The sequence below is a fragment of the Pogona vitticeps genome, chromosome 3, assembly GCF_051106095.1.
Source record: "Pogona vitticeps strain Pit_001003342236 chromosome 3, PviZW2.1, whole genome shotgun sequence".
Taxonomy (NCBI): domain Eukaryota; kingdom Metazoa; phylum Chordata; class Lepidosauria; order Squamata; family Agamidae; genus Pogona; species Pogona vitticeps.
In genome coordinates, this window is record NC_135785.1 from 201,286,084 (window position 1) to 201,522,189 (window position 236,106).

A 236,106-nucleotide genomic window follows, 5' to 3' on the forward strand; every position below is an offset into this window, starting at 1 on the left:
ATTGCTCAGGACTACGAATTGCATGTTTTGGAAGGGATGAGGGTGTGTAACTCTGGTACTAAATAGATCACAAAATGGCCTTGTGTAGCTTGCCTTTTCTGATGCTGAGTTCTGAACCTTTGGTTATTTTTTGGTTGATTCTGGCAGAAGTACAAGGATTTACAGAGCAGGATGCTTCCACAGAGTAGCCCATCTCTTTTTCTTATCAACTGGCACTTACTGTCTCAATAACTCACTTTGTGAAATTAGTAATAGAAAGAATAAAACTTCTTTCTTTACTTAACATTGAACAGGTCAAATAGCAAACTGACAAAGATGACTGCTTTGAGCAATAGGCCTCAACACACTCACTGATTGCTTCCAACAGACTACTGACTAAACAACAACATATTGATTTACTTTTTCCTTCTTCTTGGAAGGCAGTTTCTGCTGTTTTCCTTTATATGCGGTAGATAGTCAGATATAGGCTCCCCTCCTTAATGACTATCAGTTTATTCCTATGACTAAAAGCCAATTCTAGGGGGTTTTGTAACCAACTTTAAGAGGCTTTTTTTTAAAAAAAAAATATTTGAATGGATTTGTATTAATTATTAAACAGATTTTCAATTTTTACTTAAATACAAGTTCCCAGAGTAGTTACTCCTATTTAAAAGCTATATGTTCAGTGCCAGCATTGTAACACACAAATATTTATTTACAGTATTAAAATATTTTTACCCCGCCTTTCTTCTTCAAAAACAACTGAAGTTGGTTTACATCTGTAGACAACAATATTTAAAAACTAAAAACAGTAAGTATACAAATATTTTGAAACAAAAATCAAACAAATATGAGACTAAAAATGGTAAACAAAACGGACACGACACTCAGCCTGCTTGAAGGGAAAGTTCTTTGTCTGCTCGTGGAAGGGCAGCAAAGAGGAGTCCAGCCTGACCTCAGATGGGAGGGCTGTAGAGTTTTGGACCCACTGAAGTTTCAGAACACTTTTCAGAGTCAGCCCCGCATTGAAATACCAAATGTTCTCTCCAAAAATAAACCACCCCCCTGTACAGCGGGGAGACTGAGGATTGTTCCTTCCTGATAGATAAAGCTGTGCTTCTGTAGAATATTAATATTTTCCTGAGCATGAGAGCTGCTGTGTTTTACAAACTCACAAAAGCAGTATCACTTCATCTTTTTCCATAGTTACTACATGTGTAGAATTATAATGCAAAGCAGTCTCTCTCTTTTTCTCCCAAAAACTTATTCTAGCATATCAACGTCTTGCTTTCTAAAATCACAAACTCAAGATATTATTAAAAATATGTAAATAATGTTACAATTTCCTCTCAGCTACTGACTGCCTCCTGCTCAATATGTTTTGAGCTGCCAGTTTTTCTCTGGAGTATGGATGAGTTGAGTTTTCTAATTTGATTTTATGAAGGAAATGAAGTCTTCTCTTTCCTTATAGGCAAACGCCGTTTTAAGGCACTCAGGAGATATTCCAGTATTTGTGTAGGTGTTTTTAATATGTTATTTCCCTTAATTGTATTTCCTGTTCACAAAATTAGAAAAGCCCTGATTTAGAGGAATTCATCTTTTGGGTCTTTTCACCTTGTGTTTTAATTGTGCTAATCTTCACAGAAATATCATTTAATTATGCATTAGCAGTCTTGCTATAATGGGGGACTGCACACATTAGGGATGAATACAAATGCAGCAACCAGATAAGCATCTCAAATGCTTATATTCAGATTCTTTTTTTTCTGTATCAAGAATAATGTCCCTATTAGGGGGATCTCAGAATCGTCACACCTGTAATGTAGGTTGGTGAATCATTTTTGTTCATTATGTTTTGCCAAATATAATTCATGTAACTGAGATCTGTTGTTATGTGCCATCAAGTTACCTCTGACTTATGGTGATTCTATGAATGAGAGAGCTCAAAAATGTCCTGCCGTCAGCAGCTCTGCTCAGGTCTTGCCAGCTCAAGCCTGTGTCTTCCTTTAGAAAGTCAATCCGTCTCTATTTGGTCTTCCTGTTTTCCTGCTGCTCTGAACCCTTCTCAGCATTATCCTCTTTTCAAGATGTGTCCAAAGTACAACAGCCTCAGTTTCCTCATTTTTGCCTCCAGAGAAAATTCAGGCTTAATTTGATCCACTAATTACATCAGCATTTCCTCTTATCCCCTCACCCTGTGACAAGTACCAAGATTATGGAAATTCTGTGGTTCTTTGCCTACATTTGCACTTTACTCAGTGTAAGACTGGCTCATGTTGATATACCCTGTTTTAGGCAGAATGTTTGTTCTCAAACAAAAAGGCTACACTCCCCATCTTAGGTCCTCTATTTTGACAAAGACAGTCCCTCCATCTATTGTTGTGTCTCTCTATCAATGTCTTCCTTCCCCAACTTGGTGCCCTCCAAACATTTTGGATTGCAGTTCCTATTATCACTGCTCTCTGAGGCTTATTGAAATAATAATTTCAAACATCTGGAAGGCTGGGGAAGACATCTCTCTTAATCAACTATTGCCCAGTCTTCAGTGGAAGCTCTAGGAATGGATTACAATGATAACAAAATGCAGTGTATATTGAACAACCAGGCCTGACACCCTCCTGGGGGTGCTTCCACTCACCACCTATCTCATAATGCTGAAGGAGGAGTTTGGTACACAGTTATTCACATCCCAATGCAGGAAGAGACAACCATTCTGTTCTGTCCTTTCCTCTAACATTGCAGCCTTTATAATAGATGGTGGTAAGAAAGAAGGGAACATTTTGGCTTGTATTACTGTAGCTCTCCTCAACATCACAACATATGTAGACTTCCCAAGCTTCCTTGCAGCTTTGCAGCTCAGCAATAACTCTTCAAGATATTAAAATACTACACACTTGTTTCCTGCCACTCCTATAATTTCACTCAGGGTAAAATGGGACCAGATGTTAATTGTGTCTTTGCATTTAAACATGCAGAATATTAAATATATCTCTGCATATAAACATTCCAAGTTGTTTAAAGTGTGAATAGTATCATAATTACTGGAATCACAGGTATCAAAAAGGAATTTTTCCCTTTCTTCTACTGTAGTAGTGATGAAAAGAAAGGTACTCTACAATCCCTCCTACTAATGACATGGAACACCAGCATGATCTCTAATGCCTGAGCCTCTCTTTCTGCATTTCACTATCTATAAGTAGTAGGCTACCTACCTCTGAATGGGAAAACCTAGAAGAGAACAACCCCTGCACTGTGAGACTACTGTGTCATGTTCTGGAAGAATCTATTTACCATTCATGCCCCCTCCCTCACAGGTGACAAATCCATGTGAGAGGATGACCTGGCAATTCTGGAGCTCAAAAGCACGAGATACCAACTTATGCCATGGGAACCTGAAACTGATACAGGCAGTTCTGTCAGCCCACCATAGGCGGAGGTTAGAATACTGATGGCACCAAACTCCAAAACTCTGGACAGCTTCTCCCAGTGGAGAGGTTACACTTCTACCCCCCCCCCTTTTCCACTACCAGGTAGTGCTCAAGGTAACTTATAACTGTTATAACATGCAACAAAAACAACAGATAAAAACAACCGTAAGACTAGAAAAATAGAACCAGATAATCCATTAAGGATTGGACCTCAACAGATGGGAAATCTTCACGTCTGACCATTCAGCCTGGAGGCAGCCAGTGCATCATGGCCTCTCCCAATTTGAAGAGACACTTGTCCAGCAGGCCGAGGCAAAAGGGAGCCCCGAAACAAGCAAAACCAGGGAGCTGGGCACGGGACAGATTGTATTTGTCTTCAATGTGGAAGGAATTGTCACTCTCGAATTGGTCTTCTCAGCCACACTAGACACTGTTGCAAGTCCTCCATACAGAGCACATTACCATAGTCTCTCGAGACTGAAGGTTGCCTTGAATCCATTAACAACATTTAGAGTTTTTAAAAATCAGAAAAAGACTAAACAATATCATTAGTTAATTGAAAAGTATCTTCACACTGTTCCTAAAGACAATGAGAGTGACCGCAACTCTGAGTGGAGCACCCAGTCTGGGAGCCAGGCAGGGGAAAGCCCTCTCCTTTGCTCCTTGTTTCTGCTCTGTATCACTGGCTGGCAATTTATGCGTAAATGTCAGCAAGTCTTTTCTAATACAGAGGTATGATTCATTCTTAAAGCTATCTTTGTGCAGCAACAAAATTCTCAGATCTCTTGCTGCCCCCATATTTGTGCTGCAGAAATTGATATCACTCAAATCATGGTGTTCACCTTCTGTGTGTTCTGTGCTGTCAAGTAGGAATTGACTGATAGCAACTCTAATAGGGTTTTCAAGGTACATGAGATATTTAAGATGTACATGAGATATTGTACCAGTTCCACTCCTCCCAGTGAGTTTCTATGGCTGTTTGGAGATTCAAACCTGTTCTCCAAAGTCCTAGTCCATCACTGTATCCACTACACCACACTGGGAATCCTTATTCAGCTTCTCTCTCTCTCTTATAATATACATACACTACACAATCCAAAAGGGACGTGGTGGCGCTGCGGATTAAACTGCCTTTGTGTGCTGCAAGGTCAGAAGACCTGCGGTCGTAAGATCGAATCCACATGACGGAGTGAGCTCCCGTCGCTTTGTCCCAGCTCCTGCCAACCTAGCAGTTTGAAAGCATGTAAATGCGAGTAGATAAATAGGTACCACCATGGTGGGAAGGTAACGGCGTTCCATGTCAAGTCACACTGGCCACGTGACTACAGAAACTGTCTACAGACAAATGCTGGCTCTATGGCTTGGAAACGGGGATGAGCACCGTGCCCTAGAGTCGGACATGACTGGACTAAATGCACACTTTGCTTGCTTTTTGCTTTGCTTTCTTTACATTTCTGATGGGTCTTGCACACTTCACTTACTTTTCTCCCCCTCCCTTCAGCCGGAAGGGATTAATCGCCTTTCTGATGGGCCTTTCAGTAATTTTTTTGTGATTTTCCCCCCCTTTGGCTTGAATGGATTAATTGCATTTCAATGCATTCCTATGGGAAATGGTGCTTCGACTTATGACCATTTCGAGTTATGACCGGAGTGCTAGAACCAATTAAGTTCGTAAGTCGAGGCACCACTGTAGATGTGAATCAGTCAGATGTAAATTAAAATGGTATGATAAAAGAGACAGAATATTTCATTTCTATAAAAATTGAAATTATGTCCTGGAATCCATTCCTTTGGAGGAGGAGGAGGAGGAGGAAGAAGAAGAAGAAATATGAAATACATGGATGACCTAAAACCATATGCTAAAAGTTTCACAGAGATAGAATCACTGCTAAACACAGTGCAAATATTTATTGAATATATTCAAATGACATTAGGTAAAGGTGACATTTAGTCCAGTTGTGTCTGACTCTAGGGTGTGGTGCTCATCCCTGTTTCCAAGCCATAGAGCCAGCATTTGTCCGAAGACAGTTTCTGTGGTCACGTGGCCAGTGCAACTAGATGCGGAACGCCGTTAGCTTCCCACCAAGGTGGTACCTATTTATCTACTCACATTTTTACATGCTTTCGAACTGCTAGGTTGGCAGGAGCTGGGACAAGCAACAGGAGCTCACTCCGTCTCGTGGATGCGATCTTACGACTGCTGGTCTTCTGACCTTGCAGCACAGAAGCTTCTGCATTTTAACCTGCAGCACCACCACATTCCTCAAATGACATTAGGAATTGACAAATGTGAAGCTCTGTCTATACACTGTGGCAAGATTCAAAAACTAGGTGGAATAGAGTTAAAATGGCAATATAAAATTACTATCAAGTGATGAAAAATACCTTGGAATATTAGAAGCAATAGCATCCTGCACACAAAAGATCTCACAGAAAGGGAATACATTAAAAGACTGCGGAAAATCATAAAATAAAAACTGAATGGTGGAAATACAATCAAAGCCATAAATAATGGACATTCCAGTAAGTAGATACCCAGCTGAAATAATAGATTGGACCAAAAATGAATTAGAAGAATTTGACTCAAAAACACAGAAACTATTGAACATGCATCATGCACTACATCCAAAAAGTGACGTGAACAGATTTACCGTGAAAAACTGGAGACTATGGATTACTGCAAATATAGAAGGAGGAAAAAAGAAGCTTAAATGATTATAATGATTACAAGTAGAGAAAAATTACTGAAGGCGATGAAAATGGAGAATATTTTGAAAACAGAAACAAAGACTCAAAGAATTCGAAAAATTAACAAAATATAGAGATCTGGCAAGTGAAACATTTCAATTGTGGATGAAGCATACCTCTGTGGTTTGGGGTTAAAACTTGTATCTATCATGTAATACTAGTTAATGTTTTAATAAAAACAAAATTCTAGCTCATGTCCTCTGAAGATGCCGGCCACAGAGACTGGCGAAGCATTAGGAAGAAAAACCTCAATAACATGGCCAAACAGCCCAACCCCCCCCCCCAAAAAGCCCAATGTTTTTATAATTTTGATTGACTGTGTGTGGTATAATAATAATAATAATAATAATAATAATAATAATAATAATAATAATAATAATAATAATAATAAATAATAAATAATAAATAATAATAATAATAATAATAATAATAATAATACCAGCCGTTTCTGGTTTGATTGTATTGCAGATTTCCAGTGAATGAAATATTACTCAAGATGCCCAGTTTAGATAACATTTATTACCCTTTGCTGATGTTAAAAATTAACATAGTAGTGGTTTTGGACACATGGTGAACCATTTCCACCCACATGGATAAATACCAGTTCTTCTGATTGAAAGAAGAAAGAACAAACACTGGTGGTATAGGGTGAAATAAAAGGATCTTGATACTGTGTGTTTGTTTTTTATAGTGCTGTAAAACCCATTATAGTATTCCATCTAAGGACAGGGTAGGGCAAAGGAAATCTTAACAGAACACATTTTACAGGGCAATAAATACACTGACGTCTAACTTAATATCCGCCTTTTGGCTATTCTGAAAAACAAATAGATTTCTTCAGCTCTCTGGGTAATTCTCATCTCTTGCACAGATCCAGTTCCAGGAACATATTTTATTATTTATGTATCACTTGTGATTAACTGGCAGCTTGTCTCTTTGAAGAATTCATGCTTTTACAATATTGTTCTGCTCTTGTGATTTAAACAGCTAAACCATCTACTGTACCTAACCTCTCACTAGAGCTGAAAGGATGTTAATGTCGGTGAGACATGATTCAGGGAGATCTTTGTGTTTGAGTCAAATGAATCATGTGATCAGGACCTAAAGGCTGATCACAAAAGAGAACAGGATGATTATTAAATTATATGAAATGAGAAAAGCTGTGATGCTCAGATCAGATGTTTTCAGCAGTTAAGGAAATTCCTGTTCTAACGATGGATTATCTGCAATGTCCGTTAACGTCCTTACTAAATACACTACTGGACTTTGCTTCTCAGGTATTGATTGTGGGCACTTTGACACAAAGCGCTTTTATTGTGAAATCACCATAGAGTGTGCTGCATATATACTGCCCCCACTTAAAGCACTCTCCAGACGTTTTGCAATTTAATTATGCAGGGTCCACATTGTCTTAGAATTTTGCAGAAACCATTGTCTTCAGTATGTAGCCCTCCAATATTTTCTCACTGTTTCCCCTTTTACTTTTATTTTTACAAAATAAAATCAATAACTGAGAGAAAATTTAAGTGTCTTTGTCAGGATAGTGTGGCCCGTAAAGGAGAATGTAATCTTTGCACATGAAACAGAGTGCATAACAGAGTGTTCTATTAGGCATTTATTTTATAACAGGTGTGCAGCCAGAAAGTCAGCACATGTGGCTGACGCAATCCTTGAAATGTGTATTGGGCATGATGTAATGTCTAGGAGAAGACATCAGGTGATCTGCCAGTGATTGGTTGTTCACACTACATAAGTGCTGCACACTATAGTGGAATTAGGAGCTTTGTATGGAGAGTTGCTGCACAAAGTGCTATCCATTTATTTTACTGATACGTGTAGTGTTTACTCTGCTGACTAATGTACATAGTTCTGCTGTACATATAAATACAGCGCTGGTCAAGGAAACTACCATCTCTGTGAGTCTCTTTGCTCTTGATGTGGAATTTTCAAATTTTATTTGTTCCATTTTTACCCCACCTATCTAGATTCAGGAATCTCCTCCGGGCGGCTTACAAAATATAAAGATAAAAACAGCATTAAAATAACTTTAATGATAAGAGCAGAAAAATCAGTGAAGAAAACAGGATCCAAGATGGGATAAAGAAGCTATGTAATGGGAGGGGGGGGGATGGCCTGCTATTCTGAACACAGCATGTGGTTTAGTTATTTGTTCTCCCTGAAGTTTTCTCCTCTGCTTTTGATCCTTCTTTCCCATTTCTATCACAGTAATGCTTGTGTTTAGCATTAATTTTGAAGTAAAGTTCATACTTAAACCCAAAATGAACTCAGTATGAAATTCTAATTTACTTTTGGTGTTTACTAAGACATTGGCCACTCTTTTGGATTCTATTTTACTGTCCACTTCTCTGTTTGAATATGACTAGAGACGGGCATATTTGTATACGAATACGAATACCCCCCCACACAGCTGGATGTAATAATAAGGGTCCAGTCCCCTGGGGCCAGACTGTCCATTCACGTGTCTGCCACCGCTGCTGGCTCTGCTCCCCTTTCCAATCGCTCCAGAGCTCCCAGTTGGCTATCCATTCATCAGCCTGGCAAGGAGACCCATCTTCCCTCCTTCTGCCAGGAGTGGATAATAGGGAGCTACAGGGTGATTTGAAGGAAGAGCAGAGCTGCCGGCAGAGACAAACACATGAGCGGATGGTCCAACCCCAGAGGGCCGTACCCTCATTACATCCAGCTGTGCGGGGTATTCATATACAAATACCCCCATTTCTAAATCTGACTGTGAAGTGGTGCTTTCATATCTATGAGTGGTATTTTGTAGTGATCCTTTCCATCAGCATTCTTCATTAACATTTCTCCTTTACAGTGGTGCCCTGCATTACGACAACCCCGCATGATGACAAAATCGCTTGATGACAACTTTTTTGCGATCACTATAGTGATTGCAAATGATGGTTCCTATGGTTTTTTCGCTTTACGTCGATTAGATCCCTGCTTCGCGAACCGTTTGTTCGCAAAATGAGTATTTCTTCCAGCGCCACAAAATGGCTTCCCTTCGCAAAATGGCTTTCCTCCCTTCGCAAATTGGCTGTTTTCCAGACAGAAGCTTCACAAAACAGCGATTTTAAACAGCTGATTGGCGGTTCTCTATGGGTGATCTTCGCTGGATGATGAGGTATTTCCCCATTGGAATGCATTAACCGGTTTTCAATGCATTCCAATGGGTTTTTTTTCCCCACATGATGACAATTTCGCTTTACAGCGATTTTGACAATGGATTATCGTCGTCATGTGGGGCACCACTGTATTTGTTTTCTCTATTGCATCACCATCAATTACAGGTTTATTACTGATTTCTTTACATTCTAATTTCCTTGATTTGCAACCTTTACTGCTCTGTTCATGCATGTAGGCAACTGTTTTCCTTTGTAACACTCCTTGCTCTTTATCACATTTTTTCCCTTTTCTGTGCATTAGATTCACCACTACTAGCTACTGTATTGATTTGGTTCTCTCTCATTTGGTTGTCTCTCAGATCTATTATTCACCACTTCCACAGACTTCTTAAATATCTCAGAAGCATAGCTTTTTTCTTTTAATTTATTAATATTTTTGTTAATATCTAACCTTCCCCTTGTTTGTCCAGATTTAAAACATTTATTTTTTTATCTAATACTTATGAACACAGCAGGTTTTCAACATATAAGTCCTTTTACTAAAGCACAAACTCTCTTTTAACTTATTTTGGGTTATGCTATTTTTCTAGCTGTCTTTTATGAAGTAATTAGCTTTAATTTCCTCTGACTTCTCAGTTGGGACTACTATCTGTTGATGTTTTCCTCCCAGTCCATTATGAGGTTGCTTAAGAGCAAAATATATCTTATTTTGTACTAAGACAAACCTTTCTGGGTTTTCTGATGTCAGTTCTACAGTTGGGGACTTCACTAGATCAAATAAAGGCTGTAAACTATCATCAGTCTGCTGCTCTTTTCCCTGTACTGTAGCATTTTGTTGTTTAAAAACATATAGATTATGTTTTATGAACTTTTCAGGGATTATATGTAGATCTGGAAGAGAATCAGTTTCCTCCAGTTGTTTTCTCTCCCCTTACCCCTCATCTATTGTCACAAGTTTAACTCACAACTCCTGAATGTGAGTTACAGCACACAGATTTTTTATACATTCAGTTAGATCATTCTGAATAAGACATGATGATGGAATATCATCTGTAGCTGCAACTGTCCAAAGGACCTGGCCAATTCTTATAGTGAATCTTCACTCGGGCAAGGGGCACACTAAATGGTGGATATCCTAATCTATCAGTAAAATTGTTTCATTAGATAACATGTTTTCTTTTGAAAGCCCAGGGTGACACACACAAATTTATGAGCATGTATCTCTTAATTCACACACCACTTTACCTTGAATATGAATTCTTTTTCCATATTCTTCCAATAAATCAGAATTTATAGAAATAAAAAAAGTTTCAATTCTGAACGAAGGGACAAACATAAAAGGGTTATATTCATTGTTTCATATTTGTTGGAGTCTCTGGACTCCAAGACTATGAAGCAATAAATATCTGATGAATCAAGGATAGTCGTTGAATATCCTGATTCGTTTTGATATTCATCCCCATGTCTATTCCTGAACCCTCAATCCAATTATTCAGCAAATAGTCTAACCTACTATGCAATTGTGTGCAATTTTGTTTCATCATGCTTTCCCCCCCAAATTTCTCAACTCCCTTCTATGGTGTTCTGTGGTCAAACCAAATCTTTGTTTTACTCTGTGTTTAAACAATTCATAATATTGGGCTTCCACTCTCATTTCTCCATAAATCTCAGCTAAGACACCATATATCTGACACCTCAAAAAACCCATTTTATCTTCATTTTGAATTCTCATCTCTGCATAAATTCTTTCAAAGTTTATGAGGAAAGAGTCAACATTATCCCTTCATAATATCTGGGAAATCTTTTCATATCTATCTGAAGAGAATTATTGGTCCTATTGCTATTATTTGAGTAATTGCTACCAATTCTAATTCCCTCATTCTTAACTGAAATTCTATTTCTTTCTCCCTTTATCTCATCTCCTTTTCCTTTTCTGCTTCTCTTAATCTCAGTTCCTTTAATCTCATTTCCTTTTCCTTTTCTATTTCCAATTCCTTTAATTTCATTTCCTTTTCCTTTTCTATTTCCAATTCCTTTAATTTCATTTCTTTTTCTAATTCTAACTCCCTTAATTTCATTTGTTGCTCCTTATCCCCCCCCCCGCTCCAGTTTTCCATACTTCCAAATTTTGTGAACTCTCAACAAGAATAGAGCTTGTGAGAGTAACTTCCACAAAACTTTCAATAGTCTGGTATTTTTCACTAATCTGGGTTTCCATTTCTGACTTTTTAATCTTTTTGGGAGGCATGTACAATATATCACAGAAGTGAGTACACTCCCTCACATTTCATAAATATTTTAGTACAGTATATCTTTTCATGTGACAACACTGAAGAAATGACACTTGGCTACAATGTAAAGCATTGAGAATACAACTTGTATAACAGTATAAATGTACTGTCCCCTCAAAATAACCCAATACACAGCCATTAATGTCAAAATCGCTGGCAACAAAAGGGAGTACACCCCTAAGTGTAGATTATATGTATTGTCTTATAATAACCTTGAAACATTTACCTCAAAAAATACTTTACAACTGTTCCTGTCCCTTCTTTCAGTAATCAGGCTGTGTTTCCTCAGTGCCTTCTTACATTACCCAAAAACTTTTACCTCAGAAGAACACCACACTATCCATCCATCCGTCCATCCATCTATTTTATTTAGCTTTCCTAGCAATTCTCCTACTAATTTATCTCTGACTTTACCTCAGAAAATGCTTTGCTGAATTTAATTCTTCCAGCGTCTCCCTACATTACCGCGAACATTTTACCTCAGGAGACTACTGTAAAATTACCTTGGTCTTTCCCCAGCTTTCCACCAATTCTACCATTTACATTAAACAATTACTTCAGAGAACATGTTAACTGACAGGGCAACTGCCCTTTTCAAATATTTCTTAACTCTCTCTGAGTTAGAATTTCTAGCCACCAGGTCTATAAATCCACCTAGGATTTGCCTGAGACCACTGCAGGAACTGCAAAATCTTTCCCAGAACTTGGATTCTGCTCCTCTACCCAGTCTTCAAATTCTCTCCTTTGGATTTTCCTCAGACCTCTCCTGGCTTTTCTTTAAAAAAAAAAAACCCAAAACACTCTCTGCTGGATTCTTCAAGCAGTTTTAGAGTGCAACATAAAATAAAATTCTTTATTTAGTAAGCATAACGATTACAAAGAACTCTCATAAGCTTGAAGTTTCAGTTGTTAAAAGAATCTGCTTTCCATGCAAAGGAGCTATAATAAATAGCTCCGTGGAAACCCACACTCCCATCTTGAGATACACTCTAACTCAGTGGTCCTCAACATTTTCTGAACTGTGGACTGGTTTGGGGTGGTGGTGGGTGTCCATGCATGGGTGGGCGGGACACATGTGCATGCATGCATGGGTTGGCAGGGGGCACATGTGTGTGCATGGGTGGGTGGGCAGGGGGGCATACATGCATGCATGTGGGGGGCATGTGGAGGGGCAGGAGATCTGTCTCCACGGCCTGGTCCTGCCAAGGCCATGGCCTGTTGGTTGGAGACCCCAGCTCTAACTGCTTCTCCTTAACTCTTTGTTAACTGTTGACTAACATTACCTTTCTTCTCTTGTTTTAAATATCTCTTGTTGTCTTCTCTGGATTGGTTCTCGTTTTGGCCAATGTTCTTCTTGATGTTTCTAGGTAGAATATGTGAGGGTTCTGTCACAGGAATGCCATCACAAAGTATCAAAAAGATAGACTCCTTGTGCTGGTGGATCCCTAGTAACAGAGAACATATGTTATATGTTCATTTGCTATACTCCTATATTCTGAACCTAGGGAAAAATTCAAATTAATCATGGGACAGATTTGATATTTGATTATCAGTCTAGAATTATTTATTTGTAGTCTGCTCTTGACAAATTTGTGAGATTTCCACTATCTGTTCAAAACCTGAGAAGAATTTTTCTGAGGCTCGTTTGGCAAGTAGTAATGCTCTAATTTAATAAATAAATTTGCCATATTTTTAAACAAAGATATATGTGGTGCCTTTGTATTTCTGTTTTCCACCATCTGACCTATTTTACTCCAGCCCTTTGTACTCTGTAATGATTTATTTTAAAATACCGTATTTGCCGGCGCACAAGGTGACCGGCCGTATAAGACGACCCCCCCAACAGGATGAGGAAGGGGGAAACGGGCGGGGCAGGTGAGCACGTGCGTGTGCGTGGCATGGCAGCAAGAGGGCGAGGAAGAGTGGAAGAGGGTGAGCGGGCGGCAGCAGGAGGAGGAGGAGGAGGAAGAGGAAAAGGGAAATGGGTGGGTGGCAGGGGAGCGAGCCCAAGCCGGACCACCTTTTTGCAGAGGCCTCTCTTTTATTCGCCCCCCCCCAGTGCACACACGCTCCTCTGGCAGGTGAGCCCCGGGAATCTCAGCTGGCCCCCCCTACCCCCCCCGAGGAAGCCTCTCCCGGGGGGGATCGGGCGGGCGTGCAGCTGCTTCATCACCTCCACCAGCATCTGGTTGCAGAGGGCGGAGTAAGGGTTCATCCGGACCAGCTGCTGGCAGGCAAAGGGGCTGCCGAGGCGGGCCACTTGTTCAAAGTCCCTCCCGGCCTCCTCCTCCCAACCTCTCAGCTGCTGGATCAGGCCGCGCTGCACGAACCCTTGGCGGGCCACCGGGCCGCTCTCCTGGCAGTCACTCTCCTGGGAGATGGGGGGGTTCGGAGGAAGCTGGGAGGTCCAGCACTACTGTGGGGGTATAGCTCCGAGACCTGGGTGGAGCTGTCTCAGTGGCGGCTGGCTCAGTGGCGCGGGGCGGTGGGCAGCTCAGGCATGGCAGGCTGTGCTTCCCTCCCTCCAGACCAACTGCCTGCCTGCCCGCCTGCCTTCCTTCCCGGCCAGCGTGGCCCCGCATCATTCAGTGCACCCAGTGTACTCCCACTTGGAGGCATGTTTTTGGGCCCAAAAAGTCATCTTGTACGCCGGCAAATACGGTAAAGATGTATTTTTGTGGACCTATTAGCAAAAACATGAGCATTTTTATGGAGAACATGTGTGTGTGTGTGTGTGTGTGTGTGTGTGTGTGTGTGTGTGTGTGTGTGTGTGTGTGTGTGTAGAGTTTATATGCATGCTTATATTTGTAGCTCATGCAACCAAGATGGTTGAAACAACAATTATGGCTTTCATTTTAATTCAGGGCAAAACCAGAGCTTCTTCGGCAGGCTGGGAATGGGTAAGTCTTATGGGTCTTAATATATCAATAAAAGTAGTCACAGTCTTCATTTTGCAGAAGTTGGTGCAGAAGCAATTTATTGTAGGAGTGGATCTTGCCCTCAGCATTAAAAAAATACAATTTATCTTCTCCAAGTGCCTAATGCCTTTTAGAATTGCAGAACTCAATAACTGTGCTGGGTGGATTTTGCATTGCAGTTATTCTTGTGAGCAGGCATCATATCATTTTCCTGTTGAGGTTTTATTATCTCTGAGCTAGGATTCTTTGGAGGACCACAATAATGTCATATTCTTATTATGCCTCCCCTCCCCTTTCCTGAGGGTAAGTTATCACATTCATTGAATAAACCACTGGCCACAGTTTTATGTAGACAGGATCCAAACATTGGATATAGTGCTACAAGAGAAATCCCAGGAGGACATAAGGCTGTGGCAAGACAGTCATCTATACTGAAGGCATCCTCTGTTTGCCCAGCCCATGTTTAGTGGGAAGAGGGAAGAAAAACTGTGAAGAAGGGACAGTAGAGGCTCTGAAACTGCCTGCTAAAAGGTAGCATCTGAAGAGCAGACTCAGCAGGCATACAGGTCACTCAATCACACTTCTTCCCACTATTGATTGATTGATTGATTGATTGATTGATTGATTGATTGATTGATTGATTGATTGATTGATTGATACTCCGCCCCCCTAGACAGCGTCTACTGATGAAACTTAGTAGTAGTAATTTGCAACTAGAGCAGGCTCATTGCATCAGGAGGGACTTAGTGAGTCAACTAAGTGAGTCAACTAATCTGTAAGTTCTGTTGGTTCAATGGGCCTATTTTAGTTGCAAATTGCTACTGGATTTCATCCAGTTACTTGTATCTCTATTTAAATCACAGTCTTTTCCAGAAATAAGAATTGTTATGGTTTTGTGTGATAGTTCCCAAAGACTTCCCAGCCAGCATGAGCATTGGCCATGCTACTGGGCGCATGGCCAGTAGCAATGAGTTCAAAACAGTGACTCTTCCATCACTGTAAATTTCTCAATGTGCATCTGTAGATACAAACTAGTATATACGAATGTCAATTTTTTCTTCCTTTTGTCCTTTTTTGTACTGCCTTCATAGTCATCATACTAGTGACCTTGGCCATGATGGCTGGGCTGTTCTCCAAGTTGTTGCCCAATAAAGTAACAGTTTTCATTTTTGGTTTAAGTACCCCCCCCCCCCGTACCTTGCTAATGTCCCTCTTACTTCTGGAAAGCAACATACATTGGGGAGCCCTGTGTTTGCCCTGCAATGTGAAATTGTACTATAAGGCCTCCGCGAGTAATACAAACATATAGCATTACAAGTATTTATATGGTGTAGTGAAGCACACAATGGTGTAATAGAACTAGGGCTATTTTAACTTTCAAAGCCCAACATGGCTTGGGACCTGGCTATCTAAAGCAATAGTCCGCAACCTTTTTGACACCAGGGACCGGTTTAGTTGAAGACCATTCTCCAAAGGGCCGGGGGAGGGGCAAGGTACTTGTTATGCAGTAAGTTGTTGAAGTATAGCTATGAATTGAGAACATAAAGGAAATGGCAAGCAGGAGCAGGAGGTGAGCTGCAGTTGAAGCTCCGTCTCCTGTTAGATCAGCAGTGGCTTAGAACCTAATAGGAGCACAGGCTTCTATGAGATTCTAACACCATGAGCACAGCTGATCTAGCAGCAGCAGGAGGAGAGCGGGGAACGAAGCTCCACCTCCTGTCAGGTCAGCAGCAGCATTAGAACCTAACATGAGCATGCTGACAGGAGGTGGAGCTTTGCTCGCCACTCACCTCCTGCTCGCCGCTCATCTGTCCTAGAGGCCTGGTCCCTCCAAGGCCATGGACTGGTACTAGTCCACAGACCAGGGTTTGGGGACCCCTGATCTAAGGGACTACCTGTATCCTTATGAACCTCTTGGATGTTAGTATTCCCAGGAGACATTCTCCTGAGAATACCAACAGCTGTAGAAGTATGTTTCACAAGCATGCAGGAGAGGGCTTTATCCTGCATGGCTTCCAGGCTGAGAAATATACTTCCCCCAGAGCGGTAATACTTTTCACTACTGTGGGGAAGGATGTGAAGAAACACATCTTAAAATGAGCTTATGATATAGCATGTGAGATTGCTTAGTGCTTTAGGTGTCTGGCTGTGGAGCCACTATGCCACCTGGGAGTTAATCCAGCCTATGTGGTCCTGTGCAAGCTTTATTGTCTCAGAAGAAGGGCATGATTTAACCACTTCTGAGTATTCTCTACCTGGAAAACTCTGAAAAGGGTTATTGTAAGTCATAGTTTACCTGACAGGAAATTGTTCTTGTTCTTGTTGTATGATATGGTTTAATGTATTTTATCTGCTTTACCTGTTTGTAGACTTCGATTATGTCATCACTTTTATTTTAGAAATATGGCTATTTTTGGTTTTATTTGATCTTACTGGTCCTATGGTTGAATTTGTTTTTACGGACAGAGACCTCTGGGTAGAGTGGGCGACATATACATTCAATCAATCAATCAATCAATCAATCAATCAATCAATCAATCAATCAATCAATCAATCAATCAATCAATCAATCAATCAATCAATCAATCAATCAATCAATCAATCAATCAATCAATCAATCAATCCTTGTTTTTATTGCTTTACGATGATTGTAAGCTCTTTCAAACATGAATGGTATAATAATAGGTCACAAATATGTTAAACAATAGTAAGTATTCCTCAAGCTTCCCTGTCAGGTCTTTATTAAGTTCCCATCTCATAATATCTGTATTTCCCACAAAAGAATGTATTGTTACAAGCTATCCATAATTCAAAGTACCTATGGGTAATTCATTCTAGAAGGGGCAATTAGGACACATTAACTTTACAAGAGACTTACTCCTGGTGGGGCTGAAAACTTTTAGAAGTGGTTTATTGATATGAATCAACAAAACTGCCTCCTTTTTTATTGCCTCAAGGCAAATGGCGATGGGGCTGGTTATAATGAAAGCCACATTTTAAAAATTATTACTACAGTATAGCATTAAAAAAAACCCGAGATACATGTCTTGCTTGCTAAATCATATATCTAATTTCTTAATTTTTTACCAGTTATTTTACATTTGAGTAACAGATATGAGGAATTCTTTCTTTCTTTCTTTCTTTCTTTCTTTCTTTCTTTCTTTCTTTCTTTCTTTCTTTCTTTCTTTCTTTCTTTCTTTCTTTCTTTCACTCAATTCTGTCAAATTACCAACAGTTCCATATTGGCTTAAGACATAAACAATGGCAAATTCCCCTGAATTTTTACCAAATTAATCTGGTGAGTAATATCCTTTTATACAATATTTGTTGTTAGACTTTATAATTCCCAGTGATATTACTCAGTTGTGCCCATTAAGTATTCTAGAAAACACTCCTATTTATAAGGACAAGATGGGTGATTGTGAAAGGATATTTGCAGAGAACACAACTGGCTTTTTGTAAAGAAGTATTTGCTTTTAGTGCCACCCCCTGGCTGAAACAAGAATTAGTCACTTGCAATTGGCTCTGTATAAAGGGAATAATTAATAGCACAATTTATTTGAGACTAGTAGCCAGTAGTTCAATGATTGGTACAGAACAGATTCACCCATTCAGTCTCAGGGAGAGATGGTCATCTGGAGTGCAAAGAGTTGAAGGAAGTGATTCTCATTCTGTTCAATGCTCAACAGTGTTTGATATGATAACACAGACTATATTAATCCCAACACATCCTGTTAATGAGATGGATAGAAGGGTCAGCTGTCCTGTGTAGGCAGGACAGCCTAGGCAACACACAGATGGAGGGGGGCACCTAAACATTAGCACACCTGTATTGTAGTAAACACTTTCCTTTCCAAATTGCACTGAAGTCCATAAATTCAATGTGGGGTGAGGGGGGGCAGAATAACAATACAAACTCTGTGGGTGGTGTAGGTCTCCCTTGCTCAGTTTGTCCTGAGCAGTGTGGTAGCCACAGGCAGTCCAAATAGTAGCCAAGTAGTCTCTGCACAAACATAGCCAGATGATGGTGGTGGTGGTGGTGGTGGTGATTCCTTACCTTTTTACCTCAAAGGTAAAAATTATAAGTGGTACTCACAAGACGATTACCCCACAAAATGTTTTTTTCGCTAGATCTTGACTTTTTGTGATCGCTATTGCGATTCACAAAACGATTTTTCCTATGGGGGATTTTGCTGGTCGATGATTTCGTGGGCCGTTTTTTCGCAAGACGATTTTTACAGCTGATTGACGGCTTCGCAAAATGGCTTCCCTATGGGCGATCTTCGCAAAATGGGTGTTTTTTGTTTAAATCGCAAGACAGCGATTTAAACAGCTGATCGGCACTTCGCAAAATGGCTTCCCTATGGGCGATTTTTGCTGGACAATGACTATTTCCCACTATTGGAACGCATTAAATGGGTTTCAGTGCATTCCAATAGGGAACTGCATTTCGCTAGACTATGTTTTTACAGGACAGTGATTTCATCTAGCGAGGCACCACTGTAGTACTTTAGAAAGGGATGCAGAAGCTCCACTGAGAGCTTAATTGTATTATCTGCAAATGATTCACATATCAGTAGTATCTCACACATTTGCCTATACTTGTCCTTCTCAGAAGTAAGTTCCACAGAATTAAGTCAAACTCACTCCTAGGATCTTGTCTAGAATCCACACTAAACTGGGATTAAGAAAGAGCCCAATGGAATGGCCATGGACAAGAGAAAGCAAATGATGTGCTCTTGAAATTAGCTGTTAGTTTTATACAGTACGCATACAAACTCTGCTTGGCTGTTTTACGAAATCCATTCTAACAAGATGGTTATGGTAAACGTAAATGTCTTCTCTGTCAGGCAGAGTTCATTCACCTGAATTGGTACAGAGGGGAAAAGGACCTTATGCGGCTGCTTTCGTATTCTGCATTATTGTGAATTCTGCCAGTGTGGCAGTGGAGGCAGGACACAGGTGAGCACAGCTTTGGATTCATGGGGTCAGAGGCCTGGAGAAAGCTCCATTGTTTGGCAAGTAAGCAAGGTGATAAAGAGGCTTTCCACTCCCAGTCTTTTAGTTACAGAATATCAGAGAATGAATGAGGAAAGTAAAAAGGCAGGTGCTAGGTACTTCTTTTTTTATATATATAGGGTTCCTACTTCACACTATTTAAATAGTGATACTTCTTTACAAAACTACTCGCATTTCAAATTGCATTTCAGCTAGATGGAGATCTTTTAGGGAAAACTGTTTTACAAGTAGAGTCTGTGCAATCAGAAGTGAACATTAGAGGTGGGCACAAACCAAATCATGAACCAGAAAAACTGACTAATCGGGTTGGTTCATGGTTCAGTTCATTTATTTAATTAATTTATTTATTTATTTGATTTATACCCCGCCCATCTGGTCTATACAACCACTCTAGGTGGCTTACAACATAACATAAGCATTAAAACCAAGAATACTACATAAAAACGTCCAATAGGAAATTACAATACAAAATGAAGAGCAAATAAATAGAGTGAGAAAATAAAATCAAGTGCTGACAGGAGGGAAGGCTTGAATGTACAACCATGTTTTAAATTGGCTTTTAAAAGTACCCAGCATAGGGGCTGCGCGGATCTCCAGAGTGAGGATGTTTCAGAGGCGAGGAGCCACCGCCGAGAAGGCCCGATTTCGTGTCTTTTCCTTCCGTGCCTCTCTCGGCGTCAGGCTCCTCAGCCTCACCTCCTGACTCGTGCGGGCGATCCGGGTAGAACGTGGTGGGTAGAACAGTTTGGAAAATGATGCACCAAACCTCCCCCCCTTGGTGCTTCATTTCACTTCAGCAAAATGGATGCCCTCCCACTCTTTCCCTTCCCACTACCCCCTTGCTCCCCTACCTGGTCCTGCTATTGCCATCTCTTCCTCCTTCATCACCATTCTCAGAGACAGTGGGCCCAGCTTCCCTTCCAGGAGCTGAGCCTGATGCCTCTGCACACGTGTCCATCACAGATGATAGGTGGGCCCATGTGCAGAGGCAGCAGGCCCAGCTCCTGGAAGGGAAGCCAGCACGCTGTTTCTGAGGATGGCAAGAGCAGCTGTAAGACCATGTCAGGAGGTGATGGGGCAGTGGGAAGGGGGTGGGCAGGCAGATGGTTGGGCAGGTGGTCCCTCCGGCATGAACCTGGAAAATGAACCAAGAACTGGTTCATCATGAACACTGGGTTTCTGGTTCGTTCCCATTTCTAGTGAACACCATTGAATTCACTCAACTAACATTAGCATGTAGGATGTTTTGCTGCACACTGCTAGTCTTTGTAGAATGGGATATGGGATCCAAGTAGACATTAAAGATGGGCACAAAGCACTTCTTGCCCCTTCATCCTAAGTCATCTGTGTGGCAATACAGCTGCTGTGCGTCCCCTTCTCCCCTTCCCCTCACCAGCACCTTCACTCACCAGCTAGCATGTGTTGCTCCTTCTCTCCCCATCACATGATCTTCCAGTCTAGGCAGAAGCCCAGACTTCCTTTCTCTGCCTCCTCTAGCAGCTGGCTGCTCAGACGATGGATTCCTGCAGTGCTGCCTATGATGGAAAAGGAAGGAGCAGTGTGTGCTGGCAGGTCAATGGGTGAGCCAGTGGGGGGAAGGGGAAAGTGCAGACAACTTAGGATGAAGGCATATTATGCATCCTATTGATGACCTCCTTCACCTTTGCACACAGGACCATTGCTCCATTTTGGGAAAAGGGAATAATGAGCCATGGAGACGTAAAATGCATGTATATAATGAAGGACCCATTGTTAAGACTGTAGCTGAGGAGCAGCTGTTTAACCATATGCCTAGGTCAAAAGTGGGAGGAAGCACTGGCTTTTGGGATGACAATACCCATAATTCCCCTACTTACTTGGTTGGGCCTGTTGGGAGTTGCAGGCTAAAACATTTGGAGGGGCAAATGCCTCTGGCCTAGGTAAATTTTTGTGAAACTCATTTGTTTACCTTATCTTCAATCACGCTATATATAAAACAAGTTGAACGTATCGGCTTTCATTTTTCTTGCTGAGCTGAGGAACGCTTCATCTCATGATATCCTGCTACTATCCGGGCCCTTCTAAAACTGCATGTGTTTCACGTCAAGACTCCTTTGCATGTATGCTGCTGGGTTGGATGGATTGACTATATTACTACATGGCTTTTCTCCGCAAACTTTTTTTTCCTGATTTGGTGGCTTGCAGTCATTTTTAGAAACAACATGAAAAAGGTTGGGTGAGTGGAAGGTTGTCTGAGTGGGAAAAAAAATTGCACATTTCATGTGGAGGGTACTTAGAGGCCTCTGACAAATGATATGTGGATGCCAGATCAGAACATTTTGATTTGGGGGAACTCTTGCCTGTTCCCATTTCAACTGTGCATTGCAGGGGCCTGTTGAGCTCACTGTTATATGAGGTTTTATGGAAACAGAAAAGCACACTGGTATCATTGTATTCTCCCATTCAAAGCTGAATTACCTCATGACAGAATATTTAACTCGGCTGGACTCCCTTTGTACTCATATTTCAACACAGCACATGAAAGAAATGAAGAATAGTTTTAAACTCCCCTTCAACTGTTTGAGAGTTATGGGCCATTTTGCCTTTCATTCAGGCAGTTATTCCAGCAACAACCCTCTGCTTCTGGGAAACCAATATAGGCTGAGAGGAGAAATAGTTTAAGGGGAGGTATTTCCCTTGCGAGGTCAGATGGTTGACATATTTGCTTCACATAAAAGACAATGTTTTGCTTTGGCTTGCTGCAAACAAAGTGGAAATTTCTTCTGCACTGTCCCACTTGTCTGTGCAAACATTAATTTGTATAAATATAGTCTATGCCATTTTCTTTGAGAAGAAAATATGCAGTGACCTTCTGTGAGTTTTACAAAAATCTTCACATTGTTAAATGTCAGTCAGGTAGGGATGTGTGTATGTGAGTGTGTGTGTTTGTTTTAACTGAATTAATATTTTTCCAAGACTAGAAGAATGCCCTCTGATGCCTGAGCAGGAGAAATACTTCCTGTTTTTAGCAATATGGTTTGGATTATTCTGTAACTGTGTCCAGGAAAGAAGAACCAGCTGGGAGCTGACAGTTTAGTGGTGGGACAAGGTGGGAGCAGCAGATGAGGATCACAGGTAATATTCAAGCAAGAGCACACCAACAAAATTATGTTTGAATGAATGCTTTCTAAAATGGCAGTAGCCCAAGAGTAAACTCCTCAGGATTTTTCAGACTTCTAGATGAACATCTAGAATATGTGTCTAGATGAATGCTACAAAGAAGGGCAAGGATAGAATCTATGTTATTTTATGCAGGTTTTTTGATTGGAGATATCTAAAAGAAATACAAAACTAAAATATGGATATAGTAAGAGAGGGAAAGTCGACAATTCATTATTAATCCTTTCTAGTAAGACTGGACACAGTTCTTCCAGTGATGATCTGTATGCAGCCAAAACGGCACAATCAAAACACAAGCGGGAGGTTATTAGCCCACTTCAGGGTGCTGGAAAGTTTATAGAGGTACGGAAATAATTTTTAGAAGGAACAACTTTCGAGGGCTCTCTGTCTAGCTGTGCTGCTTCAAATAATTTATTGTGGAGGCCCCAGAGACTGAACTCTTATGTACTCACAGTATGCAAACCCTAGCCATTAGGGTAGCCACATATCTTACCTTAAAGAGAACAGTTTTCTGTGTAAGGATGATAAAAAAAGCATAATAAGGAAAAGCAAGATCTTTGAAGTTGCCCATCCATATGTAGCATGTGGACAGCACATGAAACAACCACACAGGTCACTTGGTCATCATGTTCCTTGTTGTGGTGAATTTCTATTTAAGTTATGCAAATGATGCAAATTGTTTCCAATTATGTGAGTGCTGATATCATTTAGAACTCTGGTTCTTAACCTTGGGTTACTCAGGAGTTTTGGACTGCAACTCCCAGAAGCCTTCACCACCAACTGTGCTGGCTGGGGTTTCTGGGAGTTGCAGTTCAAAAACATCCGAGTAACAAAAGTTAAGAACCACTGATTTAGAATATACAATTTCCCTGCAAATCTGCATCCTCTCTTTTGTTGATGCCTTTCCTCTTCTTTTGTGTGCTGTGTGAGTGGGCACCCTATTTACAACTGAGCTCTGACTATAGTAGTATTAGAGTTAAGGGCTGTGTTTTATATATAACACATAATACTTGTTGGAAACAAACTTTCCTGAGATTTAGCAGTGCATGTTTTTTTTTTCTTTTGGCTTGCATCTTTGGACTTTACTTTCTTTTGGAACATCAAGCAATAAATCTTTTTCAGGGAGCAGGATTTCATTCTTACGTCCGTGTTCTTTGCATTTGGGTTAAGGTGGAAGAGTCAGCTAACAAAACATGGATGCCCTTTGAGGTTTGGCTTTGCAACTCATTAGTCTTTGAGCTGAAGGAACATTGTTCGGATTTTCCCTGCATATTCATTTTCATCACTAAATAGATTCATTTTGGCTACACTTGTATCCCTTTTCATGTTCCCTTTCTTTGAACATTTTGTGTTATTGAGTTTCACTGGCACCAATTCATGGAAAGTGAATTTCAAAGCTGAATACACGAGCATGATTATTATTGTTTCCACTAGCTCCCACATGGCCTCAGCTTCTCACAAACATGAAGGATTTTATTGTGTCTACCAGAAGACACAATTCACAGAAGCTTTATTAATTCATTTGTTTATCAATTAAGGGTAGATTCACCCAGTTCTGTGTTTCACCTCATCATGGAGAAGGGGAACATGATTAGTTACCATTACTTGGCTCATTGCTTCAAGCATAAGTACACACCACTGGCAGGTATTAGTCATCGTAGAAATAAATTGCATCCAATAATCAGCTTTGCTCTCTTTACAGCTGAGATGGATGGTGCAGTAACATTTGCAGTGTTATGCAGATGTCAGTCTTGCTGGGTTCAGTGGGAACTCTAGGATATAAGATTGTAGACAAAGAGTGCAGTTCTAACTAGCTGAGAGCCAACTGAGCCGACAGTAGGCCAGCTAAAGCTAGGATGAATACAAACTCTCCCCAGCCTAGACAAAATGGGACTGCCTTCACCCTCGCCTAAATTTGTGCCAGTATTGTCAACAGGCAGCGGTTTGGATTTGGAATAATATTGTTTCTCCTTCACTCTGTCCCTTCACCACCTCTTTTTAGGCTGTTCTGCCAACATAGGTTAGTGAGCAATAAAGTTCTGCTGACAGATCCATTTGTTGGCAGATCTCATACTAGCTGGCAAAACGGGGATCTGTGGGCACAAGGAAATCTTGGCCAGCATAAGGCAATTCCTGCTGGCAGAAGAGACTTTTCTCTATTCCAAATCCTGTATGGCTGGTGCAACTTTGAGTTAAGCTTCTCTCTCTCTCCCTCCCTCCCTCCCTGCCTGCCTGTCCCCCACCTTTCTCTTTAAAAGGATCCAAGGCAGCTTACATAATTAAAATGTGATTAATTAATTAAACCTCTTCACATTGCCTGATAAGGATTTCATTGAAATCTTAAAGTTTGTACATTCCTTTTGCATAGATGCTGGTCCAAGAAATGAGATGACCTCTTTCTACTGGACCAGTATCTCTTCCACTGCTGTTCACTGCTGTTCCCTGTTGGATTTTAAACTTTTGGGATATATGCTCCAGTATGGCAAAAGAGGCTCGTGGGCAACACTGTACCACTGGTCAGTGTACAAAGTGTTTTCTAATTGGTTGTCGTGGGTTTTTCGGGTTCAATTTTCTAATTGTTATTTCAATGAATGCATTTACTGTAATTCAGAGCTGTAATTAATGATGGCTTCCAGGCTTTGGAACCCCCTTCTAAAAGACATCATCTCCACCCCCAGATATCCTTCCACCCAGCAGCTAAACACCTTCTCTTCAGGCGAGCATTTAGCAACTAACTGGTTATTGAGGAAGGGGTTTAATGAGAAAAGATTTTACCTTTTTATTTTTACTGATATGCTTTTAATTCAGTTGTGTTCTAATATAATTTGTTTCATTGTGTTTTCATAACATTTTGCTTTTTCAATGTATTCTCAGAGGCTTTCACAGCTGGGATCTGATGGTTGTTGTAGGTTTTTCGGGCTATTTGGCTGTGTTCTGAAGGTTTTTCTTCCTGTCCTCTGAAGATGCTCTGTGGCCAGCATCTTCAGAGGACAGGAGTCAGAACTCTGTCTGTGCTCTGGTACAGTTTGTGGGATAGTTGAGTATTTATAGCTGTGGGATCAGCTTTTTGTCCTTTTCAGGAGATTGGGTGATTCTGGCGATCAGTGTGCTTTTTGTTGTGTGTATATTTTTGTGATAAGGGGGAGAGATGATCTGTCACTGTGATTGATGGGTGTTGTTAGCTGGTCTTTTGTGTGCAGTGATCACCAGTCCTTGTGGCTGGGTAGAGTTTGTTGACCTTTTGCAAGCTGGTGTTTTTCAGTACTGGGAACCAGGCTTTGTTGAAACTTGAGTTGGCCAATACCAACTGTGGGGGAAAGAAGCAAGTGGGTTGATGTTTTAATCCAGGAGTTGTATTTATTTGTCTTATTAGTTACATTAACATTCTATTCTTCTTCCAGTAAGCCCAGAGCACCAAGCATTGCTCTCATCCACCCTTAATTTATTCTTACATAACCCAGTGAGGTAGGTTAAGTTGACTGGACCAATATCAATGGGTGAATTTCACGGCTGACTGAGGAGTAGAACGTGGACCTCTCTCCTGCAGGTGGTTATAAAGAGGAATTGTTGCCCATTAGTTGCACATATAGCTGGCTGGATAGCTTAGTGGTTTAGGTATCTGCCTGAAGAGCCAGAGGTTGGGAGCTAGATTCCCATCTGTGAATAAAACCAGCCTGCATGGCCTTGGGCAAGCTGTTCAGTCCCAGGATGCCCCTAGAGGAGGCAAACTACTTTTGAGTACTCTACCTGGAAAATCCTGAAAGGATCTCCATAAAGTCAGAATTGACTTGACAGCACAAGATTAGAATTAGACATGCACATATATATTCATCTGAATTCTGCTTTTGTTGTTGTTATTATTATTATTATTATTATTATTATTATTATTATTATTATTATTATTATTATTATTATTATTATTATTATTATTATTATTATTATTATTATTATTATTATTATTATTATTTCAAACTCTGTAAGAACTATTGGGATAAAATAATTGTGTGTACATTATAACAAGTGATGCATTTTCCAGACTACTATCAACTGCCTTAGAAAACTTATCATCCGCCATCTGCCAAACATGTGGTGATTAATTTTTTATAACTGATCACACCTAGACCACCGGCGGATGATGGTGCTTGTAGTCCAACATATCCCAGAGAGCACCAGGTTGGGTAAAAGGCCTGAGTCCCACCCTTGTCTAAAATAAAATGTGGCCCTTGATACAGAAAAATGTTCTCTTGTGTTCCTGCTTCCCTCCAGTTTTGCCTCTTCCCCAGCACTTCCACGAAAAAAGAAGGAACATTGAAATGAGAGCGCTCCAGAGGAATTATTTACTTGCAAAAATTACATCAGTGTAACCTCTGTGGTACGCTCCTTATGTTGTTTTTATTCTTAAAATCAATAAACACTTTAGGGAAAAGACGATGAAGAAAGAAACCATACAGTAGTACACACAGTGTGTGGTGCTGGCACTTTAAGCAAAGAGCAAGGGAACCTGCAAAAAGCCCCATGAAACAAGTGAGTTATTTGTGTGGCCATGTGATCCAAAATGGAAGACATGTGTCACACTACAGATCTGTGTGACTTGGCAGCCATGCACTAGACAGGAGCTGTGGGGCCTCCTGGGTTTTCCACCACCACCCTTCATATTCTTGGCTGTCATCCTAATCCTCTTTAAAATCCACCCTTTCCAGTGATTTGATTCTCACATCTTTTCTTCTTTCCATTTTTTCCATCTTTCAGAACAGCCAGAAAGAGCTGCATCTTGTGCAGCTGAAAGCCATCCAGAACTGCAGCAAGAAAGATGCTTAAGAGGGAGAAGGATTGGACGTTGTTCACCCACACCAGTGGCCAGGAATGTTTCCCATGAGGGTCGTCTTTTCTAGCCCACACAGCAAGCCTCCATGATGGATCTCAGCTTGAAATAGGATGTTGACATCTTCCTCTCTGCTGGTATGCAATTACAATGAAAAAGTGCAATACACTTTCTGTACATTGGCCTGAAGCTGTATCCTATAGTAAGCATTTCTATAGATGATTAACTGTGCAAACATGAGTGCATGCACTGTGGCTTTCTTTTCAAAACACATCTTGACAAAGTCTCGTTTTATTCCTTTGGCAGCCCTTCCTATTCTAACTGGCCGCCTCTGCTGTTTGTCATATTTACTATCACCAGGGACTCAGCTGGTTCCCTCTTTCATGAAGTGAGAAGCCCTCACTAACCTGATTGTCTTCAGATTGTGTTCTGGAGAATATTATAGGTTCTTGAAGTGAATGAGAAATTCACAGTGATGGCAGGCAACAGCCTGTGAAGGATAGCCTGGCCACAATTATCAGTTTTCCACTAGAATGTACAACCACGAAGAAGTGTGGAGCACACTTTTGGCTGCGTGCTTCATGAATGTGGGATGACAGTGAAGTCCAACAGGCCTGGAAAAGCTCGTTGCATGATTAACTGAGAGAGTATACTAAAGCCACAGCTTCAAATCTGATGGTTTCCCTGGACATCCACACTGCCATCCACAGTTCCTCAGCATCACTTTAGCACTCCCACCAATAGATTTGTGGTGGCAATGGACAGCACCTGGGATATATTCAGCCTGGTTGACGAGAGGAGCACTTGGTGTAGAATTTGCAATGACTACCATCTTTATTTCTGAAGAATGCCTCTAGGCCAGTGCTTCCCAGATTTGTAGGGCATCATGCTCCTTTTTGGCTTACAAAACCAACACTCCTCCTGACCTCTTCTTTACTATCATCCACCTCTTGTTAAAAACACATTAGTAACTTGTAATTTAACATTAATAAATAAAACACAAAGCATTAATTAGAAGTCATTTTAAGTTAAAAATAAGCACAAATGGTTGATTTAAAATGCTAATAAAATACAATTGATCTGAAGAAACAATAAAGTGAATATAATATGAAGGTTTAACTTCTTTGTGTCCCCCTAGAGACCCCCCCCCCACTGCAATCTGGGGACCAGTGTTCTTGGTCTTATGATTCAAAACTGATTAATGTAAATGCGCAAGGAAGGCAAGAAAGATCATGAGATCCCGCCCCCTTTGGTTCTGCTCTCTCTTTCATCAGTTGAGTCAGTTTCATCAGTTGAGGATCCCTCCAAACTGGGAGAATGGGCAGCGAAATGGCAAATGAATTTCAATATAAGAAAATGCCAAATTAGTGCAAAAAATCAAAACTTTTTCAGCTGATGGGTTCTGAGCTATCTGTTATGGATCAGGAACAAGATCTTGGTGTGTTGGTGGACAGCTCGATGAAAATTTCAACCCAGTGTCCAGCGGCAGTGAAGAAGGCCAATTCCATGCTAGGTATCATTAAGAAGGAGATTGAAAATAAAGCAGCCAACATTATAATGCCATTGTACAAAACACTGGTAAGGCCGCACCTGGAGTATTATGTACAGTTCTGGTCGCCACACGTCAAAAAAGACATTGTGGAACTGGAAAAGGTGCAGAAGACAGCGACTAAAATGATTCCAGGACTGGGGCACCTCCCTTATGAGGAAAGGCTACAATGTTTGGGGCTCTTTAGTCTTGAAAAAAGGTGCCTGAGTGGGAACATGATTGAGATGTATAAAATTATGCAGGGGGTGGATAAAGTGGATAGAGGGAAGCTCTTTTCCCTCTCACACAATATCAGAACCAGGGGATACCCACTCAAATTGAGTGTTGAGAGAGTGAGTTCTTTACCTAGCATGCTGTTAGTCTGTGGAACTCCTTGTCACAGGATGTGGTGATGGCATCGGGCCTAGATGCCTTTAAAACGGGATTGGATGGATTTCTGGAGGAAAATCCCATCGCAGGTTACAAGCCATGATTGGGATGTATACTCTCCAGGCCTAAAAGGAAGGTACTTCAAAATGTCAGATGCAGGGGAGGGGTATCAGAAGACAGGTACATATCTAGTTGTCTCGTGTGCTACCAGAGGCATCTGGTGGGTCCACTGTGAGATACAGGAAGCTGGACTAGATGTGCCCTTGGCCTGATCCAGCAGGGCCCTTCTTATGTTCTTACATTTTTATGTTTTTAATTGTTGTAAAATGCCTTGGTTCTTTTTAAGGAGAAATATTTTAAATAATAAAGAAATAAATCACTGGCCAGAACACAGACATTATTTCAAACAAAACATCAAGGTCTGAGAGTGAAACTCTCTGAATGTTCACAACATTTTATATCCAAGCTGGTAATACCTTCTCAGATGATCAGCCCCACCACCTAATATGGCATAAGATTATCACTACAGTTAACACCATGCCTCAGTTCTGTATGGTGCAAGGTACCCATCCACACAAGCTAAACAAAGGGCAATTTTGGATCATGCTGAATTGTGCCAAAAAGAATGCATGCCCTAGCCCTATGTCAGAAGGGTATGGGACAACTCTTAAAGGGGAAGGATGAATTGTTCTGAGTAGAAACACAAGTGGACGAAGACTCCCCCCCCCCAAGCCAAACAATGTCATCAATGATCCATATATCATAATTATATGCCAGTGTGGACATGGTCATATATTAATCTAGTTATGGAGCCTTTTTTGTGTCTTAACAGTAGAACTCACTGCCTCTTTTCTAATTTCTGGTTATAATTTCTAGTTAGGACTCATGTCACCATGCTTCTGAAGTTAAATCTAACTCCTGGTGACATGTGTCTTAACACAGCTAATGTGTCAGGTACAGAGACAGGGATTATAACACAGTATTCTAGAATGAGTTTGAAAAACAGAATAAAGACCTAGCCAAAATAAAAGAATTATGTATTCCTCTTTTGTAGCTGAGAAACACTGACACTCAGAAACAGTTAATTTGTACAACGCTGGCCTTCCCCCATCTCCTTGAAAGCTGATGTGCTTTTCTTAAAGTAATAGGAGGCACAAACACTTGGAGATCTATTGCATGTCATCCTGAGTCCTACCAGTGGTTCCAGATCTATCTTTTGCCTGCACCAGCTTTACTTAACCCAAACATCTTAGCATTTTAAAAGTTTAAGATCAGCACTTTGAATTTTGCCTGGAAACATGTTATGGCCAACACTGGTGTCAAAAGAGTAATGATTTCTCTGCGTCTCATTCCTGTAATTATGCCTGTGGACATAAACCTTAGTAATTTAAGCTTCTTTTCCAGGCAGCCCTCAGGAGGAAGCCCTATGTAAGATAAGTTACTGTAATCTAGTCTGTGGCTAACTGCCTACTATTAGCTGGTACAGAAAACCATTAAGAAACACATAAAATATTCCATATGGCTAATGGCCAGTTTGGTGAGCCAGCCAAGTGTATGGAGGTTGGCTACAAGTACACTTCTAGACTTTGTGGCTAAATAGATTGTGCTTTGCAGTCTCCTGGCTGTAATTCACCAGGTGAAGCTGTAGGTGGCGAACTGACTTAAGATGATAACAAAACAAATCAGAACAGAAAAGATCTGAGCACTGTTTGTCCTGGAAAATAGCCTTTGACACTTGTGTTCACAGGGATTCATCCACTGTCCCTGCTGTTTCATTATTCAAAACTTTCTGGGATACAAAAAAATATGCATAAATTGTAGCACATAAAGGAGTTGCACTGGACACAGAAGATGGAAAAGTTACCTTTTGGGGGGGACCAGTAGACCCCAAAGTCCTGAGCCAGCATAGCCGGTAAGACACAGGGATCCTGGGAGCTAAATTCCACACATTTGACATTTCCAAGCTCTGACTGGATTATTATGTCAGCTCCTCAAATCAGCTGCTCCTCAAATTGAGTAGGTTTTTTTTTCCTAGTGAAGCTTTGGAAACAAACACAGTTGAGTCATTATGGAAATCTATTGGATCCATCACCTTTGGAGACAGATGAGCTGAGCTGAGCCACCATCCAGAAGGAATCAATTATTACAATAACTCCAAAATCTGTGTTTGGATCATGCCTTTATGAGACTAACAAAAAGTGCGCAAGCATGTCTGTAAGCTAAAAGTGTTTGTTGTTTAAATGCCTTCTAGGGACTATTGAGACAGAATGACACCATGTTGTGTAGGAAGTGTAATAATTTTGGACAGAAGTGTAATAATTTTGTGTTGGAACGATCTGGAGCCTTCTTATTCCATTTTTGGTGCAGAGAAAAGTATGGAGCAAGCTGCCTGTTCTCACCTCATCTTTTGGAAAAGGAAAAATGATCAGTCTGGATTTTACTTTTCATTTAAAGAAAATGAAAAATGTTTCTTACAGTTGTGAGCTTGTTTTTTTTCCCTTTTATATAATGTGGACTTACAGTTCCACGTGTCTATCTACAGAGAGCTGAAAGTGAAGGAGAAAAAAAGATGGCTAACAAAAGCAACAACAGGAAGGAAGGTGCTGGTCTCAAAGACTCAGATGTGGGTGAAAAAAATGTCATACTTTAATTAGTACCAAATATACAACACGCTCACCACTGATGCCCAGAGTTAAATGAGAAGCATGAAAAACTGTATTTTTTCATCAGTTTCTTCTGGAAAAAATGGTCATGAAACATCTGAGAAATTCCATGAACACTTTTCACAGAGAAATCTTACTATTTCTTGCTGAGAGCAATATGCCATGAGATTCACATCACTAAACAAAAAAGATCCTCCTAAAACCAGGTATACTGCATTATAATTCCTACCATCCCCTTCCAGCAGGAATGGTTCTGGGGATTATGGGAATCACAGTCCTATACATCTGGAACAAGAAATCTTGCTGGTTGAAAATATCACAACACATGATCCTTAGGAAGGACATTGCATAGTCTTGCGGCTCTTGTACGGCTGTATCAGCTGTGGTACCAATGGGGCAGGGCTTTTCAACTACTGAGGGAGATTAGGAAAACTAATAGCTGGAGGATAATGTTTGAACCTCCCCTACCAATATAGATCAGGATTCTGCCTACGTACATCCACATTAAGAAAAAGGAAAGAGAGGGACCAGGTACTAAAGTACTACACAGTGTAACTTTTTTTATTTTTAAATTTAAATTTACCTTTTTAAAAATTGCAGCTCCCAGAATCCACCAGCCAAAAAACAGCCAGTATTGTACTTTCCCAAACTCTGAGTTAGCTCTTAGTGAACACCATATGCAAGACCAAAGCAGAAATGCACATATTGCTAAAGATGCTTCTAAAGCTTTTATTGCATGCAGCAGAAGGGGCAGGTTGTATTTCCATTCAAAGCCCACTTGACTCTTCAGCCAGGTGATCCACTGCAGTAAAAACTTTAAAGTCATATCCAGATATATGCCTGGATTCCTTTTGCCCACACACATGGCTGGCCTTGGATTGCTGCTCCTGGACTGCAGATTTAGTGTCTGGTATTATTCTGATTTTCTGTTTCATACCTAAAACTGATCCTAAGTATGTTGACTTCAAATGATTGATAAATAGCCAAACTGAGTACAGGATTTCAATCTCAAGCAGAAGTCTCTTTTCAGTTTTTATACATGACATTTAAATTCTTGAGTTTAGAAATGCTTAAATGCACATGTGCTTCAAGCATACCTGTTATTAAAAACTGATTTTGAAAGACTCTGAATATTTATTGGATTCTTTTCTCTCTCTCTCTCTTGTGAGTCAGTTTTAATGGCAGCAAAGGAAGCTGTTCCAGTGTATAAGTCCATAATGCTTTTTTCTTTCTTTCTTTCTTTCTTTCTTTCTTTCTTTCTTTCTTTCTTTCTTTCTTTCTTTCTTTCTTTCTTTCTTTCTTTCTTTCTTTCTTTCTCGCTAAAGGCTGAGCAGGGAAATCCCCATCACAGTTCTGCCCTCTGAGACAAATTAATCCAAACTCAACTCTGCAAGATTTGTAACACTATGATCTGCCAGATTTGTAGTGTAGTTTAGAAGCACATTTTATAAAAGTGTGAACTGGTGTTTCATGAAGCCCTTGGGATATTTCATTTTTATATATGCCTTGTTTGGAGTAATGCTGGACTAGCCTTTTGAGTTGGCAGTCTGCTGTTGAAAGGCTTTTTCTAACCCTCATAATAGTGTCTTTATGTGGGTCTATTGGCAAAATATATTTGAAAGCCACACTGTGCTAAAAAATTTGAAATCCAGAGAAGTATAGCTAGAATATTGGAAGGTTGAATAATGTAGTTTAGAAACTATTTCTGATGTGATTTCTAAAGAGGAGAGAAAGGAACACAAAAACATACAATGGGGTAGATTTTCAAGATCTTGCTTTTGGCTGAAGTCTCACCTTGCACCATATATGACAGGAAAGCTGAGAGATAGGAAGAAAACATATGTATCCCCCCCCCCCAAGTTATAGACACCTAGCTGGCATGGCCACTAGCCTTGTTGGCTGGTATGTTCAGAGTTGTCCCAAAAAATAACATTTCAGTCTCTGGAAAAGCTTGTATTACTAGTTGCAAATGCCAAATAATCAGGTGAATTGCTCTGAAAAATATTTGGTGTGTTTTAAAAAGGGCTAACATCCTGTTGCCTAGTTGCACTAGAGAAGGCCCATTGAATCAGCAAAATTTGGTAACTCATCTTTTCCAAGAATTCAATTGATTCAAATAGACCTACTCTATTTGTGACTTACTTTAACATAGTGAGTTCCAAATAGAGTGGGCCCATTTAAGTTAATAAGACCTGTGGAGAAGGACATGTGACTAACCAAACATGTGAAACACCAAATCTCCACTGATTTAATAAGCCTACTCTAATGCAACCTACTATGCTAAACAACAGAATTTCAGCCAGTGAGAGGCAGAAAGATTGAGTTTCATCTGTTGCAACACCAAAGAGACTTTTTGTGTATGTGTCCCATTCCAATTTTTGAAAATTCGTTCAGATTTTACTTTCTTGCCAAGTTGGGGCTCTCAAATCTTGAATGCTATGGAATAGATCTTCTGAGAAGCTAAAATGGGAAAACATACTTTTGGGGGCCCGCAGCTTCTAAAATGTGTCAGTCACCATGACTAATTTTTCCCCAATGTCAGTTTAGAAATTGTATTAGAGACATGGTTTGTTTGTTTGTTTGTTTGTTTGTTTATTTGTTTCAGATAGTTCTACCCCACCTTTTTCCTTAAAAAAGATCCAAGGCAGCTTACATAGTTTTAAAGATGATATTTAAAGATAGAATAAGAGAAAGGTATTTGCCTGCTTGTGGAAGAACAACAAAGATGGGGGCAGCCTGGCCTCCTGTGGGAGGGAAGGTCAGCAACCCCCTCCTGTGTCCTCACAAACACACCTGGGAAGGCTGTGGAACTGAGAGGAAGGCCTCTCCTAATGATCTTAACACCCAGCCAGGCTCATACAGGGAGACAGGGTCCTTGAGATAGCCTGGGCCCAAGCCATGTAGGGCTTTACAGGTTAAAACCAGCCCTTTGAATTGTGCCTGGAAACGGATCAGCAGCCAGTGGAGCTGCTGTAACAGGAGGTTATGAGATCCTTGTGACCAGCCCTAGTTAGCAATCTGGCTATTGCATTTTGGACCTGCTGAAGTATCTGAAAACCTCAGGTGAAAATGTGAGTCAGGAAGGGATTTCAGCACTACACTGAAAGCATATTGCATGAAGCCGCCTAGAGTGGTCGAAATGACTAGATAGGCGGGGTATAAATAAATAAATAAATAAATAAATAAATAAATAAATAAATAAATAAATAAATAAATAAATAAATAAAGATCTTACCCAACAAAGATCAGATAACATGGCATACATTTTTATGCCTTTTCAGGTTTAAAGAAGATAGTGCCACAAAACAGGTTTGGAAAACAATGCATCAATGAACTCTCACTCCAGATTCCTGGACAAGTTTTCCTGGGGATTCATTATAGATGCCACACAACATGGGAAAGTAAGAGCTCCACAGAAACCCAGTGCACAAGGAATGTGACACAGAATACCAGTCAGGAAGCACCATTTTCTGGAATCTACTTGCTATCACACATCCCAGACTGGGAAGCTTTTGTGCCTCTCCCTTGATGCCAAATTGGCAAATGGAAATACATACAGTAAATGTTCTGCACATAGTATCTTAACTTTGACTCTCCTGATATCTCGCCCAATCAAGGGCAAAAGAAGTACCTCTATGGAACCATATCCTAGATCAAATACTGTCAACTCCACAACTTCCGCCTATGCATATACTACATTTGTTCATTTTATGTAAACTGTTCTGTACTGTCAGATCACATAATCAGGATTACTGGTTGTAAAAAAAAAAAGCAAATAAAATTAGCAAGGTATTTTGCACGATTGAGATGTTTAGAATTTTTTTTCCTGTCTTGAAGCAATGGGCTTCAAGTGTCCATTTGTTTTTCTGCCAAAGATAAAATGGCCATAAGAAGAGGTCCAGAAGGCAATTTCTATTGCATTATATTTGTTTTTTTTCTCCCCCACTTTTTTTTCTGTAGGAGAATATTGGTGCTTTGGATAGTGGTTTTATTTTTGTTTTGCCTTATTTATTTCTAGTTCTGGGATACATATGCCCAGAAGACAAGATAGTGAAATTAATAAGATTTGTTAAAAATAACTTAGCCATGGGCAAAGATATTATTACAGGAAGTGGTATATTTCCTGTGGTGGCTCCATCGTCTATGCTACTGGCTTTAGAGAAAATCAGCTGAAGAGGAAATGACTGAAAATGATTTAAAGTAAATCATAAGGAACTCATTAATAGAATCATCTGCATCACTGTGATAATATTCCCTTCGTCATATGGCTCACATGCACAGTATCCCAACACCCCTCCCCACTTTTACTTATAAGGTATGCAAATATTAAGCTCACATATGTATTGACTTTATTTTAGAAAGCAAACCTGACGATTAGGGTGAGTAGAATTATAGAATGCAAATTTCCTAAAACCAGAGTGGGAGGAGGGGCTTTCATAATGGCTTACCTATATTTTTTTTCTTTCCCTAAGACAAGGAAATGTGTCATGGCAGGGCAAAGGGGAAGGTAATTAGGAAATAGCTGCATATACTGTAAGAAGAAATAACATGTAGTAAAAGACTTAGCCAGTGATACAGACCCAATCTCAGGAAAGTATCTTCTCCAATAGAGGCCATGAAAATGTATTGTGTTGATTTTGGTGTAACTATTGAATAAAGCAGGTATTGGTCACTGAGAGCTACTCCCATTCATATCATACACTTAAGGAATGGTAGGATTCAAGCCTTGAGATTATCCTTGTTCAATATAGTTTAGAGACTAGAAGACCAGTGGAATCCAAGAACTGAAGATCTCTTTTCAGTGTAAAAGCTGTTAGTTAATTCAGTCTAGTATGCTGCCTTCAATAAGTTTGGCTGGGAGGGACCTTTCTGAGCGATGTAACTGTCAATCAATCCAGCAGTATCCAACTGTTGTTTCAGTTGGTTTTGAAGAGAGTCCACGCCTCTCAGTTTAAGTGCCTTTCACCCTCTCTTTTATTCTGCTGGCAGTTAGTAGTGTATACAGTTAGCCGTGCAGTTAGAACATAGTCTGCAGGAGCCTGCTGGTAACAGGCAGTGTGAATTTGTTGAGGTCTGTTGCTGAAAGTCTATAAGCAGTCATTTTGGTGCAGTATACTGTGTTTGATCCGTTCAGAACTGTGAGTGAATGAAATTTTTCTATTCTTTCTCTTACCAGCGTATCAGAGTGACTTGTAAAGAATATAAGTACCAGTTGATGAGACAATAAAGAGTGGCCTACTCTGGGGAGACTTAAAGTTAATTCTACTCTATTAAGTCCCTATTAAGTCTCTAGCTACACAGCAATTCTGCTGTGTAGCTAGAGGATTTTAGACAAAATTCAGTACTGCATTTCCACTGATAGAAGAGTAAAATGCAGCAGAAGCAGGAGGTGGAATTCCCCCCTTCCCACTACAGTCCCCTGTGCACACCAAAAATCAAATCCAGAGGCTTAAAACATCTCCAGAGTTGATTTCAGTGCAGCTCCAAAGGCTCGAGGGGAAGGAAAAGAAAAGAGGATCTGGCTGTGCTGGCAATCTACTATCAGCAGCACACTGAATGTAGACTTTTGTTTTCTGGCATATTGTTGTTGTTGTTTTCCTCCTTGTTTTCCTGGGCTGTCATGTAACTGGTTTAGAGCCACAGTCTGAGAAACCAAAGCCCTCAGCTATCTTGATTTCTGAAAACTACTTGTGTACTTGAGTCGGGTTCAGGCGTTATTTGACCCAGGGCCGTGAACCACTAGAGCAGGGGCCTCCAAGGCCTGGGCTGCAAATCAGTACTGGTCTGTGGCCTTGACAGGACCAAACCGTGGAGACAGCTGTCCCACGCATGCATGGATGCATGCCCACATCCCCACACATGCACAGACATACTCCCACACTCATATACAGGTGCCCCCACACACATATGGCAATCTGGTCCATGGTGTCAAAAAGGGTGGGGACCCCTGCACTAGAGGGCAATGCCTAGCTCCGTCCCCTCTGTTGTGGTGTTCTTCACGTTGAGAGCATTGGGTCTGGACAGACATTCCTGCTTGTGCAGAGGTTCCACATATGAGAAAAACCTGGGTTCTTGCTTGTGTGCATACTTACAAGTACGCTCTGACCTGGTGTTGTGACCATGAAGAGTGTGACAATGGAGGGGGTGAGCTTAGATGCTACGCGCTAAGCATTATTCAGCACCAGCTTGATTAATGCCTGAATGTGGATCTGGGCTTTGAAATGTTTCTACCTGTGTTCCATTGCTATTGTTGGACTTGGGAAGTTATTTTGTAAAGTAATTAGTTACAGTTATATTTCGAAGGTCCCCCGGAGTACTTCATTGCCATAAGAGATAACAATTTTAGTGACAATATTACCTGATGAAGAGATGGAGAGATCTTGAAAGCTTGCACATATTTTTCTGCTTGGCTTAAGAATGATACCGTCATGAAATGGAGTTATTGATTTGTTGCATAGCTCCCTTGACTACTTCTGTAATTTGCCTTAGTGTGAATATTGTTTTAGATCATGCCCATCTCAGCTGTGAAAGGAGCTGAAAAAAATATGACAGCTTGCTAATTCTCCAGTTGGATACTTTAAAATGGTTGGAGACACTCAATCCCTTTAGTTCTAGTATTGATGCCCAAGTTATATTGCACCATCAGATACCTTGCGGTAGTAATGTGTATAGTGTTTTTAAATATATATATTGTGTATTTCAAAAGTTCAGGTGTTTTAATCATCAACAACTACAGATAGACTCGTTTGCATAACTTTTGCATATACATATGGCATGTTTTTATGAAGACCTTTTATTGTTTGTCCCTGTGGTTTATGTTTCTGGATAGAAATCAAGAGATTAGTGTATTGTTTGTATTTTGCTTTCTCTAGTTTTTGTGGATCCCGGTTTTCATATTCTTGTACTCAGGCTTTGGCTGGGACTTCATTTCTACATTGCATTTGTCATTTTGCTCCTGTCCTATGCCATTTTCCTTTCTTTTCCCAGAAGTGCACTTAGTGCAAGGGAAACAACAATGGGCCAAGCGAGCAAACAATAAAATACCAAAGGTTGGTTCAAGCATTATGTATTCCTGTACACTTCCAGTGCCTAAAGTGGTACACTCTAGTCCCACTCCCCTTCATCATCACTTTCATTATCTTCCTACTTGTGAAGGGCAATGATTGTCTTTGGGGCCTCCCTGACTGGATCTACACCAACAATATTCCTTATTTTGTATATTTTAGCTATACAGTGGGGTCTTGACTTGAGAACTTAATCTGTATTGGAAGGCGGTTCTCAAGTCAAAAAGTTCTCAGGTCAAGTCTGCATTTCCCATAGGAATGCATTGAGAACCATTTGATCCGTATCTGCTCTTTTCCGTCCATAGAAACTAATGGGAAGCTGCTATTCTGCCTTCAACCACTAGAGGGGGATATTTTGTTTCTTTTTTTCTTAGGTCAAGAAAGGTTCAGGGAAGGCAGGGAAAATACAGTCCAGGCAGTACAGTACAGTGGGGTCTCTACTTAAGAACGTCTCTACTTAAGAACAATCCAACTTAAGAACAGCTCCATTTGCTAAATTTTGCTTCTACTTGAGAACAGAAATCCAAGATAAGAACAGGAAAAAAAAACCTTTCCTGCTCTTTTTTTAACCTTAGGTCATCTTAGGTTAAAAAAATTTCTCCCCCTAGTGGTAGAGTACATATTAACCAGCTTTGCATTAGTTCCTATGGGAACTAATGCTTCAATGTACGAACGCACCTCTACATAACAAAAAAACAGCCAGAACGGATTAATTGATTTTCAGTCCATTCCTATGGGAAATTTTGCTTCAACTTAAGAATGTTTCAACTTAAGAACACCATTCCAAAATGGATTAAGTTCTTAAGTAGAGGTTCCACTGTAGTTTCTATGGACGGAAAAGAGCAGATACAGATTAAATGGTTTTCAATGCATTCCTATGGGAAATGCAGATTCAACATAAGAACTTTTCAACTTGAGAACCACCTTCCAATACAGATTAAGTTCTTAAGTAGAGACCCCACTGTACCAGGCAGTCTGAAGACTGTCTCCCAATCCACTCTCTAAATGCTGGGAGGAGTGAGGAAGCAGTCAGGCACCCTTTCCACTGGCCAACAGTTAACTGAAAGTTCACATTTTGCACTTTCCCTGCCTCCCACGTGGTTTTTTTCAGTTCTTAACTCAAATCTAAGTATGTAAGTCAAGTCAATATTTTCCTATGAGAGTGGGTCTTAAGTCAAAATGTTCTTAACTCAAGCCGTTCTTAAGTCAAGCCCCCATTGTAAATATGTTTTATGAGCTGGTTACCTGATTGTAATAAATAAATACAGTGGTGCCTCGCATAGCGAACGCTTCGCTATGCGATGAAACCGCACAACGAGGGGTCCCGGGCCATCACTGGAGCGTTCGCTCAGCGATGGCCCCTATGGGCTTTTTTCGCTATGTGATGATAGCGCGGACGCGATCAAAGCATAGCAAACAGCTGATCGGCGGTTCCAAAATGGCCGCCGCTAAAACAAAATGGCAACCGCTGTTTTGCCTCGCTAACGAGGCATCCAAAATGGCCGCCGCAATGGAGGAAACTCGCAGAACGGTGAGTTTTAAGTCCATAGGAACGTATTAAATCAGTTTTAATACGTTCCTATGGGCTTTTTTGTTTCACTTAACGATGGATTCGCTGAGCGAGGGTTAATCCGGAACGGATTAACCTTGCTAAGCGAGGCACCACTGTATATAAATTCAATAATATTCCTCACTACAGGCTGGCATCTGACTTCTGAGAGTCACGAGACACATGAGGAAAAGCTGTAGTGAAGCCCTTTTTGCGTCAGCTTTTCCTGCTGCAAGTAAACTATGAAAACTGAAGTAAAAAACATCAGTTTTTTATATACCCCATGCTGGGAATGCTTTATGGGTATTGTGTACACCAATAATATATGCCTACTCCATGGAGGGAGGAATCTCATTTTTCCTATTTCCCTTCCTGGATGGTTTTTCCTTCTTGATTTGTGCTTGGCATCATCATGCTCCCTTCTTAACATGTCCTTCTTCTTCCTAAACCCTCCAAGAACACTGATAACATCTGGGCCATTTCACGTTGTGAGGCCTCCTCATTGTTTGTAGATGAGAATCATAGTATATGGGGAAAATTCCAATTTGGGTTCAAGTTGAGAAACATAGACAAAGGGTTAAAGTGAGGCCTTGGCTAAATAGTTTTCCTGCCCTAACCCCTGGTCAGGGCCTGCCTCTTCCTCTTCCTCTTCCTCTCCTTTTTAAATTTATTGATCCACTGTTTGCTTGCATTCTCCTCATCCCTTGCCCACTTCCCTCTTGCATATTTGTACATTAAAAAAAGTGGATGAGCATCTTGAGATGTGTGCATTTACTCAATTTAATGATGTCTGCTGAGACATTACTAGATGATGCTTGATGTTTGACACACAAGCTACACCCTTGAAATACAATTTCCAATGCCTGCATGTGTTCTGAAAATCCTCAGTGATGGGCATGGATACTGCTTGGTAGCAGTGCTATACAGATGTCAATGGAACACAAGGAAACTCAGGATCTAGGACAGATTTTGAGGAGGTATAGATCCACCCCTCCCATCTGAGTTGGGATGCTGGACAATCAGAACAGGAAGGGAACTGCTCATCTTCAGAGTTGTCAGGCTTGACTTTTAGAAAGGTGACCACAACGTGGATGGAGAAGATGAGGCTGAAGTATTCATGTATATGATGAGAATACACAGACGAATTACATCTGACTGGACCTGCTTGCTCATCACTTAGTTGAATACTCCATGCTATGGGTATGTTGCTGCATGAGTACTAAGGTAATTGTTATTGGTGAACAAGAAACAATGTTTAAAGATGTAGCTGTTCTAATGTAACAGGAGAAAAAGAGAGTTTTGTAATACCTTGAAGCCTAACATATTTATTTTAGCCAGAGCTTTTCTCATTAATTGTCTGCTTCTTCAGACTGTAATCTATCAAAGCAAATGCAAAGCCAGATTTGTTAACCTTACAGATGCCACAAGACCCTTATTCTCTTCTAAGATTCATTGTGTAACAGACCCATGAAGCACTCAACACTAGCTGACTTCCAGCTCCTGTTAAGTTTAATTTTGTACATTTTCCATCATAGGGCAAATAGTAGTTGGAGGATTTTTTAGATCAGGAAAACAACATGGAAGAATGGGTTAGATATTTCTAGCCTTGCTCCCCTAATCTAATTCCCCTCTATGAACACACACAAATACTCTCTCTCTCTCTCTCTCTCTCTCTCTCTCTCTCACACACACACACACACACACACAGAGAGAGAGAGAGAGAGAGAGAGAAAGCGCCATGACTGCTTTAAATAAAACCAAAACAGTCTGAGCGTGATCTCCCAGCTTCTCAACTACTTTGGCCTCAAGACCTTTTCATTTAGCCAGAAATTCAGTTGCTGATGATAAACAGGCTATATTCATTGTAACATTTATGTTTTTAATTTTGTTAATGTCTCTTTGACATTGTCTCATAAATATTTTTGCCTGGGATGGTTTAAATGGGAAAAGGTTGGATTTCTATTTAACTCATACTATATCCCCTTCAAATAGGTCAAGACAATAATGTGACATATTTAAAATAGTTCTTTTTAAAAAAGGAATTGACTTTATGAACATACTGGTGGCAGAGATGCATTGCACAAGACAAAAAGGAAGGGGGGGGGGAGGAGAAAGCCCTGGATTTTTAAAGTGTTGCTGTGACGTGCAAACTGCCCATGTAACTGCACTTCACTATTGCCATCTAAACATCTATTTTTCCAAGCATTTAAAAGGAGTGATGTGTACATTTTTCATGTGTAATTAGGCAGTGTAATGTGATCCCTTTCTGCAGTCAAGCTGCCATGTGCTGTAGCCTCACTGAATAGCTTCCAGATTTCAACCCAATCTCTTCTGTCTAGACTCTACGTTGCTGGTCTCCCCCTCGCCCGCCCGCCTTCTGAGCTTAAAACAGGCTCCAATACAAAATGCCAAAACCAGAAGTTTTTTGTCCCTCTTTCTCATAAAGATTTGGGACAGATCTCCCAGGCCCAGTCAAGAGCTGGATCCCAGACTTTTTAAGACACGTGTCATCTGAAACTGACATTAAAGACTCTGTGAGCTTTTCAGCAGGTCATGCACACACAAACAATGGCTTCAAAAATATGGCTTTCATTAAAAAGTATTTTTAGAGAGGTGTGGTTCAGTTTAGAGAAAAAGGGGGTGGGAGAATGAAAACAACACACTCAAGAGAAAGAGAGAGAAGAACCAAACTGCAGCATTATTTACCTGGTGTATGCAGAATCTTTTTATGAGGAACTGGAGCAAAATGAAATATAGATACCATTCCGAAACCAGTTGCATCACGGGTGGAGAATGTTTACAACTAGAGCTGAAGAATGGGAGGTTTAAACAGTGATCTCAACCGAGATCCTTCCACCATTATTATACTACCAAATGTCCACCATACATACATAAATAGTAAGCTTTATCCCTTCAGATGATAAAAAGAAGATTTTTAAAATGTTTTCAGAGATTTAGAGGGCAGTAATTTTAGAAAATGTGATAACATTTTAAATGAAATATTTCTTGCTCACCTTCAGGTTTTCCAGAGTTTGTTTTATTCCAATTCTGTCATTTGTTTCTTCTAAGAAATCCCACTGCATGCTACGTAAGCAAAAGGTTTATTTATCTGAAATTTGATACCTCCCTTTATCCACCTAGGTGTAAGGTGGCTTGCAAACACCAGAACAATAAATTGCAATAAATACTTTTAAATACAGTTCTTTCTCTAAAGTATACTTTTCGTATTTATCTCCCAAACTCTCTATGGGTTTGAAATGACGCAATTACCATGCTTTCCAAAAACACAGTCATATGATGCTCCTCATTTTGTTTTTGTTTGGTTTTGAGAAACGGAACTGTCCAACAGTTATCATTTTCTTTTTACCTCTTTTTGGGGTGGGTCCTTTATTCCCTTCTAACATAATTTTGAAGTGCTTCAGACTGAAGCTTTGGGCAACCAACAGTTTGTTTTAATTCAAAACTAGTCAGCTTCCATGTTTTATATATGATTGCATAACTACAGCATGGGATTATTCTGCTGAGGTTCTATGCCTCGTTTTTCTCTCTGCTTGTACAGTATAAGGAACATCTCCACAGTGGCAATCTGACATTCTTTTCTGAGAGCCCACCCTATGCCTCCTTACTCAGAGGTAAGTCACAAACCTGAGAAGTATCTTTACTACTGCAGCCAAAGTGGCCCGACACCTGGAAAATGGTACAGATTGAAAATTAGGGCATTTTTTCCCTCATACTACTCAGTACTAGAAGTATTTCTCTGCAACCTTCTTGGCTCTTGTGGCCTGCCTTGCCCTTTTCAACATCTACTTGAAACAATAAACCCAAAATTCCTGGTAGTTGGTTGCATCCAGGGTATCTGTCGGAGGTTTGAGAATACAAACACAACTCATTTCCTTGTCCTCTTGCTCCATTTTCTTTGGCTGATGGCTGTTTCTTGTCTATGGAGCACTTTGTGGTGTTACAGTGTGTAAGGTGGATTTACAGCATGTAAAATGTTTAGTCAAGTCTGACTGAAGACATTTTGCTGCCTGAGGCAAAGCATCAAATTGCATCTCCCCCTACATTTGCACAGTCCAGAGTGCCCAAAGTCAGCCACCTTGTCTGGTTACATAAGGTAGAAAATTTCAGAAGCCTGTTGTCTATTTTAGATGCCCAATACCTTTGAGGGGTCTCCACCATAACTTTCAGACTGATCCAAATTTCACTGGATTCAGATAGAATTAATCCATCCACATTCATTAAGTTTCTTTGAAATTAATTCAGCAATATGCACAAGCATGAACAACATTATAGACTCCATTCAGTAATTAATACCTCAGTTCAATACTCTCCACCCCTGTAAGAATCTATATCATTACAAACAACTATGATGAATTATGGATTCTTTCTGTTTCTGGCACTCAGTGTTTGAACAACATCCATGTGAAATCAGGTTTCACAAAGAAAAAGACACTGGCTGCTTTTAAATCTCTATTTTAAAAAGCCAGTTTTTCATCCACCATTTTCCTGCATTATTGTTTCCGTGTCATCTGTTTTATTGGTTATTTGTTAATGAGTTTTAGTAGCTTTATTTTATTTCTGTTCTATGCTGTTTTTATTGTAAACCATCTAGAGTAGTGCCTTGGTATAATGGGAGCATTATACAAATCAAATCAAATAAATACTTACTTACTTACTTATTTATTTATTTATTTATTTATTTATTTATTTATTTATTTATTATCAAATAATGATTTACAGTTAGACATGACAAATTAGACAGGTTGCAATTGTATTTACGTAATGTAAATGAAGGGTCCAGAATGTTTTTTCCTTTCTCATGTGTTCTTTAAGCAGTGTGCCCATCAAAGAAGTTGTTCCTGTCTTGCGTTTTTCTGTTAAATAAATGTCTCCTGCTCATAACTCAAGCAGATGTCCCACTGAACTGAAAAAGTGTTGTGTAACCGATAATGTAATTTTACTAATTCTACCCAAATGTGGCCAGATGCAAAATAAGACACAGTTCAGACAGCTGTTCAATTTGTGCAAAAGCGGGTATTTGGGCACAATTATAAAAAGTTCAGGAGCCCAGTTCTGTCTTATAGTGGCAACACTATCCCATGTATAATGTCCTTTTATAAACAGTACAGCTTTGCACATAAGTGGGATTAACTTCATGTTTCATAGCCTTGCAGCATAACTGTACAACTGAGATCATGTTGGCTGAGAACATAAAGCTTTTCTTCATCACAAAAAAATTAATTTCAACAGTATATCTAGCTGCTAGACTAATCTGCTATTGGAGACAAAAAGTGTATACTGTCTCCCGTTGGGTATTCAAGGTCTGGCACTTAGTACCAACGGACAAATTTACTACCCATATTAGACATAGGAATACAGTCCTATGCCACTTGACATTTCTTCCAGGAAAATAAAAATAATGGTCTCAAAACCTCCAAAAATCATGGAAGATTTCTGAGGAAAAAAAAGAGTCTGGCATAAAGAAATCTTGCTGAAAGGAGAAAAGGCAGAAAAGGATCACATTATTCTTGACTTCTGTTCAAGGATGAGAATCTGCAAGTTTCACATCCTCATTTCGAGGTAAGCATTCGTAAGGCTGCAATAGGAATACCTTTTGGTGGGGAAGATTAGAAAGGATCAGCAACAGGATCTCTTTGCACTTCATGAAATTTGTTGACATAAAAAATTCAACTTGCCTGGAAACTTCATATATTTGTCAGGCTTCTGGCCCATTTTGGAGACTTGCAGAAACCTTGTACAGAGTTTAAAATGTGCCAAAATATCTTGACCTTATGTATTTTTTTGTTAGGAGTAGGTTCCATTCGTTTTTCTGCCTCAGGAGAAGGTCTTGAGACCAAGGTTGCTAGCTCTCAGAGTGCAAAAATGACCTTATCAGAAACAGCAATATATGGTAATTAAAGACCTTCTCCTCCTGTATGTGACCCCCAGGATTTCCCAGTGATGAAAGGAATTACATGGGAGCTTAGGAGCAGAATTAGGAAATGTCTAATTTCTGAAAAATTGATGACACCATCAGCCTTACGCAGGCATAAGTTAAAAAACAGGATTCAGACAGGGTATTGCTACACTTCCCAGATAGGAGATCTGGAAGAGAAGACAATTTAATTTCATGATATTTATGAATACACAGAATGACAAAATAGAAGCTGTCCCACTCTGTTCTAAGATTGAAATCTTCGGTGTCTTCTCATGTAGAGAATGTTGTTGTTTAGTCGTTTAGTCGTGTCCGACTCTTCATGACCCCATGGACCAGAGCACGCCAGGCCCTCCTGTCTTCCACTGCCTCACGGAGCTGGGCCAAATTCATGTTGGTCGCTTCAATGACACTGTCCAACCATCTCATCCTCTGTCGTCCCCTTCTCCCCCTCACACTTTCCTAACATCAGGGTCTTTTCCAGGGAGTCTTCTCTTCTCATGAGATGGCCAGAGTACTGGAGTCTCAGCTTCAGGATCTGTCCTTCCAGTGAGCACTCAGGCTTGATTTCCTTTAGAATGGATAGGTTTCTTCTCCTTGCAGTCCAGGGGACTCTCAAGAGTCTCCTCCAGCACCACAATTCAAAAGCATCAATTCTTTGGTGGTCTGCTTTCTTTATGGTCCAGCTCTCACTTCCGTACATCACTACAGGAAAAACCATAGCTTTGACTATTCAGACTTTTGTCGGCAAGGTGATGTCTCTGCTTTTTAAGATGCTGTCAAGGTTTGTCATCGGTTTCCTCCCAAGAAGCAGGCGTCTTTTAATTTCGTGGTTGCTGTCTCCATCTGCTGTGATCATGGAGCCCAAGAAAGTAAAATCTGTCACTACCTCCATATCTTCCCCTTCTATTTGCCAGGACGTGATGGGACCAGTGGCCATGATCTTAGTTTTTTTGATGTTGAGCTTCAGACCATTTTTTGCGCTCTCCTCTTTCACCCTCATTACAAGGTTCCTTAATTCCTCCTCACATGTAGAGAATGTAGCTGTATAAATCTTTCCAATCTTCATGGTTTCAGCTCTCTGCTGACAGAATATTTCTGCATTACTATGGGGAATGAGCTACAGACAATAACACTCTTTTAGAGCTTACCTTCACCTAAAGGGCCCATGTGAAGACACATTTTCTGATTCCACTTCTATCATTCTTTGCACCCTTCCTCCTGTGAATGTTTCTGGACAACATTAATGTAGTAGAATCTCCTGAATCTTGTCCATGTTAAGTGATCTTGTGAGCATGGCCCTGAACAGCCAATCGCATGGAGTCATACTAGACTTCTGTCTTTGTGAATATGTACTTTGAGTTCATAGGAAATGTTAATTTATTTGTTTTATTTCTCGCTGTACCCTAACAGTTCTAGCATATCACATTTATCTGAAAATGACTGCCTAAAAGAAAGTTCCTGTTAAGCAAATAGGACACTCCTGGCACTGAAAAATTTGGAGCAGTTGTGTTCAAGATGATGGTAGCGACAGGGAAAGCAGCATAGGCTGCCCCAACATTTTTCTGTTTTGTAGTAGTTTGCTGCCAATTTTTGGTGTTATTGAAGGTCTGGGTATATAAGAATGAGGCCATGAGTCCCATGGGTTATGTGTTGCCTACTCTGAACTGTCCTCCAGGTGTCCCTTAAATGAAAAGCAAACCACTTGCAACACCCCTTCTTTTCACCATCATAATGACAATCAGATCCAACCAATTAGCTGTTAACATTGATAAGAACTCACGCAGAAGACAGCATGTGGAGTTATGCACTTGATTCAATCATGTAGGGAGATAATTATTTTGGTACTTTCTTCCATGACCAGCCTCAGTTCGTTTGACCTCAACGTGCTCACTTCCAAGTCTGAGAACTGACTCAGAATCTTAGAACAAAACAGAGGCTGAAATCCAGCAACATAACTTATGTCATGTAAGGCCGATGAAATAATTAGCCACTGTGGTTTTGCAGAAATTAAAAATTTCCCATCCCTCCCTGAAGTTCTCAAGGATCTTTTAGGATTCCTTTCACCATAGAGAAGCCACCAGCAGCAAAGTCATCCCAGTGGCAGCACTTTTGGAAATTAAGGACTGCCCCCACATTCCTCAGCCCCAACATTTTCCTCACAATGAAAGGAGTTCCAAGGGAATTTAGGTAATTCTTAATTTCCACAAAACCTCCACAGCTGCTGACATCATCAGCTGTACACAGCACAAGTTAGACTGCTGGATTATAGCCGCCGTGTGTATACATAACAATAGCAGCGCCTAACTGTGGCATTTGGTGCTGTTCCCTTTAGACTAAGGCTATGAGGGGATGCTGATAAGTATTGAGCCTTAGCCAGAAAAAATTGAGTTAGGAAGCTATAAATTGCAGTGTGTATTGGCCAATTTGTCTGTATTCAATGGTGAAAAAATCAACTACCTATGATTTTAACTTATCTTTCATTTTCCAGTCCAAAGTGAACATGGCAGCACCTCCAGAAAAGTTCAGTGTGGAAGAGCATAGGACCATAATCAAGTTCCTGTTTCTCCAAGGGAAAGGTGCAAAGCAGATCCATGGTGAAAGGTCACAAACTATGGGTGACAGTGGCCCTTCATATGCAACAGTTAAACACTGGGTTGTCAATTTTAAAACTAGCCATTTCGGTGTTGAAAGTGAGAAAATCAGTGGAAGGCCTGTTTCTGTCTCTGTGCGTGCAAATCCATGACATGATCATGGAGGACTGCCGAATATCAGACAAAAGTATTGCTATATATCTGAGAATATCACATGAGAGAGTTGGTGCCATTATCCACAACGACTTGGAAATGAGAAAGCTGGCAGCAAAGTGGATCCCCAAACTTTTGACAACCGAACAAAAGAGGAAATGTGTGGGGTCATGGTGGCTGTTTTGGAACATTTTGCACGGCAAAATTTCCTGGGCAAACTGGTAACTGGTGATGAGACATGGATCTACTGTCATGATCCAGAGACAAAGGAACAGTCTAAGGAATGGAGGCACAGTGGTTCCCCCAGGCCAAAGAAGTTCTGAGTACAAAGGTCGGTGCAGAAGCAAATGGCAACAGTTTTTTGGGATAAGAAGGGAGTTCTGCTGGTGGACTACCTCCAACAGGGTTCAACCATCAATGCAAAATATTACTGCACTTTATTGACAAAGTTGAGGCAAAATATCAAGGAAAACCATTGAGGAAAGCTCTCTAAAGGTGTCATCCTGTTGCATGACAATGCCTGGTCACACACTGCAGGTGAAACAATGGCAAAACTGACCTCCTTAGGCTTTCAAGTGATGCCCCATCCACCCTATTCTCCTGACCTGGCTCCTTCTGACTATTATCTGTTCCCCAAACTCAAAAAACGCCTAAAGGGACAATGATTTGGGAGTATTCTGGAGGCAACTAATGCTGCAAATGAGTAGTTACACCAGCAGTTGGAAGAATTTTATTTGCAGGGACTTCAGAAGCTGCAGGACAGACGTCGCAAGTGCATTGACTTCCTGGGGGAATATGTAGAATAGTGTGGCAGTTACAGCTTCCTAGCTCAATTTTTTTCTGGGAAAGGCTCAATACTTATCAGCATCCCCTCGTATGCCTTCTCCACTATACATATTCAGATGCAAGGGATTGCCCAGAAGAAAGATCAAAATCAGCCAGCCACATAATGAGTGGTATATGTTTCTTTGCTGCCTTCTGTTGTACGGATACATTGAAGAGTCTCACTGTCTGATTTTCCTCCACAGTCAGAAAAACTAGAAGTTTTTTAAAAAGGAAAACAATATGATTTTAAAGCACCATTGATTTATTTGGATCTTGCATCCTTTTCTTCCAATATGAAATGGTCACTAAACATCCAAAATAGAAAGAAAAAGGTGAAACAATTAACAAAGTCATTATAATGAAGGAGATGTCAGTGGGCAGGATCCAGTGGTGGTCTTCAGTGGTCAGAATAGTAGAATCCAGAAGAACTGCAAGGGAGCAATCCTCTTCCTCTTATCAGCCCCATTTGTCTCCCAAAACCAGCTTGGGAAGATCAGCAAACCCTCTGCACCAGCTGCTACGAAGAGGTGATAAGGTTGGCAAGGTGAAGACCAAGGAAGACAGTTCAGAAAACACTTGTTGTTGCCACCGAGTTCACAATTGGAATTCTGGAAAGAAACATTTACATAATCTGTTTTTATTTCTTTTGTTCTTACTCATGTGACATGTTAGAATGAAGGGCAACCTCTCTCCTTAAAGCTCTACTCAGAAGGTAACTTCTGCAATCAACTTCATTTGTTTCCATTTAATAATTGACTCATCTCTTCCTCTTTCAATAATAGTGATACTCTTTTAAAGCAGGAAAAAAACAGCCATTAGACTTAAACCGCCAACCTAGCGGTTCGAAAGCATGCAAATGCAAGTACAGTAGATAAATAAGGACCACCTCGGTGGGAAGGTAACAGCGTTCCGTGTCTAAGTTGCACTGGCCATGTGACCACGGAAGATTGTCTTTGGACAAAACGCTGGCTCTATGGCTTGGAAACGGGGATGAGCACCGCCCCCTAGAGTCAAACACGACTGGACAAAAATTGTCAAGGGGAACCTTTACCTTTACCTTTAGACTTAAAGGAAGAAAATCATTTTAATGTATTTGCGAAGGCTTTCATGGCCGGGATCTAATGGTTGTTGTTGGTTTTTCGGGCTCTTTGGCCATGTTCTGAAGGTTGTTCTTCCTAATGTTTCGCCAGTCTCTGTGGCCGGCATCTTCAGAGGACAGCACTCTGTGCTCTGGTGCTGCCCTCTGAAGATGCCGGCCACAGAGACTGGTGAAACGTTAAGAAGAACAACCTTCAGAACACGGCCAAAGAGCCTGAAAAACCCACAACAACCAGAAAATCATTTGTTCATCTCTTCCATCTTTTTCACTTCTCTGAAGCTACCTTGCCAATTTCATGTTAATCAAATTATATTCTAAAGGTCCTTCAATTTGTATACATTTAAATCTTTATCTTTTAAAGGTAAAATTCAAAATGAAATTCTGATTCTATTAGAATTTAAGGAAAATATTTATATATATATACTTGATCACCAAGAGTGGGGTGTGTTTGTGTGTTTGTGTTTCTGTGTTTCATCTAAAGGATTATGATCATCAAATGTTTGTGTGTGTGTGTGTGTTTTCAAAAGAAGGGAATGGAAAAGGTCTCTCCAGAAGATGTTTTATATTAATTTAAGTATTTGTTGCTGGATAATGTCAGGCTCTCTCTCAATGAAATGTCCTGCGTGGGCTGCCACACCTGCTAAATATAACCCCCTCTTTCTTTTGAAATTCTATAAAGAGGGCTTTAAAGGTTTACATCCTCCAATCTGGAGGTTTAATTGCTTCGTTTATAGTTTTTTTAAAAGGCCTTGTAAATTTCAGATTTTTTGGATATTTCAAAGATGAAGGGGCTGTTCAGTGAGGATATGAGGGCTGAAATTTGAAACAATTCACTGTGTTAAATAGAGCAGTGATTCATGATATAATGAAGGGGGTGGGGGACGGCACCTCCTGCTTTATATTCTGCAAGTTATTTGGGTAGCTTTTTGTTGCGCTGATTTTATAGCTCACAGCAAGTTCAATATGAAAATAAGCAGCACTGGTTCACTATGGTAAGTGTACACTGGGGAGGAAGTGATAGATTCTGTTTTATATAAAGTGATGGAGAGTGATTACTCACACTAATATACTTAAATCTACAGAACACATAAATCTAATATGAAGACGATGGCCTCAAATAAGTTTTAACTGTAAAAAATATAGAAATACCAAAAGATAAGTGGTAATCTTCTGCTTGCCTTAATTTTTTTATTAGAAAAGGCTATCATTAGCTTATATTGATTAGTCGTCGTCATCATCATCATCTATTCATGAACAACAATTGTTATCCTTCTATTTCTGGCAGAAGAAAACTAGCAATGAGAATGCTGAATTGTACAAGATGTCATTTAAAAACTTGTGGCATGATGGTAAAAGTGGTTTAATTTCTCCTAGTGTAATCATGAAATTCATTAAGGGTGTACATTGGGCTCCCAGCCCATTCTGTGGCTAAGCAAGTCTCTTTTTGGAGGCCCTCCAGCCTGATCGTTATTGTGCATTCTCTGGGAAATGCACATGGCAAGGCCGGGTTATATTCTGCAGGCGTCTGGCTAAGCAGTGGCTATCTATACAGTTGAATGCTCCATTTCTCCCCTTTTCTCCAGCTGCCAAGAGAAAGCCCCCATTGGCTTCCTAAGACAGCCACTGTGAAGGAACTGAGTGGGGGACTTTAAAAGGACAATGGGCATGGTCTTTTGACTCCTTAGAAGACTAATGCAAGGAGCCTGTAGTTCTCTAACAGTTCCTGTTTTTCCCTTACTGCTCCTCGGATCCAAAATTAATGTTTCTGTACTATACTATACAGATGCTGATGATTTAATCAATGACTTGGAAGCAGGAAAGGCAAGGAAGCTTTGTTTCTAATGTAAAAAGCATACTCTCTTTCTCCTTGTATGTAGAGTTACATGTGAGCAGAAAGTTTCTCCTCCTCAGATATATCAGCCTTTAGGCAAAGGAAGCAGTGATGGAGAGAGGAGTTGCTGTTTGCATTTCTCTAACCATGCTGATGAAAACCACATGGGTAATGACTAGACAGGGCTGAAAGAAGAGTCAAAGCTGGGGACTTGTGGCTCTCGAGATATTATGTCCCATCATTATATCCAGTGTCTGGAGTGATAGGAACTGAATCCTAGAACATATGAAGTATAACTGCTGATGTACTAGAATGTTTTAACTGAGCATTTTTTTTCTTAAAATACTTATGCTCAAGTTTCTTTTTTTTTTTAAAAAAAATCTTATACTACTAGTATAAGGTAGTATACGAAGCAGCAATTAAATTAATCTGTGATGGAAGACCATGTATCTATGATCCATCTTACTGACATGCCTCTGCTAAGCAATGCAATCCAGGATATGGCCACCACTAACTAAGAACATTTGCATCACAAAATGGTCTGTGGAGACCAAACAGCTCCTGGTGGTCAGCAAATGAGTGAAGCATGCAATGTGGAGAAACCTATGGACAATAGTAATGTAATTTTGCCCAGAGACTGCTCTTGTCTAAAGGTATATACAGTATCATTCAGTCAAGCCTCATAATTTTCTAGCAAAGCTTTCTTTCAGACCCTCAAAATAAAAGTCAGCCCTACTTTTTTTAAATGGGTGGTATCTTCTATGCTCATATTTTACACCATATACAGAAAGCTGTAAAAGGTCTGTTTTGTCACCAGTTGTTTCAGTCAAGGGAACTTATATAGGCTAAGCTTGAAATATAAGCTTTTATCTTTTCAGTGCTTATATCTTACCCATATTTAAGTATTTTTTGTGTTCCTGAATTAGGTTTGTCTTTAAGCAACGCCATCATGAGTAGCAGGTGGCTAGAAGATTCCAGTTACTGATGGCAAAGCCTCTGCACTTTCCATATTGAGTACAAGTCTGAGCTCACCTGATTAATTCATGCAACTATGGTAATATGAGAATATAGGAAGTCCAGTATTTTGAAATGGCAATGTGTACAGAAGAGTACAAGGATACAAGAGGCTCTCCCCACTGGAACTACAATAATTAGTTCACACCATTGTGTTCCCCATAACTACATATGGCTGTGAAAGTTGGGTGATGAAGAAGATGGACAGAAGGAAAATTGATTTTTTTGAGCTATGGTGTTAGAGGAGGTTCTTGCACATTCCATGGACTGCAAAGTTAATTAATAAGGAAGTGCTGAAGCACATACAACCAGACATGTTACTGGAAAGCAAAATAACAAAATTTAGACTTATTTCGGTCATGTCATGCGATCAACATCACTGGAGAAAGACATGCTTGGAATCGTCAGTGATAAAAGATGATGAGGCCTCCAAAGAATATGTTGGATGTAATCAAAGCAGACACTAGCCAAATACTGTATATGTAAAGCAGCTGAAGAAACTGTTCAAGATTGGAGATCATGGAGAGAGCTGGCTCATGAAATCACCAAGGGCTGGTTGTGTTGAATGGATAATTCGATTCAATTCGAAGTTTATAGGCAAAACTAACTGTTTTTCAGATCTAGGCATGTTTCATCACTGCATTGTGTTGATTACCCAAGTATTTCTAATACAAGCTGTAAAATTTGGAAGCTTGTTACAGGTGCCTGAGATCAGTTCTAATGCATAGCAAATGGCTACTGTACAAAAGAGAACTATACTGGGACAAAATGGATTAGATTCATATGGGACAGGGTTGTTGGCTGAAAGCCAATTTCTATACAGCTATATCTTGAGTTAAAGGTCCTCAAGAATTAGATGTGATCTAGGAAGTATCTAAAAATCACTGCTAGTAGACCCACTTTATCCCCCACCCAGCCCTCAGAAACAGGAAATGGAGCTCTGAAGGCTTTTGAACTGGAGAAAGCAGGGAGGGGGAATATAGCCCTCCTTCTGACCCAGACCTGGGGGTCTCTATGTATGCATGCTTTTTTAAAAAAATCTTCTTTTTTTCTGCTACTTTGGCAGACTTTTTGGAATGTCTGGGAGCTAAGGGCTTTGCTTCATGGAGCAGAATTCTGAAGCAAGAAAAAGAGAAAGTTATAGACTAAACCACAGTAATGTAAACATGTCTGCAGCTAAAATAACTCCACTTTCATTGAAAACACTCCTCACTCACAATCAGACTTCTGTGCGCTATGCTCAATAAAAGTGCGTTAATAGCAACCAATTAATACATTATGTAACTCTCCTTTAAAACACACACACACACACCCCACCACTACCACCATCAAGACACTTTTAGTCGCTAGTGTTTTAATTAGAGGAGTACTCGAGTTTCTCTTTTGCCTGTTCGCCCTCCCGTCTGTTTCACTGTCAGTTGGGATTCGTAGGCGAGATTCAGAGCAAGGGGGAAAAGGTGGGTTTCAGAACTGCTGCCCAGCAGAGGAGGACGGAGAGCAGCAATACATGAATGGCGCTTGTTGAACCAAACTGTTCTGCGAAGGAAAACACAATGGCATGGCGCAGGGGAGCAGAGGTACCACGGTAAGAGACATCCCGCCCCCACTCCACTCCACCCCACCCTACCCTACGACACAGGTTCTCATTATGATAGTTCTTGGAGAGGCGGCGGCGGAGGTTAAAATCTGTCACATTTCGGACGTATTGGCGAGCTTGGTTGTTTACCAGTCGAACTTTGTCTACGCGTCTCTGTGAATTTATCTGGCTGTAAAAAGCCTAAAATTAGGGAGCAAACTCAGTGTATCCCTCCATGTCATCTGGTTGCGGACAACTATATTGATAAGATGCGATCGGCAGTATTGACTTTTCTTCAACGCTATTCCTAGCTTGTTTATTGAGAGGTAGACCGCCCACCCCCACCCCGGAATCCCACAGGGCTCCTTCCCTCCTTGTAAGAGCGCATCACTGTAACACCCTGCAGTCCCCAGATCCGAGCCTTTAAAAAAAAAAAAACAGTTCTCTTCATCAGATCTGTAGCAAGAACCGGTCGATGATTAGACTTGCAAACATCCAGGAAACTTCGCATTTCTTCCAAACTACTGTAACTGAAAAGTTGGGTCTTCTTTCCCTCTTCTCCCTCTCCGTTTGAAGTGTTGTTTTTGAGTCGCATCCGTTCCTTCCATCCACAGGGTTTTTTGTTTTAATATATATATATATTCTTAGATAAGTTGGGAGATAATCTTTTTTAAAAAGAACATCTCGTAGGTTATTTCTTAAAGTGACACTCCTGGAAATAACTCATTAAAATTGATTTTTTTTTTCTAAAAAAAAGAAAAGGAAAGGAAACAAGAATACTTCGCGACCAAAGTTGAGCCTTCCACGTATGGCGAGTCAAGAATCCGCTCCAGGGAGCCCCTTCCTCTCTAGCCACAGGAATGATGGGGACTGAGGAGAGCCCATCAGCTTTTGGGTGCGCAAGCCACCTCCCACTGAAGCCCATGGCCAAACTCCCGTGAATTTGAATGGAGCCGGCTCGCACCCACACGCAGCCCACGCTGAGGAAACACAGGCGGCGCCTCCTCCTCCTCCCCGCGTGTGTGGCGTGCCTCCTGTCTCTCTGGTCCTTTGGTTGCCTCTGGAGGCCTGACGGGCCGCCCCGACAGGGGAACGGGACCTCGGCGCTCCAAGGCGAGGGAGGCGGGGGGTTCTCGCTCGAAGGGACGACGAGTTTCGCTGGCCGAGCCATGCCTGGAGGCGGAAAGCGGCTGCGGCGGGAGGCCGGAGCCGCTGCTCGGAGCTGAGCTCTGACGTGAAAAAAGGCCGGGCGGGGTGAGGGGGGGGAGAGAGAGAGAGAGATAGAGAGAGAAAGAGGGAAGAAGAGGACGGGGCGGCCACAACTCGGACGGCAGCCTCGCCCCTCCTTCCAGTCCGCTGCCACGCGCTGGCGGCAGCCCCGCGCTTCCTCCTCCGCTTCGGGGAGGTAAGTCTTTCACCTTGAGGGCCTTAGCGGGTGCGGTGGGTGGGTGGGTGGGGGGCAGCTTGCCGCGCTCGATCGGTAGGGCGGTCGGCAGGTGGGTGTGGGTGGAAAGGTAGGTGGGGGATCCCGCGAGGGGCTCTGAGTGGTGAGGGGACGACGTGTGGCAGGGCAGAGGGCGGGATGGCGGTGCTCGGCGGGCGACTGGTGGGTGCGCTTTCGCGGCGTTGCGGAGGTGCCTGCCTGGCCCACTCCCACCAATTCTCAAACGGGGCAGAAGTTTAGGGACGTGAAGGAAAGGAGACGCTGCTCCTGGACGCTGCTGACTGGCAGGCACCGCACTGGCCAGGCTTCCCCAAACCTTGAGTTTGTTGGACGGTTGCTGGCTGCCTAGGCTGCTTGTGGGACACACTTCAGTTGTGCTCCAGGTTTGTTGCCAAACGGAAAGCATCCGGTTGACTTTTTCGGTTCATCCTCTGAGGACGAATAGGAAGACTTGGACCTGTGAGGAAGGTGGGAAGGTGGGGAAAGGCGTTCTGCATAAGCTCAGAGGCATTCTTTACTGTATTACTTCATATGCAACAAGCTGCGAACTAGAAGCCTAAAAAAGCATGAGCTCTGAAACTGAAGTCCTGGAGCTAAACCTGCTTTCTCTTTAGGATGCTGTCCAGGGAATGCAGAGTGCCTATGTGCTCACGCAGAAGGAGAGAGTTTTATCCCAGCTATTGGGAAGCTGGTAGACAAACAGTTGGTGTACTGGAGAGGAAGAGCAAGACTGTAGTTCCTGTGATATCTCAAAATGTGTGGTGGTCTAACACATCAAGAGGCATAAAAAACACAACTGAATGTTTTATTTTGCATTGGAGTACTTCATCTTAAAAACTCAGGTTACCTTGTACATTGATACTCTTCTGTAAGAGAACGGATAAATGAAAGGGCTTTTAATCACACACCCCCTCCCTTTTCCTTGGTAATGCCACTTGCTAAAGTGCTTCCTAAAAGTTTCCAGCAACAGACATACTTTTCTTTTCTAGAATTCATCTTAATGTAAGTTATGAGAAAAAGGCACAGTACACATTTGGATGATGTCCAAGACAGCTGTGAAAAACACACAGTTTACACATTCATTTTGCCACATGTAAAGTGGTAAAGAACACCCAGCACTTTTGAAGTTACTACCTAGTTTTTCTTATTAATTCCTCCTGTGCTGTCACCTCCTTTCCCTTAGACATACATTTTGGCTTGTCCGTCTCTCTCTCTCTCTCTCTCTTTTTTTTTTTGAAAAAATAGATTCTTTAAAAGTTTATTTATTTATTTATTTAGTTGATTTCTATACCGCCCCATTAGTGCGAACACTCTCTGGGCAATTTACAAACCACCTGATGACATAATTACAGATCACACAAAACAACAACGATGCTCATTCTAAAAACATTGTAGGATTTTATGGCTGTTTACATTCACTTGTTACAGTTCTTTCTGTTTTATCAGCGCCAGCTCATTTTCACACTTCTCTTATTTTTGGAGCGGCTGCTGCATTTTCTTTGAAATATTCAGCTGTGTACTTTAAATTTCATTAATTCAGTCCTACCAACTAAATTCACTCATTTCATTGATTTATGTTTGATCACCTCTCATTCACTCTTATTATGGTATCTACTGGAATATGTATTATTTTCTACAGTTGCGCACTTTAAATCAGCAAAGTCCCTTGTTGAAGCAAAATGTTGTCCAGCTTTTAAGATTTAAAGCAGTGCAATGAATAAAACTCAGATTTGGTTTCAGTAGGTATGCAAATAGCTCACTCACATGCAGAAGATTGATTTCTCTGATCAGGTGATTGTCAAGTAAACATAAATAATCATTGTATCAGATGCTCTCAGTTTGTGGTCAGTTAAGAAAAGGCTTATTCATCTAATTCTTAGTAAGAACCAGTAGTATAAGAACCGATCGTACTGTAATTATTACTTTTAAAATAAAATAAAATAATTCTGGTTTGTACCGTTCCATGAGGTTAACAGAAGTAGTAGTTTGTGTGCTGCATTGTTTTCTTGTAATCTGGAGCCCCACCAGGGAAAGTGGAACAGTTAGGTATATAGACTGCACATGGAGAACTGTCACATTCCTTCGTTTTAACCCTGTAAGCACACGTCTATGGTTTGTTTGAAGCAAATGGAGCAGACAAAGAGTGCTTTGAGTTCAGATAAAGAACGAACTAAAATTCCATTAAGATTTTTTTTACCTATTATGTGAATATATTGTTATTAACCCAGGTTAGAATAATGAAATGAACACATTTATTTCTGCCTTCTTTTTTTAAAAAAATAAATCTTGATGTAAATTTATGACATGCCACAAAGACATTTTGGGACATTTTTGTCTCATGAAGTAACAATTCAAAGAAAGAAACACAGAGCTTTTATAAATACTTTACAAGGTAGAAGTTTTCTTCTTTGTTGTAATAGGTAACCAGTGTCCAGCAAGTTAGCATTGTTTGGGCCACATCATACAGGACAAATTTAAACTCTGAGTAGAAAAAAAAAGTAATGAATCAAGGATTCTTTGATTGGGGAACAGCTCAAAGAACACTTGAGAGGTTGGTGCTTTGAATAACTCCTACTCCCTCCTTTTTCAAATCTGTTTCTCCAAGCCAAACACATTCTGTAGTACTGGATAGAAGTACATGTTGCAAGGATTGTATTGATAATATATTGTTGTTAGTTTTATAAGTAATCAGTTTTTCATCTGACTGTTCTGCCATTTTTATGATGCTTGATTTTCTTGCTTGTCTTTATTCCACCAATTTGGACCTTAATATATTGTCTAAGATGCAAGTAAAATTTCACTTCCAGCATTTCCACACCAAAATACTTTAGATGGGTTTGCATTTCATCTGTATAATGATTAAATGTGCAGCTCAGCAGACCTTTATTATAAAAGCTAAATACAGATAGTCAAAAGTTCATAATTAATATTGCTGATGGAAATTTGTGATTTTATATCACAAGCTGAAAAAATTTACCAGCACAATCAATTAATTCACTAAATCTGCAGTTCAAGTTTGCTTTTTTGGCGTGGTTTAATCAGAGCAATCTCCTATGATAGTAATTATATTATTCAGGGCAATCAATGTGTATCCCTTGTTTTAAAAGCAGATTTCAGATTGTTATCTACACCATACATTTATAAGTCTCTGTTGTTTATTCAAAGGAAACTACTATCTTTGTCACAAATTGTTACTTTTATTATGAATACTGTGTTTTAATTAATTTAAAGTACGTAATACAGTTCATTTACAAAAGCCCTCAAAATTATAAGCAGTCTGAATGTAAAAATAAAAATGCAGTATATTATTGTTAACTGAAATGGCTGAGAATATTCTTCCTGCAGGATTACTTTGATATAGCCTGTTCTTTCAATATGTGTAGTTAGAATTGGTGAATACCGTTTCCCCCGGAAAATAAGACAGGGTCTTATATAAATTTTTGCTCCAAAAATGCATTAGGGCTTATTTTCAGGGTATATTTAATTGTTTTCATTTACAACCATCTATGTTTATTCAAATACAGGTCGCATCATCTTCTTCTGGTTGCTGCACAATGGTGGAGGGCGGGGTTTCACTTAACTAGGGCTTATTTTTGGGGCAGGGCTTATATAACGAGCATCCTGAAAAATCATACTAGGGCTTATTTTCAGGTTAGGTCTTATTTTCAGGGAAACTGCAGAAAAATCTGAAAAATTTAGTCAATGTCATTCTCCAACAACTGTAATTCAACAATGTCTTGGTCAAGTGACTAGTTGAATATTATTAAATAATGGTCCGGAATGTTGTGAGGGAGATAACAAAGAAGATAGTCATCAAAAGATCTGATAATTATATTGATTAAAAACAGCAAATTATATAGCTATTCCTGGGAAGCATTGATATTAACATAAAAACGAAACAATTCATGTATTTTTAACTTTTTATTCTATTGTTTCTGCAAGGAGCTCAGAGTAGCACATAACATGCTACACAATGACCAATGAAATTGATTAGGCTAGCCAGTATTAGTGGGCTACTGTCTGTTAATGAGTTTCATGTTTGAGTGAAATTTTGAATCTTAGGCCAGACGTTAGACATAGCCTACGACTAGAAGAAAGAAATGCTATTGAAAATGTCTGAGTTTTATAGCATTAATTTTTCTCTCTGCCAGGATTAGGCTTTGTTTAGTGATTGGTCTTCAGAATTTAGATTCCTTTCAAAACTCATTTCTCAAAACCAGAAAGCCAGCCTCAGTCACTTGTCTGCAACATTAATGTGTTTTTAGCTCCAGTTAAGGGCAATCTCTGATGTCTGTTTCTAGCCTGAGTCTTGTGGTCTCTAGTGGGAAACTCTGTATGGCCTTTCTGGCCAGTGTATGCTTTTGCCATTGAAGATGTCTTGTGGTCTTGTCAGGTTATGCTTGCAGTTTTAGCCAGGAGGAATAACTTTACTGTTTACCCAGACTGCTGCACAACTTGCAGACAAACTGTCCTCGTTCCTTGTTTTGCAAGCAGGTAACATCGTCAAGCAGTTTTTAAAAAGCTGTTGTACCACAAGATTTTTGTGATATTGTACAGTATTTGACTGGAGTCATATGATAAGCAGTCAGCTGGCTGCTGAATTGACACTATACCAGCCAGTGGCTTAGTGTGGCAACTCTAAGATGAGTCAGAAAAATAGTTCATCCTAAAAGTAAATTATCCTTAAAGTAATATACAAACTGAAACTTAATTGTCTGTGTGCCCTTTAACTGTGCAGTAGAGCCCTCCAATTAAAAAAGCATGCACATGAGTATTCATGAGGGGAAGATGTATATATTCATGAAAGAAATGTTAAAATTAAAAGGATTGGGAAAATTGCTTGCAGGAATGTGTATAATTTGACAATATTGTGTATATAAATATTATGTATTTGGGGAAAGTACACAAAGTATGTATGAATTTTCCAGTGGAATTAAACTTTTTTTTTCAAGGTACAGGATGACTTAAACTTGATACTTGGAAAACAAGACATGGAAAGAAGCCAAAAGACATGTTGGCAGTTCTTTCCAACTCCACTTAAATTTTATTTATTTATTTATTTAAAATATTTTTATCCTGCTTTCTCCTTAAAAAGGACCCAGTGTGACTTACATTATTAAAAAAGACACTATTTAAAAACTAAAAACAGTAAGTATACAAATATTTAGAAAGAATTAAACAAGTATTATATTAAAATGGTAAATAAAATCAGTACTAAAACACATTTAAAACAAAAGAGCACAACAAACCATTAAAGATTCCCTCTCAGACTGCCAGGCATTAAGGAAAAGCCTGTCTGAAGGGAAAGGTCATTGCCTGCTTGCGGAAGGACAGCAATGAGAGGGCCAGCCTAGCTTCCCGTGGGAGGGAGTTCCAGAGTCTGGGAGCAGCAACAGAAAAGACCCTCTCCCATGTCCCCACAACTTGAACCTGTGAGGGAGCAGCATTGACCCTCATTTTTACCCTAGTTAAGGGTGGCAAAAGGGAGATATTTCAAAGGTTTTTCAGGGCTACAATGTATGGTGAAGTGGGGGCTTACTGGCAGCAGAAAGTTAGTGGCTACTAAGCTGCCATTTTGTCAGAGAGAAAATGGAAGCCTCCAGCTAGCAGTAGCTTTGAAGAATGTCACAAAATTGGCAGCAACAATGAAATCAGGAAAGACATCAAAGAGAGTTCAGTTCCCCATTTGCCCTCTTGAAATTCAAGCTGAAAGTTTTCATCTGAGAAATTTATTTTCAGCATAACTCAAAATGATTTTCAATGTGTTTAGTGAATCATATTTTAGTATCTTTGATTATTTCTTTGCATTGTTCGATTAAGAAGGCCCTCTTGTCTCTCCTTGCTATTCTTTGGAAGTCTGCATTCAGCTTTCTGTAACTTTCCCTATCTCCCTTGCATTTTGCTTCCCTTCTCCTCTGTGCTATTTCTAAGACCTCATTGGACAGCCATTTTGCTTTCTTGCATTTCCTTTTCTTTGGGACGGTTTTTGTTGCTGCCTCCTGGACAATGTTACGAGCCTCTATCCAAAGTTCTTCAGGCACTCTGTCCACCAGACTTCCAAAGAATAGCAAGGAGAGACAAGAGGGCCTTCTTAATCGAACAATGCAAAGAAATAGAGGAAAATAACAGAAAAGGAAAAACCAGAGATCTGTTCAGGAAAATTGGAGATATTAGAGGAACATTTCGCGCAAAGATGGACATGATAAAGCACAAAAATGGGAGGGGCCTAACAGAAGCAGAGGACATCAAGAAGAGGTGGCAAGAATACACAGAGGAATTATATCAGAAAGATGTGGATATCCCGGACAACCCAGACAATGTAGTTGCTGACCTTGAGCCAGACATCTTGGAGAGTGAAGTCAAGTGGGCCTTAGAAAGCCTGGCTAACAACAAGGCCAGTGGAGGTGATGGCATTCCAGTTGAACTATTTAAAATCTTGAAAGATGATGCTGTTAAGGTGCTACATTCAATATGCCAGGAAGTTTGGAAAACCCAACAGTGGCCAGAGGATTGGAAAAGATCAGTCTACATCCCAATCCCAAAGAAAGGCAGTGCCAAAGAATGCTCCAACTACTGCACAATTGCACTTATTTCACACGCTAGCAAGGTTATGCTCAAAGTCCTCCAAGATAGGCTTTAGCAGTATGTGGACCGAGAACTCCCAGAAGTACAAGCTGGATTCCGAAGAGGCAGAGGCACTTGAGACCAAATTGCTAACTTGCGCTGGATTATGGAGAAAGCCAGAGAGTTCCAGAAAAATATCTACTTCTGCTCCATTGACTATGCAAAAGCCTTTGACTGTGTGGACCACAGCAAACTATGGCAAGTCCTCAAAGAAATGGGAGTGCCTGACCACCTTATCTATCTCCTGAGAAACCTATATGTGGGACAGGAAGCAACAGTTAGAACTGGATATGGAACAACTGATTGGTTCAAAATTGGGAAAGGAGTACGACAAGGCTGTATATTGTCCCCCAGCTTATTCAACTTCTATGCAGAATACATCATGCGGAAGGCTGGACTGGAGGAATCCCAAGCCGGAATTAAGATTGCTGGAAGAAATATCAACAACCTCCGATATGCAGATGACACCACTCTGATGGCAGAAAGTGAGGAGGAATTAAAGAACCTTGTAATGAGGGTGAAAGAGGAGAGTGCAAAAAACGGTCTGAAACTCAACATCAAAAAAACTAAGATCATGGCCACTGGTCCCATCACCTCCTGGGAAATAGAAGGGGAAGATATGGAGGCAGTGACAGATTTTATTTTCCTGGGCTCCATGATCACTGCAGATGGAGACAGCAGCCATGAAATTAAAAGACGCCTGCTTCTTGGGAGGAAAGCGATGACAAATCTTGACAGCATCTTAAAAAGCAGAGACATTACCTTGCCAAGAAAAGTCCGAATAGTCAAAGCTATGGTTTTTCCTGTCGTGATGTATGGAAGTGAGAGCTGGACCATAAAGAAAGCAGACCGCCAAAGAATTGATGCCTTTGAATTGTGGTGCTGGAGGAGACTCTTGAGAATCCCCTGGACTGCAAGGAGAACAAACCTATCAATTCTAAAGGAAATCAACCCTGAGTGCTCACTGGAAGGACAGATCCTGAAGCTGAGGCTCCAGTACTTTGGCCATCTAATGAGAAGAAAAGACTCCCTGGAAAAGACTGTGATGTTGGGAAAGTGTGATGGCAAGAGGAGAAGGGGATGACCGAGGATGAGATGGCTGGACAGTGTCTGTGAAGCAACCAACATGAATTTGACACAACTCCGGGAGGCGGTAGAAGATAGGAGGGCCTGGAGTGCTCTGGTCCATGGGGTCACGAAGAGTCGGACACGACTAAACGACTAAACGACTATCTTTGATTATAAAGATGTGACATTAAAAGGTGCTAGCCATGGAGTCCTGGAGGTTATCATGTAGAGCTACTTAATTCAAAGCAAATGTGAACCCCTCAAATGTGAAAAACCCTAGATCATCTAGCCCCATCCACTCCTGATAATGGAGATCATGTGGAAGGCTGCAGGTTAAAAGCTATAGTAAAGTTGAGGTTCCCCTTGACATTTTAGTCAGTCGTGTCCGACTCCAGGGGGCGGTGCTCATCCCCGTCTCCAAGTCATAGAGCCAGCGTTTGTCCGTAGACAGTTTCCGTGGTCACGTGGCCAGTGCAACTAGACACAGAACACCATTACCTTCCCACTGCGGTGGTATCTATTTATCTACTCACATTTTACATGTTTTTGAACTGCTAGGTTGGCAGGAGCTGGTACAAGCAACAGGAGCTCACTCAGTTGCGTGGATTTGAACTGCTGATCTTTCGACCTTGTAGCCCAGAGGGTGTGCAGTTTAACTCGCAGCGCCACCACATCCCTAAAACCTATAGTACACAGATTTAATTCAACTATACCTTAAGCTCATTGCATCAGATTGTGAACCTGAAAACACTGATGTCAGAACAGCACCTCCCAACCACCTGAGCCTGTGTAGTTGTTCTAGAATAAGCAGGTTAAGGACCATGCAAATATCTGAAAGTTTATAAGTCTCTCTCCATATAGATTTGCATTTGTGACATATCTGCAAGACTGGAAATCATGAATCATATCTACTTTCTGCTGAAATGCTTCATTGACTTCAGTTGTCTAATGCTACAGCACAGATTTTACTGCATGCAGTTATAGTCTGAAGTCCAATGGTAAGTTGCAACTTGAGTAGGCCCATTAAATCAATGGAATTTACAAAGGAGGTGACTCACCAAATCTTTACTAATTCAGTGGACCTATTCTAGCTGCAATTTACTGTTGGATTTCAGCCATAGAATTTCACACCTGTAGATTGCAAGAGATTTTAACTTTTGTTTAAAAATAATTACTCGTTTATTTCCAACATATAACATAAATATATTTTTCCATAGAGGTGCATTCAATCAGTGATACTTTAGCCTGTGAAATACATTTATATCAGGGAACAAAGCTGGGTAGAGAGCCACATTGCTGATTCTGACCCTAATTCTGTACTCCCAATAAAGACACAATAGTTGTGGTATACAGTATATTATATCTCAGCAGACATTCTTTTTGAATACTCCCTACAAACTCACATTTAGTTTGACATTTTGTAAAAATGCATAGTAGGAAAGAGTAAACAAGGAAGAATTAAAACATATATGCCGAGATGATGTTGTTGATTTGCCTGTTGCAAGCAGCATTTGTTGTTTTCTATTTATAAATGTATAGTAGTATATATGTGTAATCTGGAAAACCTGATTGAATACAAGAAATAGCAATTTAATAGTGAAGGAGAAAAGTTATTTTCATGTGTGGACTAGGTTTGTGCAGAGCCAGTTATCATGAATGTGTGCTTACAGTGAAAACTAAATTATCCCCTTGATTATGGCATTTTTCATGCTAACTAAAGAACTAAAAGGATATTTGATCAAGAATAAACTAGAGAGGATTTGTCAAAGGATTGGACTCCATACCATATTTAGATAAAGGCAAAAATTCTGAATAATTTTAATGGAATTTTTCCTGTGTGAGATTGTGACCTAAAAGGATCCTTGTCCTCCAGTTACATTGCTGCCTCATCTTCTATTCCAGCATTTTTGGTTTTTTAAAAAGGTATATATTTATTACTGGAAATATTTTTTGTTTTTAAACTCTGCTTTATTTAGAACACTTTCATAGCATAGTTTGCTTTTAATATGAGAAATTTGCTTCAAGACTATGGCCCTGATCTAAAGGGCCATGAAAAGCAAGCTCTGCATCCTGTAAGAGGGATTTGATTTTGCTCTTTTTGACAGAATATCTCTCTCCTACAGTGTCATGTCCTGAAAACTGATGGGGACTTAGAAGTACCCTCTGACACAAACAAGTAATTGCTCTTCTGGGGGGGGGGGGCGCAGGTAGAGATGACAAAAGACGGCACACTTTTTAAAAGCACTTTCTGGCACAGTAGCCCCAATTTATATGTAACCCATATTTCTACAGATATATTACATACTGTTCATGGAAGAACATTATCTTAATAATCACTTGTAAATTACTGTACATGGTGATGTTTGTCACAGCCTACATAGTGAGTGTAAGCCCGACTGACCAAAACAGACTTTTAAAAAAGAAAGCCTGGATAATTGCAACAGAAAGCAAACAATGGTACAAATGATAAATTCACAGTTATTTCTGTAGCAGTTGCAGCTGAATTATTCAGAATAGGCATTTAATTGCCATTAATTAACTACACAACAACCAAACTTATATCTTTTAGTGATAGGGAATCTGATTGTATCATAAATCATAATTTGCTCGTTTAGTTATGAATCCAGCATAACAAATTTAATCAAAGGTTTTCTTTTATTACAGGCTTTTAAATTATCTTTGAGTTCTTGCTCATATATGCCATTGAAGTGCCCCATGGGAATGTGGTGTGTGACTGGTTTTTCTAGCTGGTACATTATAGCATAATGAGTCATAATGATCTTTTTCTGACAGGTTTTATTACATGTGCCTTGTTAGTAGTAGTAGGCAAATAGATTGAAATGAAACCCAAGACAGACATGACTGGATCAAACTGCTTCATTTTTCAAAGAAATGTCTTAACACTGGAGGAGAATTCAACATGTTGCTGATGCTAAAGCTGTCAAGGAGAAGGAAAGATTAAAGTAAGACCGTCCTGCACACCTGTACACTTTGTATGGGACTTCTACATTAGGCAGTTGACATCTGAGCATCTTCAGAGGTGACTGCATTTAGAGGCTTTGCTGCCGGGTAGGTGGGGCTCGTCAGCCATGGAAAGCAGCCCATCTAGGAGAAGGAAAGCTCCGATTTCAAACCTCCACTGCCTTGTGGCTATATCCACTCATGGAAAGGCTTCAGGAGTTAACCTAGAGGCAAAATCCAGAGCTGGAGTCCCGAAGGCAGCTCGTGTCGTTCTGCCAACTCCTGCAACATTGCTGGAACCAGTTGTATTGGCTCTTGCCTTTCCATTGGACCATTTCAGCAACGTGGAGAGGGGGGAACTGCTGCTTGGGTAACAGCCTATCCTCCATACTACCTTACCCAGGCTTCATGCTCTGGAGAGGACACTCCTCGATTCAGAGCATGTCACCATAGTCTCTCAAGACTGAAGGATGCCTATGAATGAATGTGGAGAATATGCAGAAAATGTACTCCAACAAATTTGGTTTGAATTATGAGAATATTAAACACTGGAAGGAAATCAGGACTCATTATATATTCTATAATTGTAAACATTTGATGAAGAAATTAGTTAGTAATTTTCAGTTTTGGGGGTTTCAGCTGCAAAACACTTCTAGATAGTCTGCTTTTCAAAATGTCTGGCCAGTAGAAAAAGTTGTTTGCATTTATGTAAAATGTATCTGGAATGATGACAAAGTTATTCTTTGGCAGCCCTGTTTCTTAATTTGGGTGCCCCCCCTCACCAGATAGAGATGCAAGAATATACTTTTTTTAAAATACTAGAGATTAGTTGGCACAGGAGGCAGAACAAAGTTATAGCCTGGTCATCATGACTCAATAACAGTTTTGATGGAAGACGTTAGCTCTGATATGTACTGGTTTCTGAGCCCTAGTATCTCATTTAGCAGGTCTTTTCTGTAAGTAAGAATACTTCTGATTTCTCTTTACCTCTGCCCTCCATGCATGTACTTAAGTCCTGTCATCTCTAGATCCATACCCCAACTTTGGCCCTTTTTAAAGAAAAAGTAAAAAAGTAAAAAGTAAAATATTTTAAATAAAAATAAATAAACTGTAGCAAATTCTCACTTTAGAAACGGTGAGCACTAAGATGTGGATATCAATAATTTTATACTGAAGTGTCATCTCAGAGTTTCTGTAAAAGGTTCGGCTCTGTTTTGTCCATTAAATGACACACATCTGGTGACCTTCAGAATCTCAACCAATACTTTCTTAAGTCAGGGTTGAAGGAGGCATAGGTTAGTGCTCCGATTCACAGGGTCATTGAAGGTGTATCTGCTGGGTGTTCATCCCTAAAACTGTTTCTTTAGTCCAAGCACCAGAAGGCAACTTACTCCATATGTTCTTTATACTCAGTTTAAATATTTAAACATTGTATAAAGGAAGGGAAAAAAACACCCTAAAAATAACTTCCCTGGTCAAAAGATTTTCTTTCTAGAAAACAACCTATAGTGTCAGAAATATGTAATTAAATATGCAGTGTCTAAAGAACTTAAGCATGCACTGAAAAATAAAATAGAATGCTCTTTGGAAGAGTCCCACCTTGAACAACAATAAAGAGGCACAGCTTTCCTGATGCTCCTGATTCCTGAGAATTCCCCACCAGGAAGGGATGTCCCCCCCCCTCTGGGGAGGGGGGCACATCCTTAGAGAAAAAGGTCAAAAATTGGCCAGGTGCCTACAGCTGATGCCATACTAGTTCCCCCAGAAGCCCTCTGACCTGTAATACAGGGCCTAAGGATATTCTGGTGCTGAGGCCACTTGGCTTGGTCCTTCCCTTTTTAGCACAAGGACGCTCATTACCACATGCCTGTGCTACTGCCCACCCTGCTATCTCTTGATGAACTCTTTGAGAGGGGGACATCAGGGCAGTGGTGAGCAGGATCCAGCAGGCTATACTACAAATTGGAGAGGTGGGGTCCAGAAGATAAAGAAGGGGATACAACATGGTTTTCAAATCTGGTATTATATCTGCTGGACCCAGATCAATCCAGGTTCTTAACATTATAACAGGCACATTTAATCATCATGATCATCATCATCAACTGACAGGAAGTAGTTGTTTCAGAACTGATAGAAGGGACTTCTGTGGCCCATTTTTATCAGCAACTTTGTGGTTGCACTGTGAACCTGTTGATGTCTCCAGGAATCCTTCAAAGACAACCAGATGCACAAAGTGTTTCAATAATCCCTCCTGGATGTGACAGGGCTTGAATCACTGTGACTTAGATCAAACCTGTATAAGAGGGTTTAATTGACAATGTATCCAAAGCCAGTAAAAAGCACTGCTAGCCAGAGCCATCCTCTTATTCAGGAGCAGCAAAACTATAGTCCTAAAAGAAGAAAAATGTAGCTCTTAAATTGTATGTGTGTGTTTGTGTTTGTGTGGGGGAGGGATGGGGAAGGAGGGAGAAAACAGGAATAGTTCCTGACTAATTTTATCTTAAATTTTCCTCTGCTGTAATAATGGATGCACTTGCCTAGGACTGAGGATTCAACTAGACGAGATGATGAGTGATGTGTATTTGAATCTTTCTATTTTAAATGATAAAATAAAATATAGGCATGAAGTGATAATTCAGTCTGGAGGACAATTGACAAATAACAGCTATAGATGGAGAACAGCACTGGAAAGTGGTTAAACTTTTTTCCAGTGCTGTTGTCCTGTTCTGAGTTGTTGACCTCCGCAGAGATGCATGTGCCATTGAAATAAATTATGGTGTAGTCAGGGTTCCCCCAGTATCTAGCACACACTGTGATTAAGGATGATTTAATGTACTTACTGTGCCTGTCTTTAAAAAAAATTGCTAGATGGATTTCTGTGACGTCTGAGATGTTGATTCATTCATTTATTTTATTTAGCTGGTTGTTGTGGTCTTCCTTACATATCTCCGTATAAGGCAATGTTGTTAAATGCCCAAAGAGTAGCAAACATTGATTTCAAATGTTATTTATGTAGTAGGCAATTATCTGTAGAAAACTAAGTGGTCTGAAATTTTAAGATTCTATACAGTACATATAAGGCATGTACCACAGTGTACTATGGTACAATGTGTAGAAGAGTTTCAGAACCTTAAATAATGATATTCTTTCAAAAGACTTTCTTATTTCTTCTGGCTACAGGATGTTGTCATTCTTATTTTTCTGTTTTCTCGTGGCTGGCTCAAGAACTAATTTTTAGTTTAAAATCAGTTAAAGAAAAGAAAAGGAAAACTTTATATATGAAGGTTGTTTGCACTGTATAATATGCATACTTCCATATGCACCTACCCAGCAGTTAATATCTAGCCAGGGGCCCCTTTTGAAAGAGCCCCCCTCAAGGAGGTAAGAGGGACAGCTTATAGACAAAGGGCCTTTTCGGCAGCCGCCCCAAAACTATGGAACACCTTCCCAACTGAGATTCATCTGGTGCCGACGTTGATGACATTTCGGCGCCAGGTCAAAACCTTCCTGTTCCAGAAAGCTTTTAATTGAAATAATATCAACTGTGGGTCCTGGTGGCAATTTTTAGAGTATATATTTTAATTGTCTTATTTTTTATTTTATTTTAATTGTTGTAAGCCGCCCAGAGACCTTTGGGTAGTGTGGGTGACATATAAGTTAAATAAATAAATACTGGCACACCTCTCTAAATGTCAGGTCATGCTGTGTGCATGTTGTGCACAGATAGATCAAGACAGTTGATTTAATGGGCTTGCTTCTACATGTTGAAAGACAAATTCCATGGTATGACGTTTGAAAATTAAAAAATATGTAACCTGATGGAAATATATTATTTGTTATGGAAATCCCAAAAGAAACCTCTTCTTGGAATGTCATCATGCCCTCTCCTCCAAAGTGGCCTAATACAACATGTTAGTAGACTTCTGGTCCCAGTTCCCAATACCACATTGTGATGATAACTTTATTAGGCTTACTGAAAAATGCACAAAAATGTATGCAAGCTTCTGAGATGTCTCAACCTCTTTATTAGATAAGGTGTTACTAAAAAGCAGCTACCATGTTCTCTAGACTCACAAAGAGAGTATGACTTAATAAGAAGCTGACGGCTTATACCAAGATCCAGGTCTATAGAGCCTGTGTCCTGAGTACACTCCTGTACTGCAGTGAGTCCTGGACCCTTTGTGCACAGCAGGAGAGCAAGTTGAACACGTTCCATATGCGTTGTCTCTGACACATTCTTGGTATCACCTGGCAGGACAAAGTTCCAAATAGGGTAGTCCTAAGATGAGCTGGAATTTTTAGCATGTATACATTACTGAAACAGCAACCTCTACATTGGCTCAGGCATGTTGTGAGAATAGCTGATGGTCCCAAAAGATCTCCTGTATGGAGAATTATGTGACAAACCCAGACCTACTGGGATCTGCCACACGTTAACTAAGCTGCCACCAACCATTCCCTATAAGTAGTCACACAGACCAGGGATGGATTTTCAACAAATAAAAGAATAAGGTTTATTTAAAACAACACACAGGAAAATAAAATGATCAGGTGAATAGGATATAGTAACGTGGCTTAGTCTCATTCATACATGCACACAGTTTGGTTCACACAGAACACTTAACTTGAAGCACAGACCCTGAACCTATCAGTTCTGGCTAACCAACAGACACCTGAACCTATCAGGTTGGTACTCTGACACACAGTAGTACCCTGTCTGACACACAGACTCCCACACCAGCTTCTTCTTCCCAGCTGCTGCTTCTTCACATCCCAGCGTCTCCTCTTCACCACACAGGCTTCACATATATATACAGTACAGCCCCTCCTCCTGATGTCCCGCCTTCCACTCCCCATAGGATGGAACTTTCCCTCCAAACCCATGACAGACAGGTAACATCAGTGCTGTATGTAACACCTCCCCTCTTTATAAGTTGTTTTGTAGGGGGAAAGCTAAGGTGCTTTTTCCCAAAAAACAACCTGGATAAAACACACAACAACAGTTATACATACCATATCATACTTACTTATACTTACATTCTAAGTTAACCATAGCAATTAGGCATTTAAACATTTACCATATACATTACATCAATTTACCTTTATTCATACAAACCAAGTTCAAAAAACAGGTACATTTAACTTTTTGTCATCAATATATATACATAGTCCATGTTTCTTTCGCCGTCTTCATTCTTCAGGTCTTCTTGATAAGGCGTCAGCAACACAGTTCACTGACCCTCTGACCACCTTCACTTCAAAGTCATAGTCTTGCAGATTTAAAGCCCACCTCATAAGTTTGCTATTGTGGGTTTTCATTGTCTTTAACCATTGCAGTGGTGAATGGTCAGTGCACAGAACAAAATGTCTTCCCCAGATGTAAGGCTTGGCCTTCTGGATCGCGTAGACTATGGCCAAACACTCCTTCTCCACGGTTGCCAAATGTCTCTCACCTTTTTGGAGTTCCCTACTCAAGTAGGACACTGGATGCTGGTCACCATTCTCATCCTCCTGGCAAAGAACTGCTCCTACCCCGCTGTTAGACGCATCGGTGTAGATGATGAACTCCCGGTCGAAGTCTGGAGCACGCAGCACTGGATACTGGACGAGCGCCTCCTTCAAACTCTGGAACGCCGCCTCACAGTCGCTGGTCCACGGGATGCGGTCATCAGCCTTCTTCCTTGTCAGATCGGTCAGCGGAGCCGCAATCTCGCTAAACCTCGGGATGAACTTTCTGTAGTAGCCCACCAACCCAAGAAATGATTTGACTTTTCTCTTGGTGGTGGGTCTAGGCCAATCACGAACTGCTTCTATTTTGGCCTCCAGGGGTTTTATCACTCCTCCCCCTACCATGTGACCCAAATATTTTGTTTCTGGGATACCCAGCTGCAGTTTGTTCCCTCTGCAAGGCCTAGGCCAAAGCACTTCCTCCCCTGGGTTTAAGTGCCTCTCCCGGCCTTCCTGGTCATCCCAAGCTTTCTTTCTGACCTTTTGAGCTTGCAGGGTCTCTGCTGCTAGCTCTAGGTTTTTCTTTAGGTCATTCCTCAAGGTGTCTATGTATGTCACAACGTCTTGTGGGTCATCCTGGGTGATCTGCTCCCAATTTTGTTTGATCAATTCTCCCAAATAAAAGTTCAAATGGACTGAACCCGGTACTGGCTTGTGGCACTGATCGATACGCAAACAAAAGGGATTGCAGCTTCTGGTCCCAATTGTTTGGATTCTCTGCCAAGTAAGCCCTAATCATGCGCATTAGAGTCCCATTGAACTTCTCAGTTAACCCATTACTTTCAGGATGATAGGCAGTAGTTTCCTTGTGCTTAATTCCACAGATTTGCCATAAGCGTTTCATGAGCTTTGATGTGAACGATGCGCCCAAATCTGTGATTATTTCTGAGGCAAATCCCATCCTGGACATATACCCCACCAAGGCATCTGCCACTGTGTTAGTTTCAATGTTAGTCAAGGGTATGGCTTCAGGGTACCTCGTGGCATGGTCCACAATGGTGAGAATGAACCTGTTCCCCCTCTTTGTGGCCTTGGGCAAAGGTCCCACAATATCCACCCCTATGCATTTGAACGGAGTGTCAGTCACAGGCAAAGGGCACAACTTTGCTTTGGTCCTGTCGCGGCTATTCCCCTGCCTTTGACACACATCACATTGTTTACAGAACTCCCTGATCTGCTTCCCTATGTCAGGCCAGTGAAAATTCTGTGTGATTCTCTGCTGTGTTTTGTTCACCCCTAAGTGTGCAGCAAACATGTCAGAGTGACCCCTTTGTAAGATCATGGGGCGATACTTTTCAGGTACCACTAGCTGACTTCTGATCCCATCTCCCCCTTTTGAGATATTCCTCAGGGTCTCTCTATATAAAATCCCCTTTTTCTCCAGAAATCTCACTGGGGTTTCAGGTGTTAGCTGGGCGTCAGTCACCTGTTCAAAACACTTTTGGAGAGTGGCGTCTGCCTTTTGCTCTTGCCCAAATCTGCTGTCTGTGGTTAAGGTTTCCACCACAGCTTCTGAACTCCCCCCACCTGCTTCTGTCTCTGGCTCATCATTACCCCCCTGAACTGTCCCCGTGGTGGCTTGTGAGCGTGTAATCACTAGCACCCGTTTCACATGTTCAGCCAGGTCATTTCCCACGAGCACGGCTGCTGGCAGAGTCGATGAAATCGCTAGCCGCCAAACTCCCCTCCAGCCTTGAAAGTTCACAGGTATCTCCGCTACTGGCAGTGAGATTATCTGCCCCTCAATCCCTGCCACCTTCATGCTCTCATTTGGGATTACATATTCCCTAGGAATAATATCTGGATGGCACAGGGTCACCTGAGAACAAGTGTCCCGCAGCCCCCGATACTGACGGTCAAGTATTCCTACGTCCACCCCTGCTGTCTCAAACAACTGAGAATCTGTTCTCACCAGCAGGCAGCGCCTGACCTCTACAAGAGGACCATTTTCCTCAGCCTGATCAGCAGATGTAGCTGTTCCAGATTGAGTAGCCATGGCAACAGGCTCCCTCAGTGACAATGAGCCTTGCTCTTTCTGGACACAGAACACAGCTTTTGGCTTGGTCCCACTCGAATCCTGAGGCACCATTCCTTTTAGCTGCTTTAATTTCTCACACTCTGAGATTAGATGGCCCTTTCCCTGACAGAAATAGCATTTTCTGGTGTATTTTGAGTCTCTCTCATCTTGTTTTGGTTTTCCCTCCAAAATCTGAGGTCTTGGTTTCATGTCTGAGGGCTTCCCTTCACCATGGGCCCCTCCCCCTTGCTGGCTTTTCCCTGGTCCCTGAGAGTACTTGCTGTAGGTTTCTTTAGGTTTCCCCACAGATTTCTCCTCACTTAAGGGCTTTCTTATCTGGTAAATAAAATCTGCGATCTCGGCTGCTTCTGCCACAGATTTTGGTTTCCTTTCCCTCACCTGGAATTTCAGTTCCCCATGCAGGACTGAATAGAACTGTTCCAGCGCTATCAAATCTTTGAGCTGCTGAAAGGTCTCTGTCCCCTCCTGAGATAGCCATTTCTCTAGCAGCCTCACCAATTGAGCCCCCACTTGGGTAAAAGTCTGCTCTGGTTTCTTTGTGAGGGACCTGAATCTTTGCCTCAGCTGTTCCGCATTTATCCCATGTCTTGCAAACACCAGTTTTTTAAACTCTGCAAAATCTCTCATCAGTTCCTCTGGCATCTCTGAATAAACCTCAGCCAGGCTACCACTGATTAAAGATCGCATGATGGTCATCTTCTCAGTTTCCCTCACTGAGAAGTCCACAAACGCTCTTTCCACTAAGGAAAAGAACACCTCAGGACAATCTCCCTTGTGGTACACAGGGAATTTCTTCAGGTCAGCTTTAGACAATTGGCCTCCCTCAGAATCCCTATTGTTATTATTGTTCTGGTTCATCAGTTCCAATCTTCTTAACTCAAACGCCATTCTCTCTCTCTCCAATCTTTCCTCCCTCTCCATTCTCTCTCTCTCTAATTTTTCTTCTTTTTCCAATTGCCTCATCCTCAGTTCATGCTGTTGGGCTATGAGCAATTTTCTGAGTTCTGGGTTCTGTTCTCCCGTGCTGTCACCTTGCACTGAGCCAAATTCATCCTCAGAACCTTGGTCAACCTGGGGGTCTTTCACTTCACCCATTTCTGCCATTTGGCTTCGAGTCAAGGGCATACTCCCCCCCAGAACAGGCTGCTTTCAAAAGTCAAGCCTCAAAATAAAGCGACCACTTTTTTTTTTCTTTTTGCCTCAGAACCAGCTTTCCCTATAGATTGCTGCTGTCCTTCAGCACTACTTGCAACTGTAGCCAGCCGGAGTCCACCCCCCTCTGCTGGGCCTCTCAGCAGGCAGGCTAAATCACTTCTACTTTACAGTTTTGCCTCAGCTTTTTCCCGCCAAAACAGGCTGCCTCAGAGCTCCCTAATCTAGCCCCCAATCTGAGGTTACACGTTCTTCTACTAGTGCACCCCCCCGTGAGGTACACCTAGAAGATTACCTACGCGCTCTCAGATTGTCCCTGACTAGACCCCCCTTGCTCTGGGCACACTTGCCAAGGCTTTGCTGGACCGCTGGACAACTGGACCAGTCGTATCCCACACGCTGGACACCAATCAATGTGACAAACCCAGACCTACTGGGATCTGCCACACGTTAACTAAGCTGCCACCAACCATTCCCTATAAGTAGTCACACAGACCAGGGATGGATTTTCAACAAATAAAAGAATAAGGTTTATTTAAAACAACACACAGGAAAATAAAATGATCAGGTGAATAGGATATAGTAACGTGGCTTAGTCTCATTCATACATGCACACAGTTTGGTTCACACAGAACACTTAACTTGAAGCACAGACCCTGAACCTATCAGTTCTCGCTAACCAACAGACACCTGAACCTATCAGGTTGGTACTCTGACACACAGTAGTACCCTGTCTGACACACAGACTCCCACACCAGCTTCTTCTTCCCAGCTGCTGCTTCTTCACATCCCAGCGTCTCCTCTTCACCACACAGGCTTCACATATATATACAGTACAGCCCCTCCTCCTGATGTCCCGCCTTCCACTCCCCATAGGATGGAACTTTCCCTCCAAACCCATGACAGACAGGTAACATCAGTGCTGTATGTAACAAATTAGTGCAGGGAAATCGCCCCAGAGGGAGACCACAGCTGCGATACAAGGACATCTGCAAGTGGGATCTGAAGGCTTTAGGAATGGACCTCAACAGATGGGAAACTTTGACATCTTAGCGTTCAGCCTGGAGGCAAGCGGTGCATCATGTCCTCTCCCAATTTAAAGATACACATTTTCAGGAGGCTGAGGCAAAGAGGCAGTCCTGAAACCGGCAAAATCAGGGATCGTCACTCTCGTATTGGCCTTCTCAGCCACACTAGACGCTGTTCCAAGTCCTCCATACAGAGCATGTTACCATAGTCTTTCAAGACTGAAGGATGCCTAATGAATGAATGAGGAAGGACAGAAAGAAAGATTGGAGAGTGAGGAAGATAAACAGTTGTCTATCTGGAACCACCAAAACAGTAGCAAATGTGACATAAGAGGATTTGGGAATGGTGTTTATAAGCACATTTAGGACTAGTGGATGGGGTTGAGAGAGTTTTTTTTAATTACACAATGTTTGGCTCCAATCCAAAATGAGCTGAAGGATGTCTACATAACTAAAAATAGGCAAGGGATGGAAAGAAGATGATTTGATTTTAGAATCATGTATTTTTAATGGTGGCGCTGCAGGCTAAACTGCAGAAGCCTTTGTGTGCTGCAGGGTGAGAAGACCAGCAGTCGTAAGATCGAATCCACATGACGGAGTGAGCTCCCGTTGCTTTATCCTAGCTCCTCGCCAACCTAGCAGTTCGAAAGCATGTAAAATGTGAGTAGATAGATAGGTACCACCTCGGTGGGAGGGTAAACAGCATTCCGTGTATAGCCACGCTGGCCACGTGACAACGGAAACTGTCTCCGGACAAATGCTAGCTCTACGGCTTGTAAACGGGGATGAGCATTGCCCCCTAGAGTCGAACATGACTGACTAAAATGTCAAGGGGAACTTTTACCTTTTACCTATTTTTAAGTATCTAAGCCATATATCCAAAAATCATAATGATGCAGTAAAGAGGAAGAGTCTGGAGAGTCTTAGTAGGTCATGTGGTGATGTTTGTTGTTTAGTCGTTAAGTCGTGTCCGACTCTTCGTGACCCCATAGACCAGAGCATGCCAGGCCCTCCTGGCTTCCAAAGTGGTGATCTTAGAGTAGTGGAAAAAGAAATACTCGAGGATTCCCACCCTTTTCTATTATGTTTAGAGTTCCTTGTTGGGAACTATTACTATTGCTATTTTTTCTCTCTCCTTTGTTCTCTAAGTGATTCAATTAGGCAGTGTATTTATGTGTATCTTCTGAGTGCTCACTCAGTAGATGCCAGTTTACTTTCTCTGAGCGACGTGTACCTTGATAAGGCTGAAAAGGCTAGAGGGCCTTATTGTTTGCATAAAGCTGTGTGAGGGTCATTTCCTATAGAAGACATTCTTTAGAAAAATGTGTGTGTGGGGGGAAAGATAATCAGTGTACCCCACTAAAATACTTTTGTATTGTACAAAAGTTGTGTTTTGTAGGCCAAAACAGTGGTTGTTGTGTAAAAAGTGCTTATTGTACTCGATGGTCATTTTGTTCCACTGATTAATTGTTCCAATATTAATTAGGTATGTTGCTTTCAGTTTAAACTGCTGAGAAGTTTTAACAGTTTGTCTTGTGCAAGAACAGGTGGTCTAGGATTTGCGTTCCAAACATCCAGATTTTTGTGCCGTCAGATTTGTGAAATTTTACAGTGGCTGAAGTGGCAGTAGGAGGGATGCTATAATCTTGCTCTATATATGTATGAGTATTACACATCTACTATTCTGTGAGTGCCAAAGTATGCGAAACCAGCTGCTTAACCATTGGCAATAGAATTTTTATTTATGGAGCTACTGACATAATGGACTGGCTAGAAATTTGAGAAAAACAATATGTTTAATAAAAAGATAAAGATAGCTGTAATTATGAGTAGGCACAAGGGATGTTGACAAATCTTTGGGCCCGAGTCCCAAGCCTTGGTCTTTGGGCCTGAGTTTCAAGTCCAAGTCTGAGTTTTGGGGCTCAAGTCCCAAGTCCAAGTCTCAAGTTGAGTGGGGCAACCTGGAATAGAAAATGAGCAGATCACATGCTTCCCTTTTCAGAGCTGGCCCTGCACATGTGCTGGAGAGTCAGCAGCCAGCTCTGAAAAGAGAAGCCAGTCTGCTGTCTCTGCACAAGACTTTTTGTCTTTCTGTTGCTTATACTGTGACTGTATTGTTTTATTCTGGTTTCACGTGTTTTGCTTTCCTATTGATTTTATGCCCTCTTACAAGAGTGTTTTAGATGGTACAAAGGGGTATATTAAATATTGTAGTGACATAAAGAAACACTACCACAGGTATGGATATGTAAATAAATTGAGGAGCAGTGGAGGGAAGAAAACAAATTAATAAGGTGAAACCTAAAAGATAACAGAAATGTAAAGAATATATCCTGTTCGCTGAGGTGTGAGATATAGAGTAGGTGTCTCTCAGTGATTTCCCTGTAATAAAACCTTTCGCCAGCTCTCTCTCTCTCTCTCTCTTTCATATTAAAAAGTGATTTATTTAGTTAGCTGCTCTGCATATGCAAACTGGGAATCAGATTCTGAGCTGTGTGCTTTTTGGCTTCTGCAACATCACCAGGAGCAAAGATTTGCAACAGAAATTTTTCTAACAAGTCTCTTGATGATGCATGAGACTGAATGGAGTCCATCTAGGTTTTTCACTTGTATTTTGCTTCCACAAAGCTAAAAAGGAATGAAAAGTAATAAAAACCTATTTTGAGCACTAAAATAAGCAGACATGACTCAGAATACTTGCAATGAATAGAGTGGTGAAGTAAAAAGGTGCCATTTTTACACAGTCATTTTTCTGACCATAATGGCCTTTTAAACTCTTGCTAAAATAGCATATTTGCTTAGGCCTTTTTCTTGGAAAACTGAATAAAAAGGAGGGGAGAAGAACTCACAGGATTTGAGTTCTTATTTTCAGAGTAGTCCCAACTTGCAGAAGGGTCTACTTTATGATCATTTTGAGAACCCCGTAAGAATAATTTTGACATTTAGACAAAATATTTTTATTGTACCTTTTTTGAGCAATCGGCATGAGTAAATCAACAAAGGACATATTCCAAAGTGTTCATTGGGCTTCACCTGTATTCCAAGGCTTCTATAGAACAAAGCATGCAGTAGCTATGATATGAAAGTAAAAATGTGTGTGCAGTAGCTATGATATGAAAGTAAAAATGTGTGTAGAGTCGCTGGATACTGGTGATTAAAAATAATTTTTTAGTCCAAACGCCTACAAGCCAGTATAAAAACAAAGTGTGAAACAAAAACTGTAAATGTAACAAAATCTCTCATATTGTGGAGTAGGAAAGGACCTATGTTTGAGATAACTTATTACTTAGTGACTTCATGTCTCAGGGGAAACCTGGCCTACGGACTTTACAGTGCATGCTCTTTATTCACCCCATTGAAGTACAAATGTTTCAGAATGCTTTTTAGAAATGAGTAATTAAATTCAGAAAATGGTTGTTGAAAATATTACTGTAATGAGTCACTTACCACTCTTTCTGAAAAAATAACTGTAGATAATAATAATAATGAGTTTTACAGTTGTGTTCAAAATTATTCAACCCCCACTGAAATTGAATGTTTTGGCCATTTTGACATTGATTTTGATCATTCAGTCATCTTGCTTACATTTACATGAAAGAGGCACTTGTAGGTCAGAGAAATATAACCTTAAGTTTATAATGAAATAACCACAAATGTCTTTTCTGTGCTTACATCATTATTAGTTTTTATTCAACCCCCAAGTGACATTCAATCTTAGTACTTAGTACAACATCCTTTTACAGTTATAACAGCTTTTAAACGTGAAGCATAGCTTGACACAAGTGTCTTGCAGCGATCTACGGGTATCTTCGCCCATTCTTCATGGGCAAAAGCCTCCAGTTCAGTCAAATTCTTAGGCTTGCACACTGCAACTGCTTTCTTTAAGTCCCACCAGAGGTTCTCAATCGGATTTAAGTCTGGTGACTGCGATGGCCACTCCAAAATGTTCCAGCCTTTCCTCTGCAACCATGCTCTAGTGGACTTGGAGGTATGCTTGGGATCATTGTCCTGTTGAAAGGTCCAACGTCTCCCAAGCCTCAGGTGTGTGACGGACTGCATCACATTTTCATCCAATATCTCCTGGTACTGAAGAGAATTCATGGTACCTTGTACACGCTGAAGCTTCCCTGTACCTGCAGAAGCAAAACAGCCCCAAAGCATTATTGACCCTCCGCCATGCTTCACAGTAGGCAAGGTGTTCTTTTCGTCATATGCCTTGTTCTTCCTCCTCCAAACATAGCGTTGATCCATGGGCCCAAACAGTTCTAATTTTGTTTCATCAGTCCATAGAACACTATCCCACAACTTTTGTGGTTTGCCCACATGACTTTTGGCATACTGTAGTCGACTCTTCTTATTCTTGGGAGACAGCCTGGGGGTTCTGGCATGGAGACCTTCATTACGCAGTGTGCGCCTTATTGTCTGAGCTGAAACTTCTATACCCACATCTGACAAATCTTTTTTCAGTTCCTCAGCAGTCACACGGGGACTTTTCACCACTCTACGCTTTAGGTAGCGCACAGCAGTCGAAGTCAGCATCTTCTTTCTTCCACGACCAGGTAGCATTTCAACAGTGCCCTTTGCCTTGAATTTGCGAATGATGCTTCCTATGGTGTCTCTTGGTATGTTTAACTTCTTTGCAATCTTCTTATAGCCATTGCCCTTCCTGTGAAGACAAATCACCTCTTCTCTTGTCTTCCTGGACCATTCTCTTGACTTCACCATGTTTGTAACCACACCAGTAAATGTCTAGAAGGAGCTGAGTATCACAGTCATTTTAAAGCTGCCTAATTGGTGCTTATTATGCTTGATTGGTGCTCGGTGACATCCACAGGTGTTTTCAATACCTGATCGAAAACACCTGAATGAACCTCTCTTCTTCAGAGTGGTAGTCTTTAAGGGGTTGAATAATTGTGGCAATGAAGAAACCACAAAAGAAACATTTACTACTGTATTACATAAACAATTGATGTTATTTTAGTTGCATTTGGTTCTTTAAAACGTCCTTGTAGGATTTCATTCTGAATACAATTCCAAATGTACACTATAGTCCCTAAACCCCTTTACAGCATTGGGGGTTGAATAATTTTGAACACAACTGTATGTCAGACCATTGCATTGCCAAATTCGCAGTATTGTTGTTGTTTAGTTGTTAAGTTGTGTCTGACTCTTCGTGATCCCATGAACCACAGCATACCAGACCCTCCTCTCTTCCACTGCCGCCCGGACTTTGGTCAAATTCATGTTGGTTGCTTCGATGACACTATCCAACCATCTCGTCCTCTGTCGTCCCCTTCTCCTCTTCCCTTCACATTTTCCTAACATCAGGGTCTTTTCCCAGGAGTCTTCTCTTCTCATGAGATGGCCAAATATTGGAGCCTCAGCTTCAGGATCTGTCCTTCCAGTGAGCACTCAAGGTTGATTTCCTTCAGAACGGATAGGTTTGTTCTTCTTGTATTCCAGGGGACTCTCAAGAGTCTCCTCCAGCACCACAATTCAAAAGCATCAATTCTTCAGCGGTCAGCCTTCTTTATGGTCCAGCTCTCACTTCCATACATCGCTGATGGAAAAGCCATAGATTTGACTATGTCGACCTTTGTTGGCAAGGTGATTTCTCTGCTTTTTAAGATGCTGTCTAGGTTTGTCATCAGTTTCCTCCCAAGAAGCAGGCGTCTTTTAATTTTGTGGCTGCTGTCACCATCTGCAGTGATCACAGAGCCCAGCAAAGTAAAATCTGTCACTGCCTCCATATCTTCCCCCTTTATTTGCCAGGAGGTGGCCATGATTTTAGTTTTTTTGATGTTGAGCTTCAGACCATTTTTTGCGCTCTCCTCTTTCACCCTCATTAAGAGGTTCTTTAATTCCTCCTCACTTTCTGCCATCAGATTGGTATCTTCGACATATTAGTGGTTGTTGATATTTCTTCCAGCAATCTTAATTCCGGTTTGGGATTCATCAGTCCTGCCTTTCACATGATGTATTCTGCATATAAGTTAAATAAGCAGGGATATGGTATAATTTGCAGTATGTCATATGGTAAAAAAAAAAATAGAGAAAAGATATTTAGAAATCCTGATGATGGGAAGTCCCACCCCCTTTCCCTGTATATTCCCTGAGAATACCAGACTTCAGCATACTGTAAGCCAGCGGTTCTTAACCCTTTTGAAAGAAACGCCCCCTTGAGCCATTCAGGAAGTTATCATCGCCCCCCTCCCCCAGTGATTATTTATTTATTTATTTATTTATTTATTTATTTATTTATTTATTTATTTATTTATTTATTTATTTATTTATGACACTTAAATCCAATGACCCCTGAAAACAAAATTCAATTCTAAGAAAATGAAATGCCCCCCAAAAGTAACATTTAATGATTTAGTTGCAAGCGAATTTTAAGACGCAAAAAGAAATATAAAAAGGGCATAAAAACAAACCACAATGCAGGAACTAAAAATTTCAAGACGAAAACTCTGAAACTAAATTAAGATTGGAGGAAAATATATATTCATGCACACTGTAAAAAGGCTGCAGCCATCTTAACAGGTTTGGCTTGCTCCAGAGCCCCCTACCGCCCCCTTCTGCTCCAGCGCCCCCATGCCACCCCTTTTCGTTCTACGGCCCCCCTGAAAAATGAAATCGCCCCCTGGGGGGCATTATCGCCCACGTTAAGAACCACTGCTGTAAGCCATCAGAAACATAAAGTCTAAAACGTACTGACTCGGCCAGTGCAGCTTGTTTCTTCCATATCATGCTCCAAATTCAAGTTGTCAAAATGTACATTTGAACAAAGATCTTTAGTTTTTAAAAGTTACATTAAGCAACTGAAATGATTTGTTCAAGTTACTGATCAAGTATAACTGTACACTTCAGGAGATCAACGAAGGACCGACCTGGCATGATTCACAGTGTCAGGCACAAGCAGCTAATGACCAAATATACACAGTTGCAGTCATCAGGCAGTGCATTCTACTGACAAACAGAGAGCATCTTATTTATCTAATCAGATATTTTATGCAACTTAGATATTTTACTTGGAGTTAGAAAGACTGGGAAGCACAGTAGCACTTCTGTTTTACCTCTATGTTTGTTACTGACATCTCTCTTGGATCTTTTTCCTATCTCTTGTTTTAAGGAGAAGGAACAAACAAATGAAATTTTGCATATGTATACTATCCCTGTGCGATGAGGCATGCTAATTGAAGAAAGTCACCCAGGATGTATCAATAAGTGGAAATGGTGGAAAGCTGCATGGATGCCTACCCTTCTTTCCACATGTGTGATATGTGAAGAAAGAGCACTGGATCTCAATTTTCCCGAAGTATTGCCTTACCTTTTCAATAACCTTATTCTTTATGTTTTGTTTATATTTACTTTAAAGGATTTCTCCTTTGTAGGGCAAAATTGCATACCTTGATAAAGATGTATAAATTATCTCTTAATGTTTTAAGCTTTTGCAAGTAGCAATTAAGGTGAGGTTGCAGCTTGGTTCAGAATCAGAGGAGGATGGGACATATCTTTCATCCTCACAGTGCTTTACCAATGAAAATTATTTCCTCCACAAAATTACTGTGTGTCCTATTGTTGGGGGGAACCTAATATAAATAACATAACTTCCTATGATGAGCCTTTCAGGGAGAAGACAACTCCACTTGATAGTTCTAGGTTTAATCTTCATTTACTGCTTTTAGCAAATAAGTAGATTTAATTAGTGAGAGCTGGACCATAAAGAAGGTTGCCCACCGAAGAATTGATGGTTTTGAATTGTGGTGCTGGAGGAGGCTCTTGAGAGTCCTCTGGACTGCAAGGAGAACAAACCTATCCGTTCTGAAGGAAATCAACCTTGAGTGCTCACTGGAAGGACAGATCCTGAAGCTGAGGTTCCAATACTTTGGCCATCTCATGAGAAGACTCCCGGGAAAAGACCCTGATGTGAGGAAAATATGAAGGCAAGAGGAGAAGGGGACGACAGAAGACGAGATGGTTGGACAGTGTCATCAAAGCTATCAACATGAATTTGACCAAACTCCGGGAGGCGGGGGAAGACAGGAGGGCCTGGTGTGCTCTGGTCCATGGGGTCACGAAGAGTCGGACATGACTTAATGACTAAACAACAACAACAGGTTTAATTAATGCTAGAAAAGTTTGCTTCAGAATCTTTTTTGAAGATATTCCTTTATTAAAGTAAAGGTAAAGGTTCCCCTTGACAATTTTTGTCCAGTCGTGTCCGACTCTAGGGGGCGGTGCTCATCCCCATTTCAAGCCATAGAGCCAGCGTTTTGTCCGAAGACAATCTTCCGTGGTCACATGGCCAGTGTGATTTAGACACGGAACGCTGTTACCTTCCCACTGAGGTGGTCCCTATTTATCTACTTGCATTTGCATGCTTTTGAACCGCTAGGTTGGCGGGAGCTGGGACAAGCGACGGGAGCTCACTCTGTCCCATGGATTCGATCTTACGACTGCTTGGTCTTCTGATCCTGCAGCACAGGCTTCTGCGGTTTAGCCCGCAGTGCCACCACATCCTTTATTACCATTGCTTAAAGTTGGATTGATATTTTTAGTCTGAGAGTGAATTACACTCAGTTTAGCTGATATTCCTATATTATTTGAGTCCATTCATATTTTTTACAAAGAAACATATTCTTTGCTGTGATACTGCCAGTATGACACATTCCTTGCTCTTCTTGTAGCATACTAGATGATCACCACTAGACATGGGGATGCTTTGGGTTCCCCTTCCCTCCCCTTGCTATGCCATGTGGCATCGGAAGGCTGTGGGGGCTGGGGCTTTTTTGTTTGCTTGCTTAGATAGCCCCACGGGCTGTATTTTAAAAATGACCCAAAGAACTGATGAATTGATTTGTGGTTCATCGGGCCACTGGGGTGCAATTCATGGTTCGTCGAGTGTGATGACCCATGAACCAAGATGAAACCCCATTTTGGCGCTTCATCACCATCTCTAATCACCACTTATCCATCGATCTATAGTGCAGTGGTTGAAGGAGATTACCTTTGGCTCTATTGTAACCATGCAAGACACTGCATTTTAATAGAAGTTGCATTCCATTAGTACACTGTATTTCCAGTTGCCACTGAAATTCTGTCCTTCATGCCGAGAAGCTGAGAAGATATTTCTAGCATTAGAATGAGAGTAGTATCAGTAAGGTCGGTGCTCAGATTAAATGTGGATTGTGCTTTATATGAAGCTGCAGGTTTTGCTGGCTACAGAAGGTGTTGGTTTAATATCTACCAATTTATGTATTTTAGATTTAAAATAGTGGCTGAAGTCTGTACAGCCCAAGAGCATAGGGTTTATACACCTAGGTTAAACCGATGTAAAGATACAGATAAAAGATAAAATTGGGAAATTATTTGAATTAATCAGATGGACTGTGTAGGAATTATGGTAAAGTTCAAAAGTGACTTGGACAGTTACTTCAGAATAACATATTCTGTTCTTAAAATATTTATTTCATAATATCAGAAGGAAAGTGAAGGAAAGTATGCTAGTGTATTTCATAGATTATGATACGATGTGATACATTGTATACATTTTCTCTATTATATAAAAACAGACACCTCCTCCTGTTAGTGTTGTGCCTTTTGATAGATGATGAGAGAGACAGAAGCATGCATGTATGCTTACTGCTCCCTGAGGTGTACAAAGATATAGTCTACTGCATGAAGCTCAGCTTGTAGATCTACATCAGAAATATGGTAGTCATAGGACAGGGTCAAGTGTTTATATTGCCACTGGACTTTTGCTGTTTCTGTCAGTGGAAATGGGAGCTCATTCTCCTCAAGAAATACATGAACAATGAAAGAACACCCACTGAATTCCAGCCAGACCAGGCTGTTCTACAGCATCAGTATTTCCACTTCTCCCAGGTATTCTGATTGGCTTCTGACAGCAGCATTTACAAAACTATTGGATGAAAATTTCCCAGGCAGTTTCAGAAGCAAATAGTGAAAGAAAGGTTAAAAAAAAGAAACATGTTTTGTTAATATGAAACATTTGCGTTTAAGAGCCTCTCTTTTGAGAATCAACAGAACATGAAAATGAAATAAAGAGTCTTTTTCATTATGCAACATCATTTCAGCCAGTGTATTTTTATATATGTTTGTTTTGTAGAATTGAGCTTTTAATGGACGGTGGTAATGAAAACTTGTTTGTCTGATAAAATTAACCATAGATACCTTACTTTAGGGTTCTTATAGGGTCTGACCATTATCATGTTTACAAGTGACATATTTTGAGTACTGTACTTCGCTGCTGTTTGTTTCTGCTTCCTTTCAGTGCTACATACAATATACCATTAATAATAGGATTATGGTCAGTAAGATGTTGAGTGCTTTTGAAAATAATTGTAGAAACATTAATTGATGGTAGAACTATCAGACCCCAAAAGCTACAGGGCAATCTCCCTGCTATGCCACCTATAAGTGTTTGAGAGAATAATATTAAACATCTAGTCCCTAAAATTGAACCTCTTTTAATTCCAGAACAGGCAGGCATTAAACCTCACAATAACTGTACAGGTCACATCTTAAATATAGACAATATTTTGAAACAACTGGAGCAGTACTGCTGACCTTACAGCGGTATGTGATACTGTCTGCCATTAATTGCTGATCAAAAAGCTCAGTTTTGGAGGATGAAGTTAGTTAGTTATGGCCTAACTAGAAACGGTTTCAGTTCTACTTCAAAACTGAAGATTTTGTTTTGAATTTAGACAGGCTCTGAAGAAATCAAAGGAAAAGTCTCCCACAGGGTACCGTCTTGTCATCATTATTTTTTTAATGTTTATACAAGGATCAACCAACATTCCCATACTCCAGAAATTTCATCTATACTGATTATCTTGCCTTGACAGTCCAGGGGGAAACCTTTGAGGCCAGCAAGCACTAGCTAACCTCTGCATTAGAGGATCTTTCCTTATATTATAAAAACAACCAGCTAAAACCAAACCCTTCAAAAAACAGAGGTTTGTGACTTCTGCTTAAAAAAGCTCTGAGTTAGGTGGGAAGGCAAGATTTTGGAACAGTGCCCCACCCCAAGTATCTGGTTGTTACTCTGGATCAAACCCTGACCCACAAAAACACATTGTCTAAACACCAACAAGAAAGTTGCTGCCAGAAATGACATACTGTACTTAGCAAACTGATTGGAAATGGGGAAATAGCAATGCAAAAAGCAAGCGAAGCATGCAAGACAGATCGGAAAAGGGGAAAGAGCAATGCAAAAATCTTGGACCTATAATATATGCTTTTGGTTTTATTGTTTTTAAATTTGTAAACCACCCAGAGTAGATTTTTGGTCTAGATGGGCGGGATAGAAATCAAATAAATAAATAAAGCAAGCGAAACATGCAAGACAGATCGTAAATAGGGAAAGAGCAATGCAAAAAGCAAGTGAAGCATGCAAGACAGATCAAAAATGGGGAAAAAGCAAAAAACCAACCAACCAACAAACCCCCAAGACCCATCGGAAATGGGGGGGAACTCCAAAAAGCAACCAAACTCCCCAAGACCCATCAGAAATGGGGGAAAAATTAAAAAAAAGCAAAACACATCACAGCACAGAAAGATAACCCCCAGCCCCAAACCACGCTGCAAAAACACCCAGAACAGTTATTACAAAGCAGAAAACAGCATTTTACCTTACCAGACAGACTCCTCCAATCGCACACTCTCTAACTGCTGGGACGAAAGGGCTATAAAGAAGCAGCCTCGTCACCACCTACAGTTAGCAATTTGACTTTCCCTCCTTTTTTCCCTGCCTTTTTCTGTTCATAAGTGGAAGCTCCAGTTGCAAGTAGAAGCGAAATTTTGCGGCTGGAGCTGGTCGTAACTCAAAATGGTCGTAAGTTGGGACGTTCATAATTCGAGGCACCACTGTATGTTCATAATTTTAAATTGCACAACACTCATATGAATAAAGAAAGAAAAAACATTGCAATAGCAATGTTTATTTGTTTATGTAGCAATATCAGTGAAAATGCAAGGCCCGTTACAGGGTGGCAAAGAAAAAAGTTGATCCCTGCCCTGGGTGTATAATCTGTAATAATTAATGTAGAGTCCATGTGTGCAGCATATAAGTGATGATTAGAGATGGGCACAAACTGCCGATCCAGGGCAGAGAAGTTGGGGCACTGCCAATGTACCCTCTAATTTTCAGCCCCACTGGGCAGAGCTACACCTATCTGTCTTGCTGCTTCCCGCCTACATGTGTGTTCAACTCCACCCCCCTGCACGCTGGGTTCCTTTGTGACTGGAACCTAACGTGATCACTGCATGGAGGGAAGAGTGGAGTCATGCGCGTGTGCATGGCCAGCTTAGGGGGAACCTTGGGCACTGCCTCTTAGTGAGCACCAGCCAGCTGGGATGTACAGAACACCTGTTCTGCTGAAGGATGAACTGGCATGAACTGCTGGTTCAGCCATTTATGCCCATCTCTAGTGATGATCAGTAGTAGAGAAATAATGTAGTTTCCCAACTTCTGAGCTACTGAAGCACTATGAGAAATTACTCTTTTGGTTTGATGGAGCTTTTGTTTGATCCATATATTGTAGCATTTAGATTATCATATTTTTTTCATCCCCCAATTGTGTGTTAAAGACATTTTAACAGCATATCCATGGAGTTTCTTATTTTGACTGTTGTGGTAAGTTGGGACTGTTTCCCCATCTCTGCAAACAAAACACAGTCTGCTAATAGAATGGGCAATAACTAAAAGTTTTTAAAGGTTTGATCACACCTGCGAAAAGAACCCCAGTTGTACTGATTTGGCCATTTTTTAGATTGTTTCATAATTTTCCATTCTCATGACATACAACCAATATTGATTCTTTTGCCCCAGCAAGTGGTTTATTTACCCTTCTCTAGGAAGGTCATTTTAAATTGTACCAATGATGAATCACTTCATTCTTATCATTTCAGTGTATGTGAACATTTCTGTCAATTTATTTCCTTAGGAAAGAGGACCTATTCCTGATTCCTATTTCCGGATGCTGTGGCCACCTCATGGCCACTGCACTTGTACTCTTTCCCTCCCAATTTTTTTAAAAAGGGATATGGCTAAATTGTTAGTAGCAGCCACTGGCACCACCACCACCACTGCTACCACCACAAAAAACAACATGAATATATTGCTGAGAAGGAAACAGCCTTCCTGCCTCCCTTGCAGATGAAAGAGGGCTCTTCACAGTACTTTGCAAGTCTTTCAAAACCCACTTCCTCCTCCCAATGCTGTTCGAAAGGGAAATGAAAGCCAGGGAGAGATATGCAGGGAAAGTGAGTAAAGGAGGGAAGGGAAAAGAGGAAGGGAAGAGAAGGCACTGTTCCATTGATATATTACATTTGGTAATTTTTTTTTTACAAAAGGACAAGGGTGAGTGGGCTGATTGAACTAAGAAACAGTAGAGAAAATGAATTGACACAAAATTAAAGAACAGTGTATAACAGTTCAAATAGAAGGAAATGAATTGATACAGTTAATAAACAACGTAAACACTCCTGCTGGTATATATACCATGTGACCACCAAAAAATGTATTTGTATAACTGAAGTATGAAAAGAATAGGTATAATTGGGTTTTTTTCTCATGTGTGATCGAGTCCTGCTTTTTCTCGTGGACTCCTGAAATGAAACAAGGAAATATTTCTTATTAAGATGTAAAGGCCCACTCTGTTTAGTGGCTAGTATTCTGTCCTAGCTACACAATATCTTAATTCAGATACAGGGGGTGACCACAAGAAGCAAGGTAATGTTCATGCTGTTCAGATGTCCTTCGTATATAAAAGTAATGGAGAAACATTTTCTGCCTGGAAGCCAAATTCCAATTTGAGAAGGATATAGGAGATTGCATTCTTATTGTGGGCATGGCTAGAGGTAGACTAGGTGGCACCAAAATAAATTAGCCCAGATGCAGTTCTTGCTTATTTGGACATTTTCCTATTGAGTGTACAAAGCATGTGCTGATCCATCTAATATGTCAATTCTGTCCACGTCTGTTAAGGAGTAAGTTCCAATGCAACAGATTCCCTTGGTACAACCCATTTTTCTTGTAACTGCTTTCTTGTTAAAAAAAGAAAGAATCTGGTTTTGCCTGCAAAGTATAGCTCAGTTTTACATAAGGTATTTATAAAATTTAAGTAGCTGTAAATATCGCCTCATCTCCAGTCAGTATTTGCAACTGAAAGCAGAAGTAGTGTCAAGATGGGTTTTGAACTCCTCCATACCAGATTCATGACTTCTGAAGTCTTGAGTTTGTGGGAGATTGATCTCGTGGAAATGTTTTTAAAAATCCTAATGAGCTGACACTTTTGGCTGGTATTGTCTTTTCTTTTTTGTTCCTGATTTTATTATCATTGGGTTGAATCCAGATTTATGCATGTGTAACTAGGGTGACTGTAGTAGAGTTCTTCAACACATACTCCCCACAACTTTACCCTCCAGCATCTCCAAATACTAGAGAGTATTGGGAGACTTTTATGAATGTAGTACTCTGCAGTGTTGGAGGGGGAGGTCCCTGAAAATCAACTGTAGGCAACGTCTGTGAAGGCAGATCTTGAATCACTGTTCTTCTATTATACAGCTTTGATATTGTTATAGTTATTTATATCCATAGTTTTAGTCACTGTGAGTTCCGTAAGAGAAAAATGCAATAGAAAATTCTAAAATAAAAATAGAATTGATAGGCCAAGTGAAAACAAATAATGTCCATGTCCTTTAGGAGTTGGCTTCACAGAAATTACAGATATTGCTGCAGCCTTAAAAAAAGGACTGTTGTGTCAGCTGTCAAGGATATTCCATGGAGATAGAGTAATGGTACTTGCAGCAGAATCCTCATGATGACTGAGAAAATAGATGGATTTGCTTGAAGACTACAAGTTTCTTTTAATAAAAGTACTGTAATGTAATATATCCCAGAAAAAGGGAAAAAGGGTCTTCATAATTCTTTTGTTGTTGCTGATATTCTTCAAACATGAATGAGAATAAAGGTTTGTACAGATTATATTGGCTGAAATCCAATAGCAAATTGTAACTAGAGTTGACACATTGAATAAGTGGGGATTTAGTAAGTGAACAACTCCATAAATTCCATTGATTCAATAGGCCTACTCTAGTTGTGATTTACAACTGGGCTTGAGCCATTGTAATGCCTTTTAAAAGGACTTACTCAAAGTAAAAGACAACGGTATTTGCTCTTAAGAGAGCAAATGCATGGCTGAATTCAATTTACTCTTGTTTCAAAACTGCCGAGTTAGTGCTTCCATGGTTTATGATGTCAGGAAAGCACTGGGCTGAATTACAACTTTCTGTTTACTTGAGAGCTAATTGTAATGCCATGTGTTAAAATTGTTTGCAACAAGAAACAATTTATATAATCTGTTTGCTAAAGAGAAAAGGAGAGAAATTATTTTGGCCTCAACTCTTATTTCGTACCCCTCAGCGTTTAAAGAGGCTATTCTACATCTTTAAAATGATCCCTAAGAACTTTCTTTTTTTTCAGTGTAATGCAAGAAAGGTTGACAGAGTACACTGAGAAATTGTTCCCCCCTCCTGCTCTGGGTTTCTGTCCCAAGACTGCCAATTAAATTATCCCATAAATCCTCCATTATAGGTAGTAAAACCTAATTTTAGATTTCCTGCCCTCTACAGTGTCTTGCCTGATTGCTACCAGTTGGCTAGAAGTGCAACCTGTTAAGCAGACAATTGCAGAGAATTGCCTGTTTCTTTCTTTGCCACATGTGGAGGGCTATTAATACTAGGGATTTGTTTATTCATTTCACTAGTAAATTTATACCAATGAACCTCTAGATTAGCTTGTAACTCCTGAGCGTGGACTTCTCTAGCCCTTGTTTTAATCAGTAGAAAAATATTTGCGAAATAAAGTTTTTAAAAGTTAGGTTGGAGCATGCTTCAAAAGTCACCACTATAATAATATTTTCCCTGATATAATCTTTATAAATAGCTACAGTAAGTACATTTAAACCTGTTACTAATTTGATAGCTGGAAATCTGGGGCACATGCTTGCTCTCTACATTCTCCACTTTTTTCTTGCACCTTGGTCCCAGATTTGCAATTCTACTTTATCAATCTCCCAACCTCCCCTTTTGTCCCTTTTATTCATATGCAAAGGTGTGCCTTCATGCAATATCAGTGTTAGCCACTAACAGTGCTGGGTTGGGCCCAGGTTTAGGTGCACTGAATACATCCGGTGGGATATCCTTCTTTTCTCATTCCCATGGCAGCCCTTCTAGCCTCCTGAAAATTGTGTAAAATGGGTCAGAGAACCATGCAGGATTGTTGAGCTATCCTTTGGGTGTGAGGGGAGAGGGGTGGCTGAAAGTCAGGTAAAGGCACATACTCGATCCAACACACAGTCTTCAGTCATTGGGCCATAGACATTTTAGTTCATAGCTGAGTAGCAGAGTTGTTCCTGATGACCACGGCCTTGTTACATATTTGCCCACAAGAGTAAGATGCTGACCACTCAATAGCCTGCTGTAAAGAATTTAGCATGGCATTTTACAGAGAGTTGCTTGGATTCGCTGTGGTTGTTACAAGTTCTGTTGATGTAACTTAGGCTCTGGCTTGTCCTATTATAATGGATACTTTTCAGACTCTTCAGGCCAAGAATGTGGACAAGATCCTTGGATAGGTGAACGCTGCTATAGATGTGCTGAATCCTTGCCTTTCCTGACTTACAGAAACTGCCAAAGGGGGATAGACTGAATAAGAGGTGTAATAAATGCCTCCTTGGAGCAAGGTAGGCATGTTTAAAGGAGGCATTTTTAAAACCTGTACTGAAAATGCTTTCCTTGAACCCCATGGTATTAGATAATTACTGGGCTATCTCCAATGTTCCATTTTTGGGCAAGGTATTAGAGTGGGTGGTAGCTTCTCAACTTCAGGGATTCAAGGGTGAGACTGATTATCACGATCCATTTCTCTCAGGCTTCAGGCCTGGTTATGAGATGGAGACACTTTGATGGGTGTTCTACCTATGAGGTGGTTCTGCTGGACCCCTCAGCAGCTGTCAATATCAGCTCTGGGACAGGACTTAGAAGCATTGTTTGGCAGTGATTCTACTCCTTCCTGGAAGTTTGTGCATTCAGGTGATCCCCATAAATGTTGGCTCCTAACCTGTTCTATTAGCTATATGCTTTCCTGCAGAATCACTCTTTGCTACTGTTTTGTTTGTACAGAATCAAAAAATCCAATGAAAATTTCTAATGTGTTATGAGAGCACTTTCTTGATACCTATGATTAAGCGGTACTGATTTTCTGTCATAGTGTGTCATGCGTGTCCTATAGAATGATATAGTGAGCAAAAGAAGTGCCTGGCCCATAGAATGATATAGGTAAGCAAAAGAGTAGGAAAGTAATGTATTTCTTCTGTTTGAGGAAGCAGAAACAGCCATGATGGCAATATTAATGCAAGTTGGAGCTTTTAAAAATTTATTGTCTAGCCTTTTCCTGCCTTTGCCTGCTTTGTGCAACAGAATGGATTATGTAAAAATAACGAGGAAGGCAAGGCAGTTCTGTTCGCTCCTTGAGCCGTATGTAGCAAAGTGGAAGGGAGATTGATCTCTCTCCACACTCAGCTTGCCATACTGTAGCAACGGCATTAGTGTTGATACCAAAAGAAAACCTAGAGTACAATGAACCTACTAATGGACTACTAGACAGAGTGTCAACACAGTTTTCCTGATGCAGCCTATCACCAGATAACCTTACTTTAAAAAAAAATGGAAACACAAACTTCATCTGTACCTGTGGAAGGACCATGATCCACTGATTTTAAAAGGAAATTTGTTTTTAACCCTTTCCTGCCTTTGGCTGCTCCATGTTATACATATAATATAATAGTAATCTTAGAACTGCTGAGCAGGAAGGGACCCTATGGATCATTGAGTCCAGGAAATAAGCACTCCGAAGCCCTGGGCATGGGTAGATGAATCTGTCAGTTTCACTTTGTCCTGCAGTCAAATTTTATGTGCTTTTTAAAACTCTGAAAATTTATTTCCATCCTGAATATGAAGATAATCACAAATTTTTGTAAATTCCTATCGAAAGACAACATTTAGAATAATTCTGTCGTCCCTGTTCATTCTCTGTTCACAAAGCATTTAAGAATTTTAAGTAAGCTCATCTTAAAAAGAGATGGTTGCATGGTGTTTTCCTTCTGTACTACTATGTTAAATCCCCAAATGACTTTAAAGAAAATTACTGAGTCATTCAGAGCTCTGTAGGGACAGCTTCTGAGCAGGAAAGGTTGCAAGAAGTAGGGGCTGAAACATGATCCTTTCGGATTACAGATGTCTTTTTATTTGGCTTATGGGTTTTTGATATATGAATGTGCATGGCTATTCTGCAGGAAGAGTAAGAAGGTGGTTAATCTGTTCTTTTGTAGAGTCTGCAGTTACTTGTTATCTACTACAAACCACTTGGATTCTTGCTTATTAAAAAAAACTTTCTTTGTTACTTTATGTATGCATGAAACATTCATCACTACCACCTCTTGTGGTACTAGTTGTTACAGACTGTTGAAATGACCCAAGAACTGCTGACAGCTTGGATCAATATTTTGGAAGCTGTGAATTCTTAAGAGCACAATCCTGGCTGCCAGTTTCCTTGGTCTGGTTCTTACAGCTGCTGTTTCAAGAGAGACAAACAGCAGACATGTATTACTAGGAGCTTTGGGGAATGTTTTGTTTTTTTAAAAAAGATAGGGAAATAAGCATGCTATTGAACATCCCAATTTAATCTTATTACCATTTCTCTAGAGACTTTTCAAAGATGCAAGTGGTATTGAGATCTAATGGCTGTAATAGAGGCAGCTGCCTTGGCAGAGCACGGTATTGACCTGACATGGAGAATATGTGCTCTTTCAGTTGATGTTGGATGGTAGATTCCATGACTCAGTCACCTTTGCCTGTGCTGACTAGCGTTGAAGAGTCAAAGCCATTTTCCTCCACCCTGATGCAATAACTTTTCATACCGCAGGTGTAGGTGGATCTGAACAAGGATCAGACACTCTTGCCCCAGAAAAGGTATGTAGTAAGAGATGATATTGATGTAGATTTTTCCCTCTGTATTAATCACTTTTAAGAGATGGCATGTAGTAAGGGTAGCTTGTGATTCAAGCAGAGGGATACCTTACTCCAACATTTCAAGATTATATGCCCCTTATTAGTATACCTTCTTGAAATATTGTGGGAGGGTATCTCCCTGTTTGAGTTACAAGATGCTCCTGCTGCTTACTATCTCTTAAATATGATTTAGAGACTAGAGGGGAAGAAAAAACAAGTGCCTCCTGTGGACAGTGGCATCACACACTTTCTTACTATTTCAGGGAGAAATTAAATGGAACTACAGAGAGTTCATCCATACCCAGATCACCAATATACTGCTCAGCACAGGAAGACTAGGTCCAGAGGGTGCCCTGCAGTGGGAGTGGAATCAGATACTACTTGCTACAGATATATGATCATCATAGAGGACATGAAGTCCTGAGCTGCTCCTAATAAGGCAGCCTCAGGATAAAGTTCCCCAGTACTACAAGCTTAGAAGATTCTAGCATCACCTCTGAGATCAGCTCAGCCAGCTCAGGAAAGAAGACTGTTCAGTAGCAGGAGATGTGTTACACCAACAGAATCCATATTCTGACCCAGGCACCCACTTTTTGGTGTACACACTCAAACCCAGTTACCTGGAGGAGTGTATACCTGGTTGAAGGGGATTGAATTATTATAGACTACAGCAGTTCCACCTTCCTATGCCCAAGGGAGGCCTGTTGCTGCACAGAGAACCCAGCACAGAGATGCTTCTTGGGCAATCGGAAGGCAAATGATGGAATAGGGATGTAACCTCTGTTGGATGGGGTTACACTCCATCTAAAAACTCACATGTGCAGCTTGGGTGTAGTCCTGGATTCATCCCTGAACAAGGATGACCATTTTTGGCAGCCGCTAGGAGTGCATTTGCACACTTAAAGCTGTGCCCATTCCTTGAGATTTCTGATTTGATTAAAGAAACACATGCCTTAGTTATATTCTGCTTGGATTACTGTAGTGTGTTCTATCCAAGTTGCTTTTGAAATAGTTTGGAAACTTCAACTGGTTCAAAATGCCACTGCCGTATTGCTGACTGGGGTCAGTTATAGGGAGGATATAATGCCCTGATAGAACTGCACAGGCTACCATTTCATTTTTTGGGCCCAATTCAAAGTGTTGGTTGTTATGTATAAAGTCCTACAGTGGGGCCTCGACTTACGAACTTAATCCATTCAGGAAGATGGGCGTAAGTTGAAATGGTTGTAAGTCAAAAAGCAAAAGCAAAGCGTGCTGCTTATATACCGCCCCATAGCGCTTCAAGCACTCTCTGGGCAGTTTACAATTTAATTATACAGGCTACACATTGCCCCCCCCCCCAGCGAGCTGGGTACTCATTTTACCGACCTCGGAAGGATAGAAGGCTGAGTCAACCTTGAGCCGGCTACCTGGGATTTGAACCCCAGGTCGTGAGCACAGTTTTAGCTGCAGTACAGCGGTTTAACCACTGCACCACGAGGCTCAGCACCATTTCCCATTGAAATGCATTGAAATGCAATTAATCCAGCTGAAGGGGGGAAGAAAAGCAAGCGGAGCATGCAAGACAGATGGAATTGGGGAAAAGTCAATGCAAAAAACAAATGAAGCATGGAAGACTGATGGAAAATGGGGAAAAAGCAATGCAAAAAGCAAATGAGGCATGCAAGACGGATCGGAAATGGGGAAAAAGCAATCGAAAAAGCAAGCAAAGCATGCAAGACGGATCAGAAATGGGGAAAAAGCAATGTAAAAAGCAAACGAAGCATGCAAGACAGATCGGAAATGGGGAAAAGCAATGCAAAAAGTAAGCAAAGCATGCAAGATAGATCAGAAATGGGGAAAATGCAAAGCACCAACCAACCAACCAACCAACCCCCAAGCCCCATCGAAAATGGGGGAAAACACTCCAAAAAGCAACCCAACCCCCCAGGACCCATTGGAAATGGGGGGAGGAAACAAAAAAACAAGCTCACTCCCCAAGACCCATCACAGCACAGAAACATAATCCCCTCAGCTCAAAACCACTCTGCAAAAGCACACAGAAGCTTTTAAAAAGGCAGTCCCAAGCCTCCTTGCAACACACACACACACACACACACACACACACAAACTCAGAAGCAGAAGCCAGGCAGTCCCAAGCCTCCTCGGATTGGAAGCAGCCTTGTCACTACCTACAGTTAGAAATTTGAATTTCCCACCTTTCGCCCTCAGCCTTTTTCTGTTTGTAAATAGAAGCTCCGGTCACAAGTAGAAGCAAAATTTACAATGGCCGGAGCTGGTTGTAACTCGAAATGGTCATAAGTAGGGACGTTTGTAAGTCGAGGCACCACTTTATACAGTTTGCGTCCAGGCTATCTGAAGGACCATATCTCCCAATAGGAGCCTCTCAGCCCTCTCAGATCTTCAGAGGATACTCACCTTTTAGTCCCATTGCCATTGCAAGGATGTTTTATGGGGACATGAGAGAGGGCCTTCTCTGTGGCTGCTTTAATTTTACCTGTTTTATTGTTGTGAGCCACTTTGGGCCCCTCATTGGGATAAAGGTGACCAGTAGATTAAAAAATAAATAGGCTTACTTTAACTGGTACTTATTATACTAAAGTAAATCACAGTTAAGGTAGGCCTATTTGAATAAATTGAACACACAACATCCCCACTAATTAAGTGGGCCTACTGGAGTGTGATTTACTGAATTTAGACTATTGTTAAGCCTGGAAGGGTTAAAATGAGTTTAGTGCTAGACTGTTAATATAATAACATCTATTCTGCAATTGCTTCCTGATCTCTTATGCATGTTTAAGATAATGGAAGTGTTAAAATGTACCAATGGTGGGGCACAAATAATAGGAAATTTTCAGGTTCAGCATAAGGACTCTAGCATGAGAAGCCAGGAGAAAAGAGATTGTGGGAAGGGATGAATGTAATTGTGAGGTGCTGGAGAGAACTACTGATCTTTTCGGTATCAGTTAGAGAGTACTTCTGAAATGAAATTAAAATCTGAGTAAGAAAAAAAAACTGAGTAGAAATGTGAGGTATTTCCCCCCCCCCCACAGATACTTATTAAGATTTGAAATGTTAGGTGTTTAAATATATACACACATTCATGGGTAAAGTAAGAAATCTAGATAAAAATGCGTGACATTTAAAAATAAGATTAAACCATTTTATACCAATTCTGTCATAGTCATATAATTCCTAGGAACCTTGCTGCTAGAAATTTAAGGCCCTCTGTGCTGCATTAACTTAAATGTGATTCAGGCATACATATTATAGTGTATTATAACTGAATTTGCAATTGTTGCATAAAAATGTTCCCTAAGGTATTATAAAAAGTGAAAGAGCTTACATGTTTTAGTATTGCTGGCTCTTTCTTATTAATAGATTAGTGGGGCTTCCCTCCAAAGGCTCTTATTTATCACAGGAACTAATATTACTAAGTGTTGCATTTTTACAATGGTATATTTGGTATAATTGGGTGTTTTTTTTTTAATTCCTGGACAATGTGCATATGGATGAATAAAGGTGATTCCTACAAGACTAAATTCAATACACCTTTTAAAAAAAGAGTTAGAAAGTGGTGAAAATTGGAGTATGCATTGTTTATTTAAAAAGGCTACGTATTTAGAACCAAAGTAAACAATTAGCAATACATTTTCAAAATCATCAGAGAGTATCATTGTAGCAACAATGATGAATTTAATGTCCACATAAAGAACAAATTTGCATTATTACATTCAACTGACAGTGAACCAGAAGAACTGTGGTTTGGAATCAAAGATGTTATTAAGAAAGAATGCAAAAAGACATTTCCTGTAGTAAAAAGAAAAGAAAACCCTATCTGGATGATGGAAGAAACACTGAAAATGATTAAGGGCAGGTGAAAAGCAAAAGTGAAAGAGTACAAAAGTATAGTCAAAATCCTGAATGCAGCTTTTCAGTTACTGTCATGTAGAGAAAAAATGGACTATTATAATGGACTATGTAAAGATATAGAAGGGAAGAACAAAAGAGGAGAAACAGGAGATCTCTTCCAGAAGGTACAAGAAATCAAAGGGAAATTTTAGCCTAGATTAGGAAACAGGGAAGTACACTATCTGATGAGGGTAAAATAAAGAAAAGGTGGAAATAGTATACTAAAGGCCTGCCTCCTTCTAAGGAGTACTGGATACCTCTGCAGTGGTTTACTTCAACTTGGTATTAGGCTTCATCCAAAATAGAAACACATCTCTAAAAGCCAGTGTAGTATGAATAGTAAGTTGTTTGACTTGGGAGAAATATTAGAGGAGGAAGAATACTTTTTTGAATGAAAATTTGTCAGTTTTGGCTGAGTGTATCTGGGGATAAAAGCAACTTGTAAGGGGATCCTTTCTTTAAATGATATTTAGAAGCAATTAAGATATCAGGCTAGAATTGGAGGATGATGATGAAGAATACGTAGTAAGATGATGAAAAATACCAATATATTCACCCAAATGTGCCATTACATTTGTGGCAAAGATCAAAACTTTGAAGTCAAACAGGTCTGGAAATACAACCTGTTCAAATTATTGTAATGCTTTTGAGTTTTAGTTTGTTCATAGAATCATAGAAAATTGAAGTTGGAAGGGGCCTACAAGGCCATCAAGTCCAGCCTCCTGCTCAGTGTAGGAATACAATCAAAGCATATCTGCCAGGTGATTATCTAAGTTTTTCTTGAATGCCTCCCATGTTAGAGTACTCACCAACCCCCGAAGTAACTGGTTCGGGAACCAGTAAGTTTGGTTTAGTTTACCATATTTTCCTGTGTATAAAATGACACTTTTCCCTAAAATAATTAGAGGAAAAATTGAGTGTCGTTTTATACACAGAAGGAAGCAGTCGAGTGCACACACTCGGGTGCCTCTTGCTGCTGCTGCTGCCCAATTGCTTCTTCCAGGGCTCACGGCTTGTCCCCTCTGATGGCCCTGAGGCAGCAGCAGCAGCAGGAGATGAAGGAGCATTCACACGCGGTTGGGCACCTCTTGCTGCTGCCTCCCCCACCTGCCCGATCACCATCTCCAGTGGGACTGATGGGCTCAGCTCACGTCAGTGCCTTGTCCCCTCCAGTGGCGGAGGCAGCAGGAGGCAGAGGCGGAGGCAAACAAGCACGTGTGCACGCTCGGGCACCTCTTCCTGGTGCCACCGCCGGACCACCTCCTCCAGCTATCGTCTCCTTAGGGCAGGGGACAAGGCAGTCGTTTTATACTTTGTGGGGGTCGTGTACATGGAAGAATACGGTAATTTATAAGAATCCCTTATGTAAATTGAATAAATAATAGATTTAAAATAAGCACAAAAGAAACAGAGAACAGCAATGAAAGAGCTATTTATTCAGCATAGATTTTCAGGTCATGGGAATGGCTGCTGAGATCAATTGGAAACAATGGCTGATATCAATAATAAGTCATAACTAGAGTAAGCTCATTGAATCAATGGAACTTACATAGGTGTTGACTTACAAATACTGAGTGAATTAATAGTTTTAATCTAATTGCAGGTTGCTGCTTGAATATAGCCTCTATGTGCATTCAAGCTATTAATTATACATTTGTACATGTGCAAGCATTGCATACTGTGCCTTTGGATATTGGAGTTAGAAGTCGGGGTATTCATATACGAATATGAATATCCCCACGCAGCTGGACTTAATGAGGGTCTGGCCCCTGGGGCCGGACTGTTCATTGACACATCCGGCAGCGGCAGCAGCCTCGCTCATCCTTCCAATCACTTCTGGAGCCCCACTTCTCGCTTGTCTAGCCACTTGGCAACCATGTAGGGAGACTTGTCCTCTCTCCCCCCGCCTGGAGTGGCTCACCGAGCGGGAAGAAAGCAGTGCTCCTGGAGTGATTAGAAGGATGAGCGAAGCTGCTGTTGGATGTGTGGGTGGACAGGCTAGCCCCAGGGGCTGGATCCTTGTTAAGTCCAGCTGCGTGGGGATATTCGTATTTGCATACAAATACAAATACCCCAATCTCTAATCAGAGTATATAAAATAGAGCCAAATAGTATCTTGAGCTCAAGGGTTTTTAATCATTTGATAATAAGAAAATATGTATGGATTAAAATAAACATTTCTCAGAGCTTAAAGAAAAAGAGTATGGGAGTTCATTTTAAGCAAGGACCTACAAGAAATTGTTTGAAGTATAGTATTTAGTTGCTGCTGCTGAAAACCAAAGTGATGGGCTATTGGTCAGCAGTGTGGTTTTGAAGATGGGCAGAGAAGCACTGACCACTTCTAAGGACTGTTTCATGAGCTCAGTTTCATGATCCTGGGATGCTGAACTGTATAATGAACTGCATCATGTGATGGCCTTTGTAACATGTGTATGAGCTCGATGCAATTAACACTGGTGTTAGTGCAGTATTAGTCCCCAATGGAGTAAACCAGTGGTTCCTAAACTTGGTAACCCAGGTTTTTCTTGGACTGCAATTCCCAGAAGTCTCCACCACTAGTTGTGCTGACCGAAGTTTCTAAGTGTTGCAACCCAAAATTGGGAAACACTGCAGTAAACCCATGGCATAAATGAAACTTCTATAAGTGGCGGCTTTCCATGTTCCCGCTACTGATTTACTAAGTTTGTTTTATATGTGTTTACATATAAATACCAGTTGGATTTAAGTCTGAACTGCAATTACATGACATTAGTCCAGAACATTTGAAGCTGCCTTATACTGGCATTCAGACTGCTAGTTCAGTAGCATTTATTTTGACTAGTAGTTTCCTCAAGCATACTTTCAAGGGCCAAGGTACAGCTGAATTAAAGCAATGGTTAATTTAATTGATTAATTATCATCAAGTCAATTTCAACTTATGGCGAGCCTTCTCATGGTTTTCTATGTGGAATGTGCACAGAAGTGGTTTACCATTCTCTTCCTATGGAGACACTGTGGGACCATGTAGCTTTCCTTAGGCCACACAGGTTGTTTCTCCCAGGAGGCACTGTAAGGAATTTAACTTCAAACCTCTTTCTCTGCAGCCAGGTATCCCACTCAGTGAATTATCTAGCCAGGTTGAGCTTAATATCGCACGAGATTTTGAAGAATTCCTCTGTTGTAAGCATATCTTTGAACTCACAATGTTTATATATTTTCTGGGGAGTTGCAGTGTGTATTGTAGACTTTAATATACATCTGTTTGAATTGCTATGCATCAGAGTGTGGGCTGGAGTCTCAGGGCATTGCTACGGTTCCCCAAGTCTCCAGGCAGGAGAGAAATCTTTGGGTTCATAGGACCTAGAGAAGGAGAAAGTTTGATGTTTGTTTGTGAGGTGGCTCTAAGACCTGCAAAGCTACAGTATTTAAAGTATTTCTGACTGTTCTCAGATGGTATCAGGGTCCACTGATTAATCAGAAAGATGTTTCTGTGCAAGTTGCACTAGCTGTATGTTGGTATGCTGGAAAATCAGGAAAGAACCAGGAGTACATGCACCTGAACCCATTGTGCCTGATGGAGCAAAAATGGGGAGTGCAGCACCAATGCTGTGTCTCGTGAACCTTTTTGCAGCGCAAACTCTTGCAGTAGTGATTCAGGACCTTAAAAATACTCTGCATGGGCTATTGCTTCCTTCCCAACTACTAAAAATAGCTTTTCCTCCCAAACTCTTGGCTGCCATTTTAGCTAGTTTGCCACATCTTATTCAAACTGTGGGACAATTTACTTAGCTTCCCCTTCTATCAATTTTTACAATGAACTGGCTCAAAAACAGTTCTAGATCAATTTCCAAACTTGCCCTGTTGTGGTAGCAAAAAGGAGCAACTTCTGTGAAATCACAAGGGTACACCCCCTGTTATGTTGCAAGGACATGAACCATGGTCTCAGAGTTTTGCCCTAAAATCTCGAAGAACGGAGTGTTAGTGATCTGGCAATCCTATTCTACAGAATTAAAAGATGTATTTGTACTGGTAAAGATGATTGTCTTCAAAGCTCATGGTTTGCATATGAAATTATTGAAGTTTTCAGATCCTGGTAAAAGGGAGTTTGAAAGAGACCAAAAATATGCCTTCAGCCACTACAAGGTATTCTCAGAAACTATGAAATAACACTAAAATAACACAGTGATGTCCAAAATTCAAAGGATTTATTATAGATGGCACTTTTTTGGGGGGGGAAAGATATGGTTTAGACTAGGACATGTAACTTTGTTTCGATTCCTATATGAGATTTTAGGTAACTACAACTGCAACACAATCTAATTTGCACCATATTTTGCTAGGTCTTTGTTTAGTGTATCTATATTCTATATAGAACTACATAGAGTTCCACATTCATTTCAGTTTATTATGAATATCAGCAAACTGTGCATACTTACTGTGGGAGTGGTAAATAATTTTGAAGTTCAGTTATTTAGGAGAAGGTGGAAGAAAATTCATTAATACTCTAAGAAAATTCATTAGCCCTATGTTCTATAAGTACTATGCATACATGGAAGAAATTATATTGATTTTCTTGAGACTGATTTTCAAATAAATGAGCCAGGATTAGAAAAGGTAGACAATAGAGCTAAAACAGAAATGTAATACACACTAGGTAGAACTGTATGTGAGTGTGTGTGTTTACATATATATACATCATGTGGCTTTGTGGTTTGTATAGGAGTTTCCAAAATTCTTCTCTCATTTTATATCACATTCATTTGTGTATAAGTATCTTTAACAGGATAAGCATCAGAGACTAATCACTAGCCGACACATTAGCACAGAATTAGGATAGGCTATGAAACCCTGAAAAGTAGAAAGTGGTCATTGCAATTAAATGTGTCAGATGTGACTCAAAAGTCTACTTTCTGTTTGGCTTCCTCTAATTTAATTTTAAACACATTTATAAGTGGTCAGAATAGAGGAAATGCTTCTGGGGAATTCCAAGTTTCTTAATGTAATTCTGGAAGATCCAGAAATAGCAGCACTGCATTCCACATTTATGCATAATCCAAGTTATATCCAAGTTATATAGCTCTGAATAAGGATGTGGTATTTTTTGTCAGGGGCTAGATAAAAAGGTCTAATAATAACCTTTTGCAGGTTGCTGCCTAAGTTCCTACTGTAGTAGAATTGACTTAATATCATTTCCTCCCTTAAGATGTGAGGGTTAGAATTTATGTAAGGCACTAGATTTATCAGACATCTAGTATGGAAATGTGACTTCCCTGCATACATTCATATTCCAAACAGGCATTTGTTGAGCATCTGCTACACAGATGTAGTTGGTCAGTGAACCTCTAGGAATAAGGCAAAGTTGGAAAAAGTTATTCAACACAGAAATGGACCATGCAGTAACAATTGTTAGTCATTAACCAAAAGAGAGTGTTTCACATTTCTGAAAAATAGTACAGGTACCATCTTGCTCAAATATTTTAATGCACTTTCCAGAAATATTTCTGTATTTATTTCACTATTTCTGTAGAGAGCCCTAAATGGGTTATTGTAATTGGAATGCTGAATGAATAAATTGTGGTGATTTCTCCCTGGAAATGTGCAGAACATGCAAGAGTCGATTCAAATTCCCCTTTTTCTTTTTGGTTTTTCTTAAAGGTTGGGTTGAGAACCTGCCCACAGCCAGATCCACTGCTGGTGCTGCTCACTGTGGTTCATTTTTAGGAAACACATGCACTCAAATCAAAATGCAGTGATCCTACTTGCACCAAAAAAGTAGTGCCCCTGACAGAGATCCAGAAAGATTCAGGTAGGAACACTCTGGGGATGCGCTGGTTTGTTCCAGCAACTATGTCTTTTGATTGCCAGAAAAAAAAGAGTGAACCAACCCATCCCTGCAGTGGACCAGACAATGGAATAATTGCCCATTTGATTGCTCCCTGACTTTGAAAATATGGAATAGTAGAGTAACAAGAACTTGCACAGCTTTAGAAAGATTTACTAAAATCCATCATCGTATAACTCGGCAATGCATAATGCTGGGACTTAAGAGGTAGTGGAATATGGTCTAGTGATAAGGTTAAAGGTAAGCTATGTTTGATCAGCCAAATTAACTTTTTACAGTTAGTTCACAGGTGTGTTGATACAGAAGTAACATTGTACATAAAAGTATGTACATACATATACGTATGTATCATATGAAGTGCATATATGTGTGTTTCAAGTTCACAAAAGAGTTTTTTCCAGATGAGAGTATTCACTCCCCTTCCTCCTGCTTTATTAATGTTTTTGCCAAAGGAGTATAGGCTTATGGTGAATCAAACTCTTTGTCTGGTGAATATTTTTACAATTATTTTAAAAATATATTTTTAAGAAGCAATCTCCAGTTACTGCAGTTCTTCTGGAATTAACTGAGTGTAGGTATGTGTATGGTTCCTGTACCAATTTATTACTTCCAGTCAGGAAGGAGTAAGAGTCAAAATAAGGAAAGCATCATAGTATTATACTCTGCTCATAGAACAAACTGAAACAAAAAATAACCATGTTTTTAGGAGGAGACAAAAAGCTGGCACAGTTAGAGATTTTGTCATTGAAAATACTGAGTCAAGCCTTATATCATTTCGGTGGTGGAAAAAATATCAATATAATCCATAACAAACCAGATACTTTACAGCAAGGATCCCCAACCTTTTTAAAACTGCGGACCGGTTGGGGAAAGTGGGACACCGCCCAGCACTCACGTGCATGCGGAAATGTGTGTGTGTGCTTGTGCGCACATGCAAAGGAGCGGAGGGAGCTCACGTGCATGTGTGCACTCACACACATGTGCAAAGGGTGGTGGGGCAGTCGGGGGCACTTGTGTGAAGGGGGGAGCTCGTAGTCACGCGCATGCCCGAAGGGGCTGTGCTGGTGGGAGTGCATGCGTGCATGCGGGTGGGAGATCTGTTTCTACAGCGCAGTCCATCCCAGGCCATGGACCAGGGGTTGGGGACCCCTGCTTTACAGAAGACAAACACTACATCTGAAAGAGTCCAAATATAACACTCTTATTGAGAGATTATTTCTATTTATTTATTTCAATTGTCTTGAAACTCCTTTCATGCGACATTAGGCAGCCGCTGATTTCAGCTGATAATATAATTATCATTTAATACCCCTCCCTTCAGTCATTTGTATTTCCACTGTCAATAATTGAGACCGGATGAAGATACAGTAGAACCCCTCTATCTGTGTGGGATCCTTTCTACAATTTACTGTGAATGCCTGAAACTGGATAGCAGCAAACATACAGCATACAAGAAGGTAGGACAAAGGCCACAAGGCACTCTCCCTTGTAACTTGCATATAGGGCTGCAGTAAACCACGGGTAACTGAAACCACAAATATTGATCCTATTGATTTCTGTACTATGGTATTCATGCAGATGAGCCAAACAACATTGTGCAACTTTTAAACAAAATATGCCATAGTAGTAGAAGGAAGTCTTGTGTTGCTCTGTGCCAAATTCAGGAACGTTTGCTCAAATATTCGTGATTGAAAAAATATATTTGCCCTCTCATTCTTCCCACATTAAGCATTACAGGGCAGCAGAGAGCAATTTCCTAAAATAAATTTAAAATAGGGATGTACATTCAGAATCAGAAATATTTGGAATTCACCAACTAATGCTATCTTTCGATAGTTCAAAATATATCCAAGTCTGAATTTGATAGTTCCGAATATTTGTCATAGTAACACCCAGTATTCAGTCCTATAGATTAGAAAAGAAAAGGATAGGTTTCTGCTTGCTAGAGGAAGAAGTGAAAGAGAAATCTATTTTTCAGGCATCCTGTATTGATTTTTTTGAGAAATGAAACTTACTCTAGCACTGAGGGTAGCAGCTCCATCAGGTGGTCAAGGGCCAGTTGCACAGATGGCCAGAATAGATGAGCTCTGACCACTCAGTGGCCCAGTGTGAAGATTTTGCATGAGATTCTGCAGAGAAAGTTGCTCAGATTCTCCAAGAATTCCCCTTACTATAAGTAGACCAGCAAAAAGAGAATTCAGTCAGACAATAAAAAGAAGAAACAATGTATACTTACAAAATGATATGTTTAAAAACATAACAGGAAGACATGGGATTGCAAGTATTAAATAGAATAATTATTTAGTCTGTTAAAATCATGACTGAGGCGAGACCTCTACATAACCTCTATTAAAGTGGTACTGAGAAGCAGCAGAGAAACTGACAGAGAGGGAAAAGGTCAAGCCCCTTAGTGGCAGAAAAGAGAGCTGATCCTTGGTCAATTAACAACAAGGAAACAAACAGATTAGTTTTTATATGTAATATATTGGGTTGCTACATGTTTCAACACAATCTTGGTAGCTGAAAAAGCTCCCTAAGCATAAGGCCTGAAGAATTGCAGTATTTATGTGTCAAGAATAGAGGGATATTAGAAGTTTTTAGAGCCTCCCAATAAATACAAGCAGTAACAGTCTCCCCGTTTGTGCGGAATATAGAGGCAACTGAATTGACCATTGAAGGTCCAAAAACCAGAAACCTATGCCAGGTTAATATCTCTCTTCACCTACTCCAAAATGAAGGAATGAATGAATATTTAAAAGCTTAAAAAAGTAGAAGGAGAGGAAAAATTCTAGACTGGCATTAAAGGCCTCTTTAACACTAAAGTGTTGGGAACATCATGTATTTTATTTCTCAGTGAAGCTTATTGTGACCATACAAAGTAAAATGTGGAGCTTGGTTATGGAATACATGTGGAGATGGTTGCAGACAAAGCTTTAATATTCAGTAAACTTGTTTCATTCACAGAGAGTCCAGTTATCTACACTGGGTGCAAGGTTTTCACTCCCTCCTCTTCCTGCAATGGAGTGAGATGCCTGTTACTCCAGCGAGGGTGCTTCAAATATACGGGTAATTATGGGCAGGGGAGATATGGTGTTGGTGCAGTAGCGATTAAGCGTAGAACAATGGACAGATGTTTGAAGGCTGTCCCCTATTCTAGCTCTACTGCCACCTGCTCAAGCCTAGGTAACCAGCCTAGCTGGCCTGCCTCTCTGTCCCTGGTGTTGATAAATGCTAAATCTGCCCACAATAAACCCAACTCATCCAGGACTTGATCCTGAAGGAATGGGCAGAGCTGGCCTGTATAACTGAGACATTGGTGGGCACTGAGGGGGGAGCTATTCTTTCCCTCATATGCCCACCTGGGTATGGCATCCAACACCAGGGCAGAATGGGTGGGCGGGGCGGAGTTGCCATTGTTTATAAGCAAAGCAAAGCAAAGCGTGCTGCTTATATACCGCCCCATAGCGCTTCAAGCACTCTCTGGGCGGTTTACAATTTAATTATGCAGGCTACACATTGCCCCCCCAGCGAGCTGGGTACTCATTTTACCGACCTCGGAAGGATAGAAGGCTGAGTCAACCTTGAGCCGGCTACCTGAGATTTGAACCCCAGGTCGTGAGCACAGTTTTAGCTGCAGTACAGCGGTTTAACCACTGCGCCACTAACTCAGGACATCTTTGAGGCTGCTAGGCTCTCTGTGGTGGCAAGCCCAGGTCTAGAAGACGTCTATGTGTCATTTGGGGCCGGGGGTGCCTTTGGGATTGTGCTGGTTTACCGCACTCCCCACGATCCAGCACAGTCCCTGCTGGAGCCGGCGGATTTCTTCTCCGCAGCATTGTTGAGGTCCCCCAAACTATTGGTTCTCAAGGACTTCAACATTCACGCAGAGGCTGAGGTTTCTGGCCCAGCTCATGAGTTCCTGGAAACCATGGCTTCCTTGGCCTTGACCAAGCAAGTCAATGATGCTACTCATGTGGGTGGCCATATGCCAGATCTCGTCTTTGCTGCTGAGCAGAGAGAGTGTGCTCCGATGGTGGCCGATTTGGTATCGGCCCCCTTGTCATGGTCGGATTACCACCTAATTAAATGCAGTCTCTCAGTGGCACTTCCCTCCCGCGGGGAGCTTGGGCCCATTAAGATGGTCTGCCCCTGCAGGTTACTGGATCCTGATGGATTCCAAGGCACCATGCGGGGAATTCTGGCTGACTTGGTTGGCGCTCCTGTCAATGCTCTGGTGGATGGCTGGTATACCGCCATCACCAGGGCGGTCGACATGATCGCACCTAAATGCCCTCTCTGTTGCCGAGCCCAACCAGCTCCTTGGTTTAACCAGCAGCTGAGAGCCATGAAGTGTAATTGGAGAAGGCTAGAGAGTACCTGGAGAAGGGGCCCTATGAAAAGTAATTTAAAAACCACCAGGATCGCATCTAATCTTTACCTAGGCAGGGTAAAGGTTGCTAGAAGAGCATTCTTCACTGATTGGATAAGCAAAGCTCACAACCAGCAGGTGAAAGTTTTCTGTATAGTACACAATCTATCCAGAGTTGGCCACAGTGATAGGCCTCCCTCTAGTATCTCCTGTGACCAATTTGCAACATTTTTAAAATCTAAAGTGGAGGCCATTCACCAGGACCTTGATCCCTTTTTATAGATAGTAGATTGAGCTGAGATGTCCCGTGCGTCATCTTGCCTGGCGGGGTTAACTTGCTTTCAGCCTGTGATGTCCAATGAGGTAGACAGGGTGCTTGTGTGCTGTTGTGCCACCACCTCCTCTTTACATCCTTGCCTGACCTGGATCATCAAAGCAGCCAAGCCGGTAACAACAGAATGGGCCACTACAATAATTAGTGGGTATCTCCAGGAGGGCATGGTTCCTCCTGCCCCCCCCCAGGATACACTCATTAGGCCCATTAGAAAGAAACCTAATTTGGCGGTGGACAAAATTGGGAATTATAGGCCCATTGCCAATTTTTTTATAAGTGGTCGAGAGGGTGGTGGCTGATCAGCTCCAGGCCCTCCTGGAGGAAACTGATGCCCTTGATCCATTCCCGTTGGGCCTCAGGCCGCAGCATGGTATGGAAACATTGGTTGCCCTGCAGGATGACCCTCCTCAGTATCTCAGGGGCCTTTGATACCGTCGACTATGGTATCCTCCTGGGGCAGCTCTCCAAGTTGAGAATCGGTGGTCTTGCTTTGGCATGGCTCTGTTCCTTCTTGGAGGACCGTCCCCAGTGGGTTCAGCTTGGTGAGATGACTTCCACCCCGTAGATCCTCAATTGTGGAGTTTTGCAGGGGTCGATCATCTCACCAATGCTATTTAATATCTATATGAGGCTGCTAGGCAAGGTCATCCACAGTTGTGGAGCTCACTATCATCAGTACGCTGATGACACCCAGCTCTACCTCTCTTCTCCAACTGCAGTAGACACTGTTCCATCCCTTAATGCTGCTTGGGGACCGTTCTGGAGTGGATGAGTGCAAATGGACTGAGGTTGAATCCAGACAAGATGGAAATCTTGTGTGTGGGCGGCCCTGGTGTCAGTGGGTTGGGAAACTCCCTCTCCTTTGGTGGGGGGGGTGACTCTTCCCATAAAGAGCGAGTTTCGCATCTTGGGCATCTGCCTGGACCCAAATGTCACCATGGAAGCCCAGGTGGCATCTGTGGTGCGGGCAGCCCATTTCCATATTTGGAAGATGGCCCTATCTAGACATGGGGGCACTCACAATGCTGATCCATGCCCTCGTAATCTCAAGAATAGACTGCTCAAGAATAGACTAGGTAAGCAAAACCGTTCTCCTAAAAGAAACAGTTTGCTCGGGATAGAGAGAATCCAGAGTTAGTGTGCTCCTAAATAAGGTGAAATGAGTCCCTGTTTCACCTCAGGCCGCCCCACTACACTCTTTCATCAAGTCTAACCCTTTAAAAAAAAGTCATTGAGAACCAAAATATAATCATGAGTTCCAGGGACATTATGATCTCACAGTACTCAAGAAAATATAGGACTCAAGGTAGCATAGTTCCGTGGCCTATTAGAAATCAAATTAAGTAATTTAAGTGAGTAATGGTAGCAGGTTATGTCTGTTCAAGAGATCAAACGCCAGATTTTTGGTATATTTGTTTTATTAGAAAAATAAAGATTTGAAAGGATTCAGTTTATGCAAAAGCAAAGCAATCAGAAACATTTCCATAACTAACCAGTTAGAAATGTGACTAACTCCAGTGAGAAAAAGGAAAACAACAAAATTACTATCTAAATCAAGAAAGACATGGCTTCCCCTCCAGCTATTTCAAAAACTACATTCTAAAGAATTTCGGGAACTCCATAATCCATCTAAGAATTCATAGTCCATAAAAAACATACCAGTCCTTTTCGAAATCCGAAGGGCAAAAGTCAATGATGTTAAAGTTCTCAGCAGGAATCCATGATGCTAAAAAGTTCCTCTCTCAGTCAGCCATTCTCCATTTTCTCCCTGTGCTGGAAAAACCCCCTTCTGCTTCTCCCCCAAGTCAACAGCCAATCAGGAAGAAGAAAAAAGTAGTCTTTCTCTGCCCCTCTTTCCCATGGAACCCAGGTGCTTGTTTGCATACTGGTGTTGGAATGTTTAGTCTCCTTGCTAGGCCTCCGTCTCCTGGTAACTAGATAAGGATGCTAGCATCTGTGAAAAAAACTGCATGTGGAAATTTCCAGTACAAGTACACAGTCTCAAGATGGATTCTTTCTAGCTAATTCCAAGACTACAAATCCCATCTGGAAAATACTTTCTGGCTTCTATAACCCATGTTATCACACCTATCAGAATGCCTGCTTCTGGCCAGATCTGTCCATAATACCCATTGTTCACAGGTAGGGTGGTTGAGGGCCTTGACCTCGAAGGATGCCTCGAGGAAAAGAACAAGAAACTGGGCCTTCTTGGTGGTTGCCCACCGCCTATGGAACAACTTGCCTACTGAGGTCTACCTGGCACCCTCGCTGGATGGATTTAAAAGAGCATTGAAAACCTGGCTCTTCCATCAGGCTTTCCTGGAGCACTAGAATCTTGCCCTCCTTTTTTACCATTCTTTTTGCCATCCTCTCCATCACCCTTTTTACCACCTTTAATGCCATCTAATTTCCCTATTTGTTATTGTGGCCGACAGCCCATACGTCACTCCTGTCAGTCATTTTTTTTTTAATAAACATTTTATTAGTTTTTCAATCTATCTACATTGTTTTGTGCTTGTCAAACATCATGTTACATGCTTGCTTACAATTATTTGTTTTTTACATCTCAGTGTCTTCCCGGTTGTCCCCCCAAATTCCAAACATCTTTCAAACATTCAAACCATTCATGTACAAATTTTAGTGTATAGTATGACTACTATCATAATATTACTCTCATATTATATAATATTCTCAAGGTCCTCTAATAATATTCTTATTGAAAGTGGTTCCAGATCCGTGACCCAGCTTTATATCTAGTTTAGTTTACTTAAAATAAAAAACCACCATATTACATCTTTACCCTGATTAGGGCTTCCTTATTTCAATTTAACTCTCCTTTTTAATATACAGAGTATACCCTTTTACAGTTCCCGATGTTAAATATATACATATTTTCAATATTAAGGGGCCCTTCCTTGTTTTCCCTTTTTTCATCTTTCTAGGTAATTCCCTCTCTGATTTCTCTTTTCTCATTTAGTATTTCTGTGTCTCTAAGCATTCTGCCATCTTTCATATCCTATGAAACCATTTTATACATCTGATTTATGTCCACTAACTCTTTATGTACTTGGTCTATCTTCAATGGACCTTCCAGGCTTTTTTTTTTTTTTTTTTTTGGTTAATTTTGCTGTTGTTATCTCTGTCTTCCCTTAGTACTCTCCTCTCCTGCTCTTGCTTTGATTGGCATACATCATCTGGAATATTCTCATTTCCTTCTTCGTTGTTCCCTGTTGCTTGCGGACTATAATTCTTCTGATGTTGACTGGATAGTTTTGTCTCTTGATAGTGGGATCTCACTATTTCTAGTATTGTTTGAAGAGTATATTTATTTCATTCCAAAATTGTCCTTGTTGTGCCATTCTGTTCCTGCTGCCCAAATGCTTATAAACAGATATTCAAAGTTTCCAGAGTCATTTCAAAAAGTCCGCTTTGGCTGAGTAGGCCTGAACCAATTCGAATCCCCAAAATACCAGGGTGCAATATTTGTATCCACGGCCTGATGGCCTAATTCCACAGGTTTACGAATGCCCAAGGAACAGTTTTTAAAAGGTCCACTTTAGGGTTAATTCCTCCAGCCAGGCGCAAAAAAAAAAATAATCAAGAAGAAATAAACAGATTCTCAGACTTAAGCAACAGCAGAGTGCTCAAGGTCACCCCTCCTGGGCTCCATGCCAAACGACTTCAAGTAGTCAAAGCAATGTCCAGGTTTAGCTTACAGGAAAATCTCTTAAGCTTTATAACGCCAAATTGTAATATTCTTGACTATTTAAAAAAGTTTATTTTCTTCAGCTATCCCTCTCACCAGATTTTTTGCCGCTTTATAAGTTACTGAGATAGATAGCGATTCTTTTTTTTTCCATATATAGAAATTGTTTTCTCCAGGGGTACATAGGCAATTAGTTGTAAAAAAAATCTCACCCGATGGTAAACAGCAATGCCAGATGCTGATCATAGCCGCCCCGAGTAGACATGGTCTAGAGGGGCGGGGTAAAAATCAAATAAATAAATAAATAAATAAATAAATCATTGCTTCTCTTAGCCGGCTGCCGACGACTTGCAAGCAAGCCCAAGCTGCTTGTTTCTGCCCGTTGGCTGATTAGGGAGTTTCCTGGATCAAACAGGGGTGACCGCCCCCGCCCCCGTGATCAACAGGCTTCCCCCCCCAGTTCACCACCCCTCCGGGGTGGTTCCGACACCCTGTGGTGTCCCAAAACAGGTCAGAATTCAGCCCAGGGGACAGAGCTCTGTCCTCCTGCTGCTGTCTCGTCGCGACATCAAGCTGGAAGTTCTTGCGACGGCAAGCCGGAAGTTCCTGTCAGTAGTTTTAGAACTCATAGGCAGGAGCCTATGACAGGACAGGAGGGGCGGAGTCAATAGAACTGGGAGTGCCAGAGAGGCAGTTTGAGAGAACCAGGGGGGAGTTAGGAAAAAGATGGTGAAACGTTTAGACAGTTAGAGAGAAGACTTTGAAGTGTTTAGACAAGAGATTGGACAGTTGGTTAGTTAGAGATTATTAAAGAGTTAAAAGGAATTAGAAGTACATAGACAGGCAGCATATATTGAGACCATGATTAAAGTAAAGAATACAATTAAAGAATACAAGCAATCTTGCAAGTAATCAAATACACGTTTATTGAATGAATGATAATAGAACATCCATGATTTTCCTTCTGTGATTCACATATTAATCCTTAAATAAACCTTGTTATATTTGGCAGCAAGAGTGTGAGATTCTTAATTGATATAGTGAGGATAATATCCTCTGGTGGCAGCGAAAAAGTGGAAAAGTACAAGTCATGTCCAAAGTCATGTCCAAAGGTGAACTTGTGTGAGAGGCAAAACACACAGGGGGCACTGGGGGTACACAACAGTTATTTATTAATGTATTTTTATCGTGTTTTTAATTTTTCCCTTATATTGTTGTTAGCCACCCAGAGTGGCCTGGTTGGCAGATAGTGCAGGATATAAATTCTAATTATAATTCTTATTATACTTATTATACTTATTATACTTATACTGATACTGATACTGATACTGATACTTATACTTATACTTATACTTATACTTATACTTATACTTATACTTATACTTATTATTATTATTATTATTATTATTATTATTATTATTATTATTATTATTATTATTATTAGTAGTAGTAGTAGTAGTAGTAGTAGTAGTAGTAGTAGTTGTTGTTGTTGTTGTTGTTGTTGTTGTTGCTGTTTAGTCGTTAAGTCGTGTCCGACTCTTCGTGACCCCATGGACCAGAGCACACCAGGCCCTCCTGTCTTTCACTGCCTCCCAGAGTTTGGTCAATAATAATAATAATAATAATAATAATAATAATAATAATAATAATAATAATAATAATAATAATAATAATAATAATAATAATAATAATAATAATAATAATAATAATAATAATAATAATAATAATAATAATAATAATAATATCTTCCAATTGTAATGTTCTGCCTTTACTCCTTCCCATAAAATGTTTCAAATGATTAAGGAAGGGAGGATGAAATAGGTGCACAATGTATTTTGATTAATTCAATCATGTGGTCAGTCTTCTGTCTGGAAGCACGGCTGCAAGAAATGCTAAAGAAATTCTGCTCTTGTCCAGAGAAACACATTTGTTCTTTTCCACTCTTCAAAAGGGATAATACAAATTATGCCAAGGAACAGGAGGAACAGATGGCTGTCACCTCCTGAAGAACAGAGTAGATAGTTCTGTTTACAGACAAGGAGTTCTTCGGAGGTATTGATCCCCAACTGAAAATGGTTCCAGATGTTATCAGTGTAAGGCACAAGAATATCCACATTGCATCAGAAAGCAGGCCTATTTAGTCCAGTGCTCTCTTCCTACAGCAGTCAGCCATATTTCTAAAGGAAGCTTGCAACCAGGGCATGAGTGCAGCAGCATTTTCCTCATTTTCCCCAGCAACTGATATACAGAAGCATATTGACCCTAAAAGTATAATATTTGTATATGTTAATAAATACATATGTATATGTAGCCATCATCATGATTGGTGGCCACTGATAGCTTTATCCTATGTATTTGTCTAAACCTATTTTAAAGCCATCCCAGTTTGTGGCTTCATCTTATGGTAGCAAGTTCCCTAATTTAACTGTTCTGCTGAAGTTTCCAGTAATTTCCTTTTCCCTCCCATGCAGGCTCTTGGAGAAAAAGAAGGAAAGGGAGACTTTCAGAAGGCTGTAGTGCCAAGTCTTTGTGTTACATGGCAGTGCCAACTGTCACTTCCAGTACCCAGTGTATTGATTTTCTTTTAGTTGGCCTGGCCCTCAGTTTTCCTTAGTTTCCACAGCAGTCACTGTTACCCAGCCAGCTGCCTCCCTCTCATAGTGGTGAGCATATTCATTAGTTTCTGAAGCTCAGTGTTGATGTCATAGTACTGGCAAGTCTGATTTTTTTGGGGGGGGGAGCATATTTTCCTCCTAGAGTAGCCGTTTAGTTCCAGGGGCTTGCTCCCTGAGGCAAAGGACAGTGCCTCGTCTGTGATTCCATCTACAAAAGCTAAACATAGCAGCTCTTGGATTTTACTTGGACACAAGTGATGGGGCTGTGTCCTTCACAACCCCTGAGAGCACACTAGGGTTGCCTGGGTGTATGACTTGATGTCCACAAGCCTACTCTGTTTCTAGCAAGGAGAAATAACTGGAGTGCGGTTGCTGCTGCTGCTCCATACCACCTGGCATCTGCTGTCTGAGGCAAGTGACTCATTCCATCTGATGATAGATCCAGCCCGCTTCTGCCACGGTTTGCTTTTTGGACTCCTCATTATGAGGGAAAGCTGTAAATTTGGAAGAATAGATTACAGTGAGGAAAAGTCTGAAAGGAAAGGATAAAATGTCCCCTTTCCCAAGCACCATTATTCCTATTTCACTCAGGCTCTGTTGTGACATCTTTTCAGTCAGAAGATAAAGGGACACGTTTCTTATGTGCTGTAGTTCTTGGCCCTGCACATGAAACAACTCACCATCCATGTTGTTATATTGTATTATCACATGATTATGATTTTAAAGCTTAGCTTCCGTGCTGTGTAGTACTTTAAGATTGAGACTTCAGGAAGCCCAGCAACTTCCATTAGGCAATAATCATTTTGTGGGGGGCACATTTATTTATTTATTTATTTATTTATTTATTTATTTATTTATTTATTTATTTATTTATTTATTTATTTATTTATTTATTTATTTATTTATTTATTTATTTATTTATTTATACATACTGCTCATCTGGTCGAGGCCAATCTCAGTGGTTTACAACTAGAAATGGGGGTATTCATATACGAATACCCCCACACAGGTGGACATAACGAGGATCTAGTCCTCTGGGGTTGGACCATCCACTCACCTTTTGCTGTTACCGTCAGCTCTGCGCTCCCTTTCTATCGCTCCCGAGGTCACGGTCTGCGAGCCACTCTTGGCAGGCAGCGGGAGGACGAGCCTCGCTGCAAGGTCGAAGAGTGGCTCGCAGACCGCAAGCTCTGGAGTGATAGGAAGGGAGTGCGGAGCCCATAGCAACAGCAGAAGGTGAGTGGACAGTCCAGCCCTAGGGGGCTGGAGACTCGTTATGTCCATCTCTATTTACCATCTCTATTTACAACCTATAAATACACCAAGTAATATTTAGCATAACAAAAAGTAGAAATAATAAAATACAAATAAACAATAACTTGAAAGCATAAAAATACAACAAAATAAGACATTTTAAAACATTTAAGATGGTGGACATTGGACAGATAGGCTAATTAGACTCTGCTGCGCTTACAGGTAAGATGTTTTCGAATGCCTGTCTCAATAGCTTGGTATTTAGTGACTTTTTAAATATCACCAACGACGGGGCCAAATGAATTGCAGGGGGGAGTTCATTCCACAGCTGAGGAGCAATTGCTTAGAAGGCCTGGTTTCTCGTCTTCTCCCTCTGGGCCTTTCTCAGGCTTAGCATCCTCAGCCAGTCTGCTCGGGATATTATTTTATGACAGGCAGATGTTGTTGGAAATAGGCGTTCTGGCAGGTAGTGAGGTCCCAAAACATCTAGGACTTTATAGGTTAAAACTATAACCTTGAAGCTGGCATGGAGATGGACAGGTAACCAGTGTAAGGTGGACAGAATTGGAGTCATATGTTGATATTTATTCACTCCACTCAGTGGTCTGGCCGCCATGTTCTGCACCTGTTGAAGTTTTTGTGACAGCCTCATAGGTAGCCCCACTTAGAGCGTTGCAGTAGTCTAATCTAGATTGCCAGTGTTTGGATCAGCATGGTGAGGGACCCGATGTCAAGGTAGGTAATTATTTATAATTTGTCGATACATCATTGGTTGCCACAAATTCAGCTGTGATGACTTATCCTAAAAAGAAAAAAAATATGAAGAACATTAGAAAAGATAGTGGTGGTTGTGGGTTTTTCGGGCTCTTTGGCCGTGTTCTGAAGGTGGTTCTTCCTAACATTTTACCAGGCTCTGTGGCTGGCATTTTCAGAGGACAGCACTCTGAAGAAAAGATACTATATACTGTACTTGAAAATTAGTATGTGTTATTTATGTATGACAACATTGACACCTTTCATAATAACAAAAGTAAGCAAATATGCAGCAATATGGGGTTTTTTTGGTCACATTTCCACATTTTATTCCAGTGGCTGCAAAAATGTTCCATACAACTGTGAAATAATATATTTTTTAAAAGCCACAAAAGAGAGTTTCTGCTCCTCTTTCAGACAGTTTTCTGACGTCCCCAGTCAAATTTGACATTTTCCAGTTAATCAGCTCTAATAATTTAGTATGTGACATTTAAGGGACTAAAATAAACATTCTGCAAAATTCAGTGGATGGTGTTGTTTAAATCCTGAAGGGATTGTGCTGTGAGAAGGTAAGTTTGACTAATATAAGAAGCAGTCAAACATGAAAAAAACAAGGTGATACTTATTTTTGTACCACAACATGTGAAATCTGCTGTACTAAGAAACTACACCAGTGGATTCTAAGTACATAACTTTCCTGCATAGAAGAATGAGGAAATCTGAGGTTCTCCCATTGACATTTTTTAAAATTCATGATTTTTTTTTTCCATCATAAACATTTGGTTAACTACTTGAAAAATAAATTGAAATTTCTACTATTTGCACCAGCCAAATCTGGTAGATACAGTTCTCAGCATGGAGAGGACATTTTTGTTGTTGTTTAGTCATTTTGTCATGTCCGACTCTTCGTGACCCCATGGACCAGAGCATACCTGATGTTAAAAAATTAGTCTCTTCGGGGAAAAAAGGTGGCAAATACAGTCTAGCACTAGTATATGTGCATACGCAGGAATTCAAATTTAGACTTTTCAGAGCTATACCCTCAGTGCCGTGGGCCTGGATGGACAAAAGGCAGCTTTTTTTTTCTCATGAAAAATAAACTGCATCAAAGTCCTTGTCTATCCCTACAGCATAGGGTTTTTAGGTTTAGGTCTTACATTAAGTTATTCATTTACATTTACATTCATATAGATCTGGTATTTCTAGTCTCTTAAGTATCAGAAAGCCCAGAAATGACCAAAAACCTTCATATCAGCCTCCAAAGTAGCCACATTCCACCACAAGTCATTTACTGTATTAATAATATTAATTCAGGGCACAATTAATTGGGAAGTTGTTATGTAAAAGCAACTTCAAAGTAAATGGGAGCTGGAGTGAGGTAGACTTCATATTTGGCAGTTCTGTAGATAACCAGCTCTATAGAAAGAATTGCATTGAAGTAGACTTCATATACTTTTTCAAGTGATTGGAAAGAGAAGTTCAGTGGATAACAAAAGAAAAGGATGCTGGTTTTGTGCATGGCTTAGGAAAACTTCAACATTGCCAGGATGCACCTACACTACCATAAAGCTGTTTGTGTCTTACTTGTCACATTAATTTTATACTTCCCATGAATTAACTTTCTCTCCAACAGTTTATATATTTTTTTCCTTTCAAGAAACTAGGAGCCTTGAATATCATCTTCATTTCACCTTCCATTTATCAGTTCAGGCAGCTCAGTTGTATAAGTTTTTTTTTTTCTTTCAAAGTAGAGCTTCAGCATTTTTTAAAAGCATTGTGTCCATAATTTTTAAAAATTGCCTTGCGTAATTTATAGGAACTTGCAGATTTTATTTGAGTTATTGAAAGTTTTAGGTTTATTTTGTTGTTAAAAGCTTAAAATACTGGAACTCTGTAAGTGATTGTGAATGGAAACAAACATTGTAGGTGATACAAAGTACTGAAACAGCACCTAGGAGAGAAGAGATCTGATTGCCATTGATCTGACCTCGCCTATATGTTTCTCTGATTAAAAGAAACATATGTTACTCCAATTTATTCAGTGTGATTTGCCATGGAGTAAGAAACACTGAATATATAACATTATTTCTCAATAAAAAAAAGGTGAAAAGGGGATATAGCTGTATATCTATAGATCTAGATAGGCAGAAGCCCTTTATTATAATTCTTTGATTTTTACAATATTTCAGATGATTCTGAAGAACATGTCTCCACTCTTGATTTCATTAAAAACTGTGTCAAGCTGCCATGAGTATGGCTAAGGGGCTTGGTATTGATTCTATGGAAGAAGACAAATTTTTAAAAAAACTTGTTCATTGCCTTGCACAGATTGGGTGCTTTGTGAATTAACAATCATCATATGGAGTTTAAATGCAGACACAGATTAAAACAGGGCAGATCAATATAATGTAAAATACATTTCTCCATGTGTTTTTATCCCCAAGTACCTCCACTAAAACAACTAAACTGAGACTATTGTACTTTCGCCATATGAGATGAAATGACTAAAAAGAGTTGATGGCAGTAAGAAGAGAGGAAGACCATACATAAAATGGATTGACTCTATAAAGGAATCCACAGCCCTTACTTAGTGAGACAAGAGCAAGGCTGTTAATGACAAGACCTAGTGGAGGCCATTATTTCACAGATTCACCAAAAGTCAGGAGCACTATGACAGCATCTAGCATCAACTCACCTTCACGCAATAGTAACACAGAGAGAAGCCAAATCTCATTAACTGGCAAGGCATAAGTAATTCTCTAAAAGGTATGTCAATGTAGTTGACATAATTAATATGGATTTCTCAGAGGTTTATATTGATCAGTTTTATCTGCATGGAGCAGGGGGTTGGGCTTGATGGCCATATCCATTATTCTATGATTCTATTAAATGTGTTAATGCTTTACAAAATATGTTTTACAAATCCATGTAGTTTTGTGATTCTGTTTCTTTGCATCTATAGTTGCCTGCAATTCTGATCTTTTGGTACACATGGTGGCTGTTAAAGGACATGATTCAAACTGTCCCAGATCCAGCAGCTCATATCAAGGTAAATTTAGTATTTTATTAAAATGTGATTTTCCTATATCCTGTTGGCTGTTCCTATATATGTTGGCTGTTATGCATCAGAGACACAGCAAAGAAAATAGATAGTTCTTTGTCTTTCCTCTTGGATAACCAGTACTGGTTTTGTCATGTCTGAGATCTAGTGCAAGTGGGGAAATGGAATAAGGTGATAAGCCAGGGCACCTCATGGTCTATGAATATGGTGCCTTACCTCCTTGGTCCATTCATGACCCACCTGTGAGTCAAGCAGCACTGTCTCTTGTGCAAAGTTATGCTCCTATCTGCTCCTTAAACTCTTAATTTCCCTATTGTTTCAAATAAGATGGCTTGAGTATGATAGGAACAGAAATTGGAACTGGCCTGCAAAATGAATGTACCATATTTTTCTGTGTATGAGATGATACTTTTGTCTAAAATCTGCAGGATCACTTTGATCCCTGCTTTCCCCTCCACTTGCTAAGCCCCATGGGGCTTACCAGAAGGAGGAGAAAAGGGATCAAAGCAATCCTGCGGCTGCATGAGGGGGAAAGGGATCCAAGCGATCATGAAGTCGCAGGATTGCTTTGATACATTTCCCCCCTCCTCTTGCTAAGCCCTGCTTAGATTTCTTAGTTTTGGGTTATAAATGTGTGGGGGGTTATACATGGGGGCATCTTATGCACAGAAAAATATGGGATACAGATTGGATCTACCATTAGAAAATGTGAGTTGGTTGAGCCAGATACCGTATTGTCCATGTATAAGATAAACCCATGTATACGAGCCCCCCCTTTTCTAACCCAACATTTCTTTCTTTACAAGAAAGTGGAGGGAGAAAGCATGGATCAAAGTGATTTGATTTCTGCTTTTCCCCTCCTCTTTCTTGCGAGGAAAGTTCTTTTCCCCTGTACTTTCTTCACAAAAAGTGGAAGGGGAAAGCAGGAATCAAACGCTTTGATTCCTCTTCTTCCTCCTTACTTCCGTGTATAAAACAACCCTCAATTTTTTATCTAAATATTTTAGACAAAAGTATCATTTTATACACTGAAAAATACTGTACATTTTCCTTTAAGGTATACAAAGCACCTTTTCATATTCTTCTTTGCCAAGTACTATGTCAGAATATCTGGAAAGTCTGAGGACTGGTTGGTAGGTGTGTTCAAATCCATGCATTGGTTGAGAAATAGCTGGGATCAGATAGATTTGAATCAGGATTTGCAAAGATGTTGTTCAAACATCTTAGTGATGTTTGGCAAGAATTGTGAGCTTACAGAACACTGATGACAGTTGAGCCCATAGGTGGGGGAAGGAAAGCAGTTCTAAAGATGAGCAAGTGATGTGAATCTAGCAATCAAGTATATGGCTGAAGCAACCCGAAACATGGAATGTTTGTATGCCTGTTGAAAAACAATAGAGCAAATGGAAAAATGAAGTGTAAAGAAAAAAAAAAGAATTGACCTCCTCATGTGCCTAACTGTTTATAATATCCTGGTTTGGATTGGGAGAATATCTTTCTCACCTTCAGAACTGCCTGCTCCCTGCCTCTGATCCACATGTTCAGATTTACTTCCAGTAACCCCCTAACATTATATCATACAGCAGATGAATAATGGAAAGGGAGAATAGAAAGGGTTTCCTTCATCCTTTCCTCATTTGATGATGATGATGATGGACATCATCATCATCAAACTGCAGAGCTGGAAGGGGGCCTATGGCTCATCAAGTCCAGCCCCTGTCAAGGAGACATAGTGGGGAATTGAACTCCCAACCAGATATCTAAACCACTGAGCCACCCAGCAGTTCTGAAACTCGCTTTCCCTGAGATACTACTCAAGATGCCTAAACAGTATTACATGGCTTCAGTTACAGGCTATCTGGAACCATGAACCAGAGCATTCTTACAGAGTGGGACTGTACTGCAGCATTTAGTTGGAAGTCCTGCTTATATTTCTGAGTGGAACTTGATCTTTTTGTCAACTGGCTTCACATTGCTGTGTGTAATTTTTGTCTGCATACTGATTTGTAAAGTAATAGAATTCTGCAGAAACTAAATATGATAATGTAATGTATTCATATTTCAGAAGAAGTGCAGCTGATTGGCACAGATTGACTTGAATTTCCTTTCACTTCTTTCAAAATAATGTTGATATTATATTTTTGTATGCTAGAAGTTCATAAATTTTTTTAGGGATGACAGCTCCATGCAAGTATATCCTATAAAGGAGATGTCATGTTGAACCTTTTACATAGCATGCATTAGTTCTAGTTTATTATTATATGGTCATAGACCCGAAAATACAAAAATAAGCACATTATATAAAATATAGAAAATGAGTAAATTGTTAAAATATATCAGCAGTATAAAACATGAGTTATGTACTTGTCTTATTATAACATTTTACAAATTCTTAAAACTGTGAATAAAAACCTAGCCACCGACTGTTATTAATTGGTTCTCTCCGGACAGCAAAAACTTCAGGTAGTCTCTGGGAGGTATACCAGTACATTTATACATTATTGGGTAGAGATAATGGTTACGTTCAGATCTATATAAGCTACATTCTAAAATGGTGTGTGCCAAGGACTCAGCTGTTTGTTCCCCACAGGGGCATATCCTTTCTCTATAGGGAATGTTATTAAAGCGCCCTTTTAACAGGGCTGAGGGAAAGCAGTTAAACCTAGCCCTTGAGAAGACAAAACGATACCTTGGTACTGTGATTTGATATAGATAATTTGCTAACTTGGGAAAGTTAAAATTTAAACCAAAGTGCATTGGTGAGCAGGTCCTATCTGCACAAGCTGGTGAATACTGGAGATTTATGTCTTTAATGCATTGTACAATCATTGACTTGGTACTATCATAAGGCTGATTCAGAAAGAAGTCCATTGAGAAGCCTAAAAGATGTAATTTGTCAGTAAATCCCTTATGCCATGAGCTGGCAAAGACATCTTTTTGTAAATAGTATAAATACCCACTAGGTGTGGGCGCATATACCACCTTCAACCAGAATCGGAATGCATACAGCCAAGCTTGACATTCCACCGATTGAAGACCAGCCTCCAAACGCAAAGCAGCTGAAGAGGCACACCTTGGCATGGCGAATAGGAGTCGCAACGAGTTTGACAGAACACTTTCAACTGCGGGATTGAAACCATTTATCCAAAATGCAATACCATATAGGAGCTGTGCAAGAATTTTGTACTTAACTATTTGTAGAGCAGCAGGGATGAACTGCCCACCCTGGACATAGTGGTATCGTCTAAGAACTTTGCTTGTGTTATTAGCCATCTGCACTGCAGCTTGTCTATGGTGGGACCAGGAGAGGGTACGTGAGAAGACAATTCCCAAGTATTTAAATGTTTTAACTTGCTCTATATGCTGGCCCTCAATAACTCATTCTTTAACTTTACTGTGTCTAGAGAAAGCCATTATTTTGGTTTTCTCAAAGTTAATTGTTAATAGGTTGTTCCTGCAGTAACTCATAAATACACACAGAATTCGTTTAAGACCAACTTCTGATAGTGACATAATAACTGCATCATCTGCATATAGTAGTAAGGGCACACTGATTTTAGCTAATTTCGGGGGGTGAAATTCAGGTGCTGTGCAGCTTTTAGAGAGGTCATTTAGGTACAAATTGAATAATGTGGGCACCAGAATACAAACTTGGCGAACCCCTCTCTCTACCTGGATGGGGTGTGATAGATTCCCATCGACTTCACATCTTACCCTAATTGTGGTCTGCTGGTAGAGGCTTCTGATAAGATATAATAGCCTCTTATCAATCGAAGAAGAGTAGAGTTTTCCCCATAATTTTACTCTGGGTATTGAGTCGAAGGCAGACTTTAAATCTATAAAAGCTGCAAACAAGCTGTTCCCATAACAGCCCATATACTTCTCTGCAAGGTGATTCAGTACTATACAGTGGTCAAAAGTGGAGCGGTTCTTCCTAAAACCAGTCTGTTCATTCCCTAAGATATCCTCCTCCTCAATCCATGTGATTACTTTATTATTGAGGTATCTAGCATAAAGCTTGCCCACAATTGACAGAAGGCTAATTGGTTTATAATTCGAGGGTTCGTCTTTATTCCCTTTCTTATAGATTGGTATGACTATTGCCTCTAACCAGGAGTATGGAATTTGCCCCGTGTTATTAATGAATGTAAATAGATGGGATAAAAGGGGGGCCCACCAGTCAACATTGGTATTCAAAGACTCTGCTGGTATTAGATCGGGTCCCAGTGCCTTCCCTGGTTTTAGGCAAGCTATTAATGGCCTTATTTCATTTTTGGCAATTTGTTTAGATGTAAGGATGTGGAGTTAACAGTTTGTGAAGGTTTCGTTTCCTCAAATATTTTGATAAAGTACTTGTCCCATATATTCACTGGGATGCTACAGCAAGCTGGTCCTGTTTGAGCACCTAGTGCTCCGGAAACCAAGGCCCAAAATAGCTTAGAATCTTTGTTTAGCACAGAGTCTATTAAGATGTTCCATTGTTTTTTAATTGTTTCTTTTTCTGGGCAATCAGGGTTTTGTATTGGTTTTTAACTATGTAGTACTCCTGGGGCAAAGCTGCCAGATTCTTCTTCCTATACTGCATGTATATTTCCCTAAGTTGTTTTTTTTTAGGGAGCATTCCTTATCAAACCATTTATGAGTGTACCTTCCCGGTTGTTTATGGGTATAAGATTGTTTTGGGCTTAGAACAGATTGTATTATTAAAACTAGGGAGTTGTAGTTTGTCACGATGGAAGCCAAAGTAGATTTTGTAGGTGCTATTATTAAGTTTCTTAATTTCTCACTGGGAGGAGATTTTAAGAAACTGGAGACTTTTACATTAACTTCATCTTTCCAGACTAGATGTTTGTATCGTACAGATAAGGCATTGTCACCTAAATGGTGTTCAGGGGGGAGATGTATTGGGTTAGAAAGTGACAAGGTTAAAAGTAGGGGTAAATGATCGCTATCTGTTCTATGTCCAACAGAGAATTCCTCAACCAATCTGGTTAAAGATGGAGAGATTAACATATAGTCTACCACACTACTACCCCTCCCTGATACAAAGGTAAATTCTGCACAATTATCAAACAGTACATTGCCATTTACAATATAAAGAGTAAGATGTTCTACCATCCGGGGCAGGCATACCCCACTATAATTGATCTTCAGATCTTTTGATGTTCTATAATTCATCAGGGTGCGGTTCTCTAAAGAGTCTGTGCCCCAGACATTGGAAGAGTAAAGGATGTCATTATTCGATCCAGTTCTTGCATTCAGGTCTCCCATAAGTATCACATGTGCATTGGGGGTTATGGATTCTAAATTTGTAATATAAAGTTCCAATTGGTTCCACATCTGAGTTATTTGATTTTTGGAAGACAATGGAGGAATATAGGCATTTATAATCAAATAAGTTCTTGACCTGATAACAAGTAAGGCAGCCATAGCAATTTTGTGACAGGGTGGCAGCCATTTAACCCTAGCTTCCAAAGCAGTAGAGAACATTAGAGCCATCCCTGCTTTTGGGCGACCCTTTCCACTGCTAGGAGCTGCATAGCTATTAAGCACCAGATAGCCATTCAAACTAATATTATCAATGCTCCAGGTTTCCTGTACTGCAATTATATCATGTAGTCTTAAATAATCATTCCTGGGTCATTCTGTCTGGAGGCCCAACCAGCTATGTTCCATGAAATAATTTTCAATAAGCAGGTCCTTGGAATTGGAGCTGTCTTTTGGGCCTCAATCTTAACATCTGGGTATTCAACAACATTTCCATGCAGCTGGGTAATCTGGGGGTTCCAGCTAGGTTTCATGGTGCTGGTGATTAAGCGCTCTGGCTCGTTGCAACTGCTGTTTGGTCAGTACATAAAGTTCCAGGTGGTCCTACCCTCATAGCTGCTATAATCCCACCAAAAATGGTTTAGATCTTTGTGCCTAGCCTGATTAAAATCAGCAAGTTGCAGATTTTCTCTGTAGTTAGCAGAATAATTTGTATTTCCATACTTATATGTGGGTCTCTTATAGATTCCCTTTCTTTTCTTAGCTGTTGCATATCTGTCTCGTATCAGCACTGGGATTTGTCTGCTGTTGTTTCCTTCCACTTCATTGCTGTACACTTTGGCTGTAATCATCTCCGAATTTCCATTGTTATGCAGAGTGTGTATCTGACAATAACATCTTTGAGGTCTGTTTGGTAGCTTGTCTCTTCTTCTGAACAGGTACTTCCCCTTTCTCTGCTGGTGGCTTTTTGGCTTTTCCCCCCAGTTTCAGTGTGTGCTGTTGATTTCGTTCTTTCGCAGTCACTTCTCTTGCTTTTCCTTGCTGCGGAGGTGTTTGGTCATCTTTGTTCCTTAGGTCATTCTGCGTTACATCTAGCATTTGAAATAAGGGTTTAAAGTCCATCCTTCTCCCTTTTTTGGTACAATGTATGAAATCCTTCTTTTCTTTGTTGTTTTTGTTAGCCTTGCAATTTGGTTGTCTTATGGAGTAAGTTGAACTTTGTTTTTTGAGGCTTCGTCTTTCTTTTTAACTTTGGACTTCACCTGTTCCTCTGTAGTACTTCTTTTGGGTATGTTTGGTATAGTCCCTTTGGTGATGATTTGGGGTATTAAGGGCTCATTCACTTTATCTAGTTCCGGTCTAGAAGGCAAAGACCGACCCTGATTTGTCTGTGTGACACAAGAAAGTAGCTCTTCATAGGAAAGGCTAGCAATTCTCTGGATGGTGTTAGGTGATAAATTAAAAATTTTCATCAGCATCTGCCCACAAGGGGGCATTTGGTTTTTCATTGTGTCCAATAGGATCATCTGTAGGTGGAATAACCCTTACTTTCATTAAATCAACCAGACTTGCCAGCAGGTCTTTTATATCCTTTACTGAGTCCCTTGTTTCCAAGATAATATTTTGAGGGAATTGAGTACCTCCTTCCAGTAGGGTTGGAGCTTGATTACACTGGGACTTATTATATGTAGCCAGCTTTGGTCCCTGTAGTTCCTTGTCTGTACTCTCATCAAAAATAGGGAGCTTTGTTAGATATCCAGCTTGGGTGTTATTATGTTCAACGGACACTTCTACAGGGGTAGCCTTGTTGCATGGAGGGGATGTAAGGTATTCCATTCTCAGCCTGCCAAAGTCCTCACTTGAAAAGCTGTTTAAGTGACTTCGTTCCAGGAGATGTTCTTGATCAGCGACCATATTTGGTAAATCAATGATTGGGCTGCATGGCCCTTCTTTGCAATTTGATTTTTGTCTCCAAGTGTAGTCTGTCATCTTAGTTTGCCTCCTCCTTCGTTGTGTTTGGTTATCACTCTTCCTACTCTGAGGTTTGTCCTTTAGTAAATGATCTAAAGTTTCAGTGTAGTTGCACTTCTTTCTAAGTTCAGTAACAGGGGTAATGGACATTGGAGTACATCTCAGCACCTGTTGCAGCACTGGGGGAGATAAAGTTAGGTCAAGTACTTGATCAGGTGACACATCAGTAATTAAAATAGGTTCTTCCATTCTCTGAAGATTCTCCATGAGTTCTGGTTCCTGCAGTTATAAACTTCCACTCAAAGGGTGGAGAGCATGGGTTGCACAGTTACAGTCTATAGCGGCTGTATAGAAAAGTTCCTAGCCCCCGTAAACACTTTAGCATGAACTATTAAAGGTCAGGTTATTCTACCTTGTTCCTTGGAGGACTTTAACTCACTGTGAGCCAACTGTAAACCGATGGGGACGACAAACCGAGGCCCCCACTCCAAAGGCAGACGGACTCCCCTCAGACAAAGCAAATGCTTCCTCCTGCAGACCTGACTCGGTAGGTGCTTGCTATCTGCAGTAATGGTGTTATTTGTCTTCTGTTTTCTTCCCAAGGCTTCAGTCTTGTAATTGCATGATACAGAGTCAACAAGTATTTCTAATGTCTCTCGGCAGCTCCAGTGGTCATTATCTCTGTGTTTGCTTTTGCCAAGGTTAAAATCACGCCTCCGGAAAGTAAAATAGGAGCTACAACTAAACAAAAGCAATAAAACCATATACAATTATATAAAATAAAAATAAAATAAAGATAAAATAAGATAAAATCACTGCTGTTTAGCCACGAGCGTGCTGCCTGGCTGAGCCGGAAGCGGAACCTGAAATAAGCAGGCATGCATTAAACACAAGTATTTACATGTTTTTTTAATAAACTGAGAGCCAGCCCAGATCTTATTTGCTTCTTTGAAGCTTACATTGTTATTATGTATGATCAAGTTGCTTCCAGCTTATGGTGATCCTAGGAATTAATAACCTCTAAATGGTTCCGTCATTAATAGCTCTGCTCAGATTTTGTAACGTAAAGGCTTCCTTTACTGAGAAACATACACTTTCTTTACAGTGAAGTGCATATTTCTCAGAGGACATACTTCATTCGGACATAGAAGTCTAAGAATTTCCTGGCTTTATAGTCTAGAGATTTCTAGCTTCTTGACTGTATCAATGCTGGCTGATACAGTATTTCTTGAAGGTTATTTGATTGTGTGCTAATTTGCAAATTAACAATATATTTGCCTTTATATGGAGTTCCTATTTGTCTACCACTATAAATATAACTCAAAGCAGTTCATTTAAAAGAAAAAGCCACAGGGCTTAAGTTTTAATTACAATAAAGATGGATAGCTTAGCACACCATCATCAACGTCTTTTTTATCTTGGCCTGGATCTCTTCTTCATGCAACAATTTATCAAACAAAAGATATGAGAGGCAAAAGTAGTGCTTCTCTTAGCTAGGGTGGGCTGATCCTTGAAAATACTAACAACGAGTCATGGATGTACTGAAACTTTCAGTAACGCTAAGTGAAGTCTGTCAAATGAGACTGTAGAAGTAACATTATTACTTGTGAAAATAAGAAACTTGGGAAAGGATCTACTTTGCTTTTAAATCTGGAGAAATATGGTTTTTCAGTTAATCTTTTCATGAGAAGTTGAAAACTTCATTTATATGTCTTACGTGTATTTCTTGAATATACAGTACTTTGATGGAATTTTTAGGGGAATTTCCAATAAGAATTCTGTAGTATCATACTGTTCTCTCTCTCTCTCTCTCTCTCTCTCTCTCTCTCTCTCTCTGATGAAACAAAACAAAACTCTTTGGTTTTAAAAAATAAGTTGGAAAGAATGGTTTCTTTGTTTTATAACTCTTAGGATTTCTGAGCAAATCCAAAAATCATTGCCAACAGCCAGATGGGGAACTGTGCTAATGATGTGTTCAAAGGGCAACATGTTACTTTAATCTTCTCCCTGAATTTGATATGAGTCCGTTTATAGATTTTAATGATTTCTGTTAAGTATTCAGGGCTGCTAAACATCCCTTATGTCCCTTTGCCTGGCCTCCTATTACTATTGATTTGATAAAGCAGTGGAGTGGAGCTTCTCTGCCCATACAGTGTTGCATCCTAAATAACTGCTGATAAGTTTTTTTGTCTTTGCAAGTGGCATAGTAAGTGAACATACTACTACAAACATACCAGCATCTGAATTTAGACAATCTTCTGTGTTGTCTTTGATGTATCTATCATTCACCTTAACATTTTTCTGTCTCTTTGTAGATTATGGGTGGACAATTTGTGGCCCTCCAGGTGTGGTTGCACTGCAACTCTACACCAGACCTAGCTATTAGAGCAAGTAGTCGGTAAAGATGAGAGTTGGAGTCCATTAATGTTTAGAGAGACACAAGTGCCAAACCACTGATACAGCTGGGTTTTTTTTTAAAAAATAATTTTCTGAATTTATTAGCATCAGCTAGTTACAATTGAAATAAAATTTGTGACAGGAAGCTCTTTTTCTTGGCTTCATGGATTGAAAGAACAATTTTGGGATTTTTTTCTATTTTTGCACCTATTGAGTTGCTTAGAAGAATAGTGAGGGAAACTCCAGTAACTGAGAAGAAAAATGTATTTATTAACTGGACAGAGGTAGGGAGTTCAATTACCTGCTGTAACATCCTTGACAGGCCCTGGACTCAATAATCCATAGAGTCCCTTCCAACACTGCAGTTCTAGGATTACTGTTTTAGGATTATTAAAGGCAGGGAAAAGACCCCGGCTGTATGCCCTTGGACAAGCTGCACAGGCCGAGAACTCCCCAAGAAGAAAGGGATGATAAACCACCTCTGACTATTCTATACAGTGGTGCCTCGACTTACAAACTTAATCCGTAATGGAATGGTGTTCGCAAGTCGAAAACTTCGTAAGTCGAACCAACATTTCCCATAGGAGTGCATTTAAAACCAATTAATCCATTCTGGCTGTTTTTTGTTCTTATGTAGAGGCACCTTTTGTAAGTCAAAGCATTTGTTCCCATAGGAACTAGTGCAAAAGTGGTTAATCCATCCTATACCACTAGGGGGAGAATTTTTAAAAAACCTAAGATGAGCTAAGGTTAAAAAAAGGGCAGGAAAAGAGGGAGGGAGGGAGGGAACGAACACCTTTTAAACAAAACACCTTTAAAACCAAGCAGCTTTAAACCAAACCAAGCACCTTTTAAACCACATTTTAAAATTGCAGTACCAGGCAGTCCAAAGTCCATTTCATTTATTTTATTTATTTATTGTATTTATACCCTGCCTGTCTAGTCATTTCGACCACTCTAGGCGGCTAGAAAAAGCATTTCCCACTTTTTCCACATTTTTTGTTTTTTGTTTTTAAGGCGAAGCTCTGTTCACAAGTCGAAGCAAAATTTTGTGAAGGGAGCTGTTCGTAAGTCGAATTGTTCATATGTAGGGTCGTTTGTAAGTCGAGGCACCACTATATGTAAAAAACCCTAGAAAGCATCACTGTAAGTCAGAATCAACTAGACAGCACAGGACTGTTATCACTGTAGCAGCTTTGCTTTATAACTATGAGAGATAACTCAGTGACTTGTACAATTAAGTGTCGTTTACTGCTGCAGAACTGCCCCTGAAGAGCAATATCACTGATACGTGTTGGTCCTATACTAATTATTTACTTTTTTCTCAGCATCTAAAATTACTATTTTCTCTATTTGTGGCTATCCCATTCTAGTTGGCATGAATTCCCAGCATTGCAACTTATGATTTAATAGAACAAGATCATTTCTGAATATATTACTAAGTTAAAGGTAACAAAAGACCTTGTACATGCAAATAAAATAGAAAATAAATATATGCAGACAGTAAAGGGACCTGTGTATATTAAACCTAGCATGATTGACAATTAAGTCACTAGAAAGTTTTTTTTTTGAAAAATGAAACAAAAGTCCATGAGTATTAATAATGATACCTCTGTGCCATCAAGTCAGTTCTGACTTACAGTGACTTTTAAAAGTTTCCTAGGTAAAGAGTACTTAAAAATGGTTTACCACTCCCTTCTTTGGTGGCATCTTGGCACTGTGCAGCTTGCCTAGGGCAACATAGGTTGGCTCTACACAGAGGAGGTCCTGTGGGGGGTTTAAGTCTCAACCTCTGGCTCTGCAGCCATACCTAATTTGCTGAGTTATCCAGTCAGCCCTGGTCATACATAATCTGTCATACAAAGAAAGCATAGCTATAACTGTCAAAATAAAAAGCATTGTATGAAGGTTACAGATTTCTGACAGGTCTTTGTTCACTTGAGGCTGTCATCTAGCTTCACAGTCTTCTGGAAAGGAGGAAAAGTTTTTTTAAAAAATTATTTTTCTGTTGCTTCGAGAATCATTTGAATGCTTTAAGAAGTTACTTTAACGTTCAGTATAGCCAGCTGCCATGTTCCTCATAAGTGAACAAGCAGTATGTCACATGTTGCATATGTGGAGGACCATCTTCTACCTAATCTCACTACCTTGACGAGTATTAAATATTACAGTCTTACTGTAATTTTCCACATGTAAACTATAGAGTTCAATTCGCTAGCACCATTTGCGGCTGAATGCATTCCCGTTCAGAAAATGGGTTTGTTTTCTTGCTGTTTCTGTATCATGATTATGGGTATTGAGATCAGCGCTGTGTGTATCACTCATAGTCGTGATACAGGAACAGCAGGAAAACCATTTTCTGAACGGGAATGCATTCAGCAGCATTATTACCCAGAAATGTAAAAATCTCCTCCTCCAATGCCCTGGAAAGATCTCATAGATCAAATGCTCCAAATGGTGCTAGTGAATTGACCTCTATGGTTTACCTTTGGAAAATTATGTATTGGCACCCTGTCAAAATCTCAAATGCTGTTGCAGTCAAACAGGAGTTGGATCATTTGAGAATGGGTTTCTTCACTACTGGTCAGGTCTGCTTCTATATGTGTTTTTTCATATTTATCTTCTCAATGCATTATTGCAAAAGCTATGGGAAAACAATGCAGTTTACGTCCTCATTACATATGAAAGTTAAACATGAGATAAACTGTTGACATGGCACATTATATAGTGTCATATGGGAATAACCAAGTGCATTGATTAGTTGTCGTTTGGGTTGAATGTAGCCATTTAGTAATTTATGTGTTAGACATTTTGCAGAGGGGGCCTTCCTCTCTATCCCATTACCTTCAAAGGTGTGTTTTTGGTGGGGACATGGGAGTGGGCCTTCTCTGTTGCTGCTCCCATACTTTGGAACTCCCTCCCACAGGAGACCAGGCTGGCTTCATCTTTGCTATCCTTTCACAGACAAGCAAAGGCCTTTCTCTTCAGGCAAGCTTTCCCTCAGCAACAGGCTGCCTGAGTGGGTTTTTTAAACAGATTGTTCTTCCGCGCTGCTTTGAATGTGCTTTGGACATTGCTTTTATCATTTTTAGTGTGATATTTGCTTGGTCCTTTTTAGTATTTGTATACTTACTGATTTTAGCTTTTTAAATACTGTATTTTAGTGATGTAAGTGACCTTAGGTACTTTTTAAGAAGGAAGGTGAGTTTAAAATATTACCATTCAATCAATCAATTCTACAATCTATCACAGTCTGGTCCCATTCATAGCAGAAAGCAAGAAACAAATGTATAATCTTAGCAGGGAGAGGGCAATAGAAGGAAAGAGAGAGGACATAGACAGGCAGAAATGCAGACAGCGTGTCTTTCCCTAGGACCAGCAAAGTAGTAAGCATATTTTTTTTTCCATATGTGCATTAATTTGTCTGGAATTTGTTAGCCAGATGTTGGGATTCTGTAGTGGGAACTGAGAAGCCAAAGTCTTTGTAAAATCATTGTAACAATTTTTTTATAAAGTCAAAGGTTATCAAGCAATATTTTTTTAAGAAAAACTTCTAATAGAATTATGTGTGCTTTTGTTTTATTATTAATTCTCATATGTGTATTTATTTCCAATACCAGTCTGCATCTATTTCTTTCTAGAAAAACAAAAATGATTTCTTAAGCTTTATTTTTCACTCTTAATACTGTTTCCCCGAAAATAAGACCTAACCTGAAAATAAGCCCTAGTATGATTTTTTTCAGGATGCTCGTAATATAAGCCCTAGCCCAAAAATAGGCCCTAGTTAACTGAAACCCCGCCCTCCACCCTTGTGCAGCAACCAGATGAAGAGGATATGACTGTATTTGAATAAATGTACATTATTGTACATGGAAAAAAAATCCTCTGAAAATAAGCCCTCATGTGTTTCTTGGAGCAAACATTAATATAAGATGCTGTCTTATTTTCGGGGAAACACAGTATTTATACTAAAATGCTTTAGTATAACCGTTGCATACAGTCATGGCCAAAAATATTGGCACCCTTGCAATTCTATCAGAAAATGCAACCCTTCTCTCAGAAAATTGTTGCAGTTGAAAATGTTTTGGTAGTCACATGTTCATTTCTTTAGTTTGCATTGGAACAACAACAACAAAAAGTCAAATCTGATACAATCCCACACAGAAACCCACTGGCCAAAATTATTGGCACCCTGTCTAAATTGTAAGAATTAACTGATTTTCAAGCATGTGATGCTCCTTTAATCTATATTTAGACACACCTGTCAGAAGTAAGAGATGTGGGCACTTTAGTAATCACACTTGCAACCAGATAAGATGGAGAAAAGTTGATTCAACCTTTGTGTTGCGTGTGACACTCAGCATGGAGAAAAGAATGAAGTGTAAAGAGTTGTCTGAGGATTTGAGAGAAAAAATTGTGGAAAAACATCAACAATCTCAAGGCTACAAGTCCATCTCCAGAGATCTTAATGTTCCTGTGCCCACCGTGCACAATACCATCAAGAGGTTTGCAGCCTGTGGCACTGTAGTTAACCTCCCTGGATATGGACATAAGAGCAAAATTACTGAAACATTACAACAAAGGGTTGTTCGAATGGTGGATACAGAACCCAGATTAATTTCTGAGCAAATTCAAGCTGATCTGCAAACACAGGGTACAACAGTGTCAGCTCACACTATCCGTTGCCATCTGAATGAAAAGGGACGCTATGGTAGGACACATGTTGACACAATGGTATAAAAAAGCAAGATTGGAGTATGCCAAAACCTATGTGACAAAGCCACAATCCTTCTGGGAGAATGTATTGTGGACAGATGAGACAAAAGTAGAGCTTTTTGGTCAAAGACATACATCATGGCACTGTTTACAGAAAAAGAAATGAGGCATTCAAAGAAAAAGAACACAGTCCCTATAGTCAAAAATGGTGGAGGTTCAAATATGTTTGGGGGTTGCTTTGTTGCTTCTGGCACTGGATGCCTTGACTGTGTGAATGGTATACTGAAAACTGATGATTACCAAAGAATTTTGGGGTACAACATAGTGGCCAGTGTCAGAAGGCTGTGTCTCCACCAGAGGTCATGGGTCTTCCAGGAGGACAATGACCCGAAACACACTTCAAAAAACACGCAGAAAAGGTTACAAACAAAGCACTGGAGAGTTCTGAAATGGCCAGCAATGAGTCCACATCTGAATCCCATAGAATACCTGTGGAGAGATCTCAAAACAGCAGTTGGGGGAAGGCATCCTTCAAATCTGAAAGCCCTGGAGCAGTTTGCAAAAGAAGAGTGGTCTAAAATTCCAGTACAGAGGTGTAAGAAACTCTTTCATGGTTACAGGAAACGGTTGATTTCAGTTATTTTTTCCAAAGGGGGTGCTACAAAATATTAAGTTAAGGATGCCAATAATTTTGGCCCGTGCATTTTTGGGTTTCTGTGTGGGATTGTATCAGATTTGACTTTTCTTCTATGTTTTTGTGTGTTGTTCCAACGCAAACCAAAGAAATGAACGTGTGTGTACCAAAACATTTGCAACTGCAACAATTTTCTGAGAAAAGGGTTGCATTTTCTGACAGAATTGCAAGGGTGCCAATATTTTTGGCCATGACTGTATATTTCTACAACATGAATTTTAAAATAATATCTAATAGATTTATGCATAAGCATTTAAATGAATGCAATAAAAAACCAAGATGAAAAGATGTGTGATTTAGATCTGGATTAGATGCTGTGCTGTAGCAACAGTAATTACAAAATTACATTGGTTAGATATTGTGGTTGTTAGTGAAAAAAATGGCTGTTTGAAGTGATGATCAAAGTCAGCATCTCAGTTTTGCTATTTAAAGAAGCTAAAGCTGATGGTGTGAAATGATTTGATTTTTTTAAAGGGCATGTCTAATATATTTGTTGTTTAAAACAAACATCTGCATCATCAGTTGTGCATATATCATACATGTCTGAAAATGCAAATATCATAGAAAGCAAATAATATTGGTTACATGATTCCCCCACCCCCAGTCTGGTTATCTTAAATATTGTGACAAGGTAGAACCCTATGCATTCATTTCTGCTTTGTGAGAATGTTATATAGTTAGTTGTAACTATATAAGATTCTACTTACATAGTTACTACTATATAAGTAATAACTATATAAGTAGATGGCACATTTTGTCTTATGTGCCATCAAATCATCTCTAACTTATAACAACCCTAATAGGGCTGTCAGGTTAAGTGAGATATTTAAGGAATGGTTTCACCAGTTCCATACACCCACTGTGAGTTTCATGCCTGAGTGGTGATTCAAAACCAGGTGTCCTGAATCCTAATCCTTCATTCTATCCACTGCACCACACAGGATACCTCATAGCATTATAATGAATGAAATCCTACTGATTAAATCTAGGCCTGTACAATTACTTCAGCTTAGTACAGAATTTGTATAAAATCCACGTGGACTCAGATCAGTCCAAACCAGCTCTGAATTGGGCCTGAATCAACTTAAATCATTTTAAGGAATCCAGGCAGTCAGACAAAGCCAGTGAATCCAGAATGTTGTAAGATAGCACTATGCAAGAAAAATGCAAGAGTGGGGAGAGTGGGATGGGTAGGTAGAGAGGCGGGAGGGGCAGTTGGACTTTCTTCATTGATAGCTCTTCCAACCAAGAGGCAATTGTGTCTCCGTATTCTGTGAAGGGCTTCTTTAAAAACTGAAAATGAAAAGAAAACTGAGTCAGTAGGTCAAGTAGCCCTTAATTTCATATCTCACAACTGAACTTAAGGAAAACAAGTACTTTATATTAATCAATTTGTGTCACTCTAGTTTTAACTAGTGGCAGTTAACCCTCCCCTCCACACAGCTGCCACTCCGATGGAGACCTTCCCCAGTGCAGCAGGCTGCGAAGATGGCAGGAAACCAATTTTTTCTGAAACTCTACCTTGCTCTGTTCATAGAAAATAAATTTGCTGGATTTTTTAAAGCATGCCTCACTTCTCTCTGCACCACAGGCTATACCACCAGTGGGATCCCATACTTCTGTTTTAGGTAGAGAGAGGGATTACCTTGAGGAGGAAATGGTTTCAGCATCTTCTTTTGGCTGAGTTGCCTGTGCCTAAATCAGAATCCATAGCACAGTTTATATGAACATATGCATATACACTGCACAAGCAAGCACATACATGTATATACTTCTTTGGTGGAGCCTCTGGTTTCAAACTCTGTCCATAACCCCATTTTACCCATGTAGTTGGATTTCAACCAATTTAGTGAATAATACTAAATCAGCTTAAATTCAAGAACTTTGGCTTAATTGTGTTCTGGATCAAGCCATATAACAGCAGGACTGTTGGTTTTAGTACTTTTGGCTTCAAAAATACAGGAAAATTGTTCAGTAGCCAAAAGTGTGACTGACTTGGCTGGGCGAAGAGTTTCCTCTGCCTTTTTTGGAAAAAAATTCTTTTTAATGCAGCATGTGGTTATAGTTTGAGATCATCATTAGCTCAGAGGCAAAAAAGCCTCCCTTGAAAGACTAGAATACTTTCATGGTAAGGATACTTGCTAATGATATTTACACATTCTGTCTATCAAATTTGAACTGTGTACAATACGACCTGTGAAGACTATGAAACCCATGTTGTGTTCACAGAATAATTAATTACATTCTATGAAGCCAATTTTAACCAATATCAACCTTTTCTAGGCTTTTCTAGGTATAGGTAAGAAGTGTTTTACCATTTTCTTCTTCTCAGGGTTCTTTGGGATCATATACATTTCTCAAGGGCCACACTGGCTGTTCTCTTACAGGTCACTTTGGGGAATCAAATTCCTAATCCCTGACTCCACATCCAGTTGCTCAGTCTCACTGATCCGTTATTGTGCTCACAGAATATAAAAATACTACCTGTCAATTTCACTGGAATCTCTAACAAGTTCTTTCTAAATCTAGTGTCTTCCAGATATGTTGGTCTACAAATTCTTATAATCCTGCTATTGGAAACTGACTGTAGAATTATGGCAGTCACATTTCAACCAGTTTAGCAGAAGCTGACCTAGTATGATACTACTTTGCTGTTACTGAGAGAAAATTGCTATTGGGATTATTGTGGTGTTCACTGTATATAAAAATAAAAACAGAAAACTACTTTTGTGGCTAAAAACCTATTTCTGATAATAGATAATAAATAATCCTTTGGATTTATTTCCTTAAATTACACTGAATCTCATTTGAGGATCTGTTGGCCAAAATCCTGTTGTGGGGAAGTGATGCTGTCACCAGCTTTCCCATACTTTAAGACTTCCTTCATCCATCCCGTGGCTCTGTAAGCTTCCCCACAGGATGACCTGTAAAGTAGATAAACCATGAGACAGGAGGAGGAAATCTTTAATTACTGAAAATCTCCCCTGCCAGGACATGATCACTTTTCTACAGGTATAACCTATCCAGCAAAATTTGGGCTAATGAAATATATATTCTGGGTCAGCTGTAGTCATACCTAGATTTCTAAAATAAACAATGAAAAATAGATCTCATCTACATTTTGCTTAATTTTAATTTTGACTTATTTGTTAAATTGTCATTCTGTATATGCCTAATAAAGGTTTCTATACTGTACTGTAAATAAATTGGAAGTGAAATTGAATTAATACATAAAAGATGGCAATCTTGAGTTAAAAGTTATTGAAATTATTAAGCTATAGTGGAACATTTGGAAGATAACTTTTCAAGATCCTCTGTTTTTCCTTTGCTTTTTATTACACATGTTTTACACCGTGTTAGAAGAAAAAGTTTGGGCTCCTTGAAGTAACTATTGCATAATATTGCCAATTCCACCTCATGTCACCAATAATTGTAAAAGAACCTTGAGAAACGTGGAAACCATAAGCATATTGGATATTCCTGTTATTTCATACATTAATTGTCCTATTTTGGCAGAAAATTATCACCACGTCTCACTCATTCAGTGATTCCGAAGATTCTCTGATATTTTGATGTCTGTCATTGTAGACATTGCGCCAATTGCAGAAGTAGCCTGGCTAGCGCTTACCCACTTCTCTATACAGCTGACCACTGAGGAAGCTGGATGAAGAGTCTCCCCTCTCAGCTGTAGAGCAGTGTGGGAAGGCAGGGAAGTGCCAACCAAGCTACTTCCATGATTATAGTCTATAAAGCAGTCAGTGTTGATGACAACAGACGTGTGTGCCCTGCAGCAACCACTGAATGGACCAGCCAGTTCTGGAAGGAGGGAATGGATCTCTGTGGCACCTCTGGTGCCATGCTTTGTATTCATATCCCCTGGGATGAATACGAAGTGCCCATGTTTAATCACTTCCCAGTCCATTACAGTATTATTCCTTTTTGTGAGAGGGAAATGAACTTCTTGGTGGAGATGGACTGCGAAGAGGACAGTACTTTGAGTAAAAAAAGAAACATGTGGCAATGTATAGAAAAAGATGGACATTTTCATAATGCCCACTATCTCAACAATATCTCAATAGGCTGAAATAAGGTTAGTTGTTGATTTGAGCAAACTAGCAATATTGGGAGCGGTGGCTTGTTTAAAATGGCCCTTCTTTCTCTCCCCACCCCCAGGATGCTGTGGGAGGAAGATCTAACTTTACACTAGATTTTGATTAGCTATTGTGAAATTAAGGCTCCTTTAAGAGATGGGCTGAAAAGAATATTGAGAAATATATTCAAAATGACAGGCCATTGGTCAATAGCTGAGAGGAAATGGAAGAGTAATTAAGATATGAAGCTCTGAGACCGAAACAAAATGAAGTGTTTAGTGTCGTATACAGTAAACACTTTATTATCTATCACTTCTTCATGATAGGTGGAACAACACAAATGTCTGAAGCAGGGTCCATGTCACAGTTGTCTGACAACCTGAACATTAGATTCGCAAATGTGATTACTGTGAGTTCATACTGGGTGAGAATCTTCACTCAGTCTTGAAGGTTAATTCCATCAAAGTGGGAATAGTTTTCAAGTACTTTGGGGAAGACTTAAGGACTGTTGTGTGCAAAGGAGGTCTCACTATTAAAAGTGTTAATAGATTCTGATGTTCTCTCCTGCTGCCCCTTCAAACAGTTGCAGATCTCCAGTGAGCAATCTGTCTTCGTTCTTTAATTCACTCTTTAAAAATGCTCTGGGGGGAGCAGTTCTGTGTCATGATATTGCTCCAATTTGATGGTGGGTGGGATGGTTTGCCTCCATTTGTTTATTATCCTCATTAAATAATTGAATTAAGGACTTCCATTTAAAATAATAGCTGAGAAATTCATTTTTAACATATGTTATACGTGATGCTCACTGTTTCTAATATACAGATTGAAATAATTTCAGGTTCAGTAGTGTAGGCTGTTTCTTGATAAAACTGCTAATTCATGCTGACATACTGAAATTTGTACTTCTGAAGGTTACCATCTTTTCCTCTGCAACTTTTAGGAGCACTTGAAAAGCACACATCAGAAACTGATAATTGCAAATTGGTATTTTTTGTTTTCACTGCACTATAGTAGCTGGAAGGTTCCCCTGGGCCTCAGAAGACCTGGGCTCAAATCCCCGCTCTGCCATGGAAACTGGGGGTGTGTGGAACTGGTAAAATCACTCCTTAAATTTCTCACAAACCTTGCAAACCCTATTGGGATTGCCATAAATCAGAGGCAACTTGATGGCACGTAAGAACAATTCCTTCACAATGCACTTGCAAAAAAAAAATAATAATAGGCTTGCTAATACTTATGAAACTCATTTCATTAAATTGAAATATCAGAAAGGGTATTCCCAAGAAAGGAGATGCTACTTGAAGTAATTAGAGATTCTGTATACCTTGGTTCAATCACCAATCCAAATGGAGACTGAAGCCAAGAAATCAAAAGACTAAAACTTGGATGGGGAACAATGAAGGAACTAGAAAAGATCATCAAGTTGTCACTGAAAACCAAAGGCAAGATGGTTTACATTATTGTATTACTGATTACTATCTATGGATATGAAAACGGGACAGAAAATAAGGCTGAGAGGAAAAAAGCCCGATTCATTTGTAATGTGGTGCTGGAGAAGAGTTTTATGGATACTCTAGATCAGCAATGGCGAACCTATGGCATGCATGCCACAGATGGCACGAGAGCCATAAGTCCACTTTTGAGTCCACTGAAGATAAGAGGGAAGATTACCATTCTTGGGGGAGCACTGATGTTTGCCAAATCCCACCAAAATCTTAACAGAAGGACCCCCAGGTAAAAACTGCTCTCTTGGGACTGAGCATGATCTGTAAACACATAATGTTTATTGTGTTCTGTAAAATAAACATAGAAAATTCCAAGGAACCCTCCCTGCTTGAACTTTATAGCTTCCAGTATCCTATGATGAGGTATGATTGTCTGGCAGGAGAATCATGCTTCATACTTGCAGTGTTTCTACAAGGAGGTGCGGATATACTGCAACATTTTGTTGCAGGTCTCATTTGTATTTTCTTATTTACAATCTTTTTTTTCTTTCCTTAACCTATGTTGGTCAGTGTATAGAAATCTAGTGCATTTCAAATATTGTTCACAAACTAATTGCTGCTTGATATTCTTCTTGGAAACAATGTGACCTTCAAAGCTGGCAAACATACTTTTTGTCCTGATGCACATCTTTTTGTTTTGCATAAGTGTTTCTTTTAATGAGCCAATGCAGTGCAGCTCATTGAAATCAAAAACACATGATATGCCTTAGGCGAAAGAAAGGCAATAACTGCACAGATTTTTGAAGCAGACTCGTCATACCACAAGCTACCATTATAAGAGAAAAATAACAAGAATTCTAATATAGTTGTCTGCCCAAATATATTAATTTAAATTGAATGGATTTCTTGATATTATAGCTGTGAGGCAAAATGTCCAACTGGAATACATCTTCAAAACCCGTTTTTAGAAGACTCCTTTCAGATACAAGACTTGAACCAGATCTTCCTGGCATGTATAATTTGTCATCCCCATTCTCCTGGGAAATAGATCCAATCAGTTTGGAGATTAAATTTGCAAATGAGTATAGTGCAAAGTAACTGGATAATGTGAAGCAAATAGATTTAGGTTTATTTTGAAAATTGCTTATTTTAATCATAATATGTGTGTTAGATTATCCATGATATTTTTCCTCCAAAATGTTGCCCATAAGAGTCTCTTTTTCAAGAAAGTATCCCTTGAATCATCATGTTCTTTCCTTGTGCCCAAGTTCTGGTGCAGAGCATTGTTTTCTTTGAGAAAGCGTCTTCTGCATGGCCACACCCTCACTTTAATACTTTACTACTGTTCCTTTTCATTTCCACAATTTACACAAGCTGTGCAGTTGTGAGTGGGTTGCCTTTGTTGACCCTGGTAAGATGTCTGCTCTCACCCTATGCTCCTGTTGAAAAACTCCTTCTGCTGGACCTTGGGTGGGCACTGAGGTCAGTTGGCACCCATTTTTGCAGAGGATGGGAAGATTAATTACATAATTATGTTGGGCAACTTTCTGTCCCATGTCAACTGATGGAAATAGAAATGGTTAGTGACCTTAGTGAGAAAGATTCAGTGTTGCTTCTGCAAGCAGTTTTACTTTTTTAGCTTTGCAGAGAGAAAGGAATTCATTTTGTTAAAAAATATTTTCTGCAAAGGTAGACTAGTTCCACAGTGCCTTTTAATTGCTAATGGAGTCCTCTATCTGGACATAATCTGGCTTTTCAAAAAAGTTTGAGCAGTTTAAAACGTGCAGATAAAAGGATATTATGTAATTAATGATTTAAAAAAATTAAATGGACAATATGGTAAACATCCATAGCTAGACTATCCAGAAATGTGTGAAGTCCCTCATCCAAGACATCTGAGAAAATGATGAGATGGGAAATGAGAATGGATCCTCTATGTAGCTAGTCCCTTTTTGAAGAAAGGGACAGGAAGAAGAATAGATTTTTTTTCAAAAGATATCAATTTTTACATGATTGTTATGATATATACATTATGTTTTCTGACTTTTAAAGTTTTATATCTCCTGAAAAGGACAAAAGCTCATCCCACCGCTATAAATACTCAACTCTCAAACAAACTGCACCAGAGCACAGAGTGCTACTCCTGTCCTCTGAAGATGCCGGCCACAGAGACTGGCAAAACGTTAGGAAGAACAACCTTCAGAACACGGCCAAAGAGCTCGAAAAACCCACAACAACCACTAAACACTTTTATTGACAGTCAATAGACTTATTGACATCCATTTATTATCAATCCATTTAGCTTACAAAATGAATCAGAAGCTGTTTGCATTAAATATTAAGACGATATCAGAGATGTGTGACTACTTTAGGTGAAGTACAAATTCCAAAACTGAAGCAAGCTATTTGAAGACATTTCAGAGGAGTCAGCTTAAAATTTAATAGTTTTCTCCTAACCCACAAAGAAAAATAACACAAGGTAGAAGGGTGATAGAGAAGGGGTGTAGTTTTCTGACTAGTATAATTATAATTTGCATTCTGACTTATGGCAAACCTTTCCAGAGTTTTCTGGGTAGAGAGCACTTAAAAGTGTTTTACCATTCCCTGCTTCTGGGAGTGTCCTGAGATTATGCAGCCTGCCCAAGGCTACATAGACTGGCCCTTCTCTCAGGAGGCACAGTGGAGAATATACCTACGAACCTCTGGTTCCTCAGCCAGATACCTAAATCACTGAGCTATCCAGCCAGCTTTCTGACTAATACCAGAGAATAATTTTATTGGGCTCTCCCCTTCATATTCCACCATAATGCTTTTTTCAGGGAAACAGTACAGAAGGAAATTGCCTAACCTCAGTTGAGGTAGCGTAAGCGTTTCCCTTCCATCTAAAAATTTAAGGACTCCGTAACTCCCCTGGTACAAAAACATCTGCACCTATCCTTCTGAAATGGTTAAAGTTGTTTACTCTGGGACAGCTCTATGATATATGCCTGACATTTTATGCAAATTTCTCCCAAAACCGCTAGAGGGAAGCAAATCTTTCCTCTCTAAATTTTAAACATGCCACATAGAACAAATGGCTACACTTGTTTTTCTGATATATTGCAGGCTTCCACCCCCCCCCCCCCTTCATAATGGTTTACTATCTCTAACATTCATCCAGTTGTTCCAATAAATGATAATAATAATCTGTAATAATAGCTTTAGAACTGCAGAGTTGGAAGGTGCCCTGTGGATCATCGAGTCCAGCCCCTGTCAAGGAAGCACAGTGGGGAATCAAATTCCCAACCATCTGTCTCCGCAGCCAGAGGTATATAAACCACTGAGCTATTAGGTGTCCTTTTAAAAAGAAAATATCCTCAAACTTTTAAGATGCCTAGTAGAGAGATCTTGCACAATTTAGCAAGCTTCATCCACTCAAAGGGGGTTAGTAGGCCTACAGACATCATCCACATCTGTCCCAATGTAGACAAATTATAACTGTGTGTTCAGTTCCTCAAGTTAGTCAGTATGAAGGCTTAGGAAGCCTTTGTTTTTCCTTTCTCCCTTAGAAGTTTTGTGCTAAAGCAGAGTGGGTCATGCTTAAAGCAACCTGATTGCTAAAGTTGAATGTGAAGCAAATTTTTTTCAAAAGGTTTAATGCCACATTATTGAAATGTGTTTTAATAAAAGGTAAGATTTTTCAAATCAATAGATTTTAAAGAAAATTTTCGATATCTTTTTTTCTCTCTTGAGTTCTCATTCTATCTTCTCCACACTTGCATTGCTGATCACTAGAACTATTAGACTAGAGGACTGGGTATGTACAGTTTCTCCTAATGTGAATCTGCTGCTCTATGCAGTATTGGAGACTACTCAAGCTTGGTTTGAATCTGGATGTTTTCCAGCACGATGTTCTTGTTTATAAGGCCTGCTTGGGTTTTATAAAGCAGTAGCTTCTTTTTTTCTGTTATTGAGGCTTCAAGTTAAAACTCTTAGTGGGCTACATCCCAAATAATTTCGAGGACTTCCAGCAGCAGTGGTTTGAATGAAATCAGTAGAAAATGTATGTATATTACACAGCCACAGCATAGTCTTTCTATCTTTAGAACGTGTGTTCACAGCATCACAGCACTTGCTTGAAGATGCAGGAACCACAAATCCTAACCCCTGGCAATTGATTAAAAACATTTAGCAAATTTTAATGCAATTATGTGGGCTTAAGTCAAATACTACATTCCATGTTTTGCCCTCCTGGAGAGGTTTGGAGAGCCAGCAGTCTTTGCTTTGGCTAGATAGATTAACATTTCTAATACCGAGAGAAACATGTTTGCTTAATAAAACACCAACTTTAACCTAGCCTGCAAAAATATAGCACTTCCCAGTCAGCCCTGACTGGTTGCCCTGACATGGTAAATCACACTGGAGGGTATAAAGGTAGCAGTACCTGCAAGACACTGCTTCTCTCTTCAGTCTTGCACTGGACCTCAAACCCTGCTGTATCTGCACTGCGTTAGTTGTCGTAAATTAAGCTTTGTTGATGTTTGACCCTTGTGCCTGTCCATGTGGTAGCCCAGGACTGCTGTACTAGTAGATCCAGGTCACTCTTACTCTGCCATGAGTGACTGCCTAGTTCAGTCATCTGCAACAATGCTGCTATCTCTCTCTCTCTCTCTCTCTCTCTCTGTGTGTGTGTGTGTGTGTGTGTGTAAAATAGTGCTGCTGCTATGCGGATTTGTTTAAATAGAACATTCATCCAAGTAGTGACAACAGTCCATTAAATTTTAAGTTAATTTTAATTACTTTAATTAATTTTTTTTCAAATTATATGCATTCTTTGCACATGCCCAACCATTGGCAGAATGAGGAAAGGAAAACTGATGTGCAGTAAAGAGATGGGACCCAAATTAATTTGGGATCTTTTAAACAAATATCTGCTGTGCAGAACCGTATCCCACCCACCTTGGCTGGCTGGCCCATTCACCATTCCTTGCATGTCGCCAAGGTCCTTCTACTCGGGCAGTACACCAATCCAGGCAGAAGCCCAGGCTGCCTGTTCCCACCTTCACTGGCAGCCAACCATTCCAATGAGGAGATGAAACGGGTATTTCTCCCCACACAGCCAACAAGTGTCATTAGCCAGGGGAGGCAGGGATGGGCAGCCCACGTTCCTGGCCAGATTGGCACAGATCTGAATTGAGTTCCAAGTCTAGTGCAGAGCCCTAAATATGATTGCATCAGATTTGACTTTTGTTCTCTGGGTTTGTTGTTGTTCCAACGCAAACCAAAGAAATGAACATGTGAGTACCAAAATATTGCAATAATTTTCTGAGAGAAGGGTTGCATTTTCTTACAGAACTGCAAGGGTGCCAATATTTTTGGCCATGACTGTACATTAAAAACAAACTTTAAACTAATTAAAATGCACTGAATAATCAAAACATGATAACTTTAAAATACACATTTCACTTGCTGTAATAGTGTTGTGCAAGGTTCTTGGAAGTCCATAATGCTTGTGTGTTATTTTAAAGACCTGAGTGTGGGTTTTTTCCTGCTTTGAAGGAGCCCAAATCAATTCATAACATGTCAGTTTTCTGCACTATATCTCCCAGGATATCCCAACCACCATGGCTGCAACAAATCAAGGGGTGGAAAAGATGAGTAAAGCACTTTAGTTCTGACTTCGAAGAAGAAGTAAGGACTTCGTGTTAGGAGTGGGGGTGTAAGATTCTTCAAATGTTAGCCTCAGGCCTGTGAGTGGTTGTTGCAAAGGGCTGTCATGCTGTGGCTGTCAAGCTAGAGAACAGCTTATACTCCCTTGGCTTTTCACCTTCCAAAGCTGCCAATGAGAACCAGCTGCAAAAGCCCAATGCTAGACTGAAGCTATTGTGTGTAATAATTAGGATGCGGTTAAATGTGGCTCTTTAAGATAGAGTTTCACATTACTGTGAAGTAATTGTTTTCTAAAGCTAATTTTTTAATGTCAATACAGCTCGGGTGGATTGTGCACTGTGTAAAATGTGTTACTTGAACTATGTTCTTTTGCAATAGTAGCTACATAAACAACTAGTCTCACTGTTTGTTATAAGGGTTACTTTATGAAGGAGCAGACAGAAACCCCCAGTGTCAGAATCTGATGTGAAATCACCAGGAATGCTGCTATACTCATGTTAGTGTAATTCACTTCATTATGAATACTGATTGTGAGCAGTGTTGAGTGGCATGCTGCAAATCATGTAATGAACTGGACATTATAAAATTAGTCTTGGACCAAAAAGCTTAGATTATCGGAGTCAAATAAATAGATTGTGCTATGACTTCATTTCCTAGCAAGATTACTAGATGTCAATGCTATAAGATTTAAGGCCAATTTAGGGTCTTCTGTTCAGATGAGCCCAAATTGAAGTTGGTCGTGTCACTTTACAGTCGGACAGATACTTGTGATAGAAAATATTTTTCCTATTAGTGTTTGAAAAGAGCTCTGTTAGGCATGTGATGGGGGAACCCTAAATCTGTGTGTGTTTTGTATGAGATCCATGGCATGCATATAGGAGAAAGATGTCTTGGTGGCCAAAAGGTGACAGCCTTGAATGATTAAGAATTATCTGGATTACTCTCATTCTTTCTGGTTCACTGGGATCTATATTCAAATATTTCACATCTGTTTTATATTTGAATTCACTAAAAAGCACAAACATTTATACTCTTCCAGTATTAGATATCTGCCTCTTCCTATGAGGAGCTTAATTTGTGTCTAAATAAATGTAGTTATCCTTGCTCACCAAATCTGCAAAGTCAGTTTAATGTATGTACTGTATAGGACCCAATCTATAATCAAATGTTATAGCAAATATGAGAAAGGCAAGAAGCAATTACAAATAATGTAATATACTTTGCTAGTTGGAAAAGACATTGGCCCATTTTTAACTGTATGTTAAACATGCTTCTTTAGGTTTATGCCCAAGATGTATGTAAGCCAGAAAATCTACAGTAAAGGATTCCAATTTTAAGCAGATCCTGGAGCATTTTAATCAATGTTTATCCAATATACTAACTGCCCTTTAAATCAAGGGAAATTTTGTTGTCAACAGAAGTTTTGTTCATTGTTGGGAATAAATTTTCCAGTATCCGTTACTTGGAATAAGTTTTGTGTACATTTATTACATTCAAAGAGTAAGGCTATTCTCATTGTGTTCCCTATGTGCTCAGATGGCAGGCTGTGACATGTTTCTTTCCCAGCATCCATGGATTAAAAAGCAATCTGCATTGAGATGCAACCCTAGACATATAACCAATGTTCCACAAAGTGAAAAATCCTGCTTTTTCAGGATTCTGTCTTGTGGAACTTTTCCACAATATGGATTCTTATACCAATTGATGTGCATTACATGTCTTCTAGTCCTTTGGGATGAAGCCTTAGTAAATGCATAGGAAAGAGCCCTAACTTCTAAAGGTGGCTGCTAGTAAAGTTTGTTTTGTGTATCCTATCCCCTTCCTATGACATTATAAATTCCTTAATTTCATATCTCAGAGTGGCTTAAAGCAGCAGTGCCACAAATGTGTACAATTGGTAAATGAGAGTTTAAATATGGAGTGGAACAGAGAGATGAGTGTGCTAGGTAGGATATGTGTGTGATAGGTAGGAAATAATCATCACTTCTAACAGCAAGCACAAGGAATGTCAACATTCTTCCCTTTGTAGGCAATGATGATTAAGAGTTTCCTGGGATGCTTGATAGAATCATCACAATGGTAAAAATATTTTTTTCCACAAAAACAACCTTTTTGCAGCCAAGAAATCAGACTGTGAAGGAAGCAAAGAGGATCCTCGAATGTAAAAATGTGTCACTGGAAACCAAGGCCAAGATCCACATTATTTATTTTAATAACTATATATGGATGTGAAAGCTGGAGCAATATATGGATATCCTGGATTTCCAGTAAGACAAATGAGTGGATAGTAAATGGAATCAAACCTGTGTTCTCCAAATATTAAAAATGAATAAACTGAAGCAATCATACTTTGGTCACATCATGAGAGGACAAGAGTCACTGGAAAAGACAGTAATGCTAGGAAAAGTTGAAGGCAACAGGAAAAGAAGAAGACCAAATACTGTAGGAGGTGGCTTGATTTCACAAAGGAAACCATAACCTTGAGTTTGCAAGAGCTGAGCAGGACTATTAATGATAGGACCCGTTGAACACCACTTATTTGTAGAGTTGCCATAAATCGTAAATTAGAAGCAATTTGACGGTACATAATACACCTTTTTGTTCAATACTGTGCACAAATTGTTGTGTATATTACCCCAAAATAGGATGATTGCTGCTTTGTTTAATAATCTGGAACATTGGGTGCCTTGTTGGAAACTATTTTAATAATCAGCCAATTCGTATGTGTATGCTTGGCTTCTCAAAGGGGGGGGGGGATGAACTCTTTGTTTTACTCTCAACAGGGAATGAGGAATCTTGCAGAGCTTTAAAATTCTTTTTTAAAGTGCCTTAGCTTCCCAGGACAGCCTGCATTCAGAAGAAGGAGGGATTTAGGAAGCATTCTTCCAAGCGTATTGCTTAGATCCAAAGACAGGAGAGGGACTGCTGCCCCTGAAATTGTTACTAAGAGGTCCAAGAACACAGAGGGCAGACTGCAGTTCAGTGATAGAGAATGTGCTTTGCATGCAGAAGCAAGCACCTGGCATCAACAGGTATGTCTGGCAAAGACCCTTGTCTGAAACCCTTGAATGAGCCTACTGAACTAGAGGGATTCATGCTTTGATTTTTATATTGGACAGCACCCCTTGCTTTGAAAATGCTGACACAACAATTCACTGATAAGGGTTTGAATGGAGGAACATTCATGCAACGCAAGTGGGTTGTTTGCAGACAATATTAATGATAACACACAACACTTATGGCTAGAAGTGGAATCAAGTGCTGCAGAGAGATGAGGAAAAAATTATATCCCCTGTACTTTCAAATAGCCTAATCACATCTTTCATTTTACAGGAACACTGAGCACCACCTAGTGACTAAAGTTTATGTTAACATTTGTGTTTGCTGAGTTCAAATTGATCCATTGATTTTAGAGCAATTTTGATTTTTCTCTCTGTCATCCACGTTACAACCTACAGGATGTGGCATTTATAAGTAAGCATAGTGAAAACTGTTTACTTTTATGCAAAAACAATTGAATTCTGCACCAGTGCTTTTCTTGCAAATATTGAAATTTGCAACTAAACTAGGTATCTAGTTGTAGGAAAATATCATTAATGCTGTCAAAGTAATCTTAGAATTGTACTAGTAAAGCTGTTATTTTAATAATGTTTATGGAATAATTTTCTGTTTAATATAATTGCTGATAATAAAGCCTGATACATTTAAATAACTTTGAAAAAAAAGTTGTTTTCTGTGGAAAATGTGTAGATGTGAATCATAAAATGAAATAATAATTATTTTTAAATCCTGAAAGACAGAAAAGACATAATTGAGAAAATTTTGAACATGTTTGTTATTTTGACATATATGTGTGTCATTTTAATGTGTAATCAGCCCACTTATTTTTAGAAAGCTAGTGATATTAAACTGCCTTTAATTTGCATAAATGGGTTCATTGAGTTGTGGATAAGGCTCCTTTCCAATAATTCCTGACTGACCCTGTTGTATTTGGCTTAATTCTTCATAATTGCGCAGTACAAATATTTGTGATGTTCATCATTTGACTATAATTAATCTCCCAACTTGTTTACTTCTCTCTCTTTTCTCTTTTTTAACAATGACTTTCTCTTTATTTGCCATATTGTTACATTTATTGCCATATGAGGTTTTCGAGATTTCTGAACACTTTGCACACTTTTCTGGCATAGGGCTAGGACATGTATTCTTTTTGGTATGATTCAATGCAATTCTGATTAGCTTGTTGTGTAGCCTGTGTGGATGGTTATCTCACACCCAAAAGGAGCTGTGGGCAGTGCTATCTGAGGTGACAACCCTGTGACATAATAGGTGGGTTGTGGCAGTAAAAGGGAGGACGAAGGCATCCCCTTCTTTATTTTCATCTTTTTAAAATATTTGCCTAACTGACACAGCACAATTTTAATACCATGCTAGATTGATGCAGCCAGCTGAATGGTGGCTGTGAAAAAAAAGGTGGAGAAGAGGGATATGTTGACTCCAAGGCAGCACAGCCCCAGCTGAGAAATGCCATCTTCCCAAACTTCACCCCAATGTTTCCCCCTCCTGCCAGTACCACTGCCATGAGCTTGCATTCCATAATGTGCTGCTGCTTCCTTTCTTGCTAAATTTACTCATAAGTAAACTGAGTAAAGCTTACTCATGCATTAACTGGCTGTCCAAAGACATATCCAGTGTAAAGAAAAGGATCACTCAAATGAAAGATAACATAGATTCCACTGGGAAAAAAACCTTTTAAATGAGAACCAGACCGCTCCAAATTCTCCTGTCTGGACAGGCCCTGAATCAATAAAAAAAAAGTAGTAGTCTTGTAGAAGTGTTTGGAGAAAGCTTGATAAACACATAATTAATCCCGAGGCTCAGACACAGTTTGACAGAAATATGTAAAAGGCCCAGTAGAACTTCCAATATTTACACTACTTTAATTTCAGAGTGTTAGAAAAAAACAGGAGAGAAACTAACTAAATGAGCTTGTAACCTGACAAAATATTAGAAACATGTGGTTTTGTTGGCATAAAATTAATACCTCCAAACTGAAATTTTCCACAGCTTTCAAATTTTATTTCCAAATCAGACATTAATGAAAAAGAGAAAGAAGGAACTGAATGGTCCGTAGATGTCTCCGTGCCCCCTGAAAATCATGACTCTTGACATGGCTCTCCCTATTTGCAACCTGTCCTCGATTGTTTAAAGACATTTACAAGCAACAGCTTGATTTTGAAAATTATTATTATTATTAAGGTTTCCCAGCTCTCCAGAACAGATTTTTGCACAGGGATCCATAGTGGGAAAGAAAGGTTGCCCACTCTCAATTCTGCTTACAGAATTAGTCAGACCAAAAGAACACCTAGATAGCTCCATGGTTTAGGTCTCGGTCTGTGGAGTCAGAGGCTGGGAGTCCAATTTCTCACTGTGCCTCCTTGACAGGGGTTGGACTTGATGATCCATAGGCTCCTTTCCAGCTCTGCAGTTCTGGTGACTAATCAAATTCGATGAATCTGCTCTAACTGTGACAAACTTTGGATTTAAAACTTTCTTTCAAATTTAATAGCTAGATCTTCTTGCTTAGTTTAGCAAATCACATTAGAGTAGTCCAATTGAATCAACACCTGCTTAAGTTCCTTTGATTCAGATAGGCTTACTTTAGCACAGTCAGTTGCAGAAAAGTAGCCTATTTGAATCAGTGGAACATACGGAGGAATTCATTCACTAAGTCCCTGGGTCAACTCTAGTGCAGTTTACTATGCTAAGCCACAGGATTTTGGCCAATACATAACTTTTGCACTATGCACATTTAATTCCCAAAATAAAATTGTACAGAAATAAAGGTGAACTGTCGTGACTCCCTCCCTCCCCCCCTCTTTCTCCACTAGGATAGGGATTCAAGATAACTCACAACAAAATTGGCAAAAATATAAATTAAAACAGCTAAAGGTGTTTGCAGATGTAAACATAGTGATCATGCTAGGACAGAATAAAGCAGTTACAGTATTAAAACACAATTTACAGTGCCATCTTGATTCAAATTCAAAAATCATTGAGAATGGCTACTTTAGAGAACCTTTCGTCATACATTAGGTGGGTGATTACTCTAGACTGTAGGGATACCTAGAATAAAATGTTTTAATCTCAGAGTCATTCCATTGCCATTGGAATGTGTTGCATTGATTTGACAAGACCCAGCAATGCTTTATGAGATAGTCTTGTTTTGTTGATTTTAAAAAAGGACAATCCTGTTTGTTTTAAGGGAGGAAGGAATCAGAAATTCAGGCTTAGGCACCCCTGAGTAATATAAGACTCACTCACTAATAAATATGCTTACAAATGGCATAATTAGGGAATGAAATTCTTTGTGTGTTTGTGTGTGTGTGTGTGTGTGTGTGTGTGTGTGTGAGAGAGAGAGAGAGAGAGAGAGTCACGTCCTGGAGAAGCTCTGCTTTTCCCTTCACAGGTACTCTAGGCAGAAGAAAGCTTGTCCTCCTTACATTTCCACCAATAGAACAGCTTCTTTGCATCCAGGGCATTGTATCTACATACCGCCGTGATATTCTAAAGTGAAAAAAGCTTTATTGTTAAATAAGCACCTTAAAATATATCATAAAGGATATATTCCCACTTCTGGCTTTCTAGGTATAAAACACTTAGACGTGGTTTGCCACCACTCCTTTCTTCAGGGGGAGAGTGTATTTTGCACAACACCACAGAAGCGGTCTCTTCTCCCAGGAGGCATAGCAGGGATGTGAACTTCCAACTTCTAGTAATCCAACTTGGGGTGCAAATACACAATGAGGAAAGTACATTTCAAACCACTATGATTTGTACATGTTGAGATTGGATTTTTCTAGGTGAGATGACTGTAGCCACCCTGATGACAATTTGCATGAGTCAGCTGGGCTAGAAGCAGAGAGCTCAAGTATTAACCAGTGCTAACTGGTGATTTCCTCTTCATTCTCTCTCTTTGTAAAAAATTGTTCTCTTGTGTGCCGTAGCAAAAGTGTGTTCCAGCACTGAGTTGAAAGCTTTAAGAAGAAATAGAAAACAAAGAAAAGAAACGATTTTAAGACTAGGGGTGTTTGATGGAGGGGAACGGATACCCTTGCAAATGCTCTTTTACATTGGATTAGGCAATCATACTGGCAGAAAGTGGACAAGAACAATATCAAGCTGATCACAACAAATTTAAACCATCTCTACTGGCTAAACAAAAACAAATTCCTTGCTCATAAGAGACAATTCCACAACACACTTCCCCACATTGAGCTTTAAATTGTGTTCCCACCAGGTTTTAATTCAAATCCAGCAGCGTCCACCCAGTCGAATGTAAATTACGGGGTAATGGTCAGTGTAGTCTCCCTTTCATTGAGCTACCCAGGTAGCACTTAAACAGGTAGCAGACATTAATTAAACACTGCAACACCACAAGTGAGCCTGTTCATGGGAAGCACACATGGTGAAACAAGGTGTGGAAAACTACAAAGTGGGACATTATTTGATCCTGACTCAGATCTTTTTACATGCTTTCCCCCTGTTCAGGGAAGGACTGAAACTCAGTGGGAGACCCAGATCTCAGAAATATTACTTGTTAGAAGTGTAGCTCCTAGAATCTCCAGCCAGCATGGCCGATGGCCATGTTAGCTGGGGAATTCTTGGAATTTTAAGCCAAAAAAAGAGAGTAACATTTCCAAGTTCTAGGTACAGCTTTGATGGTCTTGGCCTGAAATTCTGGGCAGTTAGAGTAGATGGTACTGGACTAGATAGATAAGTAGTTTAATCTGTTGCAAGTCTTCATAACATCCATAGTGGGAAAGGTTCACTCTTGAAGGTGTGTTGTTCTCCACTTTTGTCAGTGGATTGCAACAATTTGCCCCAAAACTAAATTTGGTCCCAAAATCTTTAATTCTCTAGGGATCTCCCTATCAAATTTTGGCCCAGTTCATGCAACATCTGCATCCTGCTTCAGTGTGGCAGACCATATTTACTGCACATCATATCACACCTGCCAACACTGTCATGGCCAATTGATTTTAAAAAAAAGATTTTGTAGCTGCATATCGTCAAGAAAAACAACATTGTTTTAGGACCTCTTATCTCTTAGCTCCCAAATATCCTGTTTCTTCAAACTGCAGTAGCCAGGACCAATAGAAGCCTCTTCCTGCCACTGGCTGACTTCATTTCCCAGAGTTAGCACAATCTCATCCGCTCTAAATAACTTCATCAAAACTTCTTTCTGGTCAGAGTGAAGCAATAATTATTATTGACTATTATTAGTGATCAATAAGCTAGATCACATTATGGCGAGCACAATTAAGGTAAGAAAGGGAATGTATATTTTATTAGACATTTTTCAGAATGTTGGTTTTCTCTTTTATTTCCTTTCTAAGCAGTAGTAAGGTAAAATTGGGCAACACCCCCACAGCCACAATAGAGGACAAGAAGATTTCCTCTGTACTGCCTAGTAAATTTCCTTTTTCCTACTCCCTGTCCACAAGGCTTAAAAACTTGAAACTCAGAAAAACGTCAGTGTTTTTTCTAAAATTCACTGTTCAGAGCTGTGGATTGTACTTTCAAAGGCCTTTTGAGTGAAGACCTGAATTTTCTTATTGCCAGCGTTTTAAAACAAATTTGGATATATATCTGAATTAAACTCTGGACTGCCGTAAGGGGGAAATAGTAAATTACTGGGAATTTAAATAATACATTTTGGGTCATTTGGAGATATTTTTGAACATCTCCCTTATTTATAATTATACAAACATATTTTAACAGATGTTTAAATATGGCTATCATTTGAATAGTGTTGATTTATTTTTAATAGATAGTTTATCTGATATTCAAGGTTGTTTACTAACTACTTAATTACTTTGATAATTTTATTGTTACTTTATGATCTTTCTGTTTCGAGTTTTAGTTTAAATGGAATAAAAATCTAGTTGACTCCGGTTTCTGATCATTATTCTGAGCAACTTTTTAAAATAACTGCAAAGCAAATTGTTGCCACAGTATGGGTTATTTTGTTGCTTAGATAAATACTAAAATGAGTATGCCTGGGTAGTCTGTGTATCCGTAGCTCATCATTTAATCACTGTAGTTTATGGTGATATAATGTTATTAATTGTTGAAGAAACAGGCCCTGTGTGATTTAAAAGTGATGAAAGTAAATTGGAATTTATAACAAGAGAGCCTCCATCAGAATTTCCATATGGAGGTTTACTATTTCATTTATGTCATTAACATCGTTTTTGTTTTATAAAACTAGAGGGTTATATCTAACAAGAGGAACAAAATTAGGTTACTGATACTGTCAGTGTTTACTGAGAAGCAGGCTCCGCTCCCCAGTAAATGCATTTATGATTGTAGCCTAAATCTTTATGTTGGGATATGAAATCATAAAAGCAACTGCTTTACTTCATTTTGTAAGGTAATTGATACTCATCATTAAAACTTTTGTATTCCCAAGTATTGAAAATCACAATCTGGGATTATCTGAATTTTAAGGTTTTGGAACATTATTGCTTTTTTCTTATATAGACTTGAGATCAGAATCTATGTTTGCTTTGCAATGAAGACAGAGAATTGAGTGTGTTGATTTTACACAGTAAAAATAATTTCAGACTTTGCTGTCAGTGTAAAGATATTCAGTATGTTATAACAAACTTGAAATGAAAGTCTTAGGAGAAGATTTGCAGGTACAGAGTTTGGTTATATATTTTGTGAAATGGGGAAAACTAGCTAAGGCTGGGTTTTTTGGGTGGCTTGATTTAGCAGAATAGTTCAGGTTATATTCTTGTTTATGCTTAGATGGAAGACATTCTTATTTAATTGAGTGGAATGTACTTCAGAGTAGAACATGCACAGGATCTTGCTTTAAAATCCAGTCAAATCTTGTTGGGACCTATTCATAAAACTAATGTATATTTCTTTTTTTAAAAAACAGCAAAAGAAATGATTGTATGTTACACCTTAATTTGATGATACACCTATATGCGCTTTAGCCTTTTGTTGTTGTTGGTATTTAGTTAATCAATTTCTTAGACATTAGTCTGTGCTACCATGTCTTGCAAAAAAAGAAAGAAAAAGAAGAAAAAGAAAAAGACAAAAACACTGGGGCACCTAAAACAAAGACAAAAATGTTGTGGCATGTGAAATCTTGATGCCGTTATCAGCAGAAATAAATTTTTGGAAAATATATTAAAATACAGGCATTGCATTAAACAATTAATTGAAAATAAGACATTTCAAGTTAGAGGCTCAAAAATAAATTCTCAGACTGGGTATTCCAACTAGTTTGGAAAGATCTGGTGAATAGGGCGATCTCTAACAGAAGCCCAAAGCACTTCTTCCAGGCACATATTAGTATATAGGAAAATGTTAGCAATTACTATAAAAATATGATTTTTTGTATTTATAGTCTGAGTATACAGCTCAGCTACCTTTTGGCCAATAAACTGTAGTTTAACAGCTGTCAGCAGAAGCATTGTTAATTATTCAGATAAAATGTGCTTTATAGTAGAACTTGTATTTAAATTATTGGTTAAGTTATAGTCATATTTTAAGTATATATCCATTGAAATAGTGATGTAGTCTACTCAAACTGTGAATACAACCCAGTTATTTACATTCATATCTGTATCTGTGCATCTGTTGCTGTGAATTGTGGGCTTTTTATTCCAGTATGAGTATTTTCTTGGTCTGCTCTTTTTTTATATAATATGTTAATCAGACATGTTATTTGTATAATGGCTTGATCCATAATGTTTTAAAATGTGTGTCAAGCTCTTTTCATCACATTAATACCATGTGGACTAACCCAGCTGAAATCACAGTGCTTATTGTTGCTGAATTGGCAGTTGAACTGAGGTGGGGGCATGGCAAACATTTCTGTTGGTTGGAAACTGCTTTGTGAGAACTGTGACTGGCCATGTTCTCAGTTTAAAGGGTTTGTTTTGTTGTTGTTTAGTCTAGCCTGATGATGATGGTGATGATATTATTATTATTATTATTATTATTATTATTATTATTATTATTATTAGTAGTAGTAGTAGTAGTAGTAGTAGTAGTAGTAGTAGTGGTGGTGGTGGTGGTGGTGGTGGTGGTGGTGGTGCAAGTTTATATTTTAATAGCTTTCTCCAAGGAAACACTAAGAGTCTAGCCAATACACATTGATCCGCAATTTAATATATATAAGAGGCATACTTATATTGCTTAATGTAGATGTCCATTTGTCCCCTGTTCACATTAATTATGGGCTTAAATCTTTAAAATAAAACAGGTTACCAAAGTGTTAATGTGTAGCAATTGTTCTTACATGGTGTCAACGCATCTCCGCCCAATGGCAACCCTATCAATGAATGACCTCCAAAACATCATATCATTAATACCCCTAATTCAGCTCTTGTAAACTCAAGGCTGCGGCTTCCTTTCTTGAATCAGTTATTGGGTAAGGGTTTTACAAAATCTAAAGCTTAGTACAGTGGACCCTTGACTTACAGACGGCTTGACTTACAGACTTTTTGAATTACAGACTTCTCTGGACGCAATATTTAGGTTTGACTTGCAGCCTGAGACTTGACTTACAGACCAGAAAAAAACCCAAAATGGAACAAAAACGGCCTGTTACGGGATTAATCGGTTTTCAATGCACTGTAGGTCAATGGAGACTTGACCTACAGACTTATTGCCTTCCAATACGATTAAGTTCTCAAGTCAAGACCCCACTGTACTCAACACCATGAAACCCTGGGTACTGCTATATAGATGGTGAAGAGAAATAATAAGCATTGCTTTTGTCTGTCAGTATTGACAATTACTTATATAAACATGTCAGCACATGTATAATTGTTTATTATATGTTTATTTTATAAAATGGATTTTAAGAACCATCTCCCAGGTCCCATTGCCCTCACAAGGTAGTATTCAAACAATAAAATCAAGGAGGATTAAAACAGAGAAGATATCATGCACATAAATCAATGAAAGGAACAACACGTCTTGTACGTAGAGCACATTGAAACCATGCATTAAATATGTAAGGCATTAATACCGTACATTAAATATGTTCACTAGAGAGTACAAAAAACATTATTCACCAAGTAAAAATCCTGAAATTATTTTGTTGGTTTCCATTAGACTTCAGTGGACTGAATTCTTAAGTGTTCTACAAATGGGAACCTTGCTGGTATTCAACAAACACAGCTGAAAAGAATAAAGAAGGTGGGACAGGATCATTTGGGGGTTTTGTGTGTGTCTCTCTCTGAAGAATAGTAAGCACCTGTTTCTTCTTAATATGGTGGAAACGATCTCTTTCGAGGAATGATAAAGTAGAAGTTGCTACAGAAAAATAAATAATACTATCATCAGTGGCATATATGAATGACACTCATTACATGCTTATCATATTAAGTATCATCTAGTTCCATTGATGGTTCTCATTGTCACATGCATATCACTTCTGCAACCATCCTAGTAGTCATGGAACTGTTTCTTAAGACCTGTTGTGAAGCCTTTTACTTCTCAAACGCTAATTGCAAGCAGGAGATAGCAGACTCACTACAGAGTATATATGCAAGTGCAGTGGCAGTGGGCATCTTATAATCTGAAAAATGAGAAAGAAACAACTTTTTTTTTCATTTTAAAGGGAGATAAAAAATAAATAAGTCTTGTTACCTAGGTAGAATAAGAATAATCTTGATGTCTGTGTGTTCTTGTCATCCAGAAATTGACAAGGGAAGGGAAGAGCCAAACACAAATAACTTTGAATTGAAAATTTTATTGTGCTCCCCTAGTTTATCCTCCTTGAGTGTGAGTACAAGGAGTACAGGGTTGTTGTTGGGTTATTGTTGTTTGTAACAAAAGGCTGTTTTAGTTTGTTTTGCATATAGAGAAATAACATTCTAGCCACAATTGTGGATAATTGGCTCAGACTAAAGGTCTGCCTCAGCATGGTCTGTTTTTAATTGCTGGTTTCCTTTCTTGTGGTTGGTTGGGATTCTTTGTTATCTAAGTGAAAATGTCTATATATTTAGAACTTTGAGGTTTCAGTGGTAGCTGGAGTTAAATAATTGATTTTTTTTGCATCAGATACCCAGTGTGGTGTAGTGGATAGAGCAATGAAATGGGCTACGACTCAGGAGGCTTGCGTTTGAATATCCACCCAGCCACGGATGCTCAGTGAGGGTTTGAAACTGGTAAAACCTCCCCTTAAATATCTCACTTAACTTGAAAGCCTAGGGTCACTATAAGTTCCAACTTGATGGCACAGAACATAACATTAATTCATTACCAAGTGCAACTGTTACTAATATTTACCAAGTTCTTATATAGAAAATGTGTATTATTATTGTTGGTAATAAGAAAATGGCCCATCCTCTCTTTCTCAAGCTAGTTAAAATCAGCATATTCATAAATGAAACAGCTTCCATGCATGATTAAAATAGTGACTATTACAAGACTGTGTATAGAATTAAGCTGCATGCAATTCTTGGGTTTGTTTACTTTATTTTTGAGGTTTTATTTTAGATATTTGCATGGAAACAAAAGTTAAAGTATTGCCACTTATTTTCTTAACTTTTGTGTGTTCAGCAAAATCCCTGCACACAATTAATAGCATGCAGGAATATTTTCCTAATCTCCACATTGCATTGTTTATTAGATTTTGACCATCTCAGTATCAGTAAACCTTTATTATGCAAGTGGTAATATTAATTATTTTGTTTCACTCAAATTAGGCATTTGATTTTATGAAAATTTATGTGTGGACCTTGATTTCCTTTTAAATTAAGAATCAAGGTTATAAGCTTTTCTAGTTTATGGACCATGAACATAAATATTCAGTACTGCATTTGGTGTATGTAGCAGAAACAGTTTGCCTTTATAACATAGATACTAAATCCAATCCCTGTTTACTTCTGGTTACATCAGATGATGAAATAGACCCAGATACTTGACTTTCAGATTAATGGGATTCTCCAAGCAGATTGCAAAGGATAAGAAATGCCTAGTGCTTAATTCATCTTAAAATAAACAGCTTTAGCAAAATACAGTGTTCAAGAGGGCCAAGAGATTTCAACACACTTTGGTAAACGCTCTACAGGATTTGATTTATGAAGCAGACAAAATTGGGTATAAATAATAAAACATAACAACTCTGAAAATTTGAGGAATATAAGTACAGTTTTAGAAATACTAATATATTTTACCCCAGGTCGTGTCATTAAAACAATGCATATATACTATTAATCTTTATCTATGATCCTAGTGATCTTTGTTGACAGAGAACTATGTAATTAGAATGGAAATAGCAAAGGAACAAGAATCTCAACGTTATCTCTCATTCAGAACTCACTAAAATAAGAGCTTTGGTTTCCTCATCCTTATTTCTTTTGGCAACGAATAATCAGATAGAGTCATTCTATGGTCCATTTAAGAGATTGTCTACTACAGAAGAATGTATAGAAGTGTACCAAGTTCATGGACTGTGATCTTTAGTCAGCAACATCAACACTAAGAGTCTGACTACATGATCAAATATTGCAGAATTTGCTCTGCTTACAAAAAAGATGAATGCAGAAGTTTATTTGGTTTTTGTTTTTTTTTACTGGCCACATGATGCTGGTTTCAACTGGTCGAAATTTTTTGTTCCCAAGCACCTTTTCTCCCATGTGCTGCTGGGACTTCTACTTTTTTGAGCCAGAACAATTCAAACAGGCTTTTTTCCTTTGTGGGTTAGTTGTGATAAGTTCTTGTAAAGACAGGTGTAGATGGTGTTTCCATAATGTAGGCAGTTGGGGTATGATGTTCGGGCCCAGGGGGACATGGAAAAGCACAGCCCTGATATGTTAATGTGTGCAATCAGGTGCTAGTTCTGGATCTTGTCAAACATAGTGAACTTCAGATCATATGGGGAGTTTCTTTTGTTGTGAAGCAAAAGCTTAGTGCTTTTAATTACCTACTCAATAGGTCTGATAGTGGTCCTGCCTCTGCTGATCCTTTTATGCTTTACTGTGAGGCTGCTTTCTAATTTAAAGCTACAGATGACTACATTTCTCAAAAACTTTTCTATAGGAAAATAACTTGGAAAGGTACTTCACAGTCTGGCCAGAGGCTGGAATCATGTTGCACAAGTTACTCTGTGCAGTTCGGAGTAGAAATAAAGAAAGAGGAATGTAAGTCCAAACTTTAGTAGATATCTGGATATCTGGCTGGCAACAGTAATTTAAGACAGAAAAGATGGAGGCAATGAAGATGGAATCTTCCCTTTCCACTGTACCAAGGAACATCTTAACTAGTAACCACACAGTCACAGAAATAGAATAGTGAGAAGTCTCTGGGACTTACACCCCCCACTCCAGTTATAGCTCTGCATTATTTTTGGACAGACATGATTGTGTCTTCCATTGGGGGTGGCAGAGTGGGGCCTTTTTTGTTCTCCCCCCCCTTTCCCTTTGAAGAGAGGAATGGACTAAATAGGGTCGCTTGAGGTTCAGTGTGGTTTCCTGTCTTGAAACTATTCAATCTTTATGCACAGATACAAGAATTACCCTAGATAGCATACTATATCTCAAAGCAACGGCATTTAGTCTGATCCAGCCCAGGACATTCTTGGATGCACACACTAATGTGGTGAAGAAATTGAGTCTGTCAGTGAAGCTGAGATTAGGGCTACCAGGAAACTGGACTCCATTATAAACTCGGATTCCTTGCAAAGTCAGCTAAGTTGGAATCATCACAACCGAGACACCATACTTAGATACATGCACCCTCTTCAAAAGTAATGCCACATCAGCTGAATAAAATGGATAGTTCCAATTGTGATGGTGGTGGAAACTACTGAGCAGCAGCAGTAGCTGAAGCTGACACTGGCAGAAGAGGCAACAGTAGTGACACTCAAGCTAACTTTTTGTTAGTACTGCACAGAAGTAGCAATGGTAAACTACTGCTGAACTTTTCTTACCTTGAAAACCCTATGAAGAGGCAGTCCATAATGAAACAAGAGATTGTGCTGGAAGGTAAGACCCCAGGTCAGAAGCACTAAATCAGAGCAAGGGGCAAGTATAAATAGCACTATTGCTATTTAGCACTACAACGAAATTAAAGATGAAAGGATGTGTAGTGGCTGCTCTGGACAGAAATGAAAGGAGAGTCCAGTGCTGCACAACATTCAAGTCTATGCTCCAGCTACAGATGCTGAAGAAAATGAAATTGAAAGCTTTTATGGAAGCATCCCAGAGGAAATTGATCGCACAAAACAAGATGTGCTTATAAACAGGTGACTGGAATAAAAAGTAGAAAACAAAGCAAAACCAGATGTTTTGGAAAATTTGGTCTAGGGGACAAGAACGAAGCACAAAATAAGTTCTGTGAAGCCAACAAACTGTTTATTGCAAATATATGCTTCAACAGCCAGAAGATTGTACACATGGACATAATCAAATGGTTAATATAGAAATCAGATAGACTACACAATTGGAAGTAGGAGATGGAAAAAGCTGTATCTTCTCTGCCAAAGCAGGACCAGGAACAGATTGTGGTACTCATGAACTGTTAATGAATTGTATTCAATTGTAGTAAACCTACATGGAAGTAAACCCCATTGAATTTTGGGACTTGTGTGATTTACTCCTTCAATGGTCTGTGACAGTATTAATTGTACCTTTTTAAAACTACCCACACTTGAGAACTGGATGTTTATGTGTTAACAATTGAGGACAATCTTTTTGTGATGCGTTTTGGATGACAATTCAGGAGATGAATATGAGGGAGATAAAAGTAGAGATGGAAGAAAAAACAGAGAGGCAGTACAAATTCTAAAGGATTATTCCACTTCATCCTAATAAATGCTCTTGTGATCTTGCAAATGGCAATAATTCACATAGGCAGGCAAGAGTTCTGCTTCATATGAGAAGCCATAATGGACTCCATCTTCCCACCCCTTTGAGAATCTGTCCACACATCTTATTTGTTTGTGGTAAAGAGGAGGATCCATCATTTATTGATCTGGATAAGTTTAACAGATCCACATGACATTAGTGGAATCTCAAAACCATCCCTTCTATTTCCTTTCCATTTCAGGATTGGTTTTCCTCACTTGAGAACATTTTTCAATTTTGGCAGCCCACATTCTTCCAAATCTATTATCCTTGTCTGTTCCTTTGCCTTGAACAAACATAGGTCCTATGGGAGCATGTGCAAATAGAGTTCCCTTTGATTTCAGCTGTGATGTCAATGTGGCAGAGTTTTCCAAAGTATGGAGCAGGGCTGCCTTTGGCTGCCTTTCTAAATGGGATGATAGGAGTGGGAGTGGGGTTTTCTCCCCAGTGTAGCTGCCTTTCGCCTTCTGCTTCATGCCTGACAGGATCAGTGTAATAGCAGTTTTACCCACCTACCCCTCCAAAACAGCTAATGGCTTTAAACTCTCCTTCAAACTCTGCAGACTTTTCTCCATATTATGATGAAACCAACACTCCCTTCTTCACAAAACTGAAACTACCACTACCAAATCAGGTATCATAAAGAGAGGGAAAGAGGAAAGAGGTAGAGAAGAACATGAGAGGTGGGAAAAGGAAGGGGGAGAAAGGGAGAGGACATGTGGTGGTGTAGAAACTCAATCTGTGTTACACTGAAGAAAAACTGTTTGCAGGTATGGAAGTTTGGAGTGAGTTAGTCTGGGTCATTGGGGGAAAGAGACCACAGTTCCTACCCACATTGATCGGAATCACACAATCTGTCTGGATGGGCCCTTACCCTCAGTTTCTCCTTGGTTCAGTTGACCTCTTTGGTGTCCTGTCTGATTTTCACTCACTGCATAATACATCATCAGTAAAGGCCAACAAGGAAGCAGCATAAAATTAGCCATCCTTGTGATTCTTACTTCTCCTACTGTTCAGGCCATACACGCCCACCAATAATAAGTAAACAGACAGATACCCTATTTTTGCTCCACTTAAGTAGTGAATTAACAGCCATGGCTATTACAGGGGAAATAATTTCATTTCAGCTCTTTTCTGCAAAATGTATTTTTCTAACTTTTTATAAAAATGAGATATGTCTAAGCTCTGGATAGTACTTATATCAGATAGCGGTCTGTAATATAGATAAAATAATGCAAACCAGCCAGTAGTATACATTTCTAAGTACAGCAACATATTTCCATGAAAGAGCCATCAGGCTGTACTGTTTCAGTAGCAGAGCCTAAAAGCACTTATGTTTGACCAGATTAGTTGTTTTCTTTAAGCTACTCTGTTGTGTTGTATGAAAGGCCAATGATTAGCAACACATGGTGGTGGAACACTCTGCCTCAGCATAACTGCTGCTAATTCCTTAGCTATTTCATTTCATAAACTTCATTTCATTAAAGTACATGGCTATTTCATATCAGCGGTACTTTTAGAATGGTCTTCCCCTGTCTTTCTCCCTTCCCCAGATCCCTCCCTAAGACTAATAGATGCTGTTAAAATAAACATCTATCCACTTGAAGAAACGCTGCTAAAGAAACATGACCCATTGAGCTCAACTTTAGGAAAAGTGCATCTTCACTGAGTTTTCAAATGTAAACATATGTGGAAAATGGAATTTGAAAATTATTCCCTGAGGGGAATGTAATCGCTTTAATGGGTCAAATTTGTTTCTGAAAAATTGCATAGATAGGTTAGGAAAAAGGCCAAAACATCCTACTCTTGTAATAAAGACCAGCTGTGAATCTGGGTCTAGTTAAATAAGCACTACAGTTATATATCTCAATGGCACCTCTGGCATTAGGAGATACACTTGTGAGAGAAGAAATACAATTAGAAAAAGATAATGAATGTAGTCCCCTAATTCAGCTCAGGAACTACTAGATCAGTTTGGACTAATCCAGTCGTGATCCAAATAATACTCAGACCTGAGTCAAAATCAGAATTTGGAAACCCAAGTCATTACACGTCCCATTGGTCTGCACTAGAAATTAAAACAGCTGAAACTTTTTTTTGTCCCCTTAGAACAGCTTCTGTCAGATTTCAGACAAAATAGTTTGGAATGTTTATGCTATCCATTTTTAAAGTTTCCCTCTAAAGTGCCTTTTTGTTTTTTCACATAAGTCCCCCCCCCCCCCGGATTTGATACTTACTGAGACATCTTATTTAGGTGTTTTATGCTTTCAACCTTTAAAATTCACTTTCATTTGTTTAAAATTTATAATATATGTGCTCCTTATCTATGCTCCCGTAGGGTTTATCATTTATGTGTGGAGCTTGTGCATTTGCTCCATAAAGACAGAAGAAACACTGAGCAAAACAGACTGAAGCCAAAATTAGACACAACCTAGAAAACTGGGTCAAATGTTGTGAGCAGAGTATATAAGAATAAGGGAAGTGTCACTTAATGGAGTTCTTTTAAAACGACAGTGAGAACAACACAAAAGAATCCATTTTTAACCAATTCAGTGCTTCAGACTTGGTCCACATTGGTCCATATTGGCCTGATTGTGTTTGAGATTTGGCTGAATTGTTTGTACAGGTCTCCTCAATACTAATGATACTGTAGCTGCAAAGAATGCTCACGATTGGATGCACCTAGTCTGCAACCTGTGCAGGGACATGAAGTGACATTATATGGGCATCACAAGGTCAGCTCTGCAGCATCATTAGGAGATGCTACCTGTATGCATCATCATCGTACTCTTCTTTGTACTCATTATCATTGGCTGAAATCCATTAGTAAGTTGCAACTGGGGTAGGCCTATTGGGGATTTGGTGAGTCAACACCTGTGTAACTTTTACTGTTTCAATGGACCTATTCTAGTTGTGACTTACTGTTGGGTTTCAGCCATTGTGCTGTAGTTGATATTTTTGCTGTTATAATTCTGCTTGGGACAAACTGTCAATTCTGGCCACTGTTCCAGAAAATCTTGAGTGGTTGTAGATTGCAGTTGCAGATTGTCCACCCCAGGTTTTGTGTGTGCACCGCTTTTCAACAGATGTACAAGAAGTCCCCTTATCAGGACAATGGTGGCCTATAACATTGAAAATAAAATAAAAAGAGACTGAAGCAGGTGTATTTCTGTATTTCCTGCATGACAATGAGGTCAGCAAAGAGTTTTGTGTTGTCTGCAGTCCAGAGGAATACCCCAGCCAAGGTAGAAGATGAATATTCTCTTTCCCTAGAAATGAACCTTCCATGTGTTTTCAGCTGCAAAGGCCACAACACTACTGGTTTCAAGAAGAGGAGTGGGGAGAGAAAGGTCTCAGAATTGGTTATTTCTAGAAAATGGGCTACACAGGCCCTCTGCTTGTCTAAGTTGTACCTATTTATTTTGTCATAAGCTTTTGTGGATTTCTTAGCAAGTGCTGTTTGTCTGTTGCACCAAACAGATTAATTCAGCTACCTCTCTAGAAGCTGTATATGTTTAGACACTTTCTGTGTGGTTGGTGCGCCTGTTCAGAGTCATAATTAGGGTGGGATGACTGGGATGCAGAAATTTGGAGACTGCAGAAATTTGCTGCTGGAAAAACACGAACCCACCCATTGGTATTTGCTGCTGGAAGGGCACAAATCTCCTGCCCCAAGTTCTTTTTTTTTTATTCATTCATTCAGTTTGTATCTCACTCTCATTAGTGTTGAGGCCCTGCTCTGGACAGTTACAACACATACAATGGAAAACAAAAATAAAGATAAAAACATTAAAAGCAACAACCATAACCCTAATATGTATATGCCACTTTTACCCTCTTGACTCCAGGGAGAAAGAGGAACAAAGCTGATGAGACCAGCATGGAACTAATGTGGCTGCCACATGCTCAAACCCATGCATTCCTCCCTGCTCTTCCATTCTCTCCCCATGTATGCCAATCTCACATGTCTCCAGTTTAACCCATATGATAGTGAAACCACGGGTATCAAAATTGCTAATTTCTTCTCCACTCCTATTTTCCCCCACTCTTATAAAAGAATAACTATACCAAGGCTACATACACACAAGTTGTATGTTATTGTTGTGGTTTTGACTTATATACCACCCCATAGTGATAGAGTACTCTCTGGGCAGTTTACAGCATAATTGTGCAAACAACACTTTGTCCCCTTAGTACCTGAAGCTGTCGGGATTGAATTTAGGCTGTGTAGGTCCTTTTATAGCTTTGGATGAATGCATGGACCTACGGATGTAGCCAGTAAGCACAGTGCCACTCTCCACCCCTTCCTCCAAACTCATGAATGAATGTATGAGCAGGACACTAATGGGAAAAGCAATAAGACATTCTGCTTTCCTGTTGTTTTTACATTTTTTCCCCCATTAGGTTATTTTTTCCTTTTCCTTTTCCTATCTGTCTGTCTGTCTGTCTGTCTGTCTGTCTGTCTGTCTGTCTGTCTGTCTGTCTCTCTCTCTCTCTCTCTCTCTCTCTATCTATCTATCTATCTATCTATCTATCTATCTATCTATCTATCTATCTATCTATCTATCTATCTATCTATCTATCTAATCTATCTAATCTATCTATCTATCTATCTTTTTCCCTGCCTTTCTCTGTGGGAAAGCATCATTACTACATTTTTATACATTTCATGTGGGCAGTGAAAGTTTATTAAAGTGTAATATCGATTCATCTTCTAAGGAAGAGGCACAACAGTTACATTCAGTGTTTTAGAGTAGTTCAGAAAAACAGCATGAAAATTCGACATCAGTAACATGCCTCATTTGTAGGAGGGAAAGAGGAAGGATAGAAAAGAGGACAGTGAGATATCTCACTCCTCTGTTGCTGAAAAAATGTCCGAAGTGCATTTACCACTTCTGTCTGAAAACAGATCTGCATTCTTATAAAGGGACTGACAGCTAGCAGTGCTATAAAATTTGAACGTGTGTAAAGGTTATTAGTAAATAAAGTAAAGCTTCACTTTATTGAAATATTCTTTTTTTAAATTCTTGAGAGGTAAAAAGTATTTTTAAACACATGTTAATTGCTTTGGTAAATAGTAAATACGATATCACGGTAAATGTGGTAATGATAAGAAGCCCATAGACAGATACTTCCTGCCTCAGTTTCCTATTCTGATACCTCACCAGATCACAGACTACAATTCAGGAAGTATTTTCAATTGGAACTTCTCTCTCTATGAATATATAATTCATGAAAAAGAAGACACCTATTATGGCTCATTGAAGATTTTCAGGAGAAACCTGACACTTTTTAAGATTACAATTCCAAAAATGTGGAACCTTTTGTTGATTTGTAGAGACTGCACAATCAATGACTGTTTTTCTACTGACAGATAACAATGAATGACTTCTTTTCCTTCGATGTGGTTATGCTATGTTAATAAAATGTGATTTGCTCCTTTAAGTCCAGTGTTAGTACAATTAGGAATTTCTTTATGATTTCCTGAAGAAGCTGATATATGTTTTTCATGTAGGAATAAATTAAGTAGTGGTTTTTATTATTAAATTTTCTTATAGATATGCAAGTCCAACAAGCACCACAGAGCAAGAAATTAAGATAGACTGTGTCTAAAGGTCTAATGTTTGTCTAGCTTGGGGAAAGAAACAATAATGGAACATAAGAAACTGTTTTGTGTCAGAGCATTAATCCCAGTACTCCCAGTGTTGTCCATTCTGACCATCACCAGCTCTAAAGTGTTTCAGATAGGGTTCTTTCATTACCCTATCTAATCCCTAGTGATCTTTTAAAAAAAAAATCCAAGTGCTAACAAGGTCTGTCCCTGGATCGTTTCCCAAGTCAGATAAAATTGGGATTCTCAGCATGGTATGATGACAAACTAACACATTACCCTATTGTGATCTGATTAATTAATTTAAAAATAATAATAAAGTTGGAAATAAGATGGGGAGAAATCATCCAACCATCATCCCATGCAGGTGCAGCTCATGGCTGGGGCAGAAGGGTGCCTTTCCACTAAAATCTGGGGATGAGGTGCTCTCCAGTCCATGAGCCACCCCAAGCACATGATTTCAATCAAATTATGAGGTTCTTTTAGGCACTATAAAAAACAGAGATCAGAGTCTTCTCAAAAGCTGTGTTGACTTGTTAGGAATCTGCTTGGGGGAAATTAATAGATCTGGAGTGCAATGTACTCTCTCCTCCGGACATAACAGTTTCCACTTGCCCTCCACACATGGAAACTGACCTTTTAAAGAGAGGTTTTGTTATCAGTGAAGTCTCTCTACACAATCAAGAATGTTGATTTTCCAGTGTTCCCAATTATGTGGAGAATGTTCATAGATAATTAAGCCTCTTGTATTCAAAAGGTTGCCCTCCACATTTTGAGGGCAACCGGTAATTGCAATAGTGAGGGGTCAGGCTAGATTACTGTCCCTTCTGATGTGTTTATCCACCTATGTTTCTTAATATTATATAGGGCTAGTGTGGCCATAATTTTAGTACATTCTAAGGTAGACCATTATATTCCAGTAAAGATAACCAGCCCTTCTATGTACTTCAGCTAGGTGGGGAGCTTTTTTTAATCACCAAAATACACCAAACTATATTAGATTATTCACTGGAAAAAGTTGGTGATACAATGTGGAGAATATGCATCTTTTCCCTGAAACCTGCCATTAGTAACCTGTTATATGATAGCAGTCGTGGTATTCAGATATGTCTGTGCTGTTTGCACAGAAGCAGAGATGGTCTTTAGTGTTGTTTGCAACTGTTGGATAGAACTTGCCAGGTGAAGGCTAATTGTGCTCCAGTTAAAGCAGTTCTCTGCACAGATGGGTTATCTGGGCTGAACACTCATTACAAGATTAATCTTGTTTCCGACAAGACTTCCTTTTCCTTCAACTGATTTTGCTCAGGCATTAGATCTGTCATCAGCCGTTAAAAGAAGGGTGGATTACCTCTGGGATATTTAATGCTTGTGCACCATGAAACAATACAAAATGTGTGTCATATCGGCAAAGAACATCTTTAGGAGACAGCACATTTTCATACCATTATGAAGGTCGAGATTCATAAACAACTGAAACAATTGCAAGGCTCTGAGTCAGCCCTCTTAACGAACACAGAACTTGAGCAGATTCATCTTATGCCCTCCTTTCAGATGACAGTACTGTTTGAAAAGGAAGGTGGATTTATTTCTTATAACTTTAAAAAGGTATTTATAAAACTTACACACACATTTTGCTGTGGAATCTCTAAAAGCATGTCAAATTCTGTTCAGAAATATTTTTTCCAGAATAATGTTATAAGGTATGGATATTAAAGAATGTTCAAGTTCAGTCCTTGTGCATTCACAATTAAAAGGATTGTGGTTTGTGGAGAAGCAACAGTGTCGGAAATATAATGCCAGATTAAATAACAAAAAGCACTTCTGCATTAGTTAGCATGTCTGCTTCTGGAACTTGATTTTTTAGCTTGGGTAGGCTGCTCTCTCCATGCAAAGTAGCAAAAATGATTATCACACAGAAGAATGTCCATTCTTTTCACATTCAAATGATCAAGTCCTGTATGGTGTACCATAGTGGCTACAAAACTAAATTACTGATGAGGAAGCCCATAGTTTGAATCTTTTCTTTACCATGTAACATCAAGTACAACAAAACCTACAAATGCCATTTCTTGCTACTCAAAATGCAACACAATACCAAAGCATTATAAAATACAACTTGCTACTCTGTCATGGTAACCCACAACAGCTGCCTGAGAGGAGCACCTCACTCTGCCCAACACAAGTGCTCTTTTCTTCACAATCTTGTTGTTGCTTTTTGCCATCAAGTCATCTCCAATTTATGGTGACACTATGAATGAGTGATCTCAAAAATGTCCTCAGCAACCCCTACTTAGCTCTTGCAAGCCCAAGGGTGTGGTATCCTTGATGGAGTCAGTCCATCTCATATTTGCTCTTTCTCTTTCCTGCTGCCTTCAACTTTTCCCAGCATTATTGTCTTTCTGGGGCGTCTTGCCTTCTCATGATATGCCCAAAGTATGACAACCCCAGTCTCATCATTTTTGCCTCCAGAGGAAGTTTAGACTTGATTTGATCTAGGACCCTCTTGTTTGTTTTTCTGGGAGTCCATGATATATTCAAAACTCTCCTCCAACACTATGTACCAAACAAATCAATTTTTCCCTGTTAACTTTCTTTACTGCCCAGCTTTCACACCCATACATAGTATGGAAATACAGTAGTGTGAATAATCTTGGACTTGGTCTCCAGTGACATTCTTCCACTTGATTATCTTTTCTAATTCGTTCATTGCTGGCCATTTCATTCTTCTTCTGATTTCTTGGCTGCAGTTCTATTTGGATTGATGATTGGACCAAGGTATTCAAAAGTTACACAGTAGTCATAAGAATTGCAACTGGACAATATCCCAAGATATCTGAACATTTGAAAGCACTGTATAAAAGCTAATGATGGAGATGATGATTTCCTGCTGAACAGTGTAAGTAGTTCTGCAATGCAGAAATGGGCTCAGAAAGAAGATGTGTATTTATGGATGATGTCTTGAAATTTATTATAGAAGCATATTTTTCTGATATTACCATATGTGTTTTAACTTGGACATATTTTCATAAAATGTTAGAAACAGGTTTAACTATTAACTCTACCTCTAATTGATTTTTTCCCTTAGATTTCAATCTGTGTGGCATACTGTATTTGAGAATCTGCCCGGATCCAAAACAAAATTCCAGGAGCTTCACTATAAAGAAACAAAGTTGTGGACTATTGTTTTACACCCCTGACCTAGACATTTTGTATATAGTTATACCAATGTAATTTCCTATATTTTCATCATGCTTGGATTGTTTAGGTTCAAGGTGCCAGTCTCCCTATTATATGTGGCTCTCTGATCTTGAAAACAGTCAAGATGTTGATAGCTACAAATTCTTCAACTGTGCAGTTTTCCAGTAATCAAAAGATTCAAGTGAATCATACCAGTTACGGTAACATAATCCTGCAGGAACATTGTCCTGTCATTTTGTGCTGTTGGGTGATTTCTTAAGTATGATGCGTGAGAATGGTCAGTGGATCACCTATCCATCTGAAAAGCGACAGAAAACATTTTAGGCAAGAATTAATTTGTTTTAGTTGTAGCAACTGAAATCAAAAGAGGCACGTATTTAAACACAAACACTTTTGTCAAACAGCTTTATTTTAGAAGTTTTGATTTAACCAAAACAATATAGCTTGGCAAAGATCCCGGTTGCTGTGCTCCTTTCATGCAACTTCAGTAAATTCCAAAACAGAAAACAAAATATTAACATTAACAGTCAACAGGCTAGCTCTTATGTTTCCACAGGACTTCCTGTTCTGATCTCTGGTCAGCCAGTGTACAGTACAGTACTTGCTTCTATAATGAAGCCTTTCCATGGACTTTAAAAGGTTTTGGATTTCATGATGACAAATGGTCAGAGAAGAAGAGAAATAAATGATTGCCCCTAGCCATGTCCATGGCAGCAACCATTCAGAAATTACTATGGGCATAAGAAAAGCAAAAATTCCAGACCGCAGTACTCAATTGAAAACATATTATGACTCAGATATGCATTTCTTCTGCCAGCAGGAAAATTACTGAGGTGGAGTTCTTGACCCCAGTTTAGAGCCCTCTCCTTTGGAATTGCCTTTCTATTCCAGGACAGATGGGATGGAGTCCAGACATTCATCATAATTCTATTTCAGATTAAGATCTGGGTGGTTATCCCAATTACTATGTACTACTCATTCTTGTGAAACCATGAGGCACCTAACCTCTGTACTAATAGGACCACCTCTTCATTGCACACCAGTTGCATGCTGTGGGCCGGGGCAAGCAAAGCAAATTCTGAACATAAATTTGGAGGGCTGCAATCTAAATATTTTGAGGATGTTACTGCAATAAAACAAAATCTTTTATGCACTGCTAAGTAGCATTTAGAAGTAAAGGACCAACTGCTTCCACATTAGGAATATGTTGCTACTCTTGATCTCGCAAGCAAGGACAAGGAATTGCAAACAAACAAATGCTTCTTCCCTTCTAATTGGGTGAGATAATTTGAAGTCTTATTGATGTAGTAATTCTTGTGCAAACAATGTTTCTTGCAGATTACTCAAACCTGTTTCTGCTACTGTTAGGAACCAGAAGCAGTGAATGAGTTGAGCATTTTTAAAACTATTAGTCAGTTCTGCTCCTCTTGCTGTCTCTCTCTGTCTGTCAATCTGTCCCATTTCATGTTAAGTTAAATGGGTCTCACACCTCAGTAAATGTGCAGAGGGAATCAATATAGTTATACCAATTAGGAAGCAGAGATGGGTAATGTTAGTTTCTTTGACTACAACCCCCCAAATCCCCCAGCTAGCATGATCAGTGACTATTCTGTCTCAAGGATTCTGGACAGTGTAGTGCAAAAAAAGTAAATTTTCCAACCTCTACTATGGTTCACATTTTCTACTTAATTGAAGCCCACACCAATAAAATGAACACTACTAGTAGGACCAGTTAGGAAGCATTTATATTGAAGAGAAGTAAAGTATAACCTTCACGGTTTGCTGCCTTGTCGTGGCAAAGGGGCTTGAGTAATTCAGAGAAGCTATGGGCTGTGCCATGCAGGGATACCCAAGACGGACAGGACATAGTGGAGAGTTCTGACTAAACGCAATCCACCTGGAGCAGGAACTGGCAAGCCACTTCAGTATCTTTGCCAAGAAAACTCCATGGACAGAAAGAAAAGGCTAAAAGATATGACACTGGAAGATGAGCCCCTCAGGTTGGAAGGCATCCAACATAGTTAGACACGGAACGCTGTTACCTTCCCACCGAAGTGGTCCCTATTTATCTACTTACATTTGCATGCTTTCGAACCGCTAGGTTGGCGGGAGCTGGGACAAAGCAACGGGCGCTCACTCCGTCGCGTGGATTCAATCTTACGACTACTTGGTCTTCTGACCCTGCAGCACAGGCTTCTGCGGTTTAGCCTGCAGCATCACCTTCCAGGTTGCTATTCAATAATTTTCATTGCAGCATTGGACTTTCCTTTCACTTCCAGGCATGTTTGCACCTGAGCATCCTTTCAGCTTTGGTCCAACTACTTCCTTAGCTCTGGAGCTACTTGCACTCGTCCTCTGCTCTTCCTCAGTAGTATGTTGGATGCATTTTGCCCCACATATCAGATGTCACTGTGTCATTCATTGGGAATCCTTTGGTATTGTCATAAATCCATGGGGCAGAGTTACCTACATGAAAAACTGATAGCAACAAAATATAAGAAGTTTATTGCCCGAAATCCTGCTGCATTATAAAAATGTCTTTATTTCATTATTTGTATGCACCAGCAATGCTTAACATGACTCCCATTCCCCATTTTATCCTATACTACGGTGAGAGCTGGTGACTCCAAATGTGAGGATTTTTTGAATCCACTCCAGATTTAAGTTTGCACTTAACAGAAGCTATCCAAAGTATTGAACCCTGTCCCCAAAGATATCTTATGTTCAGTTTCCCCTCTTTTCCTACTGCTTTCCACTTTTCCTAATTTTATTTCTGTTATAAGAACTCTCTGCTGAAAGTCATGACAGCCCCAGTTTAGTTATTTTCACTTCTAGAGAGAGTTGAAAATTGGTTTGATGTTGCAGTCACTTATTTGTCTTTCTGTTATATTTTTAAAGCTCAAACCCAGTACCACATATCAAAAGATTCTACACAGACTAAAACATTACTGTAGTCTGTACAACACAGACTGATTTTTCTCCTACTGTTGTTGGTGGTATGCTCAACATATATTTGCATTACGATGTCCAGTGCACCTTCCTTTCTGAATCCGACTTTACTATTTGGCATTTCTCACTCCATATATGGAAAAATCTTTGTAGCTAAATCTTGAGCATAGCTTGCATAAGAAAGACATTTTTAAAAAACTGAGGAAATCTGTATCATACAGACATGGAAAGCCTACCAAGGATCAAGGAATTGTAATATCTTCCCTTTGAAGAAAGCGTTAAGCATTTGTGGCTCTTTTTTTTAAGTTTTGGGCAGGAAGGATATTAATGATCGGGATGATCCTGGTTTATAAAACTATGAATGGTGTCGAAAGAGTGGATACAGCTACCTAAGAAATCTGATGCATAGTAATTTCAGGACTTTCAAATGTAGTACTTTTGTTAATCTTAATTAAAGCCAGATAAAGCAATGGTGACTACAGGCGAGAAATCAGAAAAAGACTTGGACTCAGAAGTATAGCTGTGAAGGAACCAGAAAAGAACATCAAGAGTAAGGATATAATGAAGGGGACATCTTCCCATTTAAAGCTCAAAATCAAGGATCAAAGCATAGACATAATGTTTATTGTGAGCTGTTTAGAACAGTTAGTCTCTCCACAGCTCCCTACCAACAAAATCATTGGAAGGAGAATAAACACCATCATTTTATTCAGGCTCACACACCATAAGACTTCCTTCTCTAACGTATTTTGCTACCTTGTGTAACTTTTGGTACTGTAACCCCACACATAACTGCTGTTGTTGGGTTAAGATAATCTCATCCTATTTGACCTGATCTCCTTTCTTTAATGCTTCCCATGAGACTCTAAGTTTGGCCCTTGGGTCCTGGGGTTTCTCTCACTCCTTCAGACTGAGGTAACTGGGAGTGTAGTCTACCAGATGAGGGTCATGCTTGGCCTTCAAAAAAGCAGCATGGATTGTAGGGGCTTTCTGAGTCCATTCAGGGGCGTCCACTCATTCCTCAGTCGACTGGGCCCAACTCTTCCTCCAGTTGTAGGAACCTTCCTTGGTGGGATCAGTCCTCCCACCCTTCTGGGTTCCTCCATCTTTTGAGCTCCATGGATATATTGAACCCTGGGTAGTACCTGGGAGAAAGAATCCATTACTGTGCCTGCCACGTAACTGTGGCAGGGACCCAACTCTTAGGATCCTCTAGCCACTAAGGCTGTTGGCTGTACTGGCTAATGGAGTTGTAGTACAAAAAAAGAATTTGTATAAGTTCTTTTAACCTCTACCTTATGCCTCTAAATTGTATGTACTGAATCAGGTAACAGAATGAAATTCAACAGGGGTAAGTGCAAAGTACTGCATCTCAGGGGGGAATAACAACTGCACAGTTACAAGATGGGGGATACATAGCTCAGCAAAACTACAAGCAGGAAGGATCTTAGAATTGTCGTAGATCACAAGCTGAATATGAGCCAACAGTGTGATGTGGCTACAAAAAAGGCAAATGCTATTTTAGGCTGCATTAATAGAAGTATAGTTTCCAAATCCCGTGAGGTGCTAGCCCCCCTCTATTCAGCACTGGTTAGACCTCACCTTGAGTATTGTGTCCAGTTCTGGACACCACACTTCAAGAAGGATGCTAACAAATTGGAACAAATTCAGAGAAGGGTGACAGGGATGATCAGGGGGCTGGAAACCAAACCTTATGCAGAAAGACTAAAAGAATCTGGCATGTTTAGCCTTGAGAAGAGAAGGCTAAGGGGTGATATGATAGCACTTTTCAAAATACAGAGGAGGGGCATGATCTGTTCTCAATCATCCCAGAGTGCAGGACATGCAACAACAGGCTCAAGTTAAAGGAAGCCAGATTTCGGATGAATATCAGGAAAAACTTCCTAACTGTTAGAGCAGAACGACAGTGGAATCAGTTATCCTCGGGAGTTGGTGAGTGCTCCAACACTGGAGGCATTCAAGAAAAACTTAGATAATCACCTGGCAGATATGCTTTGATTGTATCCCTGCATTGAGCAGGGGGTTGAACGTGATGGCCTTGTAGGCCCCTTCCAACTTCACTTTTCTATGATTGCTGCCCTCATGTTTTTGTACTTTTCAAATGTACAGAAACCGGATGCAAGACTAGATGGACTCTTAGTGAGATCTACCACAGCTCCTTTTATGTCCATGTTTTGGAGATTTAGAGCATCAGTGTCAGGCATGCAAGACTCAATATTATTTCTAAGCAGACATCTGAACGGAAGCAAATCTGGCACATATTCAGCTTATTGTGTAAACGTATGTGCTGTGTAGCAGGGAATAAATGCTTCAGATGTTTTCCTTGGCTTAGTGTGTATTTTATGTTTTCAAAGGCACAGGTTAAATATATATTTTGAGCATTGTTAGTGAGATTTATTTTGTAGAGATATATAATCATTTTCTCATCTTTCCAATTAAAAAACAATTTTTAAAAAAACTCCTAAGTACATTTAAAGTTTAGTTTTCAGCATGACTTAACTTTCTTTAGTGTTATTATTGGTGACATTCTAGTAGATTATGGTTACAGTGTAGTAGTTTACTATCTGATCAATAGCTCATTGAGTTAGGTCTTGAGCCAGAGGTTGAGAGTTCGATTCCCCACTGGGCCTCCTTGACCTGGGCTGGACTCGATGATCCCTAGGGTCCCTTCTAGCTCTGGAACTCTAAGATAATCAGATTTTATTGAAATGCACAAAACTCTATTTTTCAATTTGAGGTTTTCTGAATACACGAAGTCTTCTGAAACAGGAGTTGTTTCTGTAAGAGCATGAATTGAACCTCACATTGGGTTACACTTCCTAGAATTTCCCCAGCCTGTAAGATCATGTAGGGTTGTAGTCCACAAAAATAACTTCTCCAATGTCCAGCTTCCACACTATACTGCTTTCTTAGGCCCTTGATCATTATTAAATAACTCTGTTAATTTACTAAGCCCTCACTGTGGCACAGCCAAGTTTCCTGTCACATCCTTTTCCCCGTCGTTGCTTTTCTGAACTTTTAGTTCCTTTCTCCCACCCCCACTCCTGCAGTTATCCTTTCTGTGTGTGGATCTTTGTGCACACGGTATGTTCTGGTTCTTTCTTTTATCTTTCATCCCCAGATGTTGTATTGATCCCAGTCCTGTTTCTCCCCTTTCTAACCATGCTGAATCCTGCAATTTATTTAATTTGAAGACAGAGAAAGGTATGCAGGTGCTCCAACAAATGTTGTGTTTTTATAGTAAGGTCTGTAGAATTTCTTCCATCAGGTTCTCTCTTTTCTTGACTCACGAAGAATGCCTCCAGTGCAGCAAATCCCCTTTCTTGAGTATCTTAATTGGCACATATAGGTCCCTGATCTTCTGCTTCATTTTCAAAACAGTTACCCATTGATCTGTTCACTTAAAGGATTTATATTCTGTTTTTTTCATAAAGTACCAAGTGAACAAACTGAAACATTTGTTTAAAAATATATTCAATGTTAAAATAAAAGTAGCAGCAGTAAAACTAATTTTAAAAAGAGCATCAGTACAACTAAAGTTAATCTCAAAGAGGAATAAATTACCCCAAATAAATTTACTATTTTGATCTATCACCAAAGGAGGAAAGAAGGGGAGTCAGCTATTTCTTTCTAGCTGTAGAATTTTTTTAAAAATGTTGTACCACATCAGAGGAAGCCCTAACTCTAGTTGCTGTTGCCTTATTTCATAGGGTAACAGGGCCTCTGATAAGGACAGCAATCTGAAGGAAGATTCATTTTCTGTTATTTTAATACCAAGTAAATATTAAGATATGCTTCCTCCTTTCACATACACATATGTTCCTCTGTAGACCTAGTCCTACTGAGGAGGGGCTCATTCTGTTCTCTCAGTTATGTGACATCACTTGGTTGCCAGTTGAAAACACATTTTATTTGCTCATGCTCTTGAAAATAGGTAATTTGTCTGGTTCTTGACAATGTGTTTCTTGTATGTTATTATATATGTTCAGTGCTGTCAAGTCAGAACTGACGTAGGGTCACTATAAGTGAGTAAGTGAGATATTAAGCAGTGATTTTACTAGTTCCATTCCGCAGGTGAGTTTCCTTGACCAAGGAGGAATTGGAACCCTGTTCTCTAGAGTCCTAGTCTATCATTTTATTTACTGCACCACACTGGGAATCTGTACGTTATTACATATCTGTAACTATTATTGTAATGATCTTTTCTGTTGCATTGTGATTTAGATATGTTGTTTGATACCTATATGTTCTATATAAGTTTTTGCTGAATGGTAGTATAAAATACATCCATCCACTCATACATATACATATTATATTAATTCATATTAGAGATACTGTTTGGGCACAATCTATAGAAACACTGGTTTAAGCAACATGAACTTGGAGAGAAAACAGTTGACAGATTTCAGTCCTAGGTGAGTCTGCAACTGAGCTGGTTTGAATTTTCACAGATTACCGTATTTTCGCTCCATAAGACGCACCTTTCCATAAGACGCACCAATTTTTAGGAGAAGAAAACAGGAAAATATAATCTGTTTTCTTTGCTCCATAAGACACACAGACTTTCCACCCCCTGTTTTGTGGGGGGAAAGTGCGTCTTATGGTGCGAAAAATACGGTAATTCATTAAAGTCTATTTAGTTAAAGTGCATGGCTTGGCCCCATAACTAACAAGTTCTGTTGGTTTCAATTGGTCTGCTCTACGTATGGAGCAGTCTTCTTTAAATTTGCAATCAGTAAGCCTCATCCTAATATACTTAATGTTTGTGTACAAACAATTGCATGAAGTTATGTCAGATGTGTAACATAAATTTGCACATATTACTTATGTTATTTAATAGTATCTCAACTCTGTTACAACATTAATCACAAGTTGCTTATCACCAATATATATGGTGAATATATATATTGGTGATAAGCAACGATAGATAGATAGATAGATAGATAGATAGATAGATAGATAGATAGATAGATAGATAGATAGATAGATAGATAGATAGATAGATAGATAGATAGATAGATAGATAGATAGATATTAAAAAGCACACATACACACACACACATTTTTGTGTGTGCTGAGGTGTTCCTGGAAACTCTGAGACCTTAGTTTGATTCAGTTAGATTTCTGGGTGATTTTGAAACTTCAGAACATTTGAAATCATTGAGAATATGCCTGATGCATACTTACAGCTACATAGGTCTTCCCATTTTACTTTTAATGTTCTTTGGTGTTTTTTTTTTTTTCTATTTTCAAGTCTCTTGACAAAATCAGAACAGCAGGTTCTTTCTTCTCAGTTCATTGTTCTGTGGAAGTGGGTTGCTTGGAGTTCACACTTTGTTTTCCTGCTGTTTTTGTGGGAAGTTGGCTGTGGTGCAAAAGATATGGGAATAATTTGTAGGAAATGGGTTTGTTTAGGGAAGCAATTAAAAAGCAACTGCTTGCACATCTCCTAAATGCATGCTTAAATTCACAGCACTGCTCAATGTAGTAGCGAGCAGAAAAATTCTTAGTTCTCTTACCTTAGTCATTTCATTAATACAAAACAAACCTTTGACTTCTCTTTCTTATTTTTTTCTGTAAACAGTAAATACACATAGTGGAGTATTTCCATTTAAGCAACATTTTTAAAACTGTACAGAATAGCTTTTTATGTATAAAAATGATTAGCCATGCTTTTCCCCCTATGTTATATGTGTACTTTTATTGTAAGTGGAACTGTGTATAAAGTTATTTATTCTGATAAACAGATGATAAATCTGTAAACATCATCTCATCAGAAACAGCTGCAGATCTATGATCTGGTCTACATAGTCAGAAAAAGTGCAATGTATATTTCATGACTGTACCATTTCAAAATGTCATGGAGGGGAGTCACATGTTTGAAATTCTCCCACATTAAAAAGAAGAAGCAGCTTTCCACCTGCAGGAAGAGATTTTAGTTGATCCAGTCAAATATATGATGGGAAACATGGACTACCAGAGTCCAAGATGGATATTCCACATGTTTTTTGTCAAGATGCAGATGGACAGCTTTTGAATTTTACATTGATTTCGAAAATCACAGTAAGCCCCTGAGGCAATAAAGCATAGCATGGAATTGTTAATTACACCAAAAACAATACAGTGGTTCCGGATTAACCTTCGCTATGCGAAAACATCGCTGTACGGGGCAGGAAAAGCCTATTGGAACGCATTAAACTTAGTTTAATGCGTTCCAATAGGCGCCAAAACTTACCCCTCCAGCGATGTTTTCGCTGGTCCGGCGGCCATTTTGGAGCCACCGAACAGCTGTTCGGCGGCTCCAAAATGGCCGCCGGATGCTCCAATCGTCGCAAAGCGAGTGCGGCGATTGGGGCAGCTCCGTATAGCGATCCCCAAAAAGGGATCACTATACGGATTCTTCGTTATACGGTGCGCTCGTTAAGCGAGGCACCACTGTATTTGGATCAGATTCTAATTTGGTATTTCAGAAGGAAGTTTTTTTTTTTTTAAACAAGACATTCAGAAGACATCCATTTCAGTTCTGAATCAGAACTCATTTTGGAGACTTCAGACCTTTGTGATAAACCCTATGAACCTGTTAGTCATACATGTGAAGTTATGTGAAACTGTATGTGACTATATTCCCCTGTGTTTATTGTAATGCCATGAATCTGATGCTTAGTCTAATCTAGCCTTGTTGTACAACCCTATATTTAAATATTTGTTTTTCTTATTTATATAGCCATTCAGATAGCAAAACCTAAGCTCATGGTAGGGTTTTTTTTGTTTTTGTTTTGCACGTTATAGAATAATCATGAACTTAATAAAAATTCGTGCAAATTGGGAGAAATGGACATTTGCTGAAATATGAAGAATCACAGAAAGGATGGGTGGTTGATTGCTATTGACACATATCAACATAATGCCTTTGTTCTTTTAAAAAAATACTTTGCTTTTATTGACAGTGAAACTGAAAGTGGCTAGCAATTTATATTTATTTATTTAAAATAGTTTTACCCCACCTTTCTCCTTAAAAGGACCAAAGGAAATAACTGAGAAGAATAATCACAATAATTCAAAACAAAAAGAGGAACAAATGAAAATATAATAAAATGGGATAGAGTGCTCAATATCTGCAGAGGGAGTACTAGAATCCAGTGGAAAAATAAGGAAGTGATCTTCTTTTCACACTATAGCCTCCCCTGCACCATGAAAACTTGTTAGGCTGGGAAGCCTTCTCACAGCTCCTTTTTGAGAAGCTTGCCTGAAGGGAATTCCACCCCTGGGGCTGGGGGATGGCTTGGTTCCCCTTTCCTCCTCTTCCTATGCCCGTGCAGCATAAGAAGAGGAGGGAAAGGATCAAAGGGATCCCCCAGCCTGCAGCTATGGGATGGCTTTGATTCCTATTTTCCCTCCTCTTGCTATGCCCTGCAGGGCTTAGCAACAGGAGGGGGAAGGGATCAAAGCTTTGTGGGATTGCTTTGATCCCTGCTTTCCCTCTTCTTGCTATGCCTCACGGGCAGGAGGGAAAGCAAGTGGGAAAGCAAAACAAAATGACCAAATGAATGACAAATTGATTAGTTGTTCGTCAGGTCATTGGGGGGCAATTCATGGTTCAACTTGACAACCCACAGACCAAGACAAAGTGCCAAAATGTCCCCATCTCTGATCTGTGATCAGGTCCTTGCAAACAGTTATGAATGGCTACCTTTAGGGCTCCAGGGATACCCAATTTGTACAATAACCTGCCCAATTATTTAGGCACAAAAGTAGCATTCAGGCAACATTTTGAGAATACATATTTCTTCTTTATCTGTCAATAAGAGTATATGAAGCGTATGTTTTTTTACAAATGTATGTGCCTAGATTCTAGAGGAGCCATGGCAAACCTATGGCACGCGTTCCACAGCTGGCATGCAGAGCCCTCTCTGCAGGCACACAAGCCGTAAATCGCCACATCGCTACTCCCCCTCCAAACAAACTTGAGGAGGCGGCTGCAGCCACAGTGCTGGCACCCCAACATGCAGCAGGCCAGGATCCGGAGCAGCTGGAGCTGGCAGCAGACCTGGAGTGGGGTCTCGAGGCACCTCCGTGCCCACGATTCTCCCTTCCGCCACCACTTCTGGTTCTGCTGCTGCCATTGCCTGCCACCAGCTAGGTTTTTTTTTTTGTTTTTGTTTTATTTTTTCAGTTTGGGCACTCGGGCCCAAAAAAGGTTCGCCGTCACTGCTCTAGAGCAGTGGTGGCTAACCTTTTTGGGCTCCCATGCCCAAACTGAAAAAAGAGGAAAAGAAAACAACCAGTGGGCGGCATGCCACTGCCGCGGAGGTACCAGAAGGAGTGGCAGAAGGGAGAATCCTAGGCACAGAGGTGCCTTGAGACCCAACTCCAGATCTGCCACCAGCGCAGCTGCTCCAAATCCACCTGTTGAAGCACCAGCACCATGGCTGCAGTTGCCTTGTCAGGTTTGGCTGTGCGGGTGGAGTAGCGATCCGGTGACTTATGGCTCGCATGCCTGCAGAAAGGGTTCTCTGTGCCAGCTGTGGCATGCAATCCATAGGTTCACCATTGCTACTCTAGAGTCTTTTCATGTGATTGGATATTTTAGAAGTTGCAGAATTCTTGACATATATTTATACGAAGTGGAATCTGGAGTAAGATGTATATATGTGCACCAGTGCACATGTGCACACACATGTACATATGCTCATACATACATGGATATATGCTCACAAATATAGTTTGCCTGCATTCTCAATCTGAGGGATGTTATGAATTCCATGCTAAGTTTTATGGAACTGGCTGGAAGATTATAAATTCACTAAATAAGAAAATATGTTCTTTTATTCTTCCAAATAAAATGTCTTGTCAGTGTTGTGACTGAACTAAGCAGTTATTTTTAAATGATGAATTCAAGTAGGTGAGTTATAATTTCCAAACCAATGATAAAATACTTGTATAGGAAGGTGGTGACAAGATCATTCTTTCTTGCTTTTCATTCCAAAAAAAAAAATCTTGTTCCTCTGCTGTGTCATAAACACAGTACGTGGCACATTGTGTGATTTGATGAACCAGTTTCATAGAGGTGTAATATGTTCCAGATGTGTAAAGCAACTCTTGACACAGGTGACTGCACTTGAAGCCATGCCATCTGCATCCGTACTGGCCATTTTCACAAGTGATTCTCAGAATGTATAATGTTTCCCTCATCTGCAATTCATTTTTAAAAAACACTGGGTAGAATGTGCTGTACATAGAAATGCTATCTCTCTCTCTTTGTCTTGCCTGAACAATATTCCCAAATTCCATAGTATTGCAGATTTATCATGTAGATGCTATTTTATAGTCAATGGAAAAATAGAGGAAGGACCCTATTATACTATATTTAATAATCTCAAAAAGCAGTAGTAAATTGATAATTACTTCCACAATCTTTATTCTGGTGAAGTCTAACTCATGGAAAATTATATAGCATGTTTCTGTGTAAGTAAATATGTATGGTCATTTAATTGTAAATAAATATACAGTGTCAGTATTAATTCTAAAATCCTTCAGCTTGGATGTTTTTGTCATTTAAATAATCATTCATATAGGCACTTTCAGCAATGGCGCAACTTCACATTATTCAAGTTGCTTGAGGTCTAACATTACACACCAGGGAAGGGTTTTCAAAAGTTCTGGACTGGGTTTGGGCTTCAAAAACATATGTGAAAAGCAGTAAAAAGAGCAAACAAGACTACTTTACTGCTCCACAGGGGTGGGAGACTGAAGTGATAAATTTTTTAAAACTGGATAGGCACATCTCTAGCATCTGCTGCTATTTAAATACTTCTTTTCAGTCAAAGGATTTGGATTTTTTACTAAGTACATTTAAAAGTCTGACAGAAGGGGACCCAGTGTATCAAATTAGATTCTATAATTCAGAATAATATATAGTAAACCTTTTAAATCTCCAGTGTTACTTTAATGGTTTTTAATGGGAATGTTTTAATTATTAGAAAACATCTTTAAGATTGTTTTTGTTTTTAGGTTAACCAAAATTTTTTGAAAGCCAGTGAGCTGGAAATGTGTGCTTAATTAAAACTGTCATTCCTCAAATAACTAGATTCCACTCAGCCCAGACCAATGATGCAACATTGAGATGTCCCTTTTTAGCCCAAGAGACCCCTTTTTAACTCAGAGAAGCAGTGAAAATAGGCAAAACTCACTTGCTTTGTTATTCATGCAAAAGCAAAAGGCATTGCATCCTGTCATTCCTAGCCAGCAATTAACAAGTAATCCTTGGGATTCTCGGGACCACTAGCTCTTGAGAACCTCACTAGAGACTCATTAATTGCCAACTAGAACAGTGAATGCTATGCCATTTGTGTAACAAATCAACAAGATTTCAGCCAATATGATTTTGTTCAGCCATGTGAGCTGTTGTCATAGGTGGCCCACAGTTCTAGGAGGCACCTCTCCACCAAATTTAGAACAAGTTTTCCTCAGTGCTTAGATCACAGGCTATCTATGGCATTTGCACAAGTCCTCTTGTTCAAGATTTGGAATGAACTGAAGGAAATTGCGAAGTAAATATTAGAGATTCCAACAAAGGTTATTAATCCAGAGCCCAAATTTGTCTTTTTGGGCTCAGAATTGTTGTCTTTAGTGGAGATAATTATTGTATTCTGCCAAGTCTTTTCTGGCTTGAACCTGACCTGAAATAGAGAAAAATTCCTTCCTTCCTTCCTTCCTTCCCTCCCTCCCTCCCTCCCTCCCTCCCATCTATATTGTCCTACAAGCCAGCTTTTGAATAAATAGAATAGCAAAATATTTCAGGGACCCTGAAGGATCTTGTCTTATAAACTTAATACAGAGAAGTATACTGTGCCTTATATTTGTGAAGACTCTTAGTCATCCAGGTGAGGTTATCTGGAAGTTGAGTCATGGTAACTGGACTTCTTTCTTATTAGGTTGAAATCTAATAAGTAGCGAAACATTTCAGTATAATAAGAAAAAAGTCCAGTTGCCGTGATTTTGATACATGATATCAACTTCCAGATACTATGCCTTCAGTGGGATCCCTGTAAGGTTTCCAAGAAATGGAGCTTGTCCCTGCATGCGCCAGACTCTGAACATATTGAACCTGTGAAGTACCCCTATCAGTTGTGGCTAATCCATACAGATTTAGAGGTGAAGAATAGTATTGTGGTGGCAAATAAATAAATATTTGCTCTCTCTACAACTCTTTTACTGAGTTCAGCATGTTACTCTCCTCACCCCACAAAGTGAATGAAACTATCCGTTTATATGGGGAAAAGAAAAAATTGTGCACATTTCAGGACATTCTGCTGTATGGACCATGCATCCAAGTATATTGCTGCCACCACCACTGCAATTTTGTGCATCCAAAGAAAATCCCACCAGGCAGCAAGAACTGGGAAGGCTTGCAGGACTTTACCAGTCTCTGACTCTGTGCAGTATGTGTGTTTTTTTTCCAGTTGCAGTGGGACTATACCTGCATAAATAGAAACCAAAGAGAAAAGAAGCTGCAGACCTCTCATATCCTAGCTGATCTTCATTGCAGCATCTGCAAAATCTTTATGAGGGTGGGGGAAGCCCACCTCTTCAACAAGCTATTCAAAGGATCCTCTGATATGATTTGAGGAGCTTTCCCATCATGCAGCAGCTTTTGTAGGTGCACCCATGTAAACTATGCAAACAAATGGAACCCCATTACGATATTAGATTAAGATGATATAAAAGGCTGCATATGCAAGAATCACTTGGAGAGCAATCTCTCCATAAAAGAGCTTCTTGCTTCAAGAGTTCCTGTGGGATATGGGTTTCTGCCCCAGTGTTTTTTACAGTTGTAATTTCTCTATCTCAGAAGTTTCACCTGGCCAAGAAAGATTTTTCCATATTGCTAGAAGCTGTCTTTTCACTACCAGGAATCTGAGAGGTTTCTAGACAATTCCTGGCTGTCAGAATTGTGAACTGAATAGGGAAGATGGGGTCAAAATTGGAATAGCTCAGAAATGAGCTAAGTGGTTTCCTGGTGGTAAGATGGTGGCTTGCTATCCTTTATGAAACAGTCTGAGAGAAATCCTGCTGTTTTGCTCATCTGTATCACACAGTTCTCTGTCCCATTTCTCAGCAGAAATTTCTCTTTGCTCCATGACACTGACATACAAACTAGAGTAGTCTCCCCAGAAATTCAACTCCAGTTAAATTAATTTCTGGATCAGAAATTCTCAGTTTCTGTCTTCACATGGCTTCACATGAACATGTAGAACAGAAGTATCGATAAAATAAAGATCATTCACAAGAATGGTAGGATCTTGTACAGTACTAAAAGAAGTTTTCAAAAGGACCAATAAGCTAGTTTTACTTTTCCTGAAAGACATGATTTAGGAGCAGTAACAACAGAATCCAGTTTATAGCTATGAATACTTGCATTTCACATGTATTTTTAAAAATAGTAATATCCTTGAAGAATCAGCTCTAAATGCTTTAGATCTCTTCATTTTTTACTGTGTTGTCCAGGAAATGATATATGACTGGGCAGAAAGGAAGGTCCACTTCCCAGGACTCAATCAGTGTAAGTTTTCAATGATATTTCAGGGATGAATAAGAAATTCTTCATCTCTAAGGCATCCTTACAACCAAGTGTTACTACATATGAAGGAGAACCACACAACAACAAGAGTTTCAGCTGTTATTGCTCACTGCTAAATAAACAAGGCTCTTTTCAAAAAACATTTATTCTTCTTCCAAGTGTACATACTTTAACATCTATAGATCAAAGCATCAGTGAAATCTATATTATCCACTATTTGTATAATTTGACTCTCAAGGCAATTTTGTTGTATTATCTTCTCAGGAAGCACTATCAGTTGTGAGTGAAGATCAGTCTTTATTTGAGTGTGCCTACGGAACTCCCCACCTTGCTAAAACAGAGATGACAGCCTCCTCTTCTAGTGAATATGGGCAAACATCAAAGATGAGTCCACGTGTTCCCCAGCAGGACTGGTTATCACAGCCTCCAACCAGAGTCACAATAAAGATGGAGTGCAATCCAAATCAAGTTAATGGCTCAAGGTAAGAAAGAGAGACTTAATGAATGGAAAGCCACCGCAGGTTGTTTTTAAGGAGAAAGGTGGGATAAAAATATTTTACATACTGTAAATTGTGTTTGGTCCAAACTCTCCACAAACAAGAATTCTGCTATGTGTGAATTAGGAGCAGGCCTCGGGTTTACATAGCCTTTTTTGGAAGAGTTAGGGTTTTTTCAGACTACTACAGCCAGAGTTGGGACTCATTTACATGCCTGTTTTGGAACTGGCTGAAGTGGGCTAAGAGGTTCACTATGGTGTTTGGTGCAATCTTCATATCTAGATTGCATACAGACTTCAAGGAATCCTATCTGGCTCGCTGTCAATTTGCCAACATTGTGAAGTGTAAGTCACTTTTTTGGTGTGGGTAGAATAACTCTGTTTTGATTCATTTAAGCACATCTGATCCCTGGAAACGAAGCAAAAATGAGAACTCCTGTCAATTGCTGATATCGTGAAGTAGCTTAAGAAGAGGGATACTTCAGGGTATTGGCGAACTAAACACTTCCTTGGCTCTATGGAGGATCCTGGCAAGGATGTTTTAAATAAATATTCTCAGCAGTGAGAAGAGACTGTGATGCAGCAACAGGGATTTTTCTTTGCTTTTCTCTTCCAGTTGAGTCAGTCGAGAAAAGCGGACAAAAAACCTCAAACCTCATTGATCCTTACTGTCCTCTCCTGCTTCCACGATGAACTTTTCCATTTAGTTTTTATTTCTTTTAAACTGACACAGCACATATGCTCTGCTCCAAAACACTTTTTTTTTAAAAAAAAAATCACTTTCTCAGCCACTCCAGAGAGGCGAGAAAGTGTTGAATTTGCCAATATCTCGATGTGGCTCTCTTCTTATGCAACTTCACTATATCAGCAATTAATGGGTTTCTCTTTTGTTCTCACATTTGGTTCATTTCCAGTGATCAAATGTGCTTAAATGAACCAAAATAGAATGACCCTAACCCACACCAAAAAAGTAGAAGCCACTGACATGGACCAGAAACGTGTGGATGGGACCGCTCTTGGGTTGGGCAAGTTCACTACAGCAAAGAGGTAGTCTGATTGTTATTGTTAGGAACGAACCAATCCATCTCTGCAGCAATGCAAACAGCAGGGTAAACACCTGGGTAGTCAGCCTCTTGTTGTCCAAAAAGATAACTTTTCCAAGCTCTGGTTCTACACTAATCCCCTTGCCAAGAGAACGCATGAAGGACACTGAACTGTGAGATCCCATAGTTATTCATATGCAAATTCTCTCCTAATTTTATAATATTAAACACACTGTAAAGAGGGCCAGAGAAGGGGAGTGAGATCTATTTCTTGGCAGTGTGGAAGTTTAGGCTTAAAAAAAAAAAACCCTTCTAGCTACTCGGGGAAAAGGTTCAGAGACCTACAGAGCAAAATTAGCTTCAAGTATTTGAATATCACCCCTTATTTTCTTCTTTTCCTCAACTGGCATTTACAGTCTCAGTAACTCACTCTGGGACACTGGTAAGAGAGAGAGAAAAATAAAAGGTCATTTTACTCACAGTTCTGAAGAGATCAAAACAGCATATTATAGAAAATAATGACAGGTTACATGAACAGAGCTTAAATGGACTAACCAGCTTCATGACTGACTACACGACTGCATACTGGCTAACTACGTGACTGACTCACTACATGGCTGACTGAATAACTCTTAACTGACCACTATCTGAAAAAGAGTGGGAAAAGAGTTCTTAAGTAGAGAGGTATAGTTTTCTTTAAAATCTGAGGCAAAGAGAGAACAATTGGTTGCTGCCGGATCAATTGATAGCTACCCCAGTCCAGAAAGACCTCTTCCTACCAAAACCATTTAAAGGCAATAATTCAAAAACTGAAAAGGTGAGCATGTGCAGGGTCATTTGGCCATAACATCTGGATGAAATATGTCAAGTCTAACAATTAATCTGTAAAGGAAAGAAAAAATGATGAAAGGTGGCAATCACTGTAACTAGGAATGTCCTTTTAAAAGTTTTTCTTAATTGCTCCAGATTTTGTGTGGAGTCATACATGGCTAATTTCTCATGCAGGTACATTTTCACCACTCGTTACTGGAAAGGGTTGCATCAGCAGACCCCTTTCAACATGTTACAAAACTTTGGATTTATTGTTGCTCCATGTTTAGGTTAAAAGATCTGCAGACAAACCTCTATTTCAAGTAATTACTGATTATTTGCCTTCTCAATGCAGAAACATGCATGTAAAAATATGTCTTCTGCTTAGTTTACATACTAATGCGAGTGGAATAATTGTCATCCAGCTAGCTGGTAAGGGTATATGTCTCTGGAGCCAGGGAGCAGAAGTTCAAATCTCGACTGTGCCTGTCAGGAGAGTGGCCAACAGAGATAACTGAGCTTGTCTGAAGCTGATGGGGTTACATGCCCCTCCATCTTTGGAACCTCGAGCAAGCTGCACAGTCACAGAAAAACACCATAGAAGTTGTTGTTTAGTAGTTAAGTTGTGTCTGACTCTTTGTGACCCCATGGACCAGAGCACACCAGGCCCTCCTGTCTTCCACTGCCTCCCAGAGTTTGGTCAGATTCATGTTGGTAGCTTCGATGACGTTGTCCAACCATCTCATCCTCTGTTGTCCCCTTCTCCTCTTGCCTTCACACTTTCCCAACATCAGGGTCTTTTCCAGGGAGTCTTCTTTTCTCATGAGATGGCCAAAGTACTGGAGTCTCAGCTTCAGGTTCAGGATCTGTCCTTCTAGTGAGCATTCAGGGTTGATTTCCCTCAGAATTGATAGATTTGTTCTCCTTGCAGTCCAGGGGACTCTGAAGAGTCTCCTCCAGCACCACAATGGGTCCGGTGGCCTTGATCTTAGTTCTTTTGATTTTGAGCTTCAGACCATTCTTGTGCTGTCCTCTTTCACCCTCATTAGGAGGTTCTTTAATTCCTCCTCACTTTCTGCTATCAGAGTGGCATCATCTGCATATCGGAGGTTGTTGATATTTCTTCCGGCAATCTTAATTCCAGTTTGGGATTCCTCCAGCCCACCCTTTCGCATGATGTATTCTGCATATACAGTGGTGCCCCGCATAGCAAGCGCCTCGGTTAACGACGAATCCGCATAGCAATGTGTTTTTTGCGATCGCAAAAGCGATCGCATTGCGATGTTCTCAATGGCTAAAAATTGCTTTGCGATGATCAGTAAGCGTTTCGCTTACCGATTTTCGCATAGAGATGTTTTGGGAACAGCTGATTGGCTGTTCCAAAATGGCCGCCGGAAAAAATGGCCACCTGCAGCATTTTTGCACCCTTTACTTGCTTACTGGGCAGCGAAAACGGCGGCTGCATGGAGGATTTCCGCATAGCGGTGAGTTTACAGCCCATAGGAAAGCTTTAAATGTGTGGGGTTTTTTGCCCCGCATAGACGAATCCGGATAGTGACGATTTTTTTGGAACGGATTATCGTCACTATGCGGATCACCACTGTAAGTTAAATAAACAGGGGGACAATATACAGCCTTGTCATACTCCTTTCCCAATTTTGAACCAATCAGTTTTTCCATATCCAGTTCTCTGTTGCTTCCTGTCCCACATATAGATTTCTCAGGAGATAGATAAGGTGGTCAGGCACTCCCATTTCTTTAAGAACTTGACAGAGTTTGCTGTGGTCCACACAGTAAAAGGCTTTTGTGTAACATAGTCAATGAAGCAGCAGTAGATGTTTCTCTAGAACTCTCTGGCTTTCTCCATAATCCAGTACATGTTAGCAATTTGGTCTCTGGTTCCTCTGCCCCTTTGAAATCCAGCTTGTACTTTAGGGAGTTCTCGGTTCACATACTGCTGAAGCCTACCTTGTAGGATTTTGAGCATAACCTTGCTAGCATGTAAAATGAGTGCTATTGGCACTACCCTTCTTTGGGATTGGGATGCAGACAGATCTTTTCCAAACCTCTGGCCATTGTTGAGTTTTCCATACTTGCTGGCATATTGAGTACAGCATCTTAACAGTGTCATCTTTTAAGATTTTAAATAGTTCAACTGGAATACCATCACCTCCACTGGCCTTGTTGTTAGCCATGCTTTCTAAGGCCCACTTGACTTCACTCTCCAGGATGTCTGGCTCAAGGGCAGCAACCACACTCTCTGCGTTGTCTGGGATATCCAGATCTTTCTGGTATAATTCCTCTGTGTATTCTTGCCACTTCTTCTTGATGTCTTCTGATCCTGTTAGGTCCTTACCATTTTTATCCTTTATCATGTCCAGCTTTGCACAAAATGTTCCTTTAATATCTCCAATTTTCTCGAACAGATTTTTAGTTTTTCCCTTTCTATTATTTTCCTCTATATCTTTGCACTGTTCATTTAAGAAGACCCAGTTGTCTCTCCTTGCTATTCTATGAAAGTCTGAATTCAATTTTCCCTATCTCCCTTGCATTTTGTTTTTCCCTTCTCTTCTCTGCTATTTGTAAGGCCTTGTTGGACAGCCACTTTTCTTTCTTATATTTCCTTTTCTTTGGGATGTATTTTGTTGCTGCCTCCTGTATAATGTTATGAGCCTCCATCCATAGTTCTTCAGGCACTCTGCCCACCAAATCTAGTTCCTTAAATCCGTTCTTCACAGAGGGAGACTAGAAAGTTAATTCTGAGTATTTTATATCTAGAAAACACTGGGAGATTTGTTGCAAGTCAAGTTAATGTCACGTATTTATTATTACATAATAGGCCTGGCTCTAATCGGACTAGAAACCCATTAGTTCAAACCTTTCTCTACTTCCACCCCCAAAACCAACTTTTTTTTAACACTGGTCTTTTTTTCTCCCTCCATATACTCAGCCCAGCAGTTCACTTTTATTCATCTGGAAAGAAGTTTGGAGATATCAATTTCACCTTTACATCTAATTATTACTACTAAAAACAGTATTTTCAGCCTATATTATATGTTTGCCTTTTAGTCTGTAATAATTTAAACTAATTTTTTTTTACAAATTGATTACCATGCACATTACTGTGTGACACAATTTTAAAAGAGCATTCATAGAAACCCTGTGGACAATAGATGAACTGCTAAATTCATAGCTACAAGGAAAGATTCTTACAATTACTGTTTAAATTATATGCTTCTCAGAAGAGTGTAGCAATTATCAAGTGCTACTAAAAACTAACTGTCTTTAGGCCCACTTGGGATTCTGGAGAGGCACTTTTAAGATAGAACCTTTCCAAGTATGGGAAATCCAGGGGATTCTGCACAAATATATGTATTTCCAGCTGTTGTCATTTTAAAGATATTTCAGAACAAACGGATCATCAGATATATTCGTAACTATTTGCCACATCAGAATCTTGAATGAAGCATAATTCATACAATCCTTCCACGATTAATTAACTAGCAGTGCCTGATCAGAGACATTCGCTGGACTCTGTAAATCATGGTGAATAAACTTCAAGAAGTTTGAAATTTGTTCACCATGCTTTACAGAGTCCAGCAAACGTCTCTGATCAGGCACTGCTAGTTAATAAATCATGGAAACATTGTATGAATTCTGGTTCATTCAATATTCTGATGTGACAAGACCAGCTTGTTTGATCTTATTTGGGATGGGGTGGGACTCATACAATGCTGTTTATCCAAGCAGTGATTACTACCCCGGAACCTATTACAAGACGCTTGTTTAAATGAAGATGTGCTCCAATCTTTACACAAATCTAATGGGAAAATTTTCATGCCAGCATACTCTTAGTAAAAATAATTTTAATGATAATGTTGTTCAGGTATTTTTCTTTTCATTCATATTTCCAGCCAGCACAAATAATGGTAATCAGTGAAATTTACCAAAATATCTCAGAATGGATGCAGTCATTATTTACAGAAAATAATTCATTCGTGCTTACATCCATCATGCTTCATTTTGTCCATCTCAAACAGCATAAAAATTCCTTTTCACAGAAGCAGCTATAGCTTCTCTTGTATTCTTTATTTTATGGCACCACAAGTACAACACGCTAAATAAGTTCTCAAAATGCAGTGCAATTTGGGAAATGTAATTCATTGCCATGAGAACAGAATTTCTATTGAATAATAGAAGTGAAAAAAGAAATGGTGGTTTGGGGAAGTTGTAGGCCAAAAGTTAGTGTGGTTTTGGTCTCGGTACCAGTACATCCAGTTTCAGAATTCGCCCAGCACCAATCTAATCGAAAATGAACAGCATTTCATAACTGGCAGTTAACACTTCCACTCTCTTAGCCTTTTCTTCACTTTAACCTCACACAAGAAATATTGAAGTGTCTGCTCTAATGGAGAAAAGATCATGTGTAGCAAAACTTAAACCAGCTGTTTCCCTGCACCGCCAAAACAAAGAGCAGCACTGGTAATATTTATAGCCTGTTTGGCCTCTAGTGAGCCAGACGTTGACTGCCTTAATTTGCTGCAGTAGCCTCAAGCCTCAAACCAGCTGGAACGTACAAGGGAACCAATGAAAGAAGAATGAGTGAATTACTTTCATACAATTTTTATTGTATTATGGAACACATAGCATTAAGCACGTGAGTCTTACAGCTGGTTGATTTGTCTCTGGCCAAAATCCTGTTGCTTAGTGTAGAAAATTGCACTAGAATAGGCCCACTGAATCAATGGGAATTTAGTGAGTCAACTCCTCCATGAGTTCCGCTCATTCAAATGGGCCTATTTTAACTGACTTACTATGTCGAAGGATGTCACCATTTCAATGAGTGGAACCAATGGAGGAGCAATAGAAAATTATCCAAATCATCGGTATATTTTTTTAAATCAAAGATCAGTATACCAGTGACAATAGATTCCAAGATACTTATAGCTGACTATGTATTTTGGTGGCCTAGATAACAGCTGAAATCAAGTAGTATGTTGCAATTAGAAAAGTCTACTGAATCCATAGTACTTATGGAAAAATTAATTCATCTCCTTCTGGACAGGAATTCCTTTGCTTTTCCGCTATTCAGTTCATTCGTTCTAGTATTAGTGTTGGATAGTGTTGCATATTCATGTATGCTAAGTAGGGTATTACTGTATTTGAAATTCCTATACAGCTTACAGAAATCTGAACTGCATGTTGAAAATATATACTGACTTTTGTTCCTTCTATATTTTGTGTTTCACAAGGGATAGAAAATGTGAAAGATACAATAAATACTTTTCTTGATGTTAAGAATGAGTCACAGGAGACAGATGTTTTACAATGTATTTCTGTATATATGTATTCAAAAAGAATAGATATGTACAGTGAATCCCACCAGGTTTGGTTGCTCTTGCTCCTAAAGAAATAGACATGTGATTGCACTGCTTGCATCAAGAACATAAAATAATTAATACTTTAAAAAACCATTTATTTTCATTAGCTTCTGTATTTGCAGCAATTCTCTGGTTGCTACAAATTAGTGAAGATTAGTGAAGTGCAGTGGCCAGAATCCTGCTGCTTATGTCCACTGTATTAACTCAAGTTGTGTGAATTTCAGTGGCAAATTGCTGCCAGTTTAGGAGTTGGCACTTGCTTTTCTTGTCTCATAGCAGTCGTATGATTGGCACATGGCAAGAAAAATAAGCACTAGCTTCATAGCTGGTGGCAACTTGCCACTGAAATTTATGTTCTTGGAGTTATGCTAGTATAAATATGTAATACGATTCTGGCCATTAAATACAGAAACTTGAAAAAATGAGTTCAAATAATAATAAGTGTTCCTTATTATTTTTTATTTTTAAGTCCTTACAAAACTGCAATGAAGCCTCAGTGTATTCTAAATTGCATATTATCAGGTCAACAATTTGACCTCATATTAATAAAATGCATTATCAAATGGATTTATGTTATGATGGAGGGGAAGGAGAGAAGTATGTTTATTTGAGAAATATAGCCTGTATTTGTGTAAGTATTTCTGCATTCCATGTTCAAAATGGTCTCCATTGTGTATTTCTTCATTCAGATACATTGTCATGGAATATATTGCATATTTTATTCTTGTCCTGAAACCTTTAATGGCATTTACAAGTTACAACAACACAAGCAAAATAGGAAAAGTAAAATTACACAAATTTCACAAATTAGGAGCGAGAAGCAGGGGACAATTTCAGAATTGCAGATAAGAAACCTGCAACAGCAGCGGTCAGGGCATTACATTCATCGCTCATGAAAATAGAAAGAACTGACTCAGAAGAATTGGAAAAATAAGAGAATCAAGGTTCAAGAAAAAAAATTCAGAGGTGGGAATGAACAGGGCATTGAAACAGTATATGAACCAGGGTGTCAGGTATCTCTAAACAAAAAGAACAAAGTCTTTTTTCACGAGGGATATTGAGAAATCGACTGGCATGGGTGGCCGAAGGAAAAATGTTAAAACGGGCTAACATAAAAGCTCTTCTTATATTTACTAGGGAGTGGAAATATTTGGGAGAGTGATCCTAAGATGGAAAAGATCCAACAGAAAGAGGGAAACATACAGGGTTAAGGTTATTGCATAGGTGATTGAATTCGGCGTGACAGAGCTTGTCCTTGATTATGGAATAAGCCCTAGTGAGATTCATATCTACTAAATAGTCCAGGGATATGTGAAGAGAAGAGAGTTTCTTTTCAATAAGCTGGAACCAAGAAAAGGAGTAAGAATCGCACAAATAAATCATATATCAGGGTCCAGAATGTGAATTTAAAAAAAGAAGGTGCCAAAATTTAAATTTAAGTAACCAGGCAGTTGTGGAAGGTAGGTGAATGCCCAATTCTAAAGAAACAGTAGAAAGCCGAATTAAGTTAGGAACTCCTAATATTCTGCGACTTGCTGCAACTTGATCAATATCCAAATTAGCCGAGTGTATCCATATAGGCACACCGTACAGCAATGAAAAAGAATCTTAAACTGAAAAATCTGAATGGCTGCTGGGATATATTGGTTTCCAGAAGAATAATGAAATTTAGAAATAGTTTTTAATTGGGGAGAAATTGAAGAAATGGCAGCTTTTTTATGAAATGTCCAACTGAGTTTATAATGAATATGAAGACCCAGATACTTATAAGAGTGTACTTGACGGTAGGAAGAAGATCCTATTGTCCAAGATGTAGGGGACCAAGAGTGGGGAAAACCCAAAATTTGGGTTTTATTAGGGTTATAGGATAGATCATTAAGATCACAGAAAACCTGAAATTTAAGTAAATTGTGACAAAGACCTGATTTAGTATGAGACATCAGCACTGTATCATCAGCATACAGGAGTATAGATAAGGGAAAGAAAAGAGGGAAGATCGGCTAAAAATAAATTAAATAACAAAGGGGCCAAAATGCAACCTTGGCGAACACCTTTAAAAATTGGAATTTTTTCGGTAAGAGTGTTGGAATCAGGTAAACGAACCGACAGGAATTATGGGAATGCAATTGGCAGAGCAAAAATAGCAGGCCTGGATCAATACTCCAGTTGGAAAGTTTTTTCCATAGTAGATCTCTGTTGACGGAGTCAAATGCCCTTCGGAGGTCCACAAAGGCAACAAAAAGTTTGGTTTTGTTGTGGATTGCGTATTTTTCAGCAAGAAAAGTCAGCAAAAAGATATGATCCAGAGTGGATGCTCCGGCACGAAAGCCTATCTGTTCCTTTCCAGGAAGATTCCTGTCAGCATATTTTATTCAAAAGAGAAAGATATTCCCATCCTTTTTTTGCAGCCAAATTGATTATCCTGTAATGGGCAAGCTCCAAAACTGGACTTCTGCTGACAGGACAGCAAGTTTCAGCAAGAGGGGGGGATTTTTACATCCCACTTTTGACCCCCCACTTCAAAAACTAGTTCTAGAAAGAATCCTAACAGCTCCACAGGGTGGAGAAGGTGAAGACCTTTCTTTCTACTGGCACAGTAGTGCCCGTGTCACACTGAATTTAGATCACTTTGTTTAAGTTACTTTTGGTTATGATGAATGGATAGACAGGTAGACTAGATTGAAATAGATTAGATTTGAGAGTTTTAGGTTCCCAAAATTTTTTGCCCCGTAGACCACTTGCTGACTTATTTGTTTTCTGTAGACCCCCTGCAAAGCTTTGATATAAATCTAAACTTGCACCCCCAATTTTTTTCCTCTCTGACTGTGGACTCTCTGCAAGTCAAAATTGACCCCTGGGGGTCTATATAGACCACTTTGGGAACCTACGTATGGATGGATGCCCTTGGCATATACAAATATATAGGCATAATAACCATTTAAAAAAAAAGGAACATAAATAGAGATCAATGTTTCACAGCTTTTCTTTTTCATTACTGCTGTGATGGGACAACTATATCTGCTAGGTCATCATGATTGTGTGGTCTTAAAGAGAACACTGTGTTGTTTCCCTTGGAATACAGTTGCCACTAGGTAGGTTTTAAAACTTAGGAGACTCTAGTTAGGGTTGGGTGAGACTTTTATTTAAGCAGCTGTCTTAACTAAATTAGAAATCTCATAAAAAGAACAAGTTAATTTAAAAAAAAAGAAAGGTAGGAGAAAGAAAAGTGGATCTATTTATTGATCAGAGAGAGTTGACTGCATTTGTCTGAGTCTGAGTCCCTCAGTATTCAAAATTGACCTTTAGGGTGCTTAGTTAAAATTGCCACCTCTTTTCTTCTATCAGACATCTCATCTACAAGGCATTCTCTCCATTCTGAGAATGGTTATATCTAGTAAATACGACCAGTGTAGCTGGGGAAGTAAATTTGTTCAGTTTGTTTTTCACGAAGAATTTAAGAGCATTTGAGGATTTCTTGTAAAAGTACTGGCAGTTTTAAAGAGTTGAAATGAATACAGTAAATCTAATAATGCAACCAGCACTACTTTTGTCTGTATGTGTGTGTGTGTGAGAGAGAGAGAGACACACACACACACAGAAAGAGAGGGAGTGAGAGGGAGGGAGGGGGAAAACAGTTCTTGTGTACTTTGTCAGGTGTGACAAAGTATCTTTACAGTTGTAGAGGACTCCGACAACATGCCATTATGAAGGAGGATGTCTCAGGTTACAGTTCAGGCCAGGAATTATAAATGAATCACAGCCAGGCTGCACTCTTTGTACTGGACATACTTTTCTCTAGGGTGTTTTTCTGTTATTGTCTTCTGCCCTTCGACTATTCAAAAATAGAGCAGATTGTCCTTAAACGAGCTTTCCCCTTCTAGGCAGCCTCTTTTGCTGATGTTCTGTAAGAAATGGCTGTCTGCTTATGGGTTATGCTTTGATCTCCCTATTATGGTTGTCAGTTATTCCTAATCTGATTCAGCAAATAATTTATAGCATGATACAGATATTCGGAGCCTGTGGAGATGCAGATCCTCAACCTTATGTTCCTCCCTTCTACCATCTTTACTGGCTATGCTGGCTAGGATGATGGGAGTTGTAGTCTAATGGATTTGTAGGGTATCGGGGCTGGGCAAGTCTACTGTAGAGTTGGAGCTGATTCACTTTGAAGGGGAAAAATAGTATGTGGTTTCAGACAGGAGGATACACACTACTAAATATTCAGTACTGAAAGGCAGAACTAGATATAAATACCAAGATTTCCCTTTAGGAAACATGGAAGTATGATTCAAATTTTCCCCAGTAACTTTGTCTATACAGTATTTATTTCATGAAAATGGGATTATTAGACAAGTAAGAATAATATGAACTGGCTCTAATGAAGCCAGTACTGCATGGTTTGGAGTTAAATAACTAAAAGTTATTTAACTCTTTGCTATCCAAAGAACATTTCTAGTGTACAAAGAGGTCTCTGCACAGGTAAAATAGTGTGTTCCTGAAATTTTGGGTTCACACCTGCCTGCTTCTTTACTTCAGATACATATTCAGTTTTGTAGCACATATTAGAGAGAGGGTTGATAGGTACTGCTTTGCATACAGTACTGTATATGGAACTCATCTTGTGGCCTTTTAAAGCAGGATATGATAAAGTGAGTGATTTTTCCTAATGATTATAAAGGTAAAAGTCTTAAGCACGTATTTCAGGATTTGAGTGAGAAATGCTAAATTTTCTCTCCTTTATCCTTGTTTTTATATATCTTTACTATTCCCTACAATTTAGAGACCCACCCTAGCAGCTCAAAGCCCCCCAGATGATCCTTGCTATCCCTTGATATTTTAAAGAATACACTGAAAATGGGGTGTGGGGTTGGTTCACTGGTTTGTTTGGTACTTTGAATGCACAGTTATTCATGGCAATCTAAAAGAGTGCACTTCACTGTTGCAACAAGAGGTTTCCACCCTTTACATCTCACAGCCTTCCATAAATTTCATTTATTTAAAAAAACATGGTTGTAAAACCACTTTATCAGTTTATGTCTCATCAATATTACGAAGCTCTGCATTCATTGGACTATTTCTTTTATTTATATAAAATATTTTTACTCCGTATTTCTCCTTGAAAAGAACCCAAGGTGGCTTACAACAATGAAAGGAAATAGTTAAAGTTGAAAACAATGAGTATATAACAGTGGTTAGCATAATTAAAAAGTGATGTTTAAAATTTATGAACAATGAATAAGAAGGCAACTTACATCAATTAACAGGCAATATTAAGGCAAAGATCAATAAGTATATAAATTTAAAAATATATCATTCTGATAGGAAAACATAAGTAGTACTAACAATGTGTTATACTACACAAGTAGTATAACACTCTAAGAAATCACAGACAGATAGCTGATTATTGAGGGAAGGTTTGCCTGAAGATAAAAGTTTTTGCCTGCTTGCTGAAGGACAGCCTGGCCCCCTGTTGGAGGGAGTTTCAAAGTCTGGGAGCAGCAGCAGAGAAGGCCTTCTCCTGTGTTCCCATCAAATGCACCTGTGAAGGTGGTGGGATCAAGAGAAAACCTTATCCTGATTATCTTAACACCCAAGCAAGCTCAAAATGGGAAATGTGGTATTTCAGATAGCTTGGACCCAGGCCATTTTAGGGCTTAATAGGTTAAAAACAGCACTTTAAATTGTGCCCATTAACTGATTGTCAGCCAGTGGAACTGCTGTAATGGGTGTTATGTGATTCCTGTAACCAGTCCCAATCAGCAATCTGGCTGCTGCATTTTGGACTGGCTGACGTTTCCTGACATTTTCCAGAGGCAGCCCCACATAAAATGCATTACAGTAATCCAATAAAAGTGGGGAATAAAATAAAAAAGAAGTGAATAAATATTAAAGTAGTTGTGACCTATGTGAATTTAAGTACTATTCCTTGTTCTTATTTTGTTGTTGTTGTTTAGATGTTAAGTCATGTCCGACTCTTTGTGCCCCCATGGACCACAGCATGACAGACCCTCCTGTCTTCCACTGCCTCCTGGAGTTTGGTCAGATTCATGTTGGTAGTTTCTATGACACTGTCCAACCATCTTGTCCTCTGTCGTCCCCTTCTCCTCTTGCCTTCACATTTTACCAATATCAAGGGCTTTTCCAGGGAATCCTCTCTTCTCATCAGATGGCCAAAGTATTAGAGTCCCAGCTTCAGGATATGTCCTTCCAGTGAACACTCAGGGTTAATTTCCTTCAGGATTGATAGGTTTGTTCTCCTTGCAGTCCAGGGGACTCTCACCACGATTCAAAAGCATTAATTCTTCAGCGGTCAGCCTTCTTTATGGTCCAGCTCTCACTTCCATATACCACTACTGGAAACACCATAGCTTTGACTGTGCGGACCTTTGTTGGCAGGGTGATGTCTCTGCTTTTTAAGATGCTGTCGAGGTTTGTCATTGCTTTCCTCCCAAGAAGCAGGCGTCTTTTAATTCCGTGGCTGCTGCCACCATCTGATCATGGAGCCCAAGAATATAAAATCTGTCACTGCCTCCAGATCTTCCCCTTCTATTTGGCAGGAGGTGATGAGACCAGTGGCCATGATCTTAGTTTTTTGATGTTGGGCTTCAGACCATTTTTGCACTGTCTTCTTTCACCCTCATTAAGAGGTTCTTTAATTACCCGTCGCTTTCTGCCATCAGAGTGGTATTATCTGCATATTGGAGGTTGTTAATATTTCTTCCGGCAATCTTAATTCTGGTTTGGGATTCATCCAGTCCAGCCTTTCGCATGATGTATTCTGCATATAAGTTAAATAATCAAGGAGACAATATACAGCCTTGTCGTACTCCTTTCCCAATTTTGAACCAATCAGTTGTTCCATATCCAGTTCTAACTGTTGCTTCCTGTCCCACAGACAGATTTCTCAGGAGATAAATAAGGTGTTCAGGCACTCCAATTTCTTTAAGAGCTTGCCGTAGTTTGCTGTGGTCCACACAGTCAAAGGCTTTTGCATAGTCAATGAAGCAGAAGTAGATATTTTTCTGGAACTCTCTAGTGTTCTCCATAATCCAGTGCATGTTAGCAATTTGGTCTCTAGTTCCTCTGCCCTTCGAAATCTAGCTTGTACTTCTGGGAGTTCTCAGTCCACATACTGCTGAAGCCTACCTTGGAGGATTTTTAGCATCACCTTTCTAGTATGTGAAATGAGTGTTCTTACTTACAAATCTCTAAATACGTAACTTGGATCCAGTATATTTCTCACAAGGATCTGTCTTGAACTATATTTCTCCTGAATTAATATATTCCAGCTATCTCTGTCTATAGGCCTAGATGTGTGGAAGAATAAATTCTCCTCTACAGAGTGGAGGAAGTATTCAGTTTTCCAATATTCTGAAGTGGCTAACGTTTCTTCTTAAGCCACTTCATGATATTAGTAAATTCGCAGCAGAAGGCAATTGGAAAGTTGCAAGCTTGCTTTGGCTTATTCACACAGTGGAAAATGAAGCAAAATCCTACCCGCAGTGAAAAAAAAAAGTAGAAACTCTTGACAGGAGCCCAGAAAGGTGTGGGAAGAAATGCTTTGGAGATGGACCAGTTCACTCCAGCAATTATGTCTTCTGATTGCTGGAAAAAGTAGTGAACCAGCCTGTCCCTGCAGCAGACCAAACAGCAGGACAATGTCCATCTGATTATATCCTAACTGATTATTTTTCAGTATAAACTTTCATGCATTACAAGAACATGAATTGTAATCAGTAGGAGCTTGTGCTGAAATAAATCTATTACTCTTAAAGGTACCACGATGCATTTGTTTTTATTTTTCCTTTTATTATATAGACTCAGATCTTTAATGTGTCAGTATTTTATGTGTCAGGATACTGTGTCCAGCAGCTAAGGCCCTGATCTCCATTTTTAGACATAAGAGAACCAGAAATAGGATTTATAATAGATACTGAGCTTTTGAGAGAAACTGAGATTTTTGAGCTCCCTCTTATGCAAAAAAAATCTTCCTGAGGCATCTCCTCCTCTTGTGAATATTGCTTACTGAAAAATATATTTACTTTCCCTATCTCCCAATTGTTTTCCTAGGAATTCCCCTGACAATTGCAGTGTATCAAAAGGAGGAAAGATAGCAAGCAACTCAGAGAATGCTGGCATGTCTTACGGAAACTATATGGAAGAAAAGCATATCCCACCACCAAATATGACCACCAATGAACGGAGAGTTATTGTTCCAGCAGGTGAGAAAATCAATGTTTAAACAACCCTTCTAAGCAGGATATGGCACATCCTGGTTAGGCTGTTTTAACTCTTAACATTGTTTTCAGGTGACTTAAGCACATGCTTAACTCCTCATTGAAAACAATGATACTTAAAGTATTTATTTTTCCTGGCATCGTAATTGTTTTTCAAATTAATTGATTCATATGTTCAACAGCCATTTTTCAGGTATATAGGAATCTAGTTGTGTATTGGAATACTTGCGCCAGTCCTTTGACAAATACTATATTACGTACTATTATGAGAGAAGGATGGAGGCAGGAACATTTCATATGAAATATTGAAAAAATATGAAAAATATTTGAAAAAATATGAAAAACATATTCACATTAGTAAAAAAAATAATACACTATATTCCTTTAGTAGCATAAACATACAGGGCTACTTTTAGAAAAGAAATACTGGCTTTTCCTCACAGTTTGAAAACATTAATTTATGTAAACATTTCTGCTTCTGCTGTATTGCTTAATATTCTTACAGTTATACAGCGGGAAGAATTTTCAAAAAGCATTGGCTGTGGGTAAAAATGCAAGCTGTAATTCTGTCAGTTATTTGTCAAGCTGCACACCCATTGCATAATCATCCAAATACATGCAGATTACATTTTGCATTTCTGAATAGCAGCAAACTAATCTAGTGAATGATAATATGTTCAGAAATAGGGCATGAAACCATGTTTTTCCCTTTGGCTGTTGATATATTTCCCAGTCTTTGAACTATAACTGAGCATAAATAGCTTTCTCCCGCTCACATCTGTCTTGAAATGGAGTTTTGAAAATGGGTGCATATGTTTTTGAAGGAGCAAGAGGTCTGTATGCATAAGCAGCAGTTTGTACAAAGCATATCTGGCCTCTGACTGCCAGATGTTTTCATATATGCACAGCCATTTCATACTGCAGGATGATGTGGCAAAACAAAAGCAAACACATACACACTCAAACCTCAACTGTGAATTATTAATCTTTCTAGCCCACTGAATAGAACTTGGTGTCCTATAGAAATATTATTTATTAAATATTAGCTGAAATCCAGCAGCCTAACTGATGCAATGTAAAAATGCAATTATGTCATTAGCCCTTGCTATTTTTCATAATTTCAAAAATTCCATTGGGCAACCATTGGGTCCACAGGACAGGTGAAGGGATTTATTTAATTTTCAAAAGTTGCTGTAGATATGCATTTAGCAATAGAAAACTATATTAAATAAATGACAGAGTCACTTTTATTGTAGTGCTTTTTCATAACAACACTATTCAAGGTGCTTGACAATTAGCATGAATGCTCAGGCATGCTTCTAAACATGAAACGTAGACTGCAAAGGTAGACTCTGCTTCAGACAGATAGAATAAAGGCTCCTGGGATTGATTCACTGAACAAGAATAACTAAAATCACTCAGTATTACTACAGCACATTTACTATGGAAACAAGTTCAACCAATTTAATAGTAATCTTACTAATTATCCACAACATCGCACAATGAGTTTTTCTGTTTTTCGTAACAGATCCCACACTATGGAGCACAGATCATGTACGCCAGTGGTTGGAATGGGCTGTCAAAGAATATGGCCTTCCAGATGTGGACATCTTGTTGTTTCAGAATATTGATGGGAAGGAGCTGTGTAAGATGACCAAAGATGACTTCCAGAGGCTCACACCAAGCTATAATGCTGACATTCTTCTCTCACACCTACACTACCTCAGAGAGAGTAAGAATTTTTCATGTATTTTCCCCGCAAAGGTTATGTATGTCCAGTCTTATTTCAGAGCTTATTGCAGTTTTCTACTTCAAATAAGATGCTCATATATTTAAGGAAATGTCAAATCAAGGAAATATTACCAGTTGCAAGGATTACAGGGAACAAAAATCAGGCTGAACATCATATATGTAAGATTTTGAAGTAATGTTTTTTCTGGTCACAGATCCACCGCCACAAACTTCTTTCCATTATTGAAGTGATAATTCTAAATGAGATCATATACATATTGATTTATAAAGAGATTCCAGGCATGATTAAAAAATTTGAGTACTGCACAAAAGAGCACTTTTTGAGACTCTCATTAAAATGGAAGTTAACAATCTTTAAGGATAAATTAAAAAGAGCCTCCTAAATATAAATAGAACAAATCTCCTAGGGATCAAGGAAAGATAGGAGAAGAAAGGAGTGAACTGATTACTTGAAGGATATGAAAACATATTGCAGATCTGGATAATGAAATGGTTTTTGGGGGGTTAATCATGCAGTGCAACACCAACATGACATTGTCATTTTCATAGACTTTCTAGTCACCCAGATATTTCCCTGTAATATGTTGAGTGAAATTAAGTGCCTGCTTCCAGCAATGCATAAACTCAAACCTGCAAAGATCAGAATGGTGGGCTTATGCTAAAGTCACCAAGAAATAATCCTATCATGATAAAAGCAAATGGTTATTAAGATACTTCTGAATATCTTTTTTTAAAAATTTTGGTGTTGCTTTTTGTTTTGTAGCTCCTCTTCCACATTTGACTTCAGATGATGTTGATAAGGCCTTACAAAACTCTCCACGGTTAATGCATGCTAGAAATACAGGTAATGCTGTCACTGCTCCCCTTCCTATAGGCCATATATTTAAGGTTCCTATTTAACCACTGCATGTTAACTGTAAAATTAAGAAAGATGGCAAGGCTTAAGGGTATAATATGCTTTCTAGTACCGAGGGGGATTTCTCTCACAGACATATAAATGAATGCATGATCACACATGCATACACAGATGTAGTCCATAAATACATGAAATATTTAGGACTTCATGCTTTGATTAAGTCCATGTGGACAGTGCATATTGCCCTACGCAAGTTCCCATATTTGCCCTGGCAAAGAAGATATTCATGCACTTAAATCTTTTTCCATATATGCATGCATACAAACACTTACAGAGATACAGCGAATACACAAACCATGCCTTTCTCTAGGCTTTTGAATGAAATAAACAAGGTATATTATTTTTGCTTGGATGTAGCATTACAGGTACAGAATTCTATATTGGAATGGTTTCCTGGAATGGGGTGTGTGTGTGTGTGTGTGTGTGTGTGTGTGTGTGTGTGTGTGTGTGTGTGTGTGTGTGTGTGTGTGTGTGTGTGTGTGTGTGTGTGTGTGTGTGTGTACACAGGTAATGTGTACACACACACACACACATACAAATATATATGAGTGGAAAGGGTTCAGCTATCTATCAAGCTTAGCCTTTTGTCCAAGCAGAACATGATGCAAATATAAAGACCTATTTTGCATGTCTTTGATTGTTGCAGGTCTGTTGATTTACCTTTCCAAGCAGAGGATTAAATGTAATTAATTAAATGTTTTACTCATGTTAAGCTTGATTTTACTGATTTAAGATTAATTATTCTGTTTTTAGCTATTAGTCATGTTACATTGATAGCATCGCTGTTGAATATGCAGATTATCAGTATAAAAATAAATGTACTTCGGAAGAAATGCAAAACTACTGAGTTTTGGCAGTCAGTCCCAGTCAAATATTTTTACATCCAAAAAGATGTCATGAAGGAAGACAGTAGAGACTCCTGACTGTTGCCCTATCTTCATTCCCAGTTCCATACCATATGTAGTTTGTACAACTGATAGATAGCTATATACTGTTCAATAGTTAGATGGTAGAGGCAGGGTACAAGCAGCTGTAATGAGCTTCTACTGCATTCACATGAAAAAGAGAAACACCAAGAGAAAGCAGCATAAGTAACTGATGGTTCCTCATTTCATGCTTCCTTGCCCCTTTTGAAACATGAAAAGTGCATACAGTATGTCCCTTTCAGGAAGATGTATTTTACGCCCACAGCAGAGAAATGCACCAGTTACCTTAGGAGATATACACAAGTGTTTGTTTAAAAGATGTGGGAGGATGAAAGTGGATTCCTTCATAATTCTTTTCCCTGGTCCTTCCCATGCCTCATGGAAATCCATGGTGTGTCATTTTGTGGCTTTGAGTGAAGTACAATGGCGGTATGAGCTAAATCCAATTGTGAGGAAGGTGTGTTTTTTTAATGAATGGAACTTGTTAGTGTAGTACTACTATAAGTCCCATTGATTCTTATCAGTTTTCATTGGGACTTATAATTATTTAGACCTTTCTAGGCAGATTCTTGCCTCATGCAACAACTCATTAGAATAGGTCATAAAGCAATAGAAAGAAGATAAAAAGAAACATTGTATTGGTTCCCCTGACTTTAGAATTAAATTTGGTTCATACTTGGCCCATAGGTTAGGAAACTAAAACAAAGCTCTTCTCGAAACTGTGCATCAAAAGGCAACACAATATTTTTTTTAATTGATCTAATGAAATAAATATTTGGGCTGTCTCATTATCATCATCATGCCTGAAGTTTTTAATGACTGAGAGTGACCAGAAATAACAGCTCTATAAGAAACTGAAACATGATTCTTGGCTCCGTGTGTCTTTTTAGAGCTCAAGTACATTTTCAATGACATTTCAGTGCTATGTTTTTTAACTATTAGTTATACATTATGATTAGTAATTTCCTGATTTCTATCCATAACTCAAGTGAGTATGCATAGGATTCACATATCATATATATATTTTGTACAGGGTTAAATAACTTGAATTGCAATTTCCCTAACTTGTTGTACACAGTTGTCCTTTAGAAACAGACAAACAAGGTGGCATCTTTTTCATTATGTTTTCACTCAGCCATGTAGCCATGAAAAGAATCCTATAAGGTTTGCAAAACTTGCAGCAGGTCACTCTAACTCAAGTGCTATCTTGCAGGCTTTCCAAAAAGCCTGGAAGGCCCAACTATTCTTACTGGCTTCTTCTTTTAACTGTGTGTTTTCAAACAGCAGATTATGTACCAGGGCACATCTCAGTTATGTAGTCAAACACATGACCAAAGTCATTTCCTGTTACTTTATCAATTAGCCACAGTAAGTTACACAAATTTTGTATGAACATCAATAGGATTCTGGCCCATAGCTTGTTTGATTTTTTTTTAAGTAAGAATAGAAACAAGCTCTGGCCTAGATCTAGAGCGCCTGTGGATGATATTCACTTTGTGTTTCAAGGAAATGGATTTGACAATCTTTGTTCATTTTCTTTAATTATTTAATTTCTTCCTTTCATGGAACCCAAGCAAATATGCATACTATTCCATTAGCATTATATTCGTAACAAATCTGATAAAGTAGGTGAGAGAGAAAATGAGAATATAACTAATCCAGGGTCACCTTCATTGCTCGTAACAATTTGAACCTGTTTCTCCCACTTTCAATCAGATACTGTAACTACTTCAAAACATGTATGGTAAAGCAATAATTAGTAGAATATGTACACGTTCTACCTATTCTGTTTTTACAAATTACAGAGCTAATGCTCATTTCCACAAACCGTTGAGATCAGAAGATAATCAGGTTTTATAAAAATGATGAGCTTGACCATAGTAAGAAAAGCTGTGTGCATTAGGTATTAGGTAGATATAAGGCCTGAATCCATATAACAACAGAATTCACCACATTGCAGGAACTTGGATTCATACAAGTTTGGTCAAATTAGTGTTATGGCAGGTAAATCTAATACTGCCTACCTCTGTGTTACTCGAGTGACTTCCCTAAAGACAGGGTAAAATGAATTATACTTCAAAGAAAATGTGGACTCTCTTGACCTGTTGGTGCAGATTATTTTAACTGAAAAATAAAGATACATTCTTCTTTTTTCTTGGTTGCTTTTTTCCTATTCTACAGTGGGGTCTCGACTTAAGAACTTAATCCATATTGGAAGGCAGTTCTCAGGTCGAAAAGTTCTTAAGTCGAATCTGCATTTCCCATAGGAATGCATTGAAAACCATTTAATCCGTATCTGCTCTTTTCGTCCATAGAAACTAATGGGAAGCTGCTATTCCGCCTTCTGCCACTAGAGGGGGATATTTTTTCCTTTTTTCCTTTTAACCTAAGATGACTTAGCTTTTAAAAAAAGGAAAAAAAAGAGTTCGTAACTCGAATCTAAGTTTGTAAGTCGAGTCCATATATTCCTATGAGAGCGGTTCGTAAGTCGAAACGTTCGTATGTCGAGCCGTTCGTAAGTCGAGACCCGACTGTATAATCCTGGAGTTGAACAAATTTCACCAGAACGCCTGATGGGGATCAGATGCATTCTCATCATTCAGCTTCAATTCATACGTTCATAAATTGTGTTCCAGTAAACAGAGTAAAAGCAAAATTATCCTGATTTCTGTTGTCTTTTTGTCTTCAGGAGGAGCAGCTTTTATTTTTCCAAATACGTCAGTATATCCTGAAGCAACACAAAGAATTACTACTAGGCCAGGTATGCCGGATTCATTCTGTCAGTTTTGTTTTGCTATTAATGTGCTACTGTCTAGCTTACTGATCTTTTCATCCTCCACTCTCTTTTACCACAGAATAGTAGTACTAAATATATGATGTACAATTACACAAAACCTGTACAAACTATGTTCAACTATGTTAAATTATTTTGTTGTTTAGTTGTTAAGTCGTCTCCCGGCTCGTGACCCCATGGATCAGAGCACGCTAGGCCCATATTGCTAAGATTTTGTTAGGCACCTTGGCCATTAAAACAAAAGCAAACTCAGCATTCCATTGGTGGAATTTTAGGAATTTTTCTCACCTTTTTCTTTTTGCTGCCCCAAATATGGCTCAGGAAAGTTTATCAACACTCCAGAACAAGTATTGGAGGCTGCAGATTGTAGGGATAACTCAGTACAATTCTATTGAATGTTAAACATTTTTTCAGCAGAAGTTCACTGATGGATCCTTCCACAAGTATGAAAATATTTGTCAATTACAAAAAATATCCAAAATATTTATGGATTTTTTCCAGGAATTTTTTTTAAAGGTTCTTCACTTCTGTTTCTGAATCTAAAAACATAGACACATCTTTTTCTATTTCACAATATTTGTAACACATAGCATAGCATAGCATAGCATAGCATAGGCATCCTTCAGTCTCGAGAGACTATGGTAACATGCTCTGAATCGAGGAGTGTCCTCTCCAGAGCATGAAGCCCGGGTAAGGTAATATGGAGGATAGGCTGTTACCCAAGCAGCAGATCCCCCCTCTCCACATTGCTGAAATGGTCCAATGGAAAGGCAAGAGCCAATACAACTGGTTCCAACAATGTCGCAGGAGTTGGCAGAACGACACATGCTGCCTTCGGGACTCCAGCTCCAGATTTTGCCTCGAGGTTAACTCCTGAAGCCTTTTCCATGAGTGGATATAGCCACAAGGCAGTGGAGGTTTGAAATTGGAGTTTTCCTTCTCCTAGATGGGCTGCCTTCCATGGCTGACGAGCCCCACCTACCCGGCCTGCTCTTTAATAGTGCAAAAGTATGATCTGTAACACAAACCTATCTGAAAAGATACTTCATAAAACATTTGGATTTTTATTACATTCTCTCCATTGCTTTTTATTGCCTACCAAGTTGGTAAATTTTTGTACAGATAATCTATGACAGAAAATTATACCTCTTATCACAATAGTCCTTGTGGATGCATCTCAATAATTGACAATAAATTATTCTAGTGCTTCTGGGCTTTTATTAAAGTCTGGAGAAATCTGGCTTTTCTTAATAAGAAAATACATTTGACTTAGGTGAATGGAACTCAGTAGCCAGGAAACAGACTTCACTATAGGAGCAGATTATTTTTAATAATAGCAGTTGGGTGAACTATTGAAGGAATTAATTAGAATTTAGACTTAACACAATGCAGCTATCAACTATAGGGAGTATTTTACTCTCTATTAGGATCACTACACAGAAACCATCACACATGGAGAGATTTTTCCTTATTCTTCACTATGTACTTGAAACAATTCATTATTCACACAGATATACCTTATGAACCAGCCAGAAGATCAGCATGGACAAGCCACAGTCATCCTTCTCCCCAGTCAAAATGTAAGCTAGTGTTTTATTATTATTATTTCATGGCAGGTGAAAAACTTAATATTACAGTCTCTAATATCCTATTCTTGGGCAAGGTGTTGGAGTGGGTTGTGGCTTCTCAGCTGCAGGGATTCCTGGATGAGACGGATTATCTGGATTCATTTCAGTGTGGCTTCAGGCCTGGTTATGGGACAGAGACAGCTTTCGTTGCCTTGATCAGTGGCCTACACTATGAACTGGACAGGGAGAATCTGTCCTTGTTGGTTCTGCTGGACCAGGGCTTTTGATATCATCAACCATGGTATCCCTCTGGGCCATCTCTCTGGGATGGGATTAGGAAGCACTGTCTTACAGTGGCTCCAGTCCTTCTCAGTACTCAGAGGGTGGCACTGGGGTACTCTTGTTCAACACCCTGGCTGTTGGCCAGTGGAGTCCCTCAGGGTTATGTTTTGTTCTCTATGCTATTTAATATCTACATGAAAGCACTGGGAGAGCTTCAGTGTCACCTGTACACTGATGACATCCAACTCTATCTCTCCTTTCCATCTGAATCCAAGGAAGCTATCTGGGTTCTAAATCAATGTCTGGTGTCAGTAACAGACTGGATGAGGGCGAATAAGCTGAAACCTAACCCGGACAAGACAGAGGTGCTCGTGGTCACTTGAAAGGTGATCAAGGAATAGGGTTGCAGTCTGTGCTGGATGGGGTTACACTCCTGAAAACATAGGCAAGCAACTTGGGGATGTTCCTGGATTCCTCACTGAGCCTGAATGCCCAGGTTTCAGTGATAACCAGGAGTGCCTTAGCAAAGTTAAAACTACTGTGCCAGCTGCACCCAGTTCTTCAGAGGGCTGATCTGGCCACCGTGACATGTGCCCTCATTACATCTTGGCTGGATTACTGTGCTATGTGGTGCTGCCTTTGGAAAGTGTTCAGAAACTTCAAAGGGTCCCAAATGCCACAGACAGATTGTTAACTGGGGCTGGTTACAGGGCACATACATATAACTCCCCTGATACACCAGCTCTACTGGCTGCTGTTCTGCTTCCGGGCACAATTCAAAGTGCTGGTTTTATCCTACAGAGCTCTAAACAGCTTCAGTCCAAGCTATTTAAAAGACCACATCTCCATCTATGATCCTGTCCTGGCGTTAAGATAATTAGGAGAGGCCTTTATCTCAGTCTCATCACTCTCACAAGATGTACTTGGTGGGGATATGGGAGAGGGCCTTCTCTTTTGCTGCTCCCAGACTCTGGAAGTCTCTCCCATGGGAAGCTAGGCTGGCCCCATCATGGCTGTCCTTCTGCAGGCAGGTAAAGACTTTTCTCTTTAGGCAGGCTTTTCCTTAATGCCCGGTGGTCTGGAAGGATTTTAAAATGGATTTTTGTGCTCTGTTGTTTTAAATGTGTTTAAAACAAAACGTTTAAGAAGAAATTGGCTCTACCAATTAAGAGCCTACATTAAAGATGTTAAACTGTAACTCAGGTATATTCTTTCTTGTTTTTAGCGTAATCAGAGAGTGACAGTTGCATGTAAGTCATATCTTACCTCCTTTGAAAAAAATGTGGAGGATGGTAACAGGGGAAGTGGTCCTTCTAGTTGTAGTTGTCTATACATGGAATGCTTTGACTAGGGAAGCCTGCCTGGACCCAACATTATGATTCTTTTGTGCCAAGATAAGACATTTATTTCTGTGTCTTAACTATGGACACTAAGTGCCCATAGGCCAACTAATCATCCATATAATTTGTCCTGTGGAGCAAGGTCTTTTTCATTATTAATTGATTTTATTGTTTTTCTCATTTTTAATTTTGTATCTTTAAGATGCAGCTCTTTTTAAGAACAAAGCATCTAAGAAATGGGATTGCCTTATTAATATCATAACCACAAATGCAGTGTTCACTGGGGAGTCCATATTATACTGTGGATCTGTGATCAACATCCTGTTGTAGATGCTTCTTTTTTATTATTATTATTATTAAACAGATTACCAGATGAATAGATTTTCACCTCTATATCTAAATTCAGGAACCATACTCCTTCTTAGGTGGGAGTAGACTATGTTCCTTCCCAATAACAATGTTACTAGTCAAATATGAAAAACAAGTGCATGTATTGATTTTTCCCCCCTAGCTTCCCAAGGATCATCTTCAACTGTGCCCAAAACAGAAGACCAACGTCCTCAATTAGGTATGGATAAAGCTAATGCAATTATTTTCTGCACGAAGGGTTACTGAAGCCACCGATAGTAGGGACTGTCTTCTCTGCATGTGCAGAGATGAAGAAGCTGAAAAACAACCCCTCGTTTGTAAAAGATTAAGATTTTTGCTGGTGCTATTGATAAGATTTCCTGAACGGGCAAGAACATTTGTTTTTGCACAAATTGTGTAACTTGGAAGAATTTGCACAAAATGCACAATGGTTTCCCCCTCTGCTGGTTCATGAGCACTTCATCTACCAACCCATTCTAGTCCCTCCACCCTCAATTTGTTTAGGATAGTGGTTCTTAACCTTTGTTACTCGGATGCTTTTGAACTGCAACTCCCAGAAACCCCAGTCAGGACAGCTGGTGGTGAAGGCTTCTGGGAGTTGCAGTCCAAAACTCCTGAGTAACCCAAGGTTAAGAACCAGTGGTTTAGGAGACCAGAATGGAAATATAGTTGGTAGTTCTGGCAGCACTAAAGAGTGAAAAAGACCTGATGGAGCCCTCCTCCTTCATGTCTCTTCTGCACTGCAAAAGACTGCCAGTGTAGTGATGCTCCGGCGTCTTGTTCTGTCCAGGATCACAAGACTGAATTGCCCATCCTGCCAAGTAACATGAGAAAGGTGCTTAGACATGCCAAGTAGCTGCATGAGAAAGAATTTTGTTGCAACCCTGTCTTTGTTGAACCAGTGTAACTCAGTGTTAATATTGGTTTGTAACTATCAGTTAAGATAGAGTTCTTGTTTTGTATTTATTCCTTCAAACTAATCTAAATAACGGATTATGGCAGACAATCAATGTGCCAAAACTGATTTACCAGATTCTGATCAGAAGCACTAGTATCACATGTGTTTTAATAATTTTGTCAGTGTTGAAATATCAGCCTGATTTATGTATTTTTTAAAAAATTCTAGATCCGTATCAAATTCTTGGCCCAACCAGCAGCCGTCTTGCAAATCCAGGTACAAAGAAATATTACTGATTTATGATTTTTATCTATGAAATAGAAATGTATTAGCTAGGATCCTGTTGGATCTTTATGCTGACAAAAGAATCCTGTCTGGAAACCTTGAAAGTGTGTGCCCTCAGTATCTGCTCCAGAGGCCTGGGAAGCCCTTCAGAACAGAGTTTCAAGTGCCATGCAGAGCTGGAGAGGAAGGGAGAGAAGATGGTCGTCACACTGTGGGTGGATGGGAGGGCTTAATAAAGAGGGAGAATATAGCTTCCTCCAGGATCCATACATCATCTTCTTCTTCGGTCCCAGAGATTCCTATCCATAAAATGGTTGTGTCTTGTCATGTTAAGAAAGTCTGAATTGACAAGAATGGGATATTTAGCAAGTATGCATTCCATCCTTAGTTCATATTTAAAATAAATGATGTCTTATCTTCTCAAGTGGGAAAAATAATACTGAATATCATGACCTATAGAGCCTAGATCTGAGCAGTCTACTTTGATAGGGCTTAGCCAAGGTTGGGCTACCTTCTGCTCACTGAGAGCTATTTTATGGTAATACAGTGGGGTCTCGACTTACGAACGACTCGACATACGAACGTTTCGACTTACGAACCGCTCTCATAGGAATATATGGACTCGACTTACGAACTTAGATTCGAGTTTTTCCCCCTTTTTTTTAAAGCTAAGTCATCTTAGGTTAAAAGGAACAAAAAAAAATATCCCCTCTAGTGGCAGAAGGCGGAATAGCAGCTTTCCATTAGTTTCTATGGACGAAAAGAGCAGATACGGATTAAATGGTTTTCAATGCATTCCTATGGGAAATGCAGATTCGACTTAAGAACTTTTCGACCTGAGAACTGCCTTCCAATACGGATTAAGTTCATAAGTCGAGACCCCACTGTAGCAGGCTGGGGCAGCATACTAAAGTGACCAGTGTTGGGGATTGGTTGAGTTTAGCATTGTTACCTTTTCTGTCTTTCTGTCTCATGCAAACACATGGAAGCAAAAATGTGAACACCCCCCCCCCAAAGGAAGACATGTGATGCCATCATGCCCTTCCTCTCTTTTGTGCTGCACTTTCTCCAATATTAATCCTTTGGGTAGGGGGAGGCAAATAAATTTCAGTTCAGACCAGGGTTGTATGGAAGTTGGTTGAGTGCTGCATGTACCCAAGGGGCTCTAGGTTTCCTGTATGTAGGCTAGACTAACAGCCCAGTATCTCTGATCAGAGACGTGTTGAAAATGTATGCCTAAACATTTTTAGCCATTGCTTTTCTCATTTTCCCATCCTACTTTCTGTCTGTAGGGAGTGGGCAGATACAGCTGTGGCAGTTCCTGCTGGAGCTCCTGTCGGATAGCAGCAATTCTAATTGTATCACCTGGGAGGGCACCAATGGAGAGTTCAAAATGACTGACCCTGATGAAGTAGCCCGGCGCTGGGGGGAAAGGAAAAGCAAACCTAACATGAACTATGACAAGCTCAGTCGTGCACTCCGTTACTACTATGACAAAAATATAATGACTAAAGTGCATGGTAAGCGTTATGCCTACAAGTTTGACTTCCATGGGATTGCTCAAGCTCTCCAGCCACATCCTCCAGAATCATCCATGTATAAATATCCATCAGACCTGCCCTACATGAGTTCTTACCATGCACATCCCCAGAAAATGAACTTTGTTGCCCCTCATCCTCCTGCTTTGCCAGTCACTTCCTCTAACTTTTTTGCTGGACCCACACCATATTGGAATTCTCCATCTGGAAGTATTTATCCTAACACTAGACTTCCAGCCACTCATATGCCTTCTCATCTCGGCACTTATTACTAAAAGAAGAGAAATAATGTTAAGCCGCATTCCTCCATGGAGTAGAATGAATACTAATTAATGTTAATGGAGAACATGGAAAAAAAGTGCCTAAAAGACATGAAAAGGTTGACCAGGACTAAAAGATGTCATACAAATATGCTTTTTAATACAGGATTACAGGAGATGCTAAAGTGCATTGACATCAAATCTACAGATCGAACAATGAAATGTCATTCTTGGTAAAACTAGGCAATGATATGATAAACTTTAAAACAGGGGTTGGAAAGGTTTATAAGCTTTTATGTCATTTTTGATATCACGCTAATGCAGTCTGGGACTCTACTACAGCAATATAAGAAAATTCTATTATTAATTAGGATAAAGTACATGAATATATGAATGCAAAAAAAAACTACCTGTATTTTTTAAGTGAACATAAAGTCACTTAGCAGTGTCATAAAGATGTATCTAGAGCAAGACCTGATTTTGAGCGCAATGGTTTTAGTTGGAATGAACTTCAGTGCATTCTGTTTTCAAGAGGGAGGGATCAGCTACTTCAAACTGTGAAGACTATGCAAGCTAAGATTTCCTGACAGTGTTAAAGAGCTCTGAGCCAAATACTGGGACTGAGAATGTGCTAAAAGGCAAGAGTATGATGAGAGACTAAGGACATAGCCCATCAGGAAGTCCTCCTCTGCAAGCCCATTGAAAAGAATGGGAGTTGCACAGAAGTATTCCTGTAACCCTGTGTCTGATCTATGAAGTGGAAAGGGGTTAGAGAAGGAGAGATTGATCAGGAGTAAAGGAGAAGACAGAGAGATGTTGAAACTAAAACTGGACAGTATTTGAACTATGAAAAATTGCTTGTTTGGACTTGCAAAATACTATGTTGAGTGTTGTGCCATTTCCAGTATTATGAAAGAAAAGACTTGAAGTCCAAAAAGGGAAAGTAGTTGTATCAGAGAACACATCTCTATACCTAAAATGTAAAACTGGAATTGTCTATATTTAAAAGTAACGCTTAGGACCTCATTTTTTTAAAGGGAATTTGTTTTCTACTAGCTGATGGTAAGAGACAATCCCCAGTTGCCAAAGTCTGGAATCATATAGATATTTTTCTTAGGCAGCGCCAGTTTTTCTTTTCTGAGTCGCGAACGCTGTGCGTTTGTCAGAATGAAATATACAAGTCAACATTATTTTTTTTCCTTTTTATATGGTAATTATATAACTTATGCATTTATACACTACGAGTTGATCTCGGTCAACCAAAGACACATAAAGGGACAATCCAAAATATTGTGGCCTTGAATTTTAACTCTGTATGCTTCATGTTTACATTATGAATTTAATTAGTACTTAGAGAGCAGAATGTATGTAATAAAATAAGCTTGGCCTCGCATGGCAATTCAGATTGACATTTTAGTCTGTACCTTCATTTTGTGACTTTGATGCCAACTATGTTTTGTTCCAGCCATATGTTTTTTTAAATGGACTTCAGAAAGTTTTGTTAACTTATATATGTGGGTAATCTTCAGAAGCTGAACACAATAGCACAGATTATAGCACATACAAGAGGGCAAGGCAGATAAAATTCACATTAATTGTTCATTCACTTCTGCACAATTCAATACTTGTAGTCAATGCAATTTGGCAGACCATTTGAGAATGACTACCAAGCCAAAGGGCTAGATCATCAGTGGTATGGGTTTCTAATCTACTCTTGTTACTAATTTTAAGCCAAAAAATACACCTAGTCCTAGAATATGTGTTCATATCTAGATTTAAGATAATGCTGTAAGCATTCTAAAGAAAAGCTTCTGCTAGTTATATCAGAAAAAAAAAACACTAATGATTTCAGGGAAATGTGTGGTAAACTTTAAAAATGGACAGAGCACTAATTAATGTGGGTGCAATCCTGGAAGCCACTAAAGATTTTCTATGTGTGAAACTAAATGATACAGAAACATATGGCTGCCAATAAACACAGCAGACTTCCCATCTCCTCCTCCTCCTTTAGTAACATCTTGTAAAGAAACATATGTAGTGTGATGTCATTGTTCTCCAAGTTTTCCCCACTCAATCTCATTCAGTGCTGCTTGCTGGAGCAGCAAAATGTTCAGTGATGTCATACACTGTGATGTCATACAGTGATGTCATACACTAAAATCAGTTGTTACTAGGGGAATGCAGAACAAGAGACTTAAGTTCTCCTTGAGATCCACCAGGCATGTCTTATTCATTTGTCCCATTTCTGCCCTAAAAGCTACAATTAAAGTCATTTTTAATTACAACAATGCTCTCCATGGAAAATGTCTGTTGTGTCTCTCTGCTTTGCTAAGCTATCTTCTCACCAGCATCAGACAGCAAATAGTTTCTGTTCCCTTATACCCTATTTGGGGAGTGGGGGGAAATGAACATCAGATGATTCCTGCTGTCCGTAAAGATGACCAACCATTTATGTTTTAAAACGCAGCGAGCAGCGATCTTTTATCAATGGCTTTCACAGAATTCTTCTGGTGTGTGGGATTTGCACCTGATACAAATTATAGAAGCAAAGAGGGATCATATGATCACCAGCTTTGTTCTACTATGCATAACATTTATTAATAGTAACACTATTTCAGATTTTAATGCGAATGTGTTCCTATATGCATTTTATGTTCTTCTTAGAGAGTATCCCCCACAGATGTGCCGTAGAATAAATCCTATACATTTACTACAATTGACTCCCAAACTTATGAAACACATTCATTCAAATCATGTTTTGGCAGGGAAAAAAAACCACTAAAATTATTTTGGTGACCTAAAGAAAGAATCCTTGTCGCCTGCTCAAGAGAAATGTTGCTACATCAAATAGATAGTTCAATTTTAATAGTATTCTATTGTAATTGCTACCGTTCAAAAGAGGTACAAACCATGCAAGCACTGCAAGAAAGTACATCAGTTGGCCCAAGTCATTTGCCTGAAGGAGACTCAGTTGCCCTCTTCTGGGTATTTCCTGAAGTGAGTTGTGTTAGCCCTGAGCTTTGATCTTCATCTGACCACTTTGACAACTGGTTGAAGTGAACATAATAGAGTTGAAAAACTAGCCAGAAGATTATAGCTGGAAGCAAGATAAAGAAATAGGGTAGAGAGTATATACATCTAAGTGAGAGTTAACTGTGTAAATATAGTATCACATAAAGAAAGTAGTAGGCATCCTTCAGTCTCGAGAGACTCTGGGAATGTGCTCTGAATAGAGGTCCTGGAACATCTAGTGTGTGGCTAAGAAGGACAATTCAAGAGTGACAATCACTTCCACGCTGAAGACAAATAAAATCTGTTCCTTGTCCAGCCCCCTGATTTTGATGGTTTTGGGACTGCCTCTTTGCCTCGGCCTGCTGAACAAGTGTCTCTTTAAATTGGGAGAGGCCATGCTGCACCACCTGCCACCAGGCTGAATGCTCAGATGTCAAAGTTTCCCATCTGTTGAGCTCCATTCCTAAGGCCTTCAGATCCCGCTTGCAGATATCCTTGTATCGCAGCTGTGGTCTCCCTCTGGGGTGCTTTCCCTGCACTAATTCTCCATACAGGAGAGCTTTTGGAATCCGACAGTGAGCCATTCTTACAACATGCCTGAGCCAACGTAGACATTGCTGTTTCAGTAATGTATACATGCTAACAATTCCAGCTTGTTCCAGGACAACACTATTTGGAACTTTGTCCTGCCAGGTTATGCCAAAAATGCATTGGAGACAATGCATATGGAACATGTTCAGCTTCCTCTCCTGCTGTGCATAAAGGGTCTAGGACCCACTGCAGTACAGGAGAGTATACAGGTTCTATAGACCTGGATCGTGGTATATGCTGTCAGCTTTCTATTAAGCCATACTCTCTTTGTGAGTCTAGAGAACATGGTAGCTGCTTTGTAAATGCGTTTATCCAGCTCAACATCTAGAGAAAGAGTGTCAGTGATTGTTGAGCCAAGGTATATGAAATCATGAACAACCTCCAATTCTTGTGTGGAGATGGTAATAGAGGGAGGTAAGTCCATGCCCAGGCCCGTGATTTGTGTTTTCTTCAGCCTGATTGTTAATCCAAAATCTTGACAGGCCTTACTAAAACAATTCATAAATTGTTGGATGTCTTTGGCAGAATGGGCAATAACAGATGTATCATCAGCGAAGAGGAAGTCCCACATGCATTTCAGTTGGACTTTGGTCTTTGCTCTCAATCTAGAGAGATTAAAGAGCTTTCCATCTGATCTAGTCCAGAGAGACACCTGTTGCATTTCCAAAAGTGTGCTTCAGCATGACAGCAAAAAAGATCCCGAACACATTTGGCACGAGGATACAGCCCTGTTTCACTCCGCTTTGGATGTCAAAGGGATCTGATTTGGAGTAATCAAAAACTACAGTGCCCTTCATTTCCTCATGGAAAGACCTGATGATGTTAAGGAGTTGAGGTAGACATCCAATCTTGGGAAGTATTTTTAAAAGGCCGTCCATGCTAACCAAATCAAAGGCCTTTGTGAGATCTATGAAGGCCACAAAGAGTGGCTGTCATTATTCCCTACATTTCTCCTGCATATTATGTCAATGGTGGATCTATTAGCATGAAATCCACACCGTGGAAAATATTTATGCAAATTATTCTCAGTGAATTAGCTGTGACATTGATTCTGTTAGCATTGCGTATCAATGTATTTTCCATGTATTCCATGGGGTGATTATGACAGTGACCGCAGTTGGCTGCTACTGGGCCATTAGCTGGGGACCAGCTAATGAAACAGTACCAATTTACTGTGGCAAATTGTTCAAATATCATCTTGAATGTGGTTTTGAAATTATCTTCAAAATGATCTTACCTGACTTTATCTTTCCCAAGTTATTTAATAAATAATTGCCACATAACATTTCAGCTATCTAATTTCCCACCAAATTTTTAGAACCTCTGTATCCAACAGAGATGAGCAATGTACAATCCATTGACCATGAGTGAGTCCTAAAACATTTTTGCATACTGGGTAGGATTTTATTCAAATATTTACAATTCTATTTCGAAGAAAGAGGGGAGGAAGAAAAGTCACCTAAGGTGTGTGATTATATATTATATTTCTTAAAATAAGTGTGTGCATACTTGTGGGGAATGTACACAGTGAAATCTGAAGAAAATACAATGCAACAGTACTGATAGTCATATTCACTAAACCAGTGTTGATAACATGAACATCCTGGGATTAGATAAGCGAATTAGCACATACTGCATGATTTGCTTAAAGCGTCCTTTATCTTCTTCAAACCACAGAAGAGATAAACCTCTTGATGAATGAAAACAGCAAATCTTGTGAAATCTTTCAGACCAAAAGATTATTTGCATGAGCATTCATGCACGTAGACCATGTCTTAGAAGTGCCACATGCCTCCTTGTGGTTTTTGCTTCAATAGATTAGCCTGGCTACTTACCTGGAAAAAATATTCCTGATGAATTGTAATTCAACAGTCTCTCCCTGAACTTTCTATACTCAAGAAAGGCCACTTTTCAGTCAGTAGCAGCATGTCCTAGACATGAACTGAAGTGTTCTCTCATTGGTATTGTAATATTGCCCTTTCTGTTGCCATATTTGTGTCAGTTCTCTTGTGTCGAGACCAGTTAATTTGGCCTGTTTAGATTGCAATAGGACACTGCTAGCAGAAGAGACTATCTCATATCAGTAAAAAGTGAAGAAACCCTTAATATGGGGTGGGGGGGAGAGTAGTCACTTCATCTGATGTTATAGGAGCATTGCCAGAGTAAATCTGGGGAGGGAACTGGCATCTAGATTTGTTGAAGGGCCCTGTACTGGTCTTAGCACCACGGTGGCCTGTTACTGCCAGTGGCTAGTTGCATTAGGCAAGTAATATATGCTGGCTGGATCCTTTGGGAAATTGTAGCCCAGAACAGTATCCTTTCCAAACACTAGTTTTAGATTAGATGGTTATCTCTAAGTAAAGTCTGTGAGGAGGGGATATTATTATCCAAAATGGCCTGTGTTTCGATGTGTGATTGTTTTTCATGGATCTGTAGACAACAACAGGTTGTGTCCTGTCATCTGGAAATGATGAAGAATAGTGAAAGAATATTCTGTAAAAAGGTGACTTTACACAAGGGAAAGAAAAACTGTTCTTCGGTGTGTTAGAAATTTTCTTCAAAGAAATGGGGACTGGATATGGCTTTGGCCTCTAGCTGCGGTCCTCTAAATTAGTATGTTGACAGCTCCAGAGCTTGGAAAATGATTTGTTCAAGCTCTGTGACATTTCCAGTGCCCCTACGGATTATCCCATTCACTTTGACTTCAAGGGAAAGTCCATTTTTCCATTGTTCATCATTGAAAAGAATGATGTACCATGAGAATGTCATGGATTTGCAAAGTTTCAGCATATATGTCTCAATAATAGCAGCATTTAAAAATTGGTATGTGGTGTACTCAGGACTGGTGTGTGTCATGTGTGGCATGATGAAGGTTAAACTGGCAAGGAAACAAGTTTACCGGTTGGATGCACAGAACCTTTCACTGCAATTAAATGTGATTCTCAGGTTGTGCACAAAGAACCCCCTCAACATTAAATGTGATTTGTGAAGCCAAGTGAGCTGATGAGATTGCAGGGTTGTTGTTGTTGTTGTTTAAAGCTATACCACATTTCTTTTTCTCATCAAACATCAAAATATTTTCAATACACATTTTATTATCACTTCCATCAACATTTCACACCATAATTTGTGTTACAAATCTGGTAGCAAGAAGGAGAGCTGTAAAATAGACTTGCCAGTGGGAAATGAAGTAATCATTTACAACCAAACATGAATGCAATCAAAAAGTCTTTCAAGCAACATTATTTTGTCCCTCAGAGAAACTCAGCAATTATTGTTGCAATTCCTTAAGTGCAGGCAGGCTGTTGCTGCTATTAGGAAACATCTTAGTTATTCTCATTTCACTTTTTGATCACTCAGTAAATAAATATGCCATTATTATTTTCAATCTTCTCTGATAATAAGAGAGTTTACATCCACATCTGGCTGCCGTGATCTACAACAGCTTAAATATCCTTTAACTAAATCTCCAAACTATAGTGCTCAACACATTTCCCCTGTGTGTCGAGGGGACATTTATGGGGCTCCTTACATGTGGTAGCTATGTTGAGAAGTTTCAGAGTGCTTCCAGGATTCACCTACCTGGGTTGCATTCAGGGAAGATTTGAATAATGGTTGTTGATTGTCTTGCTAGGGTGCTTTTGCCACCTGCTGCTCTAAGGAAAGAACAGGGTACTTACAGGTGTATGTATGTGGCCACCTTTCTATAGGCAGGAATAGATTTGGGATCCCAGAATGCCAATACCACCAGAAAATATGGGTTCCATGGCAATAAACAAGCATATTCAGGCTTCACTGACTTACCCATGCCACCTGGACTTAGACTATCTGGAAGCCTTGTACCTTTCTAGCTTCAAATAGTTCCGTTGTCAAGGTTGTTCTTGTAAATATGGATGATCATGATAGGCACGGAGAGTTGTCCTTGTTTTGATTTGATCTTTTTGACAGTGATGCTTATATTCTTGTGGAGAAAGTCCAAATAATTCAGTGGCATTACGACTTACTTTACATGCAAATGCCTCCAGCTGGGGCATGACATTGTGGAATGTTCACCTCCACTGTCTGAGGAAAAAATAATGACTGATCTCTTCAGTTTTTTTCCCCTTGGTTCTTATGCAATGCTCTCCATGCAAACTTTCCCTCAAAAGCAGGTTAGTTTGCCCTAAGGAATAATCAGTTAAAAACAAATAGACAAACAAATCTTCCTTAAGTCATCTGCTCAATATCTTCTTATGAGTAATTAACAATAATTGTATGGTATCAAGTCAGTTCTGACTTACGGTGATCCTTTTTCAGGATTTTCTAGGTAAGAGTACTGTACTCAGAAGTGGTTTATCACTCCTTTCTTCTGAGGGACTGTGCGGCTTGCCCAAGGCCACACAGGCGGACTTTTCTTGGATGCACCATAGGAAATTGAATTCCCAACCTCTGGCTCCACAGGCAGTTTCCTAACTCATTGAACTATTATATACAGTACAGCCTAATCAATAGTAATTGTACTTTTTGCATTCTCTGTTAATTTACCCCTTTCTGACAACAGGTGGCACTACAACTCAGTGGGAAAAAGCTAAATGATATTTGTATTATCTGAAGATGTTACATGTGGAAATGATTTATTTTATTTTATTTATTTATTTTATTGCTTCATCTTCCTCCCCCTTTTCTCATTTTAGCTCCGGCAAACCAGAAAACTTAATACAGTAGTTCCTTCCAGTTCTGTTTATTTAGTGAAAAACACTGGTAGTTTCAAACTGTTGTCAGGTGAGGAAATATCCTAGAACATGCCTCACAATAACTAATTTGGGCATCCTTCATCCCAATTCTTTAAAATTGCCTGAAATGTTATAAGAAGGTCTTAACAATACAGAGCGCATAAAAGAAGAGGATACTGCATGTAATATAAATACTCAATTAGAATCAATTGTTTGCAGGATAAACTAGGAGAACTCTCAACCCAAATGTGCGAAGTTTTCAAAATCAATGTGAGCAATTTAAAAAAAACCTCTTCAAAGGGAGTGAATATGACTATAATGGTCCAATGCAGCTAAAGTTGGTTTTGAGTGGTAAGCCCCACTGAAACAAAGTATTCAAGAAATCTAAATGCTTTCAACTCTCTCCATGCTTTTGCAGAAGTATGCTCCGGTGAGTTCACTCGGACAGTCGGTCAAGTTTGTTCAGGAATACAGTGGCACTCATAAAGACAGATCTGCTGTAGCAGGGTTATATTTTTTTATTATTTATTTATAAGTTTTAGCTCTCACCGTTCATCATAAAATGATTCCAGGGTGGGTTGCAACATACAGTGTGCCATTATAAAGAATAAAAATATTAAAATAAGTAACAAATGTTCAACAGTGTATCAAAAATGTCTGTATACCACTTCTCAACATAGAGACAACTAATCAAAAAGACTTTGGGAAAAGGACTGCTTTCACCTGATGCTGAAAGCAAACCTTTGCAAGAAAGGGAGCGTGTTCCACAGTGAGGATGCCAACATTAATGAGGCCTTATTCTGGGTTGCAGAAACCAGGATTTTGTTAGGCATTGGGAGAACCAAAAGTCCCAATGCAAAAAAGAACCCCAAACCCTCAAGGTGCCTCGCAGAACTGGCACAACAGTCTTCTGTGGGCTTGAAGATCACGTGCACTTGAGAATATGACCAGCTCCCAAACCAAATGGAACAGCTTCCCTGGACAGCTACTTCACAATGCAATGGTGGTGAAGAAGTAAGCCTTCTTTGTGATCATCACATGATGACCTTGATTGTGCTCTCTTACCCATGCTCAGTTATATTCGTTCTGGTACTTGTGCCACTTGTACTCTAGTCATTGTGGCAGCATCAGTGGGACATACTTCTGAGTAGACGTGTGGAGGTTTTTGTTGTTAGTGTCTGTTTAAAACACGCAGCCATTCAGAGGCAGCACCCAGAGAAGGCAGGACAGGGAAGCCAGGGTACTGCCTCTGCCTCTTGTCTGTTGCAACCGTAATATTTAAAAGTCTTGCTATAAATCTTCTTTTAAAACTTATGGACCATTCTTTATGAAAAAATTAAAAGACTTGTAATGTTCCACTTTATTCAGATCCCACTTAAATGTCATACGTGAATCCCTAATAACATGAAAATTGGATGTTTAAATAGCCAAAGAGTTGTGAGGCTGGTATTTCTGAAAGTGAAGGAAATACAATAGAAAAAGACATGGGTTTTTCTTTTTCATTGATGGGGAAGTGATGGAGTGTGACTCAGGACAGTCAAATGTTTGCTTTTGAGGATTCAAAGGAAGGAGTGATCTTAATTCATCAAAGGAATCAAGAGCTGCTGGCACTTAACACTTAGCATCAGAAACAGCATGAGTTAATTGGAGATTAGGTCTGCATTTCTTTCATCCTGTTTCTTTTTACTACACAGGAACTGGTGGTCACATTCTGATATGGGGCAAGAATAGCTTTTACAATGTCCACAAGTAAATCATGTTCCAAAGGCCCATCCTGTTTCTACTACCCATTTATGTCTGAAAACCCATGTGCTGAAATTCAATATGCTAAGCATCCAAAAATGCCAGATCTATTTATTTTAAATGTACACATTTCTCCTAGGCAATAAGCAGTCTGATATTGGACTGGGTACATTGCGGCCTTCCAAATGGTGTGGAATAGCGACTCCAATCATCCATAACCAGTGTCATTTGGTAATAGGACTTCTAGTCCAAAGGTTGTTCAGCCCTAATCATAGTTTTATCAAACATATAGTTGGAAGGGACCCCAAGGATCATCTAGTCTAGCTCCCTGCCAATACAGGAAACTACTATCAAAATATCCCTCACAGATGACTACCCAATTTCTGCTTAAAAGCTTCCAGTGAAAGAGGGTCAACTGCTTTCCAAGGTAGACTGATCCACTGTCCAAGAGCTCTTACTATCAGTTGAAATCTTTCTTTTAACCAGGATTACTTGATGTGGATCCTACTCTATAGAGCAGCAAAAAACAAAGTTTGCTCCAGCCTCCATATGAAAGCCTTTTAGATATCTGAAGATAGCTAGTGCTTCTCAAATTTCTATACGAAGTCTCATACTTAGGGAACATGGCTAGCCCTGCTGTTGGGCAACATGAGGTGTTCATCTCAAGTGGCAGATGTCCAAGAAAAGTGAATTCACTGCTTCTTCTACCATTCCAGAGCGCTGCCACTGTTTCTCAAAACTCTCAAAAGTGAACTGTTCTCAGAACCAAGCTTTCTTGATGGGCTGCCCAGGGAAACTGGCTATGTTATGTGAGGGAAATCACCTGTGCTATGGACAGCCCACAAATCATGTCTAGCTTTGAGAGGTCCTCAGAACCTGTCCAGTTGAAAATACACGTCATTTAGAGCAGTATGCTCCGTACTATTCTGTATGCAGTCCTTCAGCTTCTATGCCAGGTGAGACAGGAAGAAAGCTGATATAGGATGGGGAGAGACAGGGGGTGCAGTGGTGATGTGTGTGAAGCAGATGAGAAGAGGATTTAAGGGAAGAAAGAGGGCAAAAATGAGATACACTAGTGGGTGAAATGGAAAAGGAGAAAGGAGAGAAGATGACAGTGGTGGCAGGGAAAGCATATAAGACACAGTAGCAATGCAGTGTGACAGTGATTATCTTCTGGCCTCAAAAGCAAGCATGCTTGGGCCACTCCTGGCTGTGAAGATGCAATGTAAAAGGTCAGACGTGCTATCCTGACTGGTATAACATCAATGGAGCAACATATTCACTCTGCACTTCCTCCTCACAAAGTATTTCCAAGAGATTTGGGGGGGGGGTTGTTTGTTTTTAAAGACATGCAATGGATTCAAAAGCAGTCTATTTCTACAGACAACTCTATGAGTCAAAAATGGCTCCTTGAGCTTCAGATATAGTCTCCTTTCATGGGACATTTGTATGCACTTCACATGGAAACTAGCACTTGGAAGCTGCTAATCTCTGTCTAACACAGCAACACAAACAATTTAATTCATCATCTTTAGACAAAGACAGCAAAAGAAGGGGCCCTTTGGTTCATTGCCCCCAATGTCACTACAGCCATGTTCAAAAGGATGTGGTCATGTGGAGACAAACCATCTGTTCTATGCACCATGCCTAGGTTTGCAGAAGATCTGTTATATTGGGATGACAAAGAACCACCTGTACTAACTAAAAAACTAAACAGAACACTCAAAAGTAGGCAAAAGGCCTGTTTGTAGGCAGCATGAGGCACCACCTCAGACAAAAGATGTAGGGGGCAAAAACAACCCCTTGACTATTCCCCCTAAGCCTCTAGGCAATTCTCGTATCTTAGAGGATGAAATGAGGTAGACCATGCAGTCTGTCTTGGGGTCCCTAGATAGCTGCAGGAATGGGTAGGGGATGGGACTTCACTGACAAACTTCAGGCCAGATTCAACAGTCAACCTCCATGCATATAACTGTTAGGGAGTACACTGTTATGAGGGAATTGATATGTGTTAGGCATCCTTCAGTCTTGTGGTTTGGTTGAGGTGTGGGGTGTGTTGCATAACAACACTCCACAGGTCACTCCTCTAAGTGAGTGGAGGTGTTGCTTACATGCACCCTCCCTCTGGATATATTATCCAGAGACCATTCACACAGACACTAATACCCAGAGAACATTGCTGGAGTTCAAAGACAAAAATATTTCCTGCTCCATCATGGACAGAAGGAGCCACCATTGGGACAGGAAAAGAGCTTTATCTTTGGTAGGCAGAAGAGTGGAGATAAGAGTTTTCCCCAGTCCCAGAACTGAGAGAAGGAGGAAAAGGGCTATCTCTGATTTGCTGCATATTGGAGATAAGCTCTTTCGTCACTCTGGGTGCTAGGGCACGGAAAGTGAACAGAGCCTGGATATAGGACCCTATGGACTGTATTAAGATCATGGGCCAGAGGTTCTACACACCTGCATTATATTAGGAGGCACAGTATATGCAGGAACACTTACTGTTGTTGTTCATGCTAAGTGCATGTCCCACTCTCTGCCTCCTAATCAGTGGGTGCTTTCAAAGGAAGCACTGATACAAAGTTTTCAATCTCACTTTATGTCAGTTGCTTTACTTACAAATATAAGATGCATAGCACAGGAAACACAAAATCAGAGATGGAGAGAGTTACTTTTTTGGACTACAAGGCCCAGTGGGCGGGCTGTTCTGGGAGCTGTAGTCTTGTCTCCTATCTCTGAACAAAATCCTAGAAAGTAGTAAGTACAGTTCCCACAAGTCTTCAGCTCCAGTTCCAGCTAGAAATTCTAACCAATTTTACTAGCTCAGACTGCTTTTTGCTGTCTTTCAGTTTCTTCTCCTTGGCTGGAGTCATGTCAACCTTCCATCCTCTATCACAATCCATGTCCAACTACATTGGTGCCTCAGCTTACGAACTTAATCCATTCCAGAAGATGGTCGTAACTCGAATTGGTCGTAAGTCAAAGCACTATTTCCCATAGGAATGCACTGAAATCCCATTAATACGTTCCAGCCGGGGGGGGGGGGGATCACACACACACACACACACACACACACAAAACCACTGCAAGCCCCATCTGAATGTGTTGGGGCAAAAACAAAACCACAAAAAAACCACAACACCACAGCAAGCCCCATTGGAAAGCACTGGGGCCAGGGGAAAAAATCACCAAAAAACCCAAACCAAAACAAAACAAAAACAAAAAGTCCCATCGGAACACACTGGGACTGGGGAAAAAAATCACCAAAAAACGAAACAAAGCAGCAAGTCACATTGGAACGTGCTGGGGCCAGGGGGGGGGAAACGCCCCCCCAAAAAAACCCAAACAAACAGAACAAGCCCCATCAGAATGCATCGGGGCTGGGGGAAAATCACCAAAAAACAACAAAGCAAGCCCCATTGGAACATGCTGGGGCTGAAAAAAAACCACACCAAAAAACAAAACAACACAGCAAGCCCCATCAGAACACTCTGGGGGCAGGGAAAAAAACACACACACAACACCACAACAAGCCCCATTGGAACACACTGGGGCTGAAAAAAACAACCACATCAAAAAACAAAAAAACAGCACAGCACAGAAACATAACTCCCCCAGTCCAAACCCACCCTGCAAAACCCTGTATTCACTCAGAACTGGTATTTTAAAAAGCATCACAAGGCAGTCCGAAGCCTCCTCTGACACTCTCTCTCTAACGGTTGGGGCAAAAGAGCTACAAAGAAGCAACCTCTTCGCTGACCAACAGTTAGTAATTTAAATTCCCCGCCTTTTCCCCCCACCTTTTTTTCTGATCGTAACTCAAAGCTCCGGTCACAAGTCGAAGCAAAATTTTGTGGCTGGAGCTGGTCGTAACTCAAATTGGTCGTAAGTCGGGACATTCATAAGTCAAGGCACCACTGTATTTAAAAGGCTACTGTCATTATTGCTGCCATGTGGTAACAGCCATTTACAAGTTAAGGTGACCCTATGAATGAGTGATCTCCAAAATGTCCTATCATCAATATCCCTGCTTAGTTCTTGAAAGTTCAAGCTCATGGCTTCCTTTATGAAGTCAATCCATCACATATTTGACATTCGTCTTTTCCTGTTGCCTTCAAATTTTTCCAATATTGCTGTCTTTTCCACTGAGTTTTGTCTTTTCATGATATGCGCGTAGTTCAGGAGACTTCAGTTTTGTTAGTTTTGAGTCTTGCTAGAGTTCAGGCTTGATTTGATCTGTGACCCACTTGTTTGTCTATCATTAGCTTCCATTAATCAAATACCACCTGATCCTCCTGGCCTGTTAACCAGCCTAGGACTGGTCTTATTGTTAGGCAGGGTAAGGAAGCTGCCTGAGGTGGCAAGACTCAGGGAGGGAGATGCACAAACTGTATAGCTCTCCCTGGCAGATGCTTATCTTCTTCCCTCTCTGCATTTCCTCCCTCAGTCCCAATTTGTCGTCTTCCTCCCTGTCCCTGTTTTCACTTTTCCACTGATGAAGCTCCTCCTTGCTTTTTGCTGCAGCAGTCTTCCCTCTTTATGTTAAAGAAGTGACAAGTTGCCAGGGTGACTTCACCTGGAACTAGCAGGATGAAACTGGTGAGAAGACAGAGGCAATAGTCAAAGGTTATGATACTAGTAGTAGGGTGTGAGATGAGGTGAGGCGAGGCAAGCAGACATGCTGTGAGTGAGAGGTGCATGCAGGACATAGAGGAGCTGCTTGTTTTCTCCCACCTCATGAGGTAGAAAATGAGGGACTGCCACTGAGCCAAAATATTAGACTAACAAAATGGATGGCCAGTCCATAGATACCCAGTTAACTTTACTCAGCCGTAAACAATTTGGAGACTGCTACACACTATAATTGGAGGTACTCAATCTTTGTTTAGAAATCATGGTTGTGGTAAGGCAGGTCCTTCAACCTTTTGCATAATGAGGCCTTCTGGCTTCTTGATGTAAGAGGTGCTGTGGACTGTCAGCATTTCTCAGAATTCCTCAGGACATTGCTAGAAAGATATGTGCAGATCAGGCCTGAATAAATTGTCCTTTCTAATCACCTTGTGATTCACAGTTATCCCTTCAGCCTAAGATCCTAGCTAAAGTCATATCTAAGAATGAATGAAAGAATCCTCAGAACTAGGCAATAAAGATTTCTGAGGAATCACTTTTCAATGTATTCGCGAAGGCTTTCACAGCTGGGATCTAATGGTTGTTGTGGGTTTTTCGGGTTCTTTGGCCATGTTCTGAAGGTTGTTCTTCCCGATGTTTCGTCAGTTTCTGTGGCCGGCATCTTCAGAGGACTGGAGTAGGAACTCTGTCCATGCATGAGTGGGCCACCATTTTTGCCTGTGGATAGACCCAGAAGTTAAAAACATTAGTTTTTCAAACTACAGAGCTCCCAGAAGTCAGCACAGCCAGGGACATATAAAATACTATTTGGGCTTCTGGAAGTGAGCCTTTTTTGCCAGTACACTGGCTCTGGACTGTAATTATTGATTCCAAGGGTTCACAAGGAAGAGTGGAAAGGGAGTTTAAGCAAACAAAAAGGTTCTGGGAAACACCTCGTAGCTGGCAATCCAACAGTAAGTCTTTGGTTGTTTCTGTTGCCAAGGTGTCAGGAGGGGCTTACAAAGGTCAAAGGAAAGTATATTTACTGACATCATTACTCACACAAGATGAAAGCACTACGTCAGTCAAGTGCTTAAATTACTCTGTTGTCTGGGCAGGACCAACCATCTACAGCATCCATCTTAAGCCTTCCTGTTAAACAATGGGGCATTTTTGCATCCTACTCTGGCTTCACCTGAATGACTCACTCCTCAGTATCTCTCAGTATCTATTTACTCCGTTTCATCCCCTATGCACACATACCTCAATTTCAAAATGCTGGAGCAAGGCAAAACCTGATGTTTTCTCAGCAGGGTAAAAAAGGGTGGCCTCTAAATGTTTTACAAGAGAATAAAACAGAACAAAGATTTGCGTACTTTATGAACAGGGCTTTTGAAATACAATACAACTGGGTGACCTCTATGACAATTTGTTCTCCAAGTGCTGTTAGTGGGCAATATCATGGTCTCTGATCTATGAATGTATAAAAATTTTACTCTGATAAGTTTTTTAATTTCTTTCTCTTTTTAAAATAACCAGTCTCCACATCCTGGAGCCAAGAGAAACTGAAACGGTTTGCTTTTTAAAAATCCATGCACATCTGGACTTGAGGAGTGGTGTGCAAAATGGGGGGGAAAGCAGCTACATTTCCAACATGAGTATGTTTGAAAATTGCACAAATCCCACAGTGTCCATTTCTAAAATGTATATAGATTTTAGTCCATGGGGGTCTGCATTCATAAAAATATACTCAAAATTATTTTGCACTTTCAAAAAAGTAGCCATCATTTTATTTTTTTTAAAAGGACTCTGTCTATGGGGCAAGTCTGGAGGTAGAAGAAGCACCAAGTTAACAGAAGCGAGCTTGACTGACAAACCGTCAAGTGATTTCTGCTCTCTGCTCTGGGTTCATAAAAGTGAGCCCGCCCACCCCAAAATCTTTTAAAAATTAAACGTGGTCTTGCTTGGGATAATTGTAAAAGTTTGTTTTGTATGTAATATTCTGAGTAAGCAACATTTATTTATTTATTTATTTATTTATTTATTTATTTATTTATTTATTTATTTATTTATTTATTTATTTATTTATTTATTTATTTATTTATTTAATATCCCGCCTATCTAGTCGGTTAAATCCTGGAAAGGGGTGGAACAAGGAGCTGCTGTTCATCCCTACAGAAAAGCCCATAGATCTTTCATATCCTATTCAGTATTTGTAGAGGTAAAAATGTGGTCAGTGGTATGAATTAAGAGAAGGAGAAAACAAAAGTAAAACAGTACACGGAGCTGCTGGCACCAAAGGAGAAGGGGAGCGACTGACAATGGAACTCTCACACACACCCCAAAATCCGAGATCTCCCCTGGACAATTCAACCACACACATGCCAGGGAAGGCTCAGACTGAGGTACTATGGTGTGTATATATCCCTTTGATGCTGCTCCATCAGTTTTTGTTTGTTTGTTTTTTTGGGGGGGGTGGCAGAATGGTAAAGAGAAAGCCTTGTAGCATGATTTAGATAACCTTTCTGTGTTCTGAAATATTCTTCATTTTCTTTGTTCTCTCAACTTAGTTTATGAACCTTAACTGAAATA

The 236,106-nt window shown here is 39.6% G+C and overlaps 1 protein-coding gene across 1 annotated transcript; it reads left to right on the forward strand.

Annotated features, from left to right (window-relative positions):
- Positions 1–57,019: 57,019 nt before the first annotated feature.
- ERG (ETS transcription factor ERG) lies at positions 57,020–220,257 on the forward strand. The gene is made up of 11 exons (XM_072994135.2): positions 57,020–57,136; positions 122,382–122,468; positions 190,218–190,435; positions 205,754–205,905; positions 207,449–207,652; positions 208,436–208,516; positions 212,204–212,275; positions 213,820–213,888; positions 216,010–216,066; positions 216,994–217,041; positions 218,343–220,257. The coding sequence occupies exons 2-11, from the start codon at positions 122,430–122,432 to the stop codon at positions 218,861–218,863; spliced, it is 1,461 nt and encodes a 486-aa protein (XP_072850236.1). The 5' UTR covers positions 57,020–57,136; positions 122,382–122,429; the 3' UTR covers positions 218,864–220,257.
- The last annotated feature ends 15,849 nt before the right edge of the window (positions 220,258–236,106 follow it).

What these genes read in the sequence shown, in the direction of transcription:
- ERG (XM_072994135.2), top strand. Translation starts at nt 122,430, where the DNA reads ATGATTCAAACTGTCCCAGATCCAGCAGCTCATATCAAG. An exon ending in GAGAGTTATTGTTCCAGCAG is followed by an intron (nt 205,906 to 207,448) that starts GTGAGAAAATCA and finishes TTTTCGTAACAG; the next exon opens with ATCCCACACTATGGAGCACA. An exon ending in CCTACACTACCTCAGAGAGA is followed by an intron (nt 207,653 to 208,435) that starts GTAAGAATTTTT and finishes TTTGTTTTGTAG; the next exon opens with CTCCTCTTCCACATTTGACT.